Raw genomic sequence first — 288,358 nt, 5'->3', positions numbered from 1 at the left:
ATTGTGTTTTCTACTTGACATAAACATTGTTTGAAAACTTTTTTTTTTCCCCTGAGTGGGAGCACTTTTATTTAATAACAACAACAAATCATTAAGAAGCAGTTCCTGCTTTGTGGAAATATTTCTCCAAGTTTGCACTTCTCAGCTGTATCACAATGAAACATTATGACGTGACAATTTGAGCCGAAGAAAGGAATGGTAAGTACTGAATACAGTAATTAGAGAAGCAATTGTTTCCAACCTCTTTGCCTTAGTTTATTGCCCCTCCTCTGTTGTTCAGCTTTATCTGACCCCCTAATGCAGCCACAAGCTGCTCACCTTTTACTGTTAGACTTCCTCAAATGCCAAGCTGCTTTATTACAATAAAGAAGCCCATCAGAGCTTTTCCAGTATCCTAGGGTGTAGGAAAACAGAAATACAGGATAACTACAAGAACACAGCTCCCAAGATCTAAACTGGACAGTGTAATCATTAGCTCCAGCAAAGATTTATTTCTGAACATCATTTTTGGAACCTAAAAAATGTTTCTAAAGGAAAACTTCCACTACTGCACAATGATTTTTTTCCCCTCCTTTAATAAATTGCTATATTCCATGAAAAAATATCAAAATAAAATACATTTCAACAAAAAGCAAGTGGTTGATTCTATCAGCTGTGCCCAAAGCAGTGAACTGAACTCAGTGATTTTATCAGTGGACACTGAGGAATCATTTTTTATATGATTTGATCATGTCTACAGCCATCCTGCATTATTTTAATATCAAACACATCCAGAGAAACAAGGCCCTGGAGAGTCTAATTATAAATGAATCCACAAGAGATCGTCTATGCCCCGTATAGCTAAGTAGAGAGCTGCCTTTCTGCAAAAGCAGAGTTCACAACCTGAGGATGACACTTGCTGCTAATGAAAGGGAATTTGCTGGCTGTGAGCCTTCCTTCCACTAGGCCTGGGAACAAAGCCATCATAAGGCACAAGGAAATCCTGCGCTCATTTGCAACCTGACACAGGCATTTCTAGCTGGGCTAAGGAATGTATCCTAAATAAAAATACCCAGAGGGATCACCTATTTCCAGTTTTGTGTGGATGGGCATTTGTATGTAGCCTTCATGCCTCTTCTTACGGTTTGTAAACAAAATTGCCAACTAAGCTGATGATAGTGGGAGCTGACCTTAATTTGGCCAAGGATTAAAAGGTTAAATTTTACTCTCCTTCTCATATTTGCAACTGTATTTCATAGCAGCTAAGTTAGAAGAAAATGCAAGTATGATATAATTTTAATTATTTCTGGTAATTAGCAAGAGAGAGAACAAAAGAAACTACATAACTTCCCTTATTTAATGTATTTGAAGATAAAGATTTTACTTTTGCTCTCTTTCTAGTATTAAAGCATCTGTGCTTCAGATGAAAAATTCTTAAAATAGCATATCATCTGCTGATTTTTTTTAAATTCAGAGTGATTAAGGCCACTGTTTTACTGTATGCTTGCAGCAAAGTTTTATATTTCAAATATACATCCCATTCTTTCTCAATTTGCATGCAACAATCTTAGCAATCAACAGGACTGTCTTGCAGAAGCTACAAGGGACATCCTTGGGGTTGAGATTATTTAGCCATCCCCTCTAGCACAGGACTTCGGGCTGCTAGAATTAGTTCTTCCTCTGTTACCTTTCTAAATAAAGATATGAAATACTGATTAACACTGATCAAAACACAGTAACATTCTCTTATATTAGGAGAGAATTAGACAGATGTCTGTTGTTCTGGGTATATTAAAATTTGTACCGTTTCACTTCCAGTCACAACACTAAATTAGTTGCAAACGCAAAAGCTGTAAGTTTAAAATAGGTGTGATGAGCTACCCTCAAACTTTCAATTTCTTCCTAGGTTTTTGCAAAAGTATTTTTTATTTAAAATTGCAAGTTACATTAGAGCTAGGAAGAAGGTGCAGATTTCCTTTTACCTAGATTAAAAAGGGGGATTATTTACATTAGATTAATAGTGTGACTCATTGTCCTTCTTAGCTATTCAGGTTTGGCTCATCATGCAGAGTGGAGGTCACCTGAGGCAGCCAGAGAGCAGCAAACAAACCTTTCCAGCCCCCCATGTTTATGTAACAATTAATACAAAAAGTGTCAGAGCAGGATAACAGGCTTACAAAATGATGATGTTTTAATTTGCTAAAATATTTTAAAGCTGGATTTATTCGTCAAGCACCTAAAGATACATCTAAAAATAAACCACGCTAGTGGGTACGGCAGGCAGTTGTGTTCTGCAAATGGGGTTTTGCACAGCCCTGTACTTGGCGAGCTGTGACATGTGCCAAAGGCAGCATCCCCACCTCGCTGTGGAGCATGCAGCAGGTTTTTTGGCTTTCAGTGAGGACAGGAAAGCTGTGCCCTTCTCCTTACAGAGCGGAGCTTCTGCACAATGAGCAAGAAACCGACCACAGCTGAACCTGCAAAGCTGTACACCCTGAAACCTAATGATAACCGTTTAGATATTGCATTGCCTTAATTCTTTCCTAGCTGGTGAACTATAGAGGACTTAATTTGTTCTGTCACCAGCATTCGACACATGCTGATGACAGTATGGTACTTGGATATGAGCAGCAGTTGCTCATATAAGGATGACAGGGAACATAAATGTAAATTTGTCCCTGATTCAATATCTTTCCATTGGTACCAACACTAACGATTTTTCTCTACTAAAATCTTGCAAAGCATCTCTCTGCAAAGAAGCTCTGCACTCAAAAGATACCACACAAATCATCAATGTTGCAAAACTTAAATCAAAAGAATGCATTGTAAGTGATTAAAAAACTAGAAATACATTCATGACTCATAGTGCTACCTATTTTCATCTTTTCTAATTAAACACCTTAACGGTCAAAACTATAGAACTTGGCCCTGCAGAATGCAATCAGTGCGACCCAGATTTATGATGCCTTTCACACAGCATTTAACTTTGTTGTAATGCAGAGTAGAGGTGGCTTTGGCTGTAAAGCACCTTCTATCCTGAAAGACGCACACTTAATCAGCTACTTAAATATCACCGCATCTCAGATGAAATGAAGTCTGTGCTCAACAAGCATAAAGCAACACAACAATTTACAGCCCAGTTCTACAACAGATTTGTATATAAATAAAATAAATGGGATCTGCAGGAGTGTAACCCAAGCTTCTCAAGATGATTTGAAAGCCTCACAGTGTCTCTAAGTACATTTTAATGTAAATATTTTGTGAAACAAAACACAGATTGTTTTTAACTTCTGTGTAACTAAACAGACGGGATGAGAGGCAGATGCATTATTGATTTAATCACATACATGAAAATGGAAGCTGCGCATATCTCACTCCATTAAGATTTTATATTGCAATAGCTATTTCGAGTTAGCCATCTCGGTATACAAACACATTTTACACAGTCTTCAGCCAAATAAAGGTCAAATCCATTGAACCTGGCAAAGAAACTATAACCTTCAGAATACCAAATGTTCCTTTGAGATGTTTCACTTAAAAGAAAAACTCCAGTCTAATTAGCTTAGGAAAAAAAAACACAATCAGGAGAGAGAAGCCGGTGCCGGGACCCCTGGCCAGGCAGCTCTTGGGTAGGACCTGTCCCGGGGCAGCAAAGCAGCAGCCGGCTAAAAACTGTCCCTTAAAAATAAACTAATAGCCCAGACCCCAAAGGAATAAGATATATTTTTGTACCACGTTACCTTTTTTTCATGCCCGACTGCTCCTAAACTCCCGTAATGTTGTTTCTTGTGTAGTTTCTCTTTACACAAAGTTCTCCAGCATCCACCGTCTGACTCAGGAACTGCAACTTTTGCGAAGAGAGAAAAAAACTGGAACATTTAAACAAAGAAATTGCCCAACGGGAAAAGAACGGGTGCAGCCCCGTCCCTGGGAAGAGAAAGAAATAAAAAAAAAAAGAATAGGGGAGAGTGAAAAACAACCATTTCTTAAAGTGCCCTGGCTCCCACAGGGCGAGCTCCTTACAGGTTGTTGTTGTCATGCCCGGGGGCTTCGCACTTTAAAACAGCTCGAGTTTTGCAGGAGAGAAGCTAGAATTAACAGGGCAAAAAAAGTGAGAATTGTATACTAAGGTCTTAATGGACAGAAGCAGCTCTGGGCTAGTCCTCCCGCTTAATCGCGGAAATATCAACCAGACAGTATTTACTATACTTAATGGCGTTAATTAATGTTTGCAACTGTTTTATCGATATCTGAAACAAAAGTGATAATGAAGGCAAAATTTTGTTTGTTTGTTTGTTTTTTTCAGGATTTTATTATTACTGAACATTAAAGGTGGGGTTGCATTAGAGAACAAATTGGTTGTTAGCAGTTGATAGGGTCTGCGTAAGGACATCCAGGGCTCATATAATGGAGTCCTAAATTGGTAACATTTTTTTTTCCCACCAAGGTGTGAGCAATTAAGTAGAAGAATTAAAGCTCCTTCTGTGATTGCCAACAAAATTGCCTTCAGAGTGATGGAATTTCGTCTCCTGCCACCCCTGTGAGGACCAGGCAGGGGGGAGCCAGGACACCAGCCTGAGCCACCCTGGATGAAGAAGCCCCAAAAGGAACAGCTGACGCCTCATCAAACTTGTTAATTACCGTTTACAGTAGCTGTTTATTAAACACCTCTGAAGAGCCTGACCTTCAGAGAGGAATCTGCATGAGGAATCAGTTGAGGCTCTAATCTCTGCAAGAGCTGTGGTTTACGGTACACAGACAATCCTCATGAGCTTGTAGCAGAGTACAGCTTTATTAATAACCACTGCATAACTTGTTGCCCACATGAAAAGACTGTCTTGATTGTATTTTTTTTTTGAACAGCTGAGGAAAACAGATATTTTCAGTTATCACTGTATGCTTCTTAATATTGCTGTATCCCACAGAAATTTTTTGGTCAGAGAGTTTCAGTCCTGACCACTTCCCAAACACACTTTATTACTTTTTTAAAACATTATTTACTATTTACTTTTCATTATTATTATCTCACAAGTATGTGTTATTTAAAATAGAAAAGTATTTTATTTTTTTGCTTGGTTTGTTTGGTTTTTAGTTTATTTAGTAATAGCAGAGGATGCAAAGCTACAATGCATGGTCTGTTCCTACATTGCAACCTTCTGCCTTTGCTACATGACACAAACTCCTGTTTGAACCTGTGGCAGGGTCCAGCAATAACCTGCTGCAGAGATGATGAGCGTCAGGCTGGTGGACACATGTTCTGTTGTAACTAAAAAAAAAAACAAAACAACAAACACTTGACCTATTTTGTGTGTCAAGCACAGCAAAGCAAGCCAGCAGCTTCAAGCACTGGCTGTGTGACTCAGATGATGCTGATGGGATCACTGCCATCCTGTCCCACAGGCTCTCATGCAGAGTCCCAGCTCATGGCAAACAGAAATCAGCATGTCCTTCCATCTGCAAACAGAATGTGACCTTAGCCTGGAACAGGATGATGATAAACAATTCAAAACTTCGGCTGTTTGTCCCCAACTAAGTCTTTGAGGGTCAAGATAAATCAATGTGGCTCCAGTGATGGTGGCTTTACCTCTCCATGGCCAGCCAGAAGACCGGCAGGAACACATCTCACCTGGAGGTACAAATCCTGCCTGAGTGTGGATTTTATCTCTCCAAAGCCAATGCTTCTGTTTATCTCTGTTTGCACAGCATTCAGTGTGACAGGGACCCATTCCTGGTTAGGACCTTGAAAGACAACAGCGATATTCCAGGTGTCTGACAGGGTGGCAGGAAGGAGAATACACACAACCAACAGTGACTTTTGGGTCTTAGGACAAAGCATATGCGTGACAAATACTTGGAGTCAAGGAAGAGCATAATTGTGGAAAATATAAATCCTTTATATGGATAAAAGTTGGGAATTTTAATAGCAAATACAAGAGATGAAAGGCTTTTTCCTTTGTTGTAGCACTGAAGACATCAGGACTCATTCCCACAGATTTTGTTTTACACAAAGTAAGGTTTAGTGATGTATCATCTCACCAGCAGTCAGCAAATTGCTAAACAGCACTGACCTCGCTGCCATCAATGGTTGTGCAAGCCTTTGAAAGGGAAGAGTCCAGATTTCCCTTTCAAGAGATTATTGCTCTTTAAATGGCTGCTACATTAGGTTCAGACAATATTCTAAACCACCTAATTTAGCAGTCATCTCATGACATATTAATTAAGGCTTTTGGTCAGTTTATCTCCTTTTGAGAGGCTGAGTTGTAAAACAGGTAAATTAAGTCCTCTGTGAAACTCAAATTTCACTGACCTTTTCTCTCTATCCTCCCAGCCCATAGCGCTTCTCATGTCCCACCAGGCCCTTGGTGACAGCAAACACCCAGCAACAGCTCTTGGCCCTCCCGACTGCCTGATCAAAACCTTAGTGTGGCCAAAATCCATGAGGGATGTATTACAAATCTTGAAGCACTGAGACTTTTTCTGAGCAGTTCAGAGGTCAGCGAGAACAGCTGCTTCCAGCAGCTGGTTGCTGTCTGATGAGACTGGGCAGGACTGGGCAGCCCACTGCCTGTCACAGGAACAGGGTAATTGCATCCTTGGCCAGACCACTTGTTCCCGTAGCCAGAAATTCAGATTATCCAACTGTTTCTGAGCACCGGAGCTACACTAGAAATGTACAGGAGGCACATATGGGCCCAGAGCTGGGAGATGGCTCCTTCTGCTCTGGTTGTAAAATCCCTCATTTCTTTTTGTTGTAGAGGTTGACAAGTCCAGCTCGGTGTTTGCTCTCCATGTAGCAACCGCCTGTACCACAGCACCAGGGGACAGGGGCTGGCAAAACACAAACAACTTTGCAAATGTAGTTTTGGTGTTAGGTTTGTTTGAGGTTTTTTTGGGGGATTGGGCTTTTCATTGGTTGGTTGGTTGTTTTGTTTTTCTTTCTAGTAAAATTGCACTTGTCTAGCTGTACTACATGAATCACTTACCAGTGCAATCTTAGAGGGCCACAAAACAGTCAGGCAATATTTTAGTACCTCTTGGTGTGCTACAAATTTGGAAACCAGCGGAGGGCTGGGGAAGGGCCCAATGAGGGTCGTGGGCTGTTGACACAGCTCATAGCTACAGCTTCTGCTTGAGTCTTTGAGTGTCCTTTAACTATTTCACTGCAGAGCGTAAAGCAGGCATGTGGACATGAAATAAGTTGAAATGGGGTATATTTCCTTTAAATTTCATGTTCATTAAGGGTTCTTAGAGTGTTGTTGGAAGGTAGGGAAGGCTACAGACATCCATGCACTTTTTCCTTCTGCTCCAGAAATTTTGTTTCTTTGTTTTTTAACATAAAATGGACTACGTGAAGACACCTAGACCCTTACAGTATTTCCAATGCGTATATTTTTTCCTTGGGGCTGCCTTGGTTTCCTGGTGGGGCTGGACAAGGCTGGTGGTGCTGGGCAGCCCCACAGAGGGGGGACCCACACCCGCCCTGGCAGCACTGTGTTGCCTGTGCCAGCAACCAGTGCATGGAGCTGTGAAACAGTGGTGGTGATTTCTTACCTCCTTTTCCTCTTTTTAAAAATTTACAGTAATATTTTTAACAGGATCTCCTCAGCTCCCGGGTGTGCCCTAGCCTTGCAACTGCTCCATTTACAGTCCTGCAAGGAGCCGGGCAAATGAGGTCTGTTAATTGCTGCTATTTATACCTTTCACCGCATGGCCCCGTGGCTATGATTGTTGTGCAGTGTCTGCTCTCTCGGGCTGAAGGCACAGAGTCAAAGGGAGCTGAGGTTCATGCACCCAGACTGGAGCTGAGACATTCCCTGCCTGCCCCGCAGCACCTTGCTGTTAGCTCAGGATCATGATGCATCCAGAGCCTTTCGCTAGCTTTCAAGTTCCCTTTTGCACATAGCTATTATTTCCAGTTTAGCATTGACACTCTGACTCAATGGTCTTTAAGCAAATGCTTTTGGAAAATTTATGAGAGGTGGTTGCTATTGGAGGTATATAAATTCATATTTACTTTGTGAGATGTCACACTAGACTCTTACAGATTGTATCATCAGTATGTTTTTCTGCATATCATCACTTGCATAAAACAAATGGAGTTTTTTAGAATATGCTTCAGTCTGTGATTACATTTTCCAGTTTATCAGTCACTGGAATAGAGGCTGGGTAAGAGGACAGGAGAAGCTAATCCACCTTGATGTGCTCGTCTGTGTCTGAAGCTGCTTCTCCATAAAGGGGCGAGCAGAGCAGTGAGCCCTGGTTCGCAGGCTGAGACTGCCTTGATAGATCAAAAGTTGAAAATATCACAAAGTGAGAATCTGGAATTCATAAAAGAGTTAAAAGTCCTGAATGAATTGGAATTCTGCATTCTGTAGGTTAACCTTGGTAGATTTGTGCATATGGAACGGTGATTTCCATAATAAGAATTCTGCCAGCAGTTTTTCCAAGGTATCAAACTTTGTCCCTGATGCATTTGTACTTCTGTTTGGAAATCCTCTGCTCATTGTAAGAGGATCCCTGGGTCTCCATCAAAGCTGATTAATTACCCCATGCTGGGGAGAGGGCAGCAATAAACTTTTCTGAAGCTAACAGTTAATACTTTTTCTTGGTTTCAACCACTCTTATTCAGCCTGGGACATCAAATTAATCTGCACTAAGCATTGACTCTTATGGTCACAATTTCATCATCTGTTTGAAGAAAGAGAACCCTAATAACAAAGCAGTTAATCCTACAGTGTTTTACCTCCTGAGGCCTCTGCCAGACAATTCCAGCAGTATCCTTGTTAGTGCTCTATTTGTCTACTGAGAGATGTCTTAATTTATATATCTGCATTGCCACACGGAGTGGTATAACTGCGGGCTTTCTCTCCCTCATCAGGAAGACTCTCTACAGGATGAAGTTATAAGTAATAGTGTAGTAAAGAATTCCCTTCTTTTGTTTTCTTCTTGTCTGCTTTATGGCCTCAATAAGAATTGCTGTCTGTTATATGGAAAAATAAAATATTTCATTTAAAAAAACAGAATCTTCACCTCATGTCTTCGTAGTCATTCTTTGGATAATGTTTCCCTGGAATAGCTACTTGTAAAAACTGAGGTTTGGGCCTAGAGTAATAGTAAGAGCATCTCTCTGTGGTAGACTGAGTGCTAGATGCAGTACAGGATCAGGTAAAATGAGATCTTTGGATGTAATGACAATTACCTTTTTACCTCTAGATCTGCAAATTAAAAATGTTCTAATTTTGAAATGGTGCTGTATGGGACAGTGACATTCTCAAAGTCAGTTGTGCTATTTCTTAGAAGGATGGAAAGCCTTCAGCTTTGAAGACTGCTCTTACGCAATAAGTCTTATGTCATATAATAAATAGAGAAAAAATGGGTGTAAAAAGGAGCCAAAGATGGAGCGGGTTGTCTCTTCTGTTAACAGATCCTTTTTCCATGACTGTTTCTGCAATTTTATATGTTCAGAAAGGGTAAGATTCAGCAGAAGTGGAAGGAAAATTAAGTTAAATATTATATTCAGTTTCCGAACTGTGTTTTAGTTTAAATCCTGGACTAAGCCTACTTCAGTGACTGAAGAAAAAATAAAGTTCAGCTTTCATAATCAGCTATGAATGCAAATGGTAGAGAACAAATCGAAGAAACTTATTAGAGCATTGCTAAAATGCCATACTTCACCTCTGGAGAGGCAGGAGATGCTGTACTTGACTCTTCTGCTGGACACTGCCTTCCCCTTTCTCACATGCAAATCAACACCGAGTCCTCACTTCTGTCAATGTAAGCACACATGGAACAGAACCTTTTTCTATGTTGTTAGTTATCCACAAGGTCATTTTGGCAATGTAATTGATGTACCTCTGATTTTTATTAAGTGGATATGTGTCTTTTTAAAGCTAACAGTGGGGTTAGTTCAGTGCCCATACTATGGGCATTTGCCTGAGCCTCTCCTACCTCACACTTACAGACATCAGCAGCTTTAATTTAGTTCAGTAAATTTTCTCAATGGATGCAAACCAGAGTCGGGGCTTATGTCAGCCTTCTGCTGTCAAGCACTGTCTATTAAGATACCCACGCTGTCCACATAACATGGCTATATGGTAGGTATTCCCCAGGAGTGTAGAGGGGAACACTTGCTGGTTTGAATACACTCTTGCCTCTGCTGCAACTTTTTAATAAAAATCCTACAGAAAAATACAGCTTCCTGAGTGGCAATAATACCTAATATAATCAATAATTTATACAGACAGATTTGCACTATCAGTGTTAAAAAACATCTGATAGTTTGTCCATGCATGATGCACAGGGCTGCGGGACACCAAGCTTGCCAAGAAATAAAACTCCTATAAGCCTGAGACTGGAGAGAATGATACTTTCTAGAACTGTAACTCAAGATCTGACCCACAAGACTTGTATTTCTTCACAAAGGCTACGTACTTTGGGTCTTTAATGCTGGTGCTACAGGACCAGAGCACAGGAGCATCTTCTCCTCAAGGATTTTGCCCAGTGCCCCACATCAGTGTGGATGTCATAAAACTTTCCTCCTCCAGTCCCTGTAAGATGTCATAAAACATTTGTCAGAGCAGCTGCAGTGAGCTGATATGAGACAACCCCTTCTCCGGGGGTGGGGGGAAACTAATTCTTGTTTCAGTTATTGCCCTTTCATCTAGTGCAAGCGCTCATTCCAGGTGCACGGCGTGGGCGAACTCAGCCGGTGCTTCTCCGCAAGCAGCACCGTATGCAAAATCACGTGATGCTCTGCTGCTGATGGCAGCTGGCCCTGGGCCAAATTGAAGTGTAGCCCTAAATTGATTTGGGGGCTGGATAATATATCAGGCAGTCTGCGTGCATTCCTGCAAGATTGACATCTGAGATAAAGCACCTACAAGCTGCAACTGAGATGCTGATCGCTTCATTTCATAGGCACCACCTTTGTGGTAGGGAACAGAGATTTAATACCCACTTTTCCTCTATCATTCAGTTGTCCTACTCACAAGTGTCAGGACCCATGTGTTTTTCTCTCCTGGTTCTCTATTAAAATTTGTTATGGATGTAGCTCCATTTTCATTTTTTGTTTAATCCAATATCAAAGTATGACAGCTTTTGGGGAAGAAATGGTGGCAATGCAAAGTATACAACATGGTGCAACAGTTCAGAAAAGAAAATTGATTCAGCTAGATCTGTCAACAGCTTATATTTCCTGCAAACTGGGTTAATAGGGATGTTTGGGACAACAAAAGACGTGGAAACTGTATTTTTGATGCATCTATCTCCCAGCCCAGGATTGTTTTTTTATGTGGCTATGTGAACTAGAAGCTCTGATTTCCATAGACCCAATGGCTATTTCTTTACCTCAAGGGCAGCAGTGGTCCAGCTCTGCCGTGAGGACATCCTGCAGTGCAAAAGCCTTTGAGGTATCTGTAGGTATGTCCAATATTAAAATATATCAGAGTTTTAGCTTGTAGCTATAGCTTTTCCCTCTTAGCTGACACCTAAAGTAGGGCTCATATATGCATTATAACCTTTTAAGAAACATCTATTACCTGACACATATAAGTGAAGGAAAGACAAGGATTATTTGCTCAGTGAAGAATCAGAGAACTCGAACTCTTGTATATTTGGATTGTTCTCCAGCTTTCTCTAACTTATTTCCAGTGAAAGGACAGCAATCTGGGCAAACCGGAGGAAAAAAAAGCCTTATGCTGTATTTAATTTGCATGGGGATAAGGAGGGAGAAGAACCTGACATCAACAGCCTGATCAGTCAAAGCCTTTGCCTCATCCATAAAAAGCCAATATATAACATGAAGGAAAGAAAAAGTCAAACATATGCTTTCATATCATTTTGAGGTATTCGGGGTGTGTAGCGGGGAGGGCACATCCAAAATTAACTGTAGATTCCTTGCAGAATATCTAACAGCTCCCTTGCAGTGTCCCCTCTCTTTTGCTGAAGGGGTGAAATGAAATCCAGTCCTTGATTCAGCGTTTTCTTTGATCCCTGGCTATGTGGTGATTGATCATAGCAATTTCCCTCACATGAACAGAATCCTTCAGATAAACTCATTTCAGACGCTGAGGGCTATAAATGTACTACAGACCAAACACTCATGTTTTTCTTGTAGTGTTTAAACTCATATTCAATAGGGTTCAAAACCACTCATATAAAAGCAAGCAAACCATTTTAAGACTCCTGATTTCAAGAATTTCTGACCGAATGAATCCTGTTTAGGTATGTTTTAGTTACAGGAAGACATTTCACTGCACAATACATCAGAAATCTTGTAAAAGTAGGACACGAAGAAATAGCATAAAAATTGCCAATGAGTGTATATGTAAAAGTGTGTTTGCATCCACACACAGACATCCAACAAATGCCTAGGTCATACAGCAATATAGATGTTGTGATTTGGAGTTTCTCAAAGTTGCTTAGCTCTCCTCTTTTATTATAAGTCATACTGGGGCTAATATTATTCAATGTATTCATTAACGATTTGGACGAGGGAATTGAGTGTACTATCAGCAAGTTTGCTGATGACACTAAGCTGGGAGGAGTGGCTGACACGCCAGAAGGCTGTGCTGCCATCCAGCGGGACCTGGACAGGCTGGAGAGTTGGGTGGGGAATAACCTGATGAAATTTAACAAGGGAAAGTGTAGAGTCCTGCATCTGGGCAGGAACAACCCCAGGTTCCAGTATAGGTTGGGAAATTACATATTAGAGAGCAGTGTAGGGGAAAGGGACCTGAGGGTCCTGGTGGACAACAGGATGACCATGAGCCAGCACTGTGCCCTTGTGGCCAGGAAGGCCAATGGCATCCTCAGGTGTATTACAAGGGGGGTGGTCAGTAGATCGAGAGAGATCCTTCCCCTCTACTCCGCCCTGGTGAGACCCCATCTGGAATATTGTGTCCAGTTCTGGGCCCCTCAGTTCAAGGACAGGGAACTGCTGGAGAGAGTCCAGTACAGAGCCACGAAGATGCTGAAGGGAGTGGAGCATCTCCCTTATGAGGAAAGGCTGAGGGAGCTGGGTCTCTTTAGTTTGGAGGAGACTGAGGGGTGACCTTATTAATGTTTATAAATATATAAAGGGTGAGTGCCATGAGAATGGAGCCAGGTTCTTCTCAGTGGCAAACAATGATAGGACAAGGAGTAATGGGATCAAGCTGGAACACAAGAGGTTCCACTTAAATTTGAGAAAGAACTTCTTCTCAGTGAGGGTGACAGAGCACTGGAACAGGCTGCCCAGGGGGGTTGTGGAGTCTCCTTCCCTGGAGACATTCAAAGCCTGCCTGGACACCTTCCTGTGCGACCTCACCTAGGCGATCCTGCTCCAGCAGGGGGATTGGACTGGATGATCTTTCAAGGTCCCTTCCAATCCCAAATATACTGTGATACTGTGATATTGTGATACTTATTTGATTTCATTAGAATGATTTCTTTCATGAGAAAGGAGGTTGTAGTGAGGAGGGTGTCAGTCTCTTCTCCCAAGTAACAAGTGATAGGATGAGATCAGACGGCCTCAAGCTGCACCAGGGGAGGTTTAGATCAGATATTAGGAAAAATGTCCTCACAGAAAGGGTTGTCAGGCATTGGAATAGGCTGCTCAGAGAACCGGTGAAGTTACCATCCCTGGAGGTGTTTAAAAATATGCGTATATGATGTTTTTAGGGACATGGTTTAGAGGGCGACTTGGCAGTGTTGGCTTAATGGCTGAACTCAATGATCTTAAAGCTCTTTTCTAACCAAAAAGATTCTATGATTGATCCAAACTTTAAATGGAAAGAGTTGAGGGCTCTGTGCAGCTGTTAGTGTACAAGCGAGCGTCTCAGATCTGAACTAGGTTTCAGTCAGAAGTTTCCCATCTTCCTTTCCTATCCATAACTTACCTATTAGCATATTCATTAAATGCATTGTGGTGGGCATGCTGACTGCAGTGCTCTCATGCTGGGCATGAAATCATGAAGCTGCACTTTATCTGAGTTTGGATTAGATTATAAATTAAAACCAGGCCACTGTCTTTGAAAAATTAATGGACTTTCAAATATCTCTGGGGTGAACCTGTGTTAATTTACTATTATTTTGTGTTGCAGGTGTGCAAAAGATACAATTATTTAATAGTTTATGTGCAGAAAAAGGACCCTTTCTTTGTCTAATAAAATTGCAGTCTGAATTATAGACACTGACATCCCGCTGATCTCCCCAATAGCAGATCAGTGAGTGGAAGGTAATTGCTGATGGATCGGGTAGGAAAACAGTATTCACAAATCACGGAGAACCACAGCTGTCAAGCTTCAGGCAACTCTGCCATGCTGCATGATTTCACCTTCTAAGATCAGAGCACAATACCTTTTATTGATGCTTGCATTCTATTTGTTAATTCTTTTGGTACCTTTAAGGGTTTCTGACGGTTTTGATTCTGAGAGCAAACACTGGAGAAGAAACTAGAAAATGAAGCAGAATAGTGAAATGTTCCTACACCTCATGAATCCCTTAGCTTTGGGTTAGCATGAAGGGCATGGAGTCATGCTAGTGACAGCTCTTCTCTGAGAGCATTGGCAAGTAGGATCATATCTTTCCTCTATTTCTCCAGCTCTTAACATGCAAGAAGATAGATTTTATGCTCTCTTAGAGCTGGAATAACTTTTTTTTTTTTTTTTTTCCTGGGGATATAAAACAGAGTGCAGTGCAGGAGCAAACCTACACCTGCTGTCCATCAGCATTTTACTGCTGGCTCCAGGAGCTCTGTGCCAACAGGGATGTGGCTCTCTGAGATGTTGTCCCATCTGCGGGTCACCATGCCATGCTGGCAGGGGTTTTATGCTTGGCCTTGCTCTTTGAGATGAAGTGGTCAGCATGTCTGCAGGAGATGCCACAGCTCATGGTCTGGCAAAGTTAGCTTATGTGTTTGATGAGATGATTCGTCGGTATGGTTGTCTCTGGAGTGCCAGTAAATGAGCTTGACCAAATGTAGTTACTTGCGGAAGAAACATAAACTAATTCAATTTTTAAATAGAACAGAACAATTTGAAATCATGCTCATTTACTGTGTAAACACTGACCACAATTAACTGGGCATTCTTCACTTTGGGGAAATACAAAGTTACGGAGAGATGGGGAGATATTTTGCTCGGTTTGATGGTTCCAGGCAAGCATCATGGTAAGTAACTTTCATTTTTACAGTGATACTGAATTAGTGCCCTTTAGAGAACCGCTGGAGAAATTCAAATTAGAAAATAATCAAGAGCCTTGGTAATGTGTACATATGGTAATATATAATGTGTTACACAATTAAGTCAATGTTAGTTCAAGGAAAATCTTTGAAAATAATTCACTGCTAATGCAGCACCAGATTGTGGTACTACATAGCCCCTAATTCAGCCTTAGACCTTCATGGCACAATATTAATTTGAACTCACACGACTTTGTACGAATGGGGAAAATGTGTGGTTTTTTTTAACACAGAAAAATGCTAAATTTTTTGTATATTTTCTTAACCTGAAGCTGTTATAAAGCCCCCAGGACTCGGGTGAATATTGAAATAAAAGCTGAACACAACCCTGGTAGCACGCAGAGAGGAACCCATGTTGGCCAGGAGCAGCCACCATGGGTTCGGGTCCTTAATGTCACCCTGGGTGGAGCAAGGTGGCAGAAGAAGATCAGGAGTGGACCATGCAGTGTCTTAGGTTTGTATCTCCCTTCTGACTGCCCACTGCAGATAAACAGTCTGAGAGTAAAAAAACACATGTTTTGAGGCAGAAAGGACAGTTTTCAAGCAAGGATGAGAACAGATTCTCTGAGCAGAATGGTGCAATACAAAAGTCATCTTCCCCTGGGCCAAAGGCAAATATTCAATCATATCGTAAAACTTTTCCAGACCGATTTGAAAGCTAAGTTTAATTCCAGAACTGTGCTGTTTTTCTCTCTTTCAGCCGCAGAGGTTTTGTGATTTGTACTAACCTTGAAGATACAAACAAAATATGTGCTAATGATATTCCTATCGCCCAGCTGGTGTTGGCAACTCTTTTACTGCTCTGCAGGACAAGTGCAAGTACAAATGGAAGTACCAGAACCTTGTTGAGAGCAGTGTCCCACATTTCAGTCTAACCATTCAAACTACAAGACATGTAATAAAACTGTTTCTCTACTGAATGAATAATTGAGCTGCTTCTATGGGGAGGCCTCCAAAGAGCCACGCGGCAGAATGTTTTTTAAGGCACTTATGAAAGCTATCCCACCTGGAAACCATCCCACACACAGAGCCCATGTTGCTCTTCCTCTCAGCTTGGTTTAATTGCTCGTTCCATGTCTGTACCTAATTTGAACGGTGAAGAAATACGACAGGCTACATGAAATGCTGTAATTATTTTTAAGGTAAAGCAGGACTTACAAAATTATGAAACTCCACGAATGTCATTGGGGAGGTTTTTATTTGTTTGAGAATTCCTTTCATATATCAAAATTCCTCCCAAGGATATCAAAAAGATTTAAGAACACTTTAATGCTTGGTTCTTGAAGTAATTACGTAGCACATAAAATTTTCTCTGCTATATCCTCCATCATACAGCAGGTGCTGTGGCCCCTTGCAGAGGGGCCACACTGCTGGGACACCCTTCCCAGAAACATCCTCCTAACCAGGCAAACCCCCCACTGGCCACCTGCTCCCAGCCATAGAGCCAGACCGTATCAGGGAATAATTTTTACATTCGAAAAAACATTTTGAGATTATAAAAATTCCCTCTTTCTCCTTGGGATGTAATTGAAGAAAATACCACCAACACCAAAACTAACCAATAATAATTACAACAATAATAGTGTTGACAGTATTTGTGACATATCAACATTTCTCAGTGTAAGATGTTTTGCCAGAAAAATCCAACCACCTGGATGCCTAACACCAGTATCATGATAGTGGCTGAATGTCTCTTTGTGGTGTATTAGGCAGCTGGTATAACATGCAGTCTTCTATTCCTGTTTCAGCACACAAGCTGGGAGTAAGGTACAACTTACCTGTCTCTGAATATTATTTATGCCAAAGTTAGAGACAGAGGAGACAGGTAAGTCCCTTAGAAAGCTTCCAAAGATTTCCTTTCCTGAACTACAGACACTTAGGTAGACAGGGATCTTTCACCGTATCCTTGGAGGACATCTGTTTGCTTCCAAGGACTACATGGGAAACTGAAGCAATGAAGTCTGGGGTAAAAATTCCACTATTTTTCTGAAATGCACATAAGTGCTACTTGGTACATGCAGTGTTGCTCTTTCATTCCAGCAGTATATGTATATGTTTTGCTAGGTGAAATGTTATGTATCTGGAGTGAAGACAAGGAGTTTAGCAGTGACTTGTAGCTCTTGTGGGAATTCAGCTCAAAGCATTGGTCTGATTCTTGAAAAAGAATTTGCCTCTTGCTCACTTGATTTGAACCCATGTGGCTACCTTGTGCTGAGAAGCAGATTTTTCAACCATGTTCTTTGTCTTAAAGCTCTAGGTTATCTTTGATTTATTCTGGGCCCAAAGTACTCCATTACAGAATACAGGAATGGAGACCTTGATTCTTCTACTTGTGAAGCTGGTAGTCACACTGAACATCTATCCAGGAAAAGGACATTCTTGTGAAGAAGATACACATAGAGTACAAGTTAACTGTTTTTTGAAGAGTTTGCATGTTTCTATTTATTATGCAATTTTCATACCTGAGCTGTCCAAACTATTTAGATTACAAGTTTGTCATCTGTGGTGCACCATGCACTCCACTGTGTTATAAATTCATTATTTAATACTTAACTCACGCAAAAAGGGAAATTAAGTCAAAATACAGTTTTATTATTCATGTTACATGCCATTACTTTGTATTACTTTGTCTTTGGGGCTTTTAAAAGTGATTTTTTTACGGTTGTTTAGGAGAGAAAAAAGCCCCATGAACAAGATAAAGCTGAAATAAACAAATGTTGGAGATGGAATAAATACCACCTACTAAGATTCAGCTGTTTTGTGCTTCAGGAAGATACTGTCTTATCCACACCCCTACCTTTCCGATGAGCATACTAATGTGTTTTTCACGTAATTTGTGCAGAGGCCACCTCCAGAGTAGAGAGCTTTGAAAGGAGTGTTACTCTTTTGTAAAGGAACTGCTGATTTGTTGGAACTGTGCATCATACATCAGGACTGTACCTTCTGGGACTGATGTTAACTCACAGCAGGATGGAGGGATGCCTGAGTTATTGTCGTGCCTATGGTTATTTGAAAATACAATAACTATCCATCATGGAAATATGAACCACTTCTGAACTAAAAAGGAAACCAAACATTCCTACGAACAACACATGAATTGAATATACTCTTCCTCATACTCAGTGCTGCCATTTGATTTAGATGAGGTGCTTCCTTCCTTTCTTTATGGCCCACTGGATAGTATACAATTTTTCCCCAGCAAAATTCCTCTTGAGCTTTTTCTTCAGTTTGATCCAAAGTTCAAGGGATTCAGTAGAGCTTCAACAGCCCGGTACCAAGTTCTTAGGTCTTTATCTGTTCTTTAAGCATCTCCTGGTTTAGAGTTCTAGACAACTTTCTGCTATTTTTAAAAATTCTACCTCACCAACAGAACATTTTGTTACATGCTAGCCTTTTTCCATTTCAATAATTGAAGTTACTAGGCTGTAGAATTTTAGGACAATACATTAATGCTGTACAAACTGTCAAATTTATTTTCTTGATGGTGAGACACTATTTAACAGCCTTAGACACAATGTAATTGGCATTTCCTCCTATTCATTCTGTTATTGCTCTACTTGCAATGCAAGGTGGGGGCTTTCATTATGTCGTATTACACAGAGAAATATTGAGGGTATTCATGTATCTACTACAGCTGGTAAACTGCGGGATTAGAGAACAGATTGGGTTCACTCCAGTGACCTTACAAAAGATATCTGTGTTGCTACAGGTAAGGTTTGAGTTCAGTGACAGCTACAGGAAAGAAATGGAGATGAGGGAAATGCAGCATATGAAGAGAGGGGAGAAAGTTGAAGATAAATTTATAATACTCTATTTATTTTTAAAATGTTGTCACTTTTTGGTTAACAAATTGCCCATCATGATTTTTCTTGATTAATGTGGTGATTTCAGTAAGCAATTTATCATCCAAAGCTTATTAATTAAGTTTATTTGAATAGAAATTTGGACAAGTTTGGCCACATGGCCAGCAGGTCCTGGACTGGATAAGGATGTCAATGGCTGCAAACTGTCCAGAAGGATAGTCTATACCTCATGACATCATGCTCAGCAATAAAAGCTAAGAGAAAGGAGGAGGAAGAGGGGGCATTTGTCATTAAGGTATTTGTCTTCCAAAGCAACCACTACATGTACTGAGGCCCTGCTTCCCAGGAAGTGGCTGGATATCACCTACTGATGGGAAGTAGAGAATAAATCTTTTTGTTTTCCTTTGCTTCCACATATGGGCTTTGTTTTTCTTTATTAAAGAGCTTTTATCTCGACCCATGATTTTTTCATCTTATTTTCCCCCTTGTCCCGCTGAGGAAAGAGAGTGAGAGAGTGGCTTGGTGGGCACTTTGCAGCCTGGTGAGGTCAACCCAGAACATAAACTTATTAAAAATACTTTACAAAGCACAAAATTATGTCAATGACAGATTTCTGTTATTATGGAACTTCAGGTGAATGTACAAAATGTGCTTTTGATTTCCACATTTTCTCTAGTTTACGTATTGCTTTATTACTAAATACACCTGGTTAGCAATACTCATGCTTAATTACCCTCTGTCTTCTCGGACTTGTAAACTCTCTGGTCAACACTGCATTTTTCATCTCAAAGTAACATTGTGACATGATCTGACATCTGCTATTTACTTCAGCATTATTTCTTTTTTTGTTTGTGGAGAAAAGGCTACAGACTCTCGACCATAAATTTTCCTTCTTTGGTAAGGTGTACAGTGGAAAACAGACCATAAAGAAGACCCAGAATATAAAAAGAATCAGAATATATTGTGTCCAATGAAAAACTGTGCAGAGGAGGATATGCTACAGAGAATCTTCTTCTATTCAAGCACATACAAAGTTTCAATAGATTTCAGTGCCAGGAATTGGAATATTCAGTTTTCAGAACTGAACAACTTAATTCTGCATTGCAAAAGATTACAGAACATATTTGAAACAGAAATGGGATTCCATTAAGTGCATAGGAATGCAGTTTTGCAGTTGGTATAAGATGATTAGAGGTTTTCCAGAAGTTCATTTAGGATTTTTGTTTGTTTAGCTTACTTTTTTGGAATAAACAGTGAGGTAATTTACATCCCACTGCATTTGGGTTTTTATATCCATCCAGACTTGTATAATTGCTTCTGATTTTCTGCAGCCTGTACTGTGGTTCCATTTATAAGGGACTATCAGTTTAATTTCCAGCAGCAGCGCACTTTGCAGGTAGATCCTTTGGTGAACCCTCATGCTGAGTATTGTGCTTCTCAATGTGAATAATGACACCAGGATTTGGCCTGTACCATTATAGAAATAAGTGATTTTGCTGACTCTGTAGCAGGTTAATAATTCAATTACACAAGAGAAAAGGAGACTTGTAACTGCAGGAAGATGTTCCACAAATTCTACATTAAAAAAACCCTAAATAACCCAACAAACAGCAAATACCCAAACAAAACACTAAAACCCCACATATCAGCATAAGAAAAGCCTCCCTCTTAATAAGCATATTGTGTAGGATCCTCTCCTCCAGCACTGACATAAAAACAATAAAGATTTCCTGTCCTGTTAATAGTTCTTCCTTTAGGGGGCTGAAAAGAAAATTACCCAAAGAAGAACAAGCCTCATGGCAAGGTCCTTTCAGGCTTATGGACCCCAGAGACTGAATTGTTTTTTTCCACCCTCAAATATTTTCTTAAGTATTTACATAAATGTTTGTCAGCTGAGCATTATACACCATCTTTTACAGGCAAACAGTCTATCAACAATGCCACCAGAGATAAAGCCATATGCGGCCAGAACACAGATGCTCAGGGCCCTTTGTTTTTTTCTGCTGCATTCATCTCCTGTATCTTTCTTTTTATTTACCTATCTCCTCAGCACTTTTAGTTGGACTGGTATAATACATCTGTTTATTACCACCCCTACTCTATATGTCTGAAACTATATACAAAGATATGTGTTCCCATAAGAGAAGAATAAATGTATTAGACTAAAGTTATTCGGTAGCCACAAGCCTTATCTCCCAAGTTGTCTGGAAAAAACACAAACAGTTTTACCTGAGCTCACAGACGATGATGCTCACAGGTTTATTCTGCAACTGACTGACAAAGCGCCATAGTAGGAAGGCTGGAGTATAGGCAGGACTTTGTGTAATACTGGATATTTATGACACCTTTGGAATTGATTCCGTTATTGTACTAATGATCGCATGGACATTGCCAAGACTGGTTGGAGATGTATTTTAAAAGCCTTGTGCTTACATTGCTGAGGCTGACAGTCCTCTTGGGGCATCACAGAAAAGCTGCCTTTGCTAGTCAGTGCCTCCACTATTTCCTTACACAAAGCATCATAAGATGACCTCTTCTGAGGAAAGAGGACTATATCCACACTACATCCCATAAAGTACCAAGTCATGTACACTAATGTGTGGGGTAAAGGCATTATCATTTTATTCCAAGGAGTATATTTTCACTCGGAGGACTACAAAGGCATTTATGAATTGGCATTTTCCCAGGTTTTGTTTTTAAAGAAACACTAAAATGTTTCTGGGTAACAGTGGGATAAATTAATGGCAAAGCAAAATAATTTGTTTTCATGTCACAGGGTACACAACAAAAGCAGCACATAGTCTTGCCATTCTAGAGCAAAAAACTTCAGAATTGTAAAAATAATAGATAAAATGCGAAGTTTTCAGGGGAAAGAGTTGGAAGAAATTGAAGCATTTGTGCTTTTGCAGAAGCTGATCTGTTCTTGAGAGAAGGATGAAAACGGGAAAGTATTTTCAGGTAATCAGGAAATGAAGAAAATGAGGGACCAATTCCCCGCTCTACGGACTCCAAATCCCCCGCACCGACTTGTGTTATTCAGCCCCTCAGTGCATCCATACTCCATAATATCAATTTAATATGGTACTGTGAAATAAATGACAGATTTAGAAGGTGCTGAGACACTTAAGTAAGAAGGACCACAGAAGCATCTATCTTACATAAAAGAGAAATACAACTTGTCCCTGCTAGCATTTTGCTTCTGTGTGGGTGTGTATGAACAGCAAAATATATATATTTTAAAAAACGTACCTCCATGCTGACTCCTTTGAGCTGTTTGCTACTTGTGCCAAGCTTATTGCCCTACCTAACTGTGGGCTGTATCCATCACCACCGCTAAAAGCTGAGAATTTGCTTTATTCCCCAAATCCTACTGCTTATACTGTCTTCCTCACTCCAGACCTGGATATCAGTTCAGAAAGCAACCAGCTTCTTGTCTCCCTGGAGCCTGATTTCAATAAGGAAATATTTCCCCAAGTGGGTCCATCACAGACACATCTGAGCTCTGGGGGTTGCAGGGCTGCCCTAGGTACCCTGGGCATGACTCCAGAGACAGCAGCAGGAAAAAAAAAATTACAGGTAGACTTTAAAATATTCATTTCTTACTTCCAGTGACAGGAAGGCAGCCGATAACCTGATAGCCATCAAGAGATGTCAAAGAGAAGTCCAGTGCATGTTCATGATCAGCAGCAGGAACTGAAGATGAACATCCCACCACTCACCTGTACTTAAAGAAAGACCTTCTCTCAAAAGAGATACTTTGCCACAGACCTGAGCAAACTGCCAAAGGACCTAGAGTTTAAACTTTGCTTGTGCTCTCCGATTTCTCTATGGACCTGCTGAGCACGTTTGTTTTATGAATTTTCCTGCTCATCAGTCAGATGCAAGTTCCTCTCTCTGTGCTGCCAAGAGATACACATGTACTATTTCTGCCTAGAAGATGCAGAGTATACCTGACCTCCAGGTGACTGATTTTCTTTATGTATAGTAGGAAAAGCCTCCACGGTGACCACTGCAGTCTTCAGGACAGATGAAGTAGGAGTAACAAAACTGCCATTTAGCTGCCTACATCTTGTACCTAATCTAGTCCAATTTACAATATAGTTCTTTACGTGTCCATTAGTCAACTACCTCCCACCAAGGGTAATCAAATTACTTTCTTTTCCCTATTTGATTTTCTCAGTAAAAATGCACACACTTCTTCCTGTCAAATGCTAAAAAGGGCCTATTAGGATCAGTCATAAAAAATCTATATACTACCTACAAATAATTGAAATCCTATTTTCAGCTTTCTAGATGCATAAATCACTTCTCTACTTGGCAATCCAAATCACAGCCATTAAAATCTTTGATCCTGAAGGACAACAAAGGAGAAAGCACACTTTCTTATCTCTTGCCTTGGTCCAGTGGGAAATATGAGGAGATGACACCAGAGGTCTTTACAGCCTCACATAGAGAGGCATAAAGCACTCTGATCCACAGAAAGTGTGGGAATGAAATTGAAATTGTTGGAGAACAGCCATTCTCTCATGGCAAATGCTTTTTCAGCACCTAACAATCATGTAGCGATAACCTGAGGAGCCTTTGCAAAAAATCATGTGCAGAAGTTATTTAGTAAGATTTTTTTCCTTAAGCATCCTACCTAAGCTGGAAGTATTATCAGATTTTTTAAAATATATCTGTAGCTGCAGGTAAGGAATTAAAATCCTGAACTCTAACTGGATCATAGTTCTTGCAAGGTAATGGAACTTGCCTCTTATTACACTGGAAAAATATGGTTTTGCTCATTTTTTCCAGGAAGTGAAGTGAGAATGAGTTACAAACCCTGAGCTTGAGTGCAATGTCTGTTTACGAAGCCAGTATGTCCCTGCTTCCCAATTAATATACATTTATTCATTAACTTATTTGTTTATTTATTGCAAGGGTAACTTTCTAGATGCTTTAGTAAGATGCTGCAGCAAATGTTGTTTTATTCCCTACCTAGGCTAATGCAAAAAAGAAATACTTGAAAGTAAATGCAATGAATTATTTATTGTAGAAAAGATAGTCTAACCCAATTTAACAAAGGAAGAGAAGAAATATTTACTTATGCTAATTTGATGTCTGAAGCTGAGCTTAACATCACTGAGTTTCTACAATAGCCCAAGCACTGATTTTTGGATTTCTGTAAACTTGTCACTGACAGTCGCCGATTCCTCTTCTTTCCATACTGATCTCTCAGAAAGATTTGTCAGAGCTGGATTAGACCCCAAGAGCAGGGAGGCAGCTCCAGTAATGCCTGAAGGACAATTAGTCACCGTAGACACAAACTGCCAGCACAATTTGGGCCGAAGACCTTCGTTATCCAGAGCAGAATTTAGGGGTCTCTATGAACTAAAATGATCTCTTTGTGGACTGGGAAAGATGTAAAATCACTGGCTAGCCTGTTATTCAAAAGTTTTTAATATTGTTAATGAAGCTTTTTCAAGACACTTTTCTAGATAGAGGAGAGAAGTGTACATTTCTGGTCCTGCCTAAACTATTTGGTATAAATAAATTACCTGAAATATTAGGACCATTCTTCCCTTTTCAGCAGTCTTATATACACATATTGCAATCTCTGGGCATGGATTTCTTTTGCATAAGCTCAACATATTTCCACCTACAAGTTTTTCTAAAATTCTTTATCTGAAAACCTGTATTTTACCTGGCTATAGCTCAGTCAAGTTATGATGATTTGGTTTCTTAACTGGCACTTTTGTATCCAACTCCCTTTAGAGCACTTCTGCATGTATTTCCTGAAAATTCTAAATATTTCTATGCATACTGGCACCTTGAGCTGGCCTAAATTCTGGTGTGGATCTGTCTAAACCATCTCCCATGGTGACAATGGGAAAGAGGAGCTCGGGAGGTCTGCTTTTACCCAAATAAAGGCACCCACCAGTGTGATGCTGCCTCGACCTGCTGTGTGCCTGGGGCATGAGATGCTCTGCACTGGGGGAGAGGAGAGACCTGCCACAGCAAGACCCCTGCTTTTAAATGAAAGGTCTGGAAAGTAGTTTTTACCTGTCTTCCACCAGACTGGAGGAATTCCACGTGATTTGCATAGTTTATGATGAGTATTCAAGCTTTTGGGTATTTATTTAAGTTAGAGCAGTAACTCATCTTTTCCTGCTTGCCATAGTAAATCAAAGTTAAAGGAGATGTATAAAATACTGGTATGGAGAAAATGATGATCTTAACAAACATATAAATAATACTTATTAAAGTAACCTAAATACTTCTGATGGACCCTTAGGCTTTGGAGAGAAGTCAGTTAAGTGAACAGTGACCTGCCAATCTGCATCAGGGGTCTGGCTGAAACCACCCTTCCTCAGGGACACCACTGGACATGTCTTTAAAAATTAAATTAAAATCAGATCTATTTTGCCTGTCATGTGAGAGGTCTTATCAGATTCCCTGGCTACATCAAGGGAATGCAAATCTTTGTCTTTGGTGCTGTTGAACGTCACCTGAAAAAACTTCAATAGGGAAATGTGCAAAGACATTGCTTTATGCTCTCAGATTGCTTCAAATAAGTTTAAAGAGGGTGATAACACACTCTAACAGCAATCAAATTTCTCCTTGCTACTGTAAGTGTATTTGCTTTCAATTCTGGGTTAACTTTTCCGCCAGATAATTTCATGTGAGGAGCTCTTGAACGCTGACTTCTTCCTCCGGATTTGCAGAGCAGTCAGAGGCACTTCACTGCCTTCCCCTCCATGCTCAGGGGTTTCCAATTTGTCCAGTTCCTCTGCAAGGAACAGCGAAAGCTGCCTATGCCTTCATTTTGGGGGGTTTACTTATTTAGGAACAAATGTTGAGCATATGTTCACAGCAAGCAACACTTCATTTTGCGAACAGGTTCTGCTCAGACCGGTGGGTCTGTTCTCAATCTGCAACGCCATACGATGATGGAAAAAGGATAAGAATTAACCTCCCTCTGCTGTAGCCATCCACCTATGCATATTTACACTGCATCTCATTTCTAACTGAAAAGAATAATTGTAGGTACAGCTTTGGAAAAGATTTTGTAGTCTATTTTCAATTTTTTTTAAAAAAAGTTTCAGTCAACATGACATGAAAATTTGTTTAAGCTTTTAGCAGACTTAAAAATAATAATTAAGCTTTCTTTCTGGGTTGAAAAAAATGTTCTATTTAAATTCAAAATCAAATATCCTTTCTGACTTGAAAGCTTGCTTGAATGTCTTTACAAACACAATGAAAATACATTTATAAAGTAAATATTGAAGGTAACAATTAAAAAGTCATGTTGGATTTATTGCAAAAGGTATGGACAGGCCTGGTGCTTTACTGTTTTGTTTTTTGTTCATTTTTTGTTTGTTTTTTTTGTTTGTTTGTTTTTTTCAGTTTCTTTTCACTGAATCTATCTGGCAAAATTTAATAGTTTAATAAAAATCTTCAGATTTTGAAATAGTCTGTGAGATTTTTGAAATGGTAGAGAAGAAAGGTTATATTGATACTCCTCAGGGTACTACTATTAAGACTACTCAGGGTAAGGAAGTTAAAACAAAGGACTGATTTCTGAGAATATTCTTAGAGATATAAAATACTAGATAAAGCCTTGCAATCACGGAAGACCTATGTGGGGTCCATCATCAGCTGTATCCCAAGTTTCTGGCACAAAGAGGGGCCCATTTTCTTGTTCTACGCCTTGCCAGGCTCTTGGAGCCAGAAAGCATAAATCCCCCTGATCTCCTCCTGGGTCCTTACATGGTGTCAGGAGCGAGTAAAGCTCTGGCAGAAAATGAAGCCACCTGGATCCTTCAGCCAGGAGCTGAACGTGGCCCAGGACTGGATGGGAAGATTATAGCACTTGTGATTTTCATTCAAAGTGAGTAGTTCTGAAGAGATGCTGAAGACAGAGAAATCCCCTTTGTTACAGGTGGCAGGTTTAGAGGTGTTAGAAATAAGCAGTACATTACAGTGGGATTACAAAGAAAAGTGCATACTGCAAGACAAAGTCATCCTGAAATTTAAAGAAAAAAAACCCAAACCTGTACCTCTTCCAGGAGCTTTGAAAAGCTGCTTTTCTTGACAAGAAAATATCTGACAATGGTGAGCACCGATCACGTTGATGCAGAACTACATGATACAGCTAAGTCATGTGAATTTGAACAGTTAACAGCTGGACTAATTAGAGAGCACAGTATTATTGGTATAACTGATAACCAGGACTAAGCAAGGTTATTTTGCAAGTAATAGATTTGACTTTGCAAAGAACAGTGGATATTTGCAGAGCTAATGAAAACTGTGCTTCCCAAATTAAAGTGCGAGCAAGCAGGGAAAGAACTGGAGTGCACCTAATTAAAAATGCATTCCAAGGCAGGAAGACAGAATACAAGGGTAAGCAAATGGCAGAGACCAGATTTGTTTGCAATAAATACGGCAGGAGGCATTGCGTGACTTGGAGGTGCTCAGCCTGAGGGGTGCAGTGGTCCCTGTGCCGCCCCAGGACGCTTTTTGCACCGTTGCTGATGCTGCCTCGTCTCCTCTCCCAGTGAACAGCCCTTCAGGCTTCAGGGCTGGCAGCCCAGCATCTTCTACTGAAACCAAACACATTACTAGTGTCTCCAAGAGGTTATTGTACAGCTTACAAAGTTAATACTTAAAGAGTTTGCATTTTTGCATGCAAATAAGCTTTGATTTAAACTCATTAGCATTTCCCTTTCTGAGCTCTAGGTTGAGTTATTCTTAGACTCCTTTCTCTTGGAGGAATTATGACTTATTTATCTGACAGAATGACTACTATCTCCCATCTCCTTTTCATAATCTACCATAACCTTCACAATTCTCAGCAGCTTTGTTTGACTGATAACTACAGAAAGAAATATGTCATGGGCACAGCTGTGTGGCATCTGCCTCTCCTAGACAGGAGTTTGCGTAAACCTTTCCCTTCACTTTGTTTCTCTGGGTTGGTACAAGTGAGCCTGGCTCTGGTGTCAGCTCTGGCAGAAATGCCAGAGGGTTTGACTGCTCCTAGCTGTGCATGGCTGGGGTACGGATGGAGCTTCTGGTCCCTCATGTCAGAGTTCAGAATAAATCACTTCTTTCGCCTGCCTGAGTTTTTTACTTCATTATTTTGCCAGGAGAGAATCCCTCCTCATCTCTACAACAGGAAATTTGCTGGCACTGCCAATGTGAACCATATATAAGAAGAATACATAGGATAAGGCATAACATAAATTTTCATTATGGACTTACATTTCTGAAAAAATGTGCTAAGTAATCCAACAGGTGCACGGAATAAAGGTTTGCTGACCATTTGCTGATATTTCCTCTTGGAAACAACTTCTTCATGGTGACAGGAGTTAGCAAGCCATTTGAAAGGGCAAGACTGTACACTTTGGACACAGAAAATGTGGGGGCACGATATGAACTAATGAATGACAAAGAAAATGCTCTCCCTGCCTCAGATTGTACAAATAAGGGATCATTGACAAGTGACATAATGTAAGTGGATAAAAAGGATTTTTATTTTTTTTTTCACACAGTGAAATTAATTGTCATGAGTGACTGATGCAAAAAATATAGCTGGATTCTAAAAGCTGGTCATAGACAGGGTTAACAAAAGCATGCAGCATATAACAATATTATTTTATCTTTTTCTACTTTAATAAAAAATATGCATATATTTAGAGCATATTTAGCTAGAAAGTTTAACAAAAGACATGAAGCCTCACACATCTGGGTTTACAGCAACCGATTTAATGGTTCTGAATGAAGACGGAGTCACCGGCATCACAAATTAGTGTGTTGCAGACATCTGCTCCTTTCCAAAGCATATGGTGCCAGTTCCTTGTCAAAAAGAACATGTGGAAATAAAAGACTATGGATTTGAAGCAATGGAATTCCTGTATCTAAACAGGAAAAAAGCTGGTGACATCCCCATAGCAAACTCATGCCCCATAATACATCACATTTGTCAGGTGTGGAAAATACTAGCACAAACTGCCTATTAATATCTTGACATCAGTGCACTGGTTTCTGGTTATAAAAGGTTTTTGTATTACAAGAAAACCTCAGATCTATTATGTTTTGCCTGTCTTTACGTTAAAACCATAGGGGACAATTTATCATTTTAAGGGACTTGACCTAAGCTTGCTGGGGAAGTTGAGCTGAAGTCAAGGGCCTCCAGCCAAGTGCCACCTTCCCATCCACATCACCCTCATTGTCTTGCTCGTTAGCTGAGTACATCAAATGTTTGCTGGGGGACTGACTGATAATGCTAATGTTGCTGTACTGAAATGGCTGTAAAATCATTAAGCATATCTTGTTTTACTTAACCTAGAGTCATTTAAAATGTAAGGCTTCTGGAGAGTGTTAGTGAAACTAGAATTCCCTGATGTGATAGGGGAGATTTTAATGCAAAATGAAGTCTTATCATATTAAGCATAATTTTTATCATATCAGTGACTTAACAGATTAGTAAATGTTGTTTTTCTAAAATTATAAGACAGCTCTTGATATGAAATTGGATTATGTCAGTTCATTTTTTCCATCAGCTTTCCAATGCTGCAAAAAGCAAGGACTTGTCATTAACATATGGAAATCACTCAAATTTCTCTCGTAATTAGACTTAGCCTGCCTTTGCTATTGACACATAAATATTGACTTGTGTCTTCTTACAGAAACCCCTAGGTTTTTTAGATATATGCTGAATAAAAATTATGTAAGCTCAGTAAAGCTAAAAAGTGAAAAACTTTTAAACAACTGTCTGCTGTTCACAGTTCCTCTAATATTTGTCAGGGGCATTTTAAAATTGTTTAGAATATTGTCTTTTCAGCTAATGGAATTGGAAATGTTAAAGTCTTTGGGAACATTCTTCTTTTTTTGCTAAACTGTAACTAAATTTCACCAGGTTTTGATGTTTGTTGACTTCAGCTCAATTTCTGCTGCTTTCCCTTAGCTATTCAAAGCCATCAGGCCATGAGTTTGTGGGCCACTGGAAAGGTGACTGTGGTTCACAGAGTGAAAATAAGTGCTGAATATTATGTACACACTCAAGGTCAAGTTCAAAATCGTATAAATCCATCTCTATATAGCTGTCTTAAAGTTACATTAAAGTCGCAGCTGTTCCTCGTAGTGAGAATGCTTTTCCATACCCTGGTCTGAAAGTTTCTAGCATCACCCTTGGAAGGAGCTTTGACAGTACTTAGAGACTGATCCAGTGCCATAAAATCAGGATGAAGAGTTTTCCTCTCTCCCCACTACAGCACAGCTCATGAAATTCACCCCTTATTTACCAGGTAGATGTTACATGTCAAATCTGACCACCATACATGGTTTTTATTGCTTCCCTGCTATTAGGAATAGGAACATTATTAATGCAAAATAATCACAATGCAATTACAGTATATTCAGGAATACTGAGTACTATAAATTTATGTTTATGGAAATCTCTCAGAGCTATACTCCTACAATTTAAAATTGAGACATTCAATCCACATTTTCATATAATTTACTCTCACTTACTAATAGTAGTGTTTTGAGTAATTACTTAAAATTCAACCTGAAGGTCTCAGTTCACATTTAGCTATGCAAACTTTTACAAGCAGCACACAGTAATAATTTTAAATGTCACACAGATGTTTAATCATGCAAGACAATGCATAAAAATACTTTAAATATTTCTAATTGGCAATGCAATTATTTAACCTATTGTCTGAACTTCATTGCCATATACTTTGTCCAAGACTTTGAATTCAGACTTTCCAAAATGTAAACAGCAAATCAGAAAGGCAATATCCTAAAGGCAACTCCTCTTACTGCTGGGCACTGTCTTATGCCAGAACTAGACCCACTAATATGGTGCAGATAATGAGGTATGAAGGGCTGAGAACGCCTTATCAAGGGTGTTGCGTATTTTGCAAAAGAGTTTAAACATACACAGGACTTTGATTAAGCAGGTACACTTTGGAGCAGAGTAGCTCTCCACAAAACACGTGGTTTCTTTGTGGAGTGCCAACACCTGACAGTTCCCACATCAGCCTCACCACAGGTCCCCTTTCCAAAAGGCACCAGGTCTTCATGTAACAACTTCTAAATCATGCTCTATTAAAAATGTTCCTTGTTCTGCAGTAAATGCCAGGCAGTGCTTGCTCACACCATGAGGGCTATTTGCTTCATTTCAGACCCCACTGCACCCAGCCTCAGGTTGCAAACACTAAATCTTGCTACAGCTTTGTGTGCTGAACCAAAGAACTTCACTGTCAGGAATTTTCTATGCATTTAGGTAGCCATATGCCATCTGGATGAAGAGATAAATTAGGAAGCCAGGAAGTCTCACAGGTACTCTGATGAACCATATCTAGATTTTTTTTTAGAGACATATCCACAGAAAACAGCAGATGCCATATGTGTCCCTCTCTCTCTGCACTACAATGTAGGTGTCTTGTCATCAGTGGAGGGAACCGGTCCTTGAACTGAAAAGCATAATTAAGAGAAATAATCTTTCTTTACTGGATCTTTCAATTCTTCACTCTCTGCTCTGGCTTTACTCTTCCCTGGAGAGCTGCTTTTTACTGCTAACACTACTTTCTTCAGAAGACTCCATAAGCCACTTTCTGAAGTACCAAGGTATCACCTGTAGCTGTTCCCATTTGTACACCATGCAACAGTTCCTCTTTAGCACCAATACAGCACTCCACACTTATACTTCAGATACAAATCAGAAAGGAGAATTCAAATGTCTAAAACAGTTTATAATCTCATTATATGGTCTGTTTGAAAGCTAGGGTTAAAAATTAATAACAGCTTGAACAGAAGAGAAATAATCTTGTTTCTGATGTTGTCAGTCTTAAGCAATATTAAGAACATAAGAACTGCTACAGCTCGTCAGGCTAAGTGTATGTTTAGAAAGCTTTTGCTCTGTGGCAGTGATGATTAGGAAAGAAATAGCATGGCAGGTAAAGAATAATCCTTCCCCCTCTTGGAAATCATCACTAGCAAGTTTTATACATTCTGAATTGTCATAGGGGAAGCACCAAGATTATGACGCAGGAGACTTGAAGTTGATTCATGTTGCTACCACTTTTCCCTCTGTTCTCTCTGTACTCATTTCTGTGTCTCTGCCTGTAGAAAGGTGATAACACCACTTCCTATATTCCACATGTTTTTTCTATTTCCAAACCCTATTCTCTGGCTGCTGAAGGTGCATGTGAATGGAGAGCACCCTACCAGTTGATCAAGGGTCACTGCAGGATACTGGTGTTATTACAACACAATATAATAATAGCAACAACAATAATAATACCTCTTAAAAAAAAAAAAAAAAAAGAGAGATAAAATAATCACTCCTGAGAGAAACTGTTTTTCTTTTGTTTTCATCACTGCTTCATTTCCCTCTTCTTGCCCCCTCTCACTCCTTCCCTCCCTGCCAGCCCCACAGAACATGAAATGGATTTTCCCACATGAGCCTTTGCCAGTGGAAATTGTCGCTGTGTAATGCTTTTATTTCAAGGTGTTGGCAGCTATTGTAAGACAGACCTGAGAAAGTTAGTGAATTCCAGACTTAAGAAATCACCTGGCTACAGCACATGTGGTCAATAAAATGGAAAAATTGAAGCATGGGTCCCATAAGTTTTCTCTCTTAAAACACAAACACCTTCAGTTTATGAATTAGTAAGCCTATTTCATTTCATAGTCCATCAGGAATTGCTGTTTCCTGTCCTGTTCTTCACAGTCCTACTGTGCTTTCTTGTAACTTTTATTTTAATCTTCTATTTGTTTTCATTGTATTTGAAGAAAAATTCTGCCCAGGAAAATGCTGTCTTCCTCCATATCTGACAGCGGTTGGCTTTGGAAGACAGAGAAACATTAATAAAATTTAGATTTATTTTCAGTTCATACACTGCTCACTTACAATATCTAAACCTTACTGTATATCCCCTGAGGTGTGTAAAAGGGTGTGGGCACATGCAGTGCTTCTCCTGAGTGTCCTGAACTGAATATCTAAACCACAGCTACACCTTGGGTGAATCTGCATGCATTAAACATATTGGGAATACAATCATCTGCCATGCAACATGTACACAAATTTTGTGTAATAGTAAAGGGTTTACCGAGCATAGTAGCACTAATTCTGCTCCATCATGCGCTTTCATTCTTGAGTAAGTGGCTGGATAAGTAATATCTCTAATCGTTCTAATAAGAGGGTCTATCAATACTTTCAAAATGACTAATAGCATTTAACTCTCAGATTATATTTATAAATGGTTTCCACTTAACACATTGTATAGCTGACTTTAATAAGCACTTATTGAAGGCTTGTATAGTACAAACATGTTGCTTAGACTGTGATAAAATGGTACTCCTAGGAATACTTGCAACAATGAGCAGTTTGGCTAATGACAGAAAACATGCATTTGTGAATGCTTTATTTACACAGCTCTCTGACTTATGTTTTGCTTTGTTTCTGGAGTTGGGTAAAAGACTTCTTCCAAAAAAGGCAAACCCTGTGGGGAAAAACGTATTGAACCTTTCTTTTTTGGTCCATTATTGAAGTGCATTTTTTACTTTGAGTATTTTAGATACAAACCACATCCACAGTTCTTTCCTAAGCAAATGAGGCTTAATCTCTCCTGATCTCATTTGTGCTAAGGAGTATCTCAGCTGCTAACGCAGGTAAGGTGGTGTTTAACATGTTCTGTGTGTCAGACTCGAGGCAAAGCTTTGGATTCACCTCCGTTCCTGACATTTTTCTTATCTCTGACAATTAGTTGTGCTGAAATCACCTTGTTTGTTTTATTATCATGGAAGGTAGACAGCTTTGCACTCAGAGCACTGTCTGTAATCCTGCTTCCTACCCCCACACTGCAACATATTTCATTAACCCTTTGGTCATGCAGATTCTGTATATTCAGTAATTTCTGCTTTAACATTTTCTAATGTAAAGACAGGGATTTTTTTTTTTTTTCCCTAGGATGTGATCAAGGACGGCAGTGACAGCCCAGGCAAACACAATTTCTATAAAACTCATTTGGCTTTTAAAGTTGATGATTCTCTTAAGAATCCTTCAGAACTAGAGACTACCATAGATAGAAGACATACCTGTTATTACTAAGGGCTATGTTATTCAATATTTCTTCAGAAAACTGAGATTTCTAAAGGGGGACATAAGAAGAAACCCACCTAAACACGGGAATAAAAATATAATGTTTTGATTAAGTTAGCAATAACAGTTTTGCTAACAAAGCCTGGTCATTTTTCATTTTGATTACATTTTTTACTCTGCCTTTCACACCTGCTTTTCATGATGATTTGTGGCTGTTGCCCTACCTGCACAAGCTCTGCTGTAGTGACATGCGTTTGGGATTTGCAGTGATTCATTTTTCAAGGAGTTATAAGAAAATGGTCCTTACATTTTGGATTTAAAAGTGCCCTTGAAAAGAAAAGCAAACCAACAGAATCTACATGTATCAGATCAGTTATAATTCTTCTGATTGTCCAAGTTTGCCTAGTAGAAAGCAAATAACTTGATTCCTCAATAACTTCATCTGAATTGTGATGTTCAGCATCTCTGATACCTCCCAGTTCCTGCATTATATAAATCTGTTAAGCTTTCAGTAGTGGGCTGCTATCTGGGTTTATTCTTCCCCAGACAGGATGCAGTTCCGCACACAGTCAAGGTTTAACCTTTTTCACTCTGGTTAGGTTAAAAGGTTTTATTTCTGAGGCAGCCATTATCTTGAGAGAATATATCAGTCTTTAAGATCTTGCTCATTACCACCTGCCTATTAGAGTGTACATTATACAGCAGACATTAATGTAGAGGCATCACAGATCTCACTCTGAATATTTGCTCTTTTTTTAATAAGGCTTTTTTTTTTTTTTTCTTCTTTTTGGTGAATTATAAGGGTTGCACACAGTTTTCTGCTTTGAACTTCATGCTGCTGGTCACTTAAATAAATGCAACCCTAGAGGACTGTGAAAAATAACTTTGTCCCTTAACACTTGAAAATAATATAAGCCCAGCATTGAGCTGTGGTGATGCTACATGACTTTTTAGACATATTTTTTAACATATACATTTATTTACAATATTCAGAACTGCTATGCTTTATGGTCCTGATCCTGACTACCTTTACTTACCATTTGGTTAAACTTTCCTAAAGGACATGTAAAGATCCATCTAAGACATACAAGCTAATGTATCATAGACATCAGTGGAGCAAATCCAACACTTGCTTCCAGCCCTTCAGCTCCACAGATTTCAGCCCCATTGACTTTAAATGAAAATATTACAATGCAATTTTATTAGTACAGAGGCTACAATATGTTTCTTTTTGCTTTTATGTAAGAGTCGACATTGAGTGGGTTTGTTTTGTTTTGCTTTGTGGGGTTTTTGTCTGTTTTTGTTTATTTTTGCGTGTGTTTGTTTATTTGTTTTGTTTGGGTTTTTTGTTGTTTTTTTACCTGATGCAATTTGAGACAGATGAAATATCATGAGGCTAAAGGACAAAAAGCATTGTAGAAATCTTTCTACTGACTGAAATTAGGTTTGGATCAGGCCTGGAGTCCAAAGGAGAAATCCAAAGGAAAATAATGTGCGAAAACAAATTCATTGTGAAGTGACGTTAGATGAGGAGAGTGCAGAGATGACACCTCTGATCTTTCCTTTTACGGAGCTCTTCAAAAACAGAGTTCCTTCATTTGCACAAAGTTTCATCTTAAGCAAGTTTCTAAGACAACCACCACACAGCAACAAAGTGATTGCCAGAGCCGAGACATTTCCTTCTGACATCGCTTTGAAAACACTTAGCCTAATTCTCTCAAAACTTGACAATTAATTGAGATTTGGTTACTTTCAATCACTTGAATGAAAGCAAAAAGGGGAAAGATATAACAAGGAAAGCTGGAAATAAATTACAAATCCTCTGTTCTGATCACTTCAGAGTTGATAAATCTTTCTGTAGTAACCATGTGTCAACAGTGTCCAGGAATACAAATACCAAAATAGAGCCAAATCCCCAGGAATGGTGATTCCGACTGGTTTAGACCATAAGGGACCTCCCACATCAGCTGCACAACACTCCCAACACCACATGCTGCACTTCCATGTGCTGACTGATCTCTGTTCCACAACCGCAAAATAAAAAAAAAAAAAAACAACAAAAAACAACAGCAGGAAAAAGTGATTTTCATAGGGGAGTGAGATGGTGTTAACTGCTGGATGTATTTTGTAAACCTGTGTTTTAATCCCAGGAGCAGGGAGAGGGATTGAGCTATTGCTGAGCACTGACTATGCCTTGTGGATCACTGACTTCACACCTGGGGGGTACAGAAGAAAGCAGTTTTTGAAATGTAAAAGGAGCAGCTAAATATCTAGGAAGAGAAGGATTTTTGAAGAACTTCTAAGGCTGAAGTTTTGCTGTCAGGCTCAAAAGGCCCCTGCACTTGCCTTGCAAAAGGATGGCAGAAATTTTAATCACTGTGTAGGAAAAAGAGATTGTAGGAAAATCATTCCTTTACTCCTTCAGATAAATCGGGGCAAATTCTGGAGAGTTTTGTGTGAATGCAGCTAGGGACTTCTCAAATTAGAAAACAAAGGAAGACTAGAGCTCCAAAACAAATCTCAAAGTGAAAGAGAACTGTTGTCTTTCACTCGAGGCATTCTGCAGAACACAGGAATAGGACAGCAAATTTTTTTTGGGTTTACCTCTCTAGTCTCAGCTCAAACCCAGTTTAACAGTGGCCAACAGACAGACCGAATTTGAAATCCTTAGGGACCATCTAGCAACTCAATATCAGGTTTGAAACAATCTCCTGCTTGACTCTGTGCCTCTGACTGGGAAGCTGGTAGAGCTCGTTTCAGTTTACTCTTTGGACTCTAATGAGAGAACTGGAATTTACAAAATTCATATTTTTTCTTAATAACTTGGGCCATTAGCTGCTGAAATAAAACATAATATGCAAAGGAAAACATTACTCTCTGAATAAAGCAAACATACCCTGATTAATTTACTTTCTTTCAAAGTTGACAGCAGAGGTCAGTGAGGAAGACAACAGAAAATCACATTATCTCAGCTTGGTTTCGGATTGTTTAGAGAAGTCACTCTGAGCAACACAAAGGTAATCATCCATCTGGGCAATGAAATGTTACCTCCAATTACTTGCACGTTCCGGTCATTTTTATACAGGTTGCTCTTTGTCACGTTATGGAAACCATTTGCACGTTTTCACCTTTGCAAATATTTCTCCTGAGATGCTGGATTTTATACTTTTTTTCCTCGATGGCTTTTCATTCCACTATAATTGTATTCCCTCTGATAGAAATGGTCTTCTTTTAAATGTTTTGCATTCTTTCTCCCTTTCTTTGGAGTTATTATTAGATAGTGGGGAAAAAAAAAAAAAAAGGTGGGAAGAATGCCAGAGCTACAATTTACTTTAAACAGCTTATCTAATCCATGGTTTTTTTTTTACCTTTGCCTTTACATTCAGTATAACCTTGTTGTTTAAATGTTGTATCCTTTGAAGAGCTCATCCCTACAACACACTTACAATAACAATTAATGTGAAGTACTAGCTGTCTCAGCATTCTTAAGTCTGCTCTTCAACCTTAATCTTCCATCCCTTTCTTCAAATCTACCTGTTCTCCACACCTCATAAAATCTGAAGACTAGAAATAACACTAAAACCACACATATTTTTTTCCATTTAAAAAATATAAATGTAATATAGGTATGGGATCATATCATCATGGTTTTAATAGAAGGAACGAATTCAACAAAAAGGTGGAAAAAAACCTCAAGAAAAATAAATACAGCCATAAACTTTATAATATCATTTCTGTATGCATAAAAAGACTTACAAAGAATATAGATGCTGCTGGTTAGATTTTTGTTGTCTAATGAGGTTTTATTCAAAGAACAATTGTTTTACTTAGACACATTTAGTAAGTATGTCTTTTTGTGTCAATAAAAAATACCAGGGAAAAATATTTATTTGCTCATTATAAGCTATGGAACCGGGTAGATTATTTCTGTAACCTCTGCAGTGCGGTAGAGAACCAGAACACTTCTTTGATGTGGGTGCTTTTAAATAACTTAATTGCAAGGCAGATGGTAGGAAACAAAACAAAACAAAACAAAACAAAACAAAAAAAAAAAAAACACCAACGCTCTGATGTAACAAAACAAAACCTCTGCATAAAGGTGGAAAATTGCTTGAGGAATGCTGTGGTCTCACAGGGAGAAATCTTTCTATTTGTAGCTGGTAACTGCAGATTCCAAGTCTGTGATTAGTCTTTAATGCAGAAGACGTAACACGATGTAGCTGATGAAAACACGTCAACACAGCATGAGGAAAAAAAACAAGAAGGCAACTTTTCCCACAAATGAAAAGTTTCAGATCTTCAAACACACGCTGTCTTCAGTAGCAACAATTGGGGGAAAAAAATGTTTGTACAAAGCATCCAAAATTTTTTTATCAAATTTATTCAGACTTGTTAACATTATGGGCTGCACAAAACCTAGTTTTTTTTCATTAGGCTCGCAATTTTATATGCAATATAATACCATCGGAGAATTTGGTCACAAGACCAAACAAAACTAAAACCTTTACTCGTCTTGAAGACATTGGTGATGGTGTTGGTGCATCCTTCCAGGTGGAGCACAGCCACAGAGGTGAAATATTCAGTGACCTTACAGAGAGCACTGAAATATGTGAAAGCTGGCAAAGAAGGCCTCAACTCTAGCTGTGCTATCTGCTTTAACCGTGTTGGTGATAATTGTATATATTACATTGCTACAGAGAGAAATGCTTCAAGCCAAATAATTCAACACAGAAGAAACCAAAACATGAGGGGAAAGCAACGTCATCCCTTACCTGTGTAATACCTCTCTCTCTTCAACAAGCCAAAGCAATAGCTGAAATGCTAATTGAAATGACACCTATCTATAGGTAATACAAATATTTTGAGGAGGAAAAAATAAATAAATTGTGCTACATTGCAGTCAAGAAACCACAACCCCAATAGTCCCCGAGGGATTTCACCTCAGCCCAGGCAGGGCATTAGGAGTATATTACCCAGAATGCATCAAATGGACCGAATTAGTAATCAATAGAAAAGACGGGGTAGTGTATTTAGTTGACAGACCATGCTAATAAGCACTTCAAGAAAAATAGTTTTCTATATAATGACTGTAAGAGCAAAAAAAAAAAAAAAAATCTGACCTGAAATTGTAAATTCAATGTAGGCTCACAAATCTTTCTGATGACTTCCAAGTTATTACACCATCTAAACTGGGGGGAAGGCAGCCTGCTTCTGAAGAGTCACAATTGCTGTTTTAAAGACTTTTCCCTACTAGTGTCATTTCTCCTCAGACACCTCAAGCACATCTTCGCACATGTTCTGCATGCCTCAGTTCTCCTGCAACGTACTCCTCCCATGTCTCACATTTCTCATCTCCTGGGAGTTTAGGCTCACGAAGGTAAGAGCTGCCCTTTGCTGTCTGTGTCATATCATGCCTGGCTCAATGCAACCCCGCTTTAATTTACTGCCTTTGGGCACTGTTATGACACAAATACTTAAAAAAGTAAAATCCCTCTGAGTGAAGTTGTATGTAAGGACTGCATACATTCCCAGTAAATAGAGACAGCAGGACATGGTCTCACTTGTGCAACTGGGGCATCAGCAATGTTGAATTATGACCATAGCTAAATCTGAGTAAAAGGGAAAAAAAAATAATGCTGGGATTAAAATGTCAGATACAGACACTATGATTCGCATATTGATGCTTAAGAAAAGGATAATTTTTGCAGTTTTTTGGTGGAGGAAGAAAGTTATGTACACTTTCAAGTGTAAAACGTAGATGTGAAAGTGCTTACGTATTCCTGAGTAGATATATTTAAAGAATTATTAAGATCATTATATGGGAGATTATGACCAATGGCAGTGAAATTAGTAAGAGCTCTCTGCAAGGTTTTCCCTCTAAATTTCTTGACTGCCAGATCCTAATCTCAGGTACGTGTTGTGCATTGTTTGTTACACGGAAAATGCTGCTGCAATGCTGCCTGCATACCCATTAGCAACATTTTTTTCTTCTTCTTCTTAGAATCTCTGAGATATATAGCCCTTCTGAGATTAAAATCTAGATCTAAATCTTCAAAGCAATTACATAGACAAAAAGCAGCTATCTCCTCCTGCCATATAACGTTCAGGGAGCGGAAATCACCAGATCAGAAAGCCATGGTAGATGATCAGCTCTGAGAAAAGGCATGATATCCTGCAGGAGCGATCAATACACAAACAAATATTCCTACCTTGATCTTGCTCCTCTATAAAGCTGTAGGAGTTTGTTGCAGATATTAATGGAAAGACAATTAGACAATATAGATTATTTCCTCTCAGGAAAGGGTACATTTAAAGAGCTAAAGAAAAACAAAGGAAGAATAGAAACAGGAAATCCACACTTTCAGCCTGGTTTTGTTTTCTTCTTTTGTTTGAAATAAAATACTACCGATTTTTTAGTCACTTTGATTACTTCTTTGTTTTGGAAGGTTTATTGAAAAGAAATGAGTACGAGGGGAGAAAGAAGGTGCTTTCTAACGTCCTCAAAAATTGGATTTTTGGAATGTGTTGTACGTGTTTATAGTCTAATTACTAGGAATAATAATAAAAATGAATCAAACATTTTTACAAATAAAATATTTGAATAAATTGATTTCAAGACACATTATTCTGGCTTTGTTCCCACATGCACTTAAACTAGTAATAGCATTTGTGAGCACTATATTGATATTTACATTATTTATTTTAAAGGCAAGAGTTTTAAGCTGATTGGTGTCACTGTGATTTCACAACCATCAATGTATGAAGAGGTTTTTTTTTTCCATCGCAAAGAGACAATTTCAACCCAAATATACACAGGGAGAAACTTTGCCTGTAGTGTCAACATGGCTGGGATATCACTGAGAGGAGTCAATGAACTCATTTTCCAAGGTGGGCATTCAATTATGATGGCAGAAATCGGCATATTCTCACATCTAATTCATGCATAAATTGTTGAATTTATATATTTTTAAATTATAATTGCACACAGTAAGTGATAGATAAACTGTGGTCTGCGTGATATATTACCTGTAATCTAACACAAAACATTTGGAACTTCAAACATCTTGTTACAATCGACACAAATGTCAGTCAGAAACATAGGCACCTGGGAAGATATGAACCAAAATCACTGTAATACCTGTAGGAGGTATTTTTTACTGTATTCCAGAAGAATAAACTGAGGACTTTTTTTTTTTTTTAAGAGTTTGCCAAAGATTACAGGAGACAAGCAGGTCAGAAAATTATTAAAACAGAAGAATTTTAGAGTCTGATCACGAGCCATGTCTTTTTTATGCTATTAAAAGTAAATACACCGAGGTTAACAAAAAATGTTGTCTATGAAGTTTGCTTGATTTTAAACAGAAATCATTAAATACTGCTATAGTTGTCTCAAGAAACAAATCCTTCTAAAGATCAAACATCTTGTTTAAGATATAGAGGGATTAAATGCTATTGCAAAAATTTTCAGTAACTGTATTTAAAGCCATGAAATATGTATGTAGAAAAACATCTGTAGCAGAAATAGTATTTTAAAAACCACCCAACTATAGGTGGAGTTATAATTTCATGTACAGAAGAAAGCACCTCCTATTGTGTACCATAGCACTTAGTTGTAACTGACAAAGTTATATGATACTGCAACAATAAAAAGGGAGCTTTAGACCTGCAGTAAAAGAATTGAAATGGATTTTCATCTACCAGGGTCTTCAAAAATCAGCACTGTGCACCATTTACACTAATAAGATGGTTATTCCACATTGCAACAGACATTTTGATGTGCATATCCATTATTTAACACTATTGAGAGGGAAATGATGCTTAGCTAGAGTAAAATCAAGATTGTACCTACATCAACTCTTGAATGTCTGTAGGAATTTGTTTACTGGTAACCTCTTATAACTTTCACTTTGTATGTTGTTCAATATTCATCAAGTATTTCAAGCAGCTCCTAGACTTCACATAGGAGGAAATAATCACTGGGCTTGTAGCAGAAATATGAATTACATATTGTGACTGTAGCTCTCCCAGACTGCTATGGGAAAACATTCAATGGGTGGTTGAATGCAGGTGGTTCTTGCCTGGTTACACTTGTCATTTTGAAAAAAAAGCCTCCTGAAAACCAGAACCCAAGGTCCTTCCCCAGGCAATACAACCCCTGATTTGTTAAGTGGTCTTCTCCAGGGCAGTGGTTCTGGTTAGGGATGCTTGAGTTTAAAGCACACTTCAGGTTTGAATTGGAAAGGAAGGACAGCTCAGAGACAAAGGAACAAGCCATTTTGCAGAAAATCTAAATTCGTGTTTTTCTTCTCCCACACATCTCTCTTACAAGCATGGCTGATGTTCTAGTACAGCTCTTGGGTGTCCAGCTATTGGGAAACAACCTGTTTTTCTGGGCAGACCTTGAGCTATTCTACTTTTGCCCAGGATTTCCGGATGCCTGCCTAGCACTATGGTTCACTAGTTTCAAGTGGCGGTCATAAGGTTTGCATGGAAAGGAACATGGCTTAGTTTCTCTGAAAATTATTAAAGAGCACCTTTAATTGCTCCAGATTGCTTCATCTTGTTTTGTATAGTTTATTTGACTGGACAAGCAGGAGAGACAGATGGACACATAAAACCTGCACCCTGATTAAGTCTCAGTTTTGGAGAGGTATAAACAGACTTGTGGGCACAGAAAAAGTTTAACACTAAACTTCAAGCTATGCACTGACTTTAGGTGATTTCAGGATCTGGTGGTGGTGGTTCAGTTCAGTGTTACAGTTCTGGGCAGAGGAGGAGGGAGATATCAGAGTCTTTCTGTGAAACCAGCCCCCGGCTATTCTGTGGGTCAGTTTTCTGCTGCAAAACTGAGATTGCAGCAAATTCTGATTTCATAGGCATGTTATGAAGATAAAGGTGTTTTGATATGCTCATGTATAACATCTGTGGAATGCTCTCAGTAATTTTATTGGAATTAAAACTGGAGCTTAATTTCATTTCCAAAGATTTATATTTCTTGCAGTTCTCTTTAAGGTTTCCAGAGGGAAAAAGAATTGAAGATTGTAAACCAAAAAGAAAGAGTCTTTAATCTTTTGATTAAACTTTTGTTATAATTGTGAGGACTATCACCTGAAAGGAAGGTTTTATTACTGAAATATCGTTAGATACTATGATTGAGATAGTTAGTATGTGCTATAAATTTCTCTTAACTACTGTTGATACTTAAATATAATCCACATCTAAACCACAGATCTAATCAGCACATTAGTCAACTTATTAATCAATGTTCCACAAGTAGTCTTGACCTTTCTAAGACCACAGCATTATCAATGATCCCAAAAGGCACTGATCTGAAATTTGAAAAGCCTAGGCAGTATATGAGAGTCATATAGTAGGGATTTTTATTCAGTATTTTTACCTTGAAACCTCTTGATTCATCAGACTTGACAGTGACATAAGTAAGATCAAGCCCTGGGCATCTGGGGAGCCTCTGGCAGTCTTATTTCATTTTCACAAGAAATTGCCAGCATGCAAAAGGCACAGCTGGCAGCCCTCCAACAGCAGCATGGTCCCCAAGGCCAGCAGCCTTGGTCACCGAGGGGTTTTCAATTGCGGTCAACAACCATCACCAGTCACCCAGCCTCACCCTGGTGCAATGGCAGAAGAGAACAAGCACTGCTGGGCTTCTACTGCTTTTTATGTACTACTGCTGGATTACTCCACAAAGCCCACAGACAGCCAGACTTAAAGCAAACCATCTCAAGAGCAGTCTATTCTATTCTGGGGACTAGGGCAGCTCCTGACAACCTGAAATCTGAGGCTGATGAAAGGGGAAAAGCCATCCTTGTCAAGTCCTGTAGCAGACGTAACTCAGCTGGTTGGAAATCTAGCCAGATGAATTTGATTTCAAACAACGGGCTTTTCACATCAGCATCAATAGACATATTTGGAGGCTTTTTTCTTCCTGTAGGATTGCAAATGATAAAACCTATTCATGACAAGTACTTCATGAACAATGTGACTCCGTATGTAAACGTCCTCTTTGTTTAGCTGCAGCTGCATATCTGTTGCACACTGTACTTACAAAAGTACTATTACACATCTTAATGTGATGCTTTGCAGTCTTCAGTCCTGCTTGGTGCTAATCCCTGACCTGGACACAGGTCTGATATTTAAACAGACTTTTTCCTCAGAAAACAGCAGAAGATAATGAGTCTAATTCCACCAAGACAGCAATAATACAGACACACATTTCCTCCCTCTTTCTGTCAATTCATATTCCAGGTTGTGCTGAATAGCCTAACAACTTCTACACCAGTATTACCAGTTCTTGAAAACAGCTAATTGCTCTCTAGAGCATCATTACTGTCAGTCAAACTGGTTTTTTAACTTTGTGTTTCCCCCCCCAACACTAAACAGCAGAAACACCATTTATGTTCTCAATAGATTGAATTTGGTTCTAAATTCTAGTAATGTCAGAGAAAGTCCGAGTAGCCAAGAGACATACTGCTTCCAGCAAACGCTGCTTTGGTGCTAATCTGTGGCGATTCCCTTGTATTCATGAAGGCAATAGAGGACATACTCATCAATATTAGCTAAAGACTCCACACCAGGACTCGCTTTATTGTGGTAGCCATGACCTCCATAATACTGACCTTTTCCAGAAGAAGGTTCCAACAGTGGACCCAAATTACAGACATTTATTACTAGAGATAAAGGAGTAACTCCATTACTTGTGGTAACAGTTTATCTTTTATGCATAAAAGCCTCTGTAAAGGGATCTGGTATATCCTTCGCAAGTGACTTACAGAAGTTCTGCTGGAGCAAGGCAGAAGATGTGAAACTGGATGAGGGAGTTGCTAATGGGGATGGCAGGGGCTTGCCATTGTAACCAGGGCAGCATTTGAGTGTTGTGACCTCCAAGGGCTTTTCTGATCTGCACTTTTGGAAATCTTTGTTTCTCCTTCTGTGTGTGTGACTACTGCTGCTACTAATAATACTAACATTTCTTTGCCCTTCCAATATCATGCCTGAAACCATGCTACTATTCTCTTTGTTTAAACACTGATTTGCTAGTGAAAGGTCACAATAATCACGGTCTTTCCCGAGATAATTTGACTTTAACGCTTCTTAATTCCATTCTTCACAAGACATCAGAAAGTGCAAATAAAGATCAAGAGTTTAAATAAGGAAATTTGCCCAGTGATAGCCTGAGTGATCACTTTACTCCGAGTTCAATTATAGGAATCTGATATGTTCTTAATGAGGGATTTGGGTACACGCCCTTTACAGTCCTCTCTCTTGCTCTACCTCTTCCTGATACCTTTAGATATCTTCTGTTGCTTCAACAAGGGTAAGATTAATAAATTAATTACTAAAAGAATATACATAGCCTCAAGGATCATGCACGAGTTATTAACAGCAATATGTAGAGGATAATATATGCTGTTTACTAGCTGAAATAGCAATGACATTGATTTAGGTTATCAGCCCTCTCACAGCACAAGGCAAAATTAAAATGAGCTACTGGGAAGTTAATTTGAAACATTTGCTTTTTCAATACTGTTTACGCACCAAGATGAGAAAATATGGTGCAACGATTGCCATCAGCAAGTTGAAACAAATGACATTAGGAGGATGGGTACAACTAAATATGATATATAGGTCTTTATGCGGAAAATGATCTTGGTAAATCATTCTGGTCTTTTCTTGTAGAAATAGATTGAGGAGCTGGGAGATTTTGTCAAGGATTAGTCGCATCAGTGTAAGTTCAATCAATGTTGTTTGGTTTAAGAGTGGGTGATACCTCTTTGCATAATTTCATGCTGATGTTGCAACATTTTTTTGTAGTAGACCAGGTGCAGGGTTGACTCTCAAAATGTAAAATTTCATGAAATCATGTAGAAATCTGGGGAGCAACTTTTTATAATAGCCTGACATAGGCTGAAGGCAAACCATTCAAGGATGTGAATCTCTTTGGATTCAGTGCTCAAGTTTGAAACCAAAAAGAAGGGTCTAGAATCAAGGTCCAAAAATAGAAAAATATACTATTAAAGGGGCAAATCTCCCTTACTTCTACACATTTTGCTTAACAGCTGCAACTGCAGTTTTATGGAAGAAGCACCACCTAATTGTTTTATTCAAAACAGTTCTGTACATGAAAATACCCAGTTCCCTGCAAGATAAGCTTTCATTTCATGCAGGTAACACAGTCAGGCAATAACCTTTCTGACATTTAGGGGGTTTGATCACTGGTGCTAAATGCTTAACAAGCAGAGATTTGATTGTGTGGCACGAAGCCTGCATAATTTATTTTTAATAGTCTGATAAAATTCATTGCACAGTTGAAAGATGCATAAAGATTTGGATAGTGGAAAGGACTATTCATACAAAGATTTACAGAAATGACTAGACTATGGGAAAAGTAATGGGGTGTTAAATTGCTGGGAACCATTCGAATAAGAGCATATTTTGAGAATGGGCTAAATACCGTTATTTTAAGGAGTCCATGAAAATCAGATGGTTCAATATCTGTCTAAATATATAATAGTATCTGACCCCAGTAAAGCAAAAACTGTTTCATGATGCAGTTCTCTTTGCAACACTTGTTATCTATCTATCTATCTATCTATCTATCTATCTATCTATCTATCTATCTATCTATCTATCCCTGGTGAGTCTATAAACGTCTCCAAACAGAAGGACAAACACAGTGCAGGTTGACATCCATAGTGTAAACTTCCTATAGGTTCTCCCTACAATTTTGAGAAGACTTTGACCAAATAAAACCCTTCCTGAGCAAAGATTTGTCTTTCACTAAGATGTAGGCTTTGCAATTTTTATCTTTTTAGGCTTATATGCACCCCTGAAATATATTACAGGTTTAAAATGGAAAGCCAGACTGATCCTTGATTACAGTACCTCTTATTACAATTCTACAAGGCAACAGCAATAAGAAATTATCATGTATGATATAAGAACTAACTTGCATAACTCATTATAGTCATAAGTGATGGTCTGTTTTAAGCGAGTACAGTTTTAATTAAGCTGATCTTTGAGGGGGAAGTTGATGGGATTACATAAAGAGATCTCTCTTTCTTCATAATGAAGGTTGGTATAACTTTACAAAATTAAATTATTTCTACCCAATGCTGCATAATAAATATTTGGGAAATGACTGAAACAATTCTTAAAGCAAATTATACCACTGTCAGAAAACAAGAAATCAGTGTGTCAAAACATGAGGATATTTCTATACAAAGCATCTAGCAAGTGACTTTATACAGATGATCCCTGTCTGAATACTATATTCTTCTCATTAATTTTATCTACAACTAGAAAGAGGAATATTTTCTGTTTGCCATTTTAAATTAAAAAAATAATAATCCAAGTGAAAAATGTCTTCAACCATAATTCAAAGAAGGATGCAGAAAAATGTTGTTTTAATTTATCTAAGCTTACTCAGTATTGTAAAAACCTAGGTACAGGTTTACAGCTTTTGAGATCCCCAAATAACTACATTTTCTGAAGTAAAACCAGATCTATAAAATTCCATCCAAAATTCTCATGTATCCATTTTTAATAAGTAGATTTTTTTATACTAGTTTCCTAAAAGAAGACCTAATATAACAGCAAGTGTTATACCATGGGTACTCTACTGTTTATATTTCAAATTAGATCAAATGGTGTTAAAGTTAGAGATGCTCCAACATTGGCCTGGTGAGCCCTGGGGAAACAGGCTGCCTGGATAAACATATAGAGGTGGTTAAATTATTCCTTTACACTGATCTAATACCACTGACATCAATGACAAGCTTAAAATGAAGGAACCAGAGTAATAAGGAGATGGCACAAGATGCCGTAGTACTTGAAGGCTTTTTGTTATATTTTTTTAACAGTGCAGTCTCATTTAGCTGTAGTTTATACGAAATGTCACGATATAAATATTTCTAAAAAGAAGTTTATTTTCTTCTTTTAGATGAAGATGGATATATTTTAAAGCTTAGACCCTGCATTTTCTTCAAGTGCTGAAATGTACTGAAGCCTTTAAAGGATCCAAAAAATGACAGAAGTAGTGAATATATTTTCTGGTTTTAATCCACATTTCATCTACCTCCGTCTCTGTGGGAACTGTGATTATGATGTAGCATATATAGATTTTAATTCCTAATACCTTAGTATTGACTATAATACTAAGTCATTTACCTGGTGAAGTTAATCTACATTATTGTCCCTGTTAGTTTCATTTTTAACATTCACCAATCTGTGTTACTGTAATCAACAATTATCTGCATCCTTGCACTTGTGCTCCAGTTGGAGAGCAGGTAAGCAGATGCTTGGATGAATATCGTATTGCTGACAGATCCCTCCTTGCTGCAATTCATGCATATCGTCACAGACCATTTATACTTATTCAGCAAACTTGAGCCTGTAGATCCTGGAAACTGAAACATCATTACCATCCCTGAGATTCCTAATGCAAATTAATAATAAATATTATCATTGGTGAGGGGTTGTTTGTTTTGTGTGTGTGTGTATTTTGTTTGTTTGTTTGTTTTTACTTGTAGTAAAGCAAATATAGAAAAACATGGGAAACCATGTGTGCTGGATATGTGTAATCAACTGAACTGGCTTGATCAACAGGCAGGACAAGCAAGTGTTAAAAGTAACGCAGAAAACTCTTAAACAATTTTGTTTTCTATTTCTAGCATAAAGGCTCAGTTTCCAAAACTCATGAAGGACAGGCGAAGTGTGGGTGGCGTTCATCCAGTCACAAAATGACAGATTGACTCTGGTTTCCAGACTGGCAACTGTTGAAAGTTTTCTTTGAAACCAGCTCTAGACAAGGCTACTGCAGACGAGTGTACTTGTATCCAAGTCAGCATACTGTCTTCTCATTTGCTTCCCACCTTGTTACACTCAAGACATTTGAGCAAGTTAGAGAATTACAAAAGTAACGATTCCATGATATTACTGGCTAAAACAAATTAAAAGAAGAAGAAAAAGACAATTATACTATAGTGGGTATTATACGCATAAACTTGAAAAAGAACTTAAAAAAGAAACCCACTGGAGTTACCAACAAAATTCCCTTCTAATGTTGTGCCCACCCATGCATGCACAGGCTTCACAGTTCTCCCAGTATCCTCCTGTTTAGAGCCCCTAAAATCCATCAGTGGCCCTGGAACAGAAGAGAATTCAGGGAATGCCACTCTGCTAGAGTGGATTTCTAAGCACTTTTCTCACTTTTCCCATGGTTATTTGCACTAAGTGGGCTGGTCAGACACTTGTGGCTTGAGAAGATGGACGTGGCCTTAGAGAGAAGCTGAGATTGCAGCTCAGAAGCAGAGCTTCTCCAGGACAACTGTGGGTTGTTTTATGTGGTGAGACACTGGAGCAGCTTGGCCAGAGAGGTGGTGGATGTCCCACTCCTGGAGACATCCCAGGCCAGGCTGGATGGGGCTCTGAGCAACCTGATCTGGGGGAAGATGTCCCTGCTCATGGCAGGAGTGTTGGACTAGATGACCTCTGAAGGTCCCTTCCAACCCAAACCATTCTATGATTCTATGATATTAAGCCATTATTATTTAGATATTAAAATATAAATATTGGTGCCAAAGCTTAAAATAATTTACTATTTTAATTAGTGTTAATATTTGCACTTCAGGGTTTAATTTTCTTTCACTCTAAGCAATACTCAACATCCAAGACACACATATAATAAAAAAAAAAAAGCCCAAAACTACAAACAACAGAAAACTACCAGGACAAAATAATGGATTTTCAAGTTATGCAAAGCAACATTTTGTTTTTCTCAGGGGATGTGGAAAGTTTAAGAATTATTGACCTGATCTGAGTCCACGTGAAGTCAGCAAAAAACTCCATTCAAGACTTCTCAGCTTCTGCAGACACATTTTTTCATACTTTATTTTGCATTTTTTAATTTTAATGTAGAGAGGGGTCCATTAGTGTTTTGCTGCAGAATGCACAGTTGTGTCACCGCTTAGGTAGACAGGGCTGACAGCATAGCCCATGAACTTAATTATAGTAGCACTGTGCACTAGAATGGCAATTTTACCAAAACCAGAATAATTGAAGGCTGAAGAATGTCAGAAACAGGTTCCTTCTCCCAGCTGCCCTTGGGCCTCAGAAAGTGATGTTTGTTTCCAAACGTAAAATTGGTACAAAACAGAAGACCAAGGAAGAAAAGCTGGAAAAAGTGCAGAATAAATGTTGTTGCACGATGTAAGAAATGCCCATGAGATCCAAGGCAGAAGCAGAGCAGGATTGCAGAACAACTGCTGAGAAAGAAAAGGAGCAGGGTGTCCTAATGCCGATTGACAGGAATTGTCCATCTTTCCCCCCCATTTCATTAATTCAAGGAGTAGCAGTCAATATTAGAACAGAAATCTCCTACAAACTTTGTGATAATGACATGTAATATAGGAAGTGCAAAATGTATGATGAAGCCAAGACCTACTAAAAGTACCAGAAGAGATTTTTTTTTTTTTTTAATAGAACTCAATTAAATAGTATGAAGTGTTACCTGCTGATATTTGTTTTTCCAGGGATCTGTGAAAAACTAAACATTCACAACAGAAATAAGATTATGATGCCAGAGTCACTGGGGACTTGTAGAAGCATGAACACACAAGGGAAAATAAATGCACTTAAAACATTTGGTATTAGCTGGTGTTACAGAAGCTGCAGCAAGTTCAAGAAAATGATGGGAAACATGGGTCGCAGAGTGTCAGTGCCATCAGGAGATGGCCTTCTGCTTGCACCAGAACGCCTGTCCAAAGAGATGCATCTGCAGAGGGAACATGTGACATCTGCAAGCACTTTTGCAAAACGTGACCTCTGAAAAACATGCCAAGTACTAGATAAAGAAAGCCATGCTTGAAAGGAACAACTTAGTTTGTAACTACACTAAGAATTATTCTATTTTAGTCTAGTTTCCTGAGCTTGCTCGCTCTCACAGTTGAATGACTACTTCCAGCTGATACCCATTATGTGACATCTAGTACCCTACACTTAGAGGCAGTAATGTCTTTGTAGTCTCCTCCACATAACGTAGATGGTAGACATTGATCCACTGACCATTTAGGAGAATTGAGAGGTGCAGTAATCAAAGTTCATTGCAATTCCCAGAGTCCATTCTTCTAGTTTTCTCTCCCTTAAGGAAAATCAATGTGGAAAGTGACCCACTTATCTGATACTTCACATCCAGGAAGCTACAACCACAAAAACAACCCTAAAAATCTGGAAACACACAACTGGTGTTTTGTCAGATAGCTGAAAAACACACACACAGGAAAAAACCCAACAACCAAAAAAAATCTACCAACAAAAAAACAACTACACACAAAACCCTGAAGAAAACAAAAAGATAAATAAATCCCCCCAATTTCTATGAATAGAAAAATAATGCTAGAGTTAGCTGCAAAGCCATTCTGAGGGCATTAGAAAGTATCACCAAGAATACTGCAATTGTCTTGTTCAATAGTGGTCACACTTGACTATGTTTTTAAAATAGAAACCACATTCAATAACTCTACCAGCTGTATCAAAAATAATAAAAGCCTCCATATTTACTTTTGCTTATACTTTTAAAATTTCCTTGTCCAATTACTTCCAAATGGGCCGAACATTTCAGTCCTAAGGTTAAAGAGCTTCCAGTTCCATCATAGGTAAGCTCACAGGTATCGATCTGAGCATTTCCCACCCCCAGTCAGAACCAGAAGCCTGTAGAGAACTGAAAGTGTTCAAATCCATTGCCATGTAGCAAAAGTGAAATGGTATCAGAAAACAACGCAGATCAAATGAAAGCATAGGAACTACTCAGGCTCTACTCAGAGCATTATTCATGGCTCCCGAGGTCACCTTTGCTGGAGCCATCATTAATAAGCAGCGCATTTTGAAAGGCTTAACACCCACTAAACCTTTGCATTTATTCTAGAGACGGAGATCAATGTGGTACTTTAACACAAGGACTAACAGCATCATTGAACAGTTTCTTTCCCTCTCATCCTCTTTGTCGGGGGAAGAATTTAAAGAGTTCAGAGGGTTTGTTTTCTAGTTTGTGTGTGTGCATGAGTGCTTGTGTATATGTTTAGCTGGAAAATAATTACCCCCTGTGTTATCAAAGCATTATGATGCACAGAGTCTATGAATGGGGCTGCCCATAACTCTGTTCAGTCACTAGAAAACGGACACCTAAACAAACAAGATGCACGAGACAAAGACAGAAGTTCAGACAGAGGAAAGAGTTTTGTGGAATACCAACAAGGACTGAGGTAGTTAATCTTGATTATTGAATGGATCTAAGGTGAAAAAGACCAGTAAGCTCGATATTTGTAACTGTGTCTTTTAACAGCAGAAAGACAGCTAAATGTACACCCTGTTCAAACAGATTATATTACACCTGCATATCCCTCTTCTTTTAGTTTCTCCCCCGCCCTGCAAAGTAAAACAAAATCTACAAAGACTACAGAAGAAACAGCTATTCTATATTAAAGGTGTATTTCCTGTAGATTATACTAGCTTTTCTGCATTAGCATTCTTCTACATGACTCACAGTGCTAAAGCATACAGAGAAGACATGCTTTTCAGACTGTGCTCTCTCCACTTGCATGGGAAGAGCATAATTAAGATTTTAAAATAATAATAATTTAAAAAGTGAACATCGCCTCCAGAGAAAATTCCATTCCTCTTTCCAGAAGACTGCAGAAATAACTCCATAAGGTCACATGTATATTAGTATTTTTCTGAGATGTGGGGCTTCTCTTCAGTACAAGTCTATGAGATGATCAGCCATATAAACGTGTTTCCCATTGAATAAATAGCAACACTGTGAAAATGACTAATGTCATCAAGTGGCTAAATCAAGTCTCCATGTATGGAAGCACTATACTGACTTTAATTATTGTTCTCCAGCAACTTGGGACTGTATCACCTCCCCTTGTAATGGCAGTCTCTTGCCCATAAGTCACAAAAAATGTCGGTAATTTGTTTTGTCTGGGTTTTCATAGCCGTTCCTCTGCTGGAGGGAAGCAGCACAGCTCTAGCAGCAGACTTTTTGGGGAACTCAGGGTACAATAATCCATTTTTCTGTGTGATTTCAAGGTCTCTTTTATGCAAGATCAGATCACTCACAAATGCCTGCACTATGCACTGTTCAACTGCCCAAGTTGTTCAGCAGCTCAATTAACTTCATAGTACATTTTGATTTTTTACTATAACGCAAGCAAATTATTATGAACTTTTGCTCTCAGGTTTCCATTGTCCATGTTTTCTAATGTCTGTCTGTGACAAGACTTTCAGGAATGTCACGAGACAAAGGTGGTATAACTGCATGAATTTGAAATTACGTAGCTTCCTTCTGTATTAAAATAATGCAAAAGCACATTAATCTAGCACTTAGTTTGCAATTACTGTGTGTTGCAATTTATTTTAGCGTATGTCTAACAAGACTGAGGGGAAGCTAACCCAATAATCTGAAAAGTAATTACCTCCCAGCAGTACACAGAAAAGCTGTGAAGATTTAAGAAAGAAGTGAGCCTTAGGTAGGGCCTTTCTCCAACATCACACAGAATGCCTGTAGTAGCCTCACTTGTATTCAAACCTACTTGTTAACTAATTCAAGCCCAGGAGTTTTGCCTCTGGAATGGTTACTGGGCAAGCCCTGCAGAATCCACTTTCAATCTTAATTAAGCAGTACCTATGGATTCATATAAATGATGGAAGATTTTTAGGGTAACTAAAGTCCTATGCATAGAGTAAATGCCAAAGAGCAGGTTCCTGAATAGATTAGTTTTGAAGCAGTAGGTAGCACTGAATGAATAAAGCACCTCATGGGATGCAATCACATTCTTTTGTTCTAAAGAGTTTCATTTTAGGCCTTAAATTTTGCCTTTGTGATCGTAGGGACTAGCTCAAGGACAAGATGCCGTTTGAGCACAGCGGAGTTTAGATCACATTAGTGCTTCATCTAATTCACTTTAAAAATGTTGCTAAAGATATCTTGGATTTATCTACGCTGTCCAAAGGAGAGACAGAAAAACTGACCCAGCCAGAAGTCAGCAGTAAGCTGGAAAGCTCTATCTCCTTTTGAAGGTGTAGTGACAGCACTTACAAAAAAAACCCTGCATGTATCATTTGAAGGCATCTCTAGTTTTTTACAAAGGAAACAGAGGAGAAAGTGTCTTTCAGACCTTTCCTCAGCAGAGATTTTGCAAGAAACACCTTGGCCCAACTCCTGCTAATTCACTTCTGTCTTTCAGCTTATGCTCCAGATTCTATCTGCCATCTACTTTATAGACCAGATCCTATCACTGAGTTATTTTAGCCTATAATAGTGTCATCAAAGGTACACAAGGACTTTCTGCAGTTCATTCTTAGCTATGGAAACTTCTTCCACTTAGTCAGCCAGGGCCAAATTTTGAGGTGACCGGAGCCCCACCAGAGGATGCTGAGGTTGCTTGACTCTCACCCCGGATTGCTTTACAACACAGAGGTGATTTTTCATAAGGTTACATGTAAAGTAGATTGTTAATCCGTACCGCTTTTTTTTTTTTTTTTTTTTTTTTTGAAGAGAAACGAACACCTATTAGACAGGTTTTTCTGCCAGAATATGGTAATTCTTCAAAAGCAAAACAATCGACAAAGAAACACTCCTATCAGTGAAGTTTTGTTTTGAAGGAAAATTGGGCAAACCTATGACATTTTGGTAACATTTAAATGTTCTGTCTTGACTTTTAGGAACAGAATGTTTTGATATTACATTTTATCATCACTTTCTATGTCATTTCTAAAAGACATAGGTCTAATCTTTACTATAGGATAGTTTTGAAAATCTAAATCAAAACTTAGCAAGTTTTAATAAAAACAATCCAGAGGTTCAGAAGTTCAAATTTCATTCAGGAAAGACTGTAACACTTAAATGTCTGAAAATATGAGATCTTAAAAATAATCTACCTTTAGAAGGGGCATTTCTAAAATGTTTGTTTGCATTCCCTGTTGGAAATGGGGAAGTTTTAAGAGCATTAGTTTCCTCAGGGACAAAGAAATAATTTTCCCAGACAATCTTGTTAGATAACCAATGTATTAGCAAAATCATTTATTTCAACAAAGAAAATATTAAATTTTTAATAAACTTTAAGAATTGGCAATGAGAAGCTTGGATTAATCTGTTGAAAGCAACTCTTTGTCTATTTATTCTTGTTGCAACTTAGAAAAAGCACTGGCATTAGTTAAAAAAAAAAAATGAGGAAACACCTAAAATTCAAATTTTATTCCTAATTAAAAATGGAACTGCTAATTATAATGCCTATCTACTTTAGAAGGTGCTGCAAGGCTTAATTAATTGCCGGTAAAGCTCATTTAAGATGCTCACACGATGGAAATGTAAAATTGTTTATGTTAATCAGAAGGGTGGTTGGGAAGCTCTGAAATGGGAGCAGAGCTGTCACCCTATCAGCCCCATGGGCTTCCATGGCAAGCACTTCTGTGCACATCCCATGACTTCCCATACTCCTGCACACTCCATCTCTTTTGTTGATTGCCTCACTGTTGTGTTCTACTCAAGGTATCCACATGCTGCTGTGTGTCTTTGCCACCTGACTTTCACATCCTCTCCACTTGCCATTGCTCAGACAGGCATGCAATTAATCCCATTACAAACTAATAGATTTACACTGAGATTACATTAAAATCTTGTGAAGAAATGCTTATGATACAATTGCACTTTACTTGCCAGAAACATTCTGAAAACTGCTGTTTCTACTTTTATCTCCTGTGAATACAAAAAACTTTTGCTTACTAATGGAAAGGCATTCCCCTGTGCAAGCTTTGCATTTGATCTCTGTTGAAGCGGTCCCAAGAGGAAAAACAGAAATCTGAGAAGGTCTGAAGTTTATGTGTAATCAGGATTTATGTCTGTGCTACGTTAGGCAAGCAAGCTTCCTTCCCCCTTTATTTTTATTATTTTTTTTTAAAGATATATATTATGTAGGGGTAGTTAGATGTTTCAAGAGGACAGTCAGTGCTGGGATATAATCAGAGTGTCAACTCACATCCTATGAGCTTAATCTTACGGAGCTCAGGAAGTGATTGTGGGACCCAGGACTAAACAAAATTATTTCCATTCCTGCTCTAAACCTAATACCAAGTACTGACCCGTTTTTCAAGAAGAGAGGTTTCTGATTACCTGACAGGAGCTCATATTTGTACGAAAAGAACAGCAAGAGCACATTTAATCTTTTATGCTACTAGTATGACAGCTGCACTTTCACTCTCTCAGCTTGCTTGAAGGATGAGCAACGCAGAGCTAATTTTTACACGTTCAAGATTTCCAGACAGGAATACGCAGAAACTGTGATAGCTGTTTGTCTGATTCAAGCACTAATTGTGTGGGTCCTAGCACGAGTACAACGCGAAAGCAGTGTATTTCACGGTTAATACCAGTGAAGAGACACGCAATGCTCAGTGGATAAAAGGCTTGTAGTCCCAGCTGGGAAAATAGTTCCATTATCTCCCAGCTGCATAGACCTTCCATACGGCTCTGTTCTGCCTCGATGAACACTGTGGCTTGCTGAGAGCTTGAAACAGTTCTGCAGAAAATTGTAAAGATCCTGAGACATTTCACTGTTAAGATCTGTAAGTACAGAATTGTGCCGTCTACTGCAATGTGAATAATGCTGGGGGAACTGCATTTTCTGTGTCTTTTTTTTTTTTTCCTTCCTTAGTAATTTTCATTAGCATAAGGAGTAGAGAATGAAGAAAATTCACTGCTTTATTTGTGCTATGTGTCTGTAAATGGCTGATGCTCCAAATGTATACATTCTTGGAAGAGAAAAATGTATATAATGAATTTGTATTCATGTGAGGTCTGAGTCAAACAGAACAGGAGACTGCTAGTAACAGATACCACAGGTATATTATTTGAGTATATCACAGCTCTGTGCTGCAGTAAAACGGACAACACAAAGGATGACACTGCTAATTTTGGCACTTCCATATGACTTCATACAGTATATTAAGACATGAAGTGGGTAATAAAAGCCTAATCTAATTTCTACCAGCTGAAGGTGTAAAAGCAATAAACATAAATCTTCAGGAAAATTTAAGCCCTAAAAAGAAAGTTTTCCCTGTTGCTCATTTTAACAATTAAAAAAAATAAATGGAGATTGTAACATATATTGAACTTCGGTTTTTGCATGGAAAATTTACAAGAGTTTTAGTTTTGATGTTGTCACTTATTTACACTGTATGACACAGTTTAAAGGAAATGTAATACTTTATAAAAAGTTTTGGAAGTCTGTGGTTACAGAAGCAAGCAACTGCTGATTAGTGCTTTATGTTAAGTTATATGTTCCCATAGTGCTTTTTGGGTGAATACTTTGACTCGGACAGTCGCAACATGTGTAAAGGGTCTCCTCCAACAGCTTTGCACACTCAGGGTGAATTTTCTATAGCACTTATATATGTGAATGATTAAACAACATGCAAACATTCTGCAGCCCGTTTAAATACCAGCTTTTTTGTCAACACTGCAACCATTTTCAGATAAATATTACATGTTAAAAATCAAACTAATTACTTCCCTAAAGTAGCATTTCCTCCTCCTGCCCTTTTATTTTCTCCACACAAACAGGGCGGAATTGTCAGACTACTCCTTCCATATCCAGCATTTGGAAAGTTCTGCAAGTTCGGAGAGTTTTTGTGTGTGTGCAGCTAAACCCAGCAGTGTTTGTAATTCCAGGCACCACATCACCACAAATAACCCATCTTCATCAGACAGCTTCTGCTTTGGTGCTCCAGAGGCACTGTGTCAGTGTTTCACATTCCATGAGTCTCTGCTTCAGGGGTTTTACGACACTAAAAAGTCCCAAATTAGTACCTATATGAAGTTAGCAACTACCATATGTCACATTTCATCGTGTAAAAAAGAAAAGTAAAACATACCAATGTATGCAGCTATGGTTTTCAAATGCTAGTGAGGTACTGATCACCACGTATTTGAAGTGTTACCCTCCATGCTGAGGCTAAAATTATAAATAATATATAACAACTTAAGTGCTTTAAATCAAACAGTAGACATGTCTCTTTTCCTTTTCTTCCAGCTTTATGATCAGTATTAAAAAGGTTTGTGGTGCATAGTAAGCTACCCTAAAATTAATTTCTTGCAGCTCAAGCAAATATTTCCATCGCAGAACAAGGTGCCAGCATCCCAGCGGGGATTTGAAACACAAAGTTGTGTGTTTGCATTATGCAGGCATGAAGCACTATTTGTATTTGAACAGAAAATTTTCATTAGAAGGATGTTTATCTTCGTCTTGTGAGTATATGAAAATATATCAGCTTTTCAAAATGGCATTCTAATTTTTCTTTTCCCCCAGAAACTATATTAGCTGCATGTTACTACAAGACAATATTCCTTTTGTTTAAAATTGTGACTGAGTTTATTCCAGAGGATTGCCACAGGTTGCTAACCCCTGCCCAGAGGTCAGCAAGATGCTGCTCACCTTCCTGGTGCAGGGCTTGCTCAGGGAAACCAGGAACAAAATCCATCTCGGTTGTGCGCCGCTTGCGTGCAGCGTCCACCCTGCCCTTGGGTCCATCCAAGCCCTTCTGATCTGCTGCTGCAGAGCAGACAGGGAACGCTCTTACAGAGGATCAACATCAGAAAGTCTGGTTCAAGAAGCCCTTTACTCCTTCTTACCAAAGGCTGCACTCAAATTTGATTATAACTACATACACGGGCAAATATACAGCCTGGTCTTAGGTAAGAGGCAATCTCTTCTTGAAAAGTGAAGACACAAAGAACTCCAGGCAGTCTTACAACTACCTGTGCTGGCAGTTATCTCCAAGACACTAAAAAGCCTACTTTATAGGAGCACACCAGTATTTAGATTACTAAATGACCATATTTCCATTCCTGAACTAGCAGACTTCCACAAACCTCTTACTTCACAAAGTCTTTCTGCAAGTGGAGAGCATGCAAGAAAAGACATCACAACACTAAAAAGACAACCAAGTATCTTTGAGTAGCTTAATCATGGAAAATAAAAATAATCCCTAGCAAAACAAATCAGGACATTGTACTTAACAGTTCTCCACCTTGCTGAGAAAATAACCACACACAACTAGTGTGAGACGAAGCAAGAGAGATATGGAAGACCTTTCCTCAGTGCTAGGAGGCTGCTGAACAGACCAGGTCAGCATAAAGCACTAGCAAAATGCTTTCTCACACAAAAATAAACATGAGAACTTGGCACACATCAGTTCTAGGATCTCCTGACTGAAGTGGAGAGGAAAAGCCCAAGTTTTGCCATGCGTTTCTGCTCTCAGCTACATCTCCTCTCACCTGAGAAGCTCCTGGTGGGCTCCCAGCTGGACTGCAGCATTTCCAGCCATGTCTCTCTCCCTGGTATCAGGTGCAGCTGATCACCATTTCCTTCTGCTTTTACTCTTGAGGACAAAAGGTGTTTCCACCCACTTGTTCAGGGACTGTAAAGTTAATTGTCCCATCAAAGAGATACTTAAAGACTCTTAACAACTCACTCCACTTTTAGTAATTTGCCTTACAGAACTGCTTTTTTGATATTTTTTTCCCCACTAGGAAATGTTTTACTAACATATCACTAGCTTCATCTCATTGACTTCACTGCTGAGTTAACTCAGGTAATTCACCTCTGCCCAAGCCTAAAGTGAAGGTGTCTCTACACCAGACTCTCACCTGTAGTTACTGTCATCTCTGTGTAGTGACGCTTGCCGACGTAAGTTTTTTGGCATAGCTCGATACTGAAATCTTCTAGGATTTATTCCCAGGCAGTTTGTTCAGCTTCAGAAAGTGTGAGCACAATAGGGGAAACACCTGAGAGATCTTGTCTGAGCTCTCCACAACGAGCAGGCAGCTTCCACCCTGACCCCCTTCACACTTTCCTCCTTCCTGACCAAGAGGCAGAGGCTTTTGCTCACAATACCTCTAAAGCCAGACAGAGGTTTGCATGTGTGCAAGGTCCAGAAGGTAGTGAGATAGGACCTGCCTTGAGTCATTTGAAGAGGGGAAAAGGGAAAAATAGTGAATCACTGACACACACAGAAAGGAATCACTCTTCTACTTGTAGATGATTGGATTTTCCTGAGTACAGCAGTCTCCATGCCCTACTTGAGGACAGGAGACAGATGATGACTCTTCTGTATTGCCAGCAGCAGCTGTGCAACATTTAATCAGGTTACATGTTATTGGCATATTTCCTGGTTTGCCTCCTCTCTTTTTTCTCTGCTCCACGTTGACTCAGTATTGCAAACCTCCTATATTATTACTCCTTGTGATGATGCTGTGATTTGGTCAACCTGTTTTCAGGACAGTGGTGAAGCGTGGCTCTATCTACACTAAGGATGTTCTCTAGCCGTACCACCTTGCTTACCGCAGCTGGGCTCCAGTGCTTGTGCTCACCCTCCCGCAGCATCCAAAGGGGTCTGGGAACGGGCTTTGCCATGATCTCAGGCAGAAGGAGTGACAGGGATTGACTGACAGCTCCACTAAGTATCCAGGTAGCCATGTGTATTCTGTGGGGCTTTATTTGAGGGCATCTTTGTGTTTTGGGTTTCCTGCAAGAGGAAAAACTCCACAGTGTACAGTGCTCAGGAAAGCAACTGAGAGAGAGACATGGGGAGGAGGGAGTGGGAGAAAAGAGTAATAACCCTCACTTAAACCCTCTAATATGTTTCTAGCCTATAAAGACAAGAAGAAATGGATAAAGACAGTCAGAAAGGCAGTTTGTTTTATTAAAATTCTTGACAGCATCTGCTGTAATGCTCTTGTTAAAAGAAATGGAAAACAGCAGAAAGATGAGAAAAACAGTGTTATGTCCTTGCTCTTTACACAACATAATAATATGGGAACTAATATAATTGGCTTCCAGATAACTGCTTTTATTAGCCATATACAAACACAAGTGACCCAGCTGCCCAGGCACACAATAACCCTCTCCAGGCTCTGATCACAGCTCCCACCAGGGGCCTCTCAAGTAAATAAAAAATATGCTACCTTATTTTTCCGAACTAAGTACTCACTTTTCTTTAGGACATCCTGATGTGATTACCAGTAAGATCCATCTTATACATAAGATTCCTCAGGAAAAAAAAAAAAAAAGATGAGAACTGTTTCATATTTGGTAATGAATTAAGCTCTCTCGAGGCTGTAACCAAAGCATGAGGATCCCAAGTACCTACCTATGGTGACGTCTGCAAGGAGTCTCTTATTGAAGTTGTGCCATGGAGGAAGGCTGGCTGGAAAACAAGAATCCTCTGCTGTGGAAAGCAGTGTAATTTTATCCATTCCCATTCCAGAGTGGAAGGGGCTGAAGTAGCCTGTCTCAGGGGAGCTGGTGGGCTGAGAGTCAGGACTATCATCTCACATCTGCACTCTTTTGACATGCAAAAAGAAAAAAAGATCAATGGCTAATTTGTTCCTCTGGATCAGGTAGATTACCCACTGCTGGTTTGGCTAAACCTTTCTAATGGGGGGTTTTTCCAGGGTCAAAATGATCAAAACCGGGGGTAGGTCTGCCCACAGCAGCCAGCAGTCTGGGATTAGGACACTCTCCAGGGGTGAAGGAGACCAATATTTAGGTAGAGCAGAAATTTAATAATTGCTCGTAACCTTTCGCCTCAACTCCTGGTTATTCTGAAACCTTGGTCGAGCAGTTTTCCCTTATATTTGAGAAATCTTCCCACAAAAATTTTGTCAGAGCTGGTGTACTTCTGAAGAGGTTGGGCTTTGATGAAACGGCGTCTTGCTGAGTACTGAGCATCAGAGCTCTTGGGATCACGCTGCACTATGGACCGTGTGCATTCTTCTTTTCACAGTGCTCAAACTCCACTGTTAATAGACTTAGGGAGAGGAAGATTTTAGAGGATTTTAGAAGATTAATGAGGAAAATGTTCTCTGTTCTGGGCAAACGACATGCTAGGCTGGGTTGTCAACAAGTGTGAGAAGACAACTACATTCCAACAGCTCCTTTTTTCCTTTGCATCCCTGTGATTAACATTGAGAAGCTGTTTGGTCTGTTAACGTTAACATAGAGAAGCTGTTTATCCCAGACATTCCTCCTTGAGTAGTGCATATACTGAGTTTGGTATATACAGCATACATGTAGTACCTCCGGTGAGAAATATGGGGAATAAAAGCACTGAAGGTTTGACAACTTCATCTCTTTGAGCAGTTTCTGATAGTCCTACCATGAAATTACAAAACTAGCAGGACCAGAGCAAACCTCACTATAAATTGTGCTTCCTCCATTTGTAAAGGAATCCAGATAAAATGCAGATTTTTTCATCACCTGTACCACATGGGTTACCCAGCATCCTGCACAGACTCCGTTTCCCAACCCTCAGCTGAAAACTCTCATTTGTCTTCACAGACACAATCTGGGCTTGTCTGCAGTGACCTGCACTCCATCCCTGCCTTTCCCAGTGTCTTACAGCTTCCAAGGACTCTGTCCTTGAGCCAAGTAAAGAAAACCAAGCATCTCATTTGCACCATGGGACCATTCTGCACAGAAAGCACATGCAGACTTCGGAGAGTCACGTTGTGCATCCAGGTTGATCTCCAGTGCAGCTGCTGATTGTGCTTTGTGTCTCAGTTGCAATTCTCTAGCATGTCTGGCAGCAGCCACTGTTATAACAATTTCTGATGCTTTGACACTGGGTGGTGCCTGCTATGTACTGCATTGTTTTGCACATAGTATCATAGCTGGTCCCTAGTACTGCAGCATTTAAGCTCTCCTCAAATTAATGACATTCTGTTAATTTCCTTAATTCAGGCACTCAGCCCAAAATGATTTTTTCTTAGGTTGATAATAGCAGGGAAGCTCTGCAGTTGCCAGTGGATCTGGGCGCTGAGGAAATTTCTCTCCCAGAAATTGTTTTGTCTGCTGGTTTAACAAGAGCACTTAGGCTGCACAGCAGGTTAGAGGTTTTACCCCTATTATATTCACTTAAACTGCCACCTTTTTCTCAGCACTGACATCATTAGCTATGACATATTGCTGAAGCTTCTCCACAGAGGTGACCCAGTCCTTTCTGGAGCCATCATCCAAAGCTAAAAGCCATATATATTTTTAACTCCCTCCTTTCCAGTATTACTTGCTCTGAAGCCACTGGAGGTGCAGGTCTAGTTTCGCAACCCTAACTCCCCTCTGGTCTGTCTATTTCACTGTATGCGTGAGTTAGGGCTGTATTTTCAGTCCTGGCTCACTTTTTCCACCCAAAGATCTGTACTAAGTAACAGTATTTACTAACTATATAACTGTGCAATGCCCACTCAGCCGCATAGTTGTCTGTTTGGTGCGGGTATAGCCACAGAGGAAAGACTTGTCAGAGGGATCTTCTACTTTAAAGGAAAATCTTCATTTCCTGCAAAGCTGAAATAGGAAGAGTTATTCGTGCATTTGTTTACAAAAAGCTTACATAAAAAGGAAGCAAAACAAAAAGACTTAGTCTTCAAGGAGAGAATTCTTGTAGGACTAAATGCACTATAAATATTTGTCATCATTACTGTTTAAGTACCAAGCAGCTCTGACCAGGATATGATCAGCCTGGTACCTGTGCAAACATTTCTTACAAGACACCCCTGTCCCAGGCAGGAGGTGTGCTATGGTGAGACTTGGAGGTATGGTTAGAATTGAAGGTATGATGAGAAGTGGAGGTAGGGTGAGAAACAGAGGTATGGTGAGAAATGGAGGTATGGTGAGAAATGCACCTTGCTCAGGTGTGGCTCCTGCAGAGCCAATGACAGAGCTGTGACAGCTCACAGGACACTCTCAGCGTACCTGCTCAGTGAAGGCTCCTGGCTCTGGCAGCCTCAGCTGTCACCTTCCTTTCCACGTTTCCTGGGGGACAGCTGAGCAGACAGGGCTCTAAGTTTATTACACCATTTGGCCACTTTTCCATATGTGTTTCTGTCTGTTAATAGGATTGTTCAGCCCCTGTGCTGCTGCCGTGCCCCCAACACCAGTTTGTGCTGCGGGGATCGTCCTTGCCACAGCAGCAGGGATGCTTCATGCCCCACTGCTGCATCTCTCCATTTTCATCTCTGTCTCAGACATCACCTTGGTTTTCAGTAGCTGCCTGAAGCAAAGGAGAATCCTGGCTTATGAACCCCCACACAGTTCCTGCACTTCCAGCCAGGAATAAACTGCTCTTAACCTAAATACTCCTCTGAGGACGCTGAGCTTGGGGGAAGAAATGTAACTGTGCTGTATCTAGTGCGAGAAGCAATAAGTGAGCCTGGTATATACTGGATAATCCTAGGAAGTCATTGGGAAAGCAGCTGGAAAGAGAGGGGAGAGAAGGAAGAACGGTGGTGAACACAGATAAACAATTATGTCCTCTTTATATTATAGTAATGTTTTCAAATAAGACATATACTACTGCAGCTATGAAGACTGTAAAGGCATCCAAAGCAAAAGCTTTGTCCAAAGGCTGGCTGTAGCTGAATACCTCAAGGAAAAGGAAAACTCTGGTGCTTTAAAGCCCCTTCCATACTGGGGGTGAGCAGGGTTGGGGTTGGGGCTGTGGTTGGTGCTGGGTGCACCACAGTGGGTGCTCCCAATCATCCTCCTGCCGGGTCAGGCTGGGCGCTACAGGGCAGCAGCACCTACAGAAAACACTGAATAATTTATATGACAAATTGAAGAGTGATAAAAATGGCAGGACAAAAGTCACTGGGCAAAGCTCATTAATGCCATGAGAAGCAATGGGGTACATTTTGATCATTTCAATCTGGCATAAAATGGATGCACTGCGAGCTGATTCAGAATCCACTGTTAAATTTGCAGGAAAAATATTTTGCATTTTAATGCAAAATACCCACTAAATCTTAAAGAATATTTGATAACTAGAGACTTCAGGGAAGACTACTGGTATTTTGAGATGCTCTGAGCAAGGCTATGGGGAGTGCTATTTGGTTATTATTCTGTATTCAAGGTATTTCAGCATTAATTGCAGAGCTTTACTGAGAGCTTACTAGTTTTAAAGTTAGTCTTGTTGAAGGTGTTGAATAATGGATGATATTAAACTTTGGGTTAGGAATTCAGAGGATTGACTTGGAAGACAAAGGCAAGAGATACCCCAAATCAAACTTTTGTCAAAAAATAGTAGAATAAAAGTTACATACAAAGTGTAAGAACTGACAAAAAGTACCTTACTCACTGATTCAGGTAAAATATAAATGACTAACCATATCACGATTTTACCTCTTTGTCTGGCTGACTTACTCAGCAAGATTGATTGAAAATCCATCTAAGCCCTGAAAGGAATTAGCAGGAAACCACTTTGTTTGACAATGCTGAGGGAGTCATTCGAGCAGCCAGCAATACCAGCAGCAATATCCAAAAATAAAATCCAAGCCCTGACTAACGAGGGAGCCCTGTTAAGTGCAGTGAAGTATGAGTAAGTCATACAAACCTCTCACTCATACCCACAGGCAGAAAAGAAGTATTTTGAGATAGAAAAAAAAAAGAAGTTAGAAATTGTTTGTGAGATAAAGTAAAGCTGAATCACATAAAGTATCAGTCACTAGTGAGTTTCTAGACTATCCTGTAGAAGGTTGTATCACAAAACATTGCAAACTTTTCTGTTTGTAAACAAGGCAAAATCAAATATGAAACAGTGATATGTACCACAAATGCCTCGATGATGTCTGTGATCTTTGAATGAGTTAAAAGTAGTAAAGAAATATAAATACAAGTGCCACTGAAATAAAACCAGGTGAGATCTTTATTATAAACTTTATTTATAGGAGCTCACATTTCAAAACCATATTGAACAAATCAGGAGGTTGAAAATAGAGAATTTAAATAAGAAAATGTACCAGGAAAAGTGCAATTTTAATGAAACCCTGTGATTAATCACAATTCCAGATTTTTTTCCTGTCTGTGTGGTTGCCCTAGAAAATATCCTTCATCCCAGAGCTAGGTGGGAGGAAGGGCCTCCTCTACCAGGAGATGTTGAAAGCTCCTCTATGTGGATGGTAAATACACAGCTTGTTTTTACTGTAAGAAAAGGTCAATTTCCTTCCTAGAACTGATCCTCTCACCAGTATCACATGGGATTTCTTTCTTAACCGAGTGGTTAAAGCCAATATCTCAACGGAATGTGGGACAGGGTGTTAAGGACAGAATTATTAATAATAAAAGGTGTACAGAGGGCAGGAGGAGTTTAACCCAAATCCCTGTGGGCTGATCAGGGCAGTAGCATCAAGTATACCATCCTGGGGGCAACTCTTGCAACTTCTTTGTTGACTGTCCATTGGCACCATATGCAGCATTAGTAGTGTTTGGTAGAGCACTTTAGGGAGTAGCCAAAATTTACAACATCATGGGAAAAACAGCCATGCAAATGGCTCAGAAACTTTAAAATGATGGACTACAAGTGATCTGAGAGCTGACCTGTGCAAGGCCCTGTAGTGTGTCCTGCCTGAAAACCTCACGCATTTATGCAGAATGAGGGTATTTTTCAGTCTCTCATGCCTGGGCAACAAGCATGGGCTTAAATATATTTTAAATTTTATTTCTGATTATTTTCATACATATTTTAGTGGCCCCTTTTTTGCATTAAGCTTAATGGCTGTATACACTATTACAAATGCATTGTTACCTGTCGTACCATTTATTCCCTCTCATTTATGCTGAACAATACAGCAGCCCTTGCTATAACATGTCAGAATGAGACAATGATTATTGAAGTGGGTAATTGCACAGACTGTGGCCTTGTGATCAACTCCAGGCAAGGCAAAGTCCAACAGACAGCATTAAGTATAATTAATGTGATTGCAGTGAAGGTGTTTGCCACAGATAGGTTGCATTCTCCCAACATAAATCACTGGAATATGGCTTGTAAAGTATTCATGCCTTAGTCTTATCTGCCAACAGGTGTGTAAAATAATACTGGTCCAAATGCACAGTCACTATTGCCCTCTTCTGCACAGAATAATGCTAATTAATACCAGTAATAACAGACTTGTTTGTGCCTTACCTCCCTGCTTCAAGGATCAGCAGTTTTTATTGCATATCTCTGTAATGATTATGTACATCTGCAGTCCTTCTACTTTATGTATATATATGTGTATATATAATGTTCTTCTACTTTCCAGATACGCATATCTCTCAAAATTCAGTCAAATACAAAACATTACTATGAATTCAATCAATGGCCTTTCTCTGGACAAAGCTGTCCTGCCATGTAGTTTTTCACTCATATACTGCCAATTAAAAATAAAACAAACACAACAACCCCCCCCAACCACAATACCACTGTTCAGAGATGTTTCTGGTGGCTATATTTTTAAAAATATGTAATGGAGGTTTCTGTTTTTCTTTTATTTCAGTATTTTGGAGAAACAGTAATGCTTTGCTTTGGGTAAAATTCAAATCAATGCAAACCTCATAAGCCAATAAAATTTTATAGATTGTTATCCAGGATGTAATTTGTTACACAATATCTATGTGGCTTCTGTGTATTGAGACATAAAGACTACTTTTTTTACAGGCAGAGAAGGGCCTGAGAAGGAATAACCTTTCATACCCATTGTGTCATAAACTAAATTACCCTTAACCTAAGTCATTTATCACGTACTGGCAGACTAATGAGACCAAAATAAACAGAAACAACCTGACTGAAATCTTCTTGAAGAGACAAAACTTCTCTTCATATCAGCACAGTCTTCTGCTTATAGCTTCGCAGGTTGGCCACACAGATTTTACATCAGATGCTCTGGGCAATAACTGAAGAAAACTTACAGAGCTATAAAGCTTGTGAAAGGGACTTTTTCACCCTAGAATCACGTATCACATGATGTGAGTGTAAAAGAGATATTATAGGATAGTTGCATACTTTATGTTTATTTTCTGGTAATAACTTTCTGTAGAATGTGACTGATACAGGGAAGGGAAGGAAGCCTCCATTTCTCCAGCACATCTGAACAGCAGCCTAAAGGATGCTCAAACACAGGTCATTGTGGCTTTTGTGATTTGGATCAAGAGGTTGGAAATCCTTTCAGAAAGAATGATGCCAACCATACTTGTGAAATACACTGTAATGTATTGTGCTTACTACTAAGACGTTCTTTTTCTGATATAACATTTCTCTTTGCAACATACATTGGCCTGTACACAACAATATTTATTGCCAGTCTAGTTTCAAAGAAAAGGAGCAACACTTTGGAGTAAAGGAGACCTTCTTTTTTTTTTTTTTTTTTTAAGCCAGACACACAAGCATAAAAGCAGCTTTTACTCAGTAGGTCCTGCATGAAGTATGAGTGCACTGACCTACAGATACACACAGAGAGTATAAGCCTATTTATTGCAAGATGTGATTGTATCATAACTTAAGTGAAGATCCAAATCTTTAGAAAGTGGATCCAAATTTTACTAAAGTCAGTGGGGTATGTTTCCCTGACTTTCAAAAGACTGAATCAGACCTTGTATCCTGCTTATTAGCTACATTAATTACTGTGTGATTTATCCTCCACATAATGTAATTGTGGTTGATATATTCTGATGTGTACAGAAATTGAAATAGGTGTTGATGATCTTGTGCACTGATGAGGACTGATTTGCTTATTAAAGAAATAAAAGCTACAGATAGTGGATCCCTTCAGACCTAGTACTTGCTATTTCTCCTAACAGATGACAGATTTTTTCTAAGAGGAGCAAACCAAGAGAGGAATATAATCAATCTATTTGTTGCTCTTAGCCTGGAACTGGTGAAAGTCTTGATTTGAGTGACTATGTAGTAACAACATTGTTTTATATGTCAAGAAAAAGATAAATAGGCCATTATTTAGATCATCACCGGTACATGAATGTTTTCAAGAATAAAAAGCAGGTCTATCATCTTCTTCTTATAAACTCTATTCAATCTCTTAAACTCTTGCTGAACCTATAACATACACTGCTGGAGAAAAGCCTGGACTGTGAGAGAGGCTGAGTCAACCATTAGAGTGACATGCAGTGTAACATCAGCAGAAGTTATTAGTGCCCACGTGCAATTTATGAGTGCAATCAAACATGCGGATGACAAGAAGTTGGGGAAAAGCTGCAGTATCCCAGGAAACAATCTGCATTATTAAGACCATAACTTTGGTGAAAGTATGATTAGCATATGAAACTGCAGACACTTCACTTCAAGATCCTCCTCAATGTTTCTTCTTGAAAACAGGAAGCACATTTAAGCCCATTAGAGACCGAACTCTATTCTGTGGTTTTACAAATTCAATTCCAAGGAAATGTGTAGAAACTTATTAATAGAGCAGCTTTGCAGGTATGTGAAACTGAAAATGATACTCATACACTAATTTCTCTGCAGTCACTGGGATGGGTTTGATGGTCTTGGAAAAGCACCATATTGGGGTTATTCTGGCTTGTTTATAGTACCCAATCCTTTGCGTTTGTTCATAGCTTTGAAGAGCAAAGATAAAACAACCTCCAAAGGTAGGCTACCACTAGTATGCACATTGGTATGCACACTGAACTAGTGAGAAACTTTCTTAAATGTGGCATAATCAGTGCAGTCTCCTGAGCCTTTGGAAAAGGAAACAGAAAGAGTTCAAACAGAAACTCTATTGCTTGTATGTTTTGGCTCCCTGTCCCATGGAAACACTCACCGAATGAGGAGGAGGGGGTATAAATATGGGCTTTTGACTTTCTGACTGTCTGGATTTGCCAAGCAAACTACTCTTTCAAAGAAAAGAATCTTCTAATAGGTAGTCCCAATTCAGCAAAGCATCTAAATACATATTTTGCATTTAATCTGACAGAAAAGAATGCACAAAAGCACCTGAAAACATGCTAATTAGTAACTTCTACTGCTAAAGACCAACCATTCCACAAACTCAGCATTAGACAAACCCCAAAGCTTACAGTCTAAAGACCCTTTAAATTCAGAACAAGTCCTTATGTTGATCTTGATGTCCTCTGGCTAGAAGTATTAGCAGTGTAGGTCCAGAGAGGTTCTCCTTCCCCTCTACTCTGTCCTGGTGAGACCACATCTGGAATATTGTGTCCAGTTCTGGGCCCCTCAGTTCCAGAAGGACAGGGAACTGCTGGAGAGAGTCCAGGGCAGGGCAACAAAGATGATAAGGGAGTGGAGCATCTCCCGTGTGAGGAAAAGCTGAGGGAGCTGGGGCTTTTTAGCTTGGAGAAGAGGAGACTGAGGGGTGACCTCATTAATGTTTACAAATAAATGAGTGAGAGTCACGAGGATGGAGCCAGGCTCTTCTTAGTGACAACCAATGATAGGACAAGGGGTAATGGGTTCAAACTAGAAAGCAAAAGGTTCCACTTAAATTTGAGAATAAACTTCTCAGTGAGGGTAACAGAGCCTGGTCCAGGCTGCCCAGGGAGGTTGTGGAGTCTCCTTCTCTGCAGACATTCAAAACCCGCCTGGATGCCTTCCTGTGTAACCTCATCTGGGTGTTCCTGCTCCGGCAGGGGGATTGGACTGGATGATCTTTCGAGGTCCCTTCCAACCCCTGACATTCTGTGATTCTGTGTGATTCAGTGTTAAATGGCCAGACTCCAGTTTTGAAGATAACTTGCCTTAGGCATCTTTACAAAATGTATGGAAAATTTTGGTTGTTGACTTTTATTATTTTTATTGATGTAGCAAATGCGACTCCTTATTAAGAAATGTACTCAAGTATTTATTGTGACAGAACATTTTTTTCATGTTCTAAATGTATTTGCAGTTGTTTTGGCTTAAAACAAAAGACGACCTTTCTAAGAGTTTTGGGGAGATCATATGCTTTAATAGTAACTCCAAAAGGCAAAATTGCTTTTGATATGGGACAAAGAACAAGGAAAGGCTGATTTTGATGTTCTTAAAGTCTGCTAAAATAACAACTGAAACCATTTACAACAAACAGTTTGATGCAAGTATGAAACCAGAGAAAATATGTCCCTTTTATATCACTGTCAAAAGACAAAGACTGCTTCTTGATATAAGGTCCTATAGAACCATATATGGTTGTGAGGGCTTGAAGAACTGCATGAGGATTATTATATACAGGTTGGATCATTCTGACATTCAGGAGGGGATTTTCGAACATTTAATGTTGTTCCTACTACTCTATTGCTATAGGTTAGTTTATACTACGGAAAACACTTCTTCATATTGTTGAGGATCGAAATGTGATTAGCACATTTATACAGATATCAGTACTTAGGGTTTTGTTCTGCAAGTGGTATGTTCTTGACCAGGTTGTGAATGTTATTCAGAGACACTGCTAGTCTCTATTATATGGATATAAGTTTATTCAGCTGCTTCTGAGAGTACTTGGTGAGGAGAAGCTGTAAGAAGACCTGAGCAGCGGCTCTGCAATCTGCAATAGTGAAATTGGACCAAGACAAAGAGAGAAGGATCATGTGGTGACCTAGGAATAGTTCAGCAAACAAGATAAAAATGAGAAACTGTTTCCTTAGATCCTTATGAATTAATTCATAATAGACTGCATTTTTACTCTGTTCCTTAGTGGTTAAAAAAAAAAAATCTGGTCTTAGATCCACAAGGAGGATTCTGACTGCAATACTCCATTCTCCTTGTATGACTATTATCCTTCTGAGAAACAAACACACACAATCCCAGCACTACCAACTGAATTTCATGAGTCATATAAGCAGCAATACCTGTTCCTTGCTGAAAACAAAACCGTGAAGCTGAGATCAGCCATGTAAATCTTGGAAAAAAATCTGACCTTGAACATTCCACTTACTCTACCACTACAGAAATACAGCTATGTATGGATTAAGAATGCAGCAACTATTTAAGAAGTACACAGAAATGCTTGGAATAGAAAATACAGAACAGGAGAATGAAAAGGGAATGAATAACAGGTAACCATGCAGGTGAATTTTCACCATCTTCCTCTAATTGACACAACAGTAATATTCAAAACTTCAGGATTTTTCATTAGGGTAATTACTCTTGTTAATTTGCAAGTGCAGTGCCGGTTTTCTAGATGCTCAGGACTATGTTATGTTGAGGGATGTGCATATCTCCTCAGCACCTAGTTATATTTTGGGGTACTTAATCATCAGAATCATTTGCATAAGTGCTTTGCAAAATAAGTGCTCCTCAAAATGGCCTTGAGTAAGATAGCAGTGTGTTTAATTCACTACTATTTCTTTTTTGTATTATAACAGATCATTTGGCATTGTGCAATTTCCTCTTGATTATTCTCTGTGATTCCAACAACACATTTTAGTGCATAAAGAGACTCTAAATGAAAGTGTTGAATAGAAGGGTATAAAAGAGGCTTCTCAGAGCATTGATGTTACAAGAAGACAGGTTAAAGTCCTATTAGCTTTCAATGTACAGTCTAATAGATGAGAAAGCAGAAAGGAAAAGGAAGTTCTGCCTCTGGAAAAAAATGCGATGCCAGTAAAAATCTCTTGCTAAATATTTATATCCTGTTATGGCCAGGTTTGATGCAAATAGTTTTCATAGATCTTCACATTTTAGAATTTTAGAATTGATGTATTTTAAATAAGTGCATCCATAAATAAGTGCATCCTAAACATTATCTGTCTACAGATTAGAAAACATAAGTAGAATCATTATTCTTATCTTACAACTGATAAATTTAAAGGCTTTTTCTTCCAAATATACTTGGTTCTGATTTCTAGCTGATGTAAATTAGCATTTCTCCATAAAGCTCAAAGCTATTCCTACTTACACCACTGGAGTATCCAGCCCTGTTTACCTGTCAAAAACTGAGAACACCTCCAGAATAGTAAGTTCAAGTTCAAATCTCTTTCGTGTATGCCGGAAGAGAAAACACTCATAAATACTGATTACTATTCAAGCTAACATTTTGCTTTTCTAACACATTCTGAATCTATATAAATTGTCTGCTGCATATCCAGCAGATGCAAATGTATCAATACTTGCATGCGTGACCTGTTTGGAGCGCAGTATAATTATCAAGAAACAGAATCAATTTCTAACAAATCATCCGCCATGTGCAAAACAGGAGTCCAGTAGCAATTAATGTAATAAAGTGTATTAATTTTTCCTCTCTGTCTCTTTTTTTTACTTGCTTGGTAACACTTGACAAGGTCTGCCTTCTGAATGAGTGAACAGCTCATACACGAGTCCTAGGAAACAGGATGAACGGCAGAAGAAATTCACTAATAAACAAACAAAAATCAATTAATCTCAGGCCTAGAACTACATCATAATTTTCAAGCAATGTGATACAATTGGTATACGTTATGCAAACTGACTTCAAAGTGACTTAGATTTGTCTACAGAATTCTTAGCAAAAAGAAAGACATGCTTAATTGTAGGAAAAACAAAAGTTGATTACTTTTGTTTTACATGTCCCAAATGGTTCTCTGAAATAAAAGGAACCTCCAACTTTGTATTTATATTTTAGATCACGTTAACATGTGCTTTTCTGTATATATCCAAATACACAGCTTAATCAAAACAGTGGTCAGTGTCTGGTGTGTGGCAAGCTGTTAAAGAAAGATATGGCTATTTACATTTATTAAACAGTAAAAAATCATTTATCTTCAGAGCCTTAACTGAGAATAGCAGAGCTGCTGTTCACTCGGTACAGACTGTCTTGGACAGGGAAGCATCACTGAATTTCCAGCCCCTTGCCCTTCTCCTCTCTGGCTTAGCTGGTGTGTAGATGACAACCCTCGGGGGGTGTCACCCTTGACATGCTCATCTTTGTCTCACAGGCCTGAAGACAAAGTCGTTTTCCAGGAGCTCTCTCTGGCACTGCTGCTTGGATCGGGCCATGGGCCAGGGCTGCGGGCCAGGACAGGGCTGCAGGCTCCTCTCCTCTCTGCCTCGCCCTAGAAGGAGAAAATACATAGTGGTTGTTTCCTGACAGCTTTCCTGATCAGTCTTTGCAAAGACTATGTGCAGTTTGCATGTGAAGACCTTGTATAGATTTCAGGATTGAGCATATAGATAAGGACAAATCAATCTGATTTTTAATATTCAAACCATGAGCACAGCTGAAATACAAGACCTGTGCCACTATTTCACTGGGCAAAGGTTTAAGGCTGTAAACTCTTCTTGCCACTGTGATGTTTGCCTGCTACTTGGGGTTTAGTCTTCTGGCATGCAGTGAGACAGTTTGCGTGACACTCTGGCCATGCCACTGGACATCCAACGTCATTCCCATTGACACCAGAGTCTGCAGCCATCTCTTGAGCTTTTTCATTTACAACAGCAATTCCTAAGTGTCAGAGCCAAGAAGCTGCCAATAAATATATTTGCTATGCTATTGAATGCTTAAAGAGAGACCAAAACACTAGGGATATATAAATACAATGGAATAGCACAGGGAAATGGCCAAAATCAGTGGACTGGTAGCAGACAAAATGGTGCTTTAACAACAGACCTTCATATGAGCTGACTTTGCCTTGGTTATTAATTTCATTATTGTTGAGTCAGGTCAAGAGCCCTCCGCTCCTCTTTCTTGTAGTAGCACCCAGAAATCTCCTGTAGAAAAGGTACTTGATATGGTGAAGCCATTAGAAAGCCCAGCACTTTTATCCTTGGCTTTTCTTTAAAGGACTTTCTCCTTTGTTTCTTCTGGATTCCAATAGCATCCAGATCTATTGTTCAAGCACAAGAAGTAAATAATTTCCATGTCTGTTTCCATCTCCAGACCATCTTGAACCCTGTCTAGACATTAATATAATCTGTTTGCCGCGCTGATTATTCCACTTGGATATATCCCCTAACTTAAAATACATAGATTATGCTCAATAAATTCCAATTTCATCTAGAAACCAACTGATTATTTTCTTCTTTTCCTCATTATCAGACAGATTCTAAATGATAGTAATAAACAGAAACAGCGTCGCCAAGGAGGAAGGGAATGGTAAGGATCATCATTTCACGCTGAATCATTTACTTGTTAAACAATAAACCCTGAAATTAACTTTCCCTCCTGACACACATGCATGCACATATGAATGCAAATAAAATGATTAGAGACTTCATCTTAGGCAAAAATAATGGCCAAGTATGGTTCAGCTAATCTTAAAGTCACCCTGGCATCACAGTCCTGCCTTGTTCCTATTTATATTATTTAGTACTCAGCTTGGTCTCACTGCCAGCTGGTTTAAATTCATCTAACCTATAAGCACTTCTGTCCACCTAGGTCAGCACAGAACTGGTCCCAGCCTCTTTATTGCTGCACAGTAATGTATGGCTGTTATAAAATCTAAATATTTCCTGACAGCTCTCTGGGGAAATCTAGAATTAATAATTTACATTCACAGTACTGTTAAAACTTTCAGGTTGAAGACCAGTTGTTAATAACCTGGTAGATTTCCAGGTTTTTGTCTAAAAATAGCTTTGGTTTCACTTTTTTTTTGTTTACAAATATTAACTCTCATCCAGGAATTCCAAAGGCAGGAGTGGCAGAAGGAATGCCCAGGCCCCTTCTAAAGTCATTTCTCCAAGTCTCTGGTTCAAAAGGGCATTATTCCAACTCTTCTAAACCAAACTTCACTGATATTTTGCTCAACTGCACATCCAGTTTGGGAAGAAAGTTTTGTGGATTGGTGTGTGTTCCTGTGCTCAGTGTGCAACCACACTGTGCTGGCCACAGGGAACCCCTGTGGATCTTTGTTCCAAGATCGGGATCCACAAAACCCAGTCTGCATTCTGTCTTTGGTTCACACCTGCTTTTCTCATGCCACATAACTGCCACAGCTCCTGGGTGGGTTATATGCTGCCAATGTAAAGTTGCAGTTGAATGGGAGGAGGAAGGTCCTCTGTGGTTTGGGGTTTGATTTTTTACAGAGTAGCCACCATGTCCTACCCTACTGTAAGATCCTAGTAGACACAAGATGCCCATCGTTCTTAATAGCAACTACGAAGTGCAATGTTAGTAAATCAAACCTTTTTTTTTCCAGGGCAAGTTTTTTTCAGGCATATTAAAAGAAATTTAAAAAAAAAAAAAAAAAGGTTATTCAAAGGACCAAAATTGGTACTAGTGAGTGTCTTCCTGCCTCTGCTACTGACTGAAACTATTTCAGGCGTGTTTAGATGTCATTTGCAACCCAAAAGGAATCAGTGAATCAGTGCGGGCATCTTGTCCCACTACAGTTCTCCAGGAGAGCCTGTTGAAAGCTCTCATAAACTCCCTGCCCTCAAAATGCTGGAGTATCTCTAAGCTTACCTTTCCTGGGATCAGGAGAGTGTATGACTTGCCCAAGTCAAGAACAGATTAAAAGCAACTGATTAGCATATTTTCAACAAAAGAGAAAAGAAAGAAGAGCACCTTTCCCCAAAGTCTACAAAGTCCTTCCCTCTGGCTTCACTGCAGTACTTTGTTGTTCAGCTGAGAAAAACTCCTGAAAGTGAGCCCCGAGATGACTTGTTGCCTTGTAAGGGCCTGAGAAGCAGACAGGGAACTTCTGATACACCATATAATTCAAGTATTGTGTTTTTATACCCACGCAATGCCCCTCACAGCACACGTTACGCCCTGCTTTCTTTCATACCTTGTGCCTGACACACTTTGCGTGCAAAGCACATCATTCCTTCCCTTTCTCCTGCAGAACAGAGAATATGAAAATGAATAAACTGGCCATAACAGTAATTTTTTAAGTAGGAGAAGCTGCTAGCCAGGTGTCATGCTGACGAGTGATGGCACCTGTACTGGGTTTGGGAGCCCAGCATTTGAAGCTGGCTGGCCATAATTGGGAGGAATAAGAGACAATGAGCAACAGTGAAACGAGAAAGATTGAGATCATTTCAGATGTTAGAGCAATAAACTGCAAATGAGATTCTATCCTGGTAAATATATAATACATCACTGAGCCAAGAACAATAAGAAGAGTGTCTCTCTCAGTAAATGGTGAATTCCTGTTGCATACTGATCAAATGAGATTTGTGAGCCATTGCAGGGAAATCCCCTCAGCCGTTAGCTCAATGTATGGGTACCTGGTAACAGCATCAGTTGGGTGTCTCATGCTGAGAAGGAAAGAGGCTTGTAATCACACTTCTGAGAAACACAACAGTTCCACCCTGGCTGGAGTGGAAGGTACCAAGCAAGGTGACCTGAGACTGCTCCTGCCCCTCTGTGCACTGTGATTCCTTCCATGGCCACCAGCTGGAGGCATAAATGTACATGAAATACAGAAGTAAGAGCTTGTCACTAAGGATATTATTTGGTTTGAAAAGAGAATCCCATGAAGATACAACAATACCTTTAATATGGATTTTAATAAAAGATCTGGGATATCAAATATGAAGCAAGCACAAGATTAAAATAAAAACAGTGAATAGTGGAATTTACAGTGGCAAAAATTAAAGTGCTCCTGTGATATGAAGCTCATATTGAAACAACCACTGCAAGGTAAAGTCTTCAAGATATCATTGTAAAGGTTTATCAGCAGTTCCTTTATTAAAAATCCTCTCCTTGAAGAAATCTGCACAGTATCTTTTGATGACATTCTAATTTTGATCCTATTTTACTGAAGAAATGGGAATTTTGCTCCTAACTTCAGTTGGAATAGAACAATTTTTTAATCATTATTACATTGATAATGTTTGGAAGGCTGTTTTCTAGAGTTCTTACAGTTTTGCTCACAGATATGAAGTAGTTATTAAACTTTTCATCTGTGAATAAGTGCGTGCTTTTCAGCCTCAGTAATAGCTTTAGTGTTTGTGAACATGTTAAAAGAAATGTGATAATTAGTTTACAGGTTATATTGTCAGGATTGGTAAATTTATCACTTTCAGTTCTCTTCAGAAAATTCTATTTCATAATGTATTGAATGGAAAATTGATCCACACACTTCAGCCAAACCTTTCAAGCTTTCTTATCAGACCTTTCCTATCTCAATGTTTGCTCTGTAACTACTGTAGACTTATAGAGTGATCAGTAGAAAATCTTCCAGTTGTTGGAAATTAACTGTATGATGAAAACTTCTAAACTCTAATTCATGTGGAAAATGTTATCTTCTGCAGTTCACACTTACAGATTTCATACAGATGTTTGAATGTCCATTCACACATATGTAGAGATCAAGTGAGAGCAGCACTGTTTTAACTGAAGGATGTGTTGAGCTCTTGCATGTGGCCCTGGTAGTCCTGTCAGTTACTTGACCGAGAGATTGAAAATCCTACACCAGGATGACTAATTGGAGTTGCTCAGAAGTATTGAAGTCATAACCCAGGCCCTTATGCGAAGGTACTGTATGGGTGAAGCTGCTGTTTCATTGTAGCAGACGTTAAAATCTTCCTGCCTTGTCTTTAAATAAGTGTTCTGATTAGCAGGTTCTACATGAAAATTTGGACTTTAGGCAGTCCTAATAAAGAACACTGCTTTATTCAAATGTTTAATAACTGATCGTTTCTAGTTTTCTTCTATGAACATTTTGATGGCAGGTGATACGCCTAGTGCCAGTGCAGAGGCATGGAAAGGGATGAAACTAAAAGAGAGGGTCCATCACCTCTATCTTGATAAAAGGGAAAAAAGGCTTAGATGGTCTCAGTATTGTGTTGGACCTAAGGTGACATTCGATCTTGTTCCTGCCATTGTAAGGAAGGTTATGTCCAGAAGAGGCAATGGTTGGAGCATGGGTAGGTCAGCCCAAGCTCCCAGCTCTCCTTCCAGTGAAACCCCTGTGTGAAAGGCTGGGGAATACCTGGATCTTGACTCCATCTGGAGTTGGGCTGTGACTGTGTTCCACAGCTGGGGCAAGGACTCAACATATTCTCTTGTCTAGTAACATATGTAATAAATTCTGCTTTTTTTTCCTTCATGCATACTGCATATTATACAATGGACTATTTAAACTGCAAACAAAAAGGGAAGTCAAATGGAAAATTGTATATGAGGTTAATTCTTCTAGGATGCCTCCAGGATCTGCCTCTCTGCAAATGCAAAGAGATGGCAGGTCAACAACACATAATCTTTTGGCGAACCACTGTACATATTGCCTACAGAAACTCTTAAGCTTAAATTCGTTTTGCCTTCCCTCAGTGGCTGGAAACGTGGCAGTCATTGCTAAATGCTACTATCGCTGCTGCAAATCTTTCTTTAAGGTTATCCATTTTGCCCCAGGAAGCTTTTGTGGCTGACATTTTTATTTCTATCAAACAACATAAGATAAATAATTACTCTTCCGTGCCTCACTACTTCTGCCTCACTTCTGCTTGGTTTATGAAAAGAGTTTCAGGCTAGAAATCGACTTTCAAAGGCATCTATGCTTACCCCAGCTACAAATTTAATGTAAAAAACACAGTCACCTGAAATCAGAAGTGACAATTTCTCCTAGGAACAGAGAACACAGCACTGAGACACAAAGCTGAAACACAATGGTAGCAGAGTATGAGATCTTGTGTATATTGATACCACATTTCAGGATCTTAAAGATGAGGAGCTTACTCACTGTAAATAGATGCTGATCTTCTCTGCTGCCTCCAGGAATGTCAGTAATGAATACTAATGTTCATGACATATTTCTAAACTACTTAAACTGATACAATTGCTTTTTACATTACATGGGGTAAAATGGGGTGACTAACTAACAAAACCCAATAACTCACTGAATATTTTAAGAGACACATTCAGTGATGTGCTTCACTTCATTAAGTGGCAAATATTTTATACTAGCCTAAATATAAATGATATTCCAAGAGATAATCCTCCATGTGATAGAAACTATAGGACCTCAAATTAATTCAAACTAATATATATAATTTGTAGTTGTATGTCATCTTCAATCACTTTCAGTCACAATATGTTTATACATAGAGCCAGGCATGATAAGTAGCACAGAAACCATGGAAAAGGTGTTATAAGGACAAATGCAATTACTGGGATTTTATATATAATGAATTTGGGGCCCATGGTTCTGTCAACGGGATAAGCAGTTTACTTGAATGCCATTGACCATTCTCAGCAATGCCAAACCAAATTTGTAGCATATTTTAGTTTTATCGTTTCCCTAAAAGCAATTTGTCAATGGGTCTGGACTGAAGCCACCCCTTGGCACAGCCCAGCGCTGTTCCTGAAAAGCTGCAGGTGTGGAGGCAGACCCTGAAGCATAGTACATCAGCACAGTCCATCAGCTCTGCAAGGGCACCCTCACATCTCCCCCCCCCCACTAATATCCTTGCTCCACATGTCCCAGAGTAAGAAAGCAATAGACCAGACAGGGTTTATGATGAATAAAAGAGATTTCACCACTCTTCAGACTAAACCAACTTCTCTGCTAGTTTTATTTCACACCACCACAATGAGACATTTCTGTCTTTATTTACCATACGTAGCACTGCAAAGAGCAGCAATAGCACCATAACTTTATATGTCAAAAAAGAGACAACAATAGAGACGATTGAATCAAATTATACCTTTGTTTGTACTATGTATATATACAAAGACTCACATACATATAGGCACATACATATTTAAAAGATAGTATGTCTACATCTCCTAAGCTACAAGAAAACACTACCAGCAATGTTGGTACATGAGCAATGCATGTGAAGCAAAATTTTATATTCCTCACGAGACAGACCTTTCAGAGTGATTACTGATGTTGCATACTGTGTATAAACTGGGAAAAAAAAATAAAATATCAAAGTAGTAGTAAATAAGCACTGAAGGACTTGGTTCATATCATTGCACCTTTACTGTGCTTTCTTAAGGCTTGGTTAAGCACAAGGGCTGTGATTGTCTTACAACAGTTATACTCATTACAACTTAAGCAATTTAGTGTTGAAAGACATTTTTTCTGCTGATTTGTCAGCAATGCAACCCACCAGGGTTTGTATCTTTTGGTCTTTACATCTGGGTTAAACGTGGCAAATTGTCTCATTGCCTCTTTCCTATTGAGACACAGTTACTTACTCTTGTGAATGCCCACATGAATGTTTGTGCTATTGCATTAAACCAGTGTGGATATTCATAATGTTCTGGTGAAAGTGTGTCACTCACTGATACATTCCCAGGGCATCACAACAGCAAGGCTAGCGGGACGTGATCTGCACACAAAGCTCACGGATACATTCTGCAGTGCACTGATGGGAGGAGTGTTTCTGTTTTAGCTTTCTAGTTTAAGCTCTCTAATTGTTGCTATCTATGAAAATAAAACTACGTGAAAAATCAAAATTAGTTTTAAGATATGGAAATCCTGTTGCGTCTTGTACTTGATTGTTAGAAGGTGGGAATTCTCAGAGGGATCCTTCATCATGGAAAGATGAGTAAGTTCATCTGATGCAGGGATGGTGGATCTTATTCGGTACTTGGCTCAACCCAAGCCTATTGTCTTGTCCCAAGATGTCAAGGGACCACCAGAGTGTCATTATTATTTAGTAAGCCAGTTATGGCTTTTATACCTGTCTATTTCAATACTGGCAAATCCATCTGGGAATCTGAGAAGAGTGAGTCCTTGTCATAGACACTAAAGCAGAGTCCAGCGCATTACACTTCGTATGCCAGTATGGTTGTGTTAATGTGGGGAATTCAACAAAAATATCAATAGTGTCATATGATATATGAGTCCCAATGTCACCTGAAACTCAATGAGGATTTAGGAAAATGTTCTGAAAACACAGGATTTAAACACCCCCAAAGGCTCTATGTACTGAATTTGAATTGCAAATAAGTGCCAATATTTTCTGTTTCCCTAGGAAAAGCAAGCAATAGCAATCAGGAGTGAAAAAAACAAATGAAAATCCAAGTCCATAGGAGTGATCAGTATCAGAAACCTTAGTTAAATAGCACAGGGTACTTTTCTCCTATGAAGCATGTCTCAGTAATTTTAAATAAGCAGTAAGTACTACAACAGCACAGGTAAATCTTGATGGAGACTGTAAATCTGGTCACTTCTGCTTCTGCTCTGGTAGTTACAAGTATTTGCTATTCAGTCTGTTACGGATATCTGGAAAATGGTTTGAGTGCAGAAAGTGCCTCAGGGATAAAAAGTTTGAAAAGAAAAATGTAGCTGTATATCATTGGCATTCATGAGAAAATTCACATTAGATGCCTTCAAATCAGGTGCTCGGGAGACAATATAGAGATCAGGAGTACTAGTGTGCCAAGAATGCAAGCCTACCTGGGACAGACTCCGCTTATCTCTGGCAGGTGAAGAGTACGAAAGTACGTAAAGCCAAATTCAAAAGATAATACAGATGTGTGGAAGCTGGTGGGAGGGAAAGCTGAGGCTGCAGAATAAAAAGACTATGCATAGATTACAGCCTCTTCCTGTTTCCAATCCTTTCCTCTACTATGCATTCAACAGATCTCTTTCTATAGGTGGTTTCACCAATATACTATCCCTGGAGCAAAGCTCCTCTGCCAGCACCGCTGTGGAATTTGGCCCCCAAATCCCTGATGTCAAACACCATTTCTTTCACCAGGTCAAAAAGTTACTATTTTTGCAAATGTAGCTACATTTTGCCACGGGTAAAAATGTCAATTTGCTTGAATTTAGCTAAGAGCAAAATCTCATCATTCCCACTGCATGACAACTTTTACCTCAGAAAGATGTCAGTTTGCCACCTGAACCGACTCTTTCTTGCTTTCACAAAACTAACAGACAATTGTGGCAAAAATGTGAAATGTTCCCTATTTTCATGAAAACTCAGATGACACCTGAAGTGCATTTTCTCCTTTGTCACAGACTTGATCTTTTAAGCATTTTGTTACTCAAAAACAAGCAGTTGAAGAAAGTATAGGTCTTGAAACCTAAAGCCATCAGGTTGAGCCTTAGCCCAGACTATGAAATAACAGACAAAAAAAAAATCTGTGCTTATGTTCATGCACTAAACATATGTCAGCCATTTTAATTAATAAAGGAATCTATAATATATCTCCTCCTAAATTGCCAAGAGAAAACAGCAATAAAACTGCCAGCTTCAGACACACACACACAAAAAACCCCTTTCCCTCTATATGCTAAGTGCAATGCCACTAAGTCGATGCATCTACTCATATCTCATACTGAAATTTTCAATATTCCAGATATCCAGAAATGTTTGATGAAAGCAATATTTTTGTGCACTTGATTTCCAATAACATTACCCAGAGCATTTGCAGCAGGAAGCCCACCCAGGCAGCAGCTCAGGGCTGTGCGCTGCACAGAGCCACAGCTCACCAGCATTTCCCAAGACCCATTTTGACCACCTTTTTTCTACCACTCTATTTCCATCTATTCATCTCATACACACACCTGTATGCCCTACACATCACATTTGTATGTCCCAGGAACAGAAACCTTTCCTTCCCCCACTGATAAGAAGAAAAAGTGAAAGCTGAAAAATATCTGAGGTTTGAGTCCTTTCCTATGGACTTGTTTTCTCTAATGGGAAAACAACAAAAAATTATACTGACTACTTCTCTAACAAACGTATTTGTATAAAGTACATACTGTTGACAAATGGACATGCAATCAGTATTTTTAGGGGAAAATGTAATGTTTCCCCCACAATAATATTTAACATACTTTGTTCTCCATCTATCTATCTAGACCGACTGTTCAAACTGTGGCATAACAATTAGAATAAGTGATAGCATTACATTCAGAAAACAAAGAGTATGATGGCACAATTCATCTTGTTACACTTCTTGATTTAATGCCAGTCTGGGATTTCTAGTCTGAACCAGATTTTACTTATGCTATAAATATTTCAGTTTTTTTCATTTATTCTTGATTTAGTTTGACAGTAAATAATCCCATGGAAGCTGCTGTTGGAAAGACGTTGTAAAAATTATTAAGTGCCTGCTTGCCAGTTAGGTCCTTGTGTTTGTCAGAGTGAAATAAGTAAAACAGTTGGGTTACTTAAAGGAAATGTGTGTGTATACATACGTACATATAAATTTACAATAATGCCCCATAATTTGCAATTTTAGGAAGAGAATTACAGTTCTGAGGATTGATTAACACCTTACATGAATACAAAGAGCTTGGGGTATATTTTCTGGGTAATGGCAGCAGCAGGTACCTGCTTCTTGGTTTCAAGAGACTCACGAGTAACTCGACAACAGAAAGCAGGGAGTTTTTCAGAAGGATCTGTCCTTGCATGAAAGGGCAAGTATTTTGGAAAAGGATGGATCTGGTCAGTTAAGTGGCTTTTATTGCTGATTTTCTGTTGTTCAGAATATTCCTCCTGGGAAGCACGAGTAACACTGGATGTTTTAAGTCCTTTTTCTTTTGAGCCACAATTGCCTTTGGCAACTCTTGCACCTTTAAAAGGTATATTTCAGGCAATATGCACAAAATAACTCACACACCAAAGCTGTGATGACCAGGAACAGGACACATCTGAGAGATCTTAAAAAAAGGCAGTTGGGTGAGACCAGAGTAGACAGCACTTGGGAAATGCTCTCTGTCCTAGAAAAACAAAGAAAAATGCCCAGCATAGGATGTGAATGCAACTAGAAGCACCAAGGAAACAGATGGGAATGTGCAAAATTAATTGCCAGAACTTCAGGAAAAGAGGACAAACCATAAATAAATATTTGTTGTTATCTACTGATACTAACAGAGAACACTGGCACCCAGCAAGCCGCTTTGGCAGTCAATGGGCAACTTGAGCCTCCTCACCCAATGGTGTTACTGGACACACAGGTCATGGTTTTTTGTGGAATCTTCCTTTAGGTAACAGGTCCCTTTGGCTAATGTAGAGTTCAAAAAAAAGGTGACGATGGGACATAGGGAAAGGCAGATACAAAGAGAATCACAAAACTAATTTAGAAGAAATGAACATGATATCCTAGTAAATAGTTAACATTCTAACTTTTTAATCTGAAAAAGCGCATTCTGTTTATGAAGGACAAGGGAAAAAGGTAAGTTTTTTTGTCTTATATATCAGAGATGTACAGCCCAGTTTCAAGACAAATATTGATGAACAAGAGAAAGGGTGTGAAATAAATGTGATGCAATTCACCACGGAAAAGTACAAGGTTTCACACTAAGTAAAAATAATCAATGCACACCTTAAGTGTACGCAGGCAGATTAAAGAAGAATTTAGAGTGGAACCTGAACTGAATGCAAGTATAAAAACAAAAATGGCCATCATTATTTGTGAATGTGCAAATAGCAAATGGCTGCTGTCATGGCTTTGCCTGGGCTGGAGGACTGTGCCCAGCTCTGGGCAGCGTGCTTGTAGAAAAATGCCAGCTATGCTAAAATAATGCAGAAAAGACAAAAATGAGAAGCAATGACACAAAAATTACTTAGGAAAAACAAAACAGGAATGTTCTAATATAAAATAACATTCTTCAAACATGGACAAGTATTAAAGAGAAATGTCCATATCCATGGAGATCAGACAAATAAAAGCATTTACAACCAATGTTGGAAATAACTCGTAAACCAACAACATTGTCGAGGTTTACTGAGGAAGTTATGAAAAGACATCACTGTAGGTGTTCGAAGCATGATAGACAAATACTTGTTGAGGATTATTTTAGGTGCAGTTACTGTTGTTTGGGGCAGAATTGATGTAGAAAGGTACCATTCAGCTCTTTCTCTGTTTCTACTTTCACAGAATTATCCAACATCTATTTCTACTTTTTAAAGAGCTCAAGCCATTTATACTTTTAAATGATGAAGAAATGCTTCAGCAGACCCCAGATGGGTGTGAAGTATGATCTGACAAAAGATTATAAGAAACTCTGCGTTTTCCACCCTGTTTTTCAAAAACTTAGAAGCTTCTTCAAGTTTGATCACTACCTACCTGAAACAGCAACTAGCAATGGTGCACCAGCTTTCTATGTACCTCCCCTGAGACACAATTTTTAGGTGAAGTTTATAAAAACCTATAACCAGAATTAGATCCCCCTAGTGGGATTACTTCCGAAAGAGTTGCATTGCTTCATTTTCTAAAAACCACCTAAAAATCGCTCATATCAGGAATAAGTTTCAGGGTATCTTTCTCAGGGCATCTGTATGACATCTTTTCACACTGATATGAAAAATGCGACAAGTTGAGAATAGGGATCCATAAACGTGCATCATAAGTGTAATTTCTCAGTGGAAAATTTTTAGCACTTAAAAGCTTTAGAATGAGTTTATGATTTTGTAAGCCCATTTTATTAAGTAATTTCTCATTTCAGCTGATTCCCCATGGTAAATTACTAGTTTGCCCTTTGGGAGTAAAGGCCAAACAGATACATTTGCCTGGTTTAACAACTCATATGTTGACTGAAATGTCAAAAGAAATTATAGCAAATTGTTATTTAAATCCTTATAGGTTAATGTTTTATTTCTGAAGAATAAAGCTTAACACAAAAGTCTTGGTTTTTTTTAAACATAGTGCATGTATAACATTGTATGTCCATATCCCATATGAGATGTACCATTTTGCATCACTAACTCTTTATTTTACAATACATTCACCAAAGGATCCTTTCTGAGATCAGAAATCAGGCCACTATACAGCAAGAAACATCATCAAGTGTGATGAACATTCAGAAGTCAAGAAGAGTAAATTTGTGCAAGCATCCTTTCTTCAAAACCAGCAATGTTTGGTCAATGGACCACAGGCAGACTTTGCTTTCTTGGAGAAATTCACTCCTGTGCAATGATCTCTGCACCACAGGGAGTAGATGGATGGGTCTCAGACATTATGTATGTTTCCAGATTTGTAGCTGTCATTTGGGAATTATTTTTATGCTGGGATGACCCTATCTAAGCTACTTATTGCATTTTTCGTGTCTTGAATCTTCAATTGGTACAATAGAAGACGATACCACAGGGAACGTGTGGGTATTTATTTTGAATCTCTACTTTAATAACCCAGTATCTCTTCCTGTTTTTACAGAATATCAAGGTAGTCACAGGAAGACACATTTTACTTTCCACTGATTGGATGGGAGGAATTTTTGACCTTGGAAAGTGGAGATGGTGTTGCTATGGAAACTAATAATTCTGCTGCCATTCATGAGCTGCAGCACAGGTAAAATGTTCCACTATTAGTGTTTGTGATTGATAAATCTATATTAGTATCATAATTCTTCTAGAAAGGAGAAGCAATTACCAAAACTAACAGTACTTATTCGCATGAACAAGTGACAAAGAGGCTTTTCATTAGGACATGCTTTAATTTTAAGCAACACAAGGTGCTGCCTTTGAACCAGGAAAAGACGTTTCAAGATCATAAGAAAGCTGTATGCCAGGCAATAGTTTTTAAAAATATTCTGAACTCTAACATTAAGAAGAAAGTACAATTGTTACTTGACTAACAACATACACACAGAAGACATTTCTTAGCCACAGCATAACTAACTCTCAAGCCAGCAAATGGAGCTGGATTAAAGACCAGAACAGTTTAGTGAGGTGTATGTGAGTGTGGCATGGATGGTTTAGTTTCCACACTTTAATATCATACTCTACAAATGCCTCTATAGTATCAAAGTGCCTTTAAATCATGTTTAACTTGAAGACAAATAAAAGCATTCAGTTAGGAAGTACCAAATTGGGAAGAATCACAAGGACTATCAAACATAAATATAAAAAAATGAAAGAAAATCTTGCCTAATGCACAAAGCAAATGCAGATATTCTTCCTTTTCCTCCAGCTGACACGGCGATTAGACCCTCATGCAACCCAGCCTGTCACTGAATCAAGTGCTGGGCATCATGTCAGCCCTCAGGTTGTATTCAGAGGAGAAAGTGTAGTTGGAGGAAGCAGGACTGCTTTCTTTCATTCTCCTTCTTGAATATCCCTTGTGCTTAATTAAAACAGCAAGGGGTTGCTACCATATTGCAAGGTAAAATGTTCATTTCTGCATGGCCAGGCATTGTTCACAGTGAGGGACTGGTATTCTGAGTTCATTCCTTTTTTTTTGAACCTTTCTTCTAACTCAAAAGCATATAACTTGATAATCCTGCTTCATAAAACCATATAAATGGGATTAACTCATGTGACTCATTACATACTCATTTAAAACCAGACAAAATGGTAACTGAACTCTTTGAGGTTATAATGAATTTGGGAATGAACTGACCCCTTCACACTTGTCTGTGATAGAAACCATGACAACTGACTCTTGTCTACAATTAATGTATTGAACTCTAAACAGCCAGTATGTTTCTCATGTACTTATGAGGAAATTGTATTAAAGTAACCTCAAATGATACTTAAATTAATTATGTAGTGCAGGAGTCAGCAGCTGTTTGAAATGAAGAGACAAAAGCAGAGTGCAGACTTCAGTAGTATTTTAAAATACAATTTAAATTAAACAAGATAATATTTTATCTAACAGATTTGAGGTAAAATGTGAATCTTAGGATCAGATTTTCTATTAAATCAATAGTAAATGCATGTTTCAGTAACAAACAGCAAACACATTAAAGACTTGATGTTAAAATATTTGTAGGTATTTCAAGCAAGCAGTCACTTATTTAAGCCCAGGTACCCTGAACTACACACAACAAACACCACCTGTTTAGGAACCCAATCTTCCCTTTAATTACCACCAGTGTGGGCACCTACTGCACTGCTGCAGCATCTATCAGTCCTCTTGTGTACTTCTCACAGATCATTGCCTTCTTTACTAGCCTAAGTAAAGGACCCCTACCCATCTTTTGGGGTTCAGGATTCTCCTATTATTTCTTGATTGCTTTTAACAGTTGTGAATGGATGGTGATCCTGGAATACAAATCACTGCAGGAGCAATACAGCTTGGTGACGGACAAAATATTTTTGAACCCATGTTTTCCATTCCAAATATAACCTTTTCCTTCACTTCTTTACATAAAGCTTTCATTTTTCCAACTTTTGTCACTTTTATCTTTCTTGCTAGACAATCATCTTTTAATGAGACCAGTATCCTGGGCCAACATAGTTAAAAGATACTAGGAGCTCACTTTTCAAAAAACTGAACATCATAATGTAATACTTAACAATAGATAAAACCTTAAATATTCCATATTCCTAGGCATCAAGAGTAGATCACAACAGCACCTTCGTCCTGATTCTGTCACCAATTAAAGGAACAGCAAAAGCTCCCACTGACTTCACAGAGATAAGTTAATTTACACCTAGGTATAAATTAACTCCATTGATTCCAGTGGAGCTACCCTGATTTTCATTACATGGCATTCTGAAATATGCGTGACTGTAATAGTCAAACCTGAAGTTATGTGCAAAACTTCTTTGATTTATTATACGGATGGTTTGCATCAATTCAAGAGTTACAGAACTGAGTGGGAAAATTAGGAGCTAGTCACGATGCTGTGAAGAGCAGTCTTGTGGGCTGAGGTTTGAAAGGTAATTCAGGTTGTTAGATGACATTGGTTAGACCTTTCTTCCTTGTTTCTACCTCAGTTCTACCAGACATGTAAAATGAAAATATTGACCTATAAATGAATTTTAAATCTAAGGATTAAATGTCCTGTACAGCAGAGCTAGATATTATTACCTCCCCAAAATGGTAATTCAATTAGTCAAAACCCAAACTATTTTCTATATTCCCTCCACATGGAAAGACTGCAGAAAGTAATATTCCCTCCAACTCTTATTTTCCAGAAGAGCTTTTTTTATGTGACTCAACAAGGGTCTTTGGGGTTTTCTTGCAAGTGCCTTAGGGGATAAAATAAAATACTGTATGCATGCACAGTGACACAGTGAGGGAACAGATTAGACTTTTTTTTTCATAACCCATGCTATTTAAATGAGATAATCTAGGCAGAGCACTGGAGGCAAGGAGGGTGCTGAAGATAAACTCAGAGACTGTTACTTTAAATTCTCTGTATTTGTTGTAAGGATGCATGAGAACCATCTCATTAAACTATTGTTGAAATTTAAACATTGCCTGATATTAACATGTTAAGAAAGAACACTCACTTTCTAAATTAAAGATCTAGACAGGATTTTGAGAAGCTGATACAGACAGTAAAGTGTCCAGAGTGCCTAAGTAACAAAATAATCATTTCTTCACACCAAAACTGTCCCAAGTTTTCCTCCTATGGCAGGTCCTAGTTCATGCTCCTTCCTCTATAGCTACACAGCAGGTTACATGCAGTCCCATTCTGTCACCAGTTTCACTGCAAATATCCAAGCTTCTCTGCTTCCTTTTTGAATTCTCTGAGGCTCTTTACCATTCAGGAAGAGAATAGTTATCCTCTCATTATTTCTGCAGTTTCTGTCTTCCTCCTGGACAGTTTATCCAAATTTCAAATTTTCTGTGTCCCTTCCATTCCTAATGGCTGTCATGACCCCTCTCTTATCTGATTCCTGGTGGCATCCACCCTTCAAATAAATCCATGCAGTCCTCCATACAGAGATGGCTTTTGCAATTGTCCTTTGGTCTGCTGATGGTCTTGTCTGTATCATGGAAACAAATGGGGTTTCCAGGGCTAAAGATGAGGAAGAAGGAAAATGTCAGTAAAAGCTATCAGGCTCTTAAAGTTATCTATAGACAATATAAATATTAAAAGCCAAACCAGCCAGTCATTCTTTTTGGAAGTGAGGCAATAACTGTATTTTTACACCGTCTTTTGGTTTATTTGACTAAATCCAATTGAAGATGCAGCTGCAACCTCCCAGGCTGTATTTTGGCCCCTCATTTTCAAACTGCTAAATTAGAGACAGAAATTTCATGATGTAAAGTGTCCTGATATTCCTTTGGGTCACAGCACGATGAATATTGAATACATCACATCCCACACTCTGCCTGCAGTTTCTTGCAGATTTATTGTTAACATAACAGCACCTTCAGGAACAGAACAGCAGACCATATATTTTAAGACAAGTGACATCTTTGCTATTTCTAACAGCAAACTGTGGAGATGAACTAGTCCAGCCTGGAAATGTTAAGGCTTCTCTGAACAACCAGAGACATTTGGAGACCCACTGGTGAGCCAGAGAATGATAATAATTAGGTGTCCCTTGGATGACATGGAAATTTTAATGACTTTGGGAAACAGTGACCCTGAAAGCTATATTCCTGTAAAATGACTTCCAAGCATCTCCCAAGAGAGGATGACTGGTAGAGCAATGACCTTCTCAGGAGAGTAAAGAGTGACATTTAGAGAAAAATCTTTGTTTCCATTTTATGGGGTACCACGTGGTTCAGCTAATTTCCCAACATCAGTGAACAAACATACTCTGGTACAACAAAGCCAGCAAAAGAGAGCACCTAAAGCCCCTGAAGACACAGTGATGGGGCACGCAAAAGGGTGATGGCGAGCCACAGAAAGACATCAGTCCTTCCCCTGTTATTTAAATGATAAAAATATTTTGGCTCCTGGCAAGATGAAGTAACAGGGACTATACCTGTATGAGGATGCGCTATGAAATTTAGTTACTTTGACTTGATGTTCATAGGCTTTGCTTGATTTCTTTTCTTAGAAAGACTTCATATATATTTTGCTACTTGCACCACAGCTTTGCTCTCCCTTCAGTGGTGTGAATTTTGGGATTGTCTGATGTAGGGAGAGGAGCTGGACGCGATGATCCTTGTGGGTCCCTTCCAACTCGGGACTTCCTGTGATACCCAGGTGCGGTGCCGTAGGGATACTGCTTTGACTGCCTCTGGTGCTGAAGGAAGATGTCTCAGGAAGGCACTTTCCTAATGGAACAAGCTGCTTCTCCAGCACCTGGAGGCACTGGTACAGGCTAACATGGGCAGTGAGGGACAGGCGAAAAGGTCTCTTAAGTGTGACCTTCATTCTCATTTTCCTCTGGTACCTCATTTGCTTCCCCTTTACATAAAAAAAAAAAAAAATGTGAGACCACATGCAAGACAGAGGAAAAAACATCACAGATAAGAAGGGAAAATATCCATCACCAATTTTTGCAGGTACTGCAGCTGGAAAATATTATCCCAAATATTGCCTTAAACTGAAGCATGTGTGAGACACAGAGAGCGAGCTGCTCTGCCCCCATTCATTTCTGGAGGGGCTTAACACAAACTGGTCCCTCCATATTTAGTTTTACGAACAAGAATGAACAATTTCACTACTTTCATTTCCTGTCTCTTATCAGAACTACAAACTGTTTCTAACTCAAGGGAAAAATACCAGACAAAATAAGCCAGTATGTGAGCAATGTAAATCTCTGTCCTCGGTGCACGGCAACAGAGGACAAAGCCTCTTGCGACAAAGAGGACCAGTGCTCAGGAAGCCTGTGAGCAATTTCTGGCTCTGCCACACGCTGGTTGCTTGAACGGGAGCATGTAACAAAGCACCATGGAGTTTGACATAGCTGTTTCCTTCAATACTCAGTTCAAAGAGGGATATATTCACACCAGTTTGTGGCTTCAGCTGCTATGATAATGAAGCCCGTGTAGAATGAAATGATAATGCAACAATGATAACAACTACAAAGAGACAATGTACATCAGTAGCAATTAGCTGGTGTGATGGAGAGAAGGAGTCAGCATTGATATTTTTAGGCCTCCACAGATTGCAATGGCAGTTTTACCATTTGCTTTGACAAGTGAAGAATTAGGTTTTCACAAATGCTGAGTCTTGCCCTCATCTATTATATTTGGTGAATGTAAAGGTTTTTGCAGCTTTTCACCGAACAGACACAGACCCACCTCAAAAGCTAGTTATTCTGAGTGGGCAACAGAGTGCAACACTGTCATGTTTCCCAGGTACGCCATAGCCCATCAAACTGACCTGCTGGATACAGCAAATAATTTAATATTATATAACATGGGCTAGACTCACATTATAGATATATTCATTTCCAAGAAAAAAAAAGTGTCTTTTTTTAAATTCCCTTAAGCATGCAGACATATGGTGAAAAAGAGGTTAGAGCTCAGATGGTTCTTTGAGGATGCACTTTGAAATTATAGGTTGCATTGATTTAGCTGTCACAAAGATGTTATTTACAGTTTCTGAAGTGGAGCATGCTAGAATTCATGGAAACCATTACTAGAGTTCTATGTTTTCTATATGGCTCTAGTGCATAAGTTTCTTCTATAGTATGAAAGGCCTACCCAATTTTCATAGTGATTTCAATAATTACTACTTCCTAATCTCTTCAGTTAGTTACTTCACCAAAAAAAAGTTCTCTACACTGAATTGTACATGGTTTCTTTCTGTTTCATATCAAGTAATTTCATCTCTCTGTATGAAAGGCTTATTAACTTTGTAAAATAACACCCTGGTAATTTAAAAGCCATTCAAGTTTGTTTTTTTGTTTTTTTCTTTTTTCATTTTTGTTTGCAACAGATTCAAAGAAAATTCAATTGCACTTTATTATCACTGCCAAGAAGCTGAAATTAGCAGGTGATTAAGCACTTTAAATATTTTGAGCACTTTCCATTGCCAGCAATAGAAAATTTAAGTACAAAAAAAATGACATGGTAAAACACCACTGTAAGTTTTCCTTAGGCATACTGTTTTTAAATAAAATATAGTTGAATATATTTCTTCCATTTAATATAAATCTTTGGTGAGGACTCTGCTTCCCAAACTGCAGATCAGTTCTATATGAGCACAAAACAAGCTGAAACAGCACATCTGCTGTCAGCTCCCCTGTTGCACAGGACTGTTCCCTGACCCTGGTGTCCTTCATTGATTTTGTTCACACCCGGAGACCTTCCGAGAGAAGCTCACAGCCTATGTTTGATCTCTCACTTCTATAACAGGCCAACCTTTAAGCTAATGTTTAAGACATTATTTTGTAGAGGTCACTAATAGAACAGGGTACTTTATTTATGAATGTTAAACCACAGGGCTGGATTTTGAGATCCCCCCTTTCAGAGTTGAGACTGTGGTATCTTGATTTGACATATAATTACAGTAATCAAATAGTTAACAGCATGGATTCCCTTGGAGTTTAATAGTCAAATCCATTCTCTTTCTATCTTCACAACCAACGCCTCAATTAAAGCACTGGCATGTGTAATCTTAGATTTTTGTTATGGTGAGAATGATAGATATGTCATACACGAAATGCAAATTCAGCTGTAGTCTGTAACTTTCCACTAGCAGAAAAGTGATGTAAGTAGATACTAAGAATGAGAAGGATTTGATTTGTTTTCAGAAAACAGACCTTGGAAATGCAAAAAAAAAAAAAAAAAAAAAAGAGAAAAAATAAATCTGCTTTACTTAGAAATGGAAATCCAGATGAAATTTTCATACAGTTTAATATTTCCATTCAGCAGATCTGCACACAATGACATAGGTGAAACCTTGCCCACTAACTTTTAATAGCCAAAACAATACCTGCTACTTCCACATAATCACAGACTGATCATCCCTTCCATTGTTTGCAGAAGCTTGAAAATAAAATGTCTCTAGTTATTGATTTGCTACTTCTTTTTCATTTAGTCACTATTGATCACTGTTTATGTGTGTGTTCCTTGTTGAGCAGAAATTAACATTGCAAACTTCTTGGAATTCACTGCATTCATACCTACTTGACATGCCTGGGAAAGTTTGTTAACACAATCACTGTAACTGGGGTTTAAAAAAAATCTAGTTCATTTTCTCCTCTAATCTCTTGACAGAAAAAAAAAAATACATTTATACATATTTTTTTTATTATTATTATCATTGGCACTTGCCCAGGACAGAAAACGTGGTTGCCACAGAGTTTTAGCTCACAGAATCATTTCAAGCCACACAGTATTATTTAGGCTGTGGTTATCATGCCTACATTACAAAAATAAACCTCTTGGGGACATAAGGCATTTTTTCATTACTATCTGGAAGAGAAACTCTTGTGATTACCAATAAAATTGCTTGCTGGTGTGTCCATGGGAAGCCAGCTCTGAGACACATGCTGATCTGAAATCAGAGAAAAATGCGGATGGATTAGTCTAGTGGGGCCATGTGTAGGGGCTGGATGAATGAAAATATCCGAGACAGAGATGAACCATTGTTCGACTCAAGCTATTACATCTGTACCATCTGTAAAACGGTCCTCTCATTGGTCTTATTGCATTCAGATTCTATCATTTTCCTAGTTTTGGTTTTTCTCCAAACACAATCAAAATCACAGGCCAAATACACATTTTCCATGAAACTAGATTGTAGTCCTGAACCACCAAATAAGAATGCAAATAGATTATTTTTATTTACCTTGTATTTGTTTTTCATCTTCCAGAATTCCCTGTTTCTATATTATGTCATTAAACATTAAGGTTAGACACACACAAAAAAAGGCAATGATTAATTCTCATGGAATTAAACAGTTTCAGGAGCTGGAGAAAAAACTCACACCTAACATTTCAGGATTTATGTTAGTAATTGCTCTAGTTGATGGCACAGTGATCACAATTAGCACCCAGAGAGATAAGGCTCTGTACAGCTTCTTCTGCAGAGGAAGGAATGAGAGGATAGCTTCTGAATGTGGAGGTAGACTGCAGACAATCACAAGACTTGCAGCCCCCACTTCTCTGGGTCTCTCTGCTTGCCCCTGCCTGTGCAAGGTCCAGCCGGAGGTGACAATCCTTGTCCTAGTAGGGCAGCTTAAGAAGAATACTGTCCAAAATCCTATCAGCTTTGCAGCAAGAGATAAATTTAGAGACTTTAATCCTAATCTATATGCCTTTACTTGTATATGTTTGATTTTTAGACCACTTTAGAATTTGGCCATGTGATCTTTTTTTCCCTCCTGCATAGCATAATAGCATAGTATTTTGTCCTGTGTTCGATATTAATATGTGCTTTATTGTTCTATTCTAATTATATTCTCATTATTAAAGGGGCACAATGTTTTCATCTGACAGATATTGCATTTCATTGTTCGGGAAACTTGGTTATTTTGTGCTTATTGTTATTAATAATTTGTAGTAATTGAATTGGTATTAGAATATTACTCTGCTAAATCACTTTTGCTGCTAATTAAGGCACTATCTGCAACACTGCTTAGCTCTAAACATCATGCTCCTGCTTTTTAGCCTGCTGTAATTATCTGTAAGTCATTCATTTCTACTTAGGTAAGTCAGGTCTTTTAATCAAGACTCCTGTAATTTTTGCCATGGTGTGAGCTGCCATTGGTGAGAAAGAAAAGTTCTCATGGACAAAGATACTTTGTAATGATAAATGCATCTTTTACTGCAGCCATGAAGCCCTTAGAAATATAATAATTGTTCTTGATGGTTCCAAATTGGGCAAAAAGGAAGGAGGAATGTTATGAGGGAAAAGTGAATGATTACTGAAGTAATCCAGCTACTCAGGATATCAGCAAAGGAAGTCATCATAGATTTAAAATGTCTTCTCACAAAATGCTTGTCTGTAAGATCAACTCTATCACGCTATTTCTTGGGATAATATTTTTGCTCAATAAGCAACATCACTTCATGATCTGCTTAGGAACATTATTCACTTTTGCTCACAAACAAATAGGAGACACAGAAAGGTGATTCTTGAGTCATTAGTGAAAGCTCACGTTAATGCCTGGGGGTGCTTATTGATGTCTGTCTGGGGTAAGCATGATTCTCTTCTAGAGACAGGTCATCTCATGTATTCTTTATATTGCAAACTTTTTACACAGATCCAGGAAAATCATAGAATCACTTTGGTTGGAAGCGACCTTCACAATCAATAAGTAAAACCATAACCTAACTCTGGCACTAAACTATGTTCCTAAAATCTTCATCTATATGTCATCTATCAGAAACATTGTATTTCTGTGCAATTCATTGTGTTGTCATTTGTCATGGAGGCACCCCTAAACGACTTCAAGCAAATGTAAACTTAAACCAACTTTTAATTCATAACGAAAACATAAGGACAGACTGAAACCAAACAAAAGAAACCAATGCAAGCCACAGGGGCAGAACACATGTGTGCGTAATCCAAAATCAGTAGGCACTCGAAAAGCATCGAATAAACTGCAGGTTCGATATATCAGTTGGGAACATCATTACCATATGACCACACAAGACTGATCATTTCGGTTGGAAAAGACCTTTAAGTTCATCGGGTCCAATCGTTAACCCAACACAGCCAAGCCCACCTCTAAACCATGTCCCTAAGGATCTCATGTACATGGCCTTTAAACACCTCCAGGGATTGTGACTTCAGCACTTCCCTGGGCAGCCTGTTCCAATGCCTGACAACCCTTTCCATGAAGAAATTTCTCCTCATATCCAATCTTAACCTCCCCTGGCACAACTTGAGGCCACGTCCTCTCATTCAATCACTTGTTACTTAGGATAAGAGACCAACACACTCCATGCTACAACCTCCTTTCAGGTAGTTGTAGACAGCGATAAGGTCTCCCCTCAGCCTCCTTTTCTCCAGGCTGAACAGCCCCAGTTCCCTCAGCTGCTCCTCATCAGACTCCTGATCCAGACCCCTCACCAGCTTCACTGCCCTTCACTCACAAAAAGAAGAGGCCCCTCTCTCACTCCAGGTACCCAGCAGAAATAATCACTTGCCCAAGGACTCACTCAAGAACATATGCAGAAGATAATCACTCACCGAGGAGTAGGTGAAGGCTCGCAGTCCAGGGAAGTCTCTTTAGATGGTATCCCTCTCTAAGAGGTGTGCTCTGTTCACAGTCCCGCAGCCGACGCCAAAGGATACTCCATAGAAACCTCATTTACAGGCTGTGGGTGTTATCAACATGGACCGGAAGCTTCTCCGGGTCTGGGCACCTCATTGGCTGAGGAGCCTGTCTGTTGGCAGAGGGTTCCGCCCCTCTGCTCCCCCAGCTGGGGGTGAACGGGGGGAGTCACTGCGTGCCATTGCGGAGGGTGTGGCGGTCGGAACCGATCGGGGTGCACAGCTAGGACAGAGACAATGCGGCACAAACGGTGCTAATGAGCCATCAACTGCCCTGTTGAAAACTCCAGGCCTCATGGCGGTGTGTGCAGCTGCCACTTGATTTTAGCGGAGTGTAAAAATGTGTGAAAAGGTGACAGATACTTGTACTGAAATGGTTGCGCTGGAGCTGTTTTGCACCCACACGTGCGCACACGTGTGCTTTGCATGTGCACACCAGTGCACATCGTTACGTAAAATCCGATTTCCGTATCTTCATTAGTTCATTTGTATTAGTAATTTAAGCAGCCGGCACCAAGAAAGCTGCAGTTACGGGGGTGTGCAAAGCACAGGCAGAGCCAACCAAAGTCACGTCTCACGCGCTGGAAATGTCGCCTTGAGCCCTTGTTTTGCTGCCAGTGCCACCAAGAGGGCTGCTCAGGAGAGGGACAGGAGGGTTCGAAAGTTCTGCTGGCATCTTCACCTTTCTTTTTATCAGCCCGTGTGGCAGATGTTCTCTTTCCTATCCCCCCCACCCCACTCTTGGACAGGCAGGGGCTCAGGCACTTCAGCATCATTGCAAACCCTTGTTGCATGGTTATTCATATGCATTGATCTCCTGGATGGGTATATTTTTTTTGCCACTGGATTTCCTTAAAAGCAAATGCAAAGCTCATTATCAATTGGGAGAACCGCCTCAGAAAATAAAAGCATAAAATCAGAGGAGAAACACTGTCCTTTGGAACTGACTTCCCCTTTGCTGAATTGCTGTGTGCTCTTGGACAGATTTTTGTTCATATTGTTCCATTACCCCAGCAGATATCCAGGCTGCCTCTTCTCCCAAACCACAGAACAGTCTCCATCTCATCGTCTGTGCCCTGAATTTACCCCAGATAATGGCTTTGTAGTTTAGAGTAAAATCTATCCAAACTTTGACTCACATACTTAGATGGACTTCCCACCAACACAAAAGTGATTTATGGAATGCAATTTCTTCATCCTCTAATATTGTCTCACTTCACACATTTATGCCAAATAGTTTTTGATGATTGATTACTTTTCCTACAGTTTATAAAAAAATGGATACCAGTACAGGCAGTGCGAAAAAACTGCAGGGGTTAATCACCAGTAATGCCTTGTTGAGCATTAATCAGATTCGTATTTCAGTCATATTAGTCTAAAGCTACTGAAATCACTGATGAGATAATGCAATTTACATCAGAATATAACATTATACCTCAAATTACTCTTTCTGATTAGATTTATTCTGCCTCACACTAAATGTAGTAGAAATGAAAGAGTTTGCTCTGCGTCTTTCTTGTAAACATTTCTGGTTTTGCAAAACAGAAACAGTATGCTCTAGGCCAAAAAAAAAAATACTCATTTATGCAATAGATATTGAATTCATATTTGCCTGGCAAGTGACCTTATCAGCTACAACTTGTCATCTTCTAATTAGTCTAATTTTTTTTTCACTACATTAACCCCCAGTGTCTCCTGAAGATAAATTGACGGTATACCAAATTATGTGTGGTGTTGCAATTAAAATGGTGATGCATATGTACTCCACAAAGTTGCCTTAAAGAAAGGTACATCTCCTTAATACCATATCAATCTAATTACAAATTCAAATAGTGTTTATTCCCAATTATGCCCCTGGCTTGCAAGGCTTACTGACCAGTAACAACACTGTCTTCTCATTGGAGCAAGGGTGTGAATCTCATTTTCACAGGGGGCCACATCAGCCTTGCAGTTGCCTTCAAAGGGCCGAATATAATTTTAGGACTGTGTAAATATAACTACTCCCCAGGTGAAAATGAGTTTCACACCGCTGCTTTAGAGAGTCTAAGAACAGCCACAGAACACTAAAAACATACAGTGAGATCTAGAGGCCAGGAATACCTCCACATTGTTAATATGTATTTCAAAGTACAGAAAGCAAACAACAAAGCTAGTTTTATTATTACTCTTTATAAAATCTGAAGCCACATGAAGTTTATCTGGATTCCAGGTTCATTTTTGTTTCCAAGTGTATTTTCAAGTCTTTCTATGACATAACTACCTGAAGGGAAGTTATAGCCAGGTGGGGATTGGTCTCTTCTCCCAGGCAGTTAGCAATAGGACAAGGGAGCATGGGCTTAAACTCTGCCAGGGGAAATTTAGGCTGGGTATTAGAAAGAAATTCTTTACAGAGAGAGTGATCAGGCATTAGAATGGCTGCCCAGGGAGGTGGTGGACTCACCATCCCTGGAGGTTTTTAAACTGAGATTGGACATGGCACTTAGTGCCATGATCTAGTAGATGGACTGGAGTTGGACCAAGGGTTGGACTTGATGATCTCTGAGGTCTTTTCCAATCCAGTTGATTCTGTGATTCCGTGATAACATTTAAATTCACAGCTCTTGAAGGGATTACTCTCACAAAATTTCTAAGTGTGTTTTGTAGTGATATTTACTTTTACAAAAGCTTCCTCTATTCAAAAGTAGCAGAAAGTCATTAGCTAAAGTAGGTAAAAAAAAAAAAAAAAACAAACATGAAACTCGGATCTTTGCCAGCTACATGACAGTATCAAAAAGACATACTCATTGTCTCTTTCTTTTTTCTCTGGCAAAATGAACTGTTAGATATTAAAAGCAGTGTAAAATTATATCATCTGCAGGTGTGTCCTCCTGCAGTCACTTCCAAAGTAACTTTCAGTCATCAGCTCCTGAGGAGCTGGAGCATTTTAACAGAGAGTGGGGCTCATGTTCTCAGTGTGACAAAGCAGCACTGGTGCATCTGAGCTGCTTCAGGTTACTCATGGTGACTAAGACCTGTGCTTGGTCAGTGCTGTCAAAATTGATAATTTCTGAAGAAGTACAGAAATACAATATTAGGAGCTGCGCATCTACAAATTTGAAACATTTCCAGGGACAGATAGCTGCAGATCAAAAGTTCTGAAGATTTGAATTTAATTCCTTCACGATGCCAGGATCCTTAAATGCTTTTAAATGTTACTGTATTTTACAGATCAAGACTGACATGAAAGTTAAGCATCTAACATTTGTATGGAAAAGACTGAAACACCATGAACAGAATCCAACCTAATTCACATTTTGTGCCTTAAAATAACTTGGTTTTACAGTTTGGGCTATAAATCTAAACAATTTGATTTGAAAAATCAACTGAAATTCATATATATTTTAAGGAAATTCAAGATTTTATGTCGCAGTCTGATAAGTGTAAAATACTGCGCTGTGCTTATGCATATCTAAATTATAGGCAGACATTGAGAAAAGAGCACTTTTGTCAGCCCAAAGTTGGACATTCACTGCAAGTCAAAATAATAAACCAAGAATGTGTTATATTGCACCGACATTTTACTAAAATGCCCATATAGTTTTCAAGATAATAGAGACGTGAAAATACTAGGACACAGGAAATAAACGTGTTAATACAAGACGTGTTGTAAATTCGGCTGAATGCAGTTATTGAGGAGAGGGAACATGGAATATCCTACTTTCTTTCCTTTAAAACTCTGCACTCTAAGCCTGCCTAAATTAGAGCCGTATCTATCATTGATTATGTCATTCCCCAGAAATATGGCCTTCAGACGGTTTGTCATAACTCTACTGATGATACTACACAGCAGACACATTAAGTATCAGTCAAGATGATACAATTTTCCAACTACTACAAGTCAAGCAAATATGTTTTCAGCCTTCTGGGACAACCCTTCCTGTAGATGGATGACACCAGATGGTGATGTATGGACTGAAACAAAGCAGTCCCTCATGGAGCTTGCCAGTGCCTTTCACTTCTTTTGATCAGGGCTCTAGCCCTCATGGTAAGAATAAGAACTTCTATGCCTAAACCCCATTGAAATCGGGGGATCAGGAACCTGAATTCAAGTAACACCTGGCCTTTTGTCTTCACAGCCTGAAATTCTCTACCATCTCTACATTTTTTTTATTTTTTTTTAAATAATATTGAATATTGTCTTTGTTATTTGATGATTTTTGGTTTTTGCCTTTGCATTTTATTACATTTTTTACATTTATTTACATTTATTACATTTTACTGCTCACATTATTGCTGTAATTTAAATACTCCCTGCCTCAGCTCAGCTTCACTGTGATAAGAAGTAGCTCCCACATTGAGTGTACTTTTTCCTTTGGCGCATTATGGCATAAAACCCCTTTCCTATTTTTTTTTTTTTTCTTCAAATTTGCTTCAGTTTGAATTTCACCACTGGCATAGATGAGATGACTAATCCAATTTTCCTCTATGCAGAGTCCTCTTGCAGTTCTTCCGGCACTCCTACTTTTTCCATGAATAGTTGTCATTTAATGCCCTGTTATCTTAGATGGCAGTCATTTAGTGGTTTATTAAGCAGTAATTTAGCAGCCTGTTATCAGTTCCTACCATATCTTGGAAAAATATGCAATCTAAGTATGCAAGATTTCTGCAGAATTACAGCATTTTTGTGATTTTTGGATTAGAGAAAATTTATGGAAAAGTAATACATGTGAAATGTTTTCCCTGTATTTCATTATTGTCCTTGCATTAGGACTCCCGTCAGGCTATTCAGAATGTTGATTGCATGATCTCTATTTCTATTTCCAGCCCAATAAGTGAAATTGTACAAAATTGCAGAGAACTCTGTGGACTGACATAAGTGTAAGGATGTCCTGAGCCTGGACTTGGTTCCAGCCACACTCATACTGTCCTTTCTGTAAGGCTGCCAGGCAGGGGGAAGGCATAAAGCTTAAATTAGTTTTTGTGTGCTTCTTAAAAGAGAGAAAACAGGGAGTTTAAATGAAATAATGGGCAAGAGTAAAAGCTAAACTGTGCCCTAAGCATTAGATACTGTAGCATAGGGGAATCAGTATAAATCCCAGCTGGAGAAATTGTTTTGCAAAAGAATTTTGATGATAACAAAGGCAAAGACGTGATTTGAAATTACAGCTTTTAGTATCTGTGTGAAAGTATTTTTTTAATTAGTAAGTAATTCCTGTTTATTAAAATTGCCAGATTACAACAGATAATGAAAGTAGAGATAAAAAGAAGCAGCTAAGAGGGTAAAGAGATAACAGGTGGCTAAACTGTCACTGGCAATCAGGCAGGTACCAGATATGTGGAGGTTTTGATATCTGCCTGTGAAAAGCATTTCTGTTTCTGGTTTTCCTCTGGAAACACATGCACAAGAGACACAAGAGGACAAATCGTACCAAATTTTCCCAAGTGGCGTATCATCCCATGCTCTACATGCTCTTCTCTGGAGTGAGTGCCTCAGGAAGAATTAACTGGGACACTTAATGAAAACTGTGTTTTGGACTACTGCTGTTTATAACAGTAGAGCATTGAAATGATGTCAAACATGGACACTGGAAGGGGAAAGGGACTGCCTTAAAGGTATCGTGGTAGGTCTCTCCCCCTTTCCAATTTTCCCCAGGTTTTTCAGCCTGCTGACATGTCCAGCAGCATTGCCACTTCACATAAACCTGGTCCCAATTCCTGCCATGGTTAGGTCAGCTCTGTTTGTCGAACCCTTCCCTGTCTCTGCTCCAAAGCTGAATTTAAGTGCAGCCCCATCAGGCTGGGTTTTTTTTGTGGTGTTTTGTTTTGTTTTTTTTTTTTTTTTTTAAATCTCCTTTCAATTGGATTTTGTTTTGCTATTTACGCTGTCATTTTTTTTTTTTTTAGAACAGGTCAGATAAAGGTCATTTTTTACTTGAATGGAAAAGAACAGTAATTTGACAGGAAGGCATTCCCAGCTTGCCAGACATCAGAAATGTTGATATTAGCTCCTTTAAAACAGAGACTATAGACAAAAATTGCCCAAACAACTCAACTGCTAGCTGTTATTTACCCAAAAATGAGTATTTGCAGTGGTATTTGTGGCTTCTGCTGAATTTTAGGATGCCATTACTTGAAAGACTTTAACTTCATTTCTGTTTGCTCAGAAAGAGATCATCATGAAGATATTAAATAGTCTCAAAAGATGATGGCTTTGAATAGTGTCTTTTGGTCGATCTATGATCATTTGCTTTGGCAATTTTATTCAACAACATTAGTACTGATCGCCTATGCTGTGTTCCTAATTATTTCTGAAATATTGTGCCGTTGCTCATGCTGAAATACATAATGAGCAAAGCAGTAGGTTAGTTCGAAATGCAATATTCTAACTAGTTTTTAATCAATGAGTGATAATGATACCTTGTGTTTTGACTTTCACTGTTTAATTGCCAGTAATAAAACAGATCTTAGTTGATGACATTTCACAGAGTTCAGTTTCGTTTATCTCTGTTTATTCTATTTATTTTAAAAGTGCCTGGGAGCTTTCAGTGCCTGACACAATAACATAATATACAATGCTAATTATATTTTGGTTGCCTAATATTTTCCACAATAGAGGGTTTTGATGTCCTTTCATGGGGAGCTGTTGCACCTCACTGTTTTCAGCAGGTTGCTGAAATGCAGTAGGTGTCTAATGGTAAAGCTATCTTCCATGAAATCCCAATGAGGTTTTTCTGAGATACAGACTGTTTAAGTCACTATTTCCCTCTGCTTCTTATGATAGCAGTGTGTTGTCTTGTTTTATTTTGTTGGTTTTTTTTTTTTTTTTTTTTTTTCTAGGATGTCAAAGTAATAATTAAACATAAGTACTCTAAAGATGAGGCAGATCTGCAGGTGATGCTGTACAAGAAAGTATATCACAAAGTACATCACATCTAAACAGCCATACTGGCTTAAAATAAAGGTGCATCCAACTGATTATGTGAGAGTCAGCCAAAAGTAGACACTTAAAGAAGACTTGTAAGAGCAGAGACGGCATATAGCTATGCTGTATATTCTTCTACTTTTATGTTACATGCAATACCAGATCCAGAGCACAATGGGGATGATTTTTCAGACACAATTAAACCAAATCCCCTGGGAGCAGAGAATTGTGCCGTATACCCCACACCAGGCAGCAGTTCTCTACTTCTATGGCAATGCAAAGAGCTAAGAGGGAAAGCAAAGAGACATTTTTGCTTGACCCTTGAGTTTCTTCATTAACCAATAGTCAATTTTTGGTCAAGAAAGACTTTTTTTTTTGTTTAAGTTCCAAATATAGTTTATCTATTAAATGCATGTCAATACTGTGATGACAGGCATATGTAAATCAGTCAGTCAATACGATAAATATTTCGATAATATCCTGCCTGATTAATCTAGCTTTAATCAGATCTGCCTTAGGTTTAAAATGTTATAAATATCTCTTGCATTCCTCTTCAATTATATGTAAGAAAATAAAGATCTTTTTAATCTTGCCTGGTTTGACATTACCTTAATTGCTTAAAATGATTTATTTTCCAAGATTTTATTCCCAAGTTATCAATCATCTGAAAGCAAAAAGTAGGTGGCAGCCTGAAATTTCTATATCAGATCTTCCTGTGCCCTAAGGATTTTTGCTGTGGTAGTAATTTGGACCACAAAAATAAATTATCTTCACATGTTTTTCTATTATCTTCATGATCTCTACTATTTCTAAGCTTTATTCCAGAATACAAACCTTTCTATCTACATACAAAATAATTTCTGATGTCAAGTTTTTACAGCTAGTTCCTGACTAACTTCATTCCTGCCTGTTATTTAAACCCTAGTGGGAAAAGCAAGAATCTACGAAGCAGCCATTTCATTCCAGTTATTCAAAGTAAATAAGTAAAATTTAAATAACATCTACACAGACCTTAAACATCCACCTGCAATTTAAGTCTGTTACAATGGTGATTGTATCTAGCTTTCCACAAGGTCTGGGATTCATAACACTGAAAAATCCAAAATACTGCTTCACATTACAACATTTCCTTTTGAACAGAAATGGAAATTACGAAGTGTGCCCTCTGGAAACAAAAGAGGATTCATTGTTTACTTTAGTATATTCATACTCTTTACAAACTAGCCTTTTTCATAATTTCTTTTTCATTCCAGTGTGGCTGGATTTTTGCTAGGAAGCATCTACTTGAAGATAATGCAGCTGTCATCAGTAGCAGTTGCACACTGAAATCTTAGTTTTCAAGCATTAAAGTATTTAGTACATCAATTATCATTATTACATAGCGTGTAGACAATATAAATAGAAGAGCAAAGAGACATTCTTAGAAGATCTCTTCCCTCTTTCCTTATAGTGTGTGTGTATTTATTTGTGTATTTGCTAGCAAGGATGCCCATATTCTATATATTTATGTATGCACATAAGTATAGGATAAGTATATGTTACACAGGACAGTGTTTCTCATACAGAGAAGACTAATTAAAAAACGGAGTATCAGTTGCTTATACTTTGTTCAGTAGGGATTAGGGCACTGAAAGGCTTTCACTGACTTCAAAGCTCATACTCTCTACATAGAAAAAAATAGAAGAATTGATGAAGCCTAAAACTGTATCTACTACCAGCTGTGAAAATGTTAGCCAAACTGAGCATTCATCAAGCTGCTGCACATTTTCTATACTGAAATTGTAGTCACACTGGAGAAATAATTTAAAAAAAAAAAAAAAGTGTCCCAGTAAATTCAATTGTAATTGATCCATATTTTTCCAACAGATTCCCCAAGTCTTTCTGCCATGGGGCAGGAAGAGAGGTGCCAAGAAAGATGGTAGAGATTTGTGTAAATGAAGTTTGGAGGCTTGGCTGTCCCTTGGTTGTCCCAAGCTAGCCAGGAGTGGGGGTGGAGAAATAAGACATTTCAGTCTAGCTTCTTGAAACCACTCATATGGTTTACCCTAACCAAGAAAAAAGGAGAAAAGAGAGACAAAGCTATTCCTTCTCCCAGGCTTGCTCAGGATCGAGAGGAAGGAGGCAATGGAGCAATTCCTTTTTATCTCCTTCTGTGTCCAGAGTCACTGGATGGGAGCACAGGGCTGCAAGGCAAGATGCTTAAAGAAAAGGCTGAAATGGGTCTGAAATGGAAGGTCTCTTTTTTTTTAATTATTATTTATTTTCCCCCCCCCCTGGTTTTGAGTATAAGCAGAACTGTAGCTCGCCATGTTGTTAGATGCTTATTCAAATTGGTGCTTCAGTCTCTCCTCTTTCCTACAGAGCATCTATCAACAGTTGCAATGGAATTTTGGGGTCATCACACAAAAACCCAGGGCTGATCAACACTAACAGTGACAAAATTAGCTGAGTTTAATTAATCACCATCCTCTTAAGACAGTAAAGCACAGTTATATTTTGCGTGAAAAAAGTTACGAAGAAAAAAAGTGCTGGATTTATTTAACTGTCATGATATTAAATGATATAGCTGTTATCTTTTCCTGTATTGTAAATTATTGAATTAAGCCTTCAGTCAGGTTGGCAATGGTGCCAAATGAATATTACAGCAGTACAATGCAGCAAACAGTATCTGTCATCAAATCTAGGTCTCACTTATAACTGAAATTACAGTGAACAAAACACTTGTGCAGTAGATTGGAAAGGTTCATTCTTATTTATTCATCTTGCCTAGTAACATAAAAACTAATGAAATTTCATTGAGAAGAGTGCACGTCAGAATTACTATACATCAAGAAGACACATCCCTCTAACTTCATTGTGGATATTTGTCTCTGTAATTAGATGGCTGTTCCACAATAGTTCTGTATCTGAAGGACACAACCAAGTTCATGACATAAAAAAAATCACTTTCACAAATAAAAAGGCTTTTTTATCTTGTCTACATCTTGCACAATAGCACAAAAGTCTTCAGAAAATCTTTCAATACAGCCAATGAAGTCATGCGCAGTTAGTAATTATAGCATTATTACTCACACATTTATCTTTTAATAGAATATTACATTATTAATGCAGTCCACACATTGGTCTGTTTATAGCCCCTATACCTTTTCAGGCTATTGTACCTTTACACATATGTCCACAATGAATTGTTCATAAATCTGTGCTCATCTGTAACCAAAAGTGTAAATTAGTGAAGCTCCACTGAATGCTATCTAGAATGCTTCAATTATGAGCAATTTTTCTTCACCGTATCTTGAACTTCTGGATTGGAATCTTTAGGGAATATTTTGGTTTTGTATTGAATATAGTTAGTATTGTATAAATCTGAAGTAAGAATTTGATTGCTGTAGACAGTATGATGCAGTGAGAAACATCACATTTTGACATTTAGAGATCTAGCTTTGATTATATTGGAATTACAATGTGTGTATCTGTTAGCCTAAAATGCAGGTGGCTAATAAATTCACTGATACCCAATTATATTCACAGAAAGTTACTTCAAAGTGTTGGAGCAATACTGATTAATCATAATAGAACTGTTAAAAAATATATGAGCATCAGATTTTGACAAAATCTCTTGTTGATATGTATATTCAATTGAAAAAGCCTCAGAATTCAAGAATATGCTTGGTTTTGCACAATATTTCCATAATTATTACTTGTGATATATTGCACCTTATTTTCATATGCTAGAATCTGGCAATCCTGACAGCTGGTATATTAGTAATTAAAATAATATTTTATACTCTTATTATTTGTTTTCACACCCAAATACTACAGGAAAATGTACGGTTAGTATTTAACCTGAGTGTGTTGCTTGCCACATTACCTTCAGGTCACCCTACCTACATATTTATGCTTAAATATTAGGAAAAGTCTTGTAATATTTGTATAATTTTTCAAGGAATACAACTTAGGGGATACAGAATAGTTCTCATGGAAGATAATTAAAATTTCTGTGCCATTTGCTGAGAATGGAGACACCCTAACTATTCTGGTCTTGAGCCACAGGCAACCTGCCCATGATGGCTCCAACCCTGCTGCTGGGAAATGGCAGGTTCACAGCTACACCTCCTTTCGTCTCCGTACACTCACTGTTTTTTAAATCTACAAGGAAAGGGTATCGCTATCCTACTGTGTCCCAGATTAAAGGGATGCCTTGCACTGTTGACTGTCATTTTATAGACAGCTTTGTATATAAAATCTAACCTCAAGCGCAAAGCTTCAATTTATTACTGAGAGTTTCTCTGACTTCAGTGGGGCCAGGACTTCACCCTGCACGCCTCCTCGATGCCTACCTCTCTCCCTACATCAGAGTTAACTAAGTGTCTTTCTGGTTTTGGTGTCTGATAACAGAGACAATGTGGAATTTCACCACTACTCCCAATTTGACTTTTTCAAGAGAAGCTGAAACTTGAAAGGAGCCCCGTGTCTCTGGAGCTCTTTGCATCAACGTCTGAAGGGAGAAAACACATGAAAGCTGAAGGCCCTTTGGGAAAATCCTGCAGGTTTTAGGTTGCTTCTGCCTGCTCAAACATATAACATCTCTTCTAATCTCCCTTTCTCTGTAGTCTCCTGCGTCACTCTCAGATTGAGAACTGAGTGTCATTAAGAGGGAGAAGAGGGAAGCCTGCCTCCCATTGCCTTTAGTACTGACAAGTTGTTTTTCTTTTTCTGGAATGCTTTCATGACCCTTTTATGCTTCTTACTTCTTCTCCCATCTTCTGTTTCTGTGTTAATGCCTGATTCCTTGAACTGATGTGTATTACTTTATTCTTTCCTGTTAGCAGTCTCTCATTTTGCCATCTGCCATTGTCATTTTAAAGTCCTTGAGCTACCTGGTCCAGGCTTTTAATGAGGAAAATAAAAATTCTCTTTTTCTTCTGACAAGATTCAATCAAAAATCCTAGTGTCATTTTCCAGGAGAGGGTCAATCCCATTTAAAGATCCGTGGGCCCTACAATTTCCCCCTCTTCCAATTAAAACTTACTAATTTCTTCAGCTGTGAAGAAAATTAAACATATTTTGAAGTCATTTGGATTTTTCATATATTTGCTGCTCATACTGTCATTACAAGGAAGAAGTCTCTAGCTCACCTATACCATCCTTTTTGCTAGAACTGACAGGTGTTTTACTATCAAGCTGATTTAAAAGAGGCCTCTTAATCAGGTGTCAGCTTTGGCCCATAAAGTCATATTAATGTTTTGAATCAGATATGAGGCTCTACCTAAGGCACATTAAGAAAGATTCATTAGAAACTCACTACCCCTGGAATTTACAGCCTTCCTGGAACTTAATAGCCTGGATAAATTCCTCCATATCTGGTTTGCTTATGTGAATTATGGCAGTTTTGCATTTAGAAACTTTTTGGAGAACAGGTTTTACCATTATTCTGGCCTCTTTATTCTGACAACCTTTGGTAAGGATACACTGATATTCTATGTATATGACTACCTAGGCAGCAGCATGACCCCTCCATCCCTACTGTTTGAGTCCAAGTGAGGAAAGAACATCCCTAGCCCATCATTTATTTGGGGTGCTTCAATGCAAGACCTCTAGCTACTTGTTCTATAACACACAGCACAAAGGACTCCTAATCTCTGAGAAGCTCCACAAAATGCCATGGCAACAGAAACAATCACAGAAGCTGCAAATATTGCAGATTTTGTAACTCTCAAACCAATAGAATCGTGTGTTTCTGGGCCTTGAACAAGGAATCCTCTTGAGTTTGTCTACTTGGAACTGATTTACCCAGGCAAACAAAAAGCCTTATGTGGTCTTTCTCTGCAAATGGGGCATGGTGTTTATCTGGTATTACTGATCAATTTGGGGCAACAGTAATTGCAACTCCACTTTGAAAAAAAACCCCACCACAATAGAAAGAAAAATCCGTAGTAGGAAAAGGATAAAAAGTCAGTTGGTTTGTAACACCAGCCCAATCAGTTACCTGTATATATTTATATGTTACAGACTGGGTCCTGGCCAGCCTCAGTTGCTCTCAGGCGTTATTGCTTAGCATTTCTAGTTGAGCAGATACCTCATAAGGAGCTGAATATGAAGCCATCCAGAGTCAAACAACAGGAAAGAACAGGAAGCAGGATTTGGCTGGAAATTAAGTTGACTAACTTTGGACTCCAGATTTGTGTCTCATTCTCCTTGTCTGGATGGGAAAGTTTTAAATATTTTTTGGGACTAACCAAGAACTCTTTGACTACGTTTACTATGAATATTGTAGCCCAGTGTAACTAACCATTGCCCATAAAGCAATGAAAGGAAAGCACTGGGATATCCTCTGCTGATACATAATTATGAAAAAAATAGGCTTCCTCCTCTTCCATTGGCACTGTGTTAATCTCTGTATTGGCTGAAGACAACATCATACAATGAATAAAGGAATCTTGTTTCATTTTCGTACTTTAGATTTGAATTCAGACTAGCATAATTATGGTCCTTATGGAGATCAAACTGATTTGGTGTAATAAAAAACCACATTTTAACTTCTTATAAAACACTCCATAGCAATAAATTATATTTACTTTCAACCAGTATGCTGAAGATTTGCACACAAGTTTTGTGTATAAAAATGATAAATCAAATATTCATGTTCCAATAGATTAAAAAGATCTGAATTATTTAAATTTTAAAAAATATTAAACAATCCTACAAAATTTCATTTGTCGTATATATCTCTGGAGAAATCATGGTGACTGGTATTGAATTTGGAGAATGAAAGAGAAATATATGACTCTTCTCTATACAAAACACAAAAGGATGCATCAGGAAATTAGAAATGACCACTCTGACCTTTTCTATAAATAAGAGATGGACTCACAATACACCATTGGCTCAAAAAGTGCACATCATTTCTGACAAATTTGGTGTTATTCTCTATTGCAGATCAGGCAGGAAGAAAAGGATATTAAAGAGAAAACAAAATGATAGCATGAAGCCACCTTTACTAAAATTCATGGACAATGTTTTTGTGATAGGGTCTGCAATGCGTCTACTGTAAAGGAGGTGTTGAGGTGCTTGTAAACTATTGTGTCCTTATTCGACACTGTGCATTATTAAGGATACTGGAAGGGGATACAAAACTAAGATATTCAAAAGTCTGCAAATGACAAATGAGTCTAAATTCCACTTAGAACTCATCAGGGAAATTTAATTTCATATTTAACAAAATATTTACATTTCATCAACTAAATCAGGGGGTTTTATGTTCATCAGGTAGCTCACCACCACTAACTTCAGGCCCACCCAGCTACATTTATTTGAAAAATGGAACAAAGATCCCTAGTTCATTTTGGTGCTTTAGAAAAAATTTTCAGTGGCAGTTCTGGGAAGGTAATGAGAGTGACTAACAGGCTAAGTCAATTAACCCAGAAGGGAAGAAAATTCCTGCCAAAGAAAAAAGAAGTCAAAGGATCAATTGCAGAAACAGTGAAAAAAGGAGTCTTAAAAATTGTCAAGGGATTAAAAATAGAAGAGGAACAGGAAAAGAAACAAAGATTATTTAACTGTGTCCAGTCACCATCTCTGAGAACCACTTCGCCTTTCCTCACATGGTTTGCTGAACAAATTATCTTCTCAATTCACTACAACAAATAAAGGCTACTATAAGAAACAGAAATATTTCTGGTTTATTTTAGAACCATTTGATCCTGAGAAGTATGAAATAAAGGAAAAATAGTCTAAGGTCTTGGGCCAATTTTGGGAGATGTGTAATCTTTCTGATCAGAAAGTTAGAACTGTACCATATAAGCTATTTATTTTTTCTACAGCATCTTTCTCTGTGACTAAAGATCTCTGGAAGAACCACAATATAAAGAATAATAAACAAAAAATGTATTTAAGCTCAAGACAGAGGTAATGGCTGAAATACACACTTGTCTTTGGGTATTTGAGTAACCCTACCAAAAGCAAACAGCAAGGCCATATCATGTCTTGAATGCAGTTCAGCAACAGTTTTTTTCACTGGGTTTGCTTCATATTTTCTGAGATTTTCACCTGTGCCCACTAGTTATGGATAAGTCATGAAATATTTAGAGTCTACTCTAAGTTCACATATAGTCTACAAAGTTTAACAGAATGAAAAAGTTATGGAAATTGATACTTTTTATGGGATTTACTACATTTTATGGTCTGTCATGTCACTTATAACATCACATATAATGTTCAGCCAAGTTTAATGTTTTATCTTCAAACCACTAACACATCTCAGCTGTTTACTAGCCTGACTTACTTTATATCCTAAACTGAGAGGATGTATTTTTTCTTTCTAGTATACCCATGCTATCTCCTTTATAAAATGAGATATTCCTTAAATACGATGTGTCTACCCGAACAGCCATTATGATATGAAAAAAAAATCAAACTTTTTTGACTGCTATGTTGAATTTTATTCTGATTCTTTTGGAGGCTATTTCTCACAGCTACTGCTCATGAAAACACACTCACAGCTGGGCTGAATTTCTGAGTTTCCAAAGGACATCCAGTGTAAATCAGGCTAACAGACACATAGGAATTGCCACGTTAATTAAGATATGGGGAAAACATTGTGATTATCAGATGCCATCCTTAAAAAGGCTTCTAGTCAAAAAGCTTAAGTATAAAACATTTTCATTTGTTCACCACTCTCTAGAGTTTTGCCAGATGTTCTTTGCTTTAGATCCACTGAAGTAGAAAAGCTTGACTACATTCATCAGTAGACAACAATTTTAATCTTTTAAGCTTAGAAAGATGGATTTGCTAACTTTTATGATTTAGTTAAAAATATTTCAGCTATTAAATTAAAAGTAAAAAAAATGATATTTAATAAAATAAATATTATATTCTTATTGCTTAGATAAAAATTATTCCTACAATTCCAGGATTAGGAATTTCAGAAAAACAGCAAGTGTCACAAAAAGACAAAAGCTGACAACAATGATGATCTGGCTCTTTTAAAATTTGGAAGAAATAGATTTAAGTGATTGAAAACTACAATGGGAGATGAATATGTGTAGAGCTCCTAGTTTTTGGGGTTAATACCTCTTTTTCCCAGCTGTGTAACTGTACTGCAAACTTTTTGGGTTTCTCATGTAGGACATCTGAGAACTGGAGGATGATTCAGTTGCTAAGCTTTATTTGAGAATCTGGGATCATTTAGTTGTTCTGTCACTAGTGTTTTGTTATAGCTGTGAACAAATCACTTAATCACCATGAAAGTTTTCCTTGCAGTAATCTCTGAGATTTTGAGGAAGCAAATGGGTCTCACCACAGCCAATACCTCTGTTGTTCATTTGTGTTTATATGCTGTAATTAGACTCTGTGGATCACTGGGAAGATACAGGTTCTAGTGAAAATAATGAATAATCAACCTATATTTAATGCTACATCTGTTTGAAAAGAGCCCAAACAAGGGGAAAAGCAAAACGAAGGCTGAGGTATACAAAAATAATATATCAAAGGATGTGAGGGGTTGGAGGAGAAGGAAATGACTGATTCCCCTACACTGTGACGTAACGTGCTGGACTCCATCACCAGAAAGAGAGGCCAAGTGGCAAAAGAAAGAAAAAGCCCAGGACCATCACCCCACCACAACATACCTACCCATCTAGAAGATATTTGTTGGTCTGCTAGAGGTCCTCCCTTTCCCTCTCCCACCATATGAACTCTCATGGACCATAGCAAAATGTCTGTGTTGCTAGAGTTTTGCTGCAGTCAGTGAACTCCTGTCTGTCAAAGGGTGGCATGAGGCTGACACATGCACTTCACCACAGAGCAGGGATGTAGAAGCACCAAACACATAAAACCACAATTTCATCTTTTCTTGTTTCCAGTCATGATCTAAAGCACAAGTATGAGGTAGATGGGAGAGATAGATGGCCTTACAGCTTCCATAGGAAATGTGCAAAGAAGCTAGTCTTCACTGTTACTTGCAAAATAAATCACAAACACCCAGGATATGTGATTTTATTATCAATCAGGTTTGAAATATTTCCTCCTTAATAGCCAATTGTCTGGAGGTGGATTCTCTGATGAATATAATAGCAGACCTTAACTTTTGACTGAAAGCAAAGGACACCAAAGGACACCTTAATGTGTAAGGATACACTAAAGAAGCCTAATCTTAAACTATCGTTTTTCTTTCACAGGGGAAGAAACCCTTCACGGTCCTATCTTTATCCAAGAGCCATATGATATTACTTATTCCATGGGCTCAGCAAATCCAGAAATCCTACTGAACTGTACAGCTAAAGGATATCCACTCCCATACTACAGGTGAAATCAGCTTTGGAAAAGTATTCTCTCACTGTAAATCTTTTAACTGTGCCTTAGACAGTAGTACATGATCATACGTACCTCAAAATGTGTTGAGAGTATACACAGGTATAGTAAACTTGAGGAATTAAGGGAAAACATTTTTACTAGTCTACTGGTAAGAAAATTAACATGGGAAAAGAAAACACATCCTTGAAAATTAGCCCCAAAGTATCTGAAAACATACCAAACTCCTTCTGAATCCACAGAAGAGCTGTGATAAATGGAAAATTTGAGATGTGCATCTGTATTTGATAAAACTTTCCATACATCAATATCTCCAGCGGAGGGATTGGACTAGGCGATCTTTCGAGGTCCCTTCCAAACCCTAACATTCTGTGATATGCTTGGAAAGCAAAAGAGCAACATCATTGTCCACTTCTAATTCTGTCACTTCATATATATATATATATATATATATATATATCTTTTATTTAGAGAAAGAGCAAAGCACAGCACTGATATTTAGCTTACAATACTCTGTAGTCCCAATAAAACCTTGGTATATAGGATTGTTTATTCAATAACTATGGACTTATCGAAAAGTAGGTTGTTACACTAAGGATCTGGAAATCTAATAGGAGGAAAAACTTGAAATCTAGAAAAAATGACATGAGTCTCTTCAGAAAAGAATGGGGAAAATAATGGCTAGGAAAAGCATGAATTTCTTTTTCTTTTATTAAATTTTCCAAGATGTGAAAGAAAATTGTGCCTTACAAAGTAGGCTCACACAACTTTTAATTGCTCACACAACAGGTTCCTGCGTGTCACTGGTGTCACTACTAGTTACTAACCTAGCTTTTGTACTTTATGTATTGATTTCTTTTCCAGATATGGTGATAGTAAAGGAATACTGTATCTCCTTTTTGCAATGTAACTTGTCTTTATATAAGTGGAAATCCTCAGCCATTTCCCATCCCATTTGTTCTTTCAGTTTTCAACATGAACATCCACTTGTTAGTGTCATGAATTTCAAGTATTTCCAGTTCATCCATCCATCTGCTTCATACCCATTCATACCGGCAGCTTTCTCAGAGACCTATACAAATTATTTGCTCTTGCATTCCAACTGTAGACTTCTCACATGCACAAGTAGTAGAGACAGCAGGTTTCATTTGTCAGGAGAGCTACAAGGTATCTTCCAGATGAATATCTGATATTCCTATTTTCTCTTTCATTTTCTAATGCTTTCTTCCCCTCCATGAATTAGATTCGTTGTTTTCTTTGTACTAAAAGGACATTTTGAAAAGCCTCAGTTATTCTAGTAAGACCAGATCAGCATCTAAGCATAGATCCTGAACTACCTAGGTCAGTTAGAAGTTATCATACTATCACTGCTGCCTTTACAACCTGGGAGGTTTTCACCATGACTTGGAAGGAACAAGAAGTCTTCAGCACTTTTCTTTCATTTCACTAGAGCTAATGCCAGTTTTATCAGATAAGGATTGAGCCCATATATTTAAATTTCCAACAATTTTAGATAAATCAAGCACAGTATGAAATTTTAATCATATCCTTTTTTGTGTGATGAAAAAGAACCGCACTAACTAAAGCAAGGTTTTTCTTTGATACAGAAATACAGAACAACTACAACAGGAATAAAATTATATCCAAACTAATTTATAATTTAGCAAATTTATATAAATAAATTTGTGTTAATATCTTTTCTTTAAAGAAAAATGCTTAACGTTTCCTAAAAGTCTTATTTTGTTTTGTGTTGTATTATATTAGTATTATAGACCCACTGAATATAACAGTAACTTTTTGCAGCTTCATTTTGAAGTCCTCTGTCTAACAATCACAACTCAAGAATTACATAGAACTGAAGTAGGCTAAGGATTAAGTAATAAAAATGAGATATTTCCTTTGTTGGAAGTAATGGAGAACACAGATCTGTTCACAATGGAAGCAAAAATACGAAAATAAATATCTTTAAAATCAGAACATGTTATGAAATCTATATAATTGTCCTCATTTTATCTAGTATACCTTTTTTTCTAAACAGTCAAAATTGTTTATAATATCAGGTACATTATTTCAATTGTTTCCCAGTGTGATGCTGGTGGTAAATAAACACAACCTTTCAAATTAGATTTATTAATTTTTTCCACTTGAGCTTTTCTGTTGCAGCTGATGGAGGGATTATCATCAACTAACTTAAGGAATGAATTTCACTTTCCTGCTTACAGCCCAGCCATGAACATATCACAGTTCCACAGTTTTCTTCCATTAAGTAACTCAGTGTAATACAAGTGGGCATCCTCCATACTGGGGAGGGGCAGGGAGGAGGGGAAGAAGTAGTTATCTAGAACTTTCCTGTTTGGTCTCAGCTGCTTAGTTTTAACTCACACTTTTCCTGAGTTTACATTCAGCATCCAGAGTAATCATGTAAACTAGCTTTTTCATGCAAGTTTTTTTTCCTCCCAGTAATGTACACACAGACTGGTCAATTCATCAAATAAATAAGAAATCCAAGAACAGCATAAGCTCCATTTTCTCAGCTCTGCTGGATTTACTTGGCCATGAGTCAGGGTGTAGGCAGTGGTGGTGGAATAGTGGTGTCAGTAGATACACTGTCCAAAAGAAATTCTACTCAGAGAGGACAAGTTAAGAGAAACCTGTGGGTATGCAGCTTCACAGTCAGCTTTCATATAATGAAACAAATTAATACTTCTCAAACAAGTCCTAAGAATATTTGTATTCTGCAAAGATCTCTAATATCTTACGATTTTTATAAGTTTTATGTGCTGATGTCTTCTTTGAAGATGTTGACTGGATCAATTTTTTTTCCCCCAATGTGAAAACATGACAGAAATTCATTTCCACAATTCTTTTCTAAGTTATTACCCTAAAGACAGATTACAGAATTTGCAGTTGCATTGTAAATACAAATTACTCACACATTCATGTTCATTAACAAATTCTATTCCTCCTCATTTTTATTTGCTTGGAGATGGAGACTATTTGAATAGTAAATCACAAGTATTGACTAAGTAGTATAAACGAGTAAATCACCATATATTACAAGTTGATCTTCATATAAATGGAGCAGAAATGATTTGACTGTAGTGTACTTTAGAAGGAAGTTCCCAATAAGTCCAGCATCAAAGATTTAACATAACCCACTGGTTTGGAAGAATACTGATATATTGTTATATCCAAATGTTATGATAAATAGCTAACAATTTAAGAAAACAGAAGACGAGAGAACAGACCACATTTAACCTGATATCTTTAAGTCAAGATGGGAATTGGGAAGGTCCCACATATATATTCCCAAAGGCTTTAACTTAATGAAGAATTTATTTGGAACATTTTATAACTGGTGTTCCATAAAAAGTTAGATTTTGAAGCAAACATAATATGGTTATTTGTTCTATGAATTCATGGAACACAGTGGGGTTTTTTTTTTTTTCAGTTTAAGCATATCAATATGATTTGAGAAGTCTTACATTCCTAGGGAACTATTGAATTCACCATCAGAATACAGCATTTTTTTAAGTTTAGGTTCTGAAACAATTGGTCTAATATGCACTTCTTATAATTGATTTAAAGTACTTTTCAATGGTTGCATGAAGAAGTCATGAAAATCTGTAGGTGATCCCTGCCTTAAAAGGCTTATACTAAAATTTTCTTAAAACAATTCTGCACAGATTTCTGTGGAGTAGACAGTACACTGCAGAACACACAAAGTCATTAAATCATTGTCTATCACATGAATTCATTAATTTGCTTCCTTCAGTGATGTAAGCATATTAATTAGGAAAAATCCCACACCAGGAGATGAACCTCTGATCTATATGCAAAGTCTAATAATTATTGTACCACAGTGATTAGAATGATTATGGGGATACTATGAAGAATTCATTTGCAGCAACTAAGCCAACAACTTTGCATTTGTTTTGAAAAACAATTATAGAGCTTAATTGAGAGCCATGTAATGATGACAGCAGTTATTTCAGTGATTGATTCTGAAATTAAAGAGAAGCGGCAAACTAAATACCAGACTATTTTGTATTAGAAAATTGAAAGATTTAGACTGCACATGCCATATATATAAATCCTGAAATATGGCAAAAGCCTAACACTTATTACAGACTACTGCTTCATAGAGTAGGCTCATGGATGGGCACCAGCTAAGATTTTGCTAACCTTGGGAAGAAAAAAAAAGTAAAATATCTCAAAACAACAGCAAAAAACTAGACCAACTAAAGCAAAACATAGAAAAAGAACAGACGTACAGAAGGGTCAAAAATAATCTGCAATTAGTAGCAAGAAATACCGGTAGCCCACTGTTGCATCTAAGTTTCTTAATGTTGATGCATTCATGAAAGAGGAGGCAGTGACTGTCAGGCCCACATAAATTATTTAACACTACTAGAATTCGTTCATAGAAGTCAATTGATTTAATATTTTAATCAGTCATTACTCATCTTTGAAAACCAGTGCCCACTTAGAGGGTCAGGATCCTCACTTCTCTCTACGTATTTGTCAAGATTTCTGTTGGAACACAGAATTGCATTTGACAGCATAGTTTGCAAATCTCCTCCAGAAGAACAACCACCTGTGCAGTCTGATCATGTAGAGAAAGGCCTGTGGGTGTCAGAAGTAAAGCACTGGGCTGCATATCCAGGTCAGATCTTCCAGGAATATAGTTACTGTACAAGTTTGCTTCAGTTTGTTAACTGTGGAAACTATCATCATTGTAAGTTCTTCTCTGCAAATAAAAATAGAGATTTTTATGCTGTGATCCTTCAAGAAAATTAACGAGGATACAATTTCCCTTATTTTGGGGACTTCCATAAAGCCTTCGGCAAACCCAAAGTGAGCCCTTAACAACTCTTATGTGGTCTTGGCATCCTATGGAGGGGTAGGCATCACACCCATGTAGGTCAGCAGAAATTATACAGGCCTAAGAGAGTATGATAGTATAAAATTAGGAGAAAATACATCATTATGTAGTTTTAGTACTGCTGACAACTTAATTGTGGCATAAACAAACCCAAAACTTGCAAACATCAGTGGCTGAGGTCCTTTATTGTTCCTTTAGACCTCATGTAGGCAATGAAAATTCAACCCTGATGTGACTCAGGGCTCAGCCACAAAATTACCCTTCTTAAAGCAGATATTTATTTTCTTTGAAATATAATTTTTATTTTGACATTTGTAAATAGCTGGATAGTGTTGCAAACATGATCCATTTTCTGCTTTAGTGGAGTAACATGAACAAATGTTTTAAAATAATGGCATTCTCATTAAGAGTCTCAAACTTGTATAAGAACTTCTCTTTCCTTTCATCTCTCCTTTGAAGTGTAATTTGTCCTGATTTATAACTCCAAATAATTTTTGTAACCAAATTTATGACATCAGTTGCAAGGACTGTGGTGTGCATTCAGGTACCATTCATATTAAGAAAAATAAGGTAGATGCAGTTGAGGCATATACCATACTCCCAACTGGATGGATAACTTAGTTTGTATGAATAAGTTATAATTACTTTGTGTAGACATTTGGATGAACACTGGTGACTAGCATAAAAGCAGTAAAGATTTTTCAAATAGCAGAATTACTGATATCATTAAAATTGATATAGGAAGCAGTCTGGTGTGAAAAATGATATAATTTTGTGATATTTAACTACATTTTTATCATTACGGGTATGCTACAGCACACTATTTAAGATAAATATTAATAGGCTCTGTAAATTATAAGCATAATTTGATTTTTTTCCCCTCAAAGGTGGAAGCAAAATGGTACAGATATTGATCTTACCATGAGTTATCACTACAGGTTGGTTGGAGGCAGCTTGGCAATCAATAACCCACATAAAAACCAGGATCTTGGAACATACCAGTGTCTGGCCACAAATTCATTTGGAACAATTCTGAGCAGGAAGGCAAAGCTTCAATTTGCATGTAAGTTGGGAAGATCATATTTATTAGAGCATTATTTTCCAATTAATTCTGTACATGAACTGTAACTTACTGGATAATTAAACTATCATTGATGATTCTCTTCAAAAGGTTTGGTTTACATCAGCCATGCTTATTCTTAAAAAAATTATTCCTAGTAAATATTAATAACAAAAAATCAGACTTCTGATTGCTGCTAGCCCTCATGAACAAGAATAACTTTCAGAAAATTAGAAGTTCAAGGAAGATTAGTATAATTATTTTCACTTAATAAAGATGTTTCCACTTTTTAAGACATTGCTTTCTTTGTTATATTACTGGTAGTTATAATTTGTGGGGGAAACATTGCAAAAAGTTAGGGCTTTCTATTTTCTGTGGGGTAATGAGGTCTGAGTAATGAAAATACTGTACCCCTAATAGCCACACTGACATTTTGTCACATTAGCAGAATATGAAACACTTTTTCCTTACACAGTGTGCAAAATGAGCAATGCTCTGAAATGTTTCATATTTCAGGTTGATTGGGTAAAGCATGTGTGTTGTCTTGAGATGATTTAAAATTTATTTTAGGCTTGCTCCCCATTTCACGTCTTCACAACTTCACAATCTTTTTCACAACGTTTATACGTGGTCACTGAGTTCTGTTAATGCCCTGGGAGGGGAACAGCAACAAAAACTCCAGATATTTACCTCCATTCTTTTTTCTTCAGTATAAAAGTCTGAGCTGTCTGTTGCTGGGAGAAAGCAATTGTTTTCAAACCTCATTAATAAAACATGCATCTAAAGCCAACCTTGTGTCGCTATTTCAGACACCAGTAAACTTATTAATTATTAATCTTGTTCCATTTCTCATAGCAAATCTCACATCACAGGGGTTATACAAAGGAGACATTAGAGGTCATGATGGTTCACAGACTCTCTTTTAGTAGAGCTGATCAAACAGTATATCACTAGTATCTCATTTGATAGTGTTTTACCCTGAATTTCTCAAAGAGCTTTCGATTCCCAAGAGCCAGTCAAATGGAAACAAAAATTTTGATTCATTGTTTTCCCACTTTTCCTGAAACATCTTTGCAAGCCAGCCTTCCTGTATGGGAAATTATTTCACAACCTGGAAATGAAAATTGTTTAGTGACAGAACAAATCTCATTTTAGAAAGAAGCAAGAATAGATGGCCAACTCAAAATTGCTTGTGGAGTCTATAATCCCCAAGAAACCACAATAGGTCATGAATGGAGCTGGAAAAAGACCTAAAGAAAAGGAATAGCCTCAAATGAAGACACAAAGGAACTACAAAAAAATTTAAAAGTGTGGGAAATAGGAAATCCAGGAATATCTCTCTGTGAAAGAAAGATAAAAAAGAGGCTCCTGTGATTGCTCAGCATATCATATTACTCAATGATTTCATTTTTTTAATGGAAAATTCTATCTCCAAATTCACAGAAGCACTTCAGTTTCCTGTTGGTTGCTTCCTCAGCCCATAGAGAATCACACCAACTTGGTGCACCAGCTCCTGGGGTGTATAAACACCTCTTTTTGGCAGCACTCCTTTGAATAATATTTAATTGCAGTTCCTTCCTATGGTTTTCTATGATTACTTATTGCCGTATTATAACTGTGTGGAGGTTAGGGACCAAAGTTAACTTCAGAAAATTGTCTTGTTTTAACTCTTTGCAAGGAGTATGGTTTGGAGAAAGCTGAAGGAGTTGAAGAAGGGAAAGAAAGTTCACAGGGAAAGCCCTACTGATAAGAAGTCCTTTTTTGTTTTTTTTTCAGGGCACTGGTCCATGTTAGTCCCTACATTCACAAATGCATCCCTGATAGCCCTCAGGTAAATGAAAGATGCTGGTTGACACAAGTGTTTAATCTTCAAGTTCTTGTTGGAAATATGATCCTTTGGGAGTTTTCCCTAGTAGAAAAGGGAAACTGTACACCACAGTGCACAGTTTTATTTATAAGACTGACTTTACTGAAGATATATAAACATGGGAGTACATTTTACCACAGAGAGCAAGGTGGTTCTGCAGCATCCTCTTACAGCTCCCTACTTCTGGTGCAGCTGTAGACCAGGGGTCTGTGCTCAGACCTGTAAACCTGAAAGAAATCACGTGCAATTTCTGCCCTGCCTGAGGCAGAACGCATCCCTGTGTGATGCAGTCAATGCTACTGAGCAGCTAGAGGGCTTATTTGCCAGAAAATTGACTTTTTTGGTGGCATTAAGTATTTTCAGCTGTTAAACATCAGTTCTTTAAGCCTCCATGCTGGTGAAACATTCCCTCTGAAGCTTTTAACTCACTAAACAGACCTCAAAGTCTCATGCCAATATACCACAATCAAAATGGGCTAAATATCAAGCAGTTCCTTTATTTGGTCTTCACACCCCCACCAAGACACTTCCCAAAGTTACTGTAGGGAGCAGGGCACAAAATCAGGTTCTATTTGTCCACAGCGGCAAACCCATACCTACCATCCTGCTTTAATCTTCCAGCTCTCAGCAGCAACCACATAGTGGTAAATATATCCTATATTCAAGAGGCACACTATTTTTTCATTAGCTGTAACAGACATTTACATCCTTTCCCATGTAAAACAGAGAGAACAGACAAATTGAAGGTTATCATCTATACTGGCAAACACACACAGGAAAATGCTTCAATTTAGTGGCTTCACTGCAAAACTGAGTTTTAGCTTGTCTTACAATAGATAAAAACACAGTACATAGAAAATGCTATAATGACCTGATAAGAACAGTGGAACAAATTACCTTGAAACACTTATTTCACAGTTAACTTATTCTCATTTCTTATTTTCGTGTTGTCATCCAATTTACCTGTTTGTTTCAACCGCTACTTCAGGCTATATCTTAAAATCCAGTCAGGTTGATATTATGACACTTTCATTCAATACCTAACAAAATGGGATACCTCCCTGCATTGGACTGCCTGGCATATTATTGCAATCACCCTGATAAATAATGGAATCAAGCCTATTATCCAAGTAACTGGGCTTATACATATTTGTCTTTTTACTACAGGGTAACTAACTTTGAGTTTGAATTAATGACATCTCTGGAAACCTATTGTACATCTCAACTTCATGTGTGAAAAATACTTTTTCCTCTGTTCAAGATAGTGAGCTTTCCAAGTAGCAAAATAAATGTGGTTGAGATTAGAAATGTGTCTTCAGATTCTGCTGGAGTTTCATGCTTATCCTCTCTTAAAAACAGAGCTGTCAAATGAAAGCTGCAGGAGGAACATTGTACAGAAAGAAGTGACATAGATTATTAAAGCTACAGGCTGAAAATGAGAGACAGCATCAGTGCGAGAGAGCAGAGCAAGAGAACATAAATGCATTAGCAGGATACATCGGATGGCAGTCCTATGTTATTTGTACTTCCCGGTGAAGGTTTGTTTTGTCATAAATAAAGTTGAAAGCTCACTATAAATCCTGTATGTCTGCTGCTACCCAGCAAGTGGTACATTTTGAAAAGCTAACGTGCAGCTTGCAAGAGCTGGAGCTGTTGATCTGGATCTTAAGCCTGGTTAAACAGCACTGGCATCAGATCTCACCTGGTGCAACCATACCCTGCTGCAGACATGCAGATTTGAGTTTTGAGAGCTTGGCTCCTGAGTCATAAGCTGCCACACACCTGGTTCTTTCCCCACCTTTAAGTTCAGTCTGGACATCCAACACAACATCACCAGTAACACTTCAGCTCCATGGAAAGGGAAGGTCAAAATCAACTCCATGGGGAGTTCATCTTCGTGAACAATGCAAGAGTCAACTTGATGAAAGAGATGGGGACATGGAAAGTTTTCCTGCAGATTTTACACAGCTTAGTTTTCAAACCAAAATGAAGATGCTTGTGCACAAGCTTCCCAACTGTTACAGTTTTTGCTGCTTCTGCATACACATCGGAGCAGGCACCTCCGATGAAGCAGTTGCCCTGAACCCCACCACCAGCAGAGCTACAGCAGAGCCTGACCAGGCACCAACACAGCAGCTCTCACTTCTGAGCTAGAGACAGCATAATCACAGTCATGTTCAAAACTCACAGAAAAAAAAAAAAAGCATCCAGGTTTAAAGAAGCGTTTAGATCAGTAAAACTGGAGTTTCTCCTGTTCTGCAGTGCCAAGACAAACTCACATGCATATTAATAAGGTGTTTTGCAGAAATCTACTTTTATTAATGAAGAGTATCTAAATCGCATTTCACGCCTTAAAAAATACAAACAAAAACCCTTTTATAGACAACTGTTTAAATATGGCTTCAACCAGAACTCTGTCCCAAGGCACACAGGGGATTTGTTTTAATTATTCCATCAGTTTTAAGTAAAAGTAATTGTGTGTAAACAACAGATCTTGAGGGAAATCCCCGTAAGTAGCTGCAGTAAAACAGTCTGTCCAGGCCTGTTACTAATTCTTTTAGTTCTCCTACACGTCTATAACAGAGACATTAATAGATATGTAGAAGAAACAGAAGTGCAACTAAACAAGCTAGGAAAAAAAAAGTATTCCACTATGAAAAAGAATCATGTGTGCACCTAATTCATAACTATCCAGGGTATAAACCCAGAAAATTCAGTATTAATTGAAAACATCTAGTTGCCTAGGGATCTCAAATGAGATTCTCAGTCAAATTGTTCTGCCATTGCTGATAGACAGTCACAATGATTGCAGCTTTCTCAGACCACCATTATTAATCATGAATTTTAGGAAACAATGGCAACAATTTAAATTCATGAGTAGGATTAGTCATTATGTCCTGAAACACATGGGAGGGCACACAGTGGAGACATTAGACCCCATATTTAAAAGTTTTCCCTAGTGCTACAGGCTAACCATGAGAAAGGATTTTTCCTTGGCATTTGGGGCTGCAACTGTATTCCTGCATTTTTCAGAAGGGGTGCTGAGGAGTTTTGCCTGGTGCTTATTCTCAATAGTATTTTTCTAAATATACATATCCTCCCTCCTCTTGGCCAGTGACAAGGTGCGCATAGCAGTGTGGATGAGAATGATGGTGCTGGAGCACCCGGGATAAAATCCCAGTCTCCCAAGTGGTCTTACATGCTTTTGGTCAGATAGACAGACGATGACACAGTTTTGCTGAAATAACAAATTAGAGAAGCAATAGTTCCTCCTGGACAGAGCTTTTCAGTTCTAAAATGTAAAATAGTTTGTCACCAGCAGTTAACCATTTCAGGTGAAATATGTTGAAAGCAACCAAGTTCATTTAGTCTTTCCTAGATCACAACAGACTAAGCATTTGCAAAGCCCTGTTAGAGTGATTGTGAAATGCTCAGCTAGCATGAAAGCCCACTTTTCATCTGATTACTTCATCATGTTGTTTACCTTTGACTGCACACAAATTACACAAACATCACAGAGCAATATAGCATTCCTAAAAATGTCGTAACCCTTTTTACTTGTAGTATATGCTTTGAAACAGAAAATGGGAAAAATCAATACAGTTAGATCAGAGAGTCTGAATTTGCAAAGTCTGGACATGCATGAATTTTAGTTTAAACAGCATATACACTTCTGGATTGGTTGTATTGTGGTACTCCGTGTCCAGAAATTCCTTTCTAACATTGTATTTGACTAAAAGGTGTGCTAAATATTGTAACTACCACCTCAAGTAAACTGGTTGTTAATTCATCAGTGCATGCAAGGGCTGACATACTGATCAGGCTGTCCAGCAGCTTATATTGAAAGAATGAACACTACAACTTCTTTCTTTTTCAAAAGGAGGTATATGCTTCTCAATTTAGTGTTCAGTAGGTATTCAGAGATGACCAAGTGTTAACTGAAGAGTAAACAGGAGGAAGAATTCAGCTTTCCAGTGGCAGAAGCACAAAGATACACTCCCCCAAAGTTTTACTTCATTTACTACATTCCCTCATCCTCTGTAGGGACACACCAGATAAAGTCGTAGACTTGCCTCTGTTCACCTATTTTTTTAACCTACAAATGCAAAGTAATGTATTAAGCTTTCCTCCTTGGTTGTGTTGTTTTTTTTTTTTTTTTTTTTTTTTTTTTTTTCCCAAAAGTGCTTCCTTACATGTAATGCAGAAACATATCTCAGCTTGCAGATATCTGGAGACTCAGATATCCAAGTGTCCTTTCCAGACTCTCATGGCCCTCCTGATGATCCTGACAACACCTTACAATCTGCATCTTCCCATAAGCAGGTGAGAAAAAATTGCGAACTGCAATAGCAACACTCCCTGCAGATCAGTCCTGTCTGGAGGATGGAAATCCTGCCGTCATCTCTCCTTATGTCACGAAATCTTACAAGTCTAAATTGCCTTTTGGACTTTTAACCAGAGTTAGAGAGTCCATTATAACTACAACAGCAGTAACTACCTCTCGCTGTGCATGAGTAGGTGGAAAGCAAAGTTCTGAACAGAATGAGTTACGGTAAATACACCAAGAATTTAGTTTATTACTCGGAAATAGACCCCATATTTTGTCGAACTCTGACTGGAGTAAAAAGAAACTGAACTTTCATTTGTCAGTTCTGATTGATATGGACACTTTGTGCCGATGTTCAACACTCTCTCCAACAGTTCCCCCTGGTGGGAGTCTACATCAAGGTCTTGTCTTAATGGATGCTCTCCGTGGACAGACCGAGTAGCCTCAGGCATATTTGCATTTTTGCTCTTCTTCACAATGTTTTTGCACAAAATTAGGAAAAGCATGGTGAGAACCTGATATACATTGCTGAAAGGGGTCTGTACACTGCTCTAGCCACTCTGTAGTGGGGCACTATGTTTCCTTCAAAGTTATTTTGAGCAGAATATTTGCAGAAAACCAACTAGAAGTGATGCAGCTTATTCACTGAAAGACCAAAAATGCTGCAAGACCTCACGTTCAGCTCATCTTTCTACATTTGCAGAGCTTTCCAGTATTTATTTCTTTACAGAAGTCTGTACACACACAGGCTTAAGGAAAAGCATGAGACATAAACCACCATTCAACAATGCTGAAGCAGGAAGCCTGGAATGGCTTCACCTGCTTGCTGACAGAAGGCAAGGTGATAATATAGTATCTGAGCTTTAAAATAGAAATGCTAAGAACAGATTATGGAAATATCCAGACCTTCCCAAAGACAGAAAGAACAGCTAGAAATCTTAAAACCAGAAAATATAGGTGTGTCTACATAATTAAGGGGTTTTGTTTCTCCATCATTCCCTGAAGATCTAGATCTGCTTTGTGTTCTCAGAGCCCATCTAATGTCCAATACAGAAATAACTTCCTTTTTCTTTTTAAACACACAAAGTGAGGCTGATGGTAGTAACACTCCCCTTTTATATTTAATGTCATGGCAGACCAAGCAGCATCAGAATTCCAAGCTGCATTTTTATCTCAAATGTTTTTAAACACCTCTCTCAGATTATCTAAACACCACCTTCAAGGCTATGCTTAAGCAAAACAGCTTTAACAAAGTGTCATGATAAAACTTTCATTATAGAAAGGAGCCTAGCACTGTTTTACAGGAATTCTCCATGTACAAAATAGAGACATACACTACAGACATATTGTAAGGAGCATTACATACAGTGAGCTAGTAAGATAAAGTAACAATAGGGAACATATGAGTATTTGAAGATTATCTCTTAGTTATATATTACTTACTATTCTGTAGTTCCTATAAAAGTGTTTATCCTAAATCAGACCATTGCAAGTTGTATTGGAAATGCAATATATGTGATAGAGATATGGTAGGTAACAGAGCATCTATAGGTCCCAGAGCTGCTAGATTCTGATTGATAAAATTTAATATTTTTGAAGGATAAACCCAGCCTATATTTGCAGTCTGGGTGATTTTCTTTTTATCTGCTCTGCTTTCATTACATACAATATGCCTTAGATTCCAATAAATTATCAAATGAAACATCCATAACGTCCACACGAGCTGCTTCATTCTTTAGTGTGACAAAAAAATTAAGTTACAGTTGGACGCTTGCAAGGGAAAAAATACTGAATTAAGCTATTGGAATAAATGACTGGCTTTTTAAATATAAAAATAATGAAGTTGATTAGGTTTTTTTGCAGGTTGATCCTGTCTAATACAAAGGTTTTGAAGTACAAGATAAACTTCTCTATTCTGTAGCTTATGTTCAAGGTGGAGGAACAGTGCTTGCCATCGGTACTTCCCACGGTGCGAAGAAATAAGGTCACAGGCAAAGATTCTCTCAATAGGCAAACCACATCTGGTACATAGAATGCACAAAACTGTAAATCTGTTTCCAAATATGCTACTGAAAGAACAACTAAAAATGTATACCACACCTGAAATCCTACTTAGAAGATTCCCATTCAAACATCCTTTACATCAATCACTCAGGTAAATATTGGAATTCCTGTTGGAAGGTAGTCTTTGATGGCTTTGCAGCTGAAATGAGTGAGATAAAGTGGAGGCATCTGGGGATAACCCAAAGTAACTCTGTGAAAAGCAATTCTGTGCTGGATCAAGATCTCCAAAGGGCTGTGTAGGAATTTATGAAGTGCTGGAATATGGATGAGCATGCTGATTTTGTTACACACCTTCAGTGGTGCACGAGAGCCCTCTCTTCCTTGCCATTGTTTTATTGTACATATAAGCATAGATTATATTGATGATAGAAGCATTATAAAGAGGAATTCATGGCCTGAAGTGGGACTGTGAGGTTTTCAACAGGAGGTACCCAGCAAGACCCTGTACATGGAGGCGAACAGGGCTCCCCACAGGACCATGGGTATGGCTGCTCACTGCCAACAAGAAGGTCAAGATCCAAGGGAGGGGACAAGTTCATGAACCAACATATGCCCTGGGAAACCAGGCTTGTTTGGAAGCATGGGTAAATAAAAAGAAAGAAGTCAGTTTAGGATAAGAGTTAACACCCCTACCAGGAAGTAGTTTGACACAGGGAGACAGGATCATCTCCAGTGTAAGTCAGACAAACCAGCATACTTCTGGCATGGACAAATCTGGGCTGTGAGACTTAGACTAGGGAGAGAAATGTGTTTTTAAGAGCACTCTAATTTGGAGAAAACTCATGCAGACAGCAGAGTGACTCTGTGATGACAGGTGACAAATGAACTCTGCCATGACAAGTGAGAAAACTGTTCAGGAACATAAAATATTAAAAATATATTTCTTACAACCTCCTCCCTTTGAGAGAGTTAAATCCTTGGATATGCCTCTGGCCTGCAGATGAGGTTTACAGCAAGAGCCCTAAGGCTGCATCAACACTTACTGCTCAGTGCAAGTCCTGTGTTCAGTTCAGAAGAGAGCTTTAATGTTTTATGCTGTAAGTCTACAAAAGTAAAAAAAAAAAAAAAAAAAAAAAAAAAAAAAAAATCGCAAAAACCAGATGTAGACCAGCACTACATCTTCACAGCAAATGTCTCTTTGCACTGAGTTTCTTGGTGCGTGAACAAGAAAGAGTCAGCTAAGGATTCCTCCCTGTTTAATTTAATTGTGACCTTCCATTTTTCCTCTAGAGAAGCTTGATATTACTATGTAAAGGGCATTTTCACTCTTTAATTGAAAAAGACAATCAGGCTGTGGCAGAAATTATTGTTGCCCACCTTGAAAATTAGTGCCTGGCTTGGCTATTCATACCATTTAAACTGAAGATCTGGGACCCATGTGCATCCTAATGTGTAAATTACAGTTCCTCTCCCCTTAGAAGTTCCAAAGCAATTTAACTAAATAAAGGAACCCTGATGAAGGTCCTGGTTTGAATATGCAACTTCAGAGAAGGGCGAGACCCAGCAATTGTGCTTTTCCCTCTCAATTTGGCAGACTGCTCCATCAGGGCAGAGAGGAGCCAGGTTTAGGGGCAAGATGGCAGTGGGGCTTCTCCTGTTGGCCTTCAATCAGCAAAAAAGGAGAGGGTGACTTTCTCTTTTAACCAGGATGGGATGCAGTGTTCATCTCGGGTGGAAAACCAGAGCAAAACTGAGAATTTACAGTTTATTTTTAACCCGTCCTGGTGAAAAGAGACACTCAGGTGTTGCCCAGGCTCATCCTGGCTGAAGCATCTTTGAGTTCTACAGGCCCTGTGCTGTGACAACACTGACAAAACAAAGGCTCAAAGGTACTTTATATGGGGAAGCAGCAGAAGGATTCAATAGGTGTTTAGTGAAAAATGCAAGTATTGAAAAAAAAAAAATCAAGAAATGGGAAATGCTAAGCAGCTTTTGGACACCTTAGAGATAATACTGCTCTTAATCTCATAATTTAATTCATAGAAAATCAATTAGAACATATTTAAAAATTGAGATTAGATGGCAAAGGGAAGAGATTAATGTATTGACACCGTTATCAAGAAAGAGGAACTGTCAGAGTTTAAGCAAGTTTAGTAGAGTTCTGAAAGCTGAACAAAGTTTACTTTCCAGTGAAAGTTGTAGAAAATTACATTAGCCATCCCCCTTTGGGAGATAGTTGGAGAAAGATATTTCCAAAACACACCCTGTTGGTAATCAAGCTGTAAGACATCAGTACTTGTCCCCTGTGAGGCAATTCAGTACAGCAATACTGAGAAGCAGCAAGAGACATGGCTAGAATCACAGGAGGTCTTCTGGAGTGGTCTGAACAGATGATCGCGATCTTTTGCCAACAGACACAGTCTGTACCTAAAGGTGGCTTAGCCCAACAAAAGTTTGGGACTTCCTCTATGTGAAAAAGAATGCAAACCCAAAATCTGGCCAAGTATGGGACTTCCCAGAATTTGAGATTGTTTAAAAGGTCCAATAAGTTCCAGTTTTTCTACGTGTGGTTAATAACAGACCTAATTTCTCTGAAACAGGCTTTGAATTCAGACCCACACTTACCAGTGAGCCCTCTAATTATAGTCACAGGCAAGTGAAGGTAACATTGTCAGCTCATAACAGAGGTGTTAGAAATGCTTATAGCAAATGATAACAATGAGGTTCTTTTAAAAACTGCTAAGCTTGTAATTTTTACCCCATTTCCTAGTGAGAGCATTTCTGTTGTGATACATCACATACAGTGACACCAATCATACTGCAATATATCATAGCCAATAAGAGAAACAGAAGAAACTGGAACAGATGCAATATATCACAATTTGCCACAGCCACATGGAAATGCAAAGAATTTTATTGATTTGTCCTCAGGAGCAAAGCTAATTTGTAAACTGCTCCTACTACTAGGTCCTTAACATTCGTCACACATTTCAATAACAAATAATTACATCTATAATATTTGGGATTACGTAATGACAAAACATTTACCAAAAAAAAAAATCAAAAGTTCAAGAAAGCATGAAATTACATTAATTCAGATAAACTGCTAGTAATTATACAAAATGATAAATTGGACTTTCCTTAATTGTCTGTAACAATTTTGTATATTAAAATACCCCAGTTATCTTGGTTGCTAGAAGACAGATGCCCTGTGCTTGTTCTTAAAATGGGCTGGTTTGGAAGTGCTACACCTATTCCTGAGCAGTTTAATGAATTTCAAATATTATTGGGAGGTTGAAATTCATTAGTTGCTACTTGAGATTAGGTTTTTGTTCCTATCAGACATATTAAAGTAGCTCCCTAATCCAAGGAAATCTGATCATGTCTTCACACATTCTGTTGTGCAAATTAAACCTACTACTAAAACTTTTAAGCCAGTTTTATATTAAAAAAACCCACAACCAGATGCGTAGGTAATTGGTGGTGGTGGTGAAATTAGAAGTTATCAGCAATTATGTCAATGCTGGGCTTTAAAACACTTAAATACTGTGCTGCTAAACCTATTAATTAGCATATTAACACAAGTACTTGAGCAGGAAGTATGTGTCTATCTCCATAGATCATCACTTCAAGTAAACACCTCACCCACTGCTTGTGGGTTAGCTTGCCTTCTCTCCATGTCAGCTCTGTACTCAAAGCTGTACCAATAATCATCTTTACCCAAAAATACTGGTTTTTTTCCACCTTTTTATTGTAATTGAATATCTATGCTGAAGACTTTTGCAGGCCATATCACTTGCTACCATAAATCAGCATAACTTCCTTAACCCCAGTGGGGTACTGTTGACTTACAGCATTAAAAAAGCACTCTGACCCATTCCTTCTCTCTGTTTTTCCCTTCATACCTGATAAAGAGCAAAAAGGCTCTTTCACCTCAAATATTCCCACTTACATCAGAGAAAGCCCTGTCATTCTCTAATTTAGTCTCCACAAAATGCCATATGTTTTGCTTGTTCTGAGCACATACCTTTCTTGCTTAGGTCTGCAAATGTTCCCAGCTGAAAATGACTTCTTACCACACACAGCTGAGTCCATATATTTCCACTCTTCACTGTGAAGAATCACTTGGTCACCTGAGCATGTTGCTTAGCCTACATGACCTCATTGTCACATCCAACTGATTAATTGTGCTATACCAATAGTAATCTACCAACATGCACAGTGCTAGAAAAAAGTTGTTTTTTTGTTAAAGCTTGCAGCTGAGAGAGCAATGCAGTGTGAGGGAACATGTTCATAAAGTAAGATCAAGACAGACAAAGAATGGAAGGAACTATATAGAACTAGGTGATTATTTATAGAACTCCGCAGAAACACTGAAGTTAGCAAATAAACCATCTGTTAAATAGTCATGTTATTCCTAAGTGCATATTAGCAATCTAACTGTGTGCCAAACATCTGATCTTAGCGATCTTATTTGATACTCTTTTTGACAAGCAACATTATGTTTTATTAGATTGTGTCATGTTCTGTTATAAAGCTATCCTAGGTAACAGTAGCTGGGAGAACTGAGTGGTTGCGTTCTGTTTGTGTAAATGGCTGCTCAGGGCAAAGTGTAACAGCCAGATTTTCAGAATAACCAGTACAAAGTAGAATATCTACATTTATATTCATCTTCAGGTTTTTTTCTTTATATATTTAACACCATTTAGATTGCAATTAATCATTGAAAATACCACCGCCACCCCCCTGAGAGAAAAATGGATGCAAAAATATTTCGGGCACAGGGAATGCTTTCAGCAAAAAGAAACATCATTTCTAATGGTCTACCTCTTTCTTTATCACTCTGGGCTACATAACAATGATAGACAATTTTATACCTCATTATTGAATCTCAACTGAATGAGGTGTCATAATATTTCATAGGAGATGCTGCCTGCCTGGAGAAAAGGCCCAATAAAGATGAGGACAGAAGACTGACTCCCCAATGAGTTTTTTTTACTCATTTTTCTTTGTTTTGTTCTTTCAGAGTTTTTTTTGTTTGTTTGTTTGTTTTTTTTTTGATATATATACAATGATTCTTCATTACAGAGAGAGACACTGCCTAGATTGATTTTCTACAATTATTTATCAAAATCAAGTTCAGAAAAAAAAGATTATTCCTGTTTAGGCTACTAAATTTTTTGGGGAGTGGGAGTCTCTAAAAATGCAGCATGATGAAGACTTCAGAGTCAAGCACTGGAATGGACCATCTAAAAAATGTCTAACCCTACAGGTCTCTAACAATGGGTTAAATAAGTATCTGTTAAGGACATTGGATACCTCTGCTTGTCATGGGCCAGAGGAAGAGATTAAATGGCCATTTATGTGCCTCCATACAATAAAAATGATACCATGACATATGTAATTAAATTAAAAATTGCTAGCCACAACTTATTATTTTTTCAAAATCTATTCCAATTTCAGAGTGAAGTATTGTATAGGTAATCCTGAATTGCCATGAAACCATTTTTCTACTGCAGCATTGCACTCCTCCTTTCTTGGGTGCCTCATAAGTGAAATTTTGTTCTCAACAAAAAAAATAGGTCTGATTTACCATAGCAGAAACCTTTGGAAACCATTACTTATACTACATATATTTTCCATACTGCCCAAGAGATTTTTGTTTTTAAACTCATTTTTTTATGTAGAAACTGCACAATTGGTTTTGTATTAGCAGCTCAAGGAAAGGGAAATATGATCATTTTTGTACCAAGTGCCTGGATCCTAAGAGATCTGAATGTTTTGCACCTTTCTAATATTTTTTCTATTTGACATAATAAATAGGATTTCCCCCCATACAAAGCTCACTCCTCCCAGAACACAAAGCCCCAGGGCAGGCAACCCAACCAAATCCTCAGGTGATGTCTTCACATCTGGCCCAGAGGCCAGTTTTCTGCACAATATTTTGTGCTGGCCTTTTCTTTCTCAGAAAACACTTAATCCACAGGAAAGAAAAGAAAAAGAAGAAAGTTGATTAATTTTCTCAGACTGAATTTTGAGAACAAGTAAATAAATTCACACATTTAGAGACTGGACCAATAAGTGCCTTGTAAGTATGAACCCAAAATCTGGTCGGTCATATTACAACCATGCACTGACTTAATTTCCCATTAGTATTATAGGATGGAAAAAAGTAATTTTTTTTGATCAGGCTTTTGTCTTTTGTCCCTCCAGACTACGCAGACCACAAGACAGAGATCTAGCCAGCAGGCAATTAAAAGAACATCAGAGTTTAAAACACTTTCTCAGTGTATTGACAGATACTATCCACTGTAGCTATGACAGCATGAGGAGGTGCTACAGCTGCCTAATTCAATTCAGTCACCTCAGAGTAGACAATGTCTTCATAGGAGACAATACACAGCACATGAAGAGGAGGAAAAGAAAAATTAGCTCTGTAAAGTTCAACTATGGGGGCGAAAATTGATGTATTGACATAAATAGCTGAGCCTGTGCAGGTAGTAATCATTATTGCTTTGACCAAAAAGAACTGTTTCTCCCTATTGAAGTCTGGATCAGATTCAGCTGATGAAAAATGGAACAATTGTTTGAAACAAGGTAAATAAGCTTAAGGCAAGCAGTTTGCAACACTACAGTATAAAGAGTTTTAAGGGGAAGCTGATGTTATTTATTATATTAAACCATTTTGAATGTATTTTAAACAATCTTTTTCCAGAGTACACTGACAAAATTAGTAAGTCTACTCATGAGAATGAGAACTGAATCAAAAAGTAAATAATCATTCTTTTTTAAAGTAAATCTGTTGTATCACATTTTGTGATTGAATTAAAGAGAATGAGACTGATAATACTTAGACATCTCAGTGAAGTGTCAGAAAGCAGAGGAGATATAGTGTGGTGGTAGATTTAGTGAAAAAACACCCCAAAACAAAAAAACCACACCACCACCAACAACCAAACAAAAAACCCAAAACAGAACACAGCTTAATAGCCTTAAAAATCACATATGAGAGACAGGCATAGACATGGTTACACAGGAGATTTCCTTAAACCATCACATTTTCCTGCTTCCATCCTCCTTCTCCCCTTCACAAGCAGTGCTAAAGTTTGTTCAAGTCAATTAAAATATATCCACTTACTGCAGCCAACTTCAGGACAAAACAGACTCATTAAAATACAACATGCTTTTATAATAATTTTAAAACACTCTGTGGGAGTCTTGATGTTGATTAATTATCACTTCCATATACAGAGAAGCATAACTGCTTTTTACTTCTATTAAAAAAGAATTTATTTTTTTTCCTAGCCACGTAGATTAAGAATCAAATAAGTTAAAAAAAAAAAAAAAGCTAGAAAAAGTCATAGAATGATACACTGGCTTTGCAGTTAGGAATTGTAAATATAAACTTACAGGGTTAGGGTATAACTTCTTCACAATTGGTTATTTCATGATTTTCAAAGGGCTACATGCTACATTGGATGAGCTAATTTTCCACACAGTGTGGCAATCCACATACTAAGATTATATTACATTAAACACATAAATATGTTTCTGAGTTACATAATCATTGCATGACTTGGGGTACAGTTAGGAATAAATATGACCTAATAACTGGGTCTTGTTTTCTCCTTCTCTCTCAAGATCTTGAAAATTTTGAAATGAAAACAAGAAGCACAGTGTCAGTCAGAGAAGGACAAGGAGTGGTTCTACTCTGCGGTCCTCCACCACATTATGGAGGTATGATGAGCAGCTCTACGTTGTGTGCAGCCTAAACATCAACTGCTCTAGCTCAGAAGTTGCTGATTTTAAGTATCACCTATGCAGTTCCTTGCCTGATTAGCTCTAGAATTTATTTGTGCATTAAGCATATAGGTTTACAGGAAAGTTGGATTTCATTTATTTAAAGGACATGGAAGTTTGCACTTCTTAAGAGACCCTTATTATTCTATGAGGTGCTAAAACATGTCCATCATTTATTGGGTATGACACAAGCAAAGAAAACATTAAGATCTAAAAGATTATCTCCAGACATGACTGGTTATCTCAGGTTCTTCCCCCACATGGGATAGCTGCAACCAACAACAATTCTTTCTTCATTAAAACTGCTTCAGGTTTGAGGGGAATGACTTATTTGCCTTTTAGTTTTTGCTACCTCAATGCTGCTATTTGAATCCTGCATTTTACTTACTAAATGTCATGAAAATTTGCCTTCTATTCTTGAATACCTGGAAATCACAAAAAAATCATCAAAATATTTAGATCGGGGCTTCTGGAGAGGTAAACTCCCTGATCAAAGGAAATCTGATTAAATCAGGTTGTCTGATAATTTTCAGTGTTTCAGGTAAGGAACGAAAAGGATTTTTCTGGGGAATTGATTTGAGGATGTTTTGCATCTATTGCCATTGCCTACTACTGCTGCTGCTTCCTAACCATAAGGCTGTTTTTCAGGTTTTCCTTCCAGATGAGATAAAGTCCAGGTGACAAGCAGCTAACTAGTAAGACAGTTAGTGTTGTGTTTCAGATTCTACTTCTAATACAACCCCTAAACACAGAACACAATTTTCCTTTCCCTCCTTTTTATAAGTTTATTACGCCCTCCAACACCAGCATTTACAGAACATTGCAAAGGCTTGAACATGTATGTACACTGCTGTTGTCATTTTTTTCTTGAAACTTTTTGTACCTACTAGAAGTGAGAAGCTCTTGAGCGATCTTTTAAGACTCTTTTTCCCCCAAAAACAACATTGACTGTTGCAAGTTTCGAGCCACATACATTCTCAAGTCTCCCCAAGGGACATTAGAACCCAAATCAAAACTGCTTCAGATCTTTTGAAGTCTGGAGTTCAGAACTATGGTTTCCTAACACAATTAGCTGAAGATAGTTGGATATTTTATCCTAGAAAAACAAATGTGTATTAAAAGGGGAAATATCAATAGCATAACTACTAAGTTGACTTGTCATGGGCTGAAAAAAATCAGCAGATTTTAGGTGACTCACGTCCTGCTTTTGGCAGGAGTGGCCACACATGCAGTTATCCTTGTGCTAGTGCCAGCATCCTACTCTCAGCAATGCTTCTTCAATTTTTCTTAAAGAAACAGTGCTATATGACAAATTCCCATGAGAAGTTGAACAGTGATCTGTAAAGAGGATGCAGTATTTCAGAGATGTAGAGAAACTCATCAATCAATCTCAAGCCCGCAAGTCTTGAACATAGAGGAAATGTCAGTTCTCTTACTGTTTACAGCCATATGAAAGAAGTATATAATCAAGGAGATGAAGTGAAACCTGGTCCTTAAGGGCAAAAATGGCTTGAAAGAGTTCCTGAAGTGTATCAATGGGACATACAGAAGGACAACACATCCATCCTTGAGCCCATAAGCTATATATTTTCCTCCCGCTACAGTGTAAAATTATGATTTGATGAATAAGAATGACTAGAAGAAAGCATTCAGAACAAATAAATAGTTAACAAGCGAGTTCACTGCAGATTAATTGAACTGACAAAATGGTATCCATGAATAAAGCCTTTACTCACAGAGTTCTGTAACCTAGAGATGTGAGCTGTTAACCAATAGGCGTGAAAAATACATTATCTGAAGTAACAAGTGTCTAGAAAAGAGAAACTGAGTTCTTTTGTCATCCATAAACACTGTATTTGTGATCCAAAATCATATACCATGGGGATAAATTACATGGTATCAACTATGATAAGTTGTATACTATCTCAGGATGCTTAGGAAGTTGTTTTTATTAAAAAAGACTGTATATTTACTTTTAATTGAAACCCTTGCCTCTGACTCCATATCTACAGGAGAAAGGATTACCAGCCTTGTGGACAGCTTCCATTACAAGTGTTCTGTAGTCTAAATGTGACAGGAATTCATTAGATATCCAGGAACTTGGAAGATGTAGCATACTAGTGGCAAAAGAATTGCCTTTCCTATAGTATTAACACAAGTAAGACATCACAAGCTGCGTAAGGTGTTGTATACACTAGGAAACAAAATTAGTCTTAGAACTTCCTAGCAAACTTGTAGATACAGCCTATAAACAATTCAGGCCTTTTACTAGTATGAACATTTACAGAGAAACTGAGGTTAACTCTTTGGGTAGACTCATTGACTATGCTTGTGGAAAAGAGTTTTTGGTGTCCTTGAACAGATACCCAAGGGAGCCAGAGCAGATGGACACAGTCCTTCAGGTGTTCCCTCCTATAGGCCAGCTGCTTCTTCCTTCTGCAAAGTCCAGACCTGTCCTGACCTATACATCACATTGAGGGAAGAGGAAAGAACATGGTTCTCACGGTTACTGGCTTTGTTTTCCTCTGACTTGAAGGAAGACAGAAAACATCTGTACAGCAGTTGTTTGAAACAGCTCTAGTTAATATAATTATTTTGGAATAGAATGGACTAGCTAAATTCTTCATTAATTGAAGTTTCTTCCCATATTACAGTGATAAATAGGAATAGATATATAGAATGAAAGCTCAAGAAATATTTCTATTATATGTGGTATCTAGAGAAGTGTTTCATTTATCTTTCTACCTCCCACTACAAAGAGCAACACACTGCCAAGCTTATCTAGCCCTCTACCACAGTCTGAAATCAAGCTTTCTGCTAGGTTTATAAGAAAGCAAGCTCATTAGACCACTCAGGTGCTTATCATATGCTGTAAATACATTTCCACATTTAAAGTATTTAAAATCCTTAGTTTTCTGATACAGCTAGCAAGAACAGCTAGCTCACTGTTTTCCATATATTTACTTCTTAACTGAGATTATACTGATAAATTATTTCTGTGTTATAAACAAAACCATGTTATTTTACTCAACAGAAGTTAGAGAATGTATTAAGCAGCTAAACAATCAAAAACAAGAAAAAAGTTTAGAAGGGTTGCTTCAACAATATAACATCTTTAGACCTTTAACTCCCAGAAGAACAAAAAGCCTCACAAAGTTACTGTTAAAACCATACTGAAGCCTTTAATACCAGAATAGAGCACCTACTCTATATTGCTATAGATAAACATTAGTATTTCTCACCAAAAAAAAAAAAAAACAACAAAAAAACCAACCAAACTAAAACACTTACCTTCAAAAGACACAGTGTGCATTTCAGACAAACCAAAGAATTGAAAACTTGCTATATTTAATTAACAAAATCCCACAGCTTTTGAAAGAAAGAATTAAGCTGCCACAAACTACCTGACCCGACCCAACCCAGACTCCCCATTTCCTCATCTAGCCCCTCCTTCCCTATCTATGCACCGGCAGCTCTCCAGCCTCAGCTGTTTTTATTTATGAGGCTCATTAACACACCTTATAGAGTTCAGCATGTGGTTTTCCTCTGCTTGTTAGTGAGGCTCTGGAGTGCAGGGGTGGGAAAATAAGCTGTATTTCTTTTTTTTTTTTTTTTTTTAGGAAGTCTCTCTTCTCTAGCTTAAGTTCTTTATGTCAGCTGCTTTTTTCTGTTATATAATATACATATACTGTTATTCTGTTATTAAAAACTAGAGAGCTAGGAAATAAAGAGAAGTATGTAAGGAGGAGGAAGGAAGTTTGAAGAGGCTTCCTTTGCTGTAACTATATATGAGCTTGACCTGACTATGATTAAGAAGTTGCTGCCTAAGTAGTGTGACTTGATACAAGACTGCAGGGTGGACTGTTATTAATTTATTTTCTTGAAAGTGAAGCATGATATAAGGCTTGTTTCCTTCAAGGTGGCTCCCTGCAGAGCTTTAAGGAAGTTGCTAATCTAGTTCGGAGCAGCATGATCACTGATGCATTTACTTTTGCATAAGAGCTGCTAGGGTTTGAAGTTGGGATGCTGAATCTGTAGGCTTTTCTCTATACTGACACTACTACACCAGGGTTACACTAAAAACAAACAAAACACTCTAAAGGATGTGGGAGCCCTGTAGATTTGCTAAGTGGGGGAATATGCTAATTTCTCAGCCAGCAGAAGGGTGGGGAAGGAGGTGCATATGAAAGCAGTGGGTGAGAAATATGGGGTATGTGGAGAGGATGAGATGAGCAGTGCTGCCTTACGTAAAAGGGTCTTTGACTTCTGCCTCAGGTTGTTTCTGCATTTGATATAAAAGTCACTTGATAAAATACATAAAGTGAATGTTGGAAGCGTATCTCCCTTTATAAAGCAGAGTGCCTTAGTCGTGGGTTTAGAGTCCTTTTTTCTCTGCTCCTATTTCTTAATGCTCCTATGAATCTTTAATCTATTCCTGCCAGCTCTGGCAGGAGGGTGAAGAGTCTCTTCCCAGAGACCAGCCTGTAGCTGTTCTCCTGCAGAATGAGCAATATTGATTTGAATTTGCTCAGGCAGAGGAAAGTGCTGAAATGTTATATTCCCTAGACTAGTGTATCAGAAGTGATTATCAGCTGCTCTTCTTTCCCAGCTGTGCTCTAAAAGTGCTCACAGCTGACAGGTGGAGGCAATGCTCCTCCTGCCTGGCCAAGCTCTGGGCTTGCCTATCAGTGTTTGTCTGGAAGGTGAGGTGGAGTTAACCTCTTTTTGGGGACCTCTGTGAGGAGAAGGAAGATTTACAACACATAGCCATCTGCCTTGGATTAAAAAAAAATGAAGAAAACACACCACAGGATTGCAGCACTAATAAAATAGCTTATTCTCTGACATATGCATAATTAAGAGTATATTGTTGTAATTATCCCTCCACTGATACGTATCCCCTCTGAAGTAGAGGCAGTTCAGTGTTCTCCAAGGTATCTTTTTTTGAGAACAAATATAGTTTTCCAGTTTTCAGTGCTCAAATGTGTTAATTTAGGCTGAGATCAATCTGCTGTACATGTGAAAAGGAGCGGTACTGTGTTATTTATTATGTCAGCTAGATAGAATTAAAAGAATTAATTAGCAAAGGTGATCAGTGTTTTTAAAGGTTGTCTTGAAGTGTGATCCCAATTGCTATCCATTTCAGAAATCCTGTTGTTCAAATAGAAAACAACAAAAAAAAAGCCTAAACAAAGAATTGTACCTTTATTTGTTCTTCCATAAAATAGCTGGTAACAGCAATTTTCAAGTTAATTTTAGCTAGACTTTGTTAGCAGGTTACTGTTGCTTTATGATTTCCTTTCTATGCCTCTGCTACCTTCTGTTCAGCAATACGTTCACCAGACTCTTCCTTAGCTGCTAATTTACTCATGTAAATCAATGTAACTCTAAAACTGATGGCATGGACCTTTTAGTACTTTCTTTTGTTCATTCATTGAGTCTGCTCCACATCTGATTTATTCAAAGTGACCCAAAATGGAAATGTTTAAGTTACAGTAGCTTCTTTTATAATGTAATCTTAGATTTTCTAGCCTTTTACATCTGTTGATGTTGTCAGTTAACTTTTTAATAAAAGTCCTTGTGTAAGGGTATTATACCTGCTGGTATTATGCCTTGGAAAGGGAAAGAAAAGTTTCATCTCCAAATTCTGGTTCCTTTCTCTTGAGATTCCTTCTAACTCCCATTGAAGTCAATTAAAATTAGGGTTTCTGCAGAGTTTAGTGGAGCTGAATTAGGCTCTAGGCAAGTATGGCCTGCAGATTGGTGATGATGAACCTGCAGTTAGAAGAACTATAGTGTTTATATCCCACATACTGGAGAGAAAAGGGATTTAAATATGAAAAGGAGGAGCCTACACTTGTTCCCAGTTAAGGGGAAAATTCATCAATAGGCCCTAAGGCAATAGTTGAATACAGACAAGGAGAGAGTAACAGAAACTTCAGAAGAGAAAGTCAGCTGGAACCCCCTGAGAACTGAAATCAGGACAGACAAGGACTGGCTCTCTTTTACTGATTAATTAATTCACAGATTGACCTCATGAAGAATGCCTGTGTAGCATAAAGTTGGTGTTAATAGAGTTTTATTAGGATTTGTACACTCTATCCTACACAGAAAATTTAGTTGCATCACCAGCAGGAAACTGGTTTTTGTTTTCATGCCATAAGATGGTTTGAAGGTACTTCATGGGCATCCATTTGGTGTCTTAGCAGTTACAATGGTGCTGTGTTAGACTGGGTCAGTGCTTTCTTCAGCCCTGTAATTGGCAGCACCAGAACTGGCCTGTGGGAAGGGAGCCTGCAAACTCATTTTTCTCATTTTTTCTTGCTTTTTAAATTACCTCCAGTTTACCATTAGATACACTAATGTTTCATGAAAATCGTGCATCCAGCTATCAGTGGCTCAGCCTCTCAGAACAATTTTGTTGCATATAAGCCCGCATGTAACTTTGTGTAGGTCTAGGTGAGAAGGAAAGCAAGGGACATCAGGGCGCCAGCCCTCAGGTGTTCTTGTGAAATCTGAGGAGACTGCACTTCCAAGGTATTTCTTTCATAGAAATCCCATGTTTACAATATACTGTTTAGCTGAACACAGATTAAAGTATTTACCCTGCAAATCATCTTCATTTTTTTTACAGTCCCTAACTTATAGGTTAGAGAACTTCAAAGAAGGCGTTCAAACCAGTTTTTCCCTACACCAGTCATTTCAGTCTGTTTGTCCAGCCACACTAAAAAGTCATCAAACTTTGTATCTGAGACAGGAACATAGTCTGTAAGTAGTATATCTCTGGAAGACATGTCAAGTCATGGCTACATCACTTGTATCTGGCTAGAGACTGATCCTCCCTATGGAAAAATCCACCCATCTCCACATTTTCTGTAAATAGATGCTTTAACCAGGTACCTAAACGTACATGGTCATGGAAATGTGAAAATATGGTGGTTTTATCTTGCATGTATGCACATTTGTGTATACACACATGATGTATTACACTATTTTAGGAATTGTTGCATCTTCTAGGTTTACTGTACATCAGGAAAAAAAAAAAGCATTAAGCTGTAGTAAAACAGAGCCTATTGCAGGATTTAGCTGAGTATAGAAAGTGTCATTGATTGCTCCCTGGAGATGCATCATTTCTAATGAGAGTCCTAAAATGTTAGAAGACGATAACATAAAACTCCACAGAACTACTGGAGTTTGCAGTCTTATTACCATACTGTATCCATGTTCTAACTGAGGGGGGGAAAGAAACGTAAATAATCTTTTTCAAATGGGATTGTTGATGGGGAAAATGTGTAAAAATGAAGCTGTTGGCAGAACACTGTTAGCTTATGAATTATACATTTAATTAAGGAAAGCTAAACTGGTAGATTTTGAAACTTCTGATTTGCCGTGCCTTCTTAGAGACAGAATTTCAGTCCTGTTCCTGCTTTCGGATGTCTGCAGGGATGCAGACCAGCCTCAGCGTGAGGCTTGCAGGACAGCTCAGGTGCACCTGTGCTGCAGCACTGAACCTGCTGTACTGATTGCTGTACTGATGGCAGCCAAAAGGGCTTGGCAAAAAAATCTTCTGAAAAGCAGGGTTCTTGGGTGGTAAGCTCACGTGGAGATCTTCCCTTCCAGGGTGGGCTAGTCAAATAAATTAAAGTTGCATAGACTATAGACATACATTATTAAGGTATGCTTTGTGAAACACTGCATGGAAAAATATGGTAGAAAAATGTTAGGAAATCAGAATATGATGAGAAGGACAGAGCAGGTGTAAGTATGGAAGATAAGAGTCAAATGTACAATAGGATCAAATATTAACCTATCTCCAATATATTTGCATTTGGCTGAGCTCCCCTCTTCATAAGAATCTCATGATAAAGCTGTGTTACCAGTTTCATTTTTCCATATTCAGAGGGAAGAAAGGAGCTATAGCAGTGACCAGCAACTCTCTCTCTAGATGTTCAGAGGGAAAGTGTTATAAATGGGAATTATTTACTAAAACAGTTTTCTCACAGCATTGCAGCACTGCCATTCCTACTTAAAAACAGACTAGGCAGGAAAATGAAAATCACCTGGGGACGAAACTTTTGTGACCTTCTGAAGTGGCTTGAAATGAGTTTAAAACTAAAGCAATGCTTACCTTGCCTTGGCTAATTTGTGCATCTCCAGTGGTTTGCCCTCTAACTGACTCATTCTTTCGACTGGCAAGATTGCATTTAAGCACTAATGGGAAGCAGATTATACTGGAAAGGATGCATGATATGTATCTGGTGTTTTTCTAGGCTTGTCCTATACATGGATCTTCAATGATAATACCTTATACATTCAGGAAGATAGTCGCCGCTTTGTTTCACAAGAAACGGGAAATCTGTACATTGCCAAAGTGGAGCCATCAGATGTGGGCAATTACACCTGCCTTGTAACGAACTCAAAAGCAGAGCAAAGTGTGCAGGGGCCACCCACTCCTCTCACTCTCCGCAGCGATGGTGAGTTATCTGGGAACACTTGGCTAAAAACATGCAGCAAAACACTAACCAGTCCATCTCCAGTTACTGGAAACTGATACTGCTGTACATGCTCATGGAGGTAAAAGGCTCCTAGTAAATAGTTGTGCACTGGGACATGATCCCACAGTTTCTGCTGTATTGAAATGAGATCTGAACTGTCAGGACAAGGACAATGAGATAAACATATTTAAAGAAAACAGGCATAGAATCATAGAATAATTTAGCTTGGAAGCAACCTTCAAAGGTCAATATCATTGAAAAATGGCAAGAGGATGTCAAATGGTGTGTTAATGTTTTTCATCTTAGACATGCCTGTGTTGAGGTTAAAATCCAGCAAAGCTTCCTTAATTTATAGTCTAGGTGTAGCTCAAATATCAAATCTAGAAAGCTGTTTCAAAATGAGTCATTGAGGTGAGAAAGCACCTGCACATATACAAATATCTTTCTGGCAACACTTCTAATTAAATGTTCACAGTGAGAAATACATACCTAGGAAATCTCTACACGAAGCTTGTTTTGGAAGTTTGCTCACCTAAATCGCAATATCCTTGTACTGTTTGCAAAGCAGTGGCAACAATCACTGACAAAAGTCTGTATAATGTTAGAATAGAATAAATAAAACTCAGATGTGCATTATGGAATAATACTTCTACTATGAGAGTGTGCCTCTTTATAATATAATCAGGTAATGCAAAATAATGTTATAGCTCCTCAGCTCAAAAGTTAATAATTTGGTACAAACTGCAATTGTAAATGCTTCAGACATTTTCTCACTATTTTCTTCCTTTTTATCACTCTGCTTTGTTACTTTTCTCAGACTTGCTCTATAGGTGTCTTTTCATCTTCTCCCATTTACTTTGGTGGCCTCTGGATTTGGTCCTAAACGGGCAGCTTCTAAGGCAACAATGCAAATTGTATGCGTAATGTTAGCCAGTGGGGGATCTGAGCAGAGACACTATGTGCAGGAAAATGTCTGATTCATATTTGTCATTACTGTTGTAATGAGTTACTCTAGAAGATGCATACACATTTAGAAAATTTAGATAAAAGCTGAGTTTGCTAAAGCAATCCCAAACCTGCTGCAAAATTGAATGCCCTAAACTGGTACTGGATTATCTGTGATTTATCAGATGTTCAGTTAGATTTTCAAATGTGATAATTTCATCTAATTACATGAGTATTTCTCAAGTCTGGTGCTCATGTTTGGATGTTTTAAAGAAGTTTCAAGTTTTCACAAGTATTTTGGACATATAATTCCATAATTCTCTCTTACACCCAGAATCTATCCAGCATCCTGAGAAGTGGCCAGTGTTAAGGCATGGCTTGTTAACACCTCTTGACAAGAGGTATGAATGTCAATTATCTCTCAAGTCTTAGTGCAGAAGTGTAACATACTTGTACATCTAGAACTTGTGTAAAATCATACTCTTCAGCTCTCCGATACATAGATCTTACAAATTTCACAAAAGCTTTCAGCATAGGTTTGAATTTTGCCCAGCAGGCTAAGTCTGCTCTATAAACATCATGTGTTGATTGCCACAGGTGTAACATGAGGTTCTGATGTCGTTAACACCATCCTTTCTTTTACACTGAAATTCTGTTGTACTGAGGCTCAACTGGAGTGCTAGCTGTTTTTGATGTTCAACAGGTGTGATGGGGGAGTATGAACCAAAGATTGAAGTACGTTTTCCTGAAACAACATACGCAGTGAAGGGCTCATCTGTTAAACTGGAATGCTTTGCCCTTGGAAAGTAAGACTTTTTGTTTTCATTAAAATGGGGGTTCTAACACTGCTCTACAGTGAGAAACAATGGTTCTTTCTAATTTACACAGCTGATTTTTTTTTTCTGTCAGAATGTGAATTTGTAAAACTTACTCCTCTTTTTTTTTTTTTTTTTTTTTACAAAAACCAAACCAAACCAACCTTATCTTGATTTGTGGTTTTTTTTTTTTTTTTTCCTGTGCAATGTGTTAACAGGGAAATAGAAAACAATATCATAACTGAAGTTCCCTTTACTGAGGAACCAGAACAACGACTGCATTCCCTGAGAGTTTTACTCGGGCATAGGACCTGACATCAGGTTACAACATTCACTTCCTATCTGCAGCAGAACAGGACTACCTTTCTGTGTGGCATCATTGTTAAAAACAAAACCTTGGGAAACAATCTGTGTTTAAAGAGCACATAGACTGTCTAGGATGGATCCAACAGATTCACATGGCTCTCAGCACCTTCTTCTCCAAAGCGATGCTGAGGAGCCCTGGGAAGCTCTGACAGTAGCTCTTCCTGCTAAAATCTACAAATCTGTTACGCTTTCAGTAGCCTATATTTTTCCTATAATAGGTTGCTTACACTGTTGCATTCATTTACAGAAAGAGTAGTGCGTTCAAACAGTGAGGGGTGCTCTGTATTCAAAATGCAAGATGGTTAACTGAATAAGTGTAACCAGCCTACAAAAACCTGTCCTTCCAATGAGCATCCGTTTTCCCTGGAAAAGCTAAAATAACCTTAAATTGTTGACCTCTATTTAGTTTAAGTTCACTTTGACAACCCATTTTAAGGCTGTAAGCTTTTAAAGTGTTTAGAGCTTTCTCAGAGGTTAAAAGCCTGACTTGCAGACAGCACAAATTAATCAAATGTTCCTCTGGAACCTACAGCAAGAAGTAGAAAAATAAAACAAAAGTTAATAAGGCAGGAAATGGCCTTCCCTTTCAGATGAGATTTTTATATAAACTAATCTTGGGGCTAATTTTTATTTAAGGATGAAAAATATTTCTACAGAGCCATATTCAAAGGCATATATGGGGGTTTTGGCCCAAAACAAGTATCAGACTGGAATATTCCTGCTAAAATGACTTACATTTCTAAATACTGTCAAGCTACTTCTCTTTAAATACCTCCTTAATTGTGTGTGAGTCAGTTCGGGCTTTACATTTCAAGTTGTCATTTTGTATTTCCATCTGTTGGGTGGAAAGTATTTAACAATGATACACTGACTGAATAAAAGCATTTTGAAAACAGAGTTAAGTCTATGTACAGAACCGTGCCTTCTTACTAAATGGGTAAAGATGGGTCATGTTACCATGACAAGCAGGCTTTGGCATTTTGAGAAAATCTTAGGGAAGAAGAAAAAGGTGGGCTGGAAGGATGTATGGACAATGAAATCCCTCAGTGAGCACAGTACCTTCTATGCTGTGCTTAGAAAATGAAATGGCTGAGAGGGTTAACAAAGCTTTGATATACATGTTCTTCTCTATATATAAGACTGCAGCTGAAAGCAGTCCTGTCATACTTCCCAGGAGTTGTGCTATGTAAATACCCATGCCAATACCATGGGCAGAAATCTTTCCTTCACAAATTTTTTCTTTATATCATAGTGCTAATGTGCAACTGTTTTAGTGTACGTATTTGAGAGGTGCTGTTTGTGAGTAAAGGCCCTTTAGTGGCATCGCTGGATAAGTTCTCCTTTCCAGATTTTTTTTTTAATAGGTTAGATGTCTCATACAGAACTGTACTGTTTTCAGTATTATTTTTTTCTCTCCGAACAGAGCCTGGAAGCACATTTTAACTAACATGTCAATCAGTGAAAAAGCTTAATTTCAGAGCTGGCATTTATATGTGAATAAAGCAAGAGAAACAGATTGTAGGTGAAATACTCTTAACGTATTAGATAAGGCCAGATTTCTGAGGGTATGTAGGTGATTAGTAGTATTGTTAAAAGCTCGAAGTTTCCTACATCCAGCTGTTTACAATTGTAGCTAAGCACATATAAATGCAACAGTGTGACCATCTGCACCTTGAGATGCCTAAACTCCACTAAAACTTTAGCCTCTACTATTGTCTGCTTATGTTTAAGTCAATTCAGCTCAACATTTAAGTCAATTCAGCTATATCTCTGATCCACCACAAGCACTAACGGTTATTACCTCTCTTGGATTTCAAAACTGCTTTCCTATTATCCATAATTTTCTATATTCATACTGTTAGTCCACTTGTTCAGACAATGCTGGCAGCTGCTATTACCTCTGCATTACGATTAACAGAAATCTTTCACATCTAAGGCAGATTATAGGTGACCTGCTGTGGTTTTGGTCTCCAAAAGTCTTAAATGAAAGTAGTTTCATGGTATTTAGAGAAATAACATCTCTTTTCTGTATGGAACAGAAAATCACACCTATTGGACCTTGCTCAAAAAGCACTTCCACATTTAAAACACAAGCACAAAAGGCCAGTTTTATGGCTGAGTTTAAAAATTCTTTTTTACCATTGGAACTCAAAGCCAACCAAGAAGTACTCGTTCAGCCAGGCTGTGAGACACCTAGAGGTAGCTGTAGTTCATATACCTCTGCTGCAAAGTTCTCTTCTTGCCTTTTCATGAAAATGTCATGACTGAGTCTCACAAGTGGTCTTCTAGTCCAGTCATAAAACTTGCTTGTTTTGAGGAAAGTAAATGTAGAAAAGACAAATGGTCAATATTTATTCTGGGGAGAGGGCTTGGAGGGATGGATAGCAAATGGACAAAAGCACTTGGGACAGCTATTGACTATGAATCCTGCTTTGCAGAACAGAAAACATGAACAGTAAGATCTTTTTGAAAAGTAAATTAGTCCTCATTGTGTTGGAAATGGAGTTAGGCAAAAAGAAATGTAAGCAGCATACATCTGATTGGCACGGGGAATCTAAACAGGAAAAAATGCGCATCATACTTAATTCTTTAAAAGAGCTGAAACTGAAATATGAAATAGTAGCTTCACTATTTCAAATACTGTAGCCTGTGGCAATTTAATAGAAGAGATGAGACTTTGTGTTCTACACTAATATTCATTATGTTGACAGTGTTTAATATTATGCCAGTATTAAAAGTCATGTTTTGGATCAAGCTATATTAATCATGCCATACATCTAAATTGTTGTTCACTGTGTCTTTGAGGGGGTTGAGTACCATGAAAGAGTAACATTCAGTTGAGTTACTCTGCTGCTGTCTCAAGATTTCTTCCAAAATAACTTTTTTTCTCTTGCATCAATAAGAATAGTTTCTGTAATAAAATAAGCAAAGTAGTTTCCACGTCTGGTGCACACACTTATTAAGCTGTCTGCGTTTCACGCTTTTTGTCATTCCCCTCTCCTCTCCTCTCCTCTCCTCTCCTCTCCTCTCCTCTCCTCTCCTCTCCTCTCCTCTCCTCTCCTCTCCTCTCCTCTCCTCTCCTCTCCTCTCCTCTCCTCTCCTCTCCTCTCCTCTCCTCTCCTCTCCTCTCCTCTCCTCTCCTCTCCTCTCCTCTCCTCTCCTCTCCCTCTTTGCCTGTTTCCCGAGTAAGACATCAGGATGATTTGAAGTTCGAGTGTTTTAATTATGTTGCCCCTTGGATCTTAATTCTTCCTTGTGTCAGCAGTTGTTGTAGACATGATAACAGCTTTCAAACCTCAGCTTTGTCTCATTTGTTTAACTAGGCATGGTCTTCATTATCAAAGCTGTAGATTTAATTTTATTGTGAAGTGCCCTCAGATGCACAGGACAACAGATGAGGCACAAATGCAATGCATCATCTGGCTGCTGAGTCTTTGCTGCAAAAAGGTGGAATCTTCATCTTGGTGTGGGCTGTAATGCTGGAGACAGATTAATTACATGTTCAGTGTGACAAGACTTGTCACCAACCAAAAAATATTGTCCATCACTTTTTCTTTCTGAGTTAGTAACTTATGGTTTTGTGATTTTGCTGCTTGTATGGTAGAATATAAATTAAATTAGTACTCCTAGATGCTCTGAAGGTTTCAAATAAACTGCAGATTTATGTACAAAGACACTCGTATTTATGGACTGTTTTCTTATTTACTCAGGTGAAAGCAAAACTTCTTCTATGAAGTGTAATAAATTCGAAAAATGTACTCATTGTTTCTTTATGTATTCCAAAACTTTTTAGCCCCAAGTAGTTATCTATCTTATTCTGGTTACTGGTAGTGATTAAATGAAAAAGAAAACCCACCAATTACAGGACCACCTGTAATCTGCATGGGAAGGTACTGGTCTGTGTGTAGAAATGTCAGACACTGGCCTTCAATAAAATATGATGATGCAACATAATCCTGCAATAATTCACAAGTCTGTATTTATTAAACTAGGTTTCGTATACATTTACCTATGTCTAAAGGGCAGTTTCACTTCCCAAAGCATCAGCTTGTAAAATATACAATTTCTTACAAAGAACAAGTACATTAAAGTAAATTTTAAATTTAAATTCAGGGTTGTTTAATTTTGTTTTTACCTTGAAAGTTTTCATATGGCCTGTACTAAATAGTTGCTGTTAAGAGATTTGAATATAAAACAGTAAATTTACATCAGAAGAAGGTGACACCAGTCAAAAACCCCTGCCTTCTGCAAAATACAGTGGCTGAAGATGCTGAAAAGCCTAGGATAATAAGGTGTCAGCTAAGGCAATGAAGAAATGCAGATCTTCTCGAGCTGCTGTGACAACAAACGTCCCTCCTATGGCTTATGGCACATGGCTGAGCTAGGAATCCTCCTGCAGTCTGCTCGTTTAACCTATAGCTCAGACTGATGAGGAGCTGCTGTCCTGACAAATGAATTCCCTCTGCTGATAAAACTAGGCCACTTGGTACAAGACTGCCTGGCAGAAGAACAATGTGCTGTTAACTATTCATTGCAATTATGCATTTAAACACAGCAAGGTTGATGAACTAGACTCAGGTTTTTATGGCATCCTGCTACAGTCAACTTTAGAGGGAGTGCATTTCAAACACCCTTGGTTTTGGCCAAAAATGAGGCAAGTTTGCCTTGAAACATCCCCAAGGATGTCATTATATGCATGTGGTGTGGATAAGGAAAACAGGACAGCATCTTCAGCTCAAACCTTGGTAAACTTGACTTGACAAGTTGACAGAAGGGGTCTTTTTCCACAGAGCCTTGCCTCTGGCCTTGGTGTCACTGCAGACTTTCCTTATTCATGAATAGTCAGTACTAAGAGAAAACAAATGGCGGATAGAACTGGAAATATTTAGATGAAACACTTTCAGGTAGTGAAGCATGAATGAATGCATCTAATTGTCATTTTTCTTCTCCCATATGGCTGTTAGCTTACTTTAGTCTCTATGTTATAAAAAAAAAAATAAAATCAGAAAAGATGCCTTTAAAGTAAGTAGTTAAATGCTTCTGGCATTCAATGCACTGCATGCTTCTGTTATACAGAAGCTATTCACCCACTTTTTAATATGCAATAGCATTTTAAAAGCCAGCCATGCTTTCCTTTGTGTCGTTAACAGTCTGTATCAATCTACTGCAAGACTGAAATATACCTCTGGCTGTTTTCCCGACTAGAACATGGCAATTGCAGGACAGGCTTATTCTGCACCAGAGCTACGTTTCTTTTAAATAACTAAAAGTAACTTTGTTTACAGAAATTCTGTGTGAATGGCATCATGCCAGATTTGTGGAGAAGACAGCTCCTTTTAACAGACCAACGAGTGCATTTGAGAAGAACAGATGGGTCCTTTTAAATATCCTACTAAGGAATAAAAATAAACAAGTTTGGATCTGAAATAGGTTTTGGTCTCATAGTGAAGGGCAATTAATAAAGGTGGTGATTACAACTACTGTTGTCCAGAAAGATTTTGAATTTAAACAACTATATAGGTCCAAAATGGGAAACAGAATAATAAAATCTCATTTGTTCTTTCTATCTGTTTCACTGGTTAATGGTCTCTGGCATGTCCCAATTTTGTTCATAATATACTGTTCAGATATATTGGAGGGGTTGTGTAAGAGTCAGAACTTGTGTCTATATGCATATGTGAGTTATCTATATCTATATCTATATCTATATCTATATCTATATCTATATCTATATCTATATCTATATCTATATCTATATCTATATCTATATCTATATCTAATCTATATCTATATCTATCTATATCTATATCTATATCTGTATCTGTATCTGTATCTATATCCACATACCATTGCAAAACTAACACCAAAATTAGGAGCAAATTGCTTGTAGTTCCAAACCATTTTCAAAGGCACTTTGATTCTGGTGGAAAATATAAGGCTAAAGAAATTATTATGATGCTTAAATAGCTCTTGGAGATCCCTCTGCTAAGTTTGTGGTCTCCAGACTATGATTTTCTATTTCACAGAGCAGGGGAAGAACATCTTGGAGGCTGTCTTACCCAGCTGAACTCCCACCAGTATGAGGAAAACATTGACAGAATTCCAGTGCACCTGTCCTATCTTTCAAGCTTAAATGCAGAACTAAGCAAATTTATGGGATTGTTATTCATTGTATGTTAGAGTGGTCTAGCTGTAAACTGTCCTGTACATCGGCTATTTCTGTTGATTTTACATTTGTAGTTACCCTGTTAACACCTGCCCAGCTGTTCAATCCACTTAATTTGTTGAGTATTCACACTTCTCCCAGGTCCTGGATCTTCTGATGGTGGGTGAACTTGCAAACATCATAGCTGCGTGGACTCAAAATCCAGAAATTGGGCCAAAATTTACCTGTGTTTAGTAATTTGTCCATTCTGTATTTGTGACTTGATTTCTCTGGTCAATAAACAAGGATTAGAACCAGGGACTTAAAAAATTTGAGGGGTGAGCAGTTGTAACCTCTGCTAAAAATGAATAAATACTTTGTAAGTCAGCACTGCAGGCTGAAGATCTTGAGGACTGGCAGACAATGGAAATGTGCACTTCTAATTTCAATGGAAGTTATGTTTTCAAGTTCAGTACTGACTGTTTGCTGTTGGTGTTACTTCCAATGGAAAAGAAGTCAGCATTTAGCCAAAGCATCTGTAAAAAGCTATTCAAAAACATAACTGCTTGTCTACTTAGAAAAAGCAGCTTACTTTAGATGGCAGAAACAGAAAGTAACTGTGAAATCCAAGACTATTAATATTTAGAAGTGTTTCGGTGACATAATAGATCATGAAAGTGAGGCTTGTATGGTTTGTGATATTACCAGAAATCCAAGAAGTATTTATAGCTGTCTTCACACTTGACGATTTTTTTTATTGTATAGAGTACATTGATCCAAATATAACTGAAAATTATAGAAAGCTACAAAATCATGAAAGAAATATTTTCTTTTGTCTCTATCTCCTTTCAGCCTCAATGTCTCATGCTTTCCACTTCCTCGCTCTACTGCCTGCCTGCCCTCCTCTACCCTGGATCCCATTTTTTACACCTAGATTTATTGGTATTTTTAGGCCCTTTGAATTCTTGTCCAATATTTCCTATTTTGAGGTGTGAAAATACCTCTAAAGCTACAGGGAGTTTGTTTGCTCTGAAAGCCAGTCAATAATTCAGTGCTTCTATGGTCTTTATTTGGACTTCCAAAGTCATTCCTTCAGTGTTACCATGTTTAAAAGCAAGTTTGAGCCTTAAGTAGGAGTGACTGGGGAAAAATCAAAAATTGGCCTAAGAAGCAATCATAGAATTGACTGGGAACTTCAACAGCTGTTGGACTTTTGGCCCTAAATAAATTGGGCAGGTTATAAAATCTAAGTCTTATGAACCTCTGTTTGTCACACTTAGAAACAGCAATGCTTTTTTAAAAAATTATTACTCTTGTGAAACGATTTCATGGTATCTTTTCTCTGCTATAGCAAATGCTCTCTCTTTTTCTCTAATGAAATACAATTATTTAGTCCTGTCCCTAGTATTAGCTGGAAGAGGTCTGATGGAAACTCATTGGCAAGGAAAACTGAACACGACAAAACCAAAGGAGTTCTTGAAATCCCAGACGTTCAGCAGGAAGATGAAGGCTCTTATGAGTGCATTGCAGGAAACATTCGAGGAAGAAACATTGCAAGAGGTCAATTATTTGTCTATGGTAAGCAGATCGATTTTTTTTTTTTTTTTTAACAGAGCGAGATGGTGTACAGATGTGTTTTGTAGATTAAGTCTATTAGCCCCTTACTGGAGATAAAAAATGTAGTTGAGGTTAAGCTTATTAAAAAATGATTGGAGGTCTGGAGTGACCTTCACTGAATTACATCCTCAGCAAATAAAGATATTTTGCATTAAAACTCAGATTGAAAATGTGGGCTGTGCCATGATGAAGTTGTAAAGGTTAATATGAGGCAGAAAGAAATCCCTGGTACATTTACATGAAACATTAAGGTCAGGCAAAAAGATTTACTCTCAATAGCTCACAGCAGCATAAAACTGTGCTGCCCCAGATGCAGATGAGGGAACGATTCATGAGGTTTTGGTTCATGTGAGTGTAAGAAAGATTATTTCACCTCCTCTTGTAGCTGAACTGTAATGCTCCTTAAACAGATGAGGGCAAAGCAGGGGAAACTCATTCCACTGCCTCCCTCTCCTTCCGCCTTGACTAAAAGTGGGGAATAATATTTCTCTGAAACTGTTCTCGCTTTCCTCTTCCCTTCCTGCATGCATTAATTTTCTGTGATTCAAGTCACACATGATGGTCCCTCATAGCCAAGGTAAGTTATGTGCCCTATAGTCCCACTGTTAATACCCAGGGAAAGCAACACATTTTGACATGAATGAGAAGGGAGATCTCTTCTTTGCCTTATAAATCTTTCAAAAGAAAAGGAAAAAACAAATGTAACAGGAAAAAAGTATAGAGGGCTAGACTGAGCCTACAATTAACATCTGTTGAGCAGACCTAGACGCATTAGTTGTTGGGTTTTTGTGTATTGGTGTTGTGTTTTTTGTTGTTGTTCCTTTGTTTTTAGTAAATCTCTTCTAATGAAGAGATGCAGGCTTTGCTGATAAGCTACCAGTCTCCTGCAGCCATGGCTAATATCAAGATCTGTGACAGGAACAGAGCAGCCTGCTGCTGTTTCGAACATTTGATTATTTCTTTGCTTTTAGGAGGTTATTTTTGTTCTCATTGCTCACTAATTTTTGCAGAACATCAATCAAACAGTTCCATTAAAATTAAGTTCAGTAGATTACCTGGACATGATTGATAACAGCATAGGCAATTACAGAATTACGATCAGTTAATACAATCTAAAACAATGTGCTTCTTAAATGTGCTTTGTAAATTAATTAATAGCTGTTCATAGTGAAGTATATAAACAGCACTCATAAAGCTTTTGGACAAGTTTTTTTTTTTTTTTTTTGTATCATATTAGTAGTTGGCTGGTGTATTAGCTATGTAATTTACTTCCTCTTGCTTAATTTTTGTGCTGTTGTGCTTCTACTCTGTAGTCAGCTCGTCTCTAGGAAATAGGATTTCTTTCCTGGACACTGTCTGCTGCTTTGTCTGTGATATCCAGATCTCATGCCTTAGGCTCTGTGAGCAATAAAAATGGCATGTAATTAGAATCACTTTTCAGCATGGCGAGCTGTATCCCAGATACTTTCCCATTCTGTGAAGTGGGTTGTTGACGTTGTGTTATCTAGTGTTGAACAATCTTAGCGTACTGTGGAGCAGTCGTGAGCTACCCACAGGGTCACACTCTAGAGGAAGGCATTTTAGTAGTTTTTTCTGCTAGTCTCAAAGGATAGCTCTTGTCTTCCTAAAACTAATTTACTCTATGTAAGAACTAAATATATTTCGTGTGTGTATATATATTTCTATGCATATGAAGACCTCAGCATTTTGATATAATAACCTGACCAAAAATGTTTCACAGGATATTAAGACACCAGCCAATTATGTTAGAGGCAGAGGGATGCAACCCAGTATCTCACTGGCATGTGGCTTTGGTCTATCCCAAAGTTAAGCAGGTATTAGTTGTTCTCCCTAGGTCTCATATTCACCTATGTATTGACAACTATTGTGAATGTCAGCCCGCCTCAAGCTAATTCCTGCTCAGCTCAGTCCTTGAATACTTAGTCAAATGTTTACAGAACCCGTATGTGATTCTTGCACGTTCTGCTTTTACACCACAATGAATTTATGTCAATGTGCTACAAGTATTCACACAGCATTAGGCTAATCTGAGTAGCCCTGATTCCTTTGTGCAGTATTTGTGTTGTAAATTACAACCAAAGAACCCATGGTCTGAACCCATGGCCTCAGGTATGTGGATAAAACAGAGGTAGTATGTACAATCCATGGTTTTCATTAGCTACTGACTAATGATTTTGATATTTCTATTTCTGGTACACAGATCCAAGTATGCTGAGAGGAGGACTGTTTTTTAGAAAGTAGGGATCTCAATGTTTTCAGAGAGTGTGCCCAGAATTTTAGGCATCTAAAATCACTGCTTCTGCAAATTTTGGCCTTAGAATGAATACTATCTGAATTGAACTTCCTGTGCAGTAGCCACTAGATTTCTAACATTTTTCCAAGTTAGTCCTGAAGTTTAATTCTAGGGAATTGTAAAGAATTCACTTGCAATATATTAAGAAAGTGTTGGACAAATACTAATTAGCCTTGCTCAGTTCATTAATTAATGGCAACATACCTCCAGTGAAATAATTTTTCTCCTGATTAAAATGGTTTGCATATTCTTTTCAGCACTCCCGGAATGGGAAAAAAAAATACAAAATACCTTTCTGTCTCTCTATGAGAGTTTATTTTGGGAGTGTAAGGCAAAAGGAAAACCAACACCTTCCTACAGTTGGTTAAAAAATGGCCAGCCGCTCACCTCGGAGGTAAGGTTCCTGTCATCTTGATTGCTTTCTTGTTCATCCTTCTCATAACAATTAAAGTTAGGGAAAGAAGGGTTTGTCCGGAAACACTAAACACATTTTTGGATGTAATCTGTGATTTGGAAAACTGGTAGGATGCGAATTGAGTGTTGGTGGAAGAGAATTTCAGAGCTGGACTTGCAAATTGATCAACCTGCTAAGTTGCACTTTTCTTCTGTTTCTGTTCTTAATCTGCAGGCTGGATGGATGTATGGTCTCATGCAGTGTGGCCATTCTTATGTTAGTCCTTTAACTGAATTAATCAGTCTGCTATGAAAATCAGCTAATATGGAAGTTAATGTTTTCTGGATCTATGTGGAGGAATAATAGACTGAAAAAAACCCCATATGAAGTTATAAGGAAAAAGTGAATAAGTGAAAAAAAATCAAAGGAAAAAGAAGGACCTAGTGAAAAGTAGTGAAGTAGTAGGAGTGCAGGAGGAAAGGGGAAATCAATTGGAGGTCAAACATTTAAGAAACCCGATCAGATACTTATGTAGATAGGTCTTTCAGAACCCAGCTTTGTCTCTTTCCAGGCAGTATAATTATACTTCTATGGTGGCCAAGCTTTGGCACATCCATCTTCCAATCTTCACTTGTTGGCAACCTCATGAAGAATGGCTTCTGTAGCAAGAGACTCTGCTGCGTTTGCATTCTTCTGAGGCCAGGTTTTCCTGTTTTATTAAGCAACTATTCTGCATCTATTGGGCATAAAATGGTGTGGCCCATATGTAATGCATTTTTACTTGAAATAAAAACCACTGTGATTAATTTCTATCTAGCAAGAACAGATACAGAATAATTTCCAAAACATATGGGACAAATTAACAGCTGCTGGGTTGCAGAACCAGCACTTGTTTGACTTAGTAGCACTTATTTGAAGCAATTGGAGGAGGTTCAAGTCTTCCATTTGATTTTCTGCTGGATTAGTCCTAAACAGAGCCCAACTAGCATCTGAGAAAGGTAGCCAAAATTTACTTGGATTGCACTTATTCTGAACCTCATCATTCCACTCATCGTCACCTCTTCCTAAGCAAGATTATCTAGTTTCTCTCTCTTTGAAGACAGCGATATTTAGAATCTGTCACTCTTCAATTGCATCAAGTCAATAAAAAAGAATAAAACACTCTATAGACACATTTTCAACCAACATTTTCACAGTACTTACAGTGTATTGTAAATGAAATACTTCAGGCAACAAAATGCTGAATGTTATTGCTCAATGGAGAAAATGGATAGTTTAGAGGTGAAAGTACAAGGGAGGTGTAATAAAATATTCAGTCTGTCACAGCACCCTGCTTGTTGGAAGTATCACAGGAAGAATACCTACCAGACACTTTCCACCCTGGGGCTGATTCTGAGGGTATTGTCTACCTTTGTCAAACCTTTCTGCTGACCACTTAGTTGGTCATCCCTGCATTATTCCTGCTTGTGTACATGGTGTGCTTTATTCTTCTCTTTGTCTGCATAGCTCAAAAGAGGCAGTAGAGAATGATGGGGAATTCGGCATGTGTATGAAACACAAGTGTTGCTTCAGAAGGGGCTTTTACATTCAAAGAATATTTGTAAAAATAGAATGCTTCAAGATAATAGCAAACAGTCTGAAGGTAAAACTAAGTATGCAAAAAAGATATATGTAGCGAGAACCTCCAAAAAAAACCCCCACGAGAGTGGATAAGAAATGTAATGTTGTTAATTACTTTGCGATATACCAACCATACGGCCACAGTCTGTGCTTTCATCAAATTTGCAACAAGGTTGGGCTGGATCAGTTCTTGGTTGAGAGACCTCCAAGGAAAAGCCAGAGTATTGGAAAAATAGAGCTTCATGGCTTAATAGTTGGCTCTTTCCTCTCTGCAAACACCACAAGAGAAATCCCTGAACAGGCTGTGTAACTGGCTTGTCTGTGGCAACATGGCAAGCTAGGTTATATACATGCAGTGGTTCACAAACACATTTTAGATTCTTGTAGCTGTTTGGCAAAAACTACACTGAATACTCTAACAATGTGTGCTCCCATTACTGCTTCAGAAGCAGCAGAGCCAGGCTAAAATAGCTGCATAATAATAAGAATATCTGTTATTTCAGAGTTACATTTAGTGATGGAATTTATATTCCCTGTTGTGGGTTTCTTACGCACTGATCTGTTTTAGCGAACATATTCTCCTTCTCAGTGTTATACTTTGCAGTGGAGTTATTATTGTCTCTGGAGGCTAGTAATTGTAAAATCACAAAATATTTAGCTTTAAGTTATGCTTGTAGCATGAAACAGGCTTTTGTCTATTTGCCAAAACAGAGCAAATAAACCTCCTTTTAATACACCAAAACTCAAGCTCTGATCCAAATGTATCTACTGTCTGGTTTCCTGTGTTTCAGCAGAATTGCACCAAAGAAACTTAGTGTGTATAGAAATGCAAGCCATGAGGAGCACACTCTCCCTCTGATCTGAACATCCGTCTGTGGGTTTCCAATAGGAATGTCCAAGTGTTGACTTCCAGTAGAGCTTTTTCAGTGGATCATTTTTCTGTGACTTGTGATCTAATGGCATGTGAAATGTTTCCATTATTTGAGCACCTCTTTCTCCTGTGGAGCTTTTCTGATCATCTTAGATTATCATCATGAGATTCATCTAATCAAACAAGGGGTGTAGGTCACGCTTCACCATGCCCCAGACAGGGCTGTAGATGCTGTTCCTCAGGAGCTGTATGGAAGATGCTCCGGGCTCCCAGTGTGGAGCAGCCGTTCCTGCCCTGCAATGGCTTCTTCTGCATCTGCTTCATGATGAAGCATACCCACAGATGCACAGTTCAGCAATGCAGAGAAACACATGTCACAGCTGGAACATCTGGGCAAACCTGCCTAAGGCAATGGTTCTGCAAGATTTGCCTGGGGTTCTTGAAAAGTTTGAAGAGCTAAGATCTCTGAAAACATAACCACCATCATATAGTCGACATATACGTCACATTTCTGATGTATTCATTCATGTTGCTTCTAATAAAACAATTCTGCTTCTGAATTATGATCATGTGCATCAGTATGATACCAAAAAAACTTTGAGATTGTGCACTCATTGGCTTGTTTTTGTTTGTTGTTTTTTTTTTTTTTTTTTTGCTTGTTTTTCTATTATCAGGAAAGAATTCAAATAGAAAATGGAACTCTTATCATACCTATGTTGAATATGTCAGACTCTGGCCTCTATCAGTGCGTGGCAGAAAATAAGTACGATACTATTTATGCCAATGCTGAGTTGCGGGTGATAGGTGAGTAAATGTCACTAAAATGAGCAAGTACTTAGTACAACAGGACACTCATTCAAAAAAATTGAAATTAAGAAATGAGTAGATTAGATTCCACCTCGCTGTTCAAGTCTGTTGATATTGCTTCATTGCTTGCTCTTCATCTCCCATGTATGAATGGTTTGGGTTTGTGTTTAGGTTCTGGTTTGTGGGTTTTTATTTTGTTTTATTTTGTTTTGTTTTGGTGGTTGTTGTTTGTTTGGGGTTTTGTTTATTTGTTTGTTTTGTTTTGTTTTAATTTCATGACTGGTTTGGGGGAAAAAATCTAATCCCATGTGTGGTCTTATTTTATCACATACCCAGAAATTTAATGAATGCTGTTTCCAAATTAGTATTTTGAGGTTTTAATAGCTATTCTGCATTTTCTTAAAGTCATTTCAGAAAGTGGGAAAAATAGTTTTAAGTATAAAAAAAGAACATATGGCAAATATGTCAATAAAAACAAATATTAATAACATATAGCAAGTAATCCCATTAATGTTTACCAGAGATGCGTATACAATGGAATTTGTTTATGTACCCTTAGAAGTATTTTGGTATAGATATCCAAATATAAAGTTTGATCAACAGCTAAATCTAGTAAAACCAGAAAAACACAGACTTTAAGAGCACCTAGCTGTTGTACAGAACTTGAGCTTTTTCCTTCTCCAAGAATGAATTTTGACATAAATTACTGGACAAATAAACACACTTTGAGAAAACAGTGTTAGTTCATGAACAGAAAGCCATTGAAAAACTGTATTTGTGATTGAATACTCTAAACTCTACAGAAGAATACATGGGACTGGGATCAGGATTGTGATGTTTATCCTGCTGACGTAGCTCTGCTTAGGAACCTCAGTTCTTCATTGCAGATAAACCCATTCTCCCAGTCTGCAGATAAGTCTAGGGAAATATTGTCAGAGCAGACAGTTCCTAGGTAGACAGTTTAGAAACAGCATGAATAAGATACAATTAATTCCATTCTTTGGTACTTAAATACATTTCTCATGTTTGATATATCTACTTTTGCAGGAACCTCAAAAGCAAAGCAATTATTAGATTCACCTACCATGTAACTTGAAGAGAAGAGTTTAGAGAGTTAATTTAGTAACTTCTCAGCTACATACTATTCTGCTCTTCTTCTTTCTTTTCTATTTTTAGCTGCAGCACCTGATTTTTCCAAAAATCCTGTGAAAAAAATGTCTGTTGTTCAAGTTGGAGGTGAAGTTACAATTGGCTGTAAACCGAGTGCCTCTCCCAGAGCAGTTATTAACTGGAGAAAGGGCTCAGAGGTTCTGCGCCAGAACAAAAGGTACCATCATAAACCAGTTTCTGGATTGTTGGGTGTTCTCTGTTTAATATCATTTAAACATCACTGAAACACAGCTGACTTAGTATTGCTTTTGACAGCTCATTGATGGAAAACTTTGATGCTGAAGGCCTATTTTATCTTTAGCAGTGGCTATAAAGTTCTGCAGATATAAAGGTGGTTGAGAACAAAGCCAAATACACACGGGTAATTGTATGATACATACGTTTGTGTTCATCAGCAGTTAATTCACTGCAATACTGTCAGAGCTGACTGTTTACCACACGCAAAGCCTGAGTGAATCAGCTTCAAGTAAGAGAAATCAGTGGAGGCTTCAGGGAAGTGGAATATACCCCCAGGCTGCAGCATAATTGCCTAGCAGCTGTACGGGTTGTATGATAACCCAAAGCTAATTCAGCCTCTATATTCTCTCTCTTTTCTGTTTAGCAGGATATAGTCACTGGACCAGCACACTGGTGCACTCACCAACTGATATGGGGATGCATGGTCTTCAGCAGGGCTTTGCTGATGCTTGGTCTGTGTTGGCTGATAGCTTATTTGTGAGTTGCCGTAAACTATCTACATGCTAGTATATATTGAATGCTAGAGCATTAAAATCAAAAGCAACTGATTGACTTGAATAAGTTGTGAGTAGTACACACAATATACAACCATGAGGACATTTTCATACACAACTGTGGACAGATGAATGAAATGGGCAACGGTGTCCAAGAACTGTAATCTTTCTTAACATCTCTTTCAGTTCACAAATACAGCAGCAACATTATTTTATCACATGATTGTTTTCAAATATTTTAAGCAGAATCAGTGATTAATAAAGCTCTGGAAATCAAACACCAGATTTTGCACACAGGACCAGTTGCTTGAGGTTAGTTGGATCACATAAGGCTCAAAATAAGTTTAATTAATTAAAACAACATTATTCAAAGCTGTGACACAAATAAATATTTCCCTATGCCATACTGAAGTAACATACAATGCAGATAAAAGTAAATTGGAGAAGTATATGTGAAAGTGCAAATCTAATAAGAGGTATTTCACATAGGTACTTGCAATGAAACAGAAATATTTGGGCAAGCAATTAATGCCACAGGACATGGAGAACTTTCCAATGATTTTTCACCTACTTTCAGAAATGGCAGTTTTATTTTCAGTTTAACTGCTCAGCTAATGATAAAAAATATTTTTCTAACTAGTGCTCAGTCAAATCTTTCTATTTGTATTTTCATTTTACAGTCTATTCATCCAAAATGACTGTTCATTCCTATCAGATGCAACCTATTCCTACAATATGTAGAAAACACGCTCTGTATAGTTTGCAACTGGTAATCTCTAGATTTTTCTGACATTGATGAGAACAGGAGCAAGGAGAGTGCTGTTTAAAACTTATAATTTAAATTACTGAATTAAGCCTAGATCTGGAGGTTCTAGTACCATCATATTCCCTATCTGATATGCTTTTAAAAATATTTACATACCACATACAGGATTTTATTATGCTTCTGTATTAATTTACTAAGAATAATTACAAAAGCACACTGTAATTTCTGAGCATCCCAGAAGGCCTTATATTCAGCTTAGCTGCAACAAACAAAAGGAACAGGATTTACACTGAGATAAAGGGAGAGAGCATTTAAACTCTCCATGTGCGAACAGTGCATCCACTGGTGCAAAATAGAATTTATGAGATTTTTTTGATTATTAAATAACAAAATGGTTAATGTCACAGTTTTAAAGAAAGAAGTTTTAAATAACTCTTCTATGCAGTATTTTCCAGAGATCTTTGTGACAGGAAACAGAAAAAATGAAATAAGGATTTCTATGTCAGTAATTAAAGTATACAGCTAATTAAAGTACTAAAATCACTTGTATCTTTGCTCATAAAATAGGAAGAAATCTGCTCTTCCTTTCCCTCTATATGTGATTAAACCCTGACATATCACATACAGATTAATTGTTTTAACTCAAGCTTTCCTTATTTCTGCTCCTGTTTTATTGTGCAGCATTTATATTCTTTATGGAGTCCTTTGCTAGTGTGTGGGTTTTTCTTTTTTTCTATTTAATCTGGTTGGGCTAGAAATGCTAAAAGAAAAAAAAAAAAGAAATACCAATCTGACAGCAAAACTGATGGACACATTGCTAAATAAGTCAGATCACATAGCTTCTTCAGAATGGTTTAGACAAATTCAATCTTTTGTTATGGAAATACTGCAGCTAGACCTACTCTACCCAAGGGGAAAAAGGGTATTCTTTCTATTTCACCTTATTCCTTTCACTCATAATAGTAGTTTATTCCTGAGAGTCATTCATGCATGGTCATTGCTTTCCTTGATCATCTGAGCTCTTACTATGACAAGATAACACTGCTTTATATTAATGTTAGTTTGTAAGTATGTAAAGAGAACTGTGCTAACTAGGAAGAGCTAATTAATAGTCTATTCATATTAATAAAACCACCATGAAATATTTTTATTTGATTTCCTGTGAGGGTTTTTTATCAAGCCTTTCTAAGTTTACAAAGCTGCAGTATTTGGGGCCCCACTATTTGAAAAATATCTTAACATTTCTTGAGTCTGCAGTGTAATCTGCTGAATCTCTTGCTGCTGCCCAGCAGTGAAGGTCCTCAGCCCTCAGTCACCTTTTCATGGCACAGTTTCCCCTACCCCTGCTTGTCTCTCCCATCTTCTCTGTAGTTAAAACACAGAGTTTCCCACATCTTCAACTCTTTGTATGCTCTGATTTATTTAGAACACTTCATTGCATTTGACACAATATGCACTTACATATTGTACCCTCATTCGTGTGGCTGACCCCCTGAGTAGTGGAATTTATCTTCGGTTCATGCTGCTGGCAACCTGAGAGAGATGATTCAAGGTTATCAGCTGTAGGAATCCAAAAGAAATTCCACGGTTGACTAATTCTGGCTGTTTATACCTGCTCACTCTTCACATGATCTCCCAATCAGCTTCTCTGGGCCATCTATCAGTACAGCTTCAGGTTTTCTATTGTGCAATTAACCTCCTTCTTTGCATCAAAGTTTTGAGAAACAGGCTTTTTGGAGCAATACCACTTGTCCAATGGGCAACTGTCTGAAAGTATTTTGTTTGTCCTTTGCTGAATGCATGGCTTTTTCCCAGTATGTGCTGTGGATTTTAACTCAATGTAGAAATGAAATACAACAAAGAAAGTGAACAAACTTCATGCACTGAACTCCCACCCTGTGGAGTCTGATACAGATGTGAGCTATTTTCATGTGTCTCATATACTCTCAATAAGTGCAATGGGACTTTTCTTCATCTCACTTCCCACATACATCATTTAATGTGTCCACTGAGAAAAAGAGGAGAAGAAAGAGGGGAAGGGAACAATTCATATATTAAATAAAACAAATTTGGAAGTCTAGACAATGATCTCATCACAAATGTATGTCTTGCATTGTTCAAGATCAGAACCCTCAGGGAAAACTTATTTTACAAAAATGATTTTTTATGGAAGCATTCTAATAAATGGGAATTGGAACCCACTTTGCTTAGCCAGAGAGAGGTGCTATTCCCTCACCATGAGTTGAGAATCCCCAAACACTGTAATGAATGCATATAAACATATGTGATTCACTCCACTCAGAATTTAAATGAGGATAGCTGAAGAAAAACTGAGAAATGAGGTAGGTTGAAAGAATGCATTAGTCATACATAGCACTTTCCATGCATTAATAATCAGTAATAAGCAAATATGCATAATTTAAGTCTTTTTCAGGGACTGGACAAGCATGTTTAGGGGTCGATAAACTATGCTCAATAGTCGTTGGATCCTAGACTTGCTCGATGGACACAGTTCAGTCCAATCTCTGTGAAAGATGGTGACTGATTTTCTGCTATAAATAAAGCTGCTCTATGTAGAAATTTTTCTCTCCCATGCCATGCTTCCTTTTGGTGTTTTGCACTCAAGTTATTGCTGTTTCTCAAAAGAAACAGGAGAGAATGGTTAAGCACCAAAATGAAAAGCTATCTTTCAACAACTGTATGCAAAGAAAACTCAGCAGATGTTGTGACTGTAGACTTCTAACACTATGGGTGGGGTGAATTATCTGGTAATTGCTGAGATCTTACAACTGCCTCTTGGAGTCTCAAACTCAAGGGGATTCCCCTGCTCCTGTGTGAAATGCAAGGACCCAGAAGGTTTCATTAAGTAAAGGGTTGGATCTGCTCATGGTTGTGTGCTGCATCTGGATTGCTCTATCTGTCCCCTGGGCAGGACCATTCCACAGCCTTCTGAGTGCTTACAACCACCATCTGTTTCTGCCTTTCTTCTGCTGCTCCGTGTTCAGAAGCAGATTCTAAAACCATATACAATTTAACACATGTCAAACTTGTTTTATTATTTGGTAAATGTGTCTTGTGACTGCTGTTGGAATTAGAGAAATAGGGTGTTAAAAAAATACAGGCAATTAACGGGTAAATAGGAGAAGTCCTCAATCCACTGATCAAATACGACATGCAAAACACATTGTATTGTGAAATAGCCTTTCAGCTTGAACCAATTTGAGAAGAAATGTGTCAGGGCAGTTCAACAAACTTCAATGAAACATTTCAATTACCAGAATGTCAACACTGTTTGTCTAGCTTGTACAGCAACCTTCCAGAGTATCCATTATCTTAAAAAAAAAAAAAAAAAATCTACTTGGGGAGGAAACAAGACAAAACGGATTGAAAATTCCAAAATTTACACTACTAACGAAGGAGAAGATTGATGTCACTTAACTTTTATTTAGCCTAAGTCAATATGCAGTCTAAGGTAGTTATTTATTTTTTCTTGGCAGGCACCTCCATCTCAAACAAGATGCCTAACTTTTAGATGAGCAAAACTAAGGGAATTCAACCCATCCAGAGTGTTTGAAAAAACCCCTACCTAGATATGTTGAAGTCAGACCAGATGAGTAGCACAGGAAAAGGGAAGCTTTGCTCCTCATGCTGCTTACTGCCACAAACCACCTTGCTTTTTGCACCTGCGATTTAGGAATAAAAGTAGTACAGGCATTTGTATGCTAGTAGCGAGTTTCACATAGAACACATTTTCTTATGCACTTACCGTTCTATTCCCAGCTTTCTACAGCAATGTAGCTGGGTGAATAGCAATGGGACATTAGTATTACTATTATTTTATTTTTTAAGGCTGGTTTTTGAAGCCTGGATTAAGTGTATCTCCATTTTTATACTTCTTGCTTTTCTACGACAAGAAGCTTAGCATAGCTTTGATGATATGCCTTAACCCTTCTATCTTATCAGTGTCTGTGTGCTTGTAAAGAAGTTCATTTCCTATTTTAGATTTTAAATAGAGCACTTGAAGTGTGGGCATCAGCAATCAGAGCAATTCCAGATATCTTAGACACCATGGCTGTAAGTCAACATGAATACAAATTAAGCTTATCTCTTGATGAAATTCTAATTTTGCTTGAGGAACCAATGGAATTGATTCCACATCTGCTAAATTTGATTAATCACTTCAGTTCCATTCCTTGCTAACAAACAGACTGACAGAAATCAAAGGCATGGATTTACCTGTCTGCTTTCAGTGCTTGGCCTGAACTTACATATTAAGACATGAAAGCTCCTACAAAACCTGATACTGCTGTATGGAATTGCTTTGTTTTTTCATCTTTCAGGCCACACTACTGCTACATATTTGGTGCTAATCAGGCAAAACCCATCATTACACCTTTCCCAAGGGAATGCTGAGAGCTTCAAGGAGTGTTCTATGTTCTAGCCATAAAATGGCTCAGACTGACCCTAAATATCTTCAGTATTTCCTTCTTACTGATCTCCATGTTTCCAGTTATTTCTGTCTTCTCCCCCAAGCAGAGAGTGAAGGTAGGGGAGTGGAAAGCATATGAGTGAAAAATGGGATGGGGAGGGATGATATAAGAAGGAAAAATGAGCACAGATGAAGGAAAAAAGACAATACTTTCTTTTTCTTCTTAATCTTATTTTGCTTTGTTTTTCCTTCCCTTTCTTCTTTCTCTGTTATCTTTCCATTTGAATTCAATCCACTACAGAGTAATGAGAAGGCAGAAGAGGACCCCTATTGCTACTTGACCCAGTGAAACACTGGCAGGCAGCAGACAGAGAATATTAGTACAGTGGAAGGCATAAAAAAGGGCTTTTCCTTTCTTTTCTTTCTCCTTAGAGAATTTCATTATGGAGCAAGCCAATAAACCTAATTTCATCATGTGTTACTGACTACTTAATGGAATAGTGTTTAGCACATCAGATAGCGTGAGCATCAAGTAAGCAAATGAACCATATGTTCTGATGTATAAGAAAGAATGACAACCTGCATGATGCTGGATTTATTACAATTTCACTTCTGTATGACACCTCTCTAGTAGAATTTTAATTTTTTCCTACTCAACTCCTGGGAACCTTGTTAAGGTGAGCCTTTCTGAGGGACTGTCCTACATGCTGAGCTGTCCCAAAAAAACTCTCACTCTTCTGTGTCACATGGAGTAGGAATAAACTAAACCCCAGTGAACATCAGTGCTGCACCCTCTCTCCTTTTCAGTTCATGTTCTGTCCCTACTCCATAGGCATATTCTGATTGAAGCTCAGGACTTGATCCAAAGCCAGCTAGTCTCATTGGAGTTTTTCCATTGAATTCAGCAGGCTTGAATCAAGGTTCCTAATTAGGAGTTTGCACAAAAAAATAATGAGAGAATGCAACCTTCTGTGCTTCTCTTCTTGTCCAAGTCATACTGCCATGTGCATCATTATCATTGCACTGTTCTGGTGTGTATTGCCATAGCATACAGAAATACTAGGACTGGATGAAAAATGTGCTGCACAAACACCAAATAAAAGATAGTTCCCGATCGCAAAAGTTTTCAACCTAAGAGTAACGTTAGAGGTAACAGACTGATCAGGAGATGTTGGGGAGGTGATGTAGAAAGGAACAGTAAGATATTCTTTAACATGACAGGCAAATGGACTGCTTCCAGCCATGCTGTAGGCAAGATGAATGAAGAGTCTTCTAGGGAGGAGTTTCTGGGATCATTTTGAATGTGAATTGTTCTGTGAGTGAAAGCACAGAAACAGCACCTTGAAAATGTGGCCAGTGCTTGGCCAACCTGAACAGTTTGTAGGAAGATACTAACACCTCTGTTTTAGCCATTCTTTTCTGTAAGAATTAAAAACTTTTCATATTTACAGTGAAAGGATGATTCCATTGAAGGGACACACAGCGGTGGTAGAAGATAATGCACACACTAAAAAGACATAAAATGTCTATGTTCTATGTTATTTTGAGCAAGGATGTTGGTCTAAGGCTTCAGTAAGCCACATACAGTGCCTACCATTATCACTCCTAATAAGCAGAAATTCTACAGGCCAGTGAGGATTGCCTTGGTGTTTCCTATAAGCCACCAGGTAGGCCAACATAGGAGTGCAAGAAGCTGGAGGTGATGCAGCTAAAGACATGAAGGCAGAGGCCTCTGCACCTGAAAGAAGATGAGTCATCAGCATGGAAGCTGAAATTACTGAAGATGAACAATTTCTTCCCCAGTACTGTGTATCTGTTATGGGTGTGTGCATGTGAACATGCTGTCCTGGGTTTCTGAAAGCAAGCCAATACCACGCTGTGTACCTGGTGTGAGTTGCTTGTTGTATACACAGAATACTTTAAAGTTAGCAGCAGGTTTTATTGTACTTTTATTTTTTAAATATGTTCTGACAAGCATGTAGGGAAGAAGATTCCTATAAGTGAATTGAACTCCCACACAGAGGGTAATTCAGTGCCTTATGTACTGTTTCAATTCTACTTAAGTCCGATATTAAGGGCTTAGTTTCACATCTGGTGTGAATTTGGTTGTATGAATGGCTGTGTCTGAACTCTAATAATGTCTGAATCATAAAAATAATGATTAATGGTAGGATTAGATTGAATAGTAGTAGTGTGGGTATACTATCCTATGATGAAAGCATCTTCCTCTGATGTCCTGCAGTTACAAAGATTTCATAAAAACAGCAGAACTTGTTGGCAAATAGAAAAACATTCCAACCTTTTTCTTTGACAATTCAGTTCATTTTTTAACCAGAATTCTTAGACAAGAATTTTTGCAAAGTCTGCTTCCTGGTCCTTTCCTTCTCAGTGTGCTACTTTATCACTAATTTTTTTTCTACTATGAATGTTCAGACTAATCAACATACAGCTACGTAAACATGGTGTTTCATTATGTCCTGTGCACAAAGTAGAATAATAACTAAGAAATCTTCTGTTTTGCCTGGACATGCTAAAGTATGGGTCTTGTCTCACTCCAGGACTAAAATATAATACATCTCTCCTCTAATGACATCCACTGTTCAGATGCAGATTTGAAATAGGGCAAAGGCAGATACAGGGAAGAGAAGAGCCATAAATAGGCATGTCTTGTAAATATGACAATGAGACCAAGTTCTCTATGTGGCAAAAGACCAGAAATGTATGTGTTTGTTTAACGCAAAAGGCTGAGGATGAACAGTCTCACAAGTACCTTAAAACTGTCACAAGGATTTAAAAAGCTGAAAGGATTAAAACTTGGCAGCAACATTTTTGGGGATTGCTTATTTGTTTTGTTTTATCTCTAAATTAATTGTTTGGTTGGCACATCTGTCTTTCCCATACACACAGAGCTTCTGTTGCCCACTATCCCCTGGCTGCAAGTTTTGAGACATATTACAACAATAGATTTAAGCACGTGTCTACAGATGTGGTATTTTTGTTACTCTTTTCTTTGGTCATCACATAAAACCATCTGCCTCACATTTAATACTTGAGTATATTAAAGATGGGGCAGAACAAATTTTTCTATGTGATGTTAAAGAGGGTTCCATCTCCTGAAAATACTGTATTTTGTCTGGACACTTTATGATGCGGTATAACTGAGTTCAGATGTCTGTATATATTTACATAAAATAAATATTTGTGGTGCCAAATTACAGAGATTCTATGTGAAAATAATGTTCCTTTCTAGGAATAGAGTGGAATTTTAGGAAATAGCATGAAAGAATGTTATAATGTCCCCTTCTATCATTGCTAATATAATTATTTTATAAAATATTTTAATAAGACTGTTCGGCTAGATTGTGTAATTTTGTTTTGATCCAAATAGTTAACACAGAGTATAATGGCATTTATTTCATTTCGAGTTGTCAGTCATCTCTGAAGCTCATTTATAGCAGCATGTAGATAAGGAAAATCTTCTTTTAAGCATAGTTTATTAAATGGCAATACTATTAGCATTCAAATTATGCTCAGAATAGGATAAACAGGTACAAAGATCATTAACATATAATACAGACAGTTGGATCTCAGATGGGACTCAGTGGGACCTTTTCAAAAATACCAGAGCTGTCATCAGCAGGTACAATTCATTCACTCAGTCAAACTTTACTCACATTTACATCTGCATAAATCACTAGTAATTCTGAATCACTTGAGAGCTGTGCTCTTGTTTCTACCCCTCACTTACTTTTCCTTGTACTTTTTAATTCAGCCCCTCATGCTTTTCAATCTTTGTAAAATTAGAAAAGCCAGTTATTGGCTTAATGTCTGTTATCAAATCTGAATAAATTTATAAACAATATATCTTTTCATAGACTATGGAAGCAAGAGTGTTTTTGCTCTTGATCTGTAAAGTGAGACTGAGAAGACATAGTTTCAAATAGGATTTCTCAGATAATAAAAATTACTTTGCCTCTGATTTCATCATATCCAGAATACTCCCTTTTTATCTGCATGGTGCTATGATAACAACTTAAATAACATTATGAAGTGTCAGACACTTAATGATAGAGGCAGACAGGAGAAGAATGAATCTTTATATTAAATATCAGGGTTACTTTATTTTGAAAGGAATTATTTTATGCCCTTGAAGACATAGCTGCCTTATTGGCAGTGGTGAAATCTACAAAAATCAAGTAGGCTTGATTCACTCCCAGTTTTACACCAATCCAGCTCAACAGATTTTGATCAGAATTTCAAAGACATTCACAATATTGAATTAATTCAATTCATATCCATGAATTAAATTTGCATGTCTCTCTAAATCAGGCTGAACAATAAAGAAGTGCACAAAAATTACTTCTACTGCACTTTAAAGTCTAATGAGTTGACACCTTTTTCTTTTCTCATGTTTTATTTTTCTATCAACCTTGTTAAATACATATTATTCTTTCATGCTCTTAAGATCAAAGCAAATAGCCATCAACAATCTTTTGTTCACATGAGACAACACTTTTGGAGATGGTTTGTTTGGCCTGGTTAATTAAAAGCATTACCTATCATCCCTGCTTAATTTCTTAAGTTCTTTGCTTAAAAAGTATGTGTGACAATTTTAATGAGCTCTCACTTCTTTCCAGTCTCATGTCTTCTACGGAAACATTGCAAACTGTGCTTTTTGAATGTTACGCAGAGTTTGACTCCATCATCTTGGGTAGACTGTTTGTTTTCCCTTTCTGCTTACAATACTTATCTTGTACACTAATGGAGTCACTCAGAGAGGAGAAGGATGTAGATCAATCCAGTGGAATGAGCAGTTTAAAAAACAAACAAAAGGACATCGCGTACACTATGCTTATATAAAACAGGGAAAATCTCACAAATTTTTGTGGGACTAAAGGTTTGCAGAGGCTCAAAGAGCTTAGGATTCATTCCTGAAGACAGACTTCATCCTACATAGCAGGGTGCTATCTCTAGATCCAGACCCTGGTCACTCAGTGCTGGGAAAGGACTATGGTTCCTTCCACTGCATCCCTACCTCGCCCTTGCCCTCTGCCACGGGCATCCTGCAGATAGAAAATTGGATAGTCATGTCCCTCAACTGGCCTTTAATAGCTGTCTTATGTTCTTGTGATCCAGATGAAGTGCATCCAACATATCTATCTTTTTTGCAGGGTAAGGTCCCAGGCTTGTTACATATGGAATGATATTTCTGAGTTTTTCTTATTACTCTTTGTGTGCAGAAACTTTTTATGGATTTATGTAACTAGATTTTTATCTCTTCCTCATAGCAACTTTGCTTAATTGAGCTGTTTACCCAAAGGTAGCACCTGTGCAATTCAGACAGGGACGTAGGCATCAGCACCAGTCTGATAAGTATTTAAGCATTTTGTAAGTCAGACATGCAAGTTTAGAGTTAGGCTTATGCTTAAGCAATCCCTTGCTGAAACAGGGCTTTATGAACAGCTGTGTCCTGAGTAGCTGATTTCATTCTTCCTTCTCCTTCTTCTTTCACAGGGATGCATTTATCAGATCTTTTGCTTTTTGTCCCTCGGCAGTGACTCATTTACTTATTGAGAGAAGTCCAGTTTTCGTGGCAGACAAAATATTCTACTTGCATTGTACTGGACAAGTTAAACTTCTCAGTCCTGTCACTGTACTTGGACTTGGACTCGTTTTCTGATGCAAATGCTAAGAATTATTATCTATAACCTTCATGCACTCTAAAATGTTGTGAAAAGTAACAGTTTTCAGCAAGCTTTTCAGCAGGTGAGATATGCATTTCACAGTTTCTTTTTACATAGTTTGTTAAAGCTTGGTCTCAAACCCCTTAGAGGAAATATTCCCATTGCCACAATTCCGTTATTTGAAAGACAAATAGAAGAGGACAAAGTGAAGCCCCTTTAAAACCACCCACAGTGTAAAGTCTTTGCTTTGAGGAAGTTTATGGCAATTTTGTTGTTCATGGCAACTGGGTCAGTATTTCACATTTCATGCTTTTTTTTTTTCCTTGCGTTTGAAATGTATCATCTTCATTTTCTGCTGTGCTCTGCTTTCTCATCCGTCTCCTGATACAGATCTCAGTACAGCTGGAAATCACTTACAGTTTTGGGGATTTTTTGGTTTTTTTTGTTCTTTAGTTCCATTCCTCGCTGCCTAATTACTCTGGAGTCCTTTGTGCTTTTACATAAAGTCTGCCTGAGTACCTTATTTACTGCTAGCTCCCTAATTGTCTGTAGGTAGTGTGACCTTTGTTTCAAACAACTCTGAAGCTTTTATTAGCTCATGGTTTCTCTTTACTAAGCTCTGTTTTGATCCATCCAAAGAGCCGTTCCATTTTCAGGCTGCCCAATTGCTGAAATGTTTCAGAACAGTATTCCTTCAGGTCAAATGTTACCTCTTCAGCTCTTGAGTGTGCACAAACCTCTCTTAGTGGATAAACCAGGAAGACGGGAATTATTCAGGTCTCAATTCCTAATGAAGAATAGCAAGAAAAATCTCCACAGAATGCCTGTGCATTCAAAGATTACCCGCTTTATTATTCTGTATTTTTACAGACTCTCTTTTCTGTCCTATTTTTTTTTTCCTCATGCCCATTTCTGGATTCCAATTTGTATCTAGAGCTTTTAGGTGCAACTGCAGTAAAAATAACAGAGAATCAATGGTGACTTCTTATAACTTATTATTCAGGTATCTGATTTATGAACATTTGCTGACTTACACTTGAATCTCTTTTGATGATGTTTGATGAAGCCACCATATGTTAGCTAACCAGTCAATTGAATCAACTATCTTATCCCGAGCAGTTTCTAATGAGGGTGTTTTCTTGTGGCTGGTGCAACCTGATGTGAAGCAATGCATCGTTAACGCAAAGAAAATTACAGAGGCAGAAGTGGAATACTTGCACATGTTTCTTATTTAAAACTGCCTTTGAAATGCTGTCATCAGGTGTGTCCCCATACTGAGAGGCAGAGGGACCCATACTGTCTCATTTTGATGTACAGCATTGTGAAGACAGCAGAAAGGCTCAGTTCTTTCATGCTTATTCGTCCTTTCTTATCCAAAAAATGTTATTTAGTTGATACATCATTATATTGAAGAATGTACTTTATTGCTTCATATTTTGCTCCTCTCCAGTTTAATATGGATATATGATGGATTATTAAACTCAAACTTATTTTCTCATCATTCTACAAATTGCATGCAAGCAATTGCTGCAGTACCTGGTGATTATTGCCAAGGAAACAAAGATTTTTCATTCAAACCTAAATCCCTTCCCCTCTCTGCTCCAGACCCTGGTGACAGAGAGCCCAACATCACAGGAACATCTCAGCTGTGTGATTTTTTTTGTGTGTTTAATGGCTATGATATTACTGCCAGCTTCAACTTCTGCTCTTGTTGTTGTTTGTTTCCTTTAATAATTCGTTACATCATCCAATCTTATGTTGTTAGTAATAAATATTAAATACCAAAACTGCAATTAATGATTTAGATATTTTATTTTTATAAAAGGATTATTGTATTAGATTAAAATGTCAATTAAAAGAGGAATTTAAATAGTATAGCAGTACTTTTGTGAGCCCTGGAATGAACAAGCCATGGTTTCCTGTGGATTTGTGATTTACAGATGGATTCTGTCAGACATAGGAAACGATGGCATTTAAGTGCAGCTCTTCCCTGGTTAGGTGCAGATTCTCTCATGCCTACTAAGGAGTGTACTCATGCAGTCACCACACCAGCAAGAGTCATGCACAGAGACTGTAACCCTATATTCATGAAACTTCCAGGAACTTCATGTCTTTCAGCCCACTCTTCTTCTAAACTCAGAAAAGAAGCGGTCAAGAGCTTCAACATCTACCAGGTGCAAGAGCTAGATGGAAGAACTAACACAAAATTAACAAAACATTGCAAGATAATATTATTTTCTCTTCAAAAGTTCATTACTTATCTAATTCCATTTTCATTTTTTAATTCTCTGCTTTTGATAGATAAGTATTCTATATATTTCTGAAGAAAATCCCAAAACCCTGAGGGGCTGTCCGTGTATGTAAAAGCTAGAAGGTGTTAGGCATGCTGGGAAAGCTTACCTAAGGAAAACATATGTCAGTGTCTGTACTGATTTAGATCCTAAAATATCCCATTGATATGAAGAAGCATATGAAGAAGCTTAGCAATTAATTTTGTCCATAAAACCCAGGAGTACTCCTGAAATTACTATTAAATACAATTTACCCAATACTCTTCAAACTGGTGTAAACAACATAGTGACTAATAAGGTGATTTGAGGGTCCTATGAGACACCGATGTATTTGATTTGGCTCCTTCACTTCTGAGATGGCATTTCAGCATCTCAGCTAGTCTGCTAATATCTTGTAATAATCCTGACAAAATTACACAGACAGCTGGGCTCAGACACAACATTAGTATGGCGTGGGAGTGCTTGGATCTGAAAAAAAAGCCCCTCATGGTAAAATATAGCACAATTTGGTAACAACTTGTATCCTCCTTCTTTCTCTTGAAATCAAAATTTTACTGCAAGAAAGTAAGTTGGATAAGTTAATGGTCGACTCCAGTATGTCCATATAACATTCCTAATATAGAAACCAATAATAAGCAGAGGTGAAAACAGGTTGATACATAATCAGCTTTTTGTAGAAGACACATTATATTGGAAGCATTTCAATATTAAAAGTAGCGTTGTATTTCTGTTACAGTTCATGTTTTTTCTTTTTTTTTTTTCTTGTTTGTTTATTTTTTTTTCCCCAGGGTCATCTTGCTGGAGGATGGCAGTCTCAGGCTCTATAACATCACCAAATCAGATGCTGGGATGTACACTTGTATAGCCACAAATCAGTTTGGAGTTGCCAGAAATTCAGGGAGCCTGATTGTGAAAGGTACTTCAGTATTTTCTGTTGTGCTTTATGAATATTAGAAAGTATGTTCTTTTGTTCATTGAGATGCCCAAGTCTGTGCCAATCAATGCTAACATTGACAGGTTTTTACTTGCACTTTGAAACTGAGCTCTCCACTGCCTGCAGCAAAGAAAACCTCACAATCGCACCATGCCAATGATCCATTTGTTTATCAGGAAGGTCTCCCAAGATATCCACAGAAACATGTAGTAACATTAATAATGATATTTACATTTCCGTGCTGTTTAGACATCGCAGGTAAGGGCTGCACTGATGCAGTCATTAGGCAGACAGAGTTTGAAATGACTCTGAGGCAGTGTGGAGGTTCAGTTTATTCAGCCTATTTGCAATGTGCATCACATCTGAGACTGCAGAACAGTCTTTAAAGCTGGGGTGCCAAAAGGAAATAAGATGTTACAAAGTAAGCTGAAAATCAGGTGGGTTTATTTTATTCAGTGAGGGGCAGATATATCTTGCAGACGTGGCATTCCTGCAGATCCTGAAGCCACCCACTCCTTCTCTGCATCCCAGCTGCTCTGCACTACCTTGGTAAATAACTCCAAAACAAATCACAGCCAAGTAAAAACTCTTCTTCGGCCCTTCACGTGATTTTTGATTCAGAATATTAAAATGGCCACCCTGTACAGCACTCCCCAAGTCTGCACTAGTTTGTACAAACTCATTACTCAGGTGGACTAGTCCAAAGCTGAAGTATGTGAAAAGAAATATTGTTTGTACAGATATTTCTATGAGCAGTATAGGAAATGACTGTGCTCTATACCCTCTGACCTTTGATCTCTGAGAGAAAAGATAAAAGAAGGAAAACTGAGACAAACAATATGTTTGTTTTTTTTTCTCTTTGCTCCCATACAATCTTTTCAATACAGATGTTTTCTTACACAAGTATTCATATTTGTTGATTTTAAATGAGGACAAGTTAAAAAGTGAAACTTCTGAGATTACAGTAAGTGTATTTATCAGTTTTATGAAACAGCTAACAATGTCTGTAGTTACAAGAAGAGCACATTATTAAATGTAATTTGTAACTCTTTCTTTTTTCTTAATATTCTTGTTTTCAGTGACTTCAGAATGGTTACTCCAGCCTGCAGACATGACCTCCTCCCTAACTTACTACATCTGGCAAAAATCTTTTTCATACTCACATTATGAAAGAGCAATTAGCACTGATGCAGTGCAACACACAGTCTGAGACTATGTTACGGCACAGCTAGCAATGAATAAACCAAGAAGTTTAGGGTTTAGGCAGCTCTGATTTCATTAAGATTATATACAATTTTACATATCTCATACATACATCCTAATGGAGCAATATGGGAAAATCACATTAAAACATGAAAAAATATTTTGTTTGGCATTTCTGAAGTTTATTAAAACACTGAGTAACAACACAGTATAAAAATGATCTTGTTTGCAGGGAACATTTGTTTTTGTTTCCCCTCTGGAGAAGTTTTGGCTGTTCAATTATAGGCCTCATTGCTTCAGCATTATTTTCCACTGAAATGTCAGAACTTGGAAAAGCATATCTAATGTGCAAATTAAGTTTATTGCTGCTCATTGAGTTGTTTATTCTTCATGTGAGAAGTCTTTATTATACCTCCAGTACTCACAACATCTTATCTATTTGATCCTCTGGAATGGGATTTGCCATATAATGCATGTCTGCAGCTGCTAAGCAAGATAGATAACGTAGAACCAAGGGCTTTTAAGAAGCTTTTAAAAGTATTTGAGGTGGAAGTCTTAAAGACAACCCCATAAAAGAAGCAAAAAATATCATACAAGTGAACACTTTTACATAAGTGCTATCGCTGGATGTGAGCAGGCTAAACCAAGAGATACTGAAAAACACACCTTGCACGCAAATCCAGTAGAATTTACAAAAAGGCTGTTTTCAACATTTATTTAGTGAAGGCAAATAGGTTCATGGGAATAAGAAAATAGACTTATAAAACCAACAGCATATAGCAGTTAAGATTTGTTGTATTATTGGAAGAAACTGTTATGATGTTCCAAAATACCGGTTCACTAGAATGCTCTTTTTTCTTTTTTTTTTTCCAAAATATTTGTCTTTTCCCCTAAGGAGGCATTCCATAGTTTTTAACAGATAAATGATCTCTGGAATTTTTATTCCTTCTAATAACATTCTATAACAGGATTATTTTTATTCCTTCTAATAACATTCTATAACAGTATTGCAGATGTCTTATTTCTGATCTTTTTGAAAATGTGATCAAATAATGACACAACAAACTACATGACAGACCTAATGAGGCAAACATAGTATTATTGGAATTTTCTGATGAAGAAAAGTTCCAAAAAATTCCCAGGTATTTTCAGTACAACCATCTGGAGCTAATGGCCCCTTCCTGTACAACAGACAAGTGGCTTTGTTAGAAGCTTAAAGATTTTACAAAAAACAAGACATCTTTTTATATTTGTATTCTATGGATTTTGGAATGTAACTGTTGAATCTGATTACAAATTCTATGCAGTCCTGTTGGTATGATTCTTTCTTAGTCTTACTTTGACCTTTCCATAGAAATAAATTGATTTTATTTTTAGTATTTTACTTATTTACAGAACGTTGTAATTGTGCATGGTGCATTGCAGAGGAGTCAAAATGCACTGATCCTGGTGGCCAACCATCCGATACAGGGAAGCATGAGTTACAACATGAGGTGGCAATAAGTCTTGCGGCAGCAGAGGTGATGCGGATCTTGTAAAGGGTAGATATTTTAAAGAAAAATTTGAAGGACAGCGAGTACTCAACACATGGAAAACTCAGCAGTGGTGCAAAGCTTTATTAAAGCTGAATAAACCAAAGTAGAAAAGGTGAATTTCATCCTTGATTTGGAGTTTTAGCAGAGAACCCAATTCAGATGGTATCTTCAGGCTGTCATCAAAGCAGTGTGAAACAGATACATCCAAGTCAGCTTTAAGAAAGACAGATAAAATAGCTGCAGCAGTTTATACCTGGAGCAAGGAGTTCATCTTAGGCTTTAGGGTATATCCAAGAGGCCTGGTAAGCTGACCCCTATAACCGCTGTTTAGTCATATCCAGATATTGAGCTTACTATTGGAAGACTCAGGAAAAATGCTGTTGTCCATCTAATCAATTGGCAATGTAAATGAGCCTTGTTAGGGCCAGACCTTTCCATCCCCAGGGGCAGATACATGGTACAGGAGACAGGAGCTGTGAAGATGACTCTTTGCAGTCATTTCAGAGGAGCTGGTTCCCGCCTTCTGGCTCTCCCAGCGTGACTGCACAGGTCAGACCAGTGGCTACATGAGTTAAGGAAAAACCCAGGCTGATTTGCCTGACCCTTCAACACCATCTTGTAAACCAGGTGTAACCTTTTGCATAATTTAAGAGAAAATATGTGTGGAGACATGTCTCCCACATAGTTAAAGACAGAATGGACAAAACCCAAGTGAAATCTGGGAGAAAGCATACCATGAATGTTCATAGCAATGTAGAATTTCCACTTTCAGGTCAATTGTGGTTTTCAGGGGAAGACTTTGCTTCTTCAGCACCATGTTTCATTGGCTTTAAAAGCTCAGTGTAGAGATGTACATGATTTATAGGTCTAAGGAAGGAGTCTTTATGGTGTGACTTTGAAGGAAGAGATTACGAGTTCGGAGGACCATATCAGCCCAGCAGATCATGCCTCTTCACCTGCTAGTGGCAAAGAGAAGTTTCAGCTATCATTAAAGTAACTTTTTCAATTTTTAATGTATACCAGGTATTGTTTATTTTTTCTTCTTTTAACTTAGGCAGCAGTATTGCAAATAATAGAATTACTCTCTCCAAAGTATTATTAATGCAGTTCTATTTCACCTGTGAGAATAAGACATATAGGAGAAAAAGCAAGAAAAGAAAACTTTGTGGATGTTCTCTGTAGTTCCCAGGTACTTTTCAACATTATTCTGTAAAAGTTACCTGTACTTCACAATGAAATTTCTTCATTTGAGATTTATGGAGACAAGTTCTTTGCCAGCATGTGCTGAAATCAGTGGAGCTGTGCCAGCAAAGAATATGGCCCTTGAATCTTCTGGAATTTATTGCATCTGACACTCTGCTTCCAGGGACAGGAAGAGATTTCTCTAACCTAATGATCGAGTATCTTCAAGACAGTCATATGAGGCCTTAATTTTTCTGCAGTCCTTGGCTTCAGACAAACTGCTGGAGCTGCCGCAATGTCAGTTTTACGTGGTTATGAAGAGCAATCAGAGCATGCAGAGAAATCTAAGAAAGTGTGTTCGAAGTCTGAGCTCTAACTCATTACAAGAATCTCTGACATTCTCTTGATGATGCCAGAAAAAAAAAAAAAAAGCCTGATTTGTTTCTGATCATAAAAATCATACAAGTTCGTTCTTTGTTTTCCTTGGAAAACCGCATGCCTGCAGCAGGTGTATCACTGAAACCAGTGACATCCAGTTTGTTTTTTAAAAGGTTAGCAGAAAACAGAACTTTCTACCTTGTCACTACTTGACCACTGCCATAACAGTGACTCATCCAGTGCAGATTAGATGCTGGGAACAAGCCCTTTAAAGTTTCAGCCCATATTGCCTGTCTGTACCTTCCTGTTAATCAGTTACTGCAATGGTGGTGTTAGTCTGAATGAAAATGTGTTTAATGTGCCCTATCACGCATCAGCCCTTTGGAACAAATGCCCTGATAAAACCAAAATCCTGAATTTTCAGGCACATTTCTAACAGATGGGGTTAAACCGGAACAAACGCTGAAGTCATACAGCTCGTGCAAACTTTCAACTCCTCCTCTCACATTATTTTCAGAACATATTAATATTTTTAATAGATTCTGCTCTCATTTTATTCATGTGCATCTAAAGTCTCACAGTTCTATAACACTTTCATGCACAAAAGCTTTATTCAAGGGAATTGCTTCCAACAAAGTGGTTGTTATCTCTAATCTACCTGCCAGTCATATCGACAAAAGTGAAGCCATATAAACCTATTCCTTTCCCCCTCAGCAAGCTACTACTTCCCTTAATAAGAGCTGCAAGTTGTTTTCTCAGTGTAAGGGGTTAAAAAAGATTACATAAATAGTTTTTCTGTGTGTGAAGATACCTTCTTTGAAGCTGTAACATAAGCAACACTGAGCAGTAAACTAGCACTAACATTAATATAGAATAAGGATCTCAATGAATAAAGCAATTTTGCTTTTGCTGCAGTTTCCCGTAAGGAGAGATTTTCAAGTTTGAAGAACCATTGGCATATTTTTAACAGCCTTAATAATGAAGCCTGCACTTTTTGAGCTGAAATAATATCTATTGACTATGAGCTTTACAAAGTGACATATGACTGATTTAGCATGTTGCCTCTGACAGCTGCTCATTTCAGAGGCATACAGCGTGCTTGTATTGATACTGCAAAAGCAATAGGCCACACACTGGTAAGAGTATTCTGAAATCATCACCATATTAGACATAATTTTTATTTATTCTGGAACATTTGGGCAAATTTTAAATAATTTCACAAATGGTACAAAAGTCATTCAAGATCTACTTTTTTTTATAAGCATATTAACTTTTTTTTATTTTCTTTTTTCTGTCTCCACAGAAAAGACTGTGATTACTATTCCACCTTCTAATATGGATGTAACTGTTGGAGAAAGCACAGTCCTTCCATGCCAGGTGTCTCATGACCCCTCCATTGATGTAGTGTTCACATGGTCATTCAATGGCCATACAATTGATTTTAGTAGAGGAATGCATCATTTTGAAAGAATTGGAAGAGTAAGTTTTTTAACCCCCTTAGTGCTTAACGAAGTTATTTGCCACAGTCTTTAGATAACACAAATATTTATCATAATTCTTCCATCGTTATTTATATGCATGGCAAGTCACTTTCTTTACAAGGGCTGAAGCCATTTATTTTTCTTTCTAAAACTTTATGAAGGAACTTCAGTTATTTGTGAAGCCATAATAAAAATGTCCAAATGAAAGAAACTGATGATAGTTATGAATATTTTAATTTAAAAGCTGAAGTTTTTATTAATATTGAGCAATTTATAAAAATGTCCACTATGGAAAGCATGTTGTGAGTGATTAGTTTACTTTCTTTGTATCTCCAGGAATCTGTTGGGGATTTGATGATAAGAAATATTCAGCTACATCATTCTGGGAAATATGTGTGCATGGTACAAACAACTCTAGACAGTCAATCTGCAACAGCAGAAATAATTGTAAGAGGTATGTCTGTTAAATATAGACACATATATCTTCTGGAGAAATTAGAAATTCTAAACATCAGCTGTTTTTTAAATGGTTCCTAGGATATCAATTCAACATTTCAACAGTGAAATGTTATATATCTTGTATGCTTGGCCCCGAAACTGGATTGAGATTCTGGCCAGCACAATCTTAGTGTGCAGCTAACTCGGGGAGATCTGTGCAATTCTGCCATGGCCTCTTTGGAAGGTAAACTTTTCTGCCACACAGGTCAATATGGCAGGGCATTGGAAAGTCCTCCACTTTCAGCAGGTTACTGTCACCTGCTCCTTGCTGGGCATCTCTGGGTCACTGTGCAGGCTGGAAAAAAAAATGAGACCTCATTAATTTCCACTGTTTCAAGATAATATGAAAAATAATTGTCTGTAGTCAACTACTAATCTTTTTACTGCCAGAAGCAAGAGAAATGCTATGATGGGAATAGATCCTCTAAACTCCTGCAGAAATCTGTATAGTGCACCATTTTATGATTTTATAAACCTCAGGTTTGCTAAAATTCAGGAGGAATTCTGAAAATGTTTGGTGTTTCAGCAAAAGACGCATTGGATAACTTTCTTTGTGAGACAAAAAAAAAAAAATCCCTTGTCTGCAGTTTTAGAAACATAAAGATGTTCATTTTCCTGACTCAAAACTCCTCATTAATTTAGAAAAAATATCATACAGGCATGAAACCATCATTTAGAGATTGTGCTGCTTATATGAAACTGCAGCTTCATTAATAATTCCACTGACTTGAGAAAGTAAGAGTTGCCCAACCCAAGCCAGTAAGGAATCTTCTCTTCCTAATACCTTCACCTTAAAATGCTAATCGTATTAGGCCCCCCAGGTCCACCAGAAGATGTTAAAGTTGAACATGTTTCTAGCACTACTGCTGTATTATCCTGGAAGTCTGGAATAGACAATAATAGCCCAGTCCAGATCTACAGTATTCAGATGAGGACTCCTTTCTCAGTTGGATGGCAAGCAGTTGCAACAGGTGAGCAATTTGAGAGTTACCGTGTATTTTTTGTACATATGATTAAGTACTCCAAAAATAATTTGTCATTACATGTTTATTTTGTCTTTAGTTCCTGAAGTCATTAATGGTAGGACTCACAAGGCAACAGTGGTTGACTTAAACTCTTGGGTTGAGTATGAGTTTCGTGTGGTTGCCAGCAATAGTGTTGGAACTGGGGAGCCAAGCAGACCATCAGCTCTACTGAAAACTAAAGCAGCAGGTAAGTCCCTAGTTTCCGACAGTTTTTTTCCACACAGGCAGATTGCCAGCTCCCAAGTCTGAGAATTTCACTGCAGCAGAGCCACTCAGTCCTACAAGGTTACTTACATATCTGTCTGACAGTTTAGTCTGTGACTGCTATGGCTTAATGGCAGCAGGCCTGTGCTATGGATGCAAGGGATGCTTGGACATGATTGAGGTATGACACACTTTGCTCTCTGGTATGAAGATCACTCGGGCCAGTAAAAAAGGCTGGAGCTGGCCTATGCTTCCTCCCTTTGATATGTCCCAAAGTATATCTAATCCCCATGCCTGAACACAAGCTTTCATTCAAGCAACTGGGGAGTAGCATTTGTTTTCTTTCAATTATAAGTGAATTTATACCATGCTTAGGGACTTGTATAGAAAATTATAAAGCCAGCTCTCTGGCATATTCTAACACAAGCATGTAGTGCCTTTGCTGCAGAGGGTGTTTGATTTCTGAGCATCTGTGCAGACAGGATATTGGCTTTAACTGGAGGAAATAAATTAGAGCATCCAAAGCCCAGTGAAACTAATGGCTTTCACTGACTCCAGGGCTGGATCCTTACTATCTGCCTGTCTAAACTTTATATATTTAACTTCTGGGACTTGAAACCTCATAGGAATAAGACTCGTTCTTGGATGACCGACACTGTCAGTCCTTTGACCTACTCAGTTTGCTACAATTTATTTGGAGCCCAAACCTTTCATTTGTTTTATATTTCTCCCAGCCCCCTGCTTATCAGCTCTCTCCCATCTATAAAATCAGTATTTATAGGATGGAAAACAGTCGAGCGTAAACAGCTTGTACACTCTACTCTTCATCTTCCTCTCCATCTTCCTCTCCGTCTTCCTCTCCGTCTTCCTCTCCGTCTTCCTCTCCTCTCCTCTCCTCTCCTCTCCTCTCCTCTCCTCTCCTCTCCTCTCCTCTCCTCTCCTCTCCTCTCCTCTCCTCTCCTCTCCTCTCTTCCATTTCTCTATTTATCTCGTTTACCAAGCTCTGAAGTTTGGCAAGCTGCATTTCAAGCCAGAACTCAAAATACAGTGTTACACATTATACCTCAGAATATATATATATACTTGGAATGGTGGACCCATTTGTTTCTCAGAATACCTACAATATTTGTCCCAAGGCAGAATTACTTCAAAATATATTAGATCAGCTGATTTAAATTTAATAAGTTCTTTTTCGTGTTGTTGAACGAAATACTGAGTACTGATGCCAGAATGGACTATTTGCTCAGTGGAACACCAATTTGTATAGATTTTGTCAGCTTTCCAGGTACAGAGAGACATCTGATGCATCTTATCAGCCATCAGGATTTCTTGGCCAGTGTGGCAGTAAAGTAGATAGTAGGCTGCTCCCAAGCAGAGGGAAGAGCCTGAGACCCTCCAGCCTGGAAAGATGCACTGATCCTGCCTGGGCTTAGGTGTCCAGGGGATGCATGTCCGAGTGGTCCCTGAACCCTTCCAGCCAGAGAACTACAGGAAACTTTCACATGCAAGAAGTAAAGGACAATGTGGAAAAGGAAGGCTAAGGAAAAGCTGGATTCAGGAAGAGGCCAGATTTTCTAAATTTCCCAGTAGAGTATTGCAGATATGTGTTTTCCATTATATGATTGATCATAAAGTCAAAATTAATCTTGAGAAAGTCTTTCTTGCTGTTGCTACCTTGGGACTTTGTAAAGTGTGGTATTCAAAACCACCTATACAGTCAGTAAAAACTTCCATGTTTCAAAGTTTTTGTTTGTTTGTTTGTTTGTTTGTTTGTTTTTTCTTTTTTTAATTAGAGGTATTCACAAGGCTGGGGCTGGAAAGAGAAAGAAACAATAAAATTAATATTATTTATCATCGTAATAGCATAAGGAACACTATTTCTTTACAGTGTAGCCTCATCTGAAGTTTAACAAAAGGAATAGGAAGACTCAGTTCAGGCTTAGTTACTCAACCTCTTCACTGTCTCTCAAAACAGTTCTATGTGGTGGGAGAAGTAACATTATATTTGATTTTTTATATCAAAACAGGAAACTGAGAACAGTATGACAGTGTGGACAGCAAAAGACTGGCCATGAAAGGGTGAATTTGAACTTGACTGTTGTAATAGCTATTTTTCCAGCTGAAATCTGAGCATTAGTAGATTTGTGGATGCAAATGAGCCACTGTTCATTTCATTAAAATGAAGCTGAGAATTAATTGAGCCTCTGTTGGTGCACTCAGCTGTAAATTTTCATCTGTTTCTCAACTATGACCCAGTTGAGGCTCTGCTGAGCACTAGTACAAATTTCTTCCCCATGCAAATGTAGTAAATAGTCAACACATTTAACACATGAACTAATTGAGGATCAACTGGTTCATGAAACAGTGAAACATGAGGCTTGAAAGTCTGTTTTGTCATTTTTTCCTTTAATGCTGCTCTTTTCAGTCTTAGACTATTTGCCTCTGATGTGCACAAAGACATTGATTGTGACTGACAAAATTGAATACCTATGCTAAACTCTCTGGAAGACCCTGGTCCGTTTGCACTTGCACTCATTTTTGTGACTGCACAAAATATTGAGAAAGTTCTACATTTCTTGAGAGGATGAAATCAGATACAGATTTATATGCGGACTTGAATCTAAAAGTGTGTGTTCACACAAATTTCTGTGAACTTAAAGGGCTATTGCCTTTATTGCCTCTACTGTAGTTTGGCTAATGCTAGGTGGAAGACATGGGGAAGGGTAGATGGACGTGGCAAAACTTGCCAAAATATCTGAAAAATCTTTTGAGATATAACTGTCCCACTTGTTCTGACCCTGTCTTCAGTCAATTTTTCAGACAGTAAGAGCTGAACGGAACAAAGGGCATGACAAAACAATCTTGAAATTTCTAAAAATAGTACCAAGCTTTTGGAGATGTCAAAGAGTACAAAGGTCCTCTTATAGGAGGCTTCTGTCTCAATCAGTTCCAGGGTTGTCCTCTTTTTTATACTTCTTCAGCAACTGAAAAGGAAGATGATATCATCCTTGCAAGTAGATCTACAGCAAACTATACAATAAGAACAAGGCTAATCTGTCGAAATTCCATCCATTACATCACAATCCAGTTTCCCAAAACTGCCAGTATTTATAGGCTGATGGAGTGGGCATGTGTATGGAAATACAGAGCAAGAGGCAAGAAATGCTGGTGTTTTCTTTGCCTCTTCACCAAGAGTCATTTGAGTGATGAGAAGCTGCTTCGGCCTGGAACACCAGCACATTGCTTGACCTTGCTGTACCTATGGTGCCACACATCTGGGTCAATACTGGGGAAATCAAGCTCTAATCAATGAAACTTGGACACTTAGAGACTTAGGAGAAGAAGGAAAGCAAATTACAAGTTTTGAATTTCTGAAGAAAAGCATACAGCCAATTAAAAAAATTACTATATTGATCCAATAACATGTTTACTGAACAAATGCATAATTAGTAAATCAGTAGTGTTGCAGCTACAGTCTGAATGGAACATCATTTTGCCAATTAGTTGATGAGGCATAATAATGTCAGATACTTGATGCTACTAGCTTCTTTAATTAATTTTTTGAACCAGGGTGCTTATGTATCAAATACGTCTGTGGCTTCAACCTTAGAAACTTGAAAATGTGTAAACATAATTTCAGTTGATTTAAAACGCACCATTATATAGTATAGTCCCTGTTCTACATGTTGAAAAGCAGAATCACTGTATATGAGCTAGGAAAAGCTCTAACCATCCACTTAACAAGACCCCCAGCAGTAGCAGTGGGTAGTTGCAAGCACCAACTATCTTTTCTTCTCCAGTTCCTGCTGTGGCACCAACAAACATCAGCGGAGGAGGAGGGAGCCGTTCTGAGCTGGTCATCACATGGGAGGTAATTGTTAGCTCAATTAGTCTAAGCTGTCTAATGGGGAAGAGTCCATGGATGAAAGCACAGCTCTGCTCAAATTCAAAGGCTTTTGGTCATGGACTTTGGCTGAGCCTGGATTTTATCCTGCATATGGAGAGAAAGCAGACTGTAAGATATACAACAAGTTTTCTGTGTTATAGTGAACAATTTATAAAAATAAACAGTTTAAGAGGCATATTATAAAGATGTTTAGAAGTCTGTATAACCCTCTTATCTTCATTGTACAGGAGGTGCTTAACACACTAATCTGCTTGGCCGTTTTTCTGCATTAACATTTTTCATACTTTTGTTTACATGTTTTTCATTCTGGAGCACTGTGCTGACAAGACATATCCTATTATGCGTTAAAAGAGATGAGCCCTCTAATTCTTCAGTACTTCAGCGAGAGGAGAGAATATACATTTTCAGAACAGTTAATACCATACTACAAGTTGCAATGGGTGAGTGCAGGTCATTTCAGAGAGTGGAAACCAAGTGCTGTGGGTAGGAGCCCTTCTTCTCCAGCCACCCAGCAGCCTTCCCATGGGCATCACGATGAAGGCAGGTACATCTTGCAAAGCCCATGCAGTGATGGGGCAGGTGCTTGGTCAAGTCTCCAACCCCTATGGAAAAAAATTCCAAATAACACAGCTCCCACCCTCTGGGTTTTTCATTGCTGCTGAAAAACTCCTGTGAAATTCATATGACTCACCTAATAAAATCTTATCTCTGACTCTGAGGGCATCTGACTGAAGTAGGAGCTACTCCATGTCATTGGCAGCACCCAGCCTGGAGGTCAGGGGCCAGGCAGCCCTGTCATGAATCTTACTATCAGGCATGACTGTCTCAGAGGCTGCAGAAGATGACTTCTGTTTAGTTTCTAATTTGGGACAGGGTCTCCAAAGACACAGTGGTGCCTTAGTAAGTCCTGGAAAATGAAAAATGTTTCTTCATGAGAAAAAAAAACCAGACTTCTAGTTCAGCTTAAGCAAGGAAAACAGTCTGCTTTCTCCCTTCTTTTTTTTTTTCTCAAAGAAATAATTAAGCTCAGGTATACAGTTTGAAGGAAAAGCAAAGGGATTAAATTAAACTAAAAGTGATGCTTTTCATCAGCTGATAGAATTATCTGTGTTTTCCTGTATGGTAAACACGGTGCCATTTAACCAGCCTTTTAGAAGAGGAGGGGAAGTAATAGGAAAAAAATGAGGTCAAAAAAAAAAAATCCCCACTAGATCATATTGCCAATGCTTTCCCTTCTCTGTCTTCCCAAACAGAGTGAAACTTCACTTTTACTGAACTAAGTTTTCCTCCATATGCATCTTTTGCACTATTGTTTCATTCTCTCCTCTACTGATCTACTCTTTGGGAGCAGAACATGAAAATCGAAAACAACCTGAGAGATCTCAATCAAATTATCCTATTGGACTCCATAGTGTGTCCTGAAAAATAGTCAGAGAAATACTAATTATGCCACGCTAACAACACTGAACATGATTCTCCAGCTTTCTGTGATGAACTCACTAAACATCTTGATTAAATCTGACTCCACAGAAGCCTCAAAAACAAATTAAATGCTCTAGGAAGTAGCCTGAACTCTTATAAATCCACAGCACACCATCATCACTCACACTTAACTCTCTCAGGACTGGAAAAGAGATAGAAGGGAGCATACCGGGGAATTAATGTTTGTAAAACACTTAAGACACATTTGTAATAGAAGCCAGGCCAGGGTTATTATTAGCATTTGAATAAATTTATGAAGAAAAGAATAAAACAAGTGCCCTGAAATCTTCTGATGTACTTTGTGATTTTTTTTTTTTTTTTTTTTTTTTGCATCTTCTCATACTGTTAGTGCTCCCAGGAGTTTCTCTGCGTGATAGGAGCCTGGAGCCGGGAACAGTTACAGCCACCGCAGTTCTGCCCCTATGTTTTTTCTCTCTTTGCACCATTTTTCATGACTGCTTTTCTGTTCACCTTACTTGCATGCGAACATCTAAAATAAATGAAGTTTTGCTGAGAAATGCTTCCTTCCTCAATGTACTACTGTTCTTTTCTTGTTTCATAAGTGTTCTCTTGCTTTAAGATGCCAATGGGGAAGCATTATTATCCTGAGAAAACAAAGAAGTTCATGCTGGACACAGAGTTGATGTAATTGCCTGTTCAGCATGAGACATTAATACATATCTTGACATGAGATTTTATTAATAGAAACATTAATTTTGCCTTGTTGACTTGTAATGTTTCTGTTCTGAACAAATAAGAATATGCTCATGCACTTGAGACTTTCATTTGTGCTAAAAAAAATATGTAAGTAGTGTACTCATATGCAAGCAGTTATACAACTGATGCACACTTTCGTGTATACATTTGCTCCTTTCCCAACTATATTTTTTCTTTAAAAATAATTTATTTAAAATTAGTATTCCTATACTCCTTTGCAGGGGCAATTCAGCTACAACCAGTGCTGAGCGAAATGCTTTTAATTTTGAAAACTTCATGCCTGAAAGAGAATAACTCTAATGGAGCTCATCAGATCTTTTGTTTCTAAATTGATTGCCTCAATAGATTTATTATTCTTATTTTTATTTCAATAAAACATTGACTGATGGAGCAAACATTATTATCTTCTCTAAGGCACAGTCAACTAAATCAATACCACTAAAATATACTCAGAGAATGAAGATTCAATTAAAACAGTGTGTACTTGCAAATGCTTATTGACTGACTGCCTTGTCACTTCAGCCAATTCCAGAAGAACTACAAAATGGGGAAGGTTTCGGCTACACTGTTATGTTTCGTCCTCTTGGCGCAACAACCTGGACAAAAGCAGTGGTGGCTTCAGTAGAAGCAAGCAAATACATTTATAGGAATGAAAGCATTACACCTCTCTGTCCTTTCGAAGTGAAAGTTGGTGTCTACAACAATGAAGGAGAAGGAACCCTGAGCTCCATATCCATTGTCTACTCAGGAGAAGACGGTAAAGTGTGTTACTCTTATTAGTAATGGTTGTGTAGGGCCAATAGCCTGTTCAAAGTTGCTCATTGAAGACTGACAACAGAGGCACATGACAGAAGGTGGAAAGTGGAAGCAAACAAAAGCAAGGGGCAGATTTTCAGAATCTCTTGAAATAGACAGCGTGTTTGTCCCTAAACCCACTGAGTTGGGATGAGAAAAATCAGGAGATGCTACAAGTAGTTTATCTCTTGGAGGTTCTAGCTAGTCGGAGTACTCAGTGCAGCTGATCTCTGAAAATCTGTTCCAGCTTATGGGTAATGACCAATTCTGAGAAATTCCAGTTTTGTTGACAAATAGACAGCCAAACTGGGGATTCACACCAGGTTTCCCAAGCCTCTGCCTGCTGATTCCTCCAAGAATTTCCTTTTCTTGAGTCTCCCTCAGTTTTGACATAATACCTTTTTGGTAACACACCTCTTCCACCAGCTGTGTTTTCTCCCATCACCCAGAGCCACAGATAGCACCAGTGGGGACTTCAGCACTGAGCATTTCGGCGGCGGAGGTGGAGATCTCCTGGCAGCCCATTGCATGGAACCAGCACACGGGCAGGGTGCTCGGCTATGAGGTGAGGTGGCTGGTGCTGGTGTCTGACACCGTACAGATGTTCTTTTCCAGCCATATTTGTATTCTGGTTCCTTCTCCCTTGCTTTCGAGTCAACAGACGATGAAGCTCTTCACCCAGCTCTCATTACCAACATTTCACCTGAGATCATCACAAGCATTTACAGACCAGGACTGCAATTCTGTCCCAGTCTTTTGTAATGCAAATTAATACCTCAAGATTAATATTTTTGATGGCTACTATAAAAGGGTTCACGCTTGACTCCAGAAAACAAAACTGATTGCCCCATCCTTACATAGCTGTAATGCTGTCTGAGCATGATGGGGTACTTGATAGTTTGGGGACATGCACATGGCCTATACTAGTGCTTACAGAAGAAATCAGGATAAATGCACATCGCTACTATCCAAAGCTTGCACTGCAGCATATTTGAAAGGCTTTTGGCTTCTCACTCCTATTCATAGTGAGCACTTGCTTACTTACTAATAACTGACAGGTTTTTTGCCCTGTGCACTGGGATGTGATGGCATCAAGTCCAGGGAGAGATCCAGGGACAGACACTTCAGGGTCTGAGCAGAGGAAGCTGTGAGGAAGCTGTGGTGCATCTGGCTTCACTCTGGTCTCCAGCAACTGATGGGAGCAGAAACCCTGTGTCAACGGGATCTGACATCCACAGGACAGACCAGAGGCGCTTCCCATGGGGTGAGAAGGGGGCAGATTTTTGTATTAAAAGCTTAAATACTTTGAAATAACTTCAGATATGATTCCTGGGCATTTTACTTGCACAATAAAACTTTTTTTTTTTTTTCATAAGATAAAACAAGAGTAAATTAAATCAGAAATTCTTTAAATTCTGTCCTATCATTACAAATGTAGAAATGAAGGCAATAGGACTTTTATACAGTACACAAACCTACCTAAATCAACTACCCACTGAAAAAAAAAAAACAACACAGGTCTAAATAGCTGTAATTGAATCAAAACTAGAGGCAAGATACAAACTAATTAAAAAACTTCTCAGATGACTGAGATAAATGGGGTTTTTGTATCTTTTTTTTTTTTTTTAAATGTGTTCAAAACACAAAACCAAACAAGCTTTTAAAATTTCTCACATTATCAACGTATTCCTTTTGGACATCTATAAAGCTAAGGATTTAATTTGCTTCCTTAATTGGAATTCAGTCTCTGAAATTTTATTTCTTGTCTATAAATATGTATGATTGGTTTTATTTCCTAGTAGTTTTGAAAATGAAAAATCCTGTATTCCTTGAAATCTTCATTGTCAACATGTCTGCTTCCCAGCCAAATCTGTAACTGATGGAAAACAATGAATTGCCTGTTCTTTGTTCTTGCTTTTCAGGTTTTATATTGGACTGATGATCCCAAGGAAAGCACAGCTGGTAAAGTCAGAGTCAATGCGAATGTGACAGCCAGAAATATCACAGGACTAAAAGCTAACACGGTGTATTTTGCAACAGTTCGAGCTTACAACACTGCAGGGACGGGGCCCTCTAGTACTCCAGTAAATGTCACCACTAAAAAATCACGTGAGTATTCAATTTCATACAACAAATATTGCAAACTCCCAAGTGTGATAGTGACATTTCAGCTTACCCTGACCCATCTCTGCTAAATGTTGCAACATCAAAGAAAACTGGATCCCAAATTTCTTCAGAAAATTAAACAACAAAATCTGTGAGTAAGAAACATCTCTCTTCCCTGACAATATTTTTATGGTCGCCATCAAGCTTGATCAGACTCTGGTGTTTAAGACTTTAATGTAACATTTAGTTTGGGCTCTAGTTCTTTTTCAATGGAAGCCAAAATTTTTATCAACTTAAATCAGACCTGGGAAGGTTATTTCATTTACCCTATTCTATTTGTATGGTAAAGGAATTCTGTACACCTACAAAATTAGATAGCACTGATGTTTATTTTCCTATAGAGTAAAAACTGTTAAGAAGGAATTCATTTTGCATTGCAACAGCATGACACTTGCTTTCAGGAGATTTCAAAAGAGATGCAGAGTCAATAAAAGGAAGAAGTTCCACAGATCAGATAGTAGATTATAGTGTGGAATATGGGTTTGTTGTTTTAAAGAAAACTGTTGAATGCCTCAAATACAGTGGTTTTTTTGAGACCTCTAAACTGTGCACTACAGAGGGTAGTATATGGGATACATTCATAAAAATACTATTTAGTCATTACAATTTCATGTAAATAACATAAACCAAAATTAAGTCAGAGAAGGTATTTCTCATAGACTCAAACAGAACTCTTGTCACAGGCGATTTCTTAATGGAAAATAGACTCAGCTTTGGAAATTATTCTCTATATTCCTATGTGCCTATGTATGAAAGACAAGTTAGAGACATGGCAGTCAAGTAACAAGACATATAGAAAATGAATTTGCTTTTGCTTTACATTGACTTCATCTTCTGTCAAATTCAGGATTGTGCTAATGGTTCATTTAAAAATTAAAGTCAAAATAACCCTTTTAATATTTAAAAACAGATATTAAATTTTTAAGCTCTATTCTCTGAGAGATGCAAGCACTTTCAATATGAATAGACATAATACGTCAAGAGAATATAAACAATGTACATATTCAATAGGAGCTTTCATTTCAAGGTAATAGATCTGTTTTCCTGCTTGTTTTTGAGGATTTCTACAATGTTGTGTGCATGCCATTATTGTTGTAGGCACTAAACAAAACTAAAATAGTCCTTCTACCAAAAAGGTGCAATTCTGACACACACTTATCTAAGATCAATTTGAGGTCTAAGTTGATACCCTGGTTTAAGTTTATACTACTGAGGAAAGTGGAAATTATGTCTTCTGTCCATGAACATACTGCTCTACAGGAGCTGTTGTGAAGCTCAGCTCTTCTGTTTCTTTACTTTCTTTAAAGCAATTTCTTTGCTTTTTCATTTTCTTTACAAATACGTGTATATATCAATATTATGAATACTTCACGAAGATGAAAACTCAACTCAGTACAGCGAAAAAGCTAAATGTTACGTAAAGCGTGACAGTAATGTCATTAACTTAATAAACTTAAGCATATATTTGGGACTACTGTTATTCTTAACAAAGTTGATTACAAGGACATAGTTGTAAAAATTGTCTGTTAGTCTTACATTTGAAGAACTGTTTGCAGTGTTTTTGCTTGTCGGTATAACTATGAAATTGGGGGAAGTGCTACATTGCTGCCTATTCTGGTTCCTGGCTGTGTAGCAAAACCAAGTAATTTTGGTTTTTAAATCGTCTTGTGGTTTTTCAGCCCAAAGACTATGATTTAAGATGGTTTCAAGTGCTATGCTGAAAATCTTGGAATAAGGCAGTATCTACCCATATTTGGGTGCTCCCAAGACTTTTCAGAGTACAGAGTCAATTAAATATTTGACATCCTTTGCCTCTTCTGAGTTTTTTAGTATCACATTCTTAAAAAATATCTGCTAAAAGGAACAAAGAGGTTTCAAACAATATTTAAATAAATTTCCAGTTTTATGTATGTGAATCTATATAAATACCTTCAAAAAGAAAGTTATATTTTTCTGTCACTGACAGTATGGCTCATATTCACCTGGGTGGTCCACTTACAGTTCCTTTCCCTACTGATGGGATGGATTAAACTTCTTCACAGTTATAAAATAGATAGATATGAAAGAACAGGCATCATCAATTTATTCTGTCTCCATGGGAAATGAAATAAATTGTGGAATATTACCAAATCAACAGTACCTTCCCAGTTAAAAATGTTAATCATCAATATATAGTAGAAAAAAAAAAGGGTCACAGAAGTTAAGCATTTGAAAGTCAGGTCTGGGACACTCACAACCTGTTGCTCCAAATCTCCTCTCCTTTTTCTTAATTCTGTTCAAGAACTTATTTCCCCTAACACCCTCAGCACTGTCCTTCCAGGCAGGGTCCAGGAGGATGCACCATGGAGAAGGATATTATGTGTTGTTCTGAATCTGAGATACAGTTCAAAGGCACAGTTTCAACTTCACATGTTCACACAGGATTCAATTTCAGTCACTTGTAGGCAAATTTTCAAAGTCCTGGTACTTAGGCATAAAAAGCCTTTGAAAAGCTACTCTTAGCCTATTGTGCTGAGAATTTATAAAATCCTACAATGTTTCATTACAGATCACATGGAGACTTTAATGTGTAGCTCTTTGTAACCTGTCCTCATGGCTGATGGAAATCTTGTCTTTTGTATTCTGCTCTTGGTTTCAGCTTTTTCTGAAATCCATAGAACAAAACATTTTGTAGCACATTAAAATACAGATAGGAACAACACAGTACTTAAACAAAATCCATCAAATATAACTTGAACTGTCAGATGCTGTCAGGCTTTTCCTAATTTCAAAAATGAACTCTCACAGTAAGTGGTTTTGTGCTATGAACAGATCTTTATTCAGACTAATACGAGAGCAATGATGGACTGGAAAATATTTCTTACTCTTCAGTTTGAATCACCCATGCATTTGCTACTTCCATGTCAGCAGTTCCTTCAATTACACTATGCAAATTAATATTCAGTTGTATCTTGTGATTATCATAATATTTTGTTTTTAAAGCGCCAAGTCAAGCCCCTGTAAACATCGCCTGGAAGCTGACAAATTCCAAAATCTGCTTGAACTGGGAACATGTGAAAACAATGGAGAATGAATCAGAGGTGCTGGGCTACAAAGTAAGTCATATCTTTATCTCATTAATCAGACATTATTTATAATAGAGCTACAAAGAGTGACCTGTTGAAAAGTGACTGCTATTGTCTGGAAAACAGTGACTTTTCTGGAGTTATTGGGGTGATTGGCTAACATTTATACAAATGGAAGGATGGCTGTGTTCATTTAGAGTAGGACCTCTTTATCCTGACACAGGGGTTTTCTGTCCCCACTGCTGGATCTGTCTTGTCCCATTTCCATTGTAATCTCACTCATGTGAGATTCTTGCATGCAGATATTTTTTGGGGAAGGTGTTTCACATGTATATAAAAAGTAGAAAACAGTCTCTTAAGCATTGAAGACAGGCATAAAACACATTTAAAAGTTTTCACTCTCTGGCAATTCACAAATGTACCTTTGAAAATAGATAGGAAGATACTCATGTAAAGACAGATGTGAGTGAAGTAAAAAGCAATTCCATAAATCTATTTTTTAAGGGAATGAAAATTTAGTTTAAAGCTTGTTTGCAGTGGCTCTGACCCCAAAAGAATTATGGAAAGACTTTTTTAGTCCCGAGGGACTGTAAAAATTGAGGTGGAGAGTGCTTACATGAGGAAAGGTTCTCAGGATCAAGATTCTCATATTGCTAGACATTTCAGTGTCTACACAGAGTTATTTGCGCTTAGGGAGGAAAAGGACACAAAAAGACACCCCATGTCTTTCTTGAGATCATATTCTTTTACACCCTAGTGAGTGTGTTTGAGTAGCTCCACACACTGGGAAAAATTTTAAACTAGACTTTTGTGTCTAGCTTAGCTACTTTGCACTTGCTTATTATATTTTGATGTGGGAAGAGTGCTTTAAGCACTTGTTCTGGTATTTCTTGTATGATCTCTGTTTCGTCTACTGCTTTGCTCTTCAGTTGCTCTTTTAGCATAAATATGTCAAAAGATTGTCAAAAGAAAGGAGTCAAACACTGTCATTGATGTACTAGCAAGGAAGAAAGGTTTCTTGGAGGAAAAAAGCTGATCACAGTCTTCAGGATCCCTGTTGAGAGTCCCCAAGCTGCTCTGCACCTTGTCCCAGTGACACATTAGCAAAAAGAGTGAAGTGCAAGCAGGCACTGGATCCATCATGTTTAGTTGTAGAAATGTGCTTCCTAATCGGAAGCCCAGGTACTACTATCCAAATTTCTGTCTTTTTTTGAAGTCTTTAAAAACATAACACTATGCAATGTCCGATGTTTTCAGTGTTAATTTTACACATAAGTCAATGCAAATGTTTCTATTTGACTATAAATGCTCATCACAAACAGATAAAACAAAACAAAACAAACAAACAAAGACAACCAAACCAAATGAAAACATAAGCCCTCAGTTCCTGAAGTGTCAGATGAATTCTGGATATAAAAGGTGTTATAGGTCGAAGTCTTGTTTAAAGGTGTGTCTAACTTCCATACTTACAGATCATAAGTGTATTGGATAAGGATTTCATAAGTCTACTTTCAAGGTGAGCCTCAGTTCTAGCAAAGTCTCTCCTGCAAAACACAGCTGGAGTAAATGGCTGCTGTGGCCTCCATCACAAAATTCTGCAGAATACATTTCTATGTTTTGAATTAAGTTTAATACTCTGCAGGATGCTGACACTGCTCTGAAAAGTTTGACATATGACAGAAGATATTCTCAGCCAAAAACTCTCTATTAAAATTAAAACCAAACCAAACCAAAACCAAAACCAACCAAACAAAAAACCCTTCACTCTTGTTTTCTAATCCCTTTTCACATAGATCTTATATAGACAAAACAAACATAGCAAAACTCATATACTGGAGACAAGCAACACTTCAGCTGAACTTCTGGTACCATTTGAAGAAGATTACCTCATAGAAATAAGAACAGTTAGTGATGGTGGAGATGGCAGCAGCAGTGAGGAAATCAGGATTCCAAAAATATCAAGTATGTGAGGTTTTTTTTTTTTTCTCTTAATGTTGTTGTGTAAGAAGAAATCTGTGTGCCTCCAAGAAGTACAGTAGATTAGCAGACTTACCTTTACCATACGTGACCTCCCTCCTACGGCTTTGTAGTGCTGGGTGCACACAGGTTAGTTTCTGGTGCTCTCACATTCATTAGCAGAGAAAGTATTTTGTACAACACTTACATGTGACCTCGTTTTTAGTGTCTCCATCTGCCCTGGCTTGTAATGCTCAGGGAAGGACAGAGAAATAAGCTTTCTTATTAAAGTCAAATCTGCTCTGGAGCTGCTGCTGCTCCTGAGACAGAGAACCTCAGCCCTTCTCCATGGCTGGGGAGGGGTTGCCCAGAGTCAAGTCTCTGCCCTTATAAATACCTTATTATTCACGCAAAAATGGAGCATAGTTTTACAACAAATTAGCCAAAACCCTCCTGAAAGTAGATATTCACAAGGAAGGGTGGGAAGTTGATTCAAAACCATACTCCATGGAATTGCTGCTACAACTTAAAAAGAAATAAATAGAAATAACATTTGTGGCAGCTTTCATTTTGAAAATAGAACAAAGATTATTGTTATGTTAGCATGTATAGGAAAAGTGCTTAGCTGACACAAATTTACTTCTGTCAGAAATTTTATGTGCTTATATTTTTACAGGTTTAAGCTCTGGAGCAATAAAATTGTCCCAAAGGGTAAACCATATATTGACATCTGGGATCCTGATATTGAGTTCTGTTCTTATGTATCCTTTTCCTTGATGATTGAAGAAAAGTTCAACCATGGACTTTTAAAAATAAACCATGTGTAGATTTTATCTGAATACTTCACCATGACCAGCATTCCTGATAGAGAAAACCAGCAGGGATGGCGGACGGAGATAGACGTGGTCTATTATTAAGAAAACATTAAATATCAATATTACATTAATTTTTAAAAATGAGCTTTGAAATTAATGGATAAATGTATATGCATTAGTTAAATGAAGTGGTGCCAAACATAACTTGAGATTGTAAGAAGAGTGGTCTCAAATTTTTTACCAGCAGTAGTTCTTATTGAAAATCCAGTGTGATTGTATGTCAAACATGAAAGATCTCTGCCAAACTCTTAAAACTGAAAGAGACTTACAATTGCTTGTGATGTGGATATTATTTATCTCAATTTCTTCAATGTAACCTGTAAAAAACCTCCACTTTCAATTAAATAAAAGCTATTTGTATACTTGTTGTGCTTGTTTACATTACAGGAGGTGTCATACAATGCATTATATTAAGTGTGCCGTACTATTTTCTTCAGAAAAAAGGAAACTTAAATAAAAGGAATCATATGTCCCAACCCAAACCCCATTGAATTCAATAGAAAGACTTTCAATGGCATCAGCAAGCTTTGAACCAGATCTGAACGAAACAGTACCTTTTATAATACGAGATACCTTACATATTCTCAAGTACATTTTAAAGGGCTTTTTCGTGCAAAGGCTGTTCTGATCAACAGAACTAGCAGAGATGCAGAATACCTTTTTTGAAGGTCTTCAAGTAAGTTCAGTTGCTCTGTCACCTGATATTGTTATTCTTTGCTGTAGCTGGAAAGTGTAGATTCATCTTCGGGCTGGGTATGAAGAACATTGATTTTCATCATCTTGAAATATAAATAAAAGCATCTAATTAAGCCTTTCAATCTATTGAGTTATTAGAATGACGAATTAAACACCAGAGTGAGCACAGCTTTCAAGTCAGTAGATACAGCTCAAAATGTGAAGCCATACTCATGTCAAATTGAACAACATCCAATAAAAGGTATTTTTTGTCTCATATCACTACTGGTTGACCTTTTCTTCCCTTCTGATTTACTCTGAAGTATATTTTCTTTTTACCAATATCAAATACGTGTTGTGTCATCTTTGTAACCATTTGTAACTGCAAGTATATAAAATATGCCCCAATTTTTTTTAAACTAAAAAGATTCAAATGGGGATGGTGATGTATAAATACACAAACAAGCAAAAAGATAGAGGTTAATCTTTGCATGATAATCCTTCAAACAGCATATTAAACTTGTTTCTTATCCATAGGCATGGGAGGCCAAATTGGCGACAAGAGAGTCTAAAATGTGTTTTTATATAGGAAACTGCCTACACTTTGGTACCTGAGATTACTCACGGAGTCCATGTGCTGGACTTTCAGGGAGAAGACACGCACTGACATAAAGTAAAATCAAAAATGTGCAAAAGCACACATTATAGAGTGATATCCAATTTTGATTTGAGGACTACAGAGGAAGGAAAGGATATTAAGGCTCTAGGACAAGATGTTTCACTTGGAGTTACACTGACTGTTAAATATTTGCATCTCATTTTGGCACCATGAAACCCAAAAGAACGTGTGTTTCACATGCTCATGTCTGTGCAGTTGCAGTCTCACTGAAGAAGGGACTGTAGAAACTTACGCTTTTTTCTTTACTGTGGATAAGCAAATACCACTTACACCTGATGATGTTTAATAATGTCCATACTGGACTTAACAAAATGTTTCCCAGAGTTGACCACTATCTGGTGGAGCTCTGACAGAGCTTTTTACATCATCCCTTCCCAGCAGGTCTCTAACAGGAATTGCTCTCTGCCATGGCAGCTCACTGGTAGACCTTCTTGTGTCCATTCTTCAGTCAAACTGAGTCTAAAAAACTTATATTTTATAATATAAATACAATCCTTCTGCTAAGTTTAAACAAAACATCTCTTTTTATTCAAGCAAAGAGAGATTTTCTGCAGAACAGTTATATACAACTGAATAGAAGGCCTGATAGATGCTTAATTACCGGGAGGTTCTGGCAATATAATACCGCTTTTAGAAGCCGGTCCTCTGGGATTTCTACAAAGATGCTAATCACAGGAGTTATTAGAAAGAGGTTTAACACAGCTTTCAAAAGAAGAGGACAGTTTAGAAAGAAGTGGATATGGTATTAAAAATCTTGATAATATCCTAACGAAGTAAAACCATTTTTCTTTGCAGTGAAACTAAACAACTAATCATTTCTTCAGATTTGTTTTAATTTCTGTATGCATTACTGATGTTCTTTACAGGGTACTCTAGAAGGTAATTTTCAAAATCAGGGTCTTTATGTCTCCAGTGTTTAACCTCATAACTTCTATATCAGTCCTATTTTGTCATTCCCGTGGGAGTAGCCCTTTAGCCTAGGAAGATCACTAACATCAATAAAGCTATTCCCTTGCTGAACTCCCTTAGAGCTGGAGCACAAGTGGATTACCAAGTGATCATTCTGCCTTGGGTGCAGAACTTCTAATCAGGAAAACAGGTGTAAATATAGATTATAATTATAGCCCCTCCATCCTCCCTAAATCAGCATAGCCCTCTAACTTGTGCCAGTTCCTTTTCTTCTCTTTGGATTCCCAACTCTTTTTTTTGGCATTTCACTAGGACAAATTGATGTCTGAGCTGCCCAAAGCAGGAAAAGTCCACCTCTCCTTTTTATGTGAAAATAATATTAGAGCACCTGAAGCTGAAATAGAAAGAGCTCAGATGACTGACAGCTTTCATTAAAAGAAAAAAAAAAAAGGTCAAAAATAGTTTCGTCACTCATGGTTGCAGGAAAAAGTTTTAAAATAAGAACAGTATAAATCCTGTAAAACCAGAAGTTGAAATGAAAACAATGGAAAAAGTAAAACAAAAGACTGGGCAATGCTTCTATTTTTAGCAACTAGGAAGTTGAATTAGAAAACCCACTTAAAGATGCCCAATGAAGGGAACCTTGGGCCCAGTCTAGGCAGATTTTAGTGGCATCTGATCAAATCACAGATCAGCCTAAATTTTCAAATAGCTGGAAGAATAATACCTATTTTATTTCGATAACCTAAGCAGACTACCAAAAAAATGAAAAAGAGTCACAGTCAGATATTTTAATTTTAAATTTAACACATCAACAAAATATTTCTCCATGAAAAAAAGCAATTTTTAGTTTATCCAAATGTTTCAGTTCACTCTAAACACAATGTTTCTTTGTGATTTAAGAGTGTTTAAACTTATGTGTTTTCCCTTCTTTATAGGGCAATTTTTGAATATGAATGCCAAGAAACCAAATAAAATAGCCCATGTGTGCTATTGTACCAGCCCCTAAATCAACATTCTCCTGAAGTGCAGAAACACCCTATGTTTTCTGCAGGCCATTGGAATGCAGCCCTGGTGATGAGTTGATGCAGAGCTCTGAATCACACTTACATATAAATATATTGTGAAAACAGAAAAATATTTTACTAACATCTGACTGTAATGCAGTTGCAGAGGATTTCCCGCAATGATTTGCAGACCCTGTATAGAAAAGAGAGTCATTCTGCTCAGAGAGGTTTAGGCATGCGCTAGGCTACTGTGGGCTGATCTCTGGAGATCCTGCCTCCCTCCCTACACCCCTCCACAGATTTTTGTCTTTTTAGGAAGAACATGTCTTATTGCTCTTTGCCTTTTGCTGGGTGAAAGCTAGAGTAGAACTTGTCTTACTCTGAATAAACCAATGCTTTTGATCCCTTCCAGCTCTGATATTTCTGAGGCACCATCCCCCACAATTTCCCTCAAAATGCCAGAGACTTGCTGCATCTCAGTGCCCCTGAATATTAGAATATTAGGTTTCAAGTGCAAGTGTAGCTGCAGCCACAATATGGCCTTTGGGTGTCCGCAGATGGAGGTATGATGGTACTAGCAATGGATTGTTGAAGTATTGCTGCAAGGATGACGAGCTCTTGAAAAACAGGTAGTGTGGGAATGCACATCACCTCACAGTCTGTGCATTATTGACACCCAGGAGCAGTCCAGCCAGCCTCAGCCACAGAGTTCAGATATGTCTGTATGCTACCTTCTGCTGCTGAATGTTAATAAACGGGGAGCTGCCACTTACAGGGTTGTTATGGACTGAAAGCATGAAAGAATGGTAAATGATGCATTCAGAAATATTTGTCTATCTAAAAATTTAGACAAGGTTGCAGAGACTTAGTATGCAATGCCGCTGGTTGTCATCAGAGTATATGTAAAGGCTTGGCCATTAAAATAGCTCATAAAAAATCTTTCTTGGAGAAATTTACCATGTAGAAAAGGTCAGTTGGACGTTTTGACAGCATGGTACAATAAAGGCCTCTAAATGACATCAATCATTCAGGTTATTTTTTAATATGAAATTCTTCTTTTTATCAGTTCTTAGCACTTAGTACTTGAAAATGCGTCTGATGCAGCAATTAAAATGTCATATTATAGCAATATGTAAAACAAAAAATGAGATGCTTAGGTTTGGGATTTTATAAAAAATGGAAGTATCTAGAGGAGCAAAACCTCCTACAGCTGTTTGGGCTGTAAAATAACCAGACCGCAGCTCAGCCTTCTCTGCGCACCCTTTCCTATTCAGTCTGGCCTTTCCTCCTGAGGTATCGCACAATGCCAGAAAACCCTTGTTGCTGGTAGATTTGAGTTAAGGGATATTTTCTGGAGCTCTTATTGAAGCAGACTTTGTGTGTGAGAGTGTGTGAGTGCTGCTAGCATGATTTAATTGCATTGCTCTGCAGCCCTGCTAGCCCAGAGATTTTTAAGGGAAACAGCACAGAACTTTCACACGTCCCACTGCCCTTAGTAGATTTAAAGTCTGTGCATTTTGAGTGGGTTTAGAATTTATTTGAAAGCCTTCTTACACCAGTACAATTTACCCACAGAGATCAGCAGTTTACATAGTATTGATTAATGTGGTTATTGATTGATTCTGTGATTGTACTGACCAGGTATGTACAGTACTGGAAAGCACTATTTTGTAGGAGTGATTGACTTCTTTCTTTATTGACTAAAATGAGCTGCTAAAAATCATCCACCAGCTGAGCTAGAAGTACTTTTTTTGTATTGCTGCTTCTAGCAGAGAAAAGTAGAAGACAAATGCTGATGCAAAGCAGAGGAGAAAAGTTGCAAGGCTTAACACCTACAATATTACCCTGGCTGGGTTAAAGTCAACCCACAAGCTTAGTGAGCTAACAAGCTGGAAGGCTTGGATGGTAAAAAGACAGGCAGTCATTTGAATTTTGAAGCAGAGGATTAAAATGTTGTTCATTCTGCTAACTTTAACTGGTGGGTGCATTCTTCAGAGCATGTTGCTGTTTCTAATGTTAGTATCTCTGTCCTTTTCATCCAGACTGTGAGCTTCAAATGGGTTCCTATGGAGAAAAGGCTTGAGGCATCCCAAGGTCCCCCTGAAAGGGTGAAATGTTGCTATTTTTCTTGCTTTTTTAGGAAACATTGCTATCTGTGGCAAACAAAGTTCGAGCACCTAAGAGCTGTTCCAGCATCTCTGCCAGCTGTCTCTGACATACAGATGTTTACAGTGCCATAAAGCAAACGTAACTGCTGTTTACCATGACTGTTCTGAGGCATTCCCAAACTGAGGTAAGAAGGATCCTGTGCCCCTGATACATTTGACTGGTCACACCGTATCACCTGCCTCTGCTGTCCTGGTGAACCTCTTCTCTCAGGCCAACCTGGCTGAGGAACTGGATCCATCCTACCACCCACGTAAAGTATCATGACTTCCTGCAACTTCTCTCTTTCATTAGGAGCTTGGAAAATGGAATTAACTTCAAAGACACATATTTTCCTGGGTAAATTCTCTGTTTGAAGGCTCTCCATCAACCCAGGCTTCTAATCTATCCTGCAAAACTTCTAAATGTTTAAAACCAACCAACCAAAGAAAACAAATCCATACACTAAATACTGCAACTTCCCTTCCCCCCTGTACCCCCTGCAGAGGATTTAATGCTTTTTTTAAGATGACAAATTTCAAACGGAATTAATGGTCCTGGAGAATCTGCACAGCTCACAGCAACTATGACAGGGCAGGAGGGAAAAAAGGCCCACAAAGGGCCGGATGAAGAAATACGGAAAAAAATAAGAAAAGAAAAAGAGAAAGCAGTCTGAAACTCCACAGTGTGTTAATTTTGTCAGTCCCTCTCCCCCCACACGACTCACCAAGGAATATCAAAGCTGATTCCTCTTTGTTTTTAAATAAGCCCTCAAAGCCAGAAGCTACTTCAAATACCTGTATGCCGATACAGCTATATTACAGTAAACATACAGAAAAATCAGTGGATAAATCAATTGTTAAAGCCTTAGGAAAATAGGAAAAGAGTAAGGTGGGCAGCTTCAGAAAAGTTCTACTGTAGCTGGCAGTTATTCCTGCATGGTTTTTTGGTTTATTTTGTTTTTTATTCTTGTGGGGCTTTGTTTTGGCTTGGTTTTGAAAAGTGAGATAAAATGGGAAAGAAATGATCAGCTCTGAGCAGGCAGAAATTTGGCAGTTCAATCACTATTTGATCTTATGAGCTTGTCAGAAGAAATACCATTTTACTGAGTGGGGTTTCATACCAACGCTTTTGCTTACTAAAGGTCGGGAGAGGGGCAGAGGAACATCAACACAATTGTCCCATTAGCAACAATGTTCTTCACCACCACTTCTCTGACTCAAAGGCTTCTATTAAAGTGGCCACTTTCCTGCACACTGCTAGAATCAAAGCTAAAATAAAATATATTCTTCACTTTCCCACACACTGACAATTGTCAGTATTTGTGCTAAAGCTCGTTGGAAAATGGTTCGTGAAACAGTTTCCCATCAGAAAACACTGTTTCTTCAGAGCAAAACATTCACAGGAACATGCTGATTTTTGATGTTTCCAGGAGAGATATTTTCCAGTGATTCAAAATTAAACTATTTACTTTCTATGTCTCTGATTCTACGGCTTTTTTTTTTTTTTTTGATGCATGTACTGTTTTGCTTCATATAAACATTTTACTTAGCAGTTTCATCAGGCTTATAACGAGTGAGGTATCTGGTTTACCATACCCTCTCCCACTCCAGCTTTCACAGATATACACAAGCACAGGCACATGCTGGTTTATGTTACTTTAGAAAATAATAAGAGTTCTCCAGCATTACCATAAGAAGACTTTCTAATGTTTTCAAAGGAAACAGTTCAGAAAATTTTGAATCATTCCAGTTTTCATTCTCATTTATGGTGATACGAAATTTTGGAATTGTCTAGAGGATGGAACATTTTTACTATTATTTCATATAATCTGTTCTGCATGAGGTTTACAAGTCAGTATTACTATATTTATTTTTGCATATGTATATACTTATATATTTATCTAGTTAGGTAAAATTTTTATAGATCAAGAAATAGTTTCCATAGAGAACCTCTATAAACCTCTCCACTTTCCAGTTCAGAGATACTCTCTAACAGAGAAATACTCCCAGGCTACAGGGTCATAAAAATATTTTGAAAATTTCTCCTGAAGTCTAAACCATAAACTAACCCATTCTTCCCATATCTATCACAATTATCTGTTAGAAGAGAGACATTGTACTCTGTGCCTATTGCACTGGTTGGCAGAAGATGAATCTTTCTCCATTAAGTAATGGATTCAATGCAGAGAATAATTTGTTTTTATGGATTTACATTAGGTATCACTCTTTTCATCAGGATGAATTTCTGTCTCCAATGAATGAATAGACAGGTCCAAAATTGCTGTGGGCAGGGCTGCCCCAGTAGTACCTCGCCATAGGTGCAGCATGTGGGACACAAGCATCTCCTGCAGCTGCACTTTATATATATATATTTATATATATGTATACATATATATACATGCACACATACATTTGTACACACACACAAATATATGTATATATATATAAGGAGCAGAAAATAGAGCGCTGTGTAATGAAAAGAGTAATGCATTTTTTATTTGCCCTCTCTCCCTGAGAAGGAAAATCATAAGAGTGATTCAGCAGTAGCAGGCAGTGTGTAGCAGCAGACATTGGTATCTAGGGCCTATGATAATTTGTCTAATTTAGCTATGGTACTACATTCATAAGTATGAATTCCTCATCATTTCTCTGCATTAGGGGATGTGTATGCTCCCCCATTACCCTCTCAGTTGCTAGAAGATTTCATCTATAAATACATCCTGCTATAAATACATCACCGGCTATCTCCCTTATTAGTTGTTCTGAGGAAATCAAATAATAATATGCCTTGCGCTTTAAAACTTTGTTTATGAAACATCTTCATAAAACCACTAAAAGGCACATATGAAACAAAATCATGTCCATTGCTTATCAAATTGATTCTTTTTTTAAAAAAATTAAAGACATCAACTATAGTGCGGTCACTTTGTGGTAGTTCACAATTTAAAGTAAAATAAGCCTGCCAGCACTTAATGATTCAAAAGCTCTCCAGGCTATGCTGGTACATACCTTGGCATTTAATAAAATTAAATAACCCAGGCCAAATTATGCCATTGGTTTTTAATCAATGCAATATCCATTGTTTTATAAGGCTTTCTTCATCACTCATAGTGGCCAGGCTGCTCTCTGTTTATCCATGAGCCTCTCCCAGCCAAGCAGGCACTGGCAGAAAGACATCTGCCCTCTGAGGGTGGGAAATTGCAGTCTGGGAAACACGTCATATGCTGCTTTATCAGAGATGATACTTGATTTTATGACATTTCTTTTGAGGTTCAAGTACACCAAAACACTCACATGATTTTCACACAGTCTTCATTAAAACAATTTGCTGGTAACCAAAGAACTGCAAGCAGTTTAACAGAGGCTCTCAGACAGAAATGTGGATGTCTTCATGATTTTAAGCTGTCAAAAAATTGTGTCCCTATTGGGACTGTGAAAAAATGGGATTTAAGTGCTTTCCAGATTTCTTTTTCTTTGTTTTTTGTTTCTGGTTCGGAACACTTTTTTTTTTTTTCAGCAGAGAATGTTTGTTTTCATATTTTAACCTTTACTTAATGCTTTACCATATTTTGCATTTAGATAATGTAAGACAAACTTTTAAAACAAAACGTTACTAAAAAAATGGGAATATTTCTTCAGTTGTACACCAAGATATGCATCTTTTTCAATCAGTAGCACATTTTATTCTGTTTTATTCTTGTAATACAACTCTATTTTTGCAGGCAACAGGCATTGCCAAATCCTCCTAACCAGATTTTCCTAGATCTGTGTTCACCAGAGCTGTTTAAGCCAAAAGAGGCAGCAAAACACTCTCTGTGTTACCCCACAGTTGTGTTTGGCCCCTGCGGGAGCTTTGTGCGTTGGGCTCATCCCCTTGGGGGGGTCGGTTGGATCCGCCAGCCAACCCCACTCCAAAACAACATTTGTTCTGTGAGCTGCGCTTTGGCTGCTTACCCTGAGTTTTTGTTTCTATCCTCTACATGACAACTGTTGATTGGAAATAATTTTAAATTATAGAATGAAATTACTAAAACATAGCTAGAAAAATATCCACAAATATCTCCTACGTAATTTTTATTCTGTAAAGATTACTGTATGAGAAGAAGTGATTAATTCAAGCTTTACTTCACAGATGATCTCTCAGGCCTAACAGCGTAAGCCCACAGTCAATATTTTGCAAATGTTTTGATTAATAAATCTTTATATAGCCCACTGCAACTTCGCAGAATTAAATTGATGCTTGCACTATTCGAGAAGCATACTGATTTTCCCTGCATGGTTTCCTGACTCAGGCTTGTTAGCCCCAAGTAAAGAAAATAAAATAAATGCTGGTGAACACATAACCTTTTACTGGCACCACAGAAACACCTTGAGGTATAAAGCCATTTGGAGGCAGCTCGGTTCTCAGCAGAAGAAGCTGCCACCACACCCTTCAGGTGGCAGCCCAGCCCAGCCTCCCCCAGCATCTCCCTGTCTCCGGTCTGGGGCACCAGCTGCCCCCAGAGCAAATGCACTGACAGGTGACCAGCAGTGCTTCCATCCACTCTCACTGTATTTACAAAATACAAGCCAAAACCAGCAGATCTTCAACATTGTTCTTCATTAAGGGTCTGGCTCCGTGGGAACGGGATGGATTTCTCTGCAAGCTTGCACACCAAAGTTGTTCATCTTTAATGTTAGAGAATAATCTCATTCTTGCTTTGCTATTTGCCTTGACTTTTGTTTAATGCCACAAGTAGAGTGATTCACCTTCAGGCTTTCAAATAAACTCTGAGTACAAAGGGACCGGTGGAGGCACGGATGGGCTGAGCACATCATGGGGGGTTGGTATGAGGAACTAGGCTACTGACCTCACGTCTTCCAGGAGGCCTGCATAGGTCCAATACCACCCAACCGCATTTGGACACTTCTGTTGTCAGAGCTGCATTTGGATGGACATCATTATTGTCTGACTATTGGAGTAAAACTCCTTCATTAACAAACTTGGTCTGAGTGAGTCAGGGGACAGTGAAAGTCTTGTGGGATGCTCCTGTTAGGGAGAGAAACCAAGCAATATAGGTCTTTGGCAATACCCTGCCACTTATGGGAATAAAATAAAATAAATAAAACAAAAAGTTTTCTGTCTGGTTTCTGATGCACAGCAAGATCAAATACTGGAAGCCATTTTTTTATCACAGCTCCTTATGTACCTCCCATAGCCTCCATCTCTCTTCAGTTTCTTTCTTGACCATATTCATAGTCCCTTCATGCACACCTCCGAACTGTTTCTTGTCTCTTGTCTTGGGAACTCTGCAAGCATACACACAGATCCATACAAGCCCTCAATAATCAAAGAAACTTCTCCTCTGGGACAGGACAGTGCCAATGGCTCTGGAAGAGCAGTCTGTTTTCATTGAACAAATCTGGGGTTTCATTGTTGATTAATTTTCTTTCCTTTTATTCATTAAAAAAAAAAAAGGGCTTAGCAACTCCGTTCATCTGTCCAGACTGAATTTTGGATGTCACATCTGGTGGCGTTTCTAAGGTTTTACTTTAGCCTGCTTCTTGGTCATACAAATACAACACATAATTCTATATCTAATGCATCCCCAAAAGAATGAAGTACACTTAGGCTACATTAATACTGCAAAACATGTAAGTTTCTATAAAGAAGTCACCAGAAAAACACTCAAGTGCCAGATAGAAAGCTCAGTACTATTTTTTTCCAATAGTAATGGAGTATATGAATGAGAAAAAGTTGGACCCCAGCATTATAGCTCTTCCAGCAGATATTATCATTACGTGCATTTCACATTACTACTAATTTTGTATTCAGCATACCAGGACCATTAATTCAGATTTAGTCTGCAGTTGAATAAGCCAGATTGCTTAAGAAAATAAACGTCTCTATTACTTTTTATAGCATTGAAATTAATTTACAGTTCCAGATTGTGATAACTAAAATTGAGAATTAAAACTATATTTGTTACCTGAGATTTCCCAGGGATTAGCATTCATGAGGCTGTAAAAATATTAACTACTTTAAATAATACTTGCAATATTTCTAGAGTTATAAAACATCTTCCCTTAGCTCATTTTAATTTATTTAGAACCTATCTCTTTAAGCTTTCCTTTAAGCATATTCACACCACTGGAAGATTAGACTGAGATTATTGCATTAAGAGAAATGCTATTTACAACAATAGCTTGTAATACAATATGTATTCCCAGGGGCTTTGAAAGGCATGGAAATAAAAATTTTAATGATGTCTTTAAGGGCTCTCAGGTTGCCTTTGTACTACAAAAAAGTTGAAGTTGAGTAGAATTTCTGAAGCAGAATGCCATCAAGTCAACAGTGGAGTAGATAAAACCTTTATAGGAAAAGAATAACTCAATAAAAAACACACAAAAAGACAACATTATTTCTAGACTAATCTCTGAGAATTATAAGTGCAGAAGAGAGAGATGGGGGAATCAGGGAGCAGGAGCCTTCAAACTAAAACAGTGGACACTGTGAGATCCTTCATGATTCTCTGACAGTTGTTTCTGTCTCCTCTGAAAACTGCTCCATACCTGTGGCTATCGGTGGGGGGAGATGAGCTGCCCTTCCTCATCCCTACCTGCTTCTCTGCAGCTCCACACAATGAGCATTGGTACCGTTACCGAACATACCAGGTTATTTCTGGGTGAAGGCATTAAAAAGTCACAACTGCCACCCAAAATGGGCAACAATTTTAACATTTATATATGTGGGGCTTTTTGAGCCCTCAAGTGTGTACCCAAACCCTCAACCCCGCCTATCAGAAATACACTTATTGAAACAAATGAAATGTTGATCTCCTCGTACAACTGGTTGTTACAAGCAGCTGAAGCTTAAAGCAAACCATCAAATTTCGTAAGAAAACTGGGTGAGTTGGACACAATGTTTTTGTAGGTTCCCTGTCAATAACATCTGTTCTAATATGTCCCTTGTAAAAAGAGTAAAATAAGATTTAAATTTAAATCCATACATTGAGCAAGAAACAGAGTAGCAGATTCATAGCTAGTGAGGTGCAATACATCCTTAAAAGGTTTAGCAAATTCTTGCCTGGTTTTGATATTCACTCATTTAATGAAATATCTGCTTAAATGTACCTGTGGTGCAGAAAGTTCAGAACTGAACCACCATGTAGCAGCCTATCTAACCTTTGGCTAGATTCTTTAAACTTTAATTTTGATGTGAGTGGCATAGATGCAGTAATTGGAAGGATATTGTGTTGAGGGAGCTACTATGAAAAGCTCTCGAGTACTGTTAGGACTATGTGTGGTGGTAAATAATTTTGCGGATCTCCTGCATAAACAATTTTTTTTAAAAAAAGTTCATCACTTGACCATCCTTCCATATAGATATCATTTCCTTTGGGTACTATTGGAGCAGATATCATGTTCCCAAAGACTTTTGCTTACATAAATATTAATTTTTATTATCTCAAATTGAAGGGTTTCCTATAAGGTTTTTGAGGATGATAGCATCTCAAGCTGAGATTTCAACAGCCAAATTCATACTCTGAAACCACAGAAATAGCACTGCCTCAATTTTTCATTTATACTAAAAAAGAAAATAAAAAAAGAAGAAAATTTAAAAAAAAAAAAAGAAATATATACTGTTCTTAATTCTGAAGGCTAGAACCCAAATGCCTGAGTGTCATTTTAGGAAAATTGCCCTTACATCATGAGTGAGCCTCCAGTGTTCCATGGCTGTGCCTTTGCAATAATAGTTTAAAATGGAAACATTTATTTTTCCCCAGTTTTTAGTAGCTGCAGAAGAAGCAGGGGGCTAATTACCAATACTGAGCAGCAAGGGTCAGATCGAGAGCAAAAAATGAAACTAAATGTTTCAGAAAATAGGTGAAGAATCCTGCTGCGGCAAATTTGGATGATTTAGCCTAGTGCTGTGGGGTTTTTTTCCCCTGTAATCTATGAGTTATAGTAGAATCAGTGCTTTTAGAGTATTGAGCTAGAACTAGAAACTGCATGTAAAAAGACACAATCAGAACTGGACAAAATAAGTTATTAAAAGATTGAAGTTTTGTTTTGTTTTTTTTTTTCCCATTAAAAACAATATATATTCAAATTTAAATATATAAAAAATCAGAATCTGAGAATACAGATATATATTCACTGTAGAAATACACTTCAGCCATTCAGCAGCAGTGATATATCTTCAGTTCCTATTGCTTTTATTGCAGGTAGGATGTCTGTTTAAAGAGACGTAGCCAAAATAGGTCATTGAAAGAGGAAAGGACTGGGTTTAAAATTATTTTCTTAGTAAGTTATTCTTCTGTGTCATCTTAAGATCCTGGCAGGGGAAACTATGTGGGACTTCTGCATGTCTTTTGAAGATGGCCTTGTTGTCACACTATTGTTTGATACAAAGTGCAAAAAGAACAAAAATTGTCCAAATCTTCAGGTGAACCAGAAGAGTGGGCTCTTTGGTTTGAAAAATATAGGTATAAAATTATTGAAAAGCACCATGAGGTTGATTGAGCTGCCTTAGAGTCTGAGGCTGCACCAATTCTGCTGCCACGAGCTGTGTCCTGATCTGCCTCCTGCACAACACTGGCACAGCTGCCAGTGGGGAGGTGCCTCTGAACAGAAAATTCTGAATTGCCTGATTAGATTCATTTTGACAGAGCCCAGAGCAGTAGCAGAAGACCAGCACAGTCATTGCAGGACATCCGAAGGACTGGTTACCCCCTTTGTGTTGCACAGCCCTGTAGGACTGCAAGAGCAGGTGGTGTTTGGTTCCAACTCTCAAATCTTAGCATCCCAAGGAATGCTGAAGATACTGGCACACAGAAAGCTTGCCAGAAATTTGTGGATATTTCTTTAGTTTCATCATCTAACAGAAAGCTTTAGGATCCTTCCAGATTAAAAAAAAAAAAAAAAAAATTAATAGTTAAGATCATGTGGGTTCATCCTCCCTCCTCCTTGCCAGAGAACTCTGCTTTGCCATGGATGTCATGGCAAGATCCATTTAATCAGTCACCAGAAAGCAATGGACAATTACAGAGCAGAGCGCTGATGGCATAAATGAAATTAAACACCCACTTACATCAACAAACTTAAAGCAGATGGAAAAGTGGAGGAAATCAGTCCTCAAGGCACACTGGAATCTAGGTGTTTTTTTGTTTTTCCTTTTGCCTTTCCAGAAAATACTGAGTAAAATGTCCACTTCATTATGATCGGTTCAAATGCAACTTCTCACTGTAGCCATAGAAAGGCAGGCAGTAAGAAGTTCTCAGAAGAAATAAAGAAGTTGAGAAAATCATTTTATTGCCTGACAGAAGGGGAGGCTGCCTTAATTTTGTTGTCACTGGGAGTCTAAATGTATAAGGACAGCTGCTGTGCTCAAGCAACAATGCAATCAGTTAATGCTTTCAGCAGGGAGACATTAGCTGCTTCTCCCTCCTGCCAGGCAGGGAGAAACAAAGTTTACCAAAAAAAGAAAACTTTTAGACAATTTTTATGTCTTTTTTTTTTCTTTTTTTTTTTTTCCTATGCTCCTTTGAGCAGAGAGGAGACAAGGACCACACCAGAACAGGCAATGCCTTCCAGGATGTTCCCATTACTGCATTTTAGTGGTGGTAGTATTCTGATGCATATATTGGTCATGGCACATTTTCTGATACAACTGCAATAAAGCCACATAAGGACAATTATTAAATAGCATGCAGAAAGGAACAGATAGATTGTCATCAAAGCTACTTTTGTTATTGACCAAAAAAGATCAAGCAGCAAAATGTTGAATAAGATATAAAACTTCATGGTTTCATGGCTTCGAAGTTTGCCCTACATAGTGATGAAATTAGCATAAACAAAATGAAGACATTTGCTATTTTTACATTCCCAATTTAAAATGAAGGTAAGGAAGAACAAACAAGAAACTAAAACTACATGTAAACTCTATGATGTGTTTCTGCCTCAGAGCTGTAGTAATGAAAGCTTCTTGTAAAGGAACAACCTTCAGTGCCTACATATGTTTTATCTTCAAAAAATTTGAGGTGATAAAAAACAGAATGAGAGGAGCCTTACTGTGGAATAATGATCTGTTTTCAGGCATTTCGTGAATAACTAGAACACGTACAACAGGACGAGAGGAGAAAGCAAGAGAGGAAAGGGAAGAAAGGGGAAGAAATTAAACCCATTCCTGTTAGGCACTATCATTAGTCGATTTAAAATTAGGGACATAAGTCCATAGAATCATTTAGGTTATAAAAAAAACACTTGAGATCACAGAGTTCATTCCTTAACCTAACACTACCAAGTCCATGGACCAGTTTAAGAGAGGGATACACTGGGATTTTGAGGACCTCAGTTATATTTTGGAATCTGCAGCGGAATCTACTTTGCTCTTTCACAATCCATTTAGAACTGCGTTTTCAGAAATGCAGGTTTCATACTGCCATCTGTGTTGGCCCAGGCACTATCAGCACCATAGGCTGAGGGTACTGTCAGGACCATCAGAGATGTCACTTTTTTCCACTCCTGGCTCTAGTTTTGCTCCCTGCTGGGCAGAAGGAAGAACTGTTGACCATTCACTTTATGAGCAGTATGAAAGTGCTGGGATTCCATCTCAAAATCCCCCTAAGGACAAATGAGGAGTAGGGCAACATGGGAATTAGGAATTGCAATGTGTGGGTGATGAGGATAGAGGAGACCATCTTCCTCAAATTGCTGAACCCTTTTCTTCCTTCTTTGCTTATGTATATGTTTTAATGAGGATGTTCTCATTAACAAAGAAAATGAAAAGAATTAATAAACATGTGTAAAGGGTAATTACATTAAGAAACTCACTCAAAGCATGGATGGAAACAAGACAGAAGTGGAATCTGATAAATAACTCAGACAAATTTTTGAATAAAGAAAGAGAAATCATGTTTTAACTTAGCAATCCAAGGGAAAAAAAAAAAAGATATACTTAGTCAAAGAAACAGCACTTGTGATAGGTGCCTGAGTTCTTCCTCTGATGACTGTCGTTCAACTTTTCTTCACATTCAGCAAGCAGCGTTTCTAATAATTTCTGTCCTCTGCTCATTTCAATATAAAGGGCCAGCAACAATATTACCTTAAAGGAAATAGAAGAACGTAGATTTTGTAATTTTAACACTCTCAGACCATCACTGGCTGAAATGAAAGATTTTTCCTTAAGTTGCTGTAAGCTCCAATCTTGATCGTATTCATCATTATTAAGTGTTGAAAGTTTAAATATTTTATATAGATGAGATTAAAAGATTGCAAGAGAAACTGAATGATCTCCACAGACTTTAGAAAGCATAGAGACAAAACTCAACCTAAAAGGAAATTAACACTAAAACTACATTGTTGATTAAATCCCATATTTATAACATTTGTCTTAATTTCAAAGATTTACTGAAAAGGGATTCAGAGAAGATGAATTAATCTTTAGAAATGACAGACTAATCCTTTCTTTGGGACCAGTGATTATATGAAGGTATATTGAAAACAGCAGACAGAATGCTAGGTATGCTTGCTGGACAGATACTACAGTTCAATTTAGACAACCTGCAAAAGTGGATTAGCAAAGTCTGATGGTTAGATATTTTCACAATGGATTTGTTCAGTCTTGGGAACAACATCTACAAGAGTACACGGATGTTGTACAGCTCAGAGAAACCACCAGGGAAGGGAGATGGAAAACAGATCTTAATTCATTTGAAAAGATTAAACACTGACATGAAGTAATCTAATTAGTTGTATTCTTTGTTCTTTTGGAGACATCTTCAGAGCTGGTTGTTTTATTCTTCTGCTGCTTTGCTCCTTTTGCCCCCATGGAAAGGACTCTCCTCTGCACCAGTGAGGCTCTAAAATGTGCCCATGAGTGCACCTGAAAAGGTCACTATGCAGATCAAATTAAGCCAGATATAATGAGACTCATCTTTAAAACCTCTTGTTAATTAAAAGACAAAAATCTGAGCCTGGTCATGTTTCCAGTCAAAACAAAGAAAGTTTTTCAGTCATTTCAATGGCAACTAGATCAGGTTTCTGATAATATTGATCAAATATCAAACACAAGAGGGCAAGATGGTAAATGTGAGAGTCAGAAAGACAGAAAGCAGTGAGGACACCAACCAAAGGCACACTATTTGGATTTTGGTCAGCTGATACAACTCAGTAAAGTATTTAAGGATGGTCTTTTGAACCTTACCATTCTGAAATGGCTATTATGATCATAATAACAAATTACTCCATGTTTGTCAAAGGCATTTCATACCAGTTTTGACTTAAATCTAGAGAGGGTCTGGCTTGATCCAAGCTATCAGACAAGAAATACTGAGAAGTACAGATCTTATGTGCAGGCTGGAGAAGATTATATCAAAAAGGACTAAAATGAGCTGTCAAATGCTTTCATTTAAGCATTCTGGAGAGGATTCTTAAGTCATTGAGCCTTAAATACATTGGGGGAAAAAATAGCTAGATGAAGACACAAATAAATGAAATTGAGAGACTATCTTGAAAGAGAACTTGACTTTATATAGAACATAATAACACAGGATATTTTTATGAAAATCAGGAAAATATGTCAAAAACAGAAAGAAAATTAACTATGACCAAGCAGAAAATACAGTCACTTACTGTGAACGATAGATATTGGATCTGAAGGGAAAATAATCTATACAATACTGCTTTCTTCTGAATAAAACTGACACACCGTTTTGGCTGATAATCTACTTTCCCATGATGCAACTGTGTTCTAAATTAGATAATATAGTCACTTCATCCTGTTTTAAGCTATTGTGTCATATTGCTGTGAACAGTTCAGGAGGTGCCACAGATCAGGGAAGTGTAAGCATGCCAATGGTGAATGAACAGCTATCAATCTATTTATTTAAATTAATTAAAGCTTTTTTATTATTAATTTAGTAAGTTCAATATGAAATAATTTAAGATGATCTAAGTAGAAATGATCAGCGAGATCTCTTAAAGACTGTTTATAAAGTCTCTTGTTGTTGCAGGTTATATTTTTCAGCAGGTGAATAAAACAAACATTTTTCACTAAAAGTGTAGCCTTTTTGTAGTATTTGTATCTAAACAGAGCCCTGAAGAGAAGCAGCAGACTCCCAGACAAGGTGTCTGTGATTCCCGGTGAAAGGAATTGAAGAATGCTCTTTCTGACAATTTCAGTTCCAAAAATGTTATTTGTATATTAAGAAAGCAAGTTGCAGCTAGAAATTATCCTCCAGTTCCAGAAAATCTCCTAGATGTTTTTAGACATTTCCATTACCTTCAAAAAAAGGTTAATAATGACAGAACCGAACTTTGAACACAGATGGTTACGAAAACTCATAAGAAAACAAAAGAACACTTTTCCACCACTTTCCATAAACTTTTCAGTCTTGCTGGTTTCCCCAAGAGATTTTATTCAAATACTTTGCCTTGAATAATGTCTTTAATAGAGAGCTGATGAGGTTGAAGAGGTTTAATCATTATCTTCTGCCTTTAACCTCTGCTTACAATTCCATTTGAGTGATCTACATCCAGGTCCAGTTCTGAAATGAAGCAAAGGCAATATTCCCTCGATTTCAGCAGGTGATAGAACAAGTCTTCATTCCTTCAGAGTGGATTTATACTATTGGCAATTTCCATCTCATTTTTTTTTTGTCTATACAAAACAGGAAGAATTTTTATTCTTTCAAATAATAGCTACAGAATATACAAATGAGAAGATATGCCAACTTCGGTTTCTATCCTCTGAGGTTCTTTGAAATGATTTCCCTTGAACTTCCATCTTTAAAAAACCAGATGACTTTAAACAACCCTTAGAACTCTAGAGAGGCATTTATAAAATGTTTTCTCACAGGCAATCAAAGGCAGGATACCTTTGTTTCTCAAATCCTATGATAAATAAGAAACCCTGTCTTAAAAATATATATATATTTAAACATAGGAATAATGTTAAACTCTTGTCATGTTGTAGAAAGTCACACTTGACTTACAGTTTGGAAAGACTTTCAGGGCATACTTCAAAGCCTGTTTATTTTCCCACACTTGCCAGAAAACAAAACTGTGATGGGGGTTTTTGTGTACAGGGCAGCAGCACTTTACAGGGGTGGTCTGAGTGTTGAAGACTACAAATTTCTGAGATGCTGATATGGTGCTGGCTGCTCACATCCATAGTGGTGATAACCGATGTTGTGTTAATTGTCCCAAGGAAGCAAACAGATTATCCACTGAGGAGTTAGGATATGAGCCAGTCTTAAAGCAAATACTAGATTTTTGTCTTGGATTGAAAATATTTTGGGAATTTACACCCTCAGTGTTCATTGACATTGCTAAAAAGCTGACCCTGAAATGTGTTTAAATAAGGGTTTCTGGCAAAGAATTTTAGGGGGACTGCATCACATCACATTTGAGAAAACTAAGAGATAGAGAACAATTTAGAATTCCTGAAAGACCATCAGTTAGACCACTAAAGAGGACACTTAGGAGGACTATGCTCTGTCTTCAGAGATGAATTCAAATTACTTATAGATTTACATTGATTTGTTTATCCCTCACCCTCGGTAAGAATCTTTGCCCTGAATTAAAAACTAATTGAATGCTACTTAAAGCTTGGTCTTATTGATGTGCATTTTCTATGAGGAAAGAGATATAATTTATGCAAATATAATACATATATGCTTCCCTGAACCATTAAAGGGAAGGTGGGACTACACAGTGCAATAGTTTAAATAATTCTGGCTGTCACTCAAAATTATTTAAACATTTGTGCTGATCAAAGTTTTAAAAATCTTTGATATAAGACCCCAGAAGTTCCCCAGGAGTAGCTTAGAATATCAGAAGCAGCTAAAAGTACAATCTTTTAGTTTTAAATGGTTTTGACAAGTTTATTTTATTCTCATACTTTCCAAAAAAGGTGCAACATGGAACTAGAAATGACACAATATTGCTTTCATTTCATCCTCCTATAAATAAGATCTCATAAAATTGTACAATAATATCCAGGAAACATTTGTGAAAATGCGATGCTTCCCCTATGAGCACGAAAATATCTGTGCAAATCTGAGAAAAGGCCAGAGTACTCAGAGAAACAGATGTCCTGGAAAGCAGTTAGTGAAGGAAACCTGTCTGATACCTTAGCATGAGAAATCCAGACGTACCTGAGCAGAAAGCTGCTCCAGCTGCCTCAAGGCCTGTGATGAAGATCTCCACTTACATGTTTCCAGGAGGCAGCCCAGCTCCCTATTCTCCATGCAAATCTTCAAAGTAGAAGAACATCTGAGAGAAGCAAGAGGCTCTATCATGTCTTTTCCTCTACCCGCCAGCCGCTCTGCAGAGATGCTGTCAGTTCATGACACTTATGATGACAGATCTGTGATAGGAACAGGTCTCTATCAAGCACAGAGGAAAGCAGCCAACTCCTTTCATAGTGGGCACTGAAAACCTGGGTAGCAATACTTCTCTGTCATTTCCAAGGTGGGCTGTATATATTTTATGTATGTACATACATACATATGTATAAAATCAAGTGACCTAGAATTGAAGGATTCTACAGCACATTACTGGACTGGAGAGTATCTAGCTCACTAGTATTTTTACTCAAATTCAGTTAAAAAAAATCAATATTTTTTGGTATGAATAAAATAGTGTCTCTGGTATAGGTGGCATTATCTTTAAAATGTGTGGCTCTTTGAACAATGTGACAGATCCTTTGAAATGCAAAGGCAAGACCAAGTTATTAAAGCTCTTTTTTTTTCTTTTCTCACATTATTTTTAGTCTGTGCTTGCCTTTGGCTTCCATCACTGAAGTAACAATACAGGTATAACAACAGAGGTCACAAGAAAGAACAGACAAAAAAATCAAGTCTTAAACTGTACAGAGGCAGATACTCTGGTTCACAATTCATCAATCCAAAATAGTGACCTCTAGAGAGTGACAGGGAGAGATATCTGCATCCTAATTCCTCCATCCCATTCACTGCAGGGAGGACAGGTCTTTGTGGTGACAATTACTTGTATGAATAAGAGTCTTTCAGCTCAGCTCTCAGACTAAACTTCTTGTGTGTTAACAGCAAGCTGCCCTATAGATTTCTGTAGTACTTTGCACCATTATGGCAACACATGAATTTAAAAAAATAGCAAGAGACAGGGAATGGAAATGGGACTGATGCCAGCACAGAACTCTCAGGTCTGAAGCACTTCATGTTGGTGCCTCTGCTCTCTCCTTAGGCTGCTCTAACGATGGTCTGGGTAGCCAAAAGCAGCTTTAAGCCAAACATTTAGTCTGAATCCGTTTGGGGATAACAAGCTAATGCAAAAGGAGAGAATATCCTGAAATGGATACAAGTACATACACTTCCAGATGATGGCGAAGGCTGAACAAGGTCTGCAAAACACCACTGATAATTGCTCTAGATGACTCAGACCTGCAATGCTGCTAAAAGGGACCTCAGTGCCTTAGAAGATATATTGGAGCTTTGGAGGAGATTGAGGAAGTAACAAGGTATCTGGGTATAATATTGTAGACTTTGTTACATTTTAACCAAGTCTCTGAACTCCACAGTGTCCACATTTTGCATGTCAGCACTCTGAATTGCATCTAAATCTTTGTTCTGTGACATTTAGCATCACTCTGCTTTAGCAAAGGTTGTTGCTTTTTTTTTTTCTTTCCCCAATACCTTTCTGACCTGTCTTTAAAGTCAGCACTCCCATCAGTCTCAGCTGACATACAGAAAATAGTGACATATTGACTTTTACAAGAGGTGACACAACATGAATAGATGAAAACTTGGCACTGGATTTTCCATATGAAAGGAAGTGTCAACAAAACAGATGAAAGTCCGCACACTTCATCCAGTTAATGAATCACCATTGTCCGTGTACATACATATATTCAGTGCTCTGTGAAATACATCTCTCAAGAGAAATGGATGAACTTTAAAACCAAATTAAAACTTTGAAACCCATTTTTTTTTCTTAAAAATATGGAGGAATTAAGTTAATTGATTTGAGGTGTATGTTAGTCTAGAAGGAGATAGCTGAGATGAAGAAACACAAGTTGCATTTTTTTTTAAGATTTAACAAAATGTCTCAGTTTCAAAAAGTCTTTGTCCTCCTACCTTCTTAGGAGCAAAGGATAACTGAGGCTGGATGGGACTTCAGGAGGTGTCTAGTCCAACCTTGGACCCGAAGAAGGTCAGCTCGGAGCTCAAATGAAGTTACCCCACACTTTCCTGCACAGAATTCTGTTCTCAAAAACATGAGACATTTTCTGCCCTTATTGCCCACTATCCATGTGTAGGAGTTGCTTCACATTTCCCAGTAACACCCAAGACTAATTTGCAACCAGTGATAACAGACAACCAGACCAAAAGCATGTTGAGGCAAAGATGTTTTGCAAGTACTGGGATGGCCCCAGCCTCATGTACTGGGTGATCCCTTACACAGCAGGTTACCCCAGAGTGAAAAATTAAAGGTGATAGTTCTAAGGATAAAGCAACTGCCCTGTGCTATTTGCCAGTAGTTTTGGAAGGCTGAATAAAATGGTTGATTTGGACTGGTTAAAACTTCCAGTTTACAAACTGCGATGAAAATTTGCAAAACTGTCCTGAATTTGAAGCACAGAAGCAAGGAATTTCTAGAAATGTTTCTTTCCCATTTTTCAGCTGCTTTCCAGCCCCACAGAGCCATCCAGTGCTGTCATATACTGAACAAATCTACAGTAAGAACACTAATTGACTCTGGCTGATTAACAACTGACAACTGCTCAGTGGTGCACCGAACAGAGTCTTAGCTAGCTCCAAAATTGCAAATGCTAAAATCTACCAGAACTGTCATTAACTAGCATTTTTTGCTGGCAGTCCCAATGCAGAGGTCGAAAAGCTTGCTCCTCTGCAGATGGGGGAAATAGTTTACTATTGGGAGCAACAGCTCAGTTTTACTGAGCAGCTATCTGGCCTCTGGAAATAGAGGTTTCCTGTGGTGCCAATAGACAAATTTTCATAACAGCACACATTCTTCCAGTAGTTGATACTAACCATACCATATGCATGTTATTTCCTTTCAAGAGTTATCATGCAAAGAATTATTTATTATTGTATATAAATGTTATAATGAAATAATGGTTGCCTCAATGCCCTAAAGCTGTAGGGTCATTTAAATGCAACTGTCAGATTAAATTAAAAGCTACATGCTGCTTATAAAACTGCAAGACTTGTTATATTAACATTTCAGTCTACTCAACTGAGTCAGTAGATTTGAGAAATGAACCCAATATAGAAAATTAGATGTTGAGAATAGCATAGTTTAGTATTTATGAAATGTCATTTCCCCTTAGAAATATAGACACTTGGAGCTGAACGTTTAGATATCTTGTTTCAGAGGACGGGTTTGACACCAAGCACATCAGAACTGCTGTAGCTCAGCAGCTCAGTGACAGTCAGAAAACAAAGCTTTGGGGCATTTTTGTACTGTATCACCATCGCACTGCAGTGACAGAAACTGGGGTCTGCAGTCAAGTTCAGCCAAGCAACATGGTTTCTCTGACTAGGCTTGCAAACACCGATCACACTTTTTTTCCCATCACTTCCTGGCAGGAGGGTGACCAGCTGCTCATGCAGCCCACTGGTGACAATGGTTGCAGTCCCACATCCACATGTGCAATGCCAAGAGGACAGAGGGAGGGTGAGGACACCTCACCTCCAAACACCATTAGCTCTTTTTAGCTCTCCCTTCACACTGCTCTTTTATTTGCTCCTTTCTTTTCAGCACAGAGGATGAGCAGGGATAGCATTTGGCCCCCAGAAGTTATCACCAAAGCTAGATTTTGTCATTTATCTACTTTCCAATTTTAATGAATCACATTAGTTAAAACTGCAACAGAAAAGGGAAAAAAGAAACCCTCCACATCAACCTGTCTGTTTTTCTTTTGATCAGCCTGGCCCTTTAGGCTCATTGGCATGGATTTATTTCCCAGAAGATCAATAGCAAAGTCACGTATTCTGAAAAGGAAGCTCTGTGTGTGTTGCACAAGGCTGTAGGTGAGGGGTAGGGAGGGATGTTCTGCTTTTGAGTGTGTACTGCAGAGCAGAGACAGCTCCAATGGTACCCATTCCACATGTACAGCCTGCACCACAGTTTCCAGGTGGCTCCAATACAAATCTAACAACTAAAAGAAGAATGTGAACTGTTTAATATTTGAAGGCTTGTTTAATATTTTAGACAGTCATATTCTTCCTGTTGCTAAAACCAATATTGAAGCAGGATGGAGACTACCTGCCAGGATTCTCCATCAAAGAAACCATTGAAAACTGTTTGGAAAAAAAAAAATTTAAAAAAATCATGTAAGCTGTCCATCCAACTACATTGTAGGCCCTCAAGGATAGCATGGGTGATGTACCCCTGCAAAGATACTGCGTGTCACTGAAGTTTTCCACCAGAGGCTTTGTACATCTTCCAGTTACTAGTGAGTGTCACCCTGAGAGCACAGTCTGTTACAGACTGTAGTTGCCTCCTGTCATGCTCCTCCTCCCTCTCAGGCTGTTTACCTGTATTTAGTGCAGAAAGTTCCCTGTGATACCAAGTACTGAGATGGAAAGAATTCTTCTGGCTTTTTCCAGTTAAATAAAATCTTCAGCCATTTTCATGACAGAGGAATCAAGCTTAGTGTCAAGAGCCTGTATTTAAACTGATTTCTGGTTTGGAATTAGTACAGCTGCATTCAGCTAGGAACCAGGCAGTGGAAAAGATTTTCTTAGATCCTACATTGACAACACAACGATTTCTGTTCCTGCTAATTAATGTCAAAGTTATATCTTCTTTACATTTTTAAACTGCTTGTACTGAGTCCTCCTGACTTCTCTTCAAGATTTTTCTGCAATTACCTTTCCTTTGGAATACCGTTCTATGCTGCATGATCCCATCCCAAGGCTACAGCAATATCTTGGCGGCCAACATGAACCTACTGTGAATGTGTTCAAGAGCTTGGCCTTTTCCAGTTACAAACCAGCCCAGCTGAGCAGGGGCTACACTATATGTAAATACTGTAGCTACTCCAGTATTTTACATCAGCACAGGACACAGTTCTTTGTGCTTTCCTCCCATTGCATTCTTCTCTGGGCTTATTATAGACCTAGTATCAAAGTCCATGTCACTTCTCCATTCACAATCTATGGAAAAAATACAAATTTGAAAACGAGTAGGTACATCTTGTTCTTTGCAAACTGTTCACATTTCTTTAATTCAGTTAGTTTCAAAATCTATGGTAATGCCTTTAAGTCTCTGGATTTATTAATTGATGAGACAAGTCCAAAAATTCATGAAAGAGAACTGATTTTCTTTTTCAGTTGCTTTTGATAGCCAATTCAGTTGTCAATGTGTGATTAAATGTACTGGGATTAATTCTGTCTCTGCAGTTAAACACAATTGCTTAATTCTGCTTCTTGAGCTCCACATAAGAATGCAGTTATCTCTGAACACCTCAGTTTCAATTTTACTTTCCTCTTGTGGACATTTTTTAACCATTTCACACATTGTGAAACATACTGAATTATGTGAAGGTTTAAAACCTCATTGGTCACAGATGTCCCATCATGAAAAGCAATTATGTTTTCTGAAGGATTTATTTCCCTTAGTTCTGAGTCTAAAACTACCCAGAAAACAAAACAAAAAACACAGTTCTGGAATCTTTGAAGTATACCAGTCATTTGAAATGGAGAACCAAAAGAAAAAGAAGACAGATGAGAGGTATTGTCACACTTCTTTTCTATTCTATGGGCTTTTGTTTGCTTGTGTCTTGATTTTAGCATTGGATAACAAATTCTTTAACCTACTTTGGTTCAGTTTTCCTCTTTAAGAGGGTAGGAGGGAAAAGATTCAAAACTGGAAAACCAGGATTTGATGCTCATTACTTTTATGTTTGGCAAGACCTTGTGGTGCTTGTCAAACACAGCACTGTCCTGCCAAACAACATGAAAGGAAAAAGGACGTATTTTCTTTACAATGTATACTTTTGCACTATTCAGGTCCAGATCAGACTCTGGATAGAGACAAAAAAATCACTGTCCCTAACCTTGGACACCTACCTGGAAGATGCAGCTTTTCCAAGTCACATATGAAAGAGCTGGTCATCCCCAGAGGCAACTCAACCCCCAAGTGGGCTGTCACCTCAGGAATACCCAACTGTCCCTCTACACCCATAGTTCCCACAGCAGATGCAGTATATAATGTGTCACAACAACTGCCTGTGCCTCATCTGCCATCCCTGAGCAGTGTGAAACCCTGGCAGGCACGCACAGCCAAGGAGATGATGGGAAGATGCAGTTAGACATCCGTTTGACCAATGAAGACCCACAAATTTTAATTTGGGAAAGAAAGTGTTCCCAGTATAAGGATTTAGGAAAATGCTGCTACAGATTGAAAAGAGGAGTTTATGACAACCAGCTTGTGAGTTGGATGTGGTGCTGTAATTAGATGCCTGAAGGTAGTATCATTAAGTCTAGACCAAACTCTGGGAAACACTAACATGTCTACAGCTTTACTTTCTCACAGTGACTGCTAGGATGAAGCCACTCTTTACCTTGCCATTTAAAAAAAAAAAAAATTGCTAGTTTTGTTGGGTGAGCACAAAACCACCTTAAAATGCCTGGTTACCCCCTGCTATTATAGTTCAAAGGAAACCTAACTATTAACTACTTATTACCTTCCTTGCTATATAAATGCAAAATCGGAACAGCAGTAAGTGGTTTCATGTTAATAAACAAATACACAAGGCAAGATCATTTAGTCAAAATGATGCAACTCATTTGTCATTTACAGAGCACTGCAGGGAAACTCATCCATACAAGGATTCTGTTCATCAGCCGAGGATTTGGCCTTGTTCTGCTCACAGCTCTTGCAAAGGTACCTTTAAAAATCAAACAATTCAACAATCTATGTATCTACCAAGCCCTGTTAGAAAGAATCAAAGGTAAAGTTGCTCACTGTCTACTGAATGTATTTTTTTTACATCTGAAAGAGCTGCATTAGTCATCTTCACATTGCCCAAATCCCTGTGAGTGAAATACCGAATTGTCCTTCAGTGATCCTCCTCTTTCTGATCTCTCTGGTAGCTTTAGAAGAAGAAAAGCAATGAAAATAAAAACCTGAAGTGGCGGTTGAACAACAAGAGATATTCAGGTGTCTTTCTAAACTGCATCTTCAATGTTATTATCCAGTATGGTTTGGTCTAATTCATCTGTGTCAATCAGCAAAATGTTGCTTTGGGTTGTCTTCCTAATACGTGCAAAAAAAAAAAAAAAAAAAAAACCAAAAAAAACCAAAAAAAACCAAACAAACAGGTGCCATAACGCCCTACTTATTTCTGTTGCTCAAACCTGAGAGCAAGACTGTTTCAGACTCCCTGTACCATGTATATTCCCTTCCAGGAGTGGTATCATGAACTGAAATCAATGTAACTGTTTTCAAAAGTGCAAAAGTGGTCAAATTCTTTATGGGCCTTTCCTGTTCTTTAAAAACAAACAAGCAAAACCTGAACTTGCTGGTCCCATAATTGTAGTGCAGACATCTGATTCACCTCCAAACAAGCCCTTTAGTGTTATCCCACCATACTTTTCTGTAGATTGAGCCAGTTCCTTTAGCTCCTGTAACTTCATTTCTACATAAACACAGAACAGGAGCAGAAGCAAGATGTTTAGCTTAATAAACAAATACACAAGGCATGATCAGTTAAGTCTAAATGATATGACTTACTCGTCATTAACTCAAACCTACAGAGATTCTCATCCACACAAGGCTTTTGCTCATCATTTGAATATTTATTTAATCACATAAGATCTGCTCAGCATCAAACCTGTGACCCTCAGTCAATGCTCTAAATCAGGGACTTGAGGTGCTTCAGCCAGCAACATCCATGCTGATTTTTGCTGGATTATGAGGTTTAAACTTATACTAATAAAACAGGGAAAGAGCAAGAGCAGGATTAGGAGGCTCCTCTGGTAGGTGTAAAACTCTGAAATGAGAACAAATTCATTTCTTGAGATGTGTGGCAGCACAGTCACAGATTTCACTAAGCACCTGGCCAAAACTATCCAAGTTGTCCTCCACATCTTCTTGGTGATTTTATTTGGAATAATGAGGGGAAACAGTAGGTTTGTTGGTTTGACTTTTTTTTTTTTTTTCTTCCTGAGGACTTAACCTGTTTTTTTTTTTTTAGTTATGCCAAGCTGTAGAATCCAAACACATCCATTTTCACCTTCTAGCCTGTCTCCCAGGACTAGAAGGAGAATGGAAATTTCATTTCCCAAAAGTGAGAAATTTATAAGCTGGAAAATATGGCACATTTTTCAGGAAATCTTTGTGAATACACTAAATCCTGCAGAAAATCTTAAATGCACTGAATCCCCATGCCCATGGATTTCAGTTGTCCCAGGCTATTTTTCTGACATGTCATTAAAAAACATAATCACAACATGCCTTGCACAGGAGCCTCAGCGTCTAGCAAACAAGTCCCTCAAAGCCTGAAAGCTAAATGCCGTTCACCCAGAGGCTCACTGCTAATTGAGAGTGGAATTGCAAATGTAGTACAGGTCAATGGAAAGGGAATATGCTTGGAAACCAACTACTCTGAAGTTTTTAGAGCTTTCCTGGAAATCCAAACAGATAACCATCTTTTCGTGGGACCACAGGTCTGTTTTCATCATTTCACTGCAGATGAAAATGGCTTGCCAATAGTCATGTGGAAGGTTTATTTTTATGAGACTGCATGCTGTGAAGCATGGTGTGCTAATTGGGGTGGGGTGGTGTGTAACAGGCATTACTCACCATTTGTAGGATATCTGTTACTTTTTCCTGTATGCATATGGATTAGCTATTTTTTATTCTACCCGCAGTCAGAAAACAAAAGCACACAAATTGCAAGGTTGAGTTCTAAGATGCATCATGGTATGGCTTCTCCAATATACATCTCGATTAAGAAGTGACTGGACAACGCTGTAGGAACATGTTTTAGGATACCTTTAAGTATGGTATCACCTATCACCTTATCTACATCACCTTATCTACAGGACTCTTTCCCCACTTATTTCATTCACAACGTGAACTTTTTCAGTTCAAAACATGCATTCTGCTGTGTGGAAACTTTACCTGAAGCAGAGGGGTTTAGCCAAGGTGCAGAGATCCATCAGCATGTCCATCTGCCTTTTTGGCACAGAGAGATTACAACCCTGAACGTAGTGACCAGCAAAGCTGTCCTGTGTGTTACTGGCTTACCAGGTACTGATGCATGAACCACCACAAGTGCCTAAACCTCCCCTAGGTTGGGCATAGTTATAGGCAGTAACTCCTAAGGATGAGCTTTCTGACAGTCATGGACAGACACATTGCTGTCTCATACTAGGTAGAAGTGTTTAAATCTGCCCAGCTGATACTCCTTGGAAATAAAATCACAGTCATGTCACTGTGAAAGCGTTCAGAGAAAAATCTCATGCTGGTGTTTACAGACGAAAGTAGGAGCACAAAATAATTATAGACTACAGCCTGACTAAGGCATTATATAATAAGGGAAAGACATTTATATAGAACATTACTATTCCAACAATATGAAAAATAACATGATTGATAGAGAAAATTTTAAAGGCCAGAAAATGTTTTAGGAAGATGAAAAAAACAAGTGAAAAATCAATACAGTAAAATGTCCTGTGTTCCACTTCCTTTATGCTTTCAGAACAACATGAACAAGATTCTCTTGCTTTGACATCTACAGCAGAGATGACAGCAAACAAGGCAGAAACTACAATACTCTCTGGGACCCACCTTGAATTACAGCACTAATAAAAAAAAAAAATATCTTCAGCTATCTCCATAGCAACACACTTGCCAACTGCATTGAGCCATTAATTGTATAATTGTTCAACCACTACAGTCTATTTTACTGGCTTTGAGACTATCAAAAGAAGAATAAGAAACCCTGTTAACACCATCATATAGTATTAGTTTAATTAAACATAAATGCAAGGAGGAAAACATAGCTGAAACCACACAGAGAAAGCTGTTGGGATATGATATTCGTTGTGACTATTCCCATTCCCCTTTAAGTCATTGATGTGTCTGGATTAGTATTCCAGGTACAGGTACTTGTCAGAGAAATTCCTGACCTTACCTAACGAAGTTTTAACCTCTTCCCTAATAACACAGAGGCCTTTTCTAGGGTCAGACAATTCGTGAATAAAGAAGAAATGATCAGTCAGGAATCAAGACAGGATTATATGTTCTAGTAATTCTATATGGTGGGTAACATAGCCTAGAGGAAAATGAAAAAAACCCAAACTCTGTGGTACAAAGAAGATAATTAGATTATTATCCGTTAGATTAACATTTTTTGCATCTTTTTAATACAGTCATGTTAATTTAGCCAGGTTTGGAAGAGCCCTGATGGCTGCAGGAAGTAATGGCTTTGTGATTAAGTTGTGGATGTAGAAATGAGTTTGGTCCTTGGTCTTGTTAGAAGTTGACTCTGTGACCCCAGACTAACCTTTGAGATCCCATTCACAGTGCCTGCCTCCCTGCTGCCACCAGGAGAAGGGCAGGGAATTGTCCAAAAGAGCCCTCCTGTCCTTGCTCCTCTCATTGCTCCCTCTAGAAAAACAAATTGAAGCAGAGGAAATACAGCTCAGTGTTACTCTTCCATAAAGTTATCTGAATCATGTTTCTGGCTTTCTATCTCTTTGCAAATGTTCTATTACTACTACTGATTATTTACAACTAATCTTATTATTTTATCCTTAAATCCAAAGGTATCCCAAGGGTAAGAAGTCTCTGTAGTCTGATAATCACCAAGCAATCCAGCCCTGTGGGTGAGGCAGGCTCCAAAACTGCAGTGTGCCCAACACTTCTCCTCTAACATACCCCCATGCTGATAGACACACCTCTGCAAAGCAGCAGTGAAAAGTTTTTGGGTTCATTATGTAGAAAGTCTATAAAAGGCTTGTCTCTTGGCATTACCTAGGAAAGCACCTTGTCATACTCCAGAATAACAGGAAAACTAACTGGACCTCAAGAGTTTTCAGGGAAGTGTCATACATATTACATTGCAAAGCATTTATTTTGTCAATCTAAAATTCTGTCAAATGTTCTCCCACGGACTAGCAGTGGTCTAATTATTAGATAACTAAAACTGATAGCCTGTTGCACTGACCTCAGACAATCTAACTTGTTATTGCTCTGTGCTTCTGTAAAAGTGGGAAAATAACCCTTCTAACCTTTTGTTGTTTGTTTGGGCTCATGCCATGTAATTCATTATGCTGTGGTCATGATGGCACATAGAGCAAAGAGCTGGGTCTCTATTGAACCCTGCAGTGAATAACAGCAATATCTTCCCTCTGGAACAAGCATGGAGGAGAGGGTACCTTCACTGCAACCAAAGGATGCTCTGTGGGTGCTCTGTACCCTGTATCAGCAGGATAACACCACTGCATCCCCGCAAACCCCTGTCAGTTTGTGAGTGACACACACGTTCACACTCTTGTCACTTGTGCCAGATATGTGAGGCTGAGCCCTAACCCGGCAGAGGTGGATGTGACTTTGGTAAAGTGTGAAAAAGGATGAGGAGCAATGGCAGTGACTGATCTGGTTTTACCACCCAAAGGCAAGTTGATCCCTCAGAGAGGAAGCATCTCCAGAATCCTGATTTATAATTATCTTTAGAGAACAGTCTGTATGGTAATAAACCCCTCAAATCTGCCAGAGAAACTGTGAGGTCCTGCTCTTATTGGGGTTCCTCCACAGGATCTGGACTCCATTTTTGGTTGTGGTGCTGAGGGTGACGCATCTTTTCTCCTGGGTAGCCTGAGCTTCTCCTCATTCTTCGATATTTTGTCTTATAAGGAGGTAAGTTTTTTTCCAGAACCGGGTTTATTTCCAACTCTGTTTGTATAGCACCTACTGCAATAGAGCTACGATTGCCAGCGGCTCTATTACAGTATCGCAGCACCACCACAGAAATAGTAATAGCACTGAGAATTAAAGGACCATCTGTCCAAGCGAAATTCATTCCCCTGCCCACTCGGTTCCACAGTCTGTCAAAACCATCCAGGTTGAAAAAGGAAACCAAAACTCTCTGCTATTAAAAGTGCTTAAATTAACTGCATCTTTTTGACAGAATGGGGTTGAGGAATGACTACAGCTGCAATGTGGAAGATCTAGAGATGTAGAAACTTCTGCTGAAGTGGGAGTGATGGACACACAAGAAGACAGAGGGTGATGACAGGCTCTTCACTGATTAAGCTGGTGTCACAACACACAGCCCCAGTATTGGGACTAGGGAGGCTCCCAGCACCCCTGGAAGCTGGGAAGAGAACACTCCTTTGGTCAAGAACTGAGGTAGTGAAAATTCTCTTCTTTTTACCCAACTTCTCCATCTTCATGTTGTTCTATAGCAGAGAAAAACACACGTCTGCCCTTCTGCAGCTCTAGATTCAGAACTGTACAAGCTAAAACAACTCCTTCTTTTTAGCTTGATAATTCAGTTTGAAACAAAGTTTTAAAATCTCCCCCCCACTTCATTCCAATATTTCAAGGGATAATAAATGCTGGAAGGAAAACAATACAATGAAACAGATCCATCAGCAGGGACCCCAGATCAGGCAAGTCTTTCAATGAGCTCATAATTTCTGTTTTTGAGGACAAATATTCTGGACTTTCAATACTTTCTGTCATAATGAGCATTCCTTTGTCCCTTGTGCTTTTTTCCTTGCAAGGGACATACATCATTCTTTCAGCTTTCATTTCCATTTTAATTTCATTTTTATTAAAATTATTTTATTTGTCCCTTTCTGTTCAACAATGTTAATCAGGTTTTGCACTGCACAGGTCAGTTCTGCTACCTTGCTTTCATAATATTCACAGCAGGAGGATTTCCAGAACCTTAAGTTCTGGAACCCTAAGATTTCCAGTACCTAAGCCCCACTGACAATTCCCAGCACCTAAGCCCCACTGACAATTCCCAGCAGTGATGTTTGATCTGTTACAGCTGGACTGCAAACTCCTTTGTAATAATAATAATAATAAAGAAAAAAAAAAAGAGACACCTGGAATGGTAACTTATCCATTCTGAACTATTTGAAATAAACCTCCAGTGATTTTGAATAAACTGGAAACAGAAGAATCAGACATTCAAAGCTGTTTTTCATCTACTGTGAGCCAAATGACAGGATTACCCTGAAAATAAGGATATTTTCATAGGACCAATTCTGGTTTAACACAGGCTGTGGTGCTCAGACAGGGTGACCACTACTCCACATGGCAGCTCCTTCAGCTGCTGCTGTGGCAAGAAATGTCCCTGCACCTCCCTCATCACTTGCTCCTCCATCCTGTCAGAGGTTGCTGCTTCCCCAGGGGTAGAAGTTTGAATCTAAGAATCATCACACACAGCTGTGTTGAAAGGCTTAGAAAAAAAAATAAAAAATATTGTATTTAAAAACCAGACTCAGTCTAAAGACACTTGGATATTTCATTTTACTCTTTTCAAGATTATCTAAGCCCACATGCACAAAAGAGAGTATTATCCCTAATATCTATGTCTTAATGACAGAGTCAAATAAAGGTTTCATGTAGCATCTAGCAAGACAATACACAACCACTGACAGTAGAAGAGCATTTTTTCAGGGTGCAGTTTCAGAGGTCTTGGCCCTTCCTTCTCCCCCCTTCACTTGGTTTGTCTCTCTCATCATGATGCAAAGGCTGTGTTGTAAATTGGATCAGCCAATGATCCAAGCTCAAAAATATAACTTGAAGGCTTGTTGTGCTTTGGGCTGCTTAATCTGGATAGTTACATCTGTCCTGCTTACAGCACAGCTCCCCAAACAAGTGTGATCTGCGCTGTGGAGACTACAAGCTGCAACAGAAGGGCGGGCAGGGAAAAAGCCAACAGGAAAGGCTTAAAGCAGCTTTGCTAATGTAGAGGAGTGTTTGTGCAGCTTCATCCTGAATTTTGAAGCTACATTAAAACCTTGTGATCAATGCAGTTCTTAATTATTTGCACTTCAGTGCATTATGCATATAAACTCATCAGTACTTGAGACACTTCTGTCATCTGCTCACTTGTAAATTTGAGATTTTTGAAACTGAAGTGGTCTCTCACACTGAACCCAGTGACTTGTTAACAAGGGGAAGATTTAGAATCCTCCTAAGGAAATCATTGCTACTGTGGTCTTGAATGTTTCTGCAAGTTAGATGTTAGCTGCAAGCTACTGTAAAGTTGCTCAGTTCAGGTGCCCCTTTCCCCCTGGAGACCTTTTCTCTATTTAAAAAAAAAATAAAATATATATATACGCATGGATAAAAAATAATATTCCTTAGCAGTCCGTGTTATTTTATAAGTAAAATAAGGTATATCATAAGATTTCAGGAAAAACCAAAAGACTACCATGATTCTGAATCCCAGTTTCATCCATACATATGTATTTCAACTGCCATAGCAACTGCAGAAGTACTCCTTCTCCACTGAGTACTATCCCATAATGGTAATAGTTTATCAAACTGTTTCTTCTAATCCTGCCCTCTACCATGGTATCTCAGGTTACAGATGATCTTGCCTCTTTTCCCACTTAAAATCATCCCAAATTTGTCATTAATTTGAGCCTCTGGTCCCTCCTGCAGATCCCACATGGCAGTGGAGGTGCCTTAAGCAGCAATTCCATCCCATAGCACAAAGCTGAACCACGTGAACCACGTGAACCACGTGAAAGTGGACTCTTTCAGGGTTTCTGCTGCTAGCAGTGCCTGAAATCTTGCAAGACTTCTGCTTACCCTGTAATTTTGAGAGCCTTTTTTGAATATGCATACCAACGGGTAGGATGAGCAAACCTCAATTTAAATCTGTGATCATAAATATCACGTTTTATCCCAATTCAGGCAATCACTGCTAAATAAAAGCTTTACTGTTAGCATATGGGAAGAGTCCTGTTTAGGAAACATCACTTAAATATAGCTAGGTAGAAAATAAAATCTATTTTAATGGTGATCCACCAGTATTGATCCATTATATGACACGTAGGGTGAGATGCTTTGCATGAGGACAATTATTTGCAATTACAAATAAAGAATATAAAAAGGCAAGACTCATCCTGTACTGTGCTTGCCTCTCTCATTTAACTTGTAATTGCTTTTATTGACAATTTCTTCTTACTTCCCTAGAGTAGTGAGGTTATTAAGCAAATCTATCTTTTTTCTTTTTTTTTTTTTTAACAAAGTGATAATTTAACTGATTAGAACAGTTTTATTGTCAATACACTTTCATATGAGATTTGAGATTCTAATCCTGCACACCACGTTGGGATTTTTTTTTCATCTGAAGTGATTTTAGACTGTATAATGACACACAGGGCATTATCAGCTTTTTTCCTCAGATTTTGCAGCCATTTCTTTAAAAAGTTACAGCTGTTGTCATTAAAGATGCAATATATCTCCCTACAATAACTGCTGTCATAATATTAATTTTTCTAAGCAGGTATTATCAGTTTTATGCTATCACTTGCAGATTATGCAAACACTTAGTGGCACATACAGATGGTTTAAACTCTACCTCAAGCTCTATATTTAGGAGTTTCCACCAGCTGCCTGGGAGCACTCAAAGGTGCCCCTCCAATAAGGTAACATTTCATGCAGGGACTTGGGCCTTCTGATTTCAGCTTACTCAACAGTCTTACATCAAAAAGGTTATAATGGGGGGAAAAAAAGATACACAGAAGCATGATGATTTGCCTAAGGCCATGCAACAGCAGAGAAGCAAGCAGTCCCAGCAAGCTCCATGCTGCACAACTGCCCCCATGGTGAGCAGCTGGGAGGAAAACATGGTTTATGGCACTCCTTCCATTTTCCTTCTTAATTTTAGGATCCCTCAACAGCTGCCAACAACTTCTCACCCCACCAAATGAGATGGTTCCCCAAAATCTGACACATCAATCAAGGTTTGCAATGCTAATTACCATCATTATTAAATAGGGCAATATTAATTCCCAAAGCCCTGGTTGGTCTGCAGCAGCAGGGTTCCTATCTGCTTTTGGTCTCACTGAAGTCAGTACTTGTATCCCTATGATTGCATTACGACAGAAGTTCTAACCTGATGCTCTTAGTAAGCAGTCAAGCCTGGACAACCCAGGGCTACCTGGTCCTTGATGAACCACCACATTTAGAAGTGGTATCAGGAGAGCTTTACAAATGCCCCCAGAACAAACAATCAAAACCGTTAAGGTTTTCTTCTGTGTATCACAGGGTGCCATATTGTTCTCCAAACAAAGACTGAGCTGTATCTACTAGTCCTATTTAGAAGTTTCAGTAGTTTGATGATATGTTTCCAAATGCTGGAAAATCTTTCAGGAACTTACATTTCATTATCTTAGAAATGGTTTCTCCCCTGAAGCTGCAAGGGACACAGCTGGATGTTAGTTACAGCAGGTACAAAACTCAGTTTCCTTCCCATTTTCCGATTTACACAAGACAGTAAGAGAGCATCAATTCTCTACTGGTCTTTTTCACACAGGCTGAAAAAAGAGAGAACTTTCAAGCAATCCCATTGTCACCTTGCAGTATTAAGTCCTACACAGTTTGAAGGTCTTTAAAGAGAAGCTGCTTCACACACAATTTTAACCTGCAATTGCCTTTCCTCATTTTGTGGTGTATTCACAACTAATATTTAAGCTAAGATTGAAAGACCATGGTGTAAGCTAGAGAAAAAAAACCCACCTGTACAATGAAAACATCAGGCTCCCAGAACAGCAGCAACCACCACAGAACCACCTTCATACTGTGCTCCTTGTCAGCAGCACCATTGCCCAGAACACTCTTTGCTGCTTGTGTCCCATTACATTTGACCATGAGCACCTGGAGACCTGTACAGACATTCTGTAAACATCTGCTCAGAAAACTCTTCTGCAGCTGTGAAGCATTGCTCAGGTCTGCTACATTTTTTTTTAATTTATTTCCTGATTTTTTATTTCTGTATTTCTCAAAGAATAGCATGTTATTACTCAATTTTCCTTTCCTGCTCTATTTATAATCTAGAAAAAAAGTAAGAAAATGCACTTCTCTTTTTTCGCAAAGTATTTCAAGAAAGGATGGGTGAGCTCCTCTCCAGCTACTCCAGGAGGTTTAGCAAAGCTCTCAAACAAGAGGAAGCCTTATTAAGTATGCTAAATGAGTTTCATTTCAAATTGAAAACATTTTATGTCTTGTTTTAATTCAAGTCATTAGCTTACTATGAAGTACCTGAATCCAATTTAGCTACATTTTCCTGAACTTCTGAAGTATTTTTAAACACACTTTCAAACTCCTTTTTCTTTATCTAAGCATATCTCATGTCCCATTTGTAATGGTCTGCTGTATTCATTAGATATTGGAAACCATCTGTTAAAAATTTGCCCAGAACAAATCCAGTTTGAGAAAGATAAGGAGGCATAACTGTGACTTTCTCTGAACTAATAACTAACATTTTTGTGAAAGGGTTTGAATCAGATGCACTTGAGATTTTAACCTTATTTTGAGAAGACAGAAACATTGGTTAATTAAAATAAGGAGATATTTCTTTAGTCTCCAAAGAATATTTATAAATCACATATGAAATTGGAAGTAATTTATCACTGATGCTCTATGAAATTCAGCTGTATATCCATCTGGCTATGGTGCTTTAGTAGGTAATATTGCTTGCAGGGCACTTTTTATTGCTTATTTCTCATGGGGGTTGTCTAAGTATTGCCTTGATAATGCTGGCAGCTCTAGTTCATCCACAAAATAATAAATGGATCACTTCTGTTTCTGTGGTATGTAATTCAGAATGAGGAAAAAAAACTTCATTCATTTGTTTCCTTTAACTTTTTGCATATAACTTCTTACAAACTAGAATCCACCAACTTTGTTATCCTTTATTAGAGCTCATGGCTGCGGAGAGCTGCTGGTGAGATGTGGGCTTGGCGAAGTTCATTTGCACCTTGTGCAGAGCCAAAATAAAAGAACAGCAGAGTGGGGCTAACTTAAAAAAGAAGACAGACAGATTTTTTGTCTAATACAACCTTGAGCTGCATTTCTTAAGCTCAGATTTGAATTAAAGTATTGATTTTAGATACATTGATTTTAGTATATTCAAATGTACTTGAGAGGTCATGTTTAGTGTTGTCAATTAACGTAAGTATATGATGCAGAAATATTTAGCTCTGCATTAAAAAAAAAAAAAATAGACATCTAATCAGATAACTTCGAAGTCCAATTAAGGGTAGTACAGAGGTTAGAGTTAAGATAAATACAAGTTTTCAAATTAAGCATTGCTTTGATGTCAAACAAGTCTGAAACCAATGAAGCATTAAGCAAAAGAGTCCTGGCAGTACACAGTGCTGCAGTGGGCATGCAGCTTTCCTACAAGCAGCACAATTTTACCCAATATTTTTTCTCTCCCTTTTCCTCCCATTCTACCCAGGACATGTATTGTAGAAAATGTGATAAAAGGAGAATTACATAGTAATAGAGCATCTTGATAAGAGTTATCAATAGAAAAACACTGTTGAGGCACGTGCTCAGATATATTGAAGCGTATATATGTCACATCCACAGTGACTCTTTTGGGTCTGTCCCTATGATACCACCTGGCTCCAAGCACCATATGGATCTGGGTTCAGTGATTCAGAGACATGTGGTCATGGTTTCACCTCTAGCTACCTGTTTCCATAGAAAACTTGCTTTGAAAAGTAGCTCAGGTAAAGATTTTTCCCTTATCTGCTCTTCATGGGAAGGAATTGTTCCCAGTGGTCCTGAATGCTGTTTACTGTTTTTCCTGCTTTTCGATTAGAAATATCTGACAACTTCAGTTGCTAGGGTTTTATCCCAGTATGAGCCAGATACCACGGTTATTCACTGAGGGTATAAAACACATTTTCCACAACCAGTTTCTGACCCACTTTTGTCAGTGAGAACATCCAATAAACCCCAGAAAAATTCAAACCCTCAATTTAGAGGGAAGATATCTGATTTTTAATTTCTAGCAACTTTCAAATATTACTAAAATAATCACTCACTTTCTTCCCTGCCACCCCCAAAAAGAGGAAAACCAACCTCAGCCAAATCTGTTTTTTCAAGTATTAATGCAGTGCAACTGTATTGAAGTCCCAAAACAATCACAGGAGAAAATATCAGGAGAACTGAGGTCAGATTTGCTTCTTTCCAGGCTATTCACTTCCATCCGAATGCTTTAGTATCAGATAAAAAATAGATGTGCAATTTCTGTGTTCAACTTAAAATAAATACAGGGAAAGGAAAGAATCTTAAAATCCAGAGGCAGATGCCATGTCACAAAGCCGTGACGCTGATTTACACCAGCTTAGCAGATGAGTGAAGAGGTGAGGGATGAGCTTTCTGGTGAGTGAGAAAGTGGTGAAATCGCTGGTGGGAGTTGCTCTGTTCATACTGGTGTGTCACTTGCTGATAAAGTCGCATTCTTTTAACAAAACTCACAGAACACAAAGTCCTTAGTGGTGTTCTCTTAGGACTGTGTTTCCTTTGAATGGATGTGAGCACACATATACAGTAAACAATTTTACAAGGGATGTTAGACACTGAATAAGCCTCAAATAGTTTCTTAATTTAGCTCTTTGATTGCTGCAAATAAATCCTGGGTACGTTCCTTTGAATTCCAGAGACTAATTTGGTTTTGATTCTATTCAAATCTTCTAATCTTTCAATATTCATAAACATTTTTCTGAATATTTTTTTACATCTTTGAGGTGTGGGTGTTCTTCTTTCATATGCCTCTATTTCCATGCAAACAAGTGAATTTCCTGCTCCTTTGTTATTTTTCTGTAGTGTCTGTCATTGGACAGTAAGAGCAACCCATATAACTCAGATGACCAGTTCACAACTGTAAATAGTGAATATTCAGTAATTAACATGAATGTGCTCCAAACAGCCATATGCAACCAGCCCAAACTCTTCATTGAACATCTGTTAATAATAAATACATCTGCAGCAAGCCTGATCAGATCACAGCAATTCAGGAGCAGAAAAACATCTGTTACCTAAATAATTTATTTACAAAGATTCAGTCCATAAGTTCTAATCAGAAGTGTTTATGATTTAGATTAGAGAAGAAAAAAAATCAGGCTCTGAACAGATCCTACAAGTGAGTTCAAGTACCATTTTGTCAAAAGATTTCTGTGAATCTGAAAAAAGTATCCACTACCACAATGTTACCAAAGCTTTAATGATTTCCTGTGATTTTTTTTTCTTTAAAGATTGAAGTACTGATTTTTTTCACCTAAATCTCAGTTTTGTATTAAAAAAAAAAAAAAAAAGCAAGCTATTTTCCTATCCCCCATATATAGAAAAGAAAAATGGCAATGTAAGCAGGAGAAATCTAATCTAGAAAACCAGAAAGCAAATCAAAAGGAACAAGAATACATTGTTTTGTAAAAATTAGATTTATTAGCCAATCTTAGGATGTTACAATGGTGGATGGAAAGAAGCAGGATTATTATGTTTTGCAGTATTGTACAGGAAAGGTTGAAATCTACAGCTATGCAGAAATGGAAAAGCACACAGAGGAATAGCCACTTGAAATAATTCACGGAAACAGAAAAGAACTTGATCACACAGGAGTTTCATGTTATCAGGAGTTCTGGGAATTGATTGGTTTTCCTGCAGAATAGGAAAAAGACCAGGGAAAGGCTTGAATTGTATGTTTGTTTTGTGTTTATTACAATTTACAGATGTCCCTCCACATCTCATGTATTGTGTGGTTTGCGGCGTGAGGGGGAAAGCAGACACCAAACTGTCCATTGATTCCTGGATCAGGTGACGGATACAGACCGTGCTCCTCAGCTGGCACATGGTACTTCTTGAAGTAAATCTGCTACAACAGGTCATGCAACAAGAGTGTCAGCTAACAAAGCTGTAAATAAATCCTTCAACAGATATATTTGGGGGGATAGGTTCTCCTACAAAGGACAAGTATGAAGATACACTGATAGATGTTATTTGAGCTCCTGGCAATCCCATTAAATTCATTAATGCAGTCTTGATATGGCATGAGCATCAAAACCCACACACTGCTGTAAATACAGGTATCTATTCAAACCTGCTCTAGCTGCATGTTCTAAAAAGAAATTGAAAAATGCAGTTGGATAGAAGCTGCTGCAGTTTGTCCAGGCTTTAGGAAATCTGAAACATCTCTTGAGCACTGTCTTTTCAAACAACACTGTATTAACTTAGAAATATGACTAATATCAATATTAATGACCCTGTTGATCACTTAACGTGCTTCTTGGGATATGATGCTTTTTCCAATACAATTTCAGTGTCCTACGTGATTGCTTTTGCAAGTTTTAGGGACAGATTCACCTACCGTAAGCAGATTTACCTGCATACAATGCTGAGGAAGATAAAATGGTCTACCTCAGAGGCCAGAGCCCACGCTATAGGAATGTGTTTGGTTTCCTAGAGGTGAGAATCTGGGCAACTAGAAAGAATGGTCAATCAAATCAAACTGCATTGTGAAGGGCCCTCAGGTTAAGGAGTATCCAAAAAACCACTGAACTGATTTATAGGAGAAGGACACAAGGCTGTGTGTGACTCAGGGTCTTCAGAGCAGATTTCTGCCTGAACTGAACGTGAAAATGCAGGATTACTATTATAGAACATAACCTCTGCAGAGATCAGAGGTATCAGGAAGGCTTTGAGCAGAGTCACAGATGGATTAAAGCTGGAATATGGCTCATGAAAATAAATTAAAAAGACATCCAGGAGCACAATGCTGTCCATCCAAGCAAGCCATCAGCAGGCCCTGAGGTGAAAGCTGCCAATGCAATTGTTGGTGATGTCGGCCAGAGAAACAGAGCCGCTGGAGCAGGAACTTGTGCCAGAGCCAAAGATGGGTGTCTGGGTCCAGCAGGTGCTGCCAAAAGGGGTGAATGGGTTTCAATGAGCAAAATCGCACCATGGCAAAGGAATGCATGAAGTCTCTTCAATCTCCGGTGACTACTTCAGTGTTGAGTAGGAGAAATATTTGTTTTCCCCTAAAGCTACTAATACTATTAACAAAAAACAGGTCTCCAGTTTTCTTTTAACCATATTATGGTTTTGGCAGCAAGTCTTCACTTTAGACTCAGAAAACACTGAACACCACAGCTTGGTTTCTTTCCCATTACTCAGACCAAGAGACTTGTTTTCCTCAGGGTAGATCAGAAGACATATGTCCTGGGGCTGTCAAGAAACCCATTCAGAAATACCAGCTATTGTAGCCTGGAGTAAGAGGAAAAAAAATAATTGCACTTCAGGCTCCTTGCCAGGGCAGGGCTACTGGTGAGGATGTGCTTGCTGTCTTGGAGAAAGATGATAATGGGTAGAAAGAGTCTGTCTCTAATTCCAGTTTTCTCAGTGAACCAAATCATTCAGCACTTGATGAAAGGCAGAAAATCCCAATGAAACTTCAAGCAGGCATTAGGGAACCAGTTTCTTCCACCCCTTTCCACAAGTGACCTTTTTTTTCATTAACAGTGAACAAGGCACCACACTTGCAAGCAGTGTGATTTGCGTGCTTCTTACAGACATATTACATTTTATATCACTGTTTGTTCATGCAAAATTGGAGTATTAAATTGCAAATGGTAGATTTAATTAAAATGTTCCTTTTTCCTAAGATAATCTAGACCAAATAGTTTTACTTTATTTATCTGCTTTTTTTCCTCATTTAAAGCAAACTGAGAATTACACTTTCTAACATATTGTTTCCAAAAATGTCCCAAAAGCAAATTGCACCTTCTGGCAGCCTTTGATTCATCTAACATGTTACATAGAATAATTTAACAGACATATTAGAATACAACACAAACCAGCATAATTAGGCACAGTTTCCTGACCTTAAGTTTTGAAATGGTGGAAGAAACTTTTTTAAGCATTTAACTCATGTAATAAAACTCAAGTGCTATAGAACAAATTTTGAGTATTTTGATCTACGTAGAGTTTGATTCCAAACTCTCAAATCTCAGTAGAGCTTACTTTATAAAGTAACTTCTAATTTATATTCTGTGTTAATGTCAAGAAATTAAATCATAAATCTGTAAGCAATTCTACATAGTAAAGTGTAAAAAAAGGAATAAAGTCTGTCAAATAATTTTAATCAAAAGCCATAAGACTTGTGTGACCTGAGCACTATTCCCTCTGCACAGAAAACTTATAGCATGCTAGTATTTTATTTATTTAAATTTTAATAATACTATAGCATGAGACCTTTTTTTTTTTAATCTCAGAATTAGCACAAAATCTTCAAGTTCATTTTGTAGTGGATATATATCTTAAGTAGAAATGTTTTAATTTCTGTGGGATTGTGCAAATCCAGAGCTTGACTATGACCACTCTGGTATTTAATTCCCATGAATAAGATCCTGGTTTTATGAAAGTTCATGATGAAACCCTGTCAATTTATATATACACATATTCAATCTATAAATTCTGCCAAGATACTTATTACATTCTTCAATATTTGGAGTATTTCATTATGGAAAATAACTGTTACATACTTAATGAGTAAGCGTATTTCTCATTCTGAGAGTAAAGAACCAGGCTAGAAATAATGTTTATCATACATGACTTTCAATCAGAGTTGCTGCAGTGATTACTCTTCATATTTGCCTTTGAGAAGTGTGGAGGTAGAGCTTGGCAATCTACTCAAGATAGGAGAAAGTGTTGCTTTTCTCATCTGAATTGTGAATACATTAAGCACGAGGAGTGTTAAAGCTTCACTGAGTCTGAATTGGGTTCTGTTCATTCGAAACTTGCAACTGAGTTTTCACTGTGCCACATTCTGTGAGTTTACACTTCAGGTTACAACTTGGGGCCCATCATTCTTCATGTGGTTAGCAAATCTGTGTTGTTTTTCTGATTTATGTGTCTAACAAATAATAATTTTCAAAAGGTAAGAGGTATTCTGAGATGCCGAAGTTAACCAAAAGGCATTACAAAGATACACAACCACAATGTTTCCATTAACTATAAAGCAGATGCAGTTTGCTTCATTCTATTCTTTAAAACTCTGATACATGAAAAAGAAAATAAAGGTGAATAGCACAACAATCTACCATTGCAAGTCTCCACATTGTTACTTTAATGATGCACAATCTGTTAGCTATCTGAAGACTGTAAACAGACTAATATTTCGAGAAGTATGGGATAAATCACCCATTTACAAGCAGTGAAGAGAAAATGATGAAGCTCCAAATGAGTTGAGAAGCAGTGAATAAGGATGTATTACACCACAGGAAACCATCAATATTTGTTTATTATGTCAGTGTGAGAAATAAATCTGTTAGCTGATTTGTATTCTCTTCAGTTAATTCCACTGTTTCAGCCTGAGTTTTGTGTTTCAGTTTGAGTGCTACACAGCTGCTTAATGGTGCTATCAAGTATTCTGAAGTCATGGTCTCCTGGAGACAAGGAAACACTGCAATGCATCATACCAATCCAGAGATCACGAAATAGCCTGTCTTTAGGTGTCACTCCAACATTTGGTACTTCTTTATCTTTCTATAGATGGTATTTATCTGATATAGTCAAGGTTCTCAACTCATCATAGGCCAACCTCTTTACAAACGAGTCCCAGAATTAGTTATACTGCAGTTAACAAAATGGCTTAAAACACGTCTAACTGTCTATGTTTGGAGCTGTTGCTTTGACTCATGATGGTTAATATTTTTAAAAGAGGACACTAATTAAAGCTACATGAACTTGATCTACAGACATAAAAAAATCCCACAAATCTTATATTTGTTATAGATTCAGTCATTCAGTTCCAGTAAAAATGAACTTTGCAGTGTGAGCACTTCGACACTGAGACAATGGTTTGTTGTTGCTCTCCGGTCCCTTTACTTTTTCATCTGTATCCATTTTTTTTCCCTTGGTGAGATTTCCATTTCCATTTTTGAGCTACTAAGCTGATCTACATAAAAGCTTTTGGCTCACATTCTCTTGGCTGCTAGAAGTCAAAATCTGGATGGCTATCTGCTTGTAATAAAAGAATGGAAAGAGAAAAGGTAGCATTTTCTTCTTTAGAAGATGTATAGCTCTTGCTGTTGAACGAGCTGAAAAGACAAAGGTGTCATAAGTTCTCATGCACTCAACCTGAATTCCAATTATTTGCTATCTGGAAGTTGTCTTGAAGAGTTAATTTTTCTGATGGTTGTTGAGGCCAGTTGACCATTTTATGAAAACCGGACCACAAATCAGATAGCTCGTTTACTTTTCGGCTTCTCTCAAGTTCTTCTGCCAACAAATATTATCTGAATTGTTTGTTCATGAAAGATTTTATAAAGGTCTTTTTAAAAAACTCATTTCAAAGTCCTGCTATAAAGGACTGCAAAGGTTATGAGGTTTTACTTTGACTCCCACTACCATTTCTTCATTGATAATCTAATTTTTGCCATTTAATAAATGTCTGTATAACTGCAAGACAAAAGCTGATTCTAATCAACTTGAACTGAAGGTATTTCAGCAAAGCAAAGAAAACAAACATCAGTGTGATATGAAATAAACATGGAAGGAATATTAATCTACATAAAAAATATGTTCTATGAGTCCATGGAATAAATGGTGGAAAAAGGAAAATATTTTCCTGCAGAAAGAAAAGGTTTTAATTGTATTAGGCATTTATTAAATGGTAAATTTCTCAGTTTATGACATTCAGCTGTGGCTAAAGGCTTCCAAACTAATATCCAAAATCCTTTCAGCTCAAAGTTGCAAAACATTCCTCTTTGAGTCCACATGCAGATAAATTAATAGGGTGAAGACAAGTAAAGAATTTTGAGTATATTTAATTAATTAATTGATAGATATTTTTACACCTCAGTCATAACTACAACACAGAATTAACTCCCTTCAAATGGGGTATTATTGGACACTGAGCTTTGGTTTAAATCATAAATAGTATTTATTTCAAAGAAGGCAGCAAACAAGAAATGCTTAAAGATGCAGATGTTTCCTAGGAAGCCATCAAGTATAAAAAGCTAACCCAAATGAACAATTTGCAATGAATAATGTATTATTTAGTACTTTTTCTTTGCAACCTGTGTGTCAAAGAAGAGGGGTTTTCAATTGTTTCATTAATGGTGATTGTTTACCGAGTAAGTCTTACAAAAAAACAACACTCATATAGTCTGTGCATTGTGGAATACTCACTGCAAATATTTCTTTGCCTAATATTCATGCTTCAGCACTTGAACTTACTGATTATATGGTCTTAATTTCATAAATCTACCTGACTCCCTTGAAGAAGAATGTTTTAACACAATGAAAATTTGTTTCCTAGTTTAAAGGGCTGTGGCATTTGTTTTCCATTAATATTTGTACAATTGTGAAATAAAACCTTTTAGAAGCCTGGTACATTCAAATCTAAGTTCACCACTTAAAGATCTATGAGTCTCCTTGAAAACATTGCTCAACAAGGTCTGCATTCTAGTTCAATTTTGTCTTGGTGGAGAATGCCCAACATAGCTCTTCACACACAGCAAACCACTCCTGTAGATGACAGATCACTACTTGTACCGCTTTAGTCTAAAGCCTCTGTTTGCCAGTGACCTACAGGACAAATATAGTGGCTTGCTCCTGCAGTCCCATCAGTAAATCCGTCTAGGGACAAAACTGACTGTGGCTAAAAGGGTTTTCTTCCAGTTCTACTCCCTAATTACCACAAAGACCCAAACTGTGGGATCTAAAGTAGTGTTTCAGAGTCTGACTTGTTAGATGCTTCCCAAAACCACAAGTATTTGCTACTAGCTTCTGGTTCCCTTGTTGCTCTTGTACAGAGTAACTCAGATTTAAAACAATCCATAAATTGTTTTAAAAACTGTTTCGTAATCCTTCATTTTGGAAAAGTTGAGTAAAATTCAAAGTGAAAGGCAGTACCTAAAGACATCTCTCTTCTCCACGACATCCAGTACTGCTGAAGAGAGGACACAAGTGACCTCCTTGCCAGACAGTACAGCATCGCAGCATGGCACAGTCTGAATCACACACACTTGCACAGAAAACTGACAGCAGCTCCTCTCATTCTCTGGCCTTCTGTACTCCAGAGAATGACACGCCAAGGATGCTTCCTTTGCAATATTGCCCTGAAACCCTGGGGAACAGTGTAAGAAACACACTCTAGGCCACCAGCTTTTTATTTCCATCTCAGCAAGGAAGAGCAGTGCTGTCACAAGGATGGCACACTCTCCAAGATTTGTATTGTGCTGAACTGAACTTGTTCATACCACTGGGGCTACACCATGTAACATGAGCAGGTATCTCTCGTCCTCTCATTTCCATATTGCACTAAGAGTCAATGCATTGAATCATAATGGTTAAAATGACAGAGACCTCTTTTTTTAACTGCATTTCACCATGAAAGAAAAGAGAGTACAAAACCCACACTCAGCCCTTCAGAACTCAGAATATCCTCGACCTCTAGATGTCTTTCCAAATAAAATAATTTCAAATGTCATTACTTGTTTTCAGATTATCAGGTGCATTATACTTTCATTGGTTTATTTAAACCTCTGCATGTTCCAGAGTCATTTTAATGTCAGTTAATTTACCAGCCATTAAATCTCACATAAAGAAAGGAAGACAAGGACAGCTATGTTTGCTCTACCTGCAATGCAAAAGTATAAAAGCTATAGAGAAGTTAAACAATAATTCAAAATTATGTCTAAACAGACAAAAGCAAAATCTCAAGGTCTTATCCTCAACTCATGAAAATCTCTGAAGCGCTTAGTAAGAAATATGAAGCAGAAGTAAACAAGAAGTAAACAATGAAAAACAAGGCAAATAACAATGGGGTAAAGAGGAAAGTGCCATCATACCACAGATTGCAAACAAAAGGATTAGAACAGTGACAAGATAACATGTGATTTTTATCAAATATCTTTCAGTGACATGTCTCTTAGGAAGAAAACCTCGTATACAGTGAAAGCAAATAAATCAGCTCCAAATTCAACTAGTTTGAATGAAAATACTTAAATGACACTGTCTCATGATCTGTTAACCAGGTTCCACAGTTAATAAATGCTGAGGAAGAATGACTACAAATACTCTTTATCCTCTGTTTCCCTTGGGACATATTAATGTAATCCTTTTAGGATGGATAGGATACAAAGAAATAAATCCTGTTCTCTCTTCCATGAGTGCAGGAAGGGCCACGGGAACAGAGCAGGCAGTTCTTCACAATTACTACTACATGGACTGGAACATTCCCTCCTGAAAATTAGGTGAATGTCAATAGATATCTGTAGATGCAGCATATCCTTGAGAGAAGCATTTGGTAACAGCAGCATCAATTGGAAACCTGTCTGTAAACTTATACTTGGGAAAACAAAAATTCAGGAGTAACCAGTTATCTTGACTCTTTCTCAATACACATCATCAGGAAAACTTCACCAGCAGTGCCCTGAAGGAATATGAACGTTGTTTGAAAAGGAAACTTGTATGAAACTCTATAGCTGCACTTCCGTAATATGGTATGTCCTTTTTATCTGATTTAATTGATGTAATCAAGAAGTTGACTCCATATTTTGATACTTTTTGGGAAATATCAATTTGATTTAGCATCCACTGAAATCAGTGTAGCTATCTTTCTTACTTGTGATACAGGAACGTTCCCAAAGAGTCTAATCCAGGCATTTTTTCATGGAAGCAGAGGTTCAGGTTAACAGCTATAGACACCCAAGCTAGAAAACAAGGTTGTTAGGTTTTTAGCCTCTGCAGCAGAGAACCTATATAGAATCCTGCTGAGACAAATATATTATGGATCTGAGGAGCTTCTCTGTGGGTTCACTCACTGAGACTAATCCAACTCCTGGCTGGAAGTACACCATGAGTAAAGAAAGATTTGGAAGGAAGGTAAGCAAATATCAAAGAACTATGTACCGCAGTTCCATAATCCTTTAACACTGATCTTTGAGGTATACACGATACAAAGAAGCAGGCTAGCTAAAATTCAGTCTTGAAAGGTCATTTTAGAAGACTCTATTGATAAGTTATTTAGGCCATTATCTTCAAACTGGTAGAAAAAGTATGCGCCTGCAATCTCCCTCACCAAACAGATCCTTTTTCTACCCCATCTTTAATTCATATCAGCAAATCATTCATTCCTTCACTGAGTGTGCATTAAACTCATCCTGACTGAGATAATCATGACATGCATAATACTGTGAACAAAGTACTGCACTGGAGTTTGATAAGTAGTTAGGGAAGAGTTTAGAAAAATTAAAAGTAGTACATCTCTAAGGGAATCACTACTGACATAAGTAGTTTTGTGATTTCTCTTTGTGTAGGGACAATATTTTTTTAAGTTTGGAAACCCCAACATTATGTCCACATGCTTCAATACCATGTGTATCAAAAGCTTTATTTGTAGAGAACAGTTTTCATCCGATCTCACACAAAAATCACTCCTCAAGAGCACTCAGACAGAGTATTTTAACAAGAATCTTTGGACCTAAAATCTCCTAAGCTGTTGTGTGCTCTCATCTTTTTTTTTATCATATTAAACATGTCTTTAAGTGCTATTCAGTAATAATTGGGTCATCACACCATCTCATTGAGATGGCTTTTCAGAATCAACACTAGAGAAAAAGTCATGTGAGCACAATATATTTGCATATATAATTACATTTCCTTATATGCTTGATGTAGTGACTATTAAAATTTATCACTTAGCTAGAGAGTTTTCTTTAAAATAAAAAAAATAAAGGTTTGTGTGCCTATAACTGATATTCATTTCTGTTTGAAATCATTCATTCTCTTCCCATCTTTGTGTAACAAATGACTTTCTCTTTTCCATAATAATAAGTACAATTATGTGGATTTTAGTCTCATGATAATCATGTACATAGGTGATAACAGCTGGATTAAGCAAGTGTAACACCTTCATTCTTGCAGCTGTAAGTACTTTATAAAAGCATTGGTTTCTCTCTTGGTGTTGATGATTCCAGGTTTGATTACAGTAGATACCTCTGTGTTCACATATGTACAATGAAACATTTCTTACATGTGCACCCTTTTTCTAAAAACACTAACCACATCTCCAGGCTTGCCAAAGGTCAAATTTTGCCACCATTGGATTTTGGGGAGTTGAGTTTTGTTTTGTTTTTTACAAGTCTAGAATAGGAAGATAAGAAAGTGGACAGAATTGTTGTGGGCCCAATTGCAAACTCTTTTTCATTGGTATGAATTGAGGGCAACTCCAAAATACATTTTCATTTTAATGAGTTTTCATCCATCTTATTTCAACCACAATGTGTCCTGAACTTGTCTTGCTTTCTTTTACTTTCTGTCATTTGTTCAGGGCAGAAACATTGCTAAGTCTTATTCTGGGTAGGTCATGTTGCACTAAGATAAATATCTTGTCTTCCATGTAGTGAAGCTGAGAATATCTTAAGCTTCTTTATTTTTTATGAAACATAAGTTCAAAAGTTCATCTTACACAGACTTCAGCTGTGGTGACAAAGAAAGGGAAAACTCCTCAAGAGATAAATAGTATAACAATGAGAAACTCAAAGACAGTCTAGTCTAAAGGATGACTCTCTTTAATTAGACCAAGATTAAAGCTTTTCTCTGCCTTTGGAGGTGTAGATATGTAGGCCTTTTGAGTAATCTTCTTTAAAAAGTGATAATGGAGAAGATGGATCTGAAGTTTGTATGAATACATTTTGTTGGAAAGAGAATTTGGGAAGTTAATTTCAGCCCAACTAGTCACAGAATTTGTGGTGTAAAATTGCATTCTTTGTTGCTGATAGAGACTTTTGCTAAGAAAAAATTTCTAAGAAAAAATTATTTGAAATTAGTATAGCAGAAAAGTTTGGATTCAGTTCACCTGCACTCCAAAATCTTCATTCTTTCATACTAACTGACCTTCTGTTTGGAGTCATCTTTGAATCTGAGCATATGTTATGAGGGACAGAACTTGATATTTTCTGAAGAACTTGGAGCTCTAATTGCAAGAAAAGCTCTGCAACTCCTGTTAATTATCTCAACAAGTTTGTATAGTTAAGGTAATAGTAGGCTCCATCTACTTTTGTCCTCACTTGCATCCCATATTCGATTATCCTTCATTAATAATGTTGCCCCCGTGACACAAGCCTTATGGCCCCTCTTCATTACTTTCCAACTTCAGTTCTTCGAACTCTTTTCCCACCACAAACATTGATCACTTAAAACCTGAACAAAACACAATGATGATGATCTAAACCAGCAAAACTGTGGTTTTTTTTTCAGGAGGAAGTGTTTTCCCTTGTTCAATGAGAGATCAGATGAGATGATGATGATAGTAAGCTCTTCTGTCCCAAAAATCTCTAAATTAAGCCATGTACTTACTGTTGGAACAGCATGCTGTGCTGCGAGACCTTGTAATTGAGAGCTCTTCCTTAAATAACAGGTGAAATAAATTACCATGGAGAAACAAAATTCACTCATTTAGGCAACCAATGAAAACCCTCAGTTATTTTATATGTCATATATAGTCCTGATTTTGGTTGTTGCACTTAAGAAGAATGCAATATATGGCAGATGATTAGCTATAATTGACCCATTTCCTGTGCTGATCCTGTATTGTTGACAAATTCTGACATTTGGCACAACAAATATTTCTGCTCACCCATACATGATTAGTACAGCTATTTCTGGTTTCAGTTTAATCCTGTCTGCACAGTAGAACTAGAACTGTGTATTCTGTCTCATTTACCTGGGCTGTTTAGCTTAGATTTATTCAGACTAAGTTCTAAAGCCTAAAATCTGGGATCTAAAATTTCTTATTGACTATAAACTCAATAGAAAATGAAAATATAGCGAAGATACATTCATCATGAAATTACAGAGAAAGGAATATTTTTGACATACTATTAACTCCAGAAGGTTGGTCAAGCAAACTATCCTGCCCCGTAAGCTCATGTCCATAGCTAACAACTCCACACTCGAAGTCACAGGCTTTGTAGGCATATCAAATGTGCACATTTTACCTTGGTTAGGTTAACAAGTACACAGCAAGAAAGATCATATTTCTTTCATAAATGTCACAGTTATTTACCTAACTTTAAAAGAGTATTTCACAAAGTGCTACATTTTCCTTTTTCTTTTTTTTTTTTTTGCGTACAATGGTTTTATTATCTCAGTCGTCTCATATTCTGTAGTGCATAAAAATCTAATAACACAAAAATGTTCACTATTTACAGTGCAGAAATACAGTCTGAACCATGTTCTGATCACACACAGCACACATGAATCCTCATGCTAAACAATTAATTAAGTGGTAAACAATACCAAGTTTATCAATTAAACTACCCTGGCAATTGTGTATTATGGAAAGATGGAGATACTGATAATACAGTTCGTTTGAAAGGATGATTCTGTACTGAGAAAACACTACAAGTGAGGCTTTTATTTACTATTTGCTTCTTTTTAGAACAGAGGTGCAATCTATTTGTCACTACCCACTTGGCTATCTATTGTGTAATTCATATCAACTAATGTCTAATTCTTTTTTTTTCTCTCAAATGTCAGATTTCCTTTTTCCCCCAAAAACCCACAAGTAGATCACTAATCAGAAGGGAATGGTGAATCCAGTCACAGTGATAAGCCATGTAATTTCAAGATGTTGGTTTGGAGCCTTATGTAATTATAGTGATTAGTTTCTCTCATTTTCCTCTCAGCAGGTAACATTATTTCACATTTCTTTTTCTTTGTGTATCTTCTGTTGTTTATTACTTCTGTTGAAAGTGAATTATGCTGAATTTCATCCTTGGTCACATCAGAGTGGTTTTGTTCCATCTTGATCTTAACAGAGTGATGTTGTCATAGAGGGAAAAGGATCTAGTCATAAACTACTGGTCTTTTCCTGGCCAATACGACAGTATGTAAGTATCTGATGGCAATGGAGTAAGCAAGAAAGAAAATTATAAAAACTACCAGATTTAGGACCAAAGTGGAAATCTCTGCAGAAAATATGAAGGAAAGAAAAGAAAGGGCTGTTCGTATGGACGGAAGCCTCCTTCTCTTTACCCATTTTAAAGAAATATTTTGTAGGCATCGTTTGTGCTATATATCTTTCTTAACTTGCTATATTCAGCTTTGTTTGTCTAATACCTGCTCAGCAACTCACTGACTTTATTTATCTTCATTCCTCTATATAGTCTCTGTAATAATCCTTTGATATTATTTATCCTTGTTTGACTTATATTTCCTTAGCAGTTTTCCTCTGACGTTGTTCATCTTCATTCCCTAAATATCCATGAAGCAGCGCTTGTCTGACATTGCTTAGCCTGGATCTCCTCACTCACAGTCAGCAATAGTTGCCTGAAGACATCCTTCTTCATTTGCCTACCACTCCACCAGCCATCTCATAACATCACTTATGTACATTAGAAACTATCATCTGACGAAGTTCAGTTTCTTTTCACTTTTCAGTATATCTCACAGTCATCATCTGGCACCATTTGCTTCACACTTCAGGAGTACTCCAGGATTATTTGTCTTTATCCCAGTCTGTTCAACAGGCAATCACATACAGCCCTGCCTCAGGCTATGCTGCTGTGCCAGGGACATTCCAGCACTGGATGTGTCACCTTGGGTTTCCATCTCCCCTGAATTTTCTGCTGTGAAATCTGCAGGCCTGATTTTGTTAGATGGGCTCTTTGAAATATATTATCCTTGTCAAAATACCTGTGTGTGGAATAAGGAATCAGGTTCCTAGAAAACGAAATTATTTTAAATGTTAACAGTCATTCACAAATGCCTGTATGAAACAACTGAGTGGTTTGCAACAAAAGTATAAGGTGCATTGAGGAGGCCTTGGATCTTTGTTAGATTTCTCATGTAGCCTGAGCATAAGGAAAAGGAAAATGGATGTAAATCTTCCCAGACTCAAAAGAAATCTGCTCAAACTCCATCATCAATGGCTGTAAAGTGCTGGGAGATCTGAGGGGAAAGTTCCACCACAAGACCTTGGCCAAAACCTCACAGAAATGCAGGAAAACTGTGTAACTGGCTTCACTATGTTGTGAGTCTGTCTCAGGCTTTTTCTTTCCAGAGATGCTTCCATCCATGAATATTTGCAAACTCTTCTGAGTCATGTCATTCTGAGGTTTTTATTAGGCCCAGGGTGTTACAATTTTACAAAAGAAAATAGTAAAAAGTATCTTTAAACCAAGTAGCCCATAATTATGAACATGAAATTTTGATGTTTGTTCCCACATATCACAAGAAACCTGAAGTGTTTAATCTGCACAAAGGATTTTTAAGGATAAGGAACCCAATTGTAAGAGATTGTGAATTCTCAGATTTAGCAGTCAAGATAAAGATGAAGAATTATTTTGAAATAGTAGTTTTGCTTTTAACAAAAGCATTTTGAAGTAGTGTCATAAACAATTATGTTGTTTATAAGATCTTGCATCATCTGTTTTAAATGTTCAGGTTGTTTTCATTGTTCTTGAAATCAAACTAAGAATCAAACATTACTACATACAGTTTTATAGATTAAGAACTTGAATCGCCCTTGAAGTTTAACTGAAATCTTCTGCAATTTTAGCAATAGTATGTACATTAGGACAAAACCCCCACATTTTTATAATGCATGACATTGAAAGTGGACTAATGTTTTTAATGGGGAAAAAGTCCTTCTGAAAAACAGAGATTATCCTTTCTGCTTTATCCACCAAAGAGCAGCAGTTTCTTCCCGAATCTCCGATGGCACTGTTTGAACTAACATGACTAAAACACCATGCACCTTTTTGAAAATTTTAAATTTTATGTCATGTTTTAGCTGAGAGCACAATTTCACACATTGAAGTTTTCTAAGTCAAAACCTGTTTTCCTCTTTTTTTTTTTCCCCTTCTTCTTCTTTTAGACAAACCTAACACACTGATTCTAAAATAAATACAAACTTGGGAGAAGGTTTATTGGATGCTAACAAAAGGTGACTGTAAGTTAGAGAATGTGTAAAGACGTGCCAACATTTTCTGCAAAACCACGCAGGGTTTCTGTGAAACTTCTGATATTATAGTGGTAACAAACCAGGCAAGGGTCACCCTGGGCAAAGGAGGGAAAGTACCCACTTGGCCATATTTTGTGGATACCTGCACTGCATGGGGTGTTTGCAGATTCTTTCCAGGTCAAGGTTGCAGCTCCCCTCACTGTAGTTTTCTAGCAGGATGTCATGGTTTAACCCCGACTGGCAACTAAGCTGCAGCCGCTTGCTCACTCTCCCCTGCTGGGTTGGAGGAGAGAACTGGAAGAGTAAAAGTAAGGAAAGCTGTGGGCTGAGAAAAAGACAGTTTAATAAGCAAAGCAAAAGCTACATGCAAACAAAGCAAAACAAGGGAGTGGTTCACCACTTCCCATGGACAGGCAGATGTTCAACCATCTCTAGGAATACAGGGCTCCATCATGTGTAACCGTGACTTGTGAAGGCAAGCACCATCACTCCAAATGTCCCCCCCTTTCTTACTCCTCCCCCAAATTTATATGCTGAGTATGACTTCTTATGGTGTGGAAAGTCCCTTGGGTCAGCTGAGGTCAGCTGTCCCTCCTGTGTCCCCTCCCAGCTTCTGGCACACCCCCAGCCTACACTCTGGTGGGTGGGCTAACGAGCAGAAAAGGCTGCTCAGCAATAGTGAAAACATCCCTGTATTATGAACACTGTTTTCAGCACAAATAAAAAATGTAACCAAGTAGCTACTGCGGAGAAAATTAACTCTATCTCAGCCAAAACCAACACATAGGAAAGACTGAGTGACAAATGAGTGTGTCAGGGACAGGAAAGAAATCATGGTCTTTATTAAATGATGGGAAATGCGCTAAAATGAAAGCCTGCAAATGACCACTTGAATCTGTGCATGTAACACTATGTGCAGATCAAGGTAAATTCTTCTTTTTTTTTTTTTTTTAATGATAACTGTGATGCTTTAAAGAATCTAAGCTAAACTCAGTCTTAAAGTCTATTAAATCAATGAGATGACACCAGGATGAAACCATTTTAGTATTCAGAGACCGAAGTATCACAAATAAATTAAAACAGTATAAATATAAAACAATAACAACTCCAAATGAAAAGAGATTCTGAACTCAAATTTCATAAGAAAATTTTGTCTTGAGGAGGATGCTTAAATTCAGATCAAACTTTGGATCCAGGCTTCATAAATGTTCAGCTTTTTACATGACACAAAGTACATTGTCTACACTTGGAACAATTATTACCAATGCAGAGTAGCGTGGAGTCTTCTCCACTCTCACACAAGAAGAACAAGGTTTCATTCTTATCCACACATTTATTTGAAGAATTGTGCCTGTTGATTAGTTGTATAGAAATACTATACAAGTGCCATGTGTCAAATCCCATATTAATCAAAATTTAAAAGGTGGAATTTTAAACCTAGTACTAGCCACAAATAATCATTGAAGATAGTAGCACAGGTCACAAGCCTGGGAAGCCCTTTGCAGGACTGTGCCTGCTAGCACAGCCAGTCATGTCACACAGTCCTGTTCATAAACATCTCAGCAGTTACCAGTAGGGTTTTCTGTTGTTACTGAGGTAATTTCAAAACACCTTTACATATTTAATGGCTAGCAGACTGCTTTTTTCCCCATTTCCAAGGTGCTGAATTGTAAATACCTTTAGTATTAAGTAGCACTGGGATTGCTCCTGAAGGAATGCCACTTCCACTGATGTGTTTCTGTTGTGTTCGCTTTTATGGTCTCCATTGTGTTCTCTTCTCATTAATATGTTCTCTATTATGTTCTGTTATTTTTTTTAGTCTTATGGTTCATGTTTCCATTGAACCATGAAAAAACACATAAGCTTATCTGTGGTTATTACCATTTGCCCTTAATGAGGGTGAGTCCTCCGCTGTCAGAAACCAGTAGAAATACATTATTTTTTCTCCAAATAAGTTTATAAATGGGTAAATAAGTTTTAAAGGAATGAATAAGTAATAACTTTACATGTGTACTCATTGAGAGTCTGCTCAAATTAATATACTTCCACTGACATAAATGAATGCATTACTGTGTTAAAACAGTAAAATGAAAGTAGGCATTTCTAGACCACCATAGTTTAGTAAATGCAGGTGGTATTACCCACTTTGTTATTATAAACTTTTTAGTTGATGGGGATATTTGTAAATCTTTAACCAGAAATCCGTATGTCTATATTGGCTGATCTCTTTGCTTATGGGGTGTGCCAAACACAGTAGGTCTGCATTTATGGCAGTCAAGAAAGTGCTTTTCTGCAAGAACACCCCTTTGAGAAGATTTTGCAGTTTATTGTCTTGTACTGCACCACAATCACATGTATTCAAATATATTTTATTAAAGCTAGCAAAAATTCCTATAACTTTTTATGTGCTGCATAAATACAGTATATGCAGCGGTCTTCAATACATCATCTGCTTTGATTTTAACATAAAAATATCCACAGAAGGTCTGGAAAGTTTTTGAGTTGTGCAGTGTGCAGTACAAGATGCACTGTGACATCGGGGGCAGAGTCTGGGGTTATGTCTCTGCCGGAGCAGACAGTGCTAGCCAGGAGACTTAAAACCCTCCTAAGGAGTTGTGAAGCTAAAAGTAGATGGTGCCAGATGGAGAATGAGGGCGATTCCATGCCCTTCTCCATCTGCTTCTAGTCATCTCTAGGACAACATGGCAAAACTGCCTGCTGCTGGCTCAATCTAAGAAATGGATATTGGTGAAAAAATATCTGTGCTTCTTCTGTAGAGAACAAAACTTGATGCTTGCAGGAAGTTTTGAAGGTACCTTTTAGACATAAGTGAAAGAGCTCCAGAAACCAGGGCTGGAACTACAGAAAAACATGAAGGATTTTGATGTAACCCTAAAGGCCTGTATGTAAATAGCTGCTCTGTGGCCAGTATCACCATGAAATCTTGCCATGTCTCTGCTCTGACAGGAGCTTGACAGCCTGGGATAAATCTGCCACTGCTGCTTTTGCCATGCAGGCTGTTTAGTAACCTATGGGCACTCATAAACTGAGGACCATGGGCATTCACATTCTGCCTAGCTTCATATTTAGATTTCCATCTGTGTTGGCCATGTACCCATGTCATGGATGAAACAAAGATTCAGCATTCATCAGTAAAAGCTATCTCCTTGTAATCTGCTCTGTCTGTCCAGGGATTTCCAGTTCTTGTTGAAGTAGATGGAACACAATATGCTCATTTACATGCAAGGGTTTGAATTTGAATTCTGAAAATATTTTCTTCTGTACTTGCTCACACTTACATGTCCATCAAAGAGAAAAGGGCACAGAGTCTGTGCTGGACAGAGCAGGCACAAAGGACCTCAGGTCAATAAGGAGGCAGCGATGTTCTTAGGCTCCACTATTACATTTATCTACAGGCATTTCTTACCAATTTCTGCTTCCCAGAGACTTTTCTGGCAAGTTTTATTTTGCAAGTTTAACTTTATTTTATTTCTCTTAAGAAAAAGTCAGGGTAAGTGGTCACCCACTGGATCTTTTGAATTGATGCTTCTCAAACTATGAGTGCCTTGAAAATTATTCCCAAAATATTTTCTGCAGCTATTTATACCAAGAAAAATATTAGTACTGGAAATATTTGAAATATAAATTAGTCTCTTTTAGATACAAGCAACTTTTTGCTTTTTTCAATGGTCTGTTGCATTATGATAAATATTTTTTAGTCCTTGTTCAGGGAGTACATCATAATCTGAAATTTTCTCTCTCAGTGTTTCCATCTGTGAATTTCAGCATTTTAAAACACCGTTTAGCAGTCAGAAGGCATGTTTTATTCTTTACATTCTGTTGATCTCCACTGGGTGGTGATTAATAGGTGGAAGACGATCTTCCTCTGGAAATCCTTACCTTTCCCACCTGCCTCCCACTGCACTTGTGGCTGATTGTAGCTCCCTGTGGCAGTAGAAATATCATGCCAAAACTTCTGCAAAATCTTTAACAAATGTGTAATGACCCTACAAGTAAGAGCATGTAGCAAGCAGAGGTTTAAGGACCAGCTGAGGCACCTCGGTGCTGATTCAATGGTGCTTATCCCATGGGTCTCTGTGGCGCAGGCAGTTAAACCCCTCAGCAGCCCACCTGTGTGCCAGGCAAAATGAGGGGCATCACCATTCCCTGATTTTCTGCATCTTGCTTAGTGAGGGACTTGCTTGCATCCTAAAGTCTGACATTCTCTCTTCTGGTTTCTTTTCTGTTTATTCTTTCTGCAGTTTATCAAACATTTTCCTCTCAACTAAGTTTTTTTACATATGTCTAAAAATCTCTGTTGAAGGCTGGGATCTAATAACGGATGCCATGACTGCTAGCCATATCATGAGGCTTTCATGATTTTTTGTGTAGAACAGATTGAGAATTCACCAACACTTTTTTTTCTTCTTTTTTTTTTTTTTAATAGAAGTGTCAATTCATCAAAAATCTCTATAGGGGACAAAAAGACACAGAAAAATCTCCCTATTCCGGAAAAAAAAATTGTTTTGAAGTTGTTGAAACATTCCACTCCACACTCTAAGTAAAATATTTCATTTTTTCATTTGAAATTGGCTTTTCTTTTGAAATTTGAAATGATCAGGTGAGTAAAGAAAAAATTACAGATGACCATGTGCTTGACATGATCCAATTTTGTTTCAGGCCATTATTTAATTAGAATTTGGTTTAGCCACAGTCCAGTACAGAAAAGAAGAAAGAAAAAAAAAAACCACCAAAAAACAACACAAACAAACAAAACCACACCTAAATCACAGTTCTTTCCATCCAGCTCTGAGTTCATATATGATAAATATTGATCACTGTACTCATTTGATCTGGGCCCATAGGGGCCCATAGGTATTGAAAATTTATGCCAAATCCCATTGCCAGTCAAATGTAATTAAAAATGGAATTCACTGATTTTTTTAAAGCCTAGGAGAACACATCACGTACAGCTATTTGTTTGCTACTGTATTTGTTTCGATTTTGAAGAGTTCAGCTTCCTACTTTCATGTCCCTTGCCATTTGTCACTCTGCTGAAGGCAGTAACTGCTTCTTCCCTCAGTTTAGAGGAAAGCACTGTAAAATGGCATCTGCTTAAAATTTTTCTGACTCTATGGTTTCACACTTCAGACACATACTCCCAGGATAAGCCTTTGGTAATGTCTTTATGAAAACTTGAACATTTGGTCCTTGCAACCCCCAGGGCAATTCATTCTTTTGTAGAATTTGCAAAACTTACTGAAGCCTGACCTTTCTTTTCTGAAATTGTGTTGACTGTGTTTAATTTTGTAGACATTCCTCTGTTGTTTTGTTTATTTTCTTTTTTCCAATTTGATCTTCAAAAAACTTTTGGTAGCTATAAAATGATACTAAGTATTCTGATGGGGGGGGGGTTGTGTTTTGTTTTGTTTTAATTTGTTTTTCTTTAACACACACCTAGGACTGTTCGTAAATAATGGGGTCAGCTTGCTACTTTCCAGTCCTCAGGCAGGTATTTCTTTAGTTAATTTATACATTTGACCAGCTATATTTTGTTCTTATTCAATGTTTGAGTTTTACCTTTCAGGTTATTCATTTTTACAGAAGCTCCTAGCCAGAACCTCAGCTTCAATGGCTTCATCCCCTTATGGAAAGTATCTTATTGTATTGACTGTTCCCTGCTTTGCAGACGCATTGGTGAATGTCCATGTTCTTCATTCAGGGTAGCAGATACAATAAACCACTGGACTCTGATTGTGGTTTTATATAATTTAATTTTTAAAAGTCCAAAGTGAAAATACTTGTTTAGTTACAGCTCTGGCAAACAAGTAGTAATAACAGATATATTCCAGAAGTGAGGGAAAAGGTGCTTTAGGAGATACTCCATTTCAAATGGTGGAAATCTCCCCATCCACCTGTTTCTTTAGACTGTCTCACCCCAAAACTTCATGACTGATAAAAGAAGTAATCCACCTCTTCATTCAGATGGTCTAGAAACTGAGTCATGGTTCCTTTCAGCATTGAAAAAAGGCTGGTTTCTGTCATTTGCCTGACACTTTGAGTACTAAGACAGCTCCTGACTTTTTCCAGGAACAAAGATCTTCTCTGAAATCATTCCATTTCATAAGTGTCAAAATAATTGAAATCCTCCCCAGTCATCATTCAAGATTTTTTTCAATACTGCATCTGCTATCACATCCTGTCCCAGAGGTCTGTCGAAGTTCCAACTATAAAATCACTTGTGTGTGTGTGTCTACACACATATGCACTTTCCACCATTTCTTCTTTCACCAAGCCACCCACATCATGATAGCCTGCATACAGAATTGCTTTGCTTTCTTTTAATTCTGTCTAGATTATTTTGCAAGATTGTGGGACATAGCCATGATGGTCTCTTCATTGCTTTTGAGAAGATATTTTTATTAAGTTCTCATCTGTTCTGCCTCTTGCACATCTTTCTAAATTAGCATTTTTTGATTGACAAGACCAGGAATACATTATAAATTATGCTGCTGGGCACAGGTATGCCAATATAATATATTTTACTTTTTATTGTTTTTCTCCTTATATACTTCTACTTTTCCATTGAGTTTCTGGAATGGAGGAAATGAATGCTCAAAGGTGCTGATTAACTCCTGCTCAGGGAAGAAAGAGAGAGGGGAGGAGAAGAGGAAAGAGTAATTGAAAAATCAATTAAAAACAACAGTACCTTGCTTCAACTCACAATACCTTTTTTTTTCCTTTATTCTTCCTTTTGATTTGTCCAGTTTACACTTGAACCTTCCAAAGCAGGATCTGCATCATGCAGGACTTACAACATTTAGGGTGGAGAAAATCTATTTGGACAAGGCCCAATTGCACCTGTGAAATCCAGGTTAGTACTAACGATTACATATTTAATGTGATTAGACAACTTCCTTGTGTTCAGTGGCATTTATTAGCCTCCCTGAAACATGTTTACATTCAAAAACCAGTCTTATTTGATATCATGTGCAATCTGAAATGTGATAAGAAACGATGGGCTGTGGAGGTGGAAGGTGACCTTTTGCACATCTGTATTTTGTGGCTCCTTATTAACTGAACTACTCACTGCAGCTTTCCCTGCCTGAGTGCTTGGTGAGTGACAGGTGCCCAGTTCCCCTTGGTACAAAACAAAATGATAAAAGCATAAGTACAGGACAGTTTCCTCTGAGGATGTTCACTGATGTGAGAGATGAAGTGAAATGTCTGCAGGAGACTGTATTGCTAGGGAGGCCAACACAGCAATGCAGCAGCAGGAAAAGACAAACAAGTCAGTCCTGTGCAAGCAGATGTAGCAGTCCCAGCACTGATGTGGGTGCACTGGGTATTCAGGAATAAAATGGAACTGAACGATTGGAGGATGCTGTGCTACAGCATCTTCCATGGCAAGATCAGTCCCACTTGACTTTCCCTTGCCTGTTCTGGGTAACCCCTTCATTAAGAGAATGTATGTGAGCTCTGGAAACACACTGGATTTGTGATTTTAGGGTTTCTTTTTCTTAATCAAGGTATTTTTAGTTAGCTCATTGAACCACCATGTACTCATGAACACAACTAGAGATAGTGCAAGGCCTCACCGGGAGGCTACATGAGGCTAAGACAGCACTGTCCCTGGGGTTGTGTGTGACCATGGCCTTGGACACATTGTGATTCTCTTGTCCTTGAAGTTTCAGCTGTGTGACTTCTATAGGACTAGAATAACGCCACAAAACTGTACTGTGGAGTCTGACATTTTCATTTTAGAGCATTTTATGTCTAGCCTTTCACAAGGCAAAATCAGCATTAAAACTCAGTACAAGGCATAAACAGTCCCACACTACTCTGAGCACATCAGGGCCAGCTCTGAAAGGCATGAACTGCCTCATCCATTCCCATTCAGGCTTAGCAGAAGCAAAGATTTTGCATAATTCTTGCAGCAGAATTAATCATTTTGTTGCAATATAATGACCGGCATTGTCTTTTTCCCTTTCTCCACCACTTACCTGCTGTTGGGTGTTGCTGCTGCCATGACAAGCTCTGCACCTGGACATGATGGCCCCTCCCAGAACAGCAACTGGATCTTCATACTCACTTATGACCATACAGTCCTTTGGCCATCATGCAGAGGTGATGACAAAAGTGGCCCTTGGTCCCTGGGTGGTGGCTGCTGCCACGGCTGTGATTCTAGTCAGTGGGAAAACCTTTTCTGCTCAGCAGCTGTTCCACAGGAGGGAGCAGTTCCTAGGAATTTCTCAGCAATTTCCATTAATTTCAAAAGTGTTGCATATTTTCAGTCCTGAGCCACAGCTGTATGTGTTTGGATGCAGGAAGAGGGAATCAGGAATTTAAAAGTGTTCCATGGAGACTGAATTTGCCACTGATTTTTTTGTCGGCGTTCACTAATGTATTTGGATAATTGAAGAGAAGTCTAAGTGGCTCATTAACAGAAAACAGAAAAAGACTCCTTTTCCCAGTGTAGTGTTGCATAAAATTTCTGTTTTGTCTGATCCCAATGTTAAAGAAGATGTATTCTTTATAAAACCAGAACCCACTATTTCTTTCTTCTGCTTAAGCTTCCTTTTCTTTCTGAGTATCTCTTCCGAATTTTGCAGGCTTCATGAATTTAAGACATGACACTAATCCTTGATCTTTTTGCATGGACATGATGAAATTACACTCTCTCAGCTCTCAAAACCCTGCAGAGAGCTTACAGAAAAGTGGCAATATCAACAATTCCATTATTCTTTTGTTCTCCCTAAATTAAGTCTATTCCACACAATGTCTTTAACAACTGACTTAGTCACAGGTAGGCATGCGTGTGCCATTCCTCAGCTGGACTCCAATAAGTAGCCAGAGGATTAATATGTAAAGATTCAGGTCATTGTAGCAGAGATTTCAAAAATCAATCTGGAATTTGTAAGTGATACATGGAATGATATCCCAAATCATCACATCAGGATGTAGCTCAAATAGAAGTTATTTCCTTGATGAAATTACTGGGTGGAGCTATGCAACATGTGTTTCCCACAAAGCCAGACTAGGTTACCAAAACAGCCCCTTCAGACCTCAAAATCAATCAGAGAAGAATTCTGCAGGATTTGAGAAGCCTGACCATGAACTCCACATGCTTCATTGGTATTCTGCGCCCTTCTTTGCTGAAAGGATGTAATTGAAAATTTCAGTGTCAGCAGAAAACCCAGAATATTTCCAGACTTCACCGTGGATAGGAGAGGCATATGGAGAGCAGGGGCCTCCATACTGCATCTCAGCAGTTCTCAAAGCCTTATTTCCTTTCTAAGGCAACGTGTCACTCGTACTAGTCACATTTCTGTACCTGGCAGAAGGGGGGTTTCCATGTCTAAACACTCGTTAACACTGCATGTCGTTTTCCTCATTAATCATCATCTCTTGTATCATGTTTTCTTTCCATCTGGTTGGGTGTCAGGTGTAGTACTGAATAGCTACAGTACATTAATTTCCAACTGGTGGCTACTAGTGGTTGGCAAATTAGGTTACTTTGTGACTATTTATTAGCTGTGTTAATTGCTTGACAGATAGTTATTGACTACCATCCCAGGGATGGCAGATGGCCAATAAAATACAAAATGTAGCTTGCTGTCTTTTTGTGGCATCTTGACGGCTCTTAGATTTTTTTAAAAAACTTTGCATTGTATAATGTATTCTGTCATCGGTTACATGCAAAATGGAATAAATTGTTGAAAGTATGCAGGAAGGCCTGATTTATGGCTATAGGGCAGTCTAAATGAAAACACAAACAAATCTGCCCTGAATTTTCACTGCAAGGCCTTTCTTTCTACAAGCAACAATCAAAAACTTTCAGAAACTAAGGGATTTCTTTTACAGAGAAAACATTTTCAAGGGGTATAAAAAAGTGATTAGGATCAACCCATATTCTGAGAAATTTGTCATGAAAGTTGTCTTTTTTTGGCTGAATGGGAATTTTCTTTACTGTGTAATGCAATTTCTGTAAGAAATACATTCTCGGCTGAGATGTTTATGGATGCCAGCATTCATCAATTTACCATTGGTGAAACCAAAACGAAACATTACCTTCTGTCATACCAAGCTAAACAAGGTCAAATTCCTCTGTTCATTTAGCCCAGGGCAGATCCATTAGGAGATTAATCTCCTTAATCTATCAGAGATATTCAGAAACCCCTATTCTGTTGCTGTGTGCACTTGTGCTTCAGAGGTGGCACCAGGTCTGATTTTTTTCAGTTTGCTGAGGCACATGGGGTGGCACTTCACATGACTACATTTTTTTCCAGTTTTTGCCCTGGCTTAGCTTCTCAGCAGCTAGATTATGACTAGACTTGGTAAATGTGTGGTAACTTGGTAACTCTCCACCCACTCCATCCAACTCTCCTGCTCTGAGTCATCCTCTGCTGAGCTTTTGACATTTACTTTGAGGTTTTTTGCTGTCACATGGCTCCCATAACACCACACACTGCTCAGGCACCAAAATCCTCAGGGTACAAAGGCCACCCCTTTGGGGAGAAAGGGGAGGCTTAGATTTCAGTCCAAAAAAATAACAATTTCTGCACATGCTTCTGTGCATTCATATTTAGGACCAGTTAAAATGCCTGATAGCTGGCCTGGCATAGTAACTTCAACAGCTCCTGGATCTGAGTGTCTCACTTAAAGTATGTGCACAGAGGTAGCCAGAAGTTGGCCAGAAAAACAGATTTATCCCCCCACTCACCACACAACATCATGTATAGAAGGGAGAAAAATAATATGATTTGCTGCTAGCGTAAAACAGGAGAAAACCTCTGCTAGACCACATCCACCTCAGGGAGGCCAGTCACACCATGTGTTCTAATATGAGACCTTCTTTGCTACCCACTTGATGAGAGCTGTGCCAAAAGTCATGCTGGATTTCCAAATGAATTGCAGCTATAAGGATCCATCACCAGATGAGCAGTTTCTCAGCAGTGGAAAATTAGGTATATTCCTAGTGGATCTTGCCTCTAAGAGGCTATGGCTTATTCTTGGAAGAGGCTTGTGTACATGGAGACCATGGACAGAAGCCACCTGATCAATGAAATGATTGTGCCAACCATTACCCAGCAGCCAAAATATATAGTAATGTAGTGATAATTGCTGTGCAAGACTATCATTTGGAATGCATGAAGTGAGGTAAATGCTAAAGCATTTCAAACAATGGCTCCTCAGCAGACTAATAAAGAAGATCTTGCAGCTGAATTATAGTGGTTCATTGTCCATGGGGTGAAATGTTTCCATCAAATTAAGCAAGAATACCACTGAGGTTGCCTTTTTTTCCTCTCACTACACGCTGGTTCTTGAATTATGTGGATCTTGTTTGCTGTGTCAATGACACCTTTCCTTTTTGGCTGTTTCTGTGGCTTCAATGCAATTTTGTTCACTTTGGCCTGCGTTTTCCCTCATGCAGTGTATTTTCCATTACGTATCAAGTTATTCACAGACAATGTACTTTTTCCATAGACTTTGTGCCCTGTATCACAGGTTTATATGCTCTTTACTCAGGTTTTTGTTCTTGTTATTTTTATTTCTTTGCACCTCTGAAAACCTAAGTACTTAACTCTGCTAGGGCTATGTAAAGACCATTGAATAGTGAGGCCAATTGCTGAAAATTTAGAATAACAGCAGTACTGCATAGAACTTGCCCACCATTTTTCTGTAGATTTCAGATTCAAAGACAGATGATGGTATTACCATATACTGAAAATATTGAGGAGGGAGGCTGCATAAGGAGGCTGCTGTAGCATAAATTCATAATATAGAATAATTTCATTCCTACATTTTACAGTTATTTTCATGACTGGCACAGCATTGTTTTAAGTGTAGTTTGATTAAATTCAGTCATAGGAGAAGCACTGTATTAAATCTTTCAGAAAACACTTTATATCACACCGAATTGCATCAGTCACACATTGCTATGACTGCAACAAAAGACAAGAATAAAATTGTTTAATTTTAGATGGTATATGTTTACACTCTATAATAAGATATCAAATGTTCTCTCTACAACCAGTTGTCTTTATCATAAAAAAACCCTTTCAGATAGTACTGTGCTTTTCTTTTTCAGTCTAAGAAGAATAACTTGAAAATACAAGGAGTGCACTTAGTTGTTAATCAGTGACAGGGACAATTCGACCAGTGTAATTAACTATACTTGTTCTATTAATAATCAGGCATGCCAAAAATGCTTCTGTACACAGGTGTTAATTAGGATATCACGTAGCTCTGCGTAACTTCCTTTTAAAGTGCTAAAGGAAATGCAGATTAATGGAGAATCAATGTGAGATATGGAAGTGTGACATGCACTTGTCAGTAAAATTCACCTTTCTTGAGAAGACAAGAAGATTATGCAGCTATACAAAAGGGGACTCGATTTAACAGACACCTTTACAGACCTGTCTGTTTAATCAACCCAGTAATACTTTAATATCCGGAGCTGGAGAAATAATCATAGCTGCTGCCTACTCCATGCCTTGTGTTTAGTAGATACATGCAGAAATACATCTGGGTTACAATTATCTAACTCCTAATATCTCATTTTATTTCTCGAAAAGGCCTGGTGCTGGCAAGTCTCAGGGTCAAGGTTAGGTGTGTCTTCAATGTTATGGCCTTTCTGGTATTAACAGTTCACACGCTCAGGGGTTCATACAATGCAGCCACTTGCTCCAGGATTTGTCTTGCAGAGCCAGAGGAAAGCCAGGTGTAGTTTAGTGAAGGCTCTGCAGCACACCCATCAGCAAATTAAGCTCCCACAGACTAATGAGTGTGTGCCCGCTTCACCAAACAGGTTTTCCCTGGTTTGTCATGAAAATGGCAGTTTTAATATCTGCTGAGAAGCCAGTCCTTTTACTCTCCTGGTGACATATTTCAGGACAAGGTGACAGAATAATCCTGAGGGAATGACTGAATAACTGATACATTTGAAAATGTATTTCCCCATAGCATATCAACTCTTTTTTTTTTCTTTTAATATTTTCAGGTAAACATCCTATACAAACCCTGCTAAACTTCTGTTTAAGTGGTAAACACATAGTAGCAGTGAGGGAAGCTGACTCCTGAAACTCTGCATGATGTCCTGCATAGTAAACCATATTAATTCCTCAACAAAGTGATGATGAATGGGCAGAGAACTTTGCACGGTGCCTGTCAGGCTGGCAGCCAGGTTGCTTTTGGTTTCCCTCAAAAGGATGGAGAACCTTCAGTCCTTTAGGATCAGGCATGATTTCATGGGTTATTTCAATATTTCAGGGAGACGAGCCTCTAACGAAGTACATAATACTATTAATCTATTAATCAGAACTCTCCTCCTACCCCAAACTAACCCACTAAAATCAATGCTAATTAACCTATCAGTTAAAGCAGACAGCAACTGTCTTCCACATTGAACATATAGTTCAACATCTACCTACCTATTTATCTCACCACTTGCACAGGACTGCAGGAAACGTGGTGGGCACGGCATGGGCAATGCTGGCTGCAGCCCCCCTGGGGTGACAAGGAGCTTAATTTTCTGAAGTGCTCATTGCCCTGTTTCTGTGCACTCTCATGTTAATAAGAGAAGTGATTGGTGTTTGTAGGCTCATGCAACACAAACATACACTTGTTCAAATGTACCGGTTTCAAGGCATTGTGTCACTTAAGAGTTAATTATTCAGGAGACTCATAGGGTATAGGAAGCCCATCTTGAAGACTGTGAAACAGCAGCTGTGCATTACATGACAGTGTGGCACAGGAGAAGCATTATTATATCATTAAATGTTGCAGAAGAGACTTGGCCATACTTGAATTATACAAATTTTGCTTCTGCAAGCACCTGTGGGCTTACACACCCCATGTACCTGTCCCTGTAGCAGTTATTCACACAAGTCAATAGTTCATCAAGAAGGCCACAATGTGTGACATGATCTTTACAAAACTAACTCATTCTAAGTTGTACTTATCCTTAGCTGAAATGATTAAATGCCAAATTGTATTGTAACATTATCCTGTAATTTCTGCTTCTTTGTTCCGTTTAGCGTATTTTCTCTATTCTGGCCTAACACTTTTACTATCCAGAACTATTTATCCAGAGAAAAAGATTAATTGGCCTTTTATATGAAATCTAACTAACTTTTATTTTGGCAGCTTATTACAGATGGCTGCATTTGCAAAAGAAAAAAAAAAAAAAATTTCCTACTTATAGCCCATTATGCTCTAATGATTTTGGGGAAACATCAAATTAAAAAACTGACAAAAACATATATAGAACCTGGCAAGCCCCCCTGGAGTTTTAAAGCTTACGATCACACGGAGCTTGCCAGAGAAGTTTTTATCCCCCTCAAATCACTGAGCCATTACAAAGCATCATGTAATTATGTAATTAGGTGATATGTCATCTGTGTTAAAAATGCTTATTTAAGTTTGTGTAACCTGTGAGCTGTCTATGAACAGAGACCCGTTTTGAACTGTAGGATCAAGGCTGAGTTAATGATCTATATATTTGTTTTGTCAGTATTCCTTTATTCTCTCAAATTTACTGTCCATGGTCTTCAACACAGAGGAAAAAAATATGAACTTTGTAATAAAATGTAAATTCACTCTGAGGCCAAGCGGTGAAGAAAGATTTCAGAGTCCTTGAATCTGTATTTAGACAGCTCTCTAGCCAAATCAAATAAAATGACAGAAATAAACTGATTCTGGGTTGCTTTCTTTCCATCACGTTTCATTGCCACCTGGCAAATCTGCAGAAAAACAGTCATGCAAACCCCTGACTTTGGTCAGTGGATGGTCCTTGCAGCCATCCTGGTAACCCAGACCTTGCAACCTGGAATCCTAAAATAAATTCACAACATTGTCAGCTCCAGTTCTGGAGAGAAGGTGTCTAAAAGAGAAAGGGATGATAGGTACAGTCACTGGGAGGCATGTAGAAACCCCTTTAACCCAGATTTACAGATTTAGATTTAGATTTAGGTTTAGATTTAGATTTAGATTTAGATTTAGATTTAGGATGGACTCAATGATCTTCAGTGTCTCTTCAAACCAAAATGATTCTATGATTCTATGACAAACCGGAGTCCATCCGTCTTGTTGTTAAGTCCTGTGCTGGGTCTGATTGCTGAAGACCTACTGTTCTTGAGGCTGTAGGTTCTTCTCCACAGCCACTCACCCCTGTGCTGCTACTCTGGCCTTCACTGCACCACCAACCCACCTTCTCCCTCTGATCCATCAGTGCTGGGGTCCAGTAACTGACTTCCTATCTACTATTTCAGCCAAGTCAGCTCAGTTTGATCAAAATAGATTTTGGAGAGATCATACAAGTATTTTGGCTGGGTCATGAAAGGCAAAGACCTCTGGCTAGGGTGGAAATGAGTGGTGAAGGGCTCTGGGGACAGCAGCCTGTATGAACTAAATCCATTGCCTTCTAGTAGGTGGTTTAGCAAATCTAACAGCATTTGCAAGCAAAAAGAAGCAAGACAGACATATTTATAAATGTTATTTTGTTTCCTTGGAGGCAACCTTTGGACTGCATTGATTTTCCTCTTATTTAATACTCAGGCAGCTTCCTACTTTTCTTCATAACAATATCCCCCAGTTATTCCACTGACCCTTCCCCACAGAGGCACATAGCCAGAGATGTGGTAAATGGCACACAAACCTGCACTTGAGTCATATCAGCAAGCTCACTATTTCTGCAAATTTTGCCTTCCTTCCATTTTTTCTTGCTCAAAGGGAAAATGGAAAGATGACTGTATTTATACTGTACTATTTTCCATCATCCAGTGTCAGAGAAAAAAGTCATATAAAGAAAAAAACCACTATGCTAGGCAATGTTGCTACGAAATAAGGATGGGGGGAGATAAGGGCGGAGAGAGAATTCAAAGCAAGTTTCCTCCTTTTATCTGATCCCTGCTGTTCTTTTTACAGCCATGCAGTCAGTAATGTTACCTCTGATGCTTTTAAAGAAACCAGGAAAAGTAACATTGGGTATTAAGAAAATCCGCTTCTTCTTCTGAATCATCTTTGTTCCCTTTTCAAAATAAGCCCATGCACCAATGAATAGTGCAGAAGCTCCCAGTCAGGTCAAAGGAAGGTGATCCCACAGCGAGGTGTATTGGCCCTTCAATTTGGTATCATCAGAACTTGTTTCCTAAACACCAGGGATTTTTTCTCTTGTAAGATGCCCTCACACAGATCTATCTATAGAAAATTGGGTCCTTCCTTTGCTCCAAAATAGCTGCCTTTGAGTTCATATTAAGTGCAGAGTATTCTTAGCTGTACCAGCCTAACAGGATCTGTTGGACCCTTGTAGCCACAACTCAGAACTGGGGATGTTCATCATGATTGGCATCAAGAGCAGTCTGTGGCTTCTTTAAGGCCTTCATTCGACCCAGGTGTCAAATCAACCACTTTCAATATTGAATGATGAATAATGAATGTATAAAGGAATACTCACAGCTGACAGTTACAAACCATACACAATCTGAAGCTGGCCTGTATGAAATATTCATTGAAGAACGGTGAGTAGCAAGTAGATTAATAAACTAAGCCAAAAAAGAAAAAAACTCTATTTTATTTTTGGACGGTTTTCAAACAATAAAGAGGGCAAAATTTTATAAAGTGAATTGGTTGATGCAGATTCCTAAGCCAAACTAGGAAAGTGCTGTAGTAATGCTTTTATACTGCTTCTGAAGACCCTTTACAACACTTGTATGTCCCTATTACTGCAGCTCATCACAGCTACTCCTAACAAGCAAGAAGTAAAATCTTCTTATGGTTATGGAGCAATGAGTCCTCACAGCTTGTAGAAAACAGCTCTTGGCTTTGTACAGTATAGACTTACACTTTTTTACCAGTAGAAATCTATTTAGTGCAATATTTTTAATCAATAAGAGAACACAACTATGTTTGGTAAATCGGATTCACCTTTCTACCCATGTCATCGGGAGTTAGTAATGCAAAATCACAACTTCTCTCTTGAGAGTTTCATATGATATTTTTGTCTATTGGCACCGTCACAAATGACTCAAAACAAACTGTGTGGCTCACTTTGCACCTGGTGGCTTTCTGCACAGCACATGTGGGAGGCACTGTCACGTGAGCATCACATCACAGGGAAGGAAAAGGTAATTCTGACATTATGAAGGAGCTAATCCACACCTCCGTAGCCATCTGTTGCACATTTTATTTAATTTTTAGATGGTTTTGCCAAACCACACAGATCCAGGACCTCTAACTTATGAAAGCATATTGGATATCCTGATAAGAAACAGAAGATCTCTATTTCATATCCAAAAGAATGTCCCATGAGCAATAAAGATCTTGTCTGCTTTTCTTTCAACTACACCAGCTGATTTAATAAAAAATACTGTCTTTGCTGATCTTGCTCTACTCATGCTTAATGCATTACAGCTGCTTGATAGCACAGTGGTTGCACCAATACAACATGACACTAATGATTAAATAGTCAGCTTACCAAAGCTGCAGCTGGAGGCAAGCAGAGACTATGCAGGGCTTCATGTGTGTCTACATCACCATTTCAGTTGGGGTCAGGAATTTGTGTCTGAGGCAGATCCCCTGATCAGTCCTGCTCATCACTCAGCTCATACAAGAACGATCCCTTTGGGCAGTACCAGATGGGACAATGCACACCAGGAACACGGCTCTTGTTCCAGCCACAAAGGAGCATTCAGTCCATGAGGCCAAACCAGAGCAGATACAAAGACAAACCTCTAAAGAATGTGCAGGACAGACACCAGCTCCTCACCTCCAGACGTTAGCTCTACAGCTGTAGCCTTGTGAGCCACATGCAGGTCCCAATCTACTGTGCTTAGCAGGGAGAAGCTCTTGGCTGTCCAGTATAAACCACTATAACAGCATTGCCAGATGATTAGTGCATTCAGGGCGTGGTCTAGGGTCATAGTTACATTTATTAAATTGCCTTGTACCTCCTTGCAGCAAGCTCATTGCATATGAATGAGAATTGCAGACATTACCTTAGTAAGTATTTCACTCTTTAATTTTGTTTGTCTCTGAACAGCTCTTGAGCCCAAGGCAGCTATCCCAGCCCCCAGGAACAGGCTGTAACCTCATGAAGATAACCATGTCGCCACACCATCAGGATCAAGGGAACAATGGGGTTTTCATTGAGCATGCTGGCATTTATGAGTTGCAAAAAAGTGGAGGGAAAGAAAAAGCACTCACTGAGGATTATTAGTCTCCTACCCTTGAAGAAAATTGTTTTACTCAAGACTTCACATTTCAGTAGAGCTCTTTGTGTTCTGATTTTAAAGTTACAGTTTAATCTCCCAGATTTAGGCAGAAAATAGGCCATTAGTCTAGCTAGCTCTAACAAATGTCTCTAGTGGAAGAATTTTTAAATATACTCCCATTTCCCATGTATTTCTACTTATCAAGACTATAAAATTTAGTTTGTGTATGGCATTGCAGAAGCACATTTAGACAAGAACATAAAGACAGATTTTATTCTCAGCAGAAAGGATTTAGCCACGGTTCAGTTATCAAAATTGTTCGACTGAAACTAATTTAAAAAAAGAAACTGTATTTTTGATTAATCAGAAATTTCCACAAAGAACATCTGCTTTCTGTAGGAAATGTTGACATGTCAAAGAAACAAATTTCATAAGCACATTCTAGGCAAACATAAACGTATTTTAAGCTCATGAATTTCAGAACCCTTCATTTCCACATCTTTTAGTTGAAATGAAATTCTCAAACAGTTCTGCCTGTCTTTAGATTCATTAAAATGAATTAGCAATTTTCTGAGCAGTGATGGGTCTCTTGAGAGAAAGCCTGTGGAGACTGTCACTCTCTGATGCAGAACATGCAGGGTCACAGAAACATAGAATCGTTTGGGTTGAAAGGGACATCTAAAACTCATGCAGTCCAACCCCCTGCAATGAGCAGGGACATTTTCAACTAGATAGGTTGCTCAGACCCCTGTCCAGCCTGGCCTTGAATGTCTCAAGACAGGGCTTCTACCACCTCTCTGGGCAACCTGTGCCAGTGCTTTACCACCCCCATTATAAAAAATGTCTGATGGATGCTGCTGGTGAACCACCAATGGGCTCCCACAGGGCTCCTGGGCAGCTCTCCTCATGTTACATGTGTGGTAAAGAGGGAAGAAGGGAGCAGAAAAGACACTTCTCCAAGCTACTTGAAGAACCACAGCTTACCTGCATGAAATTTTTCCAGGCACACAAAACAAATTGTGAAGCAGTTAGTGTGAGCTGGAGAGTATGTATAATCTGATTCATTGCCCCCTGGATCTGAGGAGTCCCAGCTGAAGAAGGGAAATGTAAAGCTTACACTGGGAAAACCAAAAAGTGTTGTTCTGCTTTGGTAAGGGGTGTCTGTTAGTAGAGGTTTATTTGTTTTGTTGTTTAGTTGGTTTTTGGTTTGGGCTTTTTTGCCTCTTTTTTTTTTAAGTATTAGTAAAGATTTTTTTTTTTAACTCTATCTGATACAAACAGTAGGAGTAATACTGCATTCCTCTTTGTAAGTCACATGTTAGAGGCATACCATCTGAGTACTCCTTCTGCTTCTATTATAATTTTTGTTCATAGCTTTCAGTGAACCATGTGGGCTGAGACATTATGGCTTTTCAATAGCTCACTAAATATATTTAGAATGCTTAATTAAAGCTTAACCTTTATTTTGTTCAATAAATGTATTCTCCATTTAACAGCTCCAAATAAGAAAATAACATTGTTGAGGTTTTACATTTTGCCAGCATTGTTTCTCTCTAAAGACAGAGAAAATGAAGCCTCTGCAATAAATTGATGGAACAAGGAATCAACAGAGTAAAAAATAATTTTGATGGTTTCTTCTTTGCGCTGCAATTATATCCAGTACACTTGACAATGAAATAAACAAATAGTACAAATGAAGCCATTAATTTCCTTCCTATCTACACAATTTTAATTAGAATCATTTAATTAGTCTTGGCTACAATTTCTCAAGAAGATTGCAAAACACATATTTAAGCTACCCTCCTGCAAGTAGATATATTTATCATTGTTTATTAAGTACAACAAATAGCTACAACAGTACTAGGTAGCCCATGATAAATTCTGTTGTCAAAAATAATTCTTTATCACCAAATTTATTTGAAAGCAAAGTTCTTTCCAGATTCATTACTTATTAAGCTTTTGCTATTTTAATTGTTATAATAAATATAATGACATATTTAATATATTCTCTAACTTTTTATGACATGTCATTTTTTTGTAGTTGGCCCAAGCCTTCAAATAATTTTCCCTGTTTGGTTTCCCAGAAGTTTTGGTCTAGAAAAACAACTTTTTCAAGGTGCAACATGAAATCACAGAAAATTGGTCTGACAGTGATTTTGGGTTCATCTGCAGGGGTCACCTAGTTTACCCATTTTTCCCCACCTCACCACTGCTGATAGCTTTTGTTGTAGAATCAGTCCTAAGAGCCTTCACTTATGAAGATTTCGAAAGCTCCATATACTCATTCCATGGTTAACTGATCTTACATTGAGAAAAAATTTCCTTGTGCCTTACCCAAATCTTCCTTTCTGTTTAAGCTAATTATTCCACATACTATTGCTGGTAGACATGGAGAAGACATCCATCCTGGCCCCAATATGAAGCCTGTTTCTCTGATTCCCCGTAGTTTTTTCCAGCCTCCTCCAGCTGCTTTGTTTCTCAGCTCTTCCTCTCCAGGTAAATATGTTAGATTTTGCAACTTCTTCAAAATGCAATAATTCTCAATTGGAAAGATAATTAGGATGGGAGATTATTATAGTAGTGGAAATAATAAGCCATAAACCACTGTCACAACATGAGAAATGTAAAAGGAAACAATTTTTTCTGTTGCTGGTTACAAGTAGAACTGGAAAAATGGTCACAACAGATAATTTCTCAGATGAAATCTTGTCTTTCATTCTTTGCATGAACTGCCCAAAAACCTGACAGTTTTCTCAGCTATATTTCCCATTTAATGTTATCTACTGAAAACTTTTTGTTAATAATTCCTGGCTTCTAATTCACTCACAAGCACTTTTCCCAAGTTTTCATGATTCAGGTTTTCAATAGAATAATTGTATTCCTGAGGCAAAATAAGTTTGTTGAGGATGCAAGTGCCACTCTTGCCCCTGAAAAGCCATACATCCCTGATAAGATGTTGAGACCACAGCTGCAGTCAGGGCTTGCTTATTTTAAAGAATAGTTAACTGATGAGCATAAATCCCCAAATTTGCCTTAATAAAGCAGTATTTTATTATAACAAATATAAAATTCCTCTTTTTGAACTTATTATTTGACATTTTCTTTTCCTGCCATTTAGGTTTAATGTCATTATTGTATGATAAATCTGATGTTGCACAGTGCACAATGATCATATCAGATGGTCCAAACCTGGGATTTAAGTGAGTCATCAGAGGATGATCCTAGGTCCCAGAGAGACAGGAAGATAAGGGTGAGAATGCAGGAAGATAAACATTTCAGAATGTCTAGATTAAAAATTCAAGTGATAAGTAGCATTTTTCAACAAGTAAGGCCATTTGATAATCGGGAAAAAAATACCTTATGTGGAAGCTATAAAATGAAAACAGATATTTAATGTGAGAAATCAGTATATAAACATCAGAAAGTGGAAGGACTTTAAAAGTACAGGAAGTTAAAAAGAAAACTTGAAATTATCAAGAATAAGTTCACTCCTAACAGCTGAGGGAAATAAGATGCAATATTTTTTTTTCTTGTAAACAAGAAATCCTAGCAGTGTCCTATTGCTTCACTATAGTGCTGATAAGGTTGTTAACAAGAAGAACTGCTCTATAAATATTCATGTGTCATACTTTCAAAAGAAATATGAGGATGAAGTATTTAGGAGTCATCTAGTAACTAATGAGGATGTTAAATAACACTTACAAAAACTCTGAAACTGCCCTGATATCTTCTACAGAGGGTGAGCTTTGTACACAGCTGAGTTTATCTTAGCAGAACGTTTATTTTCAATACATCATAGAATACTAGAGAAAATCTTACAGATTAGAAGGGTATTAATGTTGTGTCAGTACTCCAGATATACAGTCAGGATAACCTTGGTACTTCTAAGTCACTTAGCCTGACCTCAGTCCTGAGCAAATAATGAAATTAAAGCTGATAAAAGATTCAAGTGATGAAGAACTGAAGATGGGAATGTGATTGCCATTCTACATGATTTTATGAAACAGGTCATGTCAACTAAACAAACCTGATTTTGTTTCAGTGATAACATTTCAAGCATGGTTGCTGTGCAGCTCTAACATACTCTGACTTCTGTATGGTATTTGACTCAGTCCTGGGAATATCTTGATTAAAAATGAGAATTATTCAATAGCAATAAAACACAGGTTAAATCTATTAAAAATGGGCAAGCTAATGGATCTGAAACATAGTCATCAGAGGGAAATCATAATTAAGTGCAGTGCTGGTATTCTGCTGCTATCTGCTTACTGCTATTAATCATTTTCAGTAATGATTGGCTTGTAAAAGTTTCAGATGACATGAAGATTGATGTGAAGGTAAATAATTATGAAAGCAGGGAAATAATAAAGAGCAGTCTGGATTCTTCACTAACCTTCTTTCTTCAGAACAAGAATATTTAATACAGTCAGATTCAAAGATATATTTAGAAATCCAGAATGAGGCCATATATGCTAAATTTAAGTTGCTACCTTGGAAATAATCCCAATGAAAAGGTTTTCTCTTTCTATACAGCAAAGGAAAAACAGCTCTGAGTGGATGCACCAAGAAAAAGAGTTGCATGTTTCTGAAAGACACCACAGGGGAACACAGGGGGTGTAAATCCATGCCAGGCTCTCATGAAATATATGACTGCTGGTGAAGAGAATTTGGAAAAAAACCCCACAAATTCCTCGTGGGAGTTTAATGTCTCCCCATGGGAAATCAAGGGTTTGATGTGTTTTGTGTCCTGTTAAAAGGTGACTCCATTAAAACAATATCTCATTGAAGCACCTACACCCCTTCATGGGGGGCTCAGGTAGAACCCAATAGGACCTGTTTCCCAACACAGAGGACAACCCCACTCCCAGACATTATGCCTGAGCAGCCCTCACAAGGGAGAATTGTACTGGATACTGAAAAATTTCCTTAATGGAAAAGTCATCAGAATAACCAAGAAGTGGAAGCTGAAGCCAGACATATTAAAACAGGAAATGAGACAAATATTTTTAAGAATGAAAACTCTTTCATTTTCTGGGACAAACTGGAAGGATTGTCCCCCACTATCTGCTGATGGTTGCAGATACCTTTTTGAAATTATTCTTTGACTAGAAACATGAACTACAGGGATTATTTTAGAGGAAAGTTAGGTGCAATAATAATGTTTAAAAGAGATGCCGAAGCCTTCTGAACTAAATCATTATGAATCAACACCAATTACTCCAGTTCTAGTATCCCTTTAATACAGCTACAGCCAAGGATTCCAGTCATATTCAAAGGCTCATGTTTTACTATATTCTAGAAGAAATCATGTCAGAGAAATCCTTTTTACCACTTTTGTGATGTTTCTTTATTTGCCCCAAATTTTACAGCCATTTTTTGCTACAAAAACACATCTACATTTCCATATTACTGTTTCTTGGATTTTTTAGGTTGAAAATGTTAGATAATACAGTCAGATTTAATGAGTTGCTAATGAAGCTCATAAAATTCTTTGCAACTTAAGAAATAATTTTTTAACATTCCATGTAATCAATTACCTTTTAATCCACACTAAGGAAAATACTATTTCTGTCAAAAAAAAACTAAAATGAATGCTCAAAATTGAATGTTTTGCTAATATCAACATAGGTCTCTTGCATTCTTTCGTACACTAATCTTTTATCTACATACTAATGAAAAAAAAAGTAAGCAACCTAACAAGCTTCTATATTCTCATCTGTTTACTTCTTGTTGATCAGCTGCAGCTAATAAGTTAGTTATGGCTTCGTTCTATAATCTTGCAGGTTCTTAAGCATACTAGTCTCCCAAATACGAGCTCAAAACAATAGAGAAGCCATGAACAATGTTAAGTGTGTACAGGATCTTACTTTACATCTGAGTTCTTGTTCATATGAGTACAGTACCAGCTGAACAATTTTGCTGGGGCTACTCACATAAGTAAGCATACTCTTGAGTGAGAACCTGCAGCATCTGCTTGAACTACTTAAATGAAAAAAGCTTTAGTGTACAGCAGCAATTTGGTGTAATTTATGAATGAAAGTGGACTTCAGAATCTATTTTCTGTCTGAAAATACAAATATCAGTTGTAGGATGCACAGACTTTTTTCCCCTTAGCTTCTGTAGCATCAAATAACTTCTGCTATATGTCTTGATTTACCACTAAAGTTAAGTGTCAGATTTTAGGCAAATAAAAATGATTAAAATATGACAGCTGGCAAATTATGCTAACACCTGGTAACAAATCATTCTTGACAGTTCAATAGTACACTTCTTAAAGCACAGCTATTAATATTATAAACAGTGAAGTGCAAAAATTGTAGCACTTGACTAGCATATTCAGTTTATCTTAATGTGGAAAAATGTCAGACTCTTATCCCTTAGGACTGAAGAAAATTGGAGATGAATAACTGCAAATACACAAATACTTTTAAGTAACACTGAATTTTAAATGTAGGATGACATTCAGCCTTTTCTTTGTGATTTTTAAGATCCCTTCCAATTCAAATAATTTTATAATTCTTCTGTTTATTGGTGGAGATTTCCCAGTATGTAAGTACTTAGGTAATATTTGATACTAAATTCATCAAATCTTTTGTGACGTGCTATGAAGTCAAGCCACCTTGGATTATTTTGAATAAACAAGAGTGACCCATTCAACTACAGTTGTTTTAGGAAAATCACACTACTTATTCATATCCCAAGGGAGTCTATGCAGATGGGTCCATATTAATTAATACATTAATCACCTAGTATTTTAAAGTCATTAATTGTCTCACTTAATTGGTCTAATAATGACACAGTACTATACTCCTGTTTAAATGTATGATCTCTCCAAAGAACTTCAGACCATTGCTTTCATGATCAGTTGGCTAATTACTTAACGAGAAATTCATGGCAATTTGAAGACAATGGAAGTGTGCCTACAGGTATAGAGGCACCCAGTACCATCTCCCCATGGCCAGGATTTCTCTCGCCAGTTCTGCTGTTGCCTTTGCCTGTTGCAAACCCCATTTACAACAACACCAGGCATATGCATCATGCCACCCAAAGATGCTGGCTGGGCTGGGAAGTGAATGTGCACAGGTATGCAGCAGAGCAACCCTTCGAATGAACACAGATCAGGGCTGGAAGCCCAAGTTGCATCTGCTGGAGGTTCTTCCTACAGCTAACAAAGGACTAGAAAAAAGAGAAAGAACAACTCTACTTTCTAATCTTCTACCTTTCCCTCTAACTTACTTCTAGAACTCTTAAACCGAACTCTAGCTGAGCATAAAATTCAGCAGAATGAACTCTGTCTCAAATTTTATGAAGGATAGATGAGGTACTGTACATGCATCTATCCTATCCCTTGAAATATGAGGGAAATCTTCAGATTCATATTGGAACATGAAAATATGTGAGAGAGAATCACATCCCTGCATGATAGAGAAGGCTGATTAATATAACATTAAGTGATATGCTTTCCAAGAGGTCATCAAGCAGAAATTTCACAATTTGATAGATGAAATTAATCTTATTTTTTACTTTTAATGTTGTCTTTCTGGTTTTATTCCACCATGTTGCAGTGCAGTAATTATTTCTGTATTATACACATTGCTGTGCACAGTTTGAGGAACTAAAAATAAACTATGGTTTTACTGATACATTTTTGACTGATATATTTTTTTACTTTGTCATAGATAATTTATGGAATAATTTTACACTTCTGCAACACCCAGTTCACAATTCACATTCCAATACATGAGGTGTCATTTGCAATTTGTGATGGATTCTTAATGAAATCCTTTGGATCTTACCTTCTAAATGTTTCATTTTATGCTTGGCCAGAAGAGTGTAAGTGTGTTCATATACATTTATACATTGTAAATGGAAATAAAGCTATGATCTGGCTCATCTTTCTAATCTATTTATCCTCCCAACTCCTCCAGCGCTATGAGGAATATTATCATCTGCATTACATGGGTAGAGAAGTAAGAAACAAGAAGCTAATCTGACTTGTTCAAGGTCACAGAATGAGTGTGCGGGAAGTAGGGAGCTGAATCTACATCTTTTAGGTTTGAGGCTTACACCCTCACGGCTGTGCTGGGCTTCTTCCTCACTGGATCATCCTCCTTCTTTCTACAGTTTAAATTAACTCATTAACTAGGATATAAATTACTGCTGAAGTTTACAGAAGTTCAGTATAAGTCAGCTGGAGAGTCTGTCTTGGGAGCAGTCACCAAAAATATGTTGCAATCACAACAGATAAAGGCTGAACACATGAAGATACTGCAGACAAAACAGATACTCGGATCTTCAGAAAACAAACAAATAAACAAACAAACAAAACAAAACAAAATTAACTGTGTTAATTACTAGCAGATTATTCTACTGTTTCAGTGCTATGAACTTTTCTGTTGGCTACTGTCTAAGAAGGATGCTGATAAATTGTAATGATATCAGATATGTACCACTGAACTATGAAAGGATTGGAAACATGCCCTCAAGTGCAGAGACAGAGAGCTAATTGAGCTGTTGTTTTTTTCTTAGTAAGGCAAAGATCAAGGGCTAAACCTAAAGTCTGCTAGCACCTATCTGGAGAAGGGAATTTCTAAATAATGGGCTGTAAACCTAGCCAACATGTAACTAGGTAAAATAGCTAGAAGTTCAAGCTAAACATTTTAGGATTTACAGTTAATGTTTATGACAGTTTTCAAGGGACCTTGGTAGGTTCTCCATCCCATGGAATTTAGATATTTTAAGTCTCAGCAATACCTTTGATAAATAAATTGGTTTTCATTTTAAAAGTCTTACATTATTTTGAAACGTATTGTATGTAGAAAGAAACAAAGAAAAAAATTTGTGTGCCTCAAAATTATGAGTGCGAATTAGTGGATTAGAATTTGTTCAAAGTAATTACAGAACAATGTAATTTTTTTACCCCCATCTTGGGATACAGAAAACAATTAATATAACAGTGAACATATTTTACAGCTTTCCTGCCATCTGTACTATGGGTGTCTCTTCCAGCAGACATTTAGCTCAAACAGCTGTTTCTAGAATTTCTAGTGTTTTCCAGGGCTTTTCTGAGGCTTCTCCAGGGCTTTAATTCTGCTGAAAGCACAGGGACCTGTGGCCAGCACAGCCCAAAGCTGCCCAAGACAATGGAAGGAGCACACCTTTCAGCTCTCCTTGACATATGGCTCTCATTTGCACCACAAATACTCTCTTCTTCCAGAGTTTCCCTGCATTTTAATGATGCAGTAGATCTTGTTTGGGTTTGGGTAATTTAGGTCCCTTATTCTTCATGTGTAACATGAACAGGTTGCTTAGAGAGGTGGAGGATGCCCCATCCCTGGAGACATCACAGGCCAGGCTGGACGGGGCTCTGAGCAACTTGGTCTCGGTGAAGATGTCCCTGCTCATGCCAGGGGGTTGGACTAGATGAGCTTTAAACTATCCTATGATTCCCTGCCAGGCAGAGCTGAGAAGCAGGTTGTTCAATAAAGAAGCTTTTAGAATGAAATCTGTTTCCTTGTTGGCCTGACAAAGCTTGCATTTGTTGACCTTCAGGTCTCGGTTCAAAGCTCAAACAGATTTTAGCTCTGAGTTAGAGAGTCCTTCATTGTAAAGAGCTGTTGAATCTACAAGAAGACTCCCCTGGGGGCTGATTTCTGTCAGTTAGCTATCTGAAATACGATGATTTATGAATACCTGATATTGTGTTGCTGGATGTATATGTTTAGTAAACTGCAAGTGTAAATAGTGCAGCCTCCTTGAGATGTAATAGATGGAAAAAATAATACTCACTTCAAGATGATGAAAAAAGTGGAGAAAATAATACTTCACTACCTGTACTGTGCATATCTATATTGCAATGCACACTTTGTTTCCACAAAAATTCGGAAGAAAATTAAATATGGATTTTTAATGGGTGCATACTACAGTTGAAACCATTTCTCTCTATAGAATGCATAGATGTACAAAAACAAATATGAAAGGAGATTTAGAACTCTGTATTTGAGAACAGAAGGCTTTCATAATATTTTACATGTCTAAACTGCATGTTTTTTTATTATAATTCATTTTATCCCCCATGTTCTGAACAATCAAGTATTCTGGGGTGCTTTGTTTTTTAAATTTATTGTGACAACTTTCAGTAAATAGTCTGAAGAAGACCATAAAATTGGACCCTTTGGATTGCTGTGTGAGTGGATCAATGTTCTATTTTCCAGTGTTATGATAATGAGTTAATTTTTAAGATGTATTGAGTGATTTGACATTAATTCTGGCATTAAAATTTACCTCATGTTTGGACAACAGTGCAGTTTGCTACAGTACTTCAGAGAAAAAGTACAGCATTGTAAATGCAGTTTCTTGGAGTGGAATTTAGCTCACCTGCTTATGCCTAAAAATTAAAAATTTTGAGGTGCTTGTCTCATCTTTCATCAACTGAAAGCAATTGGTGTTGTTAGGACTAATGTCCCCTGAGACAGCAGAGATGCAGTGTGCAAGGAGGATGCTTCAGGTGGTCCATGGGACTCAAGGGGATCATCGCTTCAAAACCTCCTCTGCTTCTTCTCCACATCTATTGACATTTTCTCTGTTCACTCAGTCTTACAATGTGTGAAAGGAAATGAAAAAGATACCTCTAGATGATTCCAGTGAAGAAAATGCTTGATGAGGCTATAAGGAAATTCTCAGCCAGTGCTGCTGGAGATCTCTGAGGAGCAGCTGCACCTTCCTGCCATGCGAGCAAGCTGGGGACAGGACAGGACTAACCTTGCTGGGGCTGCTGGTATCACGTCCACTTCTTCTCATGCCTCTAATCCACAGAGAGTTTTCTCTAAAGAACAGAAAGTTAAAGTGGGTAATTCATTTCAGAAAGTTTGTCTTCTGCATCTCAACAACAGAGGAGAAATCCATGTCTCCTCACTACCCAAGTACAGACCAAGGAAAATTAAAAGCAATTGCAGAAATGCAGAACATAAAATAATTTTATTGTGATCGTTTTGTATTTGAGACTAATTTTTTTTCCAAGGCAGTTTGGCACAGAAATTGAGTGGTAGGTATAGCATTTTTCAGCAGGTAAAAGCAGAGTGAGCTATAGTTGTTGGCACTCCTCTCTAGGTTCACACAGCTGAATCTGGAGGAACAGCTTGTCATGAGCTTTCTCACCCAGGCTCTTACTAATTCATTTTGCACAATTTTCAGGTCCTTAAATTGTCTCTTTTCACAACATTTCAAGGTGCCTTTTCCTTTTCTTTTTTTGCAAGAACAGTTTGCAAGATACCTCCATACACACTCATTGAAGACAAAGCAATTACCAATCGAAATAAGCTGTGTCACATAGTCAGGCATAGCACATTAATATATGTGCCGTGTTATCTGGACAGCACATGAATGTACATCCCTGTGTAAATGCTGGTAATGGCAAGCCAAGAAACAGAGGAGGGACCAGTCAGCTACATCATGTGGCAGTAAGAGCTGTTGTATCCTACTTCACCCAAGTGAAAAAATAATTGCTACTTTCACATAGCCTAACCAAACAGGCAAAAAATAATTCAAAGTCACTTCTGAGAAGTTTGAGATGTGCACGGTCGTTTCCTACCACCATGCTGCCAGCCCTAAAGATCTGAAGCTAATGCTGCAGGGTCCCAAAGGGCAGGAGGGGGTGGTAGTAGGGTCTTGCCATTGCTGTCATCGTGAAGTTTTCCTCTCCTTGCCCTTCATACAAAGAGCCACATATAATTTCCAATAAAGAGTCAGGGCAGTTGTGGCAATGGAAAAACATTTCAGTCTGAGATGTAACAGGGTATTTTTCCATTACACAGCAAAAAGCCAGTTTCTTTCCCAGCACAACCTAGAGAATACCCAAGCACTCTCGATTCCTTTCCCTGTGTGCGCTGGTACCAAAGGTCACACAATAAAAGCATTAGGTTTCCAAACTGAACGCAGCCAAAGCGGGAAATCAGGTGAATTGCATTCTGACACATATATTTGACCCTTGAACAACTCATTTTTATCTTATTACTCTTGGGAGGCCAAGTTGAAAACAAATAAAAACATACATTGCAGTTTACATGGCATCGCAGTGTCCTCCCCTGAATTCTGTAGCAAAGGTAATTTTCTTCTATAGAGGAGACGGAAGGCTAGCAGACAGCAATGACTGGTATCTGTCACTGATAAACAGATGATAGTAACGCTCTATAAACATTCACAGTCCTTCTGCTCTGCAAACCAAAAACCCAGTGCAGAGGACAGATTGGTTCATTAACCCTATTCTATATTAACTATATCTTTTCCCAACGGCCTTGGTTTCCAATTACTAAGGCAATAGTAGTATTATCAAAAACATAAAAACTTTTTTTCCACATGATCTCAGAGAGAAAGGACAAAGGTGGGGTATCTGAAAGGAGAAAATACATTTCTTTAGACTTCATGCTTGTTGTGTATTGCTGTACCAATGATGATTGCAATACATAGGCATTCCTGACATGGAGCAAGCTCGGAGGTGCTTCCGAAACACTTCTGGGAAGTTGGTGGTCCTGGGATCACAAAGTGGAGATGAGCAGACCTGGATGAGCTCCAGCTCTGTCTAGCTGTAGTTTGGTGAGTGATTAAAACTGAGTGAAAAAAAACAGATGGGACTACTCCACATTTAAATTAAGTATACTTCTAAATATCTTACGCACTGGGTCTCATACACTGTCTTTTGATTCCAAGCTAAAAGTTGCATGGAATATTTGCCTTTTTTTTTTCCTCAGGCTTATATTTTACAGTATGTTTACATTCCCCTTCTCAGACAGGGTCAATAGAGGCAATAATTGCAACCAAGAATCTACTCTATGTTTTGGACAAGCTGTTTTAATGATTATATTCACATGTTAATACCCCAATCCCTCAAGGTGTTGAGAAAATAATAATGATATTTTGTTAAATATCGGATACTATAAAAAGAGTTGTCTGATACAATTGGGTAATATTAATGTGCTTTATAATTCATGTCGACATTTACATCCAATAGTGATACATTCTGGTGTGGAGATTATGGACACTGAAGAGACTTTTAGTGCTCTTAGATTGTGGAGGATATTTTTACACTACTTCCATTTGAACTATTTAAAATTTAAGATACTGAAATGTCTAATCAGAGGTCCTGATTAGACTGGAACAGAGTTTGATTTCATACTGATATCAATCTGAGAAATCCCTCCTGATGTCACCAGGAATAAATCCACAGAAAACAAAACGAAGAGCAGAATCAGATCCTTTTTATTCTTCGCTGGTGAAATCTGAGCAACCCAGAGGCATATTGTTTTCCATTGCCTTCAAGGGCAACCAGGATTTTAGCTTTCTTTAAAAGAAAGGTATCTCTCACTATGTTTCATTAGCTACTCCTTTGTTCAAAGCATCAGATGGCAGCACAATGGCTCTGACTTCTGCCAGGTTCTCCATCATCTGATACATGCTTTTGTGATGATTTGAGTTCCCGCAGTATGATTTTGTCCTCAGATTTAGTTTTTAAACTGGCCTCCAATATCAATTGCAAAATGTATTTATTATTAACAAGGTATGAATTTTAAATAACTCTGCTGAACATTCCAATGCATGAAACCTGGATTTCTTTTCATTCCTGCAGTCAGGCTTGGCTGTTCATATTCATTTACTTAGCATTTTTCCATGTTTCTCACCCACAAGAGAAGAGAATATTATTATCTCCCACTTCACATATTTATATGTATGGATAATTTAAAAGTAAAAGCTATTCTGTATACTGCTTATTGTACTATTTATTAGGATTATTGTGCTAACTATTAAATACCGAAATATTTTCTTTAACTACAGGGTTTGGATTACTTGCAGGTTGTAACTTTTTTTCTTTCCATAGTAGAAGTACTTTAAAGCCCACATATAATGCAGACTTATCTCTGCCCTTCCTAGCACTATAGCTCTAGAGAATACACGGAAATTCAGTGTCAGTTTTAGGGCCAGCTCTCTAACCCACAGGGGACCAGCAAGACCAAAGGTGTTATACGTCTTGGTGGCAGTTTGCAGACAGATGGAAACTTGTTGTGTTGACACCTGGAGCCAGCCAAAAGCTACATGGCTGCCGTTAGAGCAGCAGCAAGCACTGCTGAGGGCTGCCATTTATTCACTTGGGTACTGCTCCACATGGCCATGTGGCTCCTGGTCAGCACAGGGGATGGGCAGAGCCAGGCAGCAGCCCCTCAGAAAGGGTCCATATCTGCCTGCAGACCACTCCATAGATACACAGTGCCAGCAAGGAATGACAAATTTGTGCTGAAGACATGGATGGACAGTACAGAAATGCCAGCTTTGAAAGCTTTGCTATTTAGAGGTGGTGCTTCCAACAATGTTTTAGCTTATGAAATCTGTGAGCTAAGCAAAATGCTATCTAAAATTGCTGTAGCAATAGGAGTGCATCTAGAGATGAAGTCTAACACTGCATCAAGGCTTTTCATTTTTTTTTTTTTTTTTATTTTTCTTGTAAAACAGGCAGGAGTCATTTAAATAAATCTGAATGGCTTTCATGGAAAAGTTGTTTGTTAAAGGTCATTGCAGAAAGTTCTTCCTCAGATCGGCAGGTTGATGGGGTAAGTTTTGTGAGCTTAAGCAGCGGTGTACCGAAACAGCCATAAGTGGGGCACAGAAGCTTGGGCATCATTTTGACAAACGAGATTATGTAAAAAAATTACCATAGTTGTCAAAGGAACAGCAGTGCCAGAATAGCCAAGCAGCAGTCCTGCCCATCTTTACCCACACTCAGTTGTACCTGGTTTGGTCACCAGCCCAGTGAAAACCAGGTATCTTCAGTACAAGTTTACTGGCAGGTTTGGCTCTGTTCATGTTAACAATGACAACTATATTATTATTATTGCTGTTACCGATTGTTAACAGTGGATCCACACTAGTGGATCTCAAAGGGAATCAGAGGCAGATCCCTAGTGGGAAACGGAGCGGCTTCAGGTTATCTGCTGGGTCAAGGAGAAGCGGCAACCAGAGGGCAGGTCTGCAGCTACTGCTCAGTGCTGTATGCACTTGCCAAAAACTACAACAGAAGTAGTCCATGAGAAAATCTATGTAAGTCATGACTAACATCCTTCAAAGTGCTGAAATTACTTGGCGTTAGTTTTTTTGTTTGTTTTTTTTGTTGTGGGTTTTGGGGTTTTTTTTGGTAACACTTTTTAGCAGAT

The 288,358-nt window shown here is 38.0% G+C and overlaps 1 protein-coding gene and 1 long non-coding RNA gene across 5 annotated transcripts; one reads left to right on the top strand and one right to left on the bottom strand.

Annotated features, from left to right (window-relative positions):
- Positions 1–56,392: 56,392 nt before the first annotated feature.
- LOC136105729 (contactin-6) lies at positions 56,393–199,929 on the top strand. 4 transcript variants are annotated; one of them, XM_071813211.1, is made up of 24 exons: positions 56,393–56,728; positions 58,261–58,409; positions 86,901–87,035; positions 114,631–114,757; positions 120,536–120,711; positions 136,548–136,643; positions 144,977–145,180; positions 146,850–146,952; positions 154,866–155,050; positions 157,661–157,797; positions 160,963–161,092; positions 162,272–162,422; positions 176,955–177,082; positions 182,702–182,877; positions 183,216–183,333; positions 184,190–184,348; positions 184,440–184,589; positions 188,407–188,477; positions 191,235–191,469; positions 191,957–192,072; positions 193,430–193,616; positions 196,656–196,768; positions 198,532–198,700; positions 199,371–199,929. In XM_071813211.1, the coding sequence occupies exons 3-24, from the start codon at positions 86,981–86,983 to the stop codon at positions 199,469–199,471; spliced, it is 3,087 nt and encodes a 1,028-aa protein (XP_071669312.1). In that variant the 5' UTR covers positions 56,393–56,728; positions 58,261–58,409; positions 86,901–86,980; the 3' UTR covers positions 199,472–199,929. The 4 variants fall into 4 exon arrangements, with proteins under 4 accessions (XP_071669312.1, XP_065701580.1, XP_071669311.1 ...); XM_065845508.2 differs by lacking the exon at positions 58,261–58,409 and having other exon boundaries at positions 120,587–120,711; XM_071813210.1 differs by lacking the exon at positions 58,261–58,409.
- Positions 86,383–97,590, bottom strand: LOC139828784 (uncharacterized). The gene is made up of 4 exons (XR_011740742.1): positions 97,471–97,590; positions 94,771–94,827; positions 91,358–91,785; positions 86,383–90,438 (listed from the first exon to the last, which is right to left on the bottom strand). It is a non-coding gene; the product is annotated as an uncharacterized lncRNA (long non-coding RNA).
- Positions 199,930–288,358: the final 88,429 nt, after the last annotated feature.

Source organism: Patagioenas fasciata, chromosome 10 (assembly GCF_037038585.1).
Source record: "Patagioenas fasciata isolate bPatFas1 chromosome 10, bPatFas1.hap1, whole genome shotgun sequence".
Taxonomy (NCBI): domain Eukaryota; kingdom Metazoa; phylum Chordata; class Aves; order Columbiformes; family Columbidae; genus Patagioenas; species Patagioenas fasciata.
Note: the sequence above shows the minus strand (reverse complement) of the source record. Positions and strands in the feature narration are given on the sequence as shown.

What these genes read in the sequence shown, in the direction of transcription:
- LOC136105729 (XM_071813210.1), top strand. Translation starts at nt 86,981, where the DNA reads ATGGTGTTGCTATGGAAACTAATAATTCTGCTGCCATTCATGAGCTGC. An exon ending in AGGTCAATTATTTGTCTATG is followed by an intron (nt 155,051 to 157,660) that starts GTAAGCAGATCG and finishes TATTCTTTTCAG; the next exon opens with CACTCCCGGAATGGGAAAAA. An exon ending in AGCTGGTCATCACATGGGAG is followed by an intron (nt 188,478 to 191,234) that starts GTAATTGTTAGC and finishes TTGTCACTTCAG; the next exon opens with CCAATTCCAGAAGAACTACA.